Source organism: Rhyacophila brunnea, unplaced genomic scaffold (assembly GCF_057557595.1).
Source record: "Rhyacophila brunnea isolate RB1 unplaced genomic scaffold, BYU_Rbru_1.0 scaffold_8, whole genome shotgun sequence".
Classification (NCBI taxonomy): Eukaryota; Metazoa; Arthropoda; class Insecta; order Trichoptera; family Rhyacophilidae; genus Rhyacophila; species Rhyacophila brunnea.
The window spans coordinates 18,420,318-18,708,675 of record NW_028233350.1 but is presented as its reverse complement, the minus strand read 5'-3'; the positions used below and the strand labels follow the sequence as shown (position 1 = coordinate 18,708,675).

At 30.9% G+C, this 288,358-nt stretch overlaps 1 protein-coding gene across 1 annotated transcript; it reads left to right on the top strand.

Annotated features, from left to right (window-relative positions):
- Window positions 1-81,128: 81,128 nt before the first annotated feature.
- On the top strand, window positions 81,129-284,424 carry LOC147064003 (neurotrimin-like). Its single transcript, XM_085958842.1, has 7 exons — window positions 81,129-81,374; window positions 171,329-171,564; window positions 217,501-217,629; window positions 220,511-220,604; window positions 265,653-265,780; window positions 275,533-275,701; window positions 283,592-284,424. The coding sequence occupies exons 1-7, from the start codon at window positions 81,302-81,304 to the stop codon at window positions 283,693-283,695; spliced, it is 933 nt and encodes a 310-aa protein (XP_085814968.1). The 5' UTR covers window positions 81,129-81,301; the 3' UTR covers window positions 283,696-284,424.
- Window positions 284,425-288,358: the final 3,934 nt, after the last annotated feature.

The window sequence follows — 288,358 nt, the reverse complement described above, 5'->3', positions numbered from 1 at the left end:
CTATTACGGTGCGACAAGTCGTAACGATTTGTATGTGAGTATTCCACCAGTGACCATAGTTAGTTGTGAGGTGTTTATCAAAGCACAAAGTATCTAGGTATGGGGAATGTTATCTGGAAAGAATGGGGGTTAGCGGTGGAACTAAGCTAAAGTATCAGAAAGGGTTAAAGCAATATTCAGACTTGCTGTGTAAATTCTGAACTTTACAGCTAGTTAAATTATATCGTAATACAGTGTTTACAAATGTCTGACAAAACATTATGGCAAATGAAACTCGCAGTGTATGACCACCGGTGGCTATAGTAAATATTGTGTTTGCGCTTAGTGTCGCCCCATAGATAACAATTTTTCGCCAAAATATCCCTAACACCCCTCTAGAGTAGCAACTTTAAAAGGTCTCAAATGATAATTTCGAACATTGGATTACATTAACTAAAAGAATAATTTTATTGGTTAGTAAAAACGTTAAAAACGTTAGTAAACGCTAAAAACGTTAGTTAACACTAGTAAAAAATATTGTAAATTTATCACTGAATAACTGACGATGACATTTAGTATAACAGAGGTGGCCAACTTTCTCATTATTTTGATTGAGTTTTTGCACACAAATATAATCGCGAGCTAACTACCGAATTCGTACAAGGAAAAAATACATTCATATGATTTTAACTAGTGTTTATTATATATAACAAGCTAAAGTACCCGGCTTCGCACATGGTCGCTTCGTGGATACATTTATCTTAGATATTTAAAAAATAACAATAAATAATTATCTTTTTAATATTAAAATATCTCTGTAATACAATATGGCAATATGAAAATAATTCTAATAGGAGTAAAGGTCAAACAAAAGAACACTAAATTAAATCGAATCCAAAATATGCAAACGTTATTAATAGTATTAATATGTAGTAAAAAAATCCAAAATTGGATGAAACAAACAAACAAAAAACTGTATATTTTATATAATACTAATTTAGAAACCTTTGCAGGTGTGCGCACAACAACTCACCAAAGTTTCATTCAATCGGATGAATGGACAGGAACGCAAGCGACTAAGATGGTTGTACCAATTCAGAACCTTTGCGGGCGTGCGCACAACAACTGATCAAAATTTCATCGCAATCGAATAAATGGTATAAGGTATATAGGGACGCATACAAATAGAAGAAGATGGTTGTACTAATTCAGAAACCTTTGCGGGTGTTACCACAACAAATGAAGAACGTTTCATCGCAATCGGATGAATGTTATAGGAACCATACGAAAAAAAGAAGATGTAAAGAAAAAGAAGAAGAAGATGATAATTTTTCTAATTCAAAAACCTTTGCGGGTGTGCATACAACCACTTACCAAAATTTCATCGCAATCGGATGAATGGTATAGGAACGCATACGGGACAGACAGACAGATATTCATTTTTATAAATATATAAGATATAGCCTATACTGTTCGCGCAAGTGCAAGCAATAAGTTGACAAAGTTTTATCGCAATTGGATGAACGGTATGGCAGCGCATAAAATACGAACAAACAAACAAATATTGATTTTTATATATTAGAAGATATATGCGAGGATTTAAATGGGCATATATAGCATTGCATTATATGACAAAATTTCAAGCATTTACACGAACAACCATCGCGTCTACAAGAATGAATGAAGAATGAATTAAATTATTGGAAAAAATCACGCAATTTGTTTCAGATTTAAATACGCGAAAACGGAAATATGTTGATATTAATTAGTAGGTACCTAATTAAAAATTTAAATCTTTTGATAACTATATTTATTTAGAAAGTGGTATTTTTTTGGATCAACATTAAATACTTGCCATAGAATATACCTAACTCCAATTTTCGCACAAAATGTCTCTTACGCTCTTTTGACTTAGCAAATTCGCATGCTTTACTCATAGCATATTGTCATGTTTAATAAGACTCCCCGCATGCCCGCCAGCCCCGTCCAATCTCGCGGTTGACATGTTTATGACGTCATTCGTCGCGCGGCCCTCGACGTCATGTTTACAATGGTCTCGACATGATTGCCTGTAAATTTGAAAAGGGTGTTGCGCCGCCACGCCATTGAAAAAAATAAATAGCCGACTTACAAAATTCACGGGGCGCGGGTTGAAATATCTAGCGAAACATGGCCCCGGGTCTCTATGCTGTCAATGGACCTTTTTCATGGATGTACCTATAGCATGTGAAATTTCAAAAATGTTCAGCAATGAACCCCCACTGCATAACTGTAGTATCCCGAAAACACAAGAGTACTAAAATAACATCGCGCCTAAAATAAGTATTTTGTAATAAGGACTTCGAGATAAAAATAAAATAAGGTAATAAATAATATTTTATTTTAATATTATTAATGAAATTTAAATGATTTCCTCATTAAAATCAGGTAAACTTTTTATTTAAAAGATGACTTAAAAGTTAAAAACTCAGTCATATTAGAATATAGATAAAAATATAAACAAAATGCTTGTTTCCTGCTTACATAAGGGGAATACCTACCCTAAATGTTTTACAAAAAATGCATTGATCATCATCTTCCATAAAAATTGTACCTTAATGATTAGAAAAATTATAGACCGACGAGTACCTATAATATTATTGTCTGTTGACAATAGTTATGTACCTACCTACAAAGTTTTCAAAAACTGCCTGAAAACCACATATCGACTGTAGAAAGAGAAAATGACGTAACCTTAATTTTGTTCAAAATGGGTTTTATTCGATAATAACGTTTTAAACGACTAAATACAAATTGTGTTCAATGTATGTAAAACTGCAAATGCCGATTTATAATCTAAGAGCCGAGCCACACCGGGCGACTCTGGTCTCGAGACCAGTCGCCGAGACCAGACCAATGTATGCAGTTATTTGGACCATGACACACCCGGTCGCCCAGTAGTCGCGCAAGCAAGCATACATCGGTCTGGTCTCGGCGACTAATCTCGAGACCAGAGTCGCCCGGTGTGGCTCGGCTCTAAATTTAGCTATCATATCCTTCATGGTTATGTATATTTTGTATTAGAACTTTGACCTGGAAACATAATAAAAACGTTATTTGCTCCTGTAAAATTTGGATTGTATCGATTACGTCCTTTTTCCTTTCTAAAGTCAATATGGTGAACAAAAATCAACCGATTACACTAATTGGATTAAGAAGAGACTACAATACAATAGGTCATAATATTGCAGACCTCCAGAATACAAGGCAGAATCTTGTAAAAGGAAGTCGTAAAAAAGGTTTACAGATAAATAATATCTTGAAGACTACTGATAAATTGCAATGTTGACCCATAAGCGATTATTACCAGTAGAAAATCAACAACTGCATTTATATATTTATAGAAAGACGTGATGAATGACGAGATTAATATTAACATAAACCAAACCAAACGATTTAAAAGTAGGTATATTCAAAAGTTAGCACCTATTATTTTAACTAAAACGCATTTGTCCTTTCCATGCCAACTGATACATGTGAAAAATACATAAAATATTGAAAATAATACGGAAAGACCTACACAAAATATATAAAAATACGTATTAATATAGTTAATATGATTAGAAGATTAACAGCAATAGGTACCTAGTGTATGTCGCTCAGAAAATGAATAACCGTTAGTGTGAGGCCTCAGTGCCAGCGTTCGGCGCAGCGTTGAGCGTTGTGCGCAACTCAAACGTATAACCGTATAAATGTATAACCAAAAAAAGACATTGTCTACGAACAGTTTCACACACGGTTATACGTTTGAGTTGCGCAAAACGCTCAACGCTGCGCCGAACGCTGCCACTCAGGACGTACACTTAGACATAATATGCATTGTTTATCTTCATGGTATCTAAAGTGCACATTACGACCAGAGAACCGTCATAAAGCCGGTTTCATTGACGAATTAGGAATCGAAAATTTTGGAAAAACTTAGGGAATGCCTTAATACAATAGTAGATTGACACAGGCTTATGATAACAAATACCTACCTATTGAAGGTATTTACAAATTTAAAACAAGTATTTTTTAAGCATCAATACACTGATTAAAACTACTGATCATACTTTTTGTAAAAATTTACACTTCTATCACAGCGATATAAATTTGCATGAAAATTTTCGGCCAAGCGGTTGCAGTGGAGAGTGAAACTGTGTGAAAGCTTTCACATTATACGACGACGAACAATAGTCGCGTGATAATATTCGTTCCGTTTACAACGAGCTTAAAGCATGCACTCAGTTATCGACTTATGATTATTTTTATATACTAAGATAATAAATAGATATAGTCAAACAACTAGAAATCATAAAATATGGTAAAAAAATATTACAAAATATTATTCTATTATATGGGTATTAGGAGAAAGGTGATATAATCACTCTCTCGTGATTATGACTAATGACAATTCTTTGTGAAAATAAGGCTATACCTCAGTTGAGACATGGTCTAAAAAAATCGTAGAGCTAGGCGATGCGCGGATTGTGCAAATGACGCGTGTCGAATGAAATATAATTTGTCATATAAATCCAACATGCGTCCATTTAATGTTTTGTTTATTGTTCTATTAGTAACAATAATAATAATTATATTCATTGACATGTTTTCTTTTTCAAGTAAATGAGTAACATTTTTTAGTCATCTTTACACGATTTAAGAGTTAATACCCCCATCGCCGTCACGAAACAAATTGACATGTTCACAGCTCAAGTCCAAAATTTCATCGCACCTATAATTTTCAATCAAGTTTTATTTTGATCGCGATTTGGAGTATGAAATAATATGATAATGCTGATTTTAATTAATACGATTGAAATAGTGTAAAAACGATAAATTGTGATACTCTGTTAAAGTTAAGTTAAGTTATAATTATTATTATATTTATTATGTGAATTAATAGTACTATAATATTTAATAACGTGTATTAAATTTAATGTAATACTGTAAAAGAGTGTAGTATTTTTGAAATGCAGTTATTCGTTTGAGCGATGGTTTAATAAATTCTACCACCGCGCAGTTATACGTGTCGAATCATATTGCAGACATGTCTATCAACTATAAAAGCCGAGAAAAGTTTGTTTATCGACTGGCGACAGTGTGAAATATCTGCAAAAAAGTTTATAAAAGTGGTAACGGTGGGGTCAACGTCGCCATAACTCTGCACAACTGCGTTGGAAATTCTCCAACAAAAAAGTAAAAGTTTAAATAAAACTAAAAGGGAAAATAATAACATATATAAGAACTAGAGTACACGGTTCACCAATTCAGTGGGGTACCCGCAGGGGTCTACTTCAGTCTTGTAAAGCTAGATATGGGTGAAACGAACGCGGTTTAAAATTCTTTTCTGCTTTAAATTCTTGAAATACTTTCATCTGAACAACAACAAATTGCTGCTACTGAACGGCTTAAATGGTACACCAAAATACGTTAGTTGCATTTTGTATTATGTATATAATTATTTTAGTATGCATTTTAATTTATATAATAATGTAATTTAAATTAAAATTTTCGTTTATTTCTTGTTAATTCTAATAACAATATAGACCTAACTCGTCTCGCTTTATTAATTATCTTCCATCTGGGCCATTCCTCAAAAATATTTTGACGTCTACTTGCTGTGACACTTTGACTAGTACCATAGTACTTTACGGGAAATGGTAGGATACTGGACATAGTCACGATTTGAGGGATAGGAAATCGACAAAAGGTACCTACTTGATTTTTATTCTTAATTCTTACTTGACATTTATTTTGGTACTTAGTAATTAATTACACATTTGACAAAACACATTTATATGATAATTATACAATACATACAATTACGGAATTGATATTTTTAACTTATTGGCCGAGATCACGATATGCTCTCTTGGCTCGAAAAAAACAAGCCTAGGGAAGTTACATTTTGAATAGAATTCCTGTTTGTGTTTGCAAAAGACATGGTCAACTAACATTTTTTCTATACATGCCTAAAATTTAACTGCTTATGTTAGGTACCACTGTCATAGGAAAAAGCGCATATTGGTAAAAACGTGCAAATTTCAAAATAAAATAAAATCAAACTGATTATACTTTAGTCAATCTTTTGCATTTATAATAATACATCGATTCACCGATGCCGAGGCCTTTTTAAACATTATCTTCATTCTAACGCGCTTTTTATTTATTATTTTGGTTTGCTATTTTTTCTAAAAAAATTATTAATTTTACTGAATAAATATTCTTGGGTATGTTTTTTTACATATATTTAAATAAATAATATCTTTATTGCTTATGAAAATGCCTATTTTTATTTGTATTTATATAATATTATATTTTTATATAAAATAATATTGTATAATATACCAAAAATAACCAGATTAAAATACCACCGCATTGATGTCAAAACAGGTGCAGATTTGCCTTGTGAGAAACACAACAGGAGAAACACCACAAGACTCTCACATACAAATGTGTATGCAGTAAATTTGTATTGCAAATACGTTATATTCCAGTAGTATAAGTTACAGAAATTACATATTACTATATATAAGATCATATTATTATTATATTACAATAATTAAAGCAAGATTTTATTTCCATATGTATTAGATAATTATTAAAGAATAATATAATACGTTATTTAAATTCCTTGAGCCAGTCTCATACCTTCGATCCACCCCTGGTGCCTAGGTCTTTGGTTTCATGGTGTGTATGATGGATGAAAGATCGATTTGTTAGTGACGGTTGTTTTTGGCATTTACGTCAGTAATATCAAATATCCAAAGCGGTGTCTGAATAAACTGCGCTGTTTTATTAATGAGAGTAACTTTTTCAAAGTCACGAAGGTGAGATCTTTTGCGGATAATAAATAACAAACCGCTGTTGTTGGAATTTAATGTGAAATCGGTACAATGTGATTATTTTTATTGTAAAATACTTTTACGAACAATATAATTTATATCCTTCTATGTCAGTAATAATGTAATTTTTTCCGACATGAAATTATTACTTATATTTTAATTTTTTTAGTAGTTTTTTGTACAGTCGGGATTTTTATAATATAGAGAGGAAAGAATAAATGACAATGTCACATATCACAAAAAAAATTGAGTACGTGTATTATTAATTGCATGGTACGTTGAAATTTGATTTTTTATGTACAACGTAATAATATATCCCATTAGTGGTTTATAAATTCGACATGTACATTTTTCATTTCAATAGATTATATTATCGCTAAGGGAAGTAAAAAATAAATGGAAAAAAATTATCATATTCCAGTGAATTATGTGTTTATGCACTATTATAAAGTTAAAGACCATCATGGTTTTTTTCCGTTAGATGATTTAAATAATATTTGATTAAGCAAACACTTTTAATTACCGAACAACGGTTTTTTGAATTATTAAAAATCAAATATATAATATGACAGTCTTAATTGTTCAGTAAATTGAATTGTTTTAAATTACATTTTTGTATTTTGGTTATTGGATATGATTGGTATCATAACGTTAAACATATTCAAATGTTATAATAATCGTATAAACAATAAAAAAAATATATATTGGTGTAAATATGCACTTTGTCAGTTATATTTGTTGTTTTATATGTAGGTATCATTGCATAATTACATATATCGCTTAGTCTCGTAGTAATTATTTCGTATTACGTGTAATAGAAAAAGGATATATTTTTATGACGGTTTCGTGACAGCGTTGAATAATAATAATTATCGAACGTAATAATATTTAATGGGAAACATTATATTGCACTACGCAAAATCAATTTTTATTAGATTAACTCACAATAATAAAATAATAAAATGATTTATAACGTTTTTATTAAGTACCTGTCAGGACACTATCATTAGGTTAGTTTTATATCGTGATAACATGCAATATTCGTTTTATCAGAACGACCTGCATAAAAATAACACTATTTTCTTTTGTACTACGTATTACATAAATTGAAAAAAGTTGACTTTCTTGTTTAGTAGTGAGGTCGAAAGTTATTGGCTTCTTATTACCTAGTAACTATGCATAAACTTCACTGGGCCCCCTTTTTATTTCTACTAATAATGCAATTGAAGTAACTAATTGTGATTTTAAAATATTTTTCATTCAAACTGCGTTTTATAGACTAAATTGTTAGTACCAATAATTTAGCGTCTATATTTCAAATGGTACGAATGTAATTACGCGATGCTTCCTAGTCTGCAGAACATCTCTCCTTTCTTTTAAACTATGTTGTTCTAAAATTTACTGTATTTTTAATTGTTTTGATTTAGTGGACTGTAATAATTTGGAATGATTGTGGATGTGGATGCTAGGGGAGAATGATTTAAACAGTAGTCGAGTCTGGTTTGAGCAGGTACCAGGTTTATGCACTCATGTCCTAGTAGGTGGGTGATTCTGAGTCTCATTCACACGGTTACACTTATGAATATGAATGATGACGACAAGTTTGTATGAGACATCCTGTGCCGATAACACGGCTTGGTAGGTGGTCTAATTGACTGAGTTTGTAATGGAGGTTCAAATTAAATTATTGATTGGTCGACGGTCACACTGTATCGAGTTAACCCGGTCGTCGTCTACGAATGATTATCAATTACGGTCGACTGATGAACCGTGACTGAGTTGCGCCTGGACTTGTGACAACAATTGGATTATAGGTAGGACTGAAATATTAACCCATAGCTTATGGGCCGCACGAAATTGTGTTTTTGCTAATTACTTTTCAAATGCAAATTAAAACATTAATTACAAAATTAATTAAGAGGGCGATCATAATTGGCCCAACCAATTATATTGCCTGTTTTCTCTTCATATATTATATATTTTTAATTTCGTTAGTATATTCTATTATATTTTATTTTCTTATAAGTACCTACATATTATGTGTTTCACTTTTAATATATTTTTAATAGCTCTCTTCACTGTATTTACTGTATTATTAAATTATATATTCTGTATCTGCCTTTTATTGAGATCATCGTGTATATCAGGGTTGGCGAACCTTTTTACGCGTGCCAAAATTTCCTAAATATTTTTTTTTGGCTTGTTGTTTTTATTTAATAAAACGCAATTTTTTATAGTACTTATTCCACTTTAATAAAGTGGAATAAGTACTATAAAAAATGCATTTTATTAAATAAAAACAACAATACAATGCAGTTCCACCATGAATTGACAGTTAACAAAATAAAAGAAATTATTTTTTGGCTGTCTGACGTGACGGGCAAAGTTCAAAAATTATGATTGAGTTGTTGAGTATTACTGTATTTTTTTCTGTATGTACAAATTTCTCCGATCCGATGAGGCATTCTCTTATTACACTGGCCTCAAGCTTTGTAAAATGATTGTAAATCAATCGATCGATCGGAACTTTCCCGCTGCCTGATGATGTCACTGCGATAATATTAGGTGTGACGCATAAAATATAGGGATCGGTCTATGCAATTTAAATTAAACGTAATGTTTATTCTTATCTGCCCGTTATATTTCATAGAGAACGATCTGTCATTTATGTATGAATTTCGTCGTTTCCGTTTGCGCATCGATTGGTAAAAATATTATTAAAAACTAAAGGAACTACGCATGGCTATGTCAGTATTATTTTGTATTATTACATAAGTAATATTTATTTATTTGTAAAATATTTTTAAAATTATTATTTTATTGTCAGTATTTTTTTCTCATGAACATAAAACATACGCGTGCCATGCAAAATCATGTCGCATGCCAATAGTGACACGCGTGCCATAGGTTTGATATTACTGGTGTATATACAGTACTTTCTCAGTAATCCGCCATCCCAAAAACCAGACAAGTTTCCAATTAGTGAAAGCGGCGGATTATAGTGCATACATACAAAATAATGTAGTAAAAATTAAAACAGGTAGATATTTCGTACAAATACTTTTTTTGAGAAATTTGTGCTAGCAAATTACGGTTTTATTTATAATTAAAATCAAGTATTTACTAAATTACACATATTTATAAACTAAGTTTATTAACTAAATGTAGTAAATCACTTGACAACCAGTTGTTCAGTGAGGCAGATATTCTTGAAAGGCTTAGGATTCCTGGCTTTCCTTATGACCAAAAGCTTCATTTTGTGTGTATCGGTTGCATTGGAGCACAGCATAATTACTGTGATGTGGTCCTTGGGCACTTTCCTCTCTGGTACATTACTTTCTATAATTATGATGAACGTAGGTTTTACGAAGAAGTTTCCAAAATAATCCCGTTTCATCTGCGTTGTATACTTGTACGCGGTGGACTACTGAATTCGACAATCGAATATCGGCCAATTATAGATTTTGATTTTTCGTTTCAACTAGTAAAAATAATGGCAGTTTATAGTAGCTATCGAATAATCGAGCGGCGGATTATTGATAGTGTACTGTAGTATGTATTTTTGGTTCAATAAAGACAAAAAAGTATGACTGATAGAGTTTCGTGTGCATTATTTATTACAAATATATACATCTATCCTTTGCTACCTATCGATATTAAGTATTTCATGATAGAAAACATTTTAAAATATTAGAAATAGGTACAATGAGCAAATTAGACGTAGAATTGGAATTTTAGACGTTTAAAAAAACATCCCTTGTGTTAATGCATGAATAATGTAGGTGCGTACCAGTATTATTATTTTATCGAAATCTGTTAATATTATACATTAAAGATATTAAATTTTGTTTAGATATTTCAATATCTCTACAATGTAGAGTGATTTTCAATTTTTCCGTAATATTTTACAACTTATATCAATATTGAAACTTAGCTGAATGCCTAAGAACGAGTATAACAAGACAAATATCTGATGTTTGAGTAAGTTACGTAAATCTTTGTCTGCGAAATTATTCTAACAATTACGCAGTTGTTACATAATAATATGGCAAATATACCTCGGCTCTATGCAAAGGCTGCCTCAGTTTTAGGAGAGATAGTTATAAACTCCGTTCGTCTGACATGGGCTGCAAAGGTCGTGCGAAATATAAGCTTTATTATCTATAGTATATAATTTGTTTGACCCCCCAGATCACACAAAGACAAACTTATTCTGACGGAAAATATACACTATTATTTTACATGTCATATTTACTTAATTAAGCCGGTACTACAGACCATTCAGATGCATAACCGATTGCACGCACTTCCTCCAGGTATCTTTATTCAGTATTTTCTTTGTTCAGTCTGTCACTATGCATCCATTTGACATTACCCGCCCATTTTTCCTGGGGTGATCCAGGGGCCGAGTGCCTACAAATACAGACAGTTATAAATTATAGGGCCTACCGGGATTAACTTTTCATGCATTTTTTTTTATATTGTATTGTATATATTGACCACATACCCAAGAAGTTACTTAATCTTATTACTCCCAGTCAATTTCTACTAGATGGATACTTGTAGGTTATCCCTTAAAAAATATGAAATGGGTACAGAATGACAAATATTTGTGTTTGTCCCAACTTTTCCGAGTTAACTCGTCCATGGCCTGACGCGACATACATGCTTTGAAGAATTAACTCGGGTCTGGCAGTGATCATGGTGTTGTTTTGTTCTGAAAAATTTGTTAGTTAACCACTTGTTAGGTTCATGCTCTGAATCTAAGCACACATATTAAAGAGATGTGATAGAAATTTGCAATGGTCACCTTTATTCCTTACCTCAGGAATGTTTTGCGAGTATCTTCTGTTTGATATGACCACATACTATATTTAAGGGGATCAAAGATATGTATCTTGGATAAAGAACGTTCGCGACGGAATTGACATAAGATGAATTGAGAAACGGTTTCAAATAGCGCAGAATGGAAAGGCTTTTGCTAATCTAATCACCAACTCAATGGAACCTGATACGGCGTACAAATAACACAAATACTGTTATTTAGGTTGGGTTATGTTACGGTGACCGAGTGGCTTACACGTTGGATTATAATGTCGTAGGTCCCAGGCTCGAATTCTGGGTCTAACAAATACACATATGGTTTTTAAATATGTGTTTGGGGTCAGAGAAACGACCTACTAGGTTGAGCAAGTGACTAAGACGCATTTCACGTAAAATAAAAATCTTTTAATAGAAACCTCCTCATATGGTAAAAATAATAAGTAAGTCACATTTTTATAATATAAGTTTGATGAGAAACTTATTATAGAAGCGTTAGCAGAGTGTGAGTTCAATGCTCGAAAGACATTAATACAGATTTCCTATAACGATATTTATTTTTGAAGATTGCCGATGTGTAGTTATTTAATTTTTTATAATAATATTTTTTATCGCAAATCCTGTTAAATCCTGAAAAAAAGGCCTGTTTGTGAATGCTCTTTATTTTTAAACATACGTAAATAGTTTTATAATAATATCTATTGAGGTACTTCTTACAAGAAAATAAATGTAGGTACATAATATGCTTAATTCATATATAATATATATTATATAAAGGGAAAAATATTATTAAAATAATAAAAAAATACATAATTATGGATCTATTGATGATATTTTGATTGACTCAGGTCAGTTGTAAATCGTGTTATGTATAAATTTCTTGCACGATACGCTTTGACTAATTGTGGTAATACTAAAATTGTTAGTACCTAAACCATTCAGGAATGATTCAAACATCTTTCACAAGGTCTTTCCATATAATAAAAATGGTTTATCAGTATGGTCATTATATCGAAGCTAGATCCAAGATAAATATAAAGATTTTTACATATTTTCATATCATTTTATTCTACAAAAATATGTTTTTTTTTCAACGAATAATTCACAAAATTTCGCTGGGCGACTTATTATTTTCAAAAAGTTTTTTTAACGTAGTTTTATATATTTCTTGGAGATATTTTAATATTATTATATACGTTAAATAAAAACTACATTAATCATTAAATATCTTTAAAATATTATGTTATTAGTACTAAGAACAGAGTTTTTTTTAAAACATATATTTTGTAAAAGTATTTTTTTTAAATTAAGTTATATCATTCAATTTAAAATAATTACTTTTATATTCGCACTCTTTTAGGATACCCTTAGTTATAGTAGTATTATAGTCTCCATATACTGTATAATAAACAAACACTAATGCAAAAACTTTATGCATCAATAAACAATGGATATTTTATGGATATATGGATACACTATAAATGCATTTTATATTTCAATGGAATAAAGTTTAATAGGATTTAGAAAATATGTATGTATGTTATTGTTGCCTTGAAAATAATAGATATAGTTAGAGATAGTAAAAATATTTAAAATAAAACTCAGCTAATGTACTCCTATATGTTTTTAAAGAAAACTTAAAGTATATTACTGGACATGTTCTTTTTTTAAAACAAAACCAAATTGAGTTATTAGGAACAGCGTACTAATTCAAATTGAAAGTAACTTTACCCCACTTCGACCCAGGCGGTGTCTACGCTATAGCATTTTGCGTAGCAGCGTAGAACGTAACGACCAATTACCAAGTCCTCACCGATTTGGATACGTACTTGACATTTGTAGCAAAATTATAGCCGAAAGCTGCGATTGGTATATTTGATATATTGTATTGGTGTGAAAAAGTTATCTTTGCATAAATATACGATACTTATTAAATAATATCTTCAGTATGAGTATAAAATAAATCACATAACACAATAGACATTAAAACATAGTTAACTACCACGGAACTCAGAAATTGTTAACTACCTAGTTAAATAAACCACACGTCATATTATTTCATAAAAACAATGAATCAATTTTAACTATTTAAGTTAGTTACTTATATGTATGTATATATTGACATTTTAAGACTTACGCTAAGAGTTGAGTTTTCTTTACAGGAAATAAGTGATAAATCATAACACGACTTTTTTCACACCGTTATTACACCGCAAAATGTATTATTTTTTAGAAAAACTTTACAATTGCAACAAAACACAATTATTAAAATACGAAAGATTTAATATTGTTATTTAAACTTAATTACAGAATGCGAGGGACAAGGAGTATGGAAAAAAATATTCAGATAACGTATCTTTATAATATTTTAAAATAATTGTATTTTATGGCCATAGAGAGTAGAAAAAAAAACAACTGATAAAATATTTAAGCTATATTTGAGTGAAAAAAGTGGAACAAGAGGTGTTGTAAAATATTTTTTTATATAAATTGCAGTAGATTATATGAAGTGAATTAATTCTATAAATTCAATCTAGATCATTAAAAACTAATAAATTAAGGTATCTACACAAAAGAAACCTTTAAATTTAATCAAACAGCATCTCTCGTTCTTTTGCTTTATCTTTATTTCTTTTTATGCAATGGCGCTAAATATTCAAAATGGCATCTGAAGCTTTGGAATATATTCCACTCCCAAAAATAAGCATAATCCAATAAAACTTAGAGATAAACTAACATTTTTAAATTTTGTCTCTTAGTAACTGACGTAACCTAAATATTTAAAAATCAAAATAAGAAATCATTCTACAGATAACTATAACAAATTTCTTGTTTTGTTACTAAATATTACAAACTTTCCTCATAGCTATGTCGAACGTAAAAATGCATGTGAAGCACGTATTTTTCAGGCAAATGTTTGATATGCATTCGGTTTTTGAAGTAAATACCTGATCTGGGTCATATAGAAATGCACCTCTGGGATCGCATACATGTCATTTGAATGAAATACTTTTTTATGCGATTAATAAAATAATTTAGCTAGTTAACTTTTCATTATATGCTATTGAAAGCAATGGCTCAGATTACAGCAATCTAAAACTAATTATTTTTATAATTCTAGCAGTTAAAATAGTTTTATAATATTTAAGTACCTTGGTAATTTATATTATGTTTGGTATGAATAAAAAAATGTATATACCTTCGAGAGGGATGGAAAGTCTTGATCGCTCAAAGGATGGTAAAATTCAAAGATAGGTACGATCCTCAGCCATGAGGGTTCATGATTTTTTAAATTCAATATTTTTCACATTTAAATATTTTATCGGAAAACTGAATGGAATAATAAATGGGTAATTCAATGGGATATAAACATAATATGCCCCTCGCTTATCCGGAGTACCTTTTTGTGACATCCTTTTTTTTCATAAATAATTTAGAATGAAAGGAAAAAAATGAACTTAAATTAAATCCGACTGGTTAATCTTTGGTAGGTACTCAATTAAAACAGGCTGCAATATTGAATAATAATTGATTATAATATTATGTACGGTTTTATTAAACAGGAATATTTCTATGATTTGTCTTAAATATGAATATATTTAATATAGACCGTAACATTCTTAAATCTGACGTATATTGAACTTGCAAATACAAACATTAAAACTTATTTCGTAATATATAAATATTTAGAAAAATTAAGTACATAACACTCGTAAATAAATTAATAAATAAAAAATAAGACATTTTTTTTAATAGAGCGTTTTCATTGAAACAATTTGCATATTAAATTATACCAACTAACTGGTAATTTCTAAAGGGCCAATTGGATGTCAACAACATTACTTTTACGTAATATTTATTTACGTAAATATTATTTGATTCACGTTATATCACTTCGATTTTTAGGTCAATCGTTACAAGCCTGAAATTTTCCTTGAATATTTTATAAGAAAACTCATAACGCACGAACGAATAATATGTATAGCTACATAGCAACTCGGAGGCGTATTGACACTCTTACCATTTTTTTTTGTGTTATGACGGCACAAAGTTGTACAAAGATTAGCCTGAGTGCCTTTCGACTCAAAGCGAACCCATTTCCTGTTTATTTCCTAAGTCATTTTCGTAAATGGAATGTAAGAATGAAAATGAATGAAAACCCAGTATCCTTTTGTTGGGGACAGGCTTTTCGATTTGTGGAATCACCGGTGAGACACGATTTGGAAAGTGATGTCTTAATTTATTTCCTTTTGTGTAACTAATCGCGATAATTGTGTCATGTTTGACTCTGATTAACTTGGTAATGATTATAAATGATACGAGAATACAAAATTGTTTCAACTACAACTCAAACTGTTAGGCGAATGATACTGAGATCGACTAAGTTAACTTTTTTGTGGTTTTTCAAAATTGTGTACCTACTTTTAATATATTGAATCGTAAATCATATACACTATAATTGTGAACAATATATAAAATTTCATTAAAAGATATTACCAATACAATTATTGCAAGATGGCGACAACTAAACCTGTAGATTTACTCCTGAGCAGGTTTTAAGTTACGTGAATAATATATTACAAAGTTTGTATCCATTTCTTGACAAAATATACATACACTATTTGAATTTCACTCAATTTTTGTCTTTTTCTAATGGGCATGTAATCACAAGTCTAGCATTTTTTTTTAATTGATCAATAAATGATGTAGGTATTATATAAATTTATAAAATGGATGTTAGCCACTTGCTCAACCTATTAGGTCCATACGCTGACACAAACACAAATTGAAAAGAATGTGTGTTCAGACTAGACCCAGGATTCGAACCTGGAACTCACGACGCTTATGCAGCGCGACCATCGTAAGCTAACATCCATTTCTCATAAAAACAAGATCGGACATGGTAAAAAATGTATATAATATCAAACTAATATTGATAGTATTTTACCATATGTTTTGTAAAGATAACTCTTAAAGTGATTTTTAAACAAATATATTATTATAAACTTTGATTTTTAGAGTATTTTGATTAAAAACTATCTATTAAGAGGATTCATAATATTCTCCATTTTGGATAAAAAATAGTTTGATACATTTTAAAATTATAGGTACCTACCATTCTTGACAATAAAACTATTTTAATTGTTATGCTAATTTGCATGATATTTGTATTATATATAATACAATTATTAAAAAAATTGTGTGTTTTAGAAAGCCCAGTACATTTTTTTGATTTATTATCTTAAAATAGACAACGAAATTTATTAAAAGATGTTTTCTTTTTAGGTTAGCTTAAACCTTTTTAAGTAATCTGTGTTAAGCAAAACATCGGCGGTATACTGAAAATTTCCTTTGTACCTGATATGATTTTTTTTTAATAAAGAAAAATGCTCAAGTTTAAATATAATTTTACCTGTTTTATTAAATCCCATCTACCACTCAGGGAAACATCCGTATTCCCCCAACGGTGAAAATCTACGAATCTAATATTGTATTGTATGAAATCATTACTTACATAGTCCACGTGAGCGAATAGACACCGCACGATGGATTCAATAGTATTTGTCTATCGTCACTTTTTTACATTGCTCCAGGTCATGTCAGTATTCCGTAGCATTTCCGTATACACTATTTGGCGTATGGCTTATATGGAATCATATTATGGTGTATTAAATAATGATATTGCATATGTACCAAGTCGTAGTTTCTGTTATCCATAGAAAAATAATAATTTGGATGTTCGTATTTTCTATTGCAAACATTGAGTTTTTTAACCAATTTTGTAATCTAAATAACTCTTAAAATTCAAGCTATTTTTGTTATTGATAGATATTTTTTTACGTTTTAAATCGTAATTATGTACAAAATATAAGAGAAACGTGAATATTTCTTCCTATATTTAGAGTAAAAATTTGATATAAAACTAAACAAAAATTAAAAGTAATATTTTTATTGAAATATACATACATTTAAAAAATATATATATTGTATGTTGTTTTGAATAGTGATAAGGATCATTTTGAGACGTCAATTACAGAATGTTTAAAACAGTTGTGTAAAATTTGCAATCACATATTTAACTTTGAAGTAGATACACATAACTTAGTCACTTGTACTTCTTCAATACATAGCATCTCAATTACTTATGTTCCTAAAACTGATTTTGCTATACATCATTACCTGGCTAAACCTTTGAATTTGACAATCTACCTCATAATTAAAATAAAATATTATGATTTTCAGTTACAATTTTATCATTGAAAACTAATGCCATGCATTAAATTTTTTAATTGTATTCAAATAAAATTTCACCAAAAATTAATTAAAATCATTTGTCATTTTAATGAATGAAAAATGTTTAAATTTAATAGAGTAATTAAATTTGAAGCAAAACTATTACAATTCTGGTATCTTTTGTCAAAAATATTTAAATTTTCATAAATTCACAGAAAACTCTTTTTTATGAAGCCGTATTATTCAAAAACGATTCCAAGCGTTCGCATGAGAGCAATTGATATTCCAGCAGCGTGCGTGTAGGCATGCCTTTTTATTAACCTAATAGACCCAGTGTGACCAACTGCATGTGACAGTTTTAATTTGTAAATTACATTAACATTATTTTAACATGTTGCGAGCATTTTAAAGCAAATTAGCTTCACACAGTGTTAGTTGTTACCTTGTTACCTTCGTACGGGCCTTTGTGCTCCTTCCTTGTTGTATTTAACAAAACAAAGTTTTACGCAAAAGTGATTCCGTAAATAAATTAAATTATTTCAAAGAGAATCCATTACTACACATAACATTATTATACAATGCAAAGAAGTTTACGTACTACAAATTACGACAAAGAATTTTATTATTATTAACACATGACAACATACTGAATTCATGTAAGAGAAATACTTTAATTTGACTAAAATATCAAAATAAGATAAATTTTTAAAGTAAAATTTAATAATAATAATAATAATAAAGATATATTGATACTTCGTATGTATATTCAGGAGCATAGTGATGTTAATAATATAATGATTGAAATTGAAATAAATTTTATCTGTCTTCTTTAGTCTTATTTAAATTTATTCATGAAATTTTAAAAAGCCTACTATAGAATTTTATAAAAAAAGAACAAAAAAAAATTAACTAAATTTTAACTATGTACCTATATAATATTTGTGTCTTGTTATAAAATTTGTATGTAAATATGCTGTCCCCATAAGCAAAAATGTCAGTTATTTGCCAAAGTCACATTTTGAGATAATGAGACGTTGTTTCAACCTTTCTTAAGAAATTTTTTTAAATGTAGATTCGATTTATAGTAGGTATAAGCAAAAACCAGTACTCACATTATTTTCAATCGATGCTATGTTTTCCTTGTGGATCTCTTTATACTGTCTTCTTGTTTAGAATAACTACCATTTTTGTGAAAAAAAAATGAAAAACAATATGTCAATTTTGATACTGAAATAAATTTTATATGTACTGCTTTTGACTTTATAATATAATGTCAAATGGTTCAAAATTTCACGTAGAGCCAATATCCGTACACTAACTTAATTTGTGACTTTTGTCGAAAAGCTGTCTTTTTTCTTATATGCGGTATATGCTTATCACGATATTTGATGAAATTAAAACTAATAGATTTTGTTTTGTAATGTAATGAAAATTATGTAAAGTATTATTTTATAATACAAATAAGTAGACATATTTTTTATGATATAATAAATATATAGTCACTGTTTTGAGTGTTTATAAAACCATCAAATCATTTTTTTTATAAATAACATATATATATATATTATATAGTTAAATATTATAATATAAAAAACAGTATATTATGAAGTTATCCATAATAATAGTTTGGAACAAAATTGTTTACTATAATAGTTATTTTACTATAATTGAGTAATTTTGTAGACAGCTGTTTTCGGCTATGAACCCACCATTAGAATAACCTAAACTTAATTAATCTTAAAATGATCCGAAATTCATGTCAGAAATTGAGATTGTACTGTTTTAAACCACACCACTTATAAACAGGTAAAAAAAGCTTTGTAGTAATGTTGTGTCATCATCATCAGCTAAAGTCGATACATTGTTCGATGAAGGTCTACTCTAGCCCTACACTCTTGTCGGTCTTTAGTTCTTCATTGCTATGTACAACTATCGTACTTTATGAATTCGATCATTCAGCGGGGTTTTGAGAGTCCATCTGGACGTTTAGTGGTCTCATACTACTGTACGACAGCAGTTATCCAGTGATTATTTACTCACCGATCGACACAACCAACCCATTGCCATTAAATCAACTTAGCGCCCTCTATCACATAGCGGACTCTTGTTTGCTTCCTTATCCATTGGTAATAATCTTTCCTCGTGATGCCTAACATAGACCTTTCCATAGCACGTTACGCTAGTCGTAATTTTTGAATATATCTTATCTTAAGGGGGGACATGCTCGTCGAAGGTCAAAATTGAGTTTTTATTGTATTTTCAAACCATGATCCTGGACACTCCTTAAACGTTGTAGATAATCTATTTAAATAATTTTGAAGCCTTATTATCCTTTATAGTTATTTTAAACATTTGATGACTGCATAAAGTATTTTTGTTACATAAAATAGTATTCTTTTAAACCTCTCGCTCTAATGTTTTAGAATAAAGTCATATTTCGGTACATAACTGTGCAGTGGTGTTAAAATTTTTACATTTATTAATTTTTAAACGCATTTATAAAACTATTAGCATAAATTATTACGAGATAATTTTTGTAAAATATTCACGATAAAAAATTATATTGATAATCTCTGTGATCCCAAATTAGACAAGAATTAGGCATTTTATTATTCAAAAAATCGGCAAGATTAACACATTTGAAGATGATTCTGAAGATACTTATTATAAGCTATGTCTTTGACCATTCAAGTGTGATAAACATCTTATGAATAATGATTGCTTTATAATAACTATTGACCTAAGAATAAGATAGTGTTTTTTTGAAATACGCCATTTCTTTTGTCATTCCTTAGTGGTTAAGCTACAACATACGGCCGTAGCCATAAATTGACAAACTATAATTAAAGTAGGGAGTAAAATTATGTTAACGGGCGTGTTTGAACATGTACCTAACCGAATTTTTTTTTATTTTTTTTTAAACGGTACATGTTCAAACACGCGCGTTAATATTAGCAATATTTTACAAAAAATATCTCGTAATAAGTTATGCTAATAGTTTTATAAATGCGTTTAAAAATTAATAAATGTAAAAAATTTTAACACCACCTCACAGTTATGTACCGAAATATGACTATATTCTAAAACATTAGAGCAAGAGGTTTAAAAGAATACTATTTTATGTAACAAAAATACTTTATGCAGTCATCAAATGTATAAAATAACTATAAAGGATAATAAGGCTTCAAAATTATATAAATAGATTATCTACAACGTTTAAGGAGTGTCCAAGATCATGTTTTGAAAATACAATAAAAACTCAATTTTGACCTTCGACGAGCATGTCCCCCCTTAAGAGTTCATGTTTCATACTTAAGCATTGGTAGCACACATTGTTTGGCTACTTAAGACACAATGGGAGGTCACTTTTGTAGATACTATTCAGGCACCCAAATACACTCTATGCCAGTTTGGTCAGCGAGCAATCCTGGCAATTTTTGATACGGGTTGTCCAAGATAGATGCAGTTGCTGACATGCTCAATTTGAGTGTCATTGATGATGGACCGTTTTTGGTTTAGCAAAACAGTTTATCATTACTTTTGTGTTCGAAATATTTATGTGAGTGGAAGCAAATACAACGTTTTGAAATCAAATTCATGAAAAATGTTGTGAATAATTGACTGATTATAATATTTTTATTATCCATTTTTATAATTATGATATAATATATTGACAGTTAAAATTAGTAAATTATAATTATGTATATTATGTGAAAGAAACGGTATATATTTTTTAAATTAATTGATCAAAAAAACTGTCTAAAAAATGAATGGGAAAACACGTTAGATAATGTGATTTTTGCAAAAATCTAATAAAAATAAATTAGGAAGAACCGAAGCGAGTATCTTAATGTCGTATAATATGCTAAATGTCTCATGATATTAAGAAATAAAATAATAGGTTACGTATATATTCTCTATAGTCGCCGAGATATGCTTGCAAAAATATCAGTGGGACATTTTGAAATATTAAATAAAATGCGTCCTACAAATAAAAACCTCAACGAAACATAAGCCCCCATTTATATTCAAATAGCGTTCATATTTTCGAGACCTGTTGGGCTGAATTTTTTTCTGCATATATAATTTTAATTTAAGGTTTGTTTATTATTGTGAACAGTTTGAGCGGCTTTGTTCTTGGAATTTTATTGCAAAATTACATAGTATAGACAGAAAAATAAATTGGAAAAATAAAATTATACCGCTTGAAAGTAATATAATATATTTAACCTTTGTATATTTTTACACGAAAAATGAAAAAGTTATAAATAAAAAGTAAACTACAATTACTGGATTTTAAGAATTAATCATAAAACGAAGGATTTTAATATAAATGCATTCAATCATTTGTGTTTCATATAATTTATCTGATAATCATTGACAATATTTAAAAAAAAAAACTATTAACACTAGTAATACAGAAAACAACAATTTATTCAAATTTATCATTTGAAAAATATTATTCAATCCAAAATATTCTTATAATATAAGTAATAATACTTATAATAATACTGCCATGCTCAATTTTTGCAGGCATTCTATTAACTCGTAAAATATGGTGATGTCAATTTTATTACAGTGGTTGTCTAGTTTTCCAAACAACGTTTTAAAAATATATAAGTATAATAATATATATATTGTTAATGATTCTAACGAACTGAAACTATTAAGAATATATTCTTTGTAATCTTCGGTTTTAAAATAAATATGGGTGTCATCTATCTATTTTTCGAGATATTGAAAATTAAAGATTTCATTAATGCGCATCGTAGTTTTCCGCGATTGGCAAAAGGAGGGTACCTACTGCTTAATAGGGGATGAAGACGGTCTTATATTGTTATCGAAAATAACAAATTATCAATCTGAAATATAAACTAAATAATTTAACGTAGTTATTTTATTATCGTAATTATGTTGATAATACCGTAAAAAATATTATTTCAATCTTTTTCACCGGAGATTGTGTCTATTTTACATTACAACGTTTTTATTAGCTCGTATTCTTGATGTCTGGTGCTTGTTAGTCCAGTACAAATCTTGCAATCGATAACTAACTTCCCGACCAGCTAGACATTTGAAACTTTTAGAATATATTATCAGAACACGATGCCAATGCATTGTTTTAATACTTTTAGCCATCTTTAAGCAGAATTGAATTCATTTTCAGTTAATTCTGTTTTGTATGGAAAATTATTTCAGAAAAATCCGTAAAAAGTAAAAGACTATTATTGCTTGCTAAGGGGGTGGTTCTAGCAATTAAAATATTAATATATACGTGCGTTACTATGGAAATAAAAATGAAATGTCAAAATAACATTTCAGTAGTCTATATTTTGTTTGTTTGTTTTTTATTTACTTCATATCAAGTACAAGTTTGAGCATAATAATTAAACAGAAAATCTAAAAACGTTGTATATAAAAAGTTCTCTTTATCTTGTAATTATTTAGAAATTAAATTTCATTATATAACCTTTTTTATTGATTTTATCTATTGAGTTAAATATATATTGTTTGCGTTACCTAGATAATTTGAATCAAACATTAAAATAATTTACCTTAAAGCTTCTTAAATACTTTTGCTGTGTGTGAGTTGAGCTCACAGCAAGGTACGGGTATTTGAATGGAAAATATTTTTGACCGCAAAAGGGATTTTTAATATGGCATAGAAGCATTAACCTAATTTAGAATTTCTGGTATGGCGATGACCTTTTACCTACTTATCTCGCTTTACAAATATAAAACGTTTAAAATTAAAATAAAAATGTAACCATAATATGTTAGCCATTCAAATTAATTTTGAAATTATAATTTTTGTGTAACCTAGTGAAGAATTTAGCATTATAGTAGAGTTGGCACTTCATAACTTTTCACTCCGGCTCTAGGATGACAATGGTGTAATTATTCTAAAAATATTTTTTACATAATTATTAATTAATTAATTTATTTATTACTACATATTAATACAAGTGAATATCATTTATAATCTAATTTTATGTGAGGTAATCAGGCAAAGAGGCGTATCATTAAGTATAGTAAAAAGTGCAAAGTTATAAAACGTATACTCCATCTTTATTAATTTAGGTAAAGGTTGAAGTAATTGTATAAAAAGATTTTAATATTTACTTATGCATTTTTTATTGCCTTGTTTTCCAACCATTACAATATTATTAAATTGTAGTCAATTTGTATTATGTATGTATTATGAGAAATTAACGGCCCACATGCTCAGCCTAGGTCAAAATGGAGCTTTTATGGTATATTCAGAGCATAACCCTGGACATTCCTTAAACGTTTTAGATAATCTATTTATATAATTTTAAAGCCTTATTATTAGAAAATTCTTAGTATAGAATTACAAAAATAATTTTCATTCAATGAATCAATTCACGATCACAACGATTCGTATGTTTCAGTTGTTGTTTTATTCAAGCGGTAAAAATGGCAACTGCTCTTACCTTATGTAGTGACTCTTATTTTGTATGAAACCTATTAATTTATTTTGCACAATGTCCTTAAAGTTCATTTTATGCAACATGTTATACATTGCGAGATAAGAATTGAAGAAAAAGCCTCTTACGCCTGATTCTGATAGTAGCTATTTTAATGAAAAACTTAGAAAACTTAGACGGGAATAAAAAAATAGTTTATTAATATTTTTTATTTGTATTCTCAGGGCGCCTTAAAACAAAAAACATTGAAAACCAAAGTGTTAGATACCTACTTAATTTGATCAAAGGATTGGTATAGAAGCAATAATAATCTTTTAATATAGACAAACTATACATATGAAATGACGTGTTGTATTATTTATGTATGTATAAGAACTTTTATATTCAGAAATAGATTTAATGATAAAATCAGATAAAAATATCGTCAATGGCTGATAATTGCAACAATGGAACAAAATTCCCGGCTACTTATTTTTTGTTACGGATCACTTACCCAATCGATCTTCAAAATGCCAAAGAAGTATAATAGTTCGTACGAGTTTTTGTACACAAATAATAGATAAAGTTCGTGTGGTGTAATCTTTTATGATTAATAACTCATGACTAGAAAAAGCTTAGGCCTCCGTAACACGTGTCCGTGTCTTTTGGTTCTATGCTGTTGACCTTTTGTACACGTTCGGGGTAAGTTTTTTTGTAAAATATTTCGCTATGGATTCCCCGTGGACTCTTGGGAGACAATCTGATATACACCTTTACAAATAATAGCATGTGGCATACTTTTTGTTTAAAATACACATTACCTTTTAGGCATATCAGCTTATTATACAAACGTAGATATATAGATAAATGTATGTGAATATTTCTATTTAGGTCTTCATTTTACATGTTATATAATATTATGTGACGATAATTCAGTGGCAAAGGGTAGTGATAGGCTGTTAAGATACGATATAAATAGCGCACACACAAATTTGTCAGTCGTACCTACGTATTTATTTTCATTAAACTAAGACATGAATTTGTAGATAGTGTTGGTTAGTTTTTAAAAATCAATTAAATCCTGCCTCTACCAAATCAAAATAGTTTAGGCGTGCTATGGGCGATCCGATAAAAATAGTACACACCTTTTCAGTCATACTTATTTGTTTTCGTTGAATTAAGTATACATATTACAGATGGCGTTAGCTAGTTTTTTTTGTTATTTATTTAGCCCTACCTAACAGTTAAAAAACATTCTTCTATCTATTAATATCAAAAACTTCGTGTGATTTAATGGAATATTTTTTTAGATATTTCATAGATTTTATACTATAATCTGATAATGGCTTGGTCCACGCAGGTTTTAATTATTTTTAAAAACTAATCAATACTATCTGCATGTTGTAGTCTTAGTTAAATGAAAACAAATATGTATGACTGACAAAGTTTAATGTGTAATATTTATGTTGGATCTTAACAGCCTACCAGCACCCTTCGTCAGTGTGTGACTTAGTTTATATAAATCATTATCATCCTTAACACTCCAACCTATTGTGTATCTTTATTGCTTCCGGGAATCATATACTCTCCCCTCTTTCTGCCGCAAATCCTCTCTACTACTGTAACAATATATTTTTATAATTTTCCAACATAAATATAAACGCCTCTAAACCGACTCACGCCGTACCATAGGTACCCAGTCGGGTGTATAAAAAAGCCCTACTTTTGATTTAAAACACCAGTTTTTTTATACTCAGGAATGTGTCAGAAGCAGTCAGCCAAGACAATTGTCATCACGCACTCAAACTGATTTTCATGTTACGAGTATCCATGTGATATAGAATCGCAGAGTTTAAAAAAACATCCTAAAACACTGATAAACTATTTTATTTTTTTCAACGACTAATTTACATGATTTGAAAATGCAAAATTCTGTATTGAACACACGTGATTTGAAAACACCCCCGAATCATGTCCATTTGAAAATAGGATTTCAGCCAATGTGACTAATTTAGCTGCATATTACCTTATTACGATGAAAAAATTAGTTATCACGCAACTGATGCTTTCGAAAATTTACTAATATTTGCGACTGGCTTTTGTCATTTGCATCAAGGAACATATAATAAATACTTACCTTGATTACTAGCCAGTATCACGTATCTCTCAAAATTTAGGTCTTAACATACTCGCACTGTCTAATACATAATTTGATATATTTTTATATCACAAGATTTGAGAATGTAAAAGTACATAAATTACATAGTATAGTGCATACATACATTATTTGCAAGAATCTCAGATATATACAGTTAGGATTCATGTCCGGCGTCATATTTTTTTCTTATGAGTATAAATATTTCTAAGGTGTTTTTTTAAATAATGCAGGTAAGTAAAATATTAAACAAAAAGATACTTGCATTATGTATTGATATACTATGTACAAATATAATATAGATGTGATGATAGTAGTACGTATTCGTATATTTTGGTTTCACGCTTCCTTAATAAAACTAATTATATGTGGGATTGATGAATCTATTATCACCGTAAAAGTTTTGTAAAATCATTGAATTAAACAAGGCATATTGACAATTATTTACTAGAAGGTTTTGCATTCATCAAAAGATATTCTTCTTTACTTCACCAAGAAATTTTGTTTTTAATTTACAATAATAATATCATAAAACATCTTCCTCTACTGACGTAAAATTAAATAAAATTGGTCTTGTAACCATCTGATATTCTCTGTCAAACATTGTTTTCGTTAAAATCATGACATGAATACATCATTAAAATAAAATAATGTTAATCTTTTACGATTAATGAATAACTTACGATCAAAATTATTAGCAAAAAATCTCAGTGCACCAATAAACTTACTTTGAAATCCGCCAAATTAAAAATAATAATTCAGAGTAATTTTATTAATGAGTGTTTTTTTTATACCTATATAATATTTTCGATGTAACAAAAACCAACATAATAATATTACATAATAATCATTATAAATAAAGGAGTCAATGTTTAACACAAATCTTTTTACCATGTGGGCTACGATTATAATATTATGGTAACATTATTATGACTATACGTAACTGTAGCTACTAAATGTATTTAAAACGTATACTTATTATTATTAAAAAACACTTGATTTCATAAATGATTTAAGCAGACTGACATAAAAAAGTTGTGGAATATAGTAAGTATAATATATTATTATCTAAAAAAACATGCATATTAAAAAAATGATGACATTAAAATAAATAAATAACAATTTTATTTGTGAAAAAATGTAACTCTGATATCAAGCATCTTTGACACAATATGTAAATACGAAAATCAATTTACTAAATAGCAGTTATAGAAAAAAAGGTTCACTTAAAATATTTTTGTAGATGCAATCATTTGATTAAATTTAATATTGTATCACGTTAGCTTTTTTTTTAGAAGTTTGCCTATTTTGTATATATTTGGTGGTTTTATACGATGGTTTTGATTAATGGTATCATATTATTTTTATTATTATCGCCTCGTATCGGCAGGGTGTTTCTTTTTGTGAAAATTTAACCGGAAATATCGCAACGCGGTTGAAAAAGAGGTGTGCCTATGGCGAATTAACCTAATATTCCGGCAAAAGCTTTAGTGGCGTAGGATAATAAAGGGATACAAATAATATAGTCATTATCAACGAAACCCTAAAATATTATTGTAACATCTCTAATTGAGGCACCTATTTTCAAAAAGCGATACTTCCACGATTCAAAATTAATTGTCATTAATATTACAATATTTTGTATATCATGCGTTAATGCCTTATTTTCCTTTTACCATCGTAAATTATTTTAAAATTAGAACAATAAGCACATTTTTATTGAAATAAATAATATTTGGAATAAATTCGAATAATAAATTGGATATTTTGAAATTTGTCAATACAATATTAATTTATCTGTTATTCATTGTTTTGTATACTTTTGGAAGTTAGAGATTATTACAATTTTGTGGTGTTTCTGCCAAAAGTTGGTAAGTCTTGAAGTCATGTTATGTAGTAATTGCAATTTGAAGCGTGATATTATGTCCTCTAAAATCAGACATAATGCTTATTTATTTGTGCTTCGTCTGCATGTTCTATATATCGAGTGACCTTGAATTTATTTTCTTGCATACATATTTATATTATATAGGTAGATAATTCATTGTTAACTCTAAATACCTAAATTATCAAGTTACCAACATTCGGCAGCAATCCTACAAAATATTATTTTGTGTGAAATGACATATTATAAATATGTAAACATTTTTATTAGATGTTCACTTTGTGGACTTTTGGTTTCTGGAAATAGACGGTTAACCTACTTTTAATAAAAATAAAACTATAAGCGATAAATGAGGGGTATATTTTAACTAGTGATTCCACTACTTGACGAAAATTAGTTATGAATGCCACAATTTAAAAGATACATTTTTGAACAAGTATTTTATATAAATAATTCAGTAGAAGAATCAACTTCAAAATTGGTGTTAATTACAAAAATAACTTATTCCAGTACAAAAAACATAATGTAACATCAATACCGTAAACAGTTTTTTGTCTTTTGCCAAAAATTTGTTGAAATGTAATAAGTTCACTTTGAAAATACACGCCTCAAATAATAAATTGAGATTCATCTGTCGGTGAGTTATTGTAATAAATAACATTGTCAGTTATAAAACTTGGTAAACAATTTCGTGTCGCATAAATTTTTCAATATCTACAATGTCAATTACAGAATTTACTCAAAATTTTGTGAAAAGTAGGTATTTGGTGAATATGATAATGTATTCATCCTATATAAAAAGTTAATTATTATGGTTTTGAATAACATCGGCAATTGATAATTTACCAAAGCTTAAAACTGCACATGTATTTTATACTGAGGTACATTAAGGTAACCGAAATACAAAAATCTGTAATACTGTATTCATGTAATACTTGAAATTTCTTCAATGCAATCAAATAGGAAAGTTGTTATTTTATTTCCAACGATACTGATTTATTTTTCATCAAGTATCAAAACAACTAGTCAGGTTTGTTAAGTAATCATTCTCTATGCTTTCAAACAAACATGGTATCAAGTGAGTGCTCCATAAGCTACAGAAACGTTAAACTACGCCACTGCGCCGGTGAAAAGTAAACGTAGCAGGGGGGTTCCCACACACTTATTAGTAATCTCGGTAAGTATGTCGAGTGCAGGCACCCGAACGTGCCTTTTCCTAAACGGGAAAATCCCCAGCAGACAGCTTATGCTACCTCCCTGTACAGGATGTTTACTCAACCCGTTTTGAAAACTTCCAGATTGGTAATTTCGATTATTAACAATTTTAAACTTAAAACTACGTTTAATGATACTGTACAATGTTTAATTTGGTATATTTTAATTAACTATAAAGTAAATAGGCATGTAGAATTCCGTATTATAAGTCTATATTTAAGTAAGTAAACCTGTTCATTCCGTACCATCTATCGGAGGTCGGCTACTATTAGACTGAGGCTTGCTTTAGCATTTACCCGGAACTGGTGGTTTTTACAGGCATCTTTTCTTGAATAATGAACTTCAGAATGTTGTACTTATTTATTCTCTCATAATGCGGTGGAGATACTATAGTTTTCTGGTTTTGATACTACGCATAATTTCTCGGTTCCTTTCCATTGGTTCAAGGTATCAACTATTTTTTTTTTTTATAGATAATTATTTTCACGGCTTGTAAATTATTTACGAGATATAAACTACCTACCCTATGTTGAGGTGTAATCCAACAACAGGTGTACTTGACAAATAATTTTCCCGTTAGTTGTTGATTAATGGTTATTAAAGTACAGTAAAGAATATCACGATTTAAGCACGAATCGTTCCTAGGGATTCCAATCCCGGGATCCCGAACTATTTTCGATACCTATGAATCCCGGGATTGGTAAACATAATTCCGAAACTTTCAGAATTTAGTTTTTTTATCAATTTATATGGAAAATAAAATAAAAACGAAAATATAACAAAAAAAAAATACTTTTAATAACATACGAATGCATTAGAAATAAACTGAGTTTGAATGAAGTTTGATTTATTACCCATGTGTTGCCAATTCATTTTATTTTTTCACATAAATTTACTAAAATGAGAAAGATTGGAAAAAACAATGCTTCGCACTTTTAACAAAGTGATTCCACCATATTTTTGAATGCATTTGACATTTTTTTTTTTAATTTTAACTTGTATTTGTTCTTTTCATAATTAAAAAGAACTGTTTTACTTTCACATTATTATTTATACATATGACAATATTATTTACTCCATTTAACCTATGTATTTCCAAGATTGAACGTACACAATATTAACAATAAATGTCTTAAATAGTATAAATTATTATACTAAATTTATTTTTGACCGATTTTATCAACGTTATTTTGTATATATAGAAATTTTATATGAATTATTGAAAAAATGCCAATCCCGGGACCAGTCCCGGTATCCCGAGATCGTCAAATCGTAATTCTAAAATCCCGGGATCAAGATTTTGGCTCGGGATTGGATTCACTAATCGTTCCCAAATATACTAGTTGTGGGGAAAGTTTCAAATTATTTACTTATGCACTTATAAAACTAGGTATATGTATGAACATTAATTAATTATGTAGGTACACCAAATTTGAAATTCGTTCTTAAAAAAGCAAACAAAATAATTAATGTCCACCATTGCAGTATTTTTATATAGTGTTTGTTTTTAGTTAGTTAACTAAGTTTTTAACTGTTAAAATGTTATTTTATCTATCTCCGTTACCTGAATATTCTTAACATATTACACCTACGAGTTTTTATGCGGTTTATTTACATTGCATAAAATAATTGATAATTATGTTTTTTCAGTTAACTCTCATACAATAATACCTACTGTTTTATTGGAATTTCAATTAAACTGCATAACATATGGCGCATTGGCCAACAGCTGTAATTTCACATGAGCCTTAGGTAGCTACTTTTTTTCTATTTTTACTATTTCATTGGATTATTGGATTAGTTATCATCAATAATCAAGAATTCAATTAAATTGCTTCATAAAATCAGATGTATGGTGGTAAAATATTTGAATATACGGTTTTATATTAGACTAAAACGCCGGATCACCTTCGCCATCATGTGCTATTTTGGTCTCCAAAAGCTTCCAAAGAGCATCGCACTTTCAAGAAAAACCAAAACAGTCTTACAATCAGTATCAACTTATAGATCAGAATGCTGGGCACTCAGCAAACAGGATGAGAAAAATCTGGATATCTTTGAGAAGAGAGTTTTAAAAATAGTCTTTGAAGGTATTCAAGAAAGTGGCATTTGGAGGTCAAGGTATAATGAGGATCTGTACACAGTTTATAGGTGCGAAAAGATCACGTAGCATATGAAAATACAGAGAGTGATCTGGATCGGCCACGTGCATATAATTCCGTAAGATATACCAGCGAGACGGGTTATGTACGCAACCCCCGATGGCAATAGAAGACCTGGTCGGCCAACATTGAGATGGCTGGACTGCGTCACGGGTGATTTAAAAATGCTCGGTCAAAGCAAATGGAGAGTATTGACACTGGATTGTCCAGAATGAAGGAAGTTTTCATGAGAGGTAAAGGCCCATCAAGGGTTGTAGCGCCGCACATGACTATTAAACAAATTATTTAAGGTAAATATCACAACCAAAATTTTGTTAATATTATAAATTACCATAGCATTTATTTTACTTAACAAATCAATAAAAATACGTTTATCAATATAAAAATAAATGCACCTAGAAATTTTTCATATGTTAAATAAACATAACTCTAACAGGATTTAAAGAAATAAAGGATTTAAAGAAAGAAAAAAAGAAAAGAGGATTTAAAAAACAAAAGAATACTAAATTAAAACGAAATCCAAAATATGGAAACATTATCTATGGTATAAATTTGGAAGCAATATACACACATACCTACTTTGATATATATTTATATATTGATTATAAAGCTATAATATCATGTTTCCAGTAGTATTCATTTACAATAAAGCGTATAATGTTTTAAAAGATTGATTATCTTAAAAATTATAATATCGATAACCAAGCAGGTATAATAAAAATAATTCAAATTTATTATTGAATTTTATTTTTATTAAATTATTGCTAACAATCTGATATTTAAAGTCATTACAAAACAACTTTCTGTGATCGTATTAAAGTAATAAGCGATCATCCTGTATGACTATAAAATGCGAAAGGAGGATATAGGAAAAGCTTAGAGATCACCTGGAAATGAGGAAAGATATCTACAAACAACTGTGATCACTGGTACTAACCTAATCTTTACAAGCGGAAAATGTTTTTATTAATTTTATTAAAATTAGTTTTTTGGTGCTAGGCAAATGTACCGAGATTAATCCTAATTACATAATGATATATACAAAAAATTATCTATTTGATATAAACGGATGTTTTATTTAATTTTAGCCATAATAATTAGATAGCTAATAGTTAAACTTTTATATAAAAATACTCAATTTTCCCTTATAAATGGAGCTATGGTTTTTTATATGTAGACGTCGTAATACATAATAGAGTTGTGGAAGAATGCTTGTTAGTGCGGTTTGACTACCACGCTTAACACATAATATTTTCCAACGTGTATTTGATCCAGAGCCAAATAATAAAAGGTTGGGAGAATAGTCTTTGAAATGTCTGTTAATTTACAAGAAAAAGAAAACAGTTATTTTTATTACAACGTTTTTCTTAGCTCGTATTCTTATTCGTCCGGTAGTCCTTTGTCCAATACAAATCTTGCAATCGATTTTTAACTAACTTCCCGACTAGCTAGACATTTGAAACTCTTAGAATATATCAGAACACGATGCCAATGCATTTTTTAATACTTTTAGCCATATTTAAGTAGAATTGAATTCATTTTCAGTTAATTCTGTTTTGAATGAAAAGTTATTTCGACACCATTATAGTCCTAGCAACTAAATTATTAATATATACGTGCGTTACTATGGAAATCAATATGACGTCATGTCAAGTATAATTTTTTTTGATCGTTTAAGCTAGTCAAGTTTATATGGTTCAACAGAATTTAAAATCGTTGTATATAAAAAATTCTTTTTATCTTGTAATTATTATATACTTAGATTTTTTCCTATGATAACAATGTTGTATAATATTAAATTTAGATACCCTGTCTACTCACCAGGCTACGTGCGTATTCTTAGGTCATAACTTGTATCCCGTGTCTCATCAGACTCATCTTAATCGTATTGGGTAGTCTTCCAGAATGCCAGAATCCTTTGCTTGAAAAGAGGCAAGTCTGGTTGATACTATCGATCTTAAGACAACTGTAATACGTAGCGGAACCAGATCCAACGTTGAATTTTCATGTTTGATTTGATTTAATGCAGGTAAAAATACGTGTTATATTTTAAAATGATATTATGTACATAATTTAAAAACACCTGTAAGAAATTAGAAAAAAAATAACCCTTAGTTAATGTAGCCACAATTAGATAAGACACACATAGCTTAGTCACCAGTGCATATAGAGGCAAATTTCAGGCAGCGTAGGTTTGAATCCCGCTTGGTGTTGTATTTTTTTCTAATGGATATACATTTTTCATGGATATTTTTAAATTATGTATGTTTAATAAAGAATGTTACATTCTTAAACCTTGTGAATTATTCGTTCAATAAAAAAATAATTTATGGCATGATATCGCAAGATGGAAACTTTTGAACATTAACTTATGTTTATTAAAATCCCCGTAAAATTTAGCCTAACAATATCGATTTAAAATAATGGAACATTGAAAAGTTCAATATTATATTTGTGTATATTATTTTACTTTATATGATAATGTTAAATTTAATGTCAATGTGTATCATTAGTAAAGTCTTACTACCCCATATTCGTCCAATTTTCTTTAGGAAAATCTATTAAAAGACGCTCGGAGAAAATAATATTAGTTTTTTTTTCATAGCCTTACTATTATATTGATATGGTTACATTTAATGAGAAGGCCTTAAAGTAAGCTTTTATCAAGAAATATTTATTGTAAATATTATATTTTATAAAATAATGGTGGTTTAAGATTATGGAAATCATAAGTTTGTATTATTATGAGTGAAGACATAATACGATTATTATGAAATGTATTTGGCAATACAATATACCTATAATCAATCATACCTAGAATATTATACAAATTCTCGTATTTTTTTTAAGATAAAATATTGAAAGATTAAAATAAGTCTCGTGTATTACTATATTATTATTAAAGAAACATTTTTTTTATAGTGATAGAATCTAATTAATATCGTAAGGTTTCTTAACTGCCAACAGTTGGTAAGTCTCGAAATCATGTTATGGAGCAATAATTATTGCAATTTGAAGTTTGACATGCCCTCTAAAAATAAGCAAAATGCATATTTCTTTGTGCTTTATGTACAATAAGTCCTATTTATCGGATGATCTTGATTTTTTCTAACATACCCATGTATTTATATATATACAAAAATTCCATTGTTAACTTTAAATAGCTAAATTCAAACACTTCTGACAAACTGGAACTGGATTTTTAGTGAGTTTTAAGCTACAAAAGACTCCATCTTTGTATACAGTATCTCTGATTTTAAACTTATCGTGACCAATATGATGATGAAAACCGTATCCGGAAATTTGTACGTAAATAGTTCACCGCAGGACACTTATTCGTGCGCCGCAGCACATGAAACATGAGTTCATGTAACATTTAATCAAATGACGAGTTCTTCGTTGAACATTTCACCGTGGAGTATATTATTTGTACGTATTCTACAGCATGTGGCGAATTTTATGAGATTTCTTTACTAGGTTAGGTTAGGTTAGGGTTATTCTAATTGGAACAGTACTATTTGCAAACTATTACCGCATTTTGTAAGATACGTACAAATGTATTCCACGGTGAAATGTTCAACGAAGAACTCGTCATTTAATAAAATGTTATACGAACTCATGTTTCACGTACTGCGGCGCACGAATAAGTGTCCCGCGATGAACTGCATACGTACAACTTACATGTAACTGATGAAAACCAAAATGATGGTGAAAAAAATACACTAAGTTCTATATAAAATATTTAGTAAGTGACAATTAATCTATGATAAAAATAATACTAATTATAAGAATAATCGATAATATAGCTATCTATGTTTTGCAGTAACTCAATAAAATGTAAATGTTTCATTAATTATTTTTCATATTTTTGTTGTCTGAACTGATATAAATAATTTTGATTTAAAAGTATAATGAATCTCTAAGCTTAAATCCAATTAGTACTAATTTATTGCATCCGATGACAAAATTTCCAATATTATCAACAATTTATATCAACAGAGGCCTATGATGTAAGAGCTTTCAATCTGATTGTATCGTTCTCATTATGAATGAATAGATTAAGTGTATTTTTTCAGTCTCGTTAGGGAATTTATTTTCGTATGAAGGTGCTATAGACGAGGGGTAGTTAGAACCAACGAAAGATGGGGAAGGAGGGGGGTCGAAACAGTGCGGTAGGTGCCCGGGCCGCTAGTACACCCCGAGCAGCTGCGGGGAACGCACGCTAAGCTCAATACTGAATCCCCTCCACCCGCCGCCCCCGGGAAGGCGAGAAAAGCGCTGCTTTGCGACGAAAAACTAACCTAAAAACCTACCTCTTCTATAAGAAGGACGTCAAGAAAACATTAGATAAAATACTAATATTAAAATACATTTATAAAAAGGCAGTATTAAAAGTGTAAATAATGTTTAAAAAATATACATTCATCAAAACATTATGCAAAATAGAATAAAAAACATTTTTAGTTGTACATGTGTAAAACGTTGTTATGATAACGTGAAATAAATTTTGATTTCAATTTAATACGTTTGAGTACACCATTTAATTTGACTGATGAGTGGTAAACTTAGCGCTAAGTAAAATAAAGTGTGGACTTAAAATTGTTAGTTTAATCAAATAGAGTGGAAGTTGAGTCGTGGTATATATCGCGTAAAATGATTTTGTGATTGATAAAGTAAGCATATGACACAGTGTTCCCATTACTTAATGGGCAGAGTGTTGTAACTCAATATTAATAACCATCGGTGTGAAATTCATTAGTTGTAAGTAATCGTGTGCGTTCGGGCTGCGGCGTAGAGGTGTCGTCAATAGTCGAATGTGTGCTACGGTGACACCTAGCGATGCGACGAGCTTTTTGCTTAATTGGAATATGGCAAGTGGGGCATACCTGAAGTTATGTGTGCACCAGGGGAGCTTTCAATCTTAAATGCAGGTGATTTTTTCATGGTAAGTTGGCGGATTTATGTACAATAAAATTATCTGTGATACTTTAATACTTAATGTCACTATAAGTTTTGTGATTTAAGTAGTGTTATATATTGCATATATTAATATTGCAAAATTATTGTTATACTGTGAGTAGTATACAATGAAACTATAACTAAATATATAATTATATAATACCTACCAGTAATATCTATGATGAAATATGTATGCCAATACATAAAAAACTTAGCTTAAATATTTTTTAAACAATGTTTTTACCTTTGTTCTTACGATTAGTATTTGTTTAATGATAAAAATACATTAAAAATGTTTTATCTTTAAAGATGATTTATATTTAATTACAATTTAGTGAACATGTATAAGAAAATATAATGATACTCGTATATAAATATAATAAAAATTATTTTTTGCGGTTCTATAAATGAATTTTTAAATATTAATTATTTAAAAAAAATCCTTTTACGTCCCACAATAATATTTTTTTTTAAATTTTTTACATCAGTAATTATTTTATATTTATTATTAATTATTATGATATTACCTAAACAATTTAATGGTAATTTAAATGGAAGGAAAATAAAGAAAGACATTCTAGAATATGCCTTGTGCTTTATATTCGTATAATATGAGCGAGATAGAATGAGTGACTTTTGGTGTGATATTAATTTTATACTTACTGTAATGAAGTATAATTACATGTACAATATTTTATAAAACCATTAATATATACCAATGGAGCCTCTTCATAAATCGTCCCTTGCCGAAACCGTGCATCATGGATTCAAACTGACTGCTGGTGAAAATTATTATTGTTATTTAAATGTATGTTTGATTCAATAATAGACCCAATAGGTTGGGTGTATTGAATGGCTAACAACAATATTTTTCTCAAAAAAGTACTGTGTTAAATGACTTCCATTGTATTGAGGTCAACATATTTCATTTAGGAGCGTAAATGACAATTCCTCAATTAATACATAAAATCCATATGCATCGTTTAAAATATAAGACATTAACCAACATTATAACATTTATTTGTGCTCATTATATCCACTAAAATAAAAATATGTTAGGATTCCTAATTATTTTTTCTACTCTAAATGTGGTTGGCTTTTATATTAATTTTATATAATATTAGGGCTAAGCCCCTGATGAAAATTCTTATCAGGATATCTTGCCAATGTACTAAAGTACGGTATATTTATCATTATACATAATTTCACAAAATAATAAGTTTTTTTTTCCTTTAATGTACATAATTAATTCTTCTAGGTTTTTAGATAACTAATTATTATGTACAATACTATGTTTTTACAGAATTTTTCTATAAACCCACATCTTGAAAGTCTTGTATTATTAATTGCTTGACTGAGAGTGTATGGCTTTGTGCCAATGAGCAAAATAAATTAGGTATAGAATTTAGTCAACCGTGTCTTAAAATTCTAAATCAAATGAAACTGCGAAAAGGGATTTTATTCAATTTATTAAACTACGAGTATTTCTTGCTTATTTTCCATAACGTTACGTTACACTTCATTTCCGTGATATTAAAGGATTAAAGTAACCATTTGACATAATGTGACAAGTCAGGAGCATTAAAAAAGTGATCTATCCGATGATACAATTATAAATGGTGTCGATTTCAATTATTCGAAAACATGCGCAGAGCATTTTGTGCTTTCGCTACGTTACACAATGCCCATTGGGAGGGCCATTTTTATTTGAGGATTTTGTGTGACATTTCCCATGAGAAACATACGCCACTGTCAGGCGTATCATTAACTAAATTCTGTTTAAACTGGCTCACAGTTTATTTATTTTTTTATTATAAATATAAATAAACCAATTTTATTACGCCATGTTCACGTCAAGAGCACTTTCATGTGTGTAATGTTAACAGATGGCATTGATATCATCATTGTCAGCATTTGCCATTCTCTTCCGTATTAATTATTTTTTAATAAAAGTTTATCATCACAACGTCATGATTTTATTTTATCATCACATTTTAATATTTAGGTTAACATAATATTTCCGTACCATTTATGTTTTATTTTATAATACAAACGGTAAAGAAAAAAGTTATTGCATTTTAAAAATGTAAATATGTATTAACAAGGTTACCAATATAATTGTGTATTATTAATTACACCAAATTCTATTTAAATTCATGTATAAAAATACCTTGAATAACTTCATTATATAGAAAAATAAATATAATTATATTTTTAGAATAATGTGTAAATAATATTGAATGTATTTTATTATACTAAAGTGTATATAGGTCTAAATCTAAGTCTTAAATAAAAAAAATGCCCAGCCATTACGCATAATGCTTTATTCACTTTTTTGATAACATTTTTGTATCTACATAACTATTTTTTTCCAAAGATTCACTATATCTGAATTGTAGAATCAACAATGGATGCTTTACTATGTACCTAGTTTCTTTATACCACTATTTACGTCTACGCTCTTATATTAATTATTCTGAGTGTCTCTGAGTTTTTGCTAAGCATCATTGTGAATATGTTTCTATTCATTGCTTATTGTGAGCTACCTTCAATTTTTTTTGTCGTTTTAGAAGCCTAGAAACTATTCAAAAATATTTTTTATCGATTTATCATCATCATCATCAGCTGGGGTCAATTCACTGCTGGATGAAGGCCTCCCAAGCTTCTTCCAACTCTCTTGGTCCTGTGTCGTTTGCTGCCACGTATTTCCGCCAAACTTTATCAGTTCGTCAATCCAGCGACTTTTAGGGCAACCCTGTAGCCGTTTTGTGCCCCTTGGGTACCATTGGATGACGACATTTTCCCAGCAGTCGTCCTTTCGGTGAGCAATGTTCCCCGCCCATCTCCATTTCAGCTGTTTGGCAACGTCTATCTTATCGATTAATTTATATTTACCAACTATTTTAGGAAGTATGCTTGTGAGTTTTTTATATAATCCATAAGAACCTTATTTTGGATTAAATACGTCTAATAAGCGAGAATATCGTCTATATAATATATACTTGAACTACAGATATATGTATATTAATTAGAGTGTAAGTCAAGCTTACATAATATTTTATAGTAAGGTTAGTAAAATCAATCAATTTATTTAACTGGCATTTAAATGGTAGATAGTATTCTATGAAAAAACTATAATACCCTTTCGCTCTATTAAAACCGTCTAAAATTAGAATGTTTTCCGAATCTCCAAATATAGTAGATTGTTAGAAATATAGCTTCATAGCTTAAAATAGCTGTCAAGATAAATTACTCAGATATCATAGAATTAATTAAAAAGTACTTTCTTATCGATTTAAAAATTAATATTGTGTGATTTTTGTCAGACTCACGGAATTCAAAAACGCTCTTATCAGCTATCAAAACGGAAATTTTGGCAATACTGAGCCATACTGCACATATATGCGGTGATAAACTAGATTGGAAAAATGATTTGATAAAATTCTCCAGTTGATTGGATATACTAATTATAATATAACATGTACATTTCGAAACATTTAAACTATTTTCCGCACCGACTGAATAAGGTTAAGTGATTCACTATTTAAATCGTAAATTCTTGTGATTTTCCTTGCGGTAATGGAATTATATATTTAAGGTATATACTTAAGCAGACGTGTTTTGGTTTCTTGTTCATTAAAGCCGGTAAGAACCGGCATAATCCTAAAGCAACTGAAACCTTAAAAGTATTATGGTCAGTAACACGCCTGGGAATGAGAGGTTCGAACTATCGGAAAATGCCTTAAAATTTATTTTCATTTATAATATATAATATGAGACAAAACTTATATACAATATCAAAGTACACATTTATTAATCACCAGGATTTTATATTCGTATCTAAAAACTCTTCTTATGTTCTTATAACTTCTGATTTTACTTGCGACACGTTCTTATCATAAAATAATTACAAGATAAAAAGAACTTTTTTAAATACAACGTTTTTAAATTTTCTGTTGAATCATATAAACTTGACTTCACTAGCTTAAACGATCAAAAATTTTTGTACTTGATAGAAATACTGAATAATGAAATGCCATTTTATATTGATGTCCATAGTAACGCCTGTATATATTATTTAATAATTTAGTTGCTAGGACCCCCTAGTAACCAATAATGGTATCGAAATAACTTTTCATACAAAACAGAATTAACTGAAAATGAATTCAATTCTACTTAAAGATGGCTAAAAGTATTAAAAAATGCATTGGCATCGTGTTCTAAAATATTTAAAAAGTTTTAAATGTCTAGCTAGTCGGGAAGTTAGATAAAAATCGATTGCAAGATTTTTATTGGACAAAGAACCACCGGATAAATAAGAATACGAGCCAAGAAAAACGTTGTAATTAAGAAGAATAATACGTATGTTATCTTATTTATAGAAATACGTTATTTTGAAAAACTACAAACAATTAAAAATACATTTATTGGGTTATTTGAAGTATTGAATGTGTGTTAAAAATCCACTCAGTTCAACTTTCAATATTACATTATTGAGGTTTTTCAAAATTTTGAATCTTTCTTGTATATTTTGAGTAATGAATAAACTAATCTTATCTGGTTAGTTGCACACTAAAGTGTGAGTATTAATGCTAGGATGGAAGCATACATGTAAATAATTGTATGTAAAAAATTCCACCGTAGCACAGTTCGTCTTGAGTTTTTTTTATCGGAAAGAGATGACCGTATACTAATTTATTCCAATTTTATTAGATTCAATATAGCTGATTTTGGCAAAATTCATGAATTCAAGAATGAAAACCTAACCCAACAAAGAATCCAGTATATCAGGTATTTTCAAAATTTGTTTGCTGCTGGCTTCCTGTAAACCGACAAGAACCGTGTTTTATTTAGGCATAAATTTTATGTCAGTACTATACGACCCAAAGAGGTTGGGTGGTCTTTATTATACGGCCATATATTTTCGATATAACATTTCACGTTGAAGTGTGATACGGCGAACTGCATAGGTACAAGTTTCCGGACACGGGGATGGAATGTATTTGGACGTTTAAATAATATGTACGGGTGCCTTTAGTTCAAAGGGGACTGAGAAAGAATAAACAAACATTTTTGATAGGTATAATACAAAGTGTAAAGACACTTTTAGTAGAGATGGGCAGGCATCATGGACCCCCTACTTATCGGTAAGGTTAAAGGCAATGTGACGATATACAAGCATTTTCCAAATGGTGTTCGAGATAAAATTATTGGTATTACGTGTACTTTAATAGTAACTTTTTTTTACCATTAGACCATATTTTTAATGTGCGTTTATCTCACTTATTTGGTCGACCCGCCACGCTGGGCTCCCTGGCCAGAACCCTGTCAGCCCTCATTTGTGAATATCATGGGGCTGGCTACGTCGCGTGAACTGTCATTTAAATAAATCAATCTAAAGGACACCACCTGTAAATAATCAATAATGGTTATTTATAATAACAAATCGTAGGCAGGTACATACTACATATTAATATTGTTATCAATTAAACTACTTTTTCATTCATAAAATATTACATAATCACCTACTTAGGTACATTAAAAGAATTAATTCTGCTATAAAAACAACTATTTAGTACCTAACTATCATTTGAAACATTTTGATTTTATCGAATTGTGTAATTTCTTATTTAGAAACGATTCAAGAGGGGAATAGTTTCGACTTAATATTTCTGGCTACGCCACTGTTGTAGTAGCTTAGAAAATTTATAATGAAACTGAGGAAATAAGTAAAAATTCTTTTATTTTCTACTTTTTTTCGGTCATACAATAAATAAACAAACTTTTTTGGTGAATACTGCGCCCAGTAATAAAGTAACATAAATTATTACAGTTTACAAGTGACCAGATTTATTAACCGCTGATTGTTCGAGCACGCATTTTCACGTGAAAAGGAAATACATTTACAACATTTTTGTAAAGGAAATATAATAAGTTACACTGTAGCTATTACTCAAGTCTTGAGTTATTTATAAGAAAATGGGTACATACCTTTTGTATCACCTGAAAAGATGAACATAATAATAATTATAAACAATGCTAAATTAGCAAATAATGGTATGAAAATATTTGATATTACATTAATTATTGCACAGCAATTATTTACTATAATAATAATTATTTCACTGTATCTGCATAATGATAATAACAGTGTAGGTTGAAGTATTTTGTTTTACTTCATGCAATAAAAATATTTTATTAAAATACCAAAGCAGTGGTTTCTAACCTTTTTCGTCAAGTAACATGCAAACTTCCCCGTTATATCATTAATCTGAAATAAATTTTAATACGAGTAACATGCTATAACATATTACAGAATAATAATCATAATACTTAATAAAAAAATTATTCATGTCGCTTTTCTTTACACCTGCCTTGTTAAAGGCCTGAAAAAATATTCTTTGTTAATTTTTTTTACAATATTTAGATATAGATAGCTATTTAGAACTAAAAATCCATCCTCACAATGCGAAAAAATATAAGGAATAACATGTAGATAAATAATTCATCTTCTTCCTCACGGAAACTCGAATAGCATATTTTATCCTTTAATGCAGTGCTCCGAAACCTTTTCCCACCCACGGCATACCAAAGGTCATCCCAGAATTCCACGGCGCAACACACGTAAAACAATTTATACGCCAAAATATGGAGCCCACATCCTGAATCTAGGCCAAGATCTTTGGCGAGCCCCCTACCTATCGCTAAGGTTAAAGTGTGATACTCTAAAATAGCGTTTTTTAAATATTGTTCGAGGTAAAATTAATGGTATTGATTTTATGTTAAGCGATTTTTTATATGTTTATATCATATTAATACTGGTTTATTATACTATTAAATTAGAACTGCGATAGCCATGTCGGAAATCCGAGAATATTTTTTATTAACCGAAATCCAGAAAATAGCCAACGGAACATTGGCGAAGTTCAGTCTTAGCGTTCCTTCCTACAAATTCCTCTCAAATTTATAGGAAAAGCGCTTTTATAGAATTTTCGGTATTGGTTGCAAAAGGGTTTTGTATCCAGTCGCATTGATTGTATGAAAGTATTGATGAAATTTCTTTTGCAGCAAAGTTGAAAGTTTTCGAGACGTATCCAAAATTAATTGCTTGTTTTCAATGGTGGTCTGGTAGTTCATTTGGAACATTTGTAGAGATCCTTGTCTTAACTCCTGCCAAAGTTCGAGTTTATATTTGAATTCTTCTAATTTATTAGAGCACGTCAATATATTTTCATTCTGACCTTGCATTGTTTTATTAAGTTCATACATGTGCTCAAATATATTACCAGACATGTACGCAAATTTGGCTATTGCACCGCGGCACACCTAGCATCGTCTTGCGGCACATCGGTTGCGGAGCACTACTTTAATGTATAGTCACCCTTTATTTTGAGAAAACATAAATAGTTTGATAATCCAGTGGGTTTAAGAGAAGGTAAATAGAGAATAGATTAAAAATAAATTAATCTACAAGGAAGTATACAAAAAATAATTCATTATACATAAATATAGGTATAAAGATATCGTCACGTCAGATTTGTCAAAAGATATTTTTAGATTTTCCCCATCAGAGACCTTAAATTTCTAGTTAAGATTAAAAAGTATAGCAGTTTACAAGTTAGTATAATATATTCAGCATAAAAGATTAACTACCTACTCGTATATTATTTTTTTTTAACTATACTACACACACATAACAATATAAAGAATGGAAAACACGTTGATACGTTTATCACTATTTATTGAACAAATTTGCAATTAAAATTTATGAATATGTTCATATTTTTTTTTTTGCAAACTTTTCATCAGAATTCCAACGCAGTTGGTCACTCACTACCCATACCTAGACAGTGACTGCACTTGTTGTCCAATGCGTAAGGTATTTTTTTAAATGTATTAATTTTACATAAAGGTGGATAAATTTAAATATATACGTTTAGCTTGCCCACTTCATGCCCATTTTTTAAAAGATGGCAATTGTTAGATCAAAGCCAGGTAAAAATAGAATGAAAAATAAATATTTATCATACTAATATTAAGTTGACAGAGAAAATACAATTTGTTCTGATACGTTTTAAAGTTTGTGGCAATCAGTAAATTGAAATACAATTAAAAAATGACACTTTATCATATTAAATTAAAAAAAAAACTAAACGTAGATTATATATAGATGATATTAGAAGTAGGGAATCTAATCCCGAGCCAAAATTCTGATCCCGGGATTTCGGGATTACAATTTGACAATCCCGGGATTGGCATTTTTTTCCATTGTTAATATATTTTTTTTATATTTACAAATAACATTGATAAAATCGGTCCAAAATAAATGTAGTATAATTTATTCTATTTAAGAAATTTATATTGTATAGGTACGTTCAATTTTGGAAATACACAAGTTTAATGGAGTAAATAATATTGTAATATAAATAATAATGTGCATTTAATATGAGATTGCTGTTTCTGATAGTAAAGACATATTGAATGGATTAGCGAGATTTAAAATAGTAAAACAAATAATCATGGCGTACTTATGGCCTTTCCGCTTCATAAATCTAATTAGTCAGCCAAATATGAAACTGCCGTAAAACGTATGATATCATGGTGGAATTACTTTGTTAAAGTGCGAAGCATTGTTTTTTTCCAATCTTTCTCATTTTTAATAATCTATGTGAAAAAATAAAATAAATCGGCTACCTACACATAGGTATAAATCAAACTTCATTCAAATTCAGTTTATTTCTAATGAAGTTGGTTTTTATTAAAAGTATTTTTTCTGTTATATTTTCGCTTTTATTTTATTTTCCATAAAAATTGATAAAAAAATCAATCCCGAAATCCCGGGATTATGTTTATCAATCCCGGGATTGATAGGTATCAAAAAAGCTCGGGATCCCGGGATTGGAATCTCTAATTAGAAGTGATATTCATTTTTTTTTTCTTAAATATTGTAATAAATATCAAAATAATGCGTTTGTAATTTTAAATGGCCAAATATAAAAAAAAAAAACATAATGTATTGGAAAATACCCCTTACACGTATATTATAATAGATAGTATGCAAGATCGGTCTCATTCTAACGGTCACTTTTAATTGGTTTTATTCTTTAGAATGAAACCGGTTTTGTGTTTATATAAAAATAATTACAAGATAAGGATTTTTAAAATTTTGAAAAATTAATACTTTCGACCGAAGGTACTTGATGGAATTTGAATTTAAATTCTATTGGATTCAAGCTGTGTACTATTCTATTTAAGTCGTTTCTCGCGACCCAGGTTTTGCCTTTCGGCATCTTTAGGCATCGTGTACACTCACCAAAGGCAAACACACACTGACAACGAAAACTCTTAACTCTACCTTATATAGTAAATCAATACAATAGAGTAGGTAAAAACTCCATTACCTACCTATGTAGTCAGAGGTTACAAAAAAGAGAAAAATACAACAAACAAATTATGAATAGTTGAATTGTCAGTAAAAACCTAATTAGTAAAAGCCCTATCTTATTAATAACAATACACTGGATAGCATATTATTATAATAAATCGTCAAACCTAATAATAGGTCAATTCTACGAAAAATAATTAATGAAGTTAACTAATGAGATATTAGTCTTTAATAATACTATTACATGGTACCTACTTTTATAACATTTTTTTTTAAATATACATATAAACTCCCTTAATATAATATATATAACTCACCTAATATAATATATATGTATTTAATACACACCTATACATACCTAAATCCTCATCCATACAATTCATACAAACATATATAATCTCATACAAACATATATAAAGTTTGTGTCAATGACATTTTTTTTTTTTTTTTCTAGATGCCTTTATGGATACATCGCATTTACTATCGAGGTTTCTTAAGGACTTTGGCACGCAAACTACTCTACTTGATGCTAGTCAAATGAAAATTGTGCCGGCTGAGAGAATATGCCTTATTGAAAACTGTTCTTCTACCCGCATCGGGTATTGCTGATTTGAATTCGGCCAGGGCCTATGATACCGCCTTGCAAAAACCCTGGAAAATTCTTAGTAGCGCAAGGCGGAGGTGATTCTGATGAATATTTTGTCGTATTCATTGGGAACTGAGGACTGCGATTTGTAGTCGAGTTTTTTCCCGTGGTAAAAGAAATGTCGCATTGGACTAATGTTCTAAGTATATACTTATCCTATCTTATATGATTGCAGTCACTGGATCTGAAAGGCATGAATCATCTTTACATGTCACCATTTATTATTTTTATTCTTTTTATTACATCAATACAGAAATTAAAAAGGGCATCTCTTCCGGCCTCGTTTGCCATGGTCCCCGGAAGGTCTCGAATGTCCGCATCTGCCATCTGTAATAAAAAGTTCAGGTTGTGCCGCTCCTTGCTAAAGATTTGACAATCTAGGAGTAAATGTAAGACGTCCTGGTTGCTTCCGTCGTCGCATGGACACTTTCCATCAGATGTTATTTTAAACCGGTGCAGGTATGCTCGCATTACTCCGTGACCTGTAAGAATCTGAGTCATCTCAAAACACAGTCCCTTATGCACCCTGACGTCTCGTGCTGCTAAAATTGAAGGTAAAAACTTTCGGGTCAACTCCCCTGTCGATGAGTTTATGTATCGTGAGTTCCATTCGTTTTTCACCATGTCTGAAATTGTAATTTTCGCGTAGCTCAGAGGAAATTTGTCATAAGCTACCGCGGTCTTGGGTTCAGAGGCACCATGCCGAGCCAATTTGTCAGCTCTTTCATTTCCTTCTATCCCGGTGTGTCCCCTTATCCACTTGAAGTGCACCTCGGGGTGGCGCCGTCTCAGTAGAGCGGACTCGCTGTGAATAGAAAAGACAATCGGATTAGTAGACAACGGATTTCCAATTGCTTGGATTGAGCTTTTGGAGTCCGAATAAATACAAATACTATGGTTTTCGGTGAGCTTTCGCTGAATTGGATCTGAGCCTGCCCACTCCAGAGCGCATCGGATGGCATAGAGTTCGGCCTGCATTACCGTACAATAGCTGGCAAGGCGGTACTTACGAGCCGCTATCTCACCGCCATTAATGTATGCCACAAACCCTGCACCAGTACCGCCATCAATTTTGCTCCCATCCGTGAAAATCGGCATGTTATTGCATTCGTTGCTTTCCAACGTTGCAGGATAAGAAACCACTTCAGAAAATAGTCTAGCCGGGTGTGGCAGCCTTCTATGGTCCACCGGTTTTTCGTAAAACCTGTCGTCAGGCAGAAAACCTGCGAGGTCCTCCTCGCCCTTCTTAGCTCTGTAAATGAGAGCGATTTGTTTTAAACGTAAATCTAGAGGCATAAGTTCTGCTAGAGCTTGCGTTGAATTGAGCGAAGCCGTTCGGTAAGCTCTGCATATTCGTATCGCTAGTGCTCGCTGAACCGTATTGAGTTTTTTTGCTATGTTTTTCCGTTTGGCAGCTTCATGCCATATGCTGGCCGCATACGTGATCATAGGCTCAATAGCACAAGTGTAGAGAATTCGAAGAGCTTCAGAAGATACACCCCATGTGGGTTTGGCCATTCTTGCTAGTTTGAGCGAAGTCACCGCGGCTCTTTTGCAGATGCTGTTCGCATGCTTTGACCAATTTAGTTTGTCATCGATTACAACCCCTAAAAGTTTAAGATCCCTAGAAAAAGATAGAGGTTGCCCATTCATCACCAGCGAAGGCGGAGAGACGCGCCTCCTAGTAAAGAATAAGGCCTTCGTTTTCTCCGCGGAGAAAGACAGTTTGACCTTCCTTCCCCAGGCCTCGACGCTCTCCAGCACGCTGTTAGTCATGGATTCTAGAGAACCAAGTTCTTTGGATTCCATAATCAGCAATACATCATCAGCAAAGGCCTGTGCGTGTACACCTTCAGGAAACGGCATAGAGAGAAGATCGTCGAGAACTATGTTCCACAGTACAGGGCCGCAAGACGAACCTTGTATGCATCCCTTTGATGTCTCTTTGGTAGCAGATGCTCCAGCATATTCGACGAAGACTTCTCGGTCGGATAGATAGTTTTTGATGAGCCTGAAAATGTTAGCGGGACAATTTTTAGATTTCAACTGTTGAAGAAGATATGGCCACCATGCGTTGTCAAACGCGCCTTTGATATCAAGAGATACCGCCACTACGAGCTGACCATCGCAGTTAGCCCCCCTGATTCTATCAATTGCTGCATGAAGCGCGTCTTCAGTACTCTTTTGAGGGGTGAAACCGTACTGGTATTTGCTGAGCAGATGTTTAGTCTGAAGTTTCCAGGAAACTCGATTAATAAATAATTTTTCGAGTACTTTACCGAACACGGGCAGCAATCCGATGGGCCGATATGACGAGACGTTAGCGTAGTCGTCCTTTCCCGGTTTGGGAATGACCACCACTCTAGCTACTTTCCAGATTTTTGGAAAATGACCAATTCGCAAACAAGCATTATAAAGAGCGACAACTATGCTAGGAACAGTTAAGAATGAATTGAGACAGATATCCGCCGTGAAACTGTCGTGTCCCGGAGCTTTAGCTAGATTGAACAGCCTCATTGTTCTTTCGACCTCCTCGAGAGTGAAGTTCTCGTCGTCATCTTCCTCTGAAGGAATCGAGGCCGCATTTCGGATCAATGTCTGTTGCTCCGTTTCGTTTGCAATACTGTCGTCTGGAAAAAAATACGCAAGAAGAGCCTCTGCAGATTCGAGAGCCGAAGAGGTCATGCGACCGTTGATTGTCAGAGTTTCAGGCGGTTTGAACGCCTTACTTTTGAGCAATCTCTGAAGACTAGACCATACATTCTCTTTTCCCTGAGCCGAGCAATGGCTCTTCCAGCTTTCTAATTTCGCTTCCGCAATTGCAGTTTCATACTTATTCTTTGCGGCTTCAAAAATCTGTCGAGTGAACGGCCGTCGAACCACGCCTGAATTTCGAAATTTTGTCCTTGCTACTCTAAAAGCCCTCTTCAGTGTATCCAGTTTCGGACTCCACCATGGATTACTTTTTCTTTGAAATCCTTCGCCCGAAGAGCGCACCATCGTGCTCTCGCATGCTGACTCGTTCGCCAATGACCATTCTTTGACAATGTTTTCGAGCTCATGTGCGTCTGTGACGCTATCCAAACTATCTACAGTGATACCGCGATCCTGAATCTGGGAAATAAGTGCAAGCCCAAAATCTATCCAGTTAGCCTTGGACGTCTTAAACAAACCTGGTCGCTGTTGATTGACATTTGAAGTTTTGTTTGCAGCGTAGCTATCTGCGGCCTGTAATGAAAAAACAATCGCATTGTGGTCGGATCCCAACGCTGCATCACGACATACTCTCCAATTTTCAACTCTGGTGAGCAGAGCGTTGGAACACGCCGTAATATCAATATAGCTTTCCAGCTTACGAGTTCCTCTGATCGTTTCAAACGTTGGGACAGAACCCTCGTTTAATACGTTTAAGTCGTGCTGTGCTAAAAAATCTGACACGGCTGTGCCTCTGCTATCAGTACGTCGACTGCCCCACCAGATGCTCTTTGCGTTTACGTCGCCTCCGAGTAACAGCCTGTGACCCTTTGAAGTGTTCATTAGCCTGCTCATGCCGGTCAGCGATTCATCGATGTGCACCGATGGCGCGCAGTACAGTGATCCGACCAGTAGCGCTTCTCCTAAGTAGTCGAGTTCTACAACAGCGCAACTATATGAGCTAAACTCGGAAAGTAAAATGCAGTGGGTTAGAGATGACGTTCGACGCACAAGAATAGCTGCCTTCACTGGATACAGACTGCTCGGCTTCTGAAAAATGATACCTGAAAAAAGCGACGAACGGATTTGACCCGTGTTGCCAGTGTACGGTTCCTGGATTAAAGCCAGGTCCACGTTATTAGATTCCATATACCTGATGAAAGAGACTGTGGCGACCTCGCACCGTGCAAGATTCGCTTGTGCAACTTTTAGGTGTATAGCCATTATTGGTTTCCGAAGTCAGTTGCGGAAGTAGACTTGGCTTCTTGTTGGCGGTGCAATATGCATGCGCGCGATAGAGGGCTGTGACCCGTCGGAGCCGTCAGATGGAGCCGCCTATTTTTCCGGACGCAGTTGACGCATGTCAACTTTCCCTTTTTGGGACACTCCGCAATTTTGTGGTCCCCCCCACATCCCCGACACGCAAAGGCTTCCTTGCAAGTATGAGCAGTATGCCCATACCCCAGGCATTTCGTGCAATGCACAACACTAGAGCATGGCTGCACTCGAACCCGCTGGAAACCAACGTTCAGGCCACCAACTTCCACCATCTGATGATACAAGGAGGACTCCACCTCCAGAATGTAATTGGATTTGCCCTGGATGCGACCTTTTGTTTTGAACACAACCCTGAAGGAATCGTTCGGTGACGTTCTGATGAAGGCATTTTGATAACGTAGTGCAGTTATCAATTGTTCCCCATCAAAATTTTCCTCAATACCCTTTAGGACAACCCTCGGCCTTTTTAGTGAGCTGACCGATGCGGTAAGAACCTCCGAGCCGCTGACAGCGTCCACCAGTCTCCGGGAGTCGTCCTCGCTCATGACTTTGACGATGCACTTGTTGTGAGTCACCCTCGCCAATGACACGACAGCGATCCCTAGACCGGAGACGTCCACCGTTTCTCTGATACATTTTTCAACCTCCTCGCTTGTCTTATTATTGTCTTTGCTTGTCAAAATCACAGCATGACGTGAACGAACTTTCCCCGATGCAGCTGCAGTCGAAGCCGGGAACTCCAAAACAGGTGTAATCTCAGGCTTCCTAGAAGATCGTGTAGCCCCGGAAACTTCCGCAAAGGAACGCTTTGCCGGTACGGGTCTATTGGGAATGACAGTTTCGGGTCTTGCGGAACTGGCTGAATGCGGTTGTGCTGGCCGCAGCAAAATGTTGCCAGCACTACGCGAATTTTTAGGGGTAAGGATTTGCGGTGACAGTTCACTCTCCGTGTGCGCAGGTGCTTCACTAAAGATTCTTGTGACAGGTCGGCGATAAGCTGAGAGCTGCGTTGTGTGACGCTTTTCTTGATTGAGCAGATCTCTGGTCGCCTCAGCACGCGCCTTAGATTTGATGAGGGCGCTCTCAAGCTCGCGTTTTTCCAGCTCTGCAGCCTGACACGCGAGCCTGATTACGCCCAGACTATTCGATATCGACTCCTTCGCTGACCGACTGACATTTTTGAGGGCTTCCAGTTCTGCGGAAGCCTTCGTAACCTCTGTGATGATGGTCACCAAAAACGTAACTGCTGTCACGGTCACTGTTGTCAGAGACGAAGGCGTCTTTTGACAAGTGGAATTAATCGTTGAGCCCTCGGCAGATTTGGCAGGCGATTTTTCACCCATTTTTTTTTTTTTTTTAGAACAAAGATGTTACCTACTTTAACAAATTTATTTCAAATAAGCAATTGGATCAAATCAGTTTGGCAACGCTGCGATTTAGGGTAGGTAGACAGACGTTACTAAACGTTATTAGAGCACACGTTGGTAGGTACTATTAATTACTACAAGTTACTAGTATTGCTAACTCATTCCCTCAGAACATCACAGTAGCAATAATCGTCGCATACAATAATTACCACCAAACAGATATGTTTTGAAATGAAAAATATAAAACCAATTTGTTTCAGGATATTGTTATTAGGTAGGTAAAAAAAAAGGTTGATTTAAGGGCTGCAGTTCTGAGAATTTGTAACTTTGTGTTTGGAGCGAAGACTTTTGTGAATAGATAAATTTTTTGAAGGCTGCGAGGTTGTTAAGTTGACGATTATTTTTGTAGGTAGGTATGTATGGAATAATTATTTATCGGGCGGTCGGATCGTGCTTTCTAGAATTAAATGAATAAGTATATGGTTATATATTATATAGATAAAGTAAAGGCTGATGCTATGTTTGAAGGGGCTTTAAGTTACATATATAGTGTTGGATATTTTGTGAGCTACCTACTGATAACCTGTGGTACAGGACTAGGTATGTACTGAATTAATTTATTTTAAAATTTAATTTGAATTGAATTTTTATTTGAGAGGGCTAGGCAAGTGCTGTTTAATATAATATAGTTTCTGATAACGAGTTATGGTTTTAGAAAATTATGCTGATGGAGCTCAATAATTTATAGTACCTATACTGATTGCAATGGAATTATTTAAGTGCGAATTGGTAATAGAATAGAGTAGAATTTACCGTTTGCGTACGAATAATATTCTTACTGTTATAGCTATGTGCGGGCAGTAGGTATGGTATTCTATCGAGGTAACGTATTGCATGCTATCGGTAGTGAGTTGGACTTGCTTCGATTTTAATTAATTTTTGAAGTTAGGTCAATTAAGTGGTTTTACAGATATAATTAGTATACTAATTGTAATGAAATGATTTTAGTGAGATAAATTGAGACTGTAATTTATGAACTTTAGGTATTAAATAGTGATTGATTTAAGGTAATGGTTCTATGGTAAAATTTTATTGTTTGTTAGATTACTTAGCTTTCGATCCCGAGCATCCTGGGAGGCGATCTCTGGAGACTCCGCGAGAACTGGGGCAATTTACACGGGCAAGCCGGAAATTATAGAATGCTCTGTCATATATTGTTTACACGATGAGCGCGTCTCCTTATTTCAGACTTATTCCGGAGCCGCTCCTGGGCTCGCAGCAATCTAGGAAGAACGTTCGTCAGGATGCACGGTATTCGCGGCAATATAAATGAAGCGAAAGCCGAACACAAAAGTCGAATATTTTAAAACAAACTTTTCAACTCAGAGCGAGGCGGCTGGGTTCAAATGGTTATCGGCTAGAGAGCAAATTCAGGTAGAGAAAATAAAATTCGGGTCGGAGCGATTTGCGGATACGTGTGTTCGGTCCGAGCGCTAGGAAGCAAGTCCTTGTGTCAATGACATTGACCATATAGTCTGATATGTAAAACATCATATAGGATATAACAAAGGGCTACTAGGAAAGTTAAGTTGATCATTCAATATAGGTAAGCGTTGTAACTGTGCTCTATTTATTTCTAATATTTCTTGGTAGAATAATTTATAATCACCCGTATAATTTTGAAGTAGTTTTGCACCCTTTTCAATGTCAAACGTGTGTTTTTCATTTAATAAGTGGTTCACAAACGTTGAAGTATCTTTCTCCAATATTTGGGCTGCTAAATATTTTGAAATTCTAATATTTAGGTTCCTCGTAGTTTTACCAACGTAAAATTTAGGGCAGTTGTTATATTTTAATTTGTAAATACCGGATTTATTTTTAATTTCTATGGAGTCTTTATTTTTTATCAATAATCTACCAACTGTGTTATTACAATAAAATGCCGGTTTGACATTCTTTTTGGACAGATGTTTTTTAACTTTTTCACTGGTTTTACCTATATAATAGTGATATATAACCAATAATAGTGGATTGGATTACGGATATCTTCCGAAATAACTTTTTATACAAAACGTAATTAACTGAAAATGTATTCAATTCTACTTAAAGATGGCTAAAAGTATTAAAAGAATGCATTGTGTTCTAATATATTCTAAAAGTTTCAAATGTCTAGCTAGTCGGGAAAATAGTTAAAAATCGGTTGCACGATTTGTACTGAATAAACAACCACCGGACAAACATGAACACGAGCTAAGAAACACGTGGTAATTATGGAATAAGTATGAGAAATAAAAAAAATATATACCTACCCATATTATTAAACTCTAATAATTATAGTATATAAATTTTAGGCAAGAATATTATTGTTTCGATAAACTTTGAAAGCATTAATATTCATTACATAGGTTCGATTACAATATTTCGTGTTTTCATTGAAATTACTAATAAGGAAGGCAGCTTCGCCACACTACTTAACATATTTATGCAAATGAGATAATCTTGCACGCTGTTTGAACAATGTTGCACCACCGCGCGCTTGTTTTTTGTATAAAAGTTTATTATGAAGCTGCGAGGAAAAGTTTCAGAATGCACTCTCAGCAGGGCGAACTTTGATCATTACGACATGCAAAACGAGGCGTAAACCTTAATAAGTTAGTGCCAATATTGGCTTTTATAGGTTCATCAAAATTATTATCGATAAGTATTGTTTTTTAACACTTACAACATAAGTTATAATTGAGTCATCGAGTCGCAAAACCTGCTTTAGTTATTTTTAATACCTACTCCTTTTATATAAATTACGTATTTCTTTCCAAAATGGGGTGCAATACATCATTGTTTCATATCAGAGAATATAAATTTATTTATATTTACGTATTAGGTATAAAATAAAACCCGTTTTGCATATTTTTTATTTTAAAATCATCACAGAGTAATTTTAACGAAATAGAAAGCGAAAAAAAAAGAAAAAAAATATTATAAATTTGAGGAACATAAGAAACACACCTCCCACCCATATAAATAAATATAAAAATTCCATCAATAAAAAAATATGCCTGTCAAATATCTGCATCGTTTAGTAATTTCTGCATTTTTTCATAATTTGTAATACAATTGTATTGGTAATTTAATCGGTAAAGCTCAACGGCCAGAATACAATGGGTATGGTTTCATAACAAATTCAGTATAATTTCTATGTTTCTGACATTGCATGTTATACATTGATTAAAAAATAATTTTATAAAAAGATTATATTAAAAATGATTTTTATTATTTAAATAATATTATAAACCCTTATATGATATAAACTTGGCCCATTATTAAGTAAATAATATTATGTTATTCGTAATACCTTTCATATATTATAACTTACAATTAATATAGGTACACATTTCAGATGGAATTGAAAATAAACAAAAAAATATACACAGTTTTCTAGGTAGTGTGTCATAATGGTAGAAATTATGAGTAATTTTGAATATTAATTGTTGTACCTACCCCAAAAAGTGTAAATTAATAATAATTTTTAATGGCATTGTTTCTAAATAATTAAAATTTATTTTCTCGTTTTTCGTTTCTGAATCCGGTTTAAAATGCAATTTACTATTTTAATATTATTTAATATAGAACCTGAATTACCACAATAAGTTGGCTTAATTATTAATACTCTGGTTCATACATAAACATAGCACTCATGAATTAGAAATTATCTTTATGGGCTTAAATTACTGCTCCAGGAACACAAATAATAATTACAACCGTAATGCCTCGATGTAGTATGGCCCTATAAAAAGGTGTTATAATACATTATAGCGTGCCACCTATTATCAGCGTATACTTGTTAAATATATTATGTTTCTGTGTGAAATATTACGCGACAACAGATATAAAACACATCTGTTTGTTGATAACATTACATGAGAGGTACACAAATGGTTAAGTTTAGTACACACATTAGCTAAACATTGTCAAGGCATGCTCGGCTTTATGGCTAAAAGCTCTCATTGGGCAAAATATCACAAGTCAAGTGACAGCTTTTCTTGAAATTCAAAGTAATGTCGCGGTATTATTCGCTGAATCCTTTATATTACAATGAAACTTTTTTAAACTTTTACTCTCGATAAAAGTATTCATTAGGTAATATGTTTTCTATATAAATTGCATAATAGGTATATACATGTACACTTATATTTAATAGAAAATCTACTGTATAATATAATAATCGGTAAACTAAAATCTGCAACGTTTTTTGTCAGGTTTTTGTGTAAGTTGGGGTTTTATGTAAAGTTTTTACGCTCAACTTTCACTTACTTTCCACAAATAATGCTTATGGAGTGACATTAAAACTTTTTTGTTAATGATCATATCGATCTAAAATCTTTACTTATATATTTATATTGGACGGTGTTAAAATAATAAAATAACATGGACGTTGTTGACGTAATTTATATGATAATGTAACTTAAGCTCAGCGCCTATTATCGTAGTCGCATGGTTCCTTCCAGTAGAATCTGTATTCTTTTTCTTATATTTCTAAAGTGCAGCACTTGTTGTTTTCAAATATATTGTATTTAGAGTAACTACATAATACTTACTTAATTATTATGTCACTTTATAGTATCGAAGCATAGGGAAAGCATACTATCACATTATTTCAAACAGTCCAACACCATGTCGCGCGCCTCTCACCATGTGAGAAGTGTAGCACGTAGATATTTTATGGTAGTTTTTCAGAAACGCCTAATCATGGTCGTATGTGTCACTAAGAAATGACATGTCAGCCCACAAACTCGGTAATACCTCTTAAATTCAGTAAACATATCGATACTTAAAAATAAGAGTGGCATGTTAATATAATACTCTGGACAAAACTACCCCGTTATTAAATTCTCGTCAATAACTGCCCGGAAAATAACTCCTTGTTTAAAAAATCTAAATGTAAGAACAACCTGAACATTTTACCTTCATCTAAAATTTAAAAATAACACTTTAAATGTTTAATAAATGACATAACAAAGAATACATTTAAGAAAAGGTTTATTATTGAAATAGTATATTTTTAAACTACAAATAGAATGATACTAACAAAACATAGACTTTTTACATTATGAAGATCTAACGGTAAGTATAGTCTGATTCTTATTATATTGATGATATTATTTGACTTGTTTCTAATAAGAAATATGTTGTATTAAAAGCATTTCATAGTATGAATAGAAATACGAATAAAAGAAAATAAAACCGGCATTCATGAATATTTCGTATGCTCATCAAACGTCTAAGCGATTTGTAAAAAGCATAGCTTAAAAATACATCAGCAATGACCCGATTCTGCTAAAATGCCTGCCAAAATAGTCAGCCAAGAGAAAAATAGTGAGCCGAGTGCATTCTTCCATTCCTCTCGTAACGAACGACGTCTTCAATTTGCCAAGCAGCAGGACGCGAATGGAAATGGAACCCCTTCAGACGGCTTCGACTGCAGTCACGTCTACCTACTCCCAACTGTTCACGACATTCCCCACACACCCTGGTGGAGCTAATGTTTCATTATTTAAAATCTCATTTTCTAATATGCTGAAAACTTTTGTAATAACTTTTGATGTTATTAAAATCACTATTAATTATGGACAGTACAAGCAGTAAAGTAGCTAATAATTTTAGTCTCTTACATAAAATCTAATTTATAATATTATTATCGGTTTTGTTTTATGATAATTTAAATCGTTATAATTCCAAAAAATATAGAGAAATTTGGAACTGCAGAGTGCAAATAGAATATTTTTTTTTTCAAGAAGTTAATTATAAGAAAAATCGAATATGTAGCAAAATAAAATGAAATATTATACAATACAATTAAAAAAAAAACTGTGTTTAAATTTGGTTGAAAAATGTAAAATTTGAGTAAAAGCTGAGTTGCAAACAACATCTGTTTTCTATTTTACTAAAAAAACGCGATAGATTCAATAATAAATGAAGTTTTATTCACCATAATTATGTCATTGTATAGAAAAATATTTGGAGAACCAGAATCATGTATAATATAACAACTAAAATATTTTTTTCTACAAGTACCAAGCTTATGTTCAAAAATATTGCTTTGTAATGGTCAATTCTGAAAGAAAAAAATGCAAAATATGTATTACAATCAATCATGTCGTCGAAGAAAATTCGTATTTTTTCTTATGTGATGCATTAATATTATCGAACGAGGGTACTTGTTGGAATTTGAATTTAAATTATAATGCATTTAATTTTTGTACTATTCTATTTGAGTCGTTTTTTAACTTTTTTCGTTGTCAGGGTGTATTTACCATTGGTGAGTGCGCATAGTGCCTGAAGATGCCCAAAGGCGAAACCCGGGTCGCAAAACTTACATCCATTAGATTTTAGAATATGAAATAGTGGTAATATCTTCTGGGTTACAGTAAGTAACAAGATACCTATATGAAAAATCTTTAGCCACAAACCAAATTTCATAATATAAAAGATATTTTTGATTGAAAGTAATTTCCTAATTTTCCAAAAATGTAGTTGTTGAAAATTCTCATTCGTTTGCCAAAATATTATAAAAATGTTCAACTAAATAATAGAAAAAGGCTCCACCCATTGCATTCCAATATATTGCATTATTTGATTTCATTATATACTTATATGTAGGTATCGTGCCTGCATAAATAAAACGGAGCAGAGCTGAATTTAATTCAAGTAGTGTGCTTAGATTTATCGAACTTTTTGTAGAATTAAAATCTACCAAAACTTCAAGCATAATACCTACTTCTACTACAGTGTGCTTTTATATTTTCAAATATAAATCAAGTTATATGGTATTTTAGATAAATGGTTTTATTCGAGACTGAGTATTGCACAAGACTTACGAATGCAATAATATTCATTGAACGTGAAAAATTGTTTGGAACAATCTCAGAGATATACTTATTTGTTATTATTATTTATAATTCCGATATTTGATGTATGGTAGCTTACTTGATAAGGTTTTTTACCCGGCTTGTAATGAATATGAGTTCTTAATTCTATTCAGAATAATTTATTTTCTAATTACTTAGTATCTTTCTGAGGTTATTCCAAATAAAAAAAAATCTTAATAAATATTTTTTCTAATAATAAATTTAAATAACCCTTTGTTCTAATATTATGTTGCTAAAATTATTAATATAGTGGTTTAATCAGTTATAATTTTGTCCATCAAAATATAAATATAAAAGTAGAAGAATAATACGTAGTCTATCCAATAGATATATAATAGTCTTATCATTATATCTTGGCTACGGACGTTATAGCTGTGATCTGGAGAACTGCGGACACCTTCTCCGCACTTTCAGGTATAAATCTACGACCCTGACCACTGCTATAAATAGTCCGTCATACTACAAACAGCGCAATAAATTCGCAGTCAAGATATTGTGATAGTTCTTCTTCTTATTGTGCCATCTCCTAGCGGAGGTCGGCCACCATCAAGGCAATTTTATCGTTGTCGTCTGCTACCCGGAACAGTTCAGTGGAGCTGCACTCATACCAATCACGGAGGTTCTTAAGCCACGAAATGCGGCGCCGTTCTCTGGTACGTTTCCCATTGATCTTTCTTTGAATGACAAGTTGGGGAATACCGTATTTTTGTCCTCTCATAATGTGGTCGAGGTACAGTAGTTTCCTGGTTTTGATATTACGTAGAACTTCTCGGTTCTTTCCCATTCGATTAAAAACTTCAACATTTGTCACCTGGTCAGTGCAAGGAATTTTGAGGATGCGTCTATACAGCCACATCTCGAAAGCTTCAAGTCTCCGTGTCATCTCTTATATAATTATAATATGTTGTGATTCTAAAAGTAACGATTAAAAAGTTATTTTCTGTACCTAAAAGTAAAAGAAACGACCAACAATGGAAATCTTACAAATGCGATATTCTGATAATATGAAAATAAAATATTACTGAAATTATTCTTCGTGATATAATCCGATATGAGTCTTGGACTCCCCCAGGAAATATTTTTCCTCCTCTTTATCAGCTGCAACTTAAAAAAATAATTTATCATTTTGGAATTAGATTAGAGTCTTTTTCTTCACCGATCAACTATTTTATGTTGTCCCCTGTTCTTTCTTTTTGATATTCTGAAGATGTTTATAATTATGTATACCTTTCATATTTAATCTATAAGACATGGTCTGCTCAATTGAACAACTGCACTGTATTCATGTAAAACGATTAAAGGATAACTTGTACAGTCCTTAAAGTTCATAGTTGTATCATCTTATGAATATTCGATCTGATATACCTATTAATTTCAAGTATGTTCAAATTGTTCCATCACTTATTTTTATTATCACCAAATCACGTTTTTTGATTTTTTATGAGATTAGCTTTAATCTAAAAATTTTCTGTAAACCGTAACATAATTATTTTGTTTTATATTGTAATACTTCTATTTACTTTTCGACCAATATCAAAAAGTGACTGATAAAATAGTGTACCATAATAATATGACTACAAATAGACTAATCATATGATAGCTGTTACGCAAAACAAGAACGTGACAAAATGGTGCAAGGTTTACGAAGCGTAATTTTCTAATACTGCAATGTATATTTCCTACAACAGCTGACACGTACACAACATGTGAAGTGAACGCTGCATAATATGACACTACCCAAATGTAATGGTTAACATTTTTTACGTACATATAATTTCAATGTGGAGCACTCACGTAATAATTGTGTTCTTTAACAATTTTTCTAATATGTCCTGCACAATCCATTTTCAATAATTTAATATTTTGATAAATAAAAGCTCGCATCAAAACAAACATTAGGTACTTTTTAATTCAAAGGAATAAATCACAAGATTGAAACACCTAAGAAATATACATAATATAGTTTTTTAAAACCTATATAGTTACAAATTGTAGCTATATTTGAAATAAATAAAAATGGTTTCAAATTGTGTCTACACATTGTTTTTAAATGAAAATTGATATTAATTTTAAACAAATATGAACGATATTAAAGCCATGTATTTTTCATAAATATTTTCACTACATCAGAAGAAACTTCATGAAATAAATTTGAATGATAAATAAAAAATATAATAATGTAATAAGATGGGATTTAAATAAGCAATATTTTGTACTTAAATAATTTTAGATAGGTACGTATTGATTTATTAAAATACCTTAAAATGTATAGTAGGTATTAATAAAGTGTCACAAATTGCAAGCTTTATATTTTTCTGCTAGCGTAGCGTTTTTCTTCCTACAAAATCTTATCTGTGGTATTTTCGGAATTCATGCTTGAAGTAAGCTTTTATTTAAAAAAAATTGAACGCCAAATCAACTAATTCTCCAATTCCTATTGACACGGGTAATATTAAAAAAAATACTAATTTTATTTAACGAATCAATGAGTGTCAAAAGTTTGTCGATCCCCGGTTTAAGTAATTTTATTTAAAGCATTACTACAATTTAAATTAGAGTTCATTAATTTAATATCTCTTAATAAATAGTATACAGTAATACCCCGACTTACGTTACCCCGACTTACGCAAACTCTGAGTTACGCGGTTCCGACACTTCAGACCAGAAAAACACATGAAAATTGCAAGCTTGACAGAAGGTCCCAGCTCAATTAAAAAGAGCTTAAAATTTTTAGAAAACATAGACTCCAACGAAGAACGCGTTATAGCTACAAAGAAAATAATAAAAATATATTTGCCTGTTACGAAGAAATTATACGTGAAAAAAGGAGGCATTGTGTTGTCATACGAATTTGTCAGATTCTATAAAGTCATCGACATCGAATTAATTCACGTAACTCATTTATTTTTTAATAATTGTACATATAAATATGTATAAAAACTGCAATTTTCTTAAATATTTTTCATCAAAACTAGTGTTTTTGTTAGTTCTTGGTCCCAATTAAACAAAATTTATTTGTATTTATCTGTAAAATTGTATCCCGACTTACGTGACTTGACTTGAGCGATTTTCGCCTGATCCACCTATCGTGTAACTTCAAGGTATTACAGTATCTCAATGGCGAAGGGTGGAGGTAGGCTGTTAATATCTGCCATTAATAGAGCACACTAAACTCTGTCATGCATATTTGTTTTCATTGAAATAAGACTATAATTTACAAATGGCGTTGGTAAGCTTTTACAAATCAATTAAACACTGCGATAACCAAGCCATAATCGATAATTGTCAAAAAATATACGTCAATCAATAAAATATCTAAAATTATGCAATAAAGTCATACATTGCTTTGGATATTTTAAAGATAAAATAATTTTATGTATTATGGTTTGGCTTGGGCAGGGCTTAATGAATTAAAAAAATGAACCAACAATATAATATGTAATAAATGTAGGTATTCTTAATCCAATGAAAACAAATAATTATGAATGAAAAAGTGTGCAAAATTTTGTAACGCCCAAAGTATACCAAAAATAAAATGTTTTGGTTTGGCAGGTTTTATTTTATTTTAAAAAACTAACCAACACCATCTATAAATTGTAGTCTTAGTTAAAAAAAAAAAACAAAATTTATTATACACAATTTATGACGGATCTTCACAGCTTACTCCACCTTTTGCTACCGCTGAGTATCTGTTTAAAAACGTTGTGATATTTACTAGAGAGCCGGTAAAGAGCCTTTAAATACTTGAGAAAATACGTACTTATTATTAAATTTCTGTTCACTAAATTGAGATCTCACTAATGTTAGGAGAATGTATTTAATTGGGTACTATAGAGCCGTGACATTCGAAGCAATTTCCCACCAACAAAGCTCAGTAATTGTCGTATTTTATGAAGGAGCGCTCATTGTCACACATTAAAATTTAACATTACGTAAGTCGAGTATGATATTTATTACGCCCTCATTATATTCGAGTACTCCGAATGCTTTCTATTACATAGCCAACTGCTCTGTAATGAGTTTTATGGAACTTGACTGTGTCATATTACGATTATAATATTACAAAATATTATTTAAACAATGATAATATCGTCTATGTTATAAGGGCATTTGTTATGTATATTGTTATTATCATTATCTCGTATGATCACATTACCGTAAGAAATGATAATAATTATGAAAACAAAATGAGCTGATGTAACTAATTAATTTGAATAAATAAATCCACCTTCAAGTTCACAATCGGTGTACTCAAATATCGTTGACAAAAATGTACATAAAGTATAATATTATTAAAATTAACGAAAATATTTAGGTATCCACTTGCTGACATTAAATAAAGTCATAATTTTGAATGCTGTTTTTATGAGAACAGTGGTTTAAGGAGGATGTTACATATTATTTTTATGCAAAATATATTTGTATCTATATATTACGGTCTGGTGAAACTTTGAATTCGCTCATAAATTGAGTGTCTACTAACAAAAACCGGTAAGTCCACAATACAATATTACTAAGTGGGAAATTGCGTCTATTGTAGATATATTGTTTTATTTATTTAATGCATTATTTATTTATATTAAAACAGTTCCCAATAACTTCTGACTTATCTAGTTTTATCATTTTGTAGACAAGGAAAAAATGTAGAATCATATTGGATAGCAATCTCAAAAACAGTGAAAATTAAGTTATCCAATTGAACTGACGATATATAAATCTAACCGTGTAATGTAACAAAATTAAAATTGCGTAGAATGAGTGTCTACAATATAATTAAAAAAAACACTATTTTTCGCCCGAGATGGGTCATGATTGTCGTTAAAGATACCATCTACATTTATTATGCGTCGGCTAAACGGCAGCAACTTGCCTATGCGATATAGTTTGTGAAAAAAATACTAAAAACACTCTGTGATGTCCACACTACACAAGTAAGTTTGCGTAAATTTCATTACGACAGAAGTTATCATCTTAAAAATACTGTTATATCTGAATCGCAGAAATGTTGGCAAGTGACGATTTGTTTTTGTCACACCTTTTTTATTATTTATTGGTTAAAAGAGATATATAAACGCTACACATCCAAGTGGTCTAAACAATGACTATTGAGAAGAAGCATACACTCCCATATAAATTGAGTCACAGTTTAAGAGAAGATCCAACTGACTGGTGGAATTATTTAAAAATGTATTAAATGCATTTAATGAGTTTCTACATTTAATTTGGTAGACTAGTAGCTGATATGGCAGCGTTTTATATAACGTAATGAATTCGATCAAAAAATCCTTAGGGTAATTCCACACGTCAGACATTTTTTTAAGACGTATTATTTGCATCCGTAACCTTCGATGGAATGAGAACAAGCGCGGCTTGTATTCAGTCTCCCGTCCACATGTACTTGTTTTACCGTACAAACTTAGTTTGCACAAACCGAAATTTTAAGCAAGCTGAATATTATGCAAGCCGCGTTACAGTTTTCCCGTCTATACACATGGGCTTCCCCATACAATCTGGTGCGCACGTAAGCTCACGGTAAGCATGAGCGTATAGTTAGCGCATGAAAATATCATATTATCGAGCCTATTACCATTTTGTAATTTATGTTGCATTGCATCTATTTGTGAATTTATCATTTATTTTATGGTCTATTAGTGTACTTTTTACGTGATGTTTATTTTTAAAAATCTTTCTTATATTACGGACACAAACTATGCAAGCTTATGATAGAACGGATTTTTATAGTATATTTAAAATTTTTATATATTTTAAAGTAATGACGTATTTCTTCTGATTGTTATGCGAACGGATTTTCTCTTGCGTTCAACTTCGATGATACCAGTTTGTTAGAGTATGATATCAGATTCTATCATGTTCTTATGTTGGGTTGATTTGAATCATCTTCGTGACGTCAAAATATAAAATAAGTTAAGCAATCTCCTCTTTTGAAGCCATTTTAGATGTTAGAATATAGAGACCAACGCCACGCCACGTAATGTAAAGATGAAAAAGTACATATTATTATCACCTACTAAGTCACTTTTTAAATGAAAAGCAAGAGATCTTTATACCTTGCAGGTAAAATAATATCCTTTTATTTGATTGACGAACTAACTAATTTAGAGTGACGAACAATAAAATACAACAATCATGGACTTTCTATTTTCTGACAGATTCATAGAATGCTTGAGCATTTACGATATCTAACGGTGAACTTACTTTCTGACAAAATTACACACTTAGTCGTAATCAAGCGAGCCGTTGAATTAGGTACATCTTATATCATGGCCCCTAGAAGGAAGGGGCTGACAGGGCTCTATCCTGGGGGCCCGGGCTCTGGGAGGGCCCCGCGTGGCGCGTCTACCTTATAAGTGAGATAAACACACATCACAAATTCTCTCTAATGGTAAAAAGTCACCTGCGGTGCTATTTTACTTAAAGAATATTGGCAATTTAAAATAGATATGTGATTGTGTAATGCAAATTTTGATTTTATATGTTGATATTCGAAAACTTCATTACTCAAATGAATTTATTGAATAATACAAAAAAAATCATTAAAATACACTGAATACCCTTAATTTTACCTGGAGCGCCATTTGGGAGACTTTCCTGTAGAGCGTCTGTTTTAAACCCTAGCGATAGGTAGGGGTTCCTGACAAAGATCCTGGTCTAGGGGCCCGCTTCAGGATATGGGGGCCATGTCTTATATAGTACAAATTATATAAAATATTGCGTGTTAATATTCTAAAAACATCAATGGTGTGCATCTCTAATTTAGAGTGCAATTAGTGATGGAAGCAAGCAGATAAGTTACAATGTTAAGTTCATTAAGAATAATCTTAACACAATGCTTACGGGCCCTTTTAATTAATTTTGTAATTAACGTGTTAATTTGCATTTGAAAAGTAATTAGCAAAAACACAATTTTGTGCGGCCCGTAAGCTATGAGTTAAGATAATATTATCTAAAATAAATAGTAAAAACGAATATGTGGTATATAAGTAAATTAATTGAACAACATCTTTGTTATTAACGTTAATATTACATTCAATGATAGATAATTATAATAATATTACAAACAGTCAAGCTTAATAATATAAAATTTATTAACATGAATATTAAAATTCCTAACACCATGTTGTTGAAACACATAACAAAACCATAATGTTTCATTTATTGAATTGCATTTAATATATCATGAATCATGAAATGTATGAACTTCCTTGCATTAATATGAAATCCATTGAATCAATGTGTAAGATTCAGCTTACCACAGTATAACGATGCAAAGTTTCCCAAAAACATATACATCGAATGAAGTGAATCGTATTTAATCCTAACTCAGTTATGGCTGAACGGAAAATTAATAATATTATTGAGAATGTGGTTTCAACTACACATTTAAGTTGTTCGAAACTGTTCAGAGTTATCGGTAATGATACTGTTTTAGTTACTTAAAGCTTCTGGTGTAAAGTTGCACGCTATGCTTTAAGCTTGATTGATTGTATTAAGTCAATATTCGATCATAAAATTAAACAATACGTATTTATCAACTTAATAATATTATAAGATTTCTTATAAACTATAGATAGATCTTCTTAAAAATCTTTGTAACATAATATTATATTAAAGGTACAAAGATGACAAACAGTTATTATTTAGTTGGTTTGATACGTGTAAATTTTGGAGTCGAATGAGTTAGCTCATTCACTGCTGACTAGATAATGACTTTTTAATTACCACCTTTAAAATGCACGTTAATTACATCGATCAGCCACCTGGTCATTACGCGCCAGGTGCGTATTCTGCGTCCAAAGTATTAAAGGCCAAATAAATACCCGGAAAATGAAAGATGTAAGTTTGATTCGCATTTGTGTAGGTTAATACCCATACAGTATTAAATAAAAAAATATAACATCATTATTTACACGGAAGTCAATAATAAAATATTGGCATGCATCAGACGATTAAACTTAAAACGTCATTTATCTTAATTCATTTCAAGATTGACAAAGTTTGGAGTACATTAGATAAAATAATATTATTAAAAGAAATCCGCATTGATAATATACGAAACAACTGCTTAAAGGCGAGAGCACTTACCCGGAAAGTAAATGATGTAAGTTTTTAAAAATGTATTTTATAGATAATAGAGAATCTAACATTCCTAAAATGTGTGTATACTGGTGACTTTTTCTGTAGTGATGCTGTCGCATAAATACATATAGATTATATTTTCCATTTGCTACAGAGGTAATATCTACTTAGGGTAATGGCAAACAGTTGTAGTCTGGTGCGTGTTTATTATGGAGGGGTAACTCTGCGATATTCTCAACATATTTACGTGTTATTCATAATATATAACGTGAACAATACCAACCACCTGTGGATAATATATTTATGGGGACATTAGAAGAAAAATAGTAAGTTTATTAAAATTAAAATACGGTTGCGCAATAAATATTTACATTAAAATAGTAATTTACAGAATATTTCTGGAGTTATAGAAAGACTACATCTGCGGTTATAGGTATAGCACAAAATTTGGAAACTTCATAAAATAAAATCGTCAATGCGTCTGTTTCAAATGTCAAACTGACTCATGATGAACTAGTTTACCCATTAAGCCGTCCACGAAACTCTAAACAATCCTCATTTCAAATGCTTCCAGTTTCAATCTTTATGTTATACAAATTGGGAAGGTAAGAAAATGTACTAGAGACTTCCACATAAAAGAATAATTATGCTATTACTAATTTATTGTACAATAACGTTCCTATATGAACAATTAAATATATATATATTATTGAATCTGAAAATGTCATCAAATGTTTGTCAATTAATTCAAATAAATCTTTATTTTATATTTTACCTACCTAAAAAAATAGTTACACCAATCTTCGTCCATAATATATGATGTATTTCAAACATCCATACCTTAAAGCTACCACTAGGTGCGAAAGTTTTAAAAGCTTTTTGATGTAAGTGAATTTTAGGCCGAATCTGAAAACAATAAATTGTGACTGTTTTACGTGTATTTTAAAAATTTACACGTGTAATTTTATAATAATATGTTACTTAGTAAAAACATTTCTTTTATCAATTATTTAAATAAAAAGTTACTAATACGTACCTATATTTTTGTTTTAATCATCCATTGATGATTTACGTTGTCTTTAAGACATCGGAAAAAAAACTAGCAAGTCGCCATCGTAAGCAAAAAATATTTTCTAAGATAAACGCTAAATATCGTTGGTAGTTATAGTGTTCGCCACTAATAAATACTTACAGTATAACACAATATTTTATACACTATCTCACAATATTATTAATATGTTGATAAGAATTGGCGGCAATAGCAGTCTGGATGGTTATTTTATTGATTCCAGTGATAAATTTAGCGTGAACTAAATTATTTCGTTGATATAGCGGAGCTCTATTTATTCCATGACAACACATTTAATGCTAATGCTTCACGTATAAGTACTCAAATTTAACCAGCCTTTGGGTATAATAATTATTATTAACAAAATTTTACATATAAAAAACTACCGAATAAAATAATAAATTTTGTTGTCATGCCATTATAAATGTATTTGGATAGACATTTTAAAATATACGTATGTTGACTATTTTATATTAAATAAATAACACACAAGAATAAATTTGTAAATGTAATATTTGTTATTAAATATACATAATTTTAAATAGATAACTCAGAAAAAATCTGTACCATATCTATGCCTAAACAAACGAAAAACTTTTCGTCCGACGTCGTATCAATTTTTTTGTACTAAATAAAATACAAAATAATGTGATTTTTAATTAAGGGAATCATAATATATGCCAAATAAATATGTATCTGAAAACATTAAAAGGATTTTTTTTAAGTCAAAGATAAACTTAAAATTGTAAAATTATGTGAATTAGTCACATATTTGGTACATAGGTTACGTTGTTATTATATTATTTTTATGGTTAAATTTAATTTTAAAATTTAGTTTATTAGGTTTTCAAATTTTAAGCGTTTAGATTTTTTACTAATTCATAGTTTAATATATGATATTTAAAAAAACATCGATTTTTATAAAAAATATAAATGTGTATAACTTGAAATCCTTTTTATGTATATCAAATCGAGCTTAAATATTGGGACCATAACTAAATAAGATTGCACCTACTTTCACTCCTAGATCAAGTCAATGTCTATCGAAACTTTAGACTTAACGCACTCACCGTGTAATGATTTTAAAATTATACCCCTTTTTTAACTAATTCTGTCAATATCTGTTAATTTCGTCTAGATTAGGTATCATGTAGGTATGTAAACTAGCAAAACATAATTTTGACTGGAGTCCGATATATGCGGGTGACCGTCTCATTTAGGACCTATATTTTGCCATTATATTTTATAATAAAGGTATTTCCGATTGGGGTATTTCCGAATAATGTTAATTTTAATAATATTTTTAATTTGTTGAAAAGTTTATATTATAATAATATAGTTTGAACTATTGAGTAGATATAATATATCCAAATAATATTATTAACACTACGGATCGTTAAACAACTTTAAAATTTGATCGTTATAAACATTATAATATTAAATACCCATATGAGATACCATATTTTTAACACAATGCTTACGGGCCCTTTTAATTAATTTTGTAATTAACGTGTTAATTTTCATTTGAAAAGTCAATTTTGTGCGGCCCGTAAGGTATGGGTTAATAATGTTAATTGTATAAATAAACATTTTCTGATCCTGATTTATAAATATGCTGAATATAATTTATTGATAGATGGCAAAAGATGCACTGTTTATAATTGCAAAATATTTATATATAATATAATAATTACATATGATAATGGTACATTCAAAGTTAATAATTACACATGAATTGCTAGTATTTAGGCAACTTACTGTGCCGTAAGCTTACACAAAGTTGGTGTATCAACGGCAGTAAACTTCATAGCTAACACATTTACAGTTTACAACTTTTGTTTCTCAGGATCCCGCTGGATTTCTAACTGTTATTACTTGGTAAAAGTTTATAACAATATTTTGTGTTTAATTTTTATTTATATAGGTACCAATATTAATTATCATACATAATTTGAAAATTTCTTAAAAATATACATATTAATATTACAAAAAATAATATAAATTATATTGATAACCCGCTTCCATTGGATAACAAAATACAAAAATAACGATCTAAAAAATCAGCTATAGGATAATATATGCATGCCTTTAAACAAAAATGTACAAATGGTCCGAGATTTTCAGTTGGTATTGAAAATTAATTGAACTCATTGAAAAAGCAATGATTTTTCCAATGAAACCTTTTTATACATTTAATACAATTATTTAAAAATAATCAATCTTAGACAATAATCAAAATTTAAGAAGGCCTTTTTACCATCAAATTTATTATATTTATAATATAAACTGAAAACAAATCAATCAAATTAGACAGTATTTAGAAAAAATGTTTTTTTTTCACCATTTTTATGAAAGACAATTGATTTTTCTCTCCCAATTTTGAGTTTGGGCTCCTGGGTAAATGTTGAAGCAGCTAATAATCTTTAAAATAATTCTCAGAATATGCCTATCCATCATGTCCACATTCACGATTTTATACAATTATGCACAATTCGTCGAATTTTCCAAAATATGCTGCCGACTATTAACAATAATTATTATTGTTCTTCATATTATGGATCATGTATGGATCACTAAGGCACAATAAACTAATTTAATATTAAATATATAATATTATAATCATCACCTTTGTTTTCTGTATTTTTTTTAGATTTTTATCACGTGATTGAGTAAGGTGAATAGTGTGGAAAAGCTCAACGTAACCAGTATTATTGAAGCTAGGAACATTTTCAGTTAGGCTTTCATTAAATTTTCAACGTTCAAACTTTCAAATTCAGAGTGTAATGGCACTTTCTACACAGGATTCTACGTAAGATTAAGTATATAATAAATATTGCCATGTGGTAGAATTGGTAGAAAGGACTAGCTAGAATACTCATAAGATCTTAATTAAAATATTATTTTTAATTATATACATTTTAAATAAATACCATACTATGACTGGGAGAGGTTCAATATTCAGAAGAAGCAACTACCATAAACCTTACAATTTTAGGGGCTTCAACCTTCAACCAAATGACCCCTAATAGCCTAGTTTGTCAAACGGCAGTTTTTGCATAGACACAAAATCCTGGATTGTAGATACGAATATGTGACAGATCAAATAATGCATATTATCTGTTCAACATTATGTATTATTTGATATACTGTAAAGACGCTATATTTTAGGCGAATGACTAACAACCGTTCCTCGTAAAAAAAATATTTTAATAACCTCCACTCTGTGAAGGCAAATATTATCTTCGCTTAGGATCGATCCTTTACTACAACTTTTAACTCCGGTAGAAAAAATACAATACTTTATTGTTCATAATGTATATTATAACAAATCTCATTTGTTTTCCAATTATTGTTGATTAACTCATTGCGTAAATTTTGCATGTGGGTATACTAAAAAGAAAAAAGAACCTACTATACACTATGGGTATTAAAAATTATAATCAATAACGAGTAAAAATTACACTAAACAGACTGGAAATGCTAAGGAAATTTTTCTAGATAGCACGTACTTTAGAATATTCTATAAAAAAAAATCGGATGTTAAATCACAAAACGCAATTTATATAATGTTCTGAAATGGTTTGAATTTGAACCCCGAATGAAGCAAGTTTCCTCAAGAGCCCTGGTTAAATATTATATATATATTATTTATGTCACAGTAATACTGTTAATAAAATACGTATTGCCATAATATTAGAGTAAGTATACCATAGTTGGCATACATATTAATCTTCACTAATAATTGTATAGCTAAAGCACTATTTAATGGTAACAGAAACACTTAACCAAATGACAGATTGCTAGATATTAAATGTACTCGGGTTTAAAATACTAAAACTGTCCTACATACTTGGCGCTAAAAACACTACCGCTAGATCAAACAAACAAGCCAGATTTTCATTCACATTTCCCGCAGTGAGTTTTCATCAAGGCTCGCGAATTTTCTTTTTAACCCGGCTGCTTTATGAGCGTCGCAGAATGTTGAATGCGGGCGGCCGGCTGGGGATTCATGTTTCCATAATGAGAATAATGTAAACTCGGTTGTAGTGCGTGGGTACAAACCGCCCCCACTTTACAAAAGACTGATTCGTAGTAGACGAGGCAGTCTTGCAGAATTGAAAATTTGTTTCCTGGCTTTACACTATGGGCTCAATTATTTTATAAATCCGAATTAGCATTTTATTCATCATTTGAAAGAAACTTTTTTCTTACACAATTATCATATAATTTAAGAATTCTTTTCTTTTTTATTATTTTATTACAAAAGGATGAATACTTACCAATAACCAATTACCAATTAGTATCAAGAGATTTATAAATTCAGAAATCAAAATGTTATCAAGATAGAAAAAAGGCAAACGAATGAAATTATCAACATTTATTTGGTCGATAGATGATATAATTATTATTGGGTACATAATTATATTAATATTTTCTACCTTATTATTTGTATTTAAAATCAACGTAGGTATTAATTACCTTAAAAACTAACCGACGTCACGGATCACTCCAAGATTTTTTTTTGTTGCAATTTATTTGAACTTGCTAATAATTTAATTAATTATATTTTTTATTGACCATACATGATTTGAAAACTTTTCTAAGAAATATATAACAATAATAGAATTATTCGTTGAATAAAAAAATAGTTAATTAAATTTTAGCAAGTTTTGGTATTTACTTTATTCATTAATATAAAAGGTCGTCATTATCCATCAGTAACTTTGGATCATCGGCACAAGATCATCAGAATTAATAGTGAATAAAATAAACTGTAGGGGCAAGTTGTGTTCCTCTGGACGATTGTTCCTCTGGACAGTGGTGTTTTCTCGTAAACGGGTAATCATATTTTTCTTCTTTCAACACATTCAAATGCACATTTTTACACCAGGCAAAACTGTCCTGACGTTTAGTCTCATGTCTCAAAGTGAAAGACAATCATGGTGTTTTTCTTTTTTTCAATGAAAAAGTAAGTATTTTTGTTTATTATCAAGTGACTTTTTTATTGTAAAGAAGCCTTGTGTATGGCACTATTTAATGTCACATAATAGTGTATTGTTTTAGAATGCTTTAGAGCTCATTACCTCTTTGATAACTTAACTCCAAAAAGTATAACATTAAAAACCGTTAAAAATAGCCATGTCATGTTCCTCTGGACAAATATTTGATTGTTCCTCTGGACGTGTCCAGAGGAACAATGCATCATATTTTTATGAACAAAGTAACTTAATCTCTACCCGGTTCATATTAAAGTGTCACGCAGCAAACTTGGAAAGACAAGGGATCACCTCGTGGATCATAACTTACTGACAATATGTCGTAAGCAATTTTAAGTAACATGTAACGCTCCTCTCAACGATGCTATTTTTAAAGGGGATGATTTTTTATCAGCATACGTTAAAGATCCTCCGCAAAATCTTGAACCAATTATAATAAACCAACAGGAGGATGGCTCGATTTCAGTCATAGAAACAAAGAATTCTGAGTCAATCGAAGTTGCTCAGATGCCAACTGAGCAGGTGCACGAGACATTTTATTCTTACCTCGAGTTGCAGGAAAATGGTGCATACAAGCAAATTACCTGAAATAGTTAGTCCTTACCTAAAAGCACCCCCAAAGAAAATCGTAAGTGGAAGTAAACCAGGAAAATCCCGGATTAATATCGGTGTGTTAGTCAATACTAACACACCAGATAAAAATGCATTAATATCAGTGACATTGAAAAGAAACATAATAAAGGGATCTAAAAACAAAATTATACGGGATATATTAAGCCAAAACTTAAACTGAAAAAAGGGATACAATTATTGATTCTGTCGATCTCGGTATCAGCCAAATGCCACAAAACATGCATCGAGAGATCTTAAGTAATGAGTTAATGGTTACTTGTAGCATTTGTAAAAGGTTGGGTACTGAACCTAGCGTACCTAGTAAAATGTGATTGACACATGCCAGTAATACGTTCACAGGTCATGTATTGCTAAGAATCACAGAGAAAACATACCAGGGAGTGACGTGAAGGTTTTTTTGTGTGTGAAAAGTGTAATATTTGAAATAATGAATCGGACAAATCTTTTAGTAGTGAGTATCAATAATTGCAGATGTACTTACAAAGACATCAAATTTGACTATGTTTGTCTCATTAAATAGTACCTACCTATGTATAACAAAAATGTATTATTTTTATTGTCAATTTAAATAAAAATATTTTGAGTAATACCTAAATATCGTTTTATATACGAGGGTGGGTCAATAAGTCCTTAGAAAAGCCGACAGTTGGCGCAACTAGTACTGTAAGCGGTTTGTCTTCATGCAGTGGCACTACCGATTCAGTATGCTGCGAAGTTTCAATCAGATTGGTCGGGTTGTTGTGTGTTTCTCGTACATTAAAAAAAAAAAATTGCTTGTGGAAAATGGAAAAATGGAAAATGGAGAAAATTGAGCTTAGAGCTGTTATTAAACATTTTAATATAAAAGGGTTAACAGCAAAGGAAATAAAAAATGAGTTGGATTTAGTTCACGGCATATCTGCTCCTTCACTTGCAACTATTTATAACTGGTTAAATGAATTTAAACGTGGTCGTACATCAACAAAGGATGAACCACGCTCAGGACGTCCTGTAGAGGTGACTACACCAGAAATGATCAATAAAATCCACGATATGGTGTTAAGTGACCGAAGATTAAAGTTGAGTGAGATAATTGAGGTTACAGGGATCTCAAAAGGTAGCGTCATTTCTATTTTACATGACAAATTAGGCATGAAAAATATTTCTGCAAAATGGGTGCCGCGTTTGCTCACAGTCGACAATAAACGCAATAGGGTGGTGGCCTCTAAAGCCCTGTTGTCGCTCATGCAACGCAATCCGGATGAATTTTTTCGTCGCTTTGTGACTGTAGAAGAAACATGGATACACCACTATACTCCCGAGACGAAAGAAGAGTCAAAGCAGTGGATTGCAAAGGCAAACCATGTCCAAAGAAGGCGAAAACCGTAAAATCAGCTGGTAAGGTTATGGCTACTGTATTTTGGGATGCACGTGGAATTATTTTCGTTGACTATTTGGAAAAAGGAAAAACAATAACAGGGGAATAATATGCATCTTTATTGGACCAGCTAAAAAACAAAATTGAAGAAAAACGGCCTCATTTAAACAGGAAAAAATCCTCTTTCATCAGGACAATGCCCGTGTTCACACATGTTTACGATCAATGGCTAAAATTGAAGAATTGAAGTTCGAATTGGTCGACCACCCACCGTATTCGCCAGATTTAGCCCCCAGTGACTTTTTCCTTTTCCCAAACTTAAAAAAATGGCTAAGTGGACAACGTTTTTTTTTCAAATGAAGAAGTCATCGATCGGACAAATGCTTATTTTGAGGACCTTCCGAAAATTTATTTTTCTGACGGTTTAAAAAAAATGAGAAACGTCTAACCAAGTGTATTGAGCTCCAAGGAGATTATGTTGAGAAATAAAAAAAAAATACAAAAATAAAAACTGTTTTAATGCTTTTTTCTAAGGAATTATTGACCCACTCTCGTATTATAGGTTATTCCAAGGTTAAAAATGATTGATTTTGTGCTGTCCAGAGGAACAACACTGTCCAGAAGAACATGACCCTATGTCCAGAGGAACATACATGGGTATGTTCCTCTGGACAATTTAGAGGTTTTTATAAATGTGTCTATATCTCGCTTATTGAAAAACATTCACTGAAACACAAAATAAAAAGTGATGCATCATTTATCTGAGCTCGAAATAATTTAATCTTTTTTTTCTATTTTTTTTATAGTTTTTGAGAAAAAAATCAGGAAAGCTTAAAACTGGAGATTGTCTGGTGTTATTATCAGTTCACTGTTCCGAATCAGGGAATCAGGGCAGGAATTAGGGCTTCAATATGTTAAATATGTCTAATTAGGCTTTTGTGACCTACAAGAAAATATTAATTGGACTAACACATCATTTTACGCAGAAAATCACCGTACTATGGCTTCTTGTTGGGGAATTTTTTGTAACCTATTATGACTATGAATTTCTATACTTTAGTAAAATATGTGTATAAATAATTATACCTAGCATATAATTACAAAACACCTTCTATGTATCGCTAAAAAACAGTTAAAGGTCTACGTGCTGCATCGGTTACATGTAAATTGTACGTATTACATTTTACCGTAGCACGAGATGTAGACATCTTACGTAAATGAACAACAGTAATAATAAAAAATATGCATATAACACTTATATATTTTCAAAACCTACAAAGAATTTGACGATACATTATTTATTTAGTTAATAAAATAATATTATATATTTCATTTTGAGCATGAATACGTCTTATTTATTTTAATAATAATAAGCTGCCAGTATATTTACGAGTATTATCCTTATAAATTTACTAGTGGTATGTAAGTATGTTCTAATTCTAGATTAATTTTCGAAATCAACAGTATTTCTAATGACTCATACAATGATTATTCTAATAACATTTAAGGAATTAGCAGTTGAATAATTTAGTTTTCACTAAGTGTGTATATTTATATCTACCAGATGATTTCATATCTCATAACATAGATAATGCCTGTAGTTATGTACTTAGCTCTGTATTCCTTTAAATAAGTTACGAGTTTTTTCTTTTATTGAGGATCTATATTTCACACGAATATACAGGTTGAGATCGAGAAATCTCAAGAAAATAATTTTCAAAAATGTTGAGTACCTATTCTTATTTCTAAGATATCTAAAGATTATCACTAGGCTAAGCTGCTAACTCTAAAGGGAATTTAAAAGAAACTTAATAAAACACGTCGGTCACAAAAAAGGTCCACGACTTTCATTCAGAACGAAATTACTTTAAAAAAAATTGATGAAATGAAATGAAATTGAAAAAAAATGAAGAAAACAAATCGGCCAGAAGAGGTCATTTCGGGAATTCTAGAAATATGAAAAATCAATGTTTAATTCTCGAGATAACAAATATTATTAATTTTGAGAATTTCCTTATTTTGAGAAATTACAAGCTCTAGTAGCTGCCAAAATGTTATTAAGTCAACATTAATTAACGTATTTTGAATAATTATTTACACGTTTATGTGTTTTCATGCAAATAATAAATTATGCCTAAAAATAGTTGTATCTAGTCATATAAATTAATAAAAATTTGTAATTAATATTTTTTAAATAAGTGGTCAGAAAAATAATACTTAAAATAATATAAGCTATCATTATAACCATTATAAGATACCATACAGCTGCCATTCCAGTATTTTTTAAAGATTGTATCACCTTGACGGACGACCTACAAATAATGAAAATACCACGAATGGACAAAAAATTAAATAATTGAATTAGGAATCAAACAAAGGTAAAATGAAAATAATAGAGTTTTGTGCAAACCTCAAATAGGAATGGGCTAGACACAGAGTTGAATGAAGGAATAATTACTGAAAAATCTACTCTTAAATAGGTTTGTTGTAAAAATGTTTAAGCTCAACGGCAGTCTGACTCAGTAGTTATTTAATTTAAGAGCGGGTTTCATTCAGTAGTAGTTAGATTAAGAATGACGATGAAGAGTAACATTGTAAAGAATTTCTTTACTAACTATGCCGACTTATAGTGTAAAATTTTCCCAAGAAAAACAAAATAAAAATAACTTGCATCTGCATTTCGTATGGAATACAAACTTACAGTAAACTTGTGCAAAAAGTCTTATAAAGTAAATTCAGCAAGTCGACTTTCCGGTTAAATAATGTACTTATTTGCCAACTAACTAAGTTTTAAGCTAACGAGAGACGTTGCATGTAACCTAATAAAAAAGAACTTACTAATGGTATAGTGTTTTCTAACAAAGCTTTTGCATTGTCAATTTTATCTATCTATCTATCTATCGACTCAGGATATTTGTCATAAATTTTGTTTAAATTATGAGTATTACAATATTATGTTAAATAATTATTATTCTTCAAAAACACAAGTACTTACTTATTGGCTTCGAGCATATAAAATATATATCTACTTGATAATATGCAAATAATATAATTTACTTTATCCAAAGTTTCATTAATGAGAAGTTTAGGACCTAACGTTTTGAATCAATAACAAATCTTCTTATTTTTCCATCCCCTATTGGAGATAGACCATCGTTAGGATGATATACATTTTATGGTACTACGTATTACGTTGATCTTTTTTTCTGATAACAAACTAAAAAATGCTTTATGTTTATAGTATTCATGCAATGCAAATTTTTCCATTTGTTTCAATTGTTCATCTTAAGACATTATAATATGTTAGTTAATTCAAATAATTTCGAAGAATTATACAAACAACCCTCAAAAACCTCAACCTTACACGATATTTCATTTTCTATTGTTTATAATAATTACTTATATGAGGGAAAAAATGGTTAAGTTATAGTAATATAACTCCAACATATATTCTCATGTCTTGTTTACTATTAGATTACTGTATAATTAATTGTGGTTTTTGTTATTTGAAAATTATAACTTTCATTTTTTTCAATGGCAATCTCATTTAATTGCGTGCATGTTGATATTATATTAAAGTACATTGTTGGGTCTCTATTTTACTTATATCGAATCTGGATATTTAATTATTTTTGTTTCAAATTGAGCTGTTGAATTAAAGATGGAAAAAAGCAATTAAGAGGATTTTTCTTATACGTCAAAAACAAATGGTAATGCAACAGACAGTATGAGTAGTCTTAAGAACTATATGGAGCATGGGCGGTTCCGAAAATATTGCACAGGAAATGACAGCCTTGAAAATGAAGGAAATTGAGGGCGTTCTTTACCTAATAACAGGTATTCGTTGAATCAAAATCACATTAAATAATCAAACAATTCTACACCATTCAAAACTATTAGAACAATAAAAAACTATAAAAACCATACATTTTAAGCCATAAACCATCATTTTCAGGTTCATTTAATGTTAATATTGTGTCGAGCTGTGATGATTAGTTAAAGAAACCATAATATATTCTAGAATATAGAAGACAGAACTTTAGTTTAAATCATTGTATTATACATTTATTTTAACTATACCACTACTTAGTATCTACATTGTATCATTATTATTTTTTCATTTATATAATTGAAATTCAGTTTTAAAATAAGTGCAACAGTTGCGATCTGTATGCATTTTATTCTTTAGTCATAAACCAATGCGGTGGTAATTATTACAATGACTTATTATGTATTTTAAACGTATATTTTCAGAAGAAAATACATCCTTAATAAGTAAATTGGTTTCATTGGATTAGAAATCATTGATAGAAATTGTGTGAAGGTATCGAAATATTGAATCAACGCAAACACTATAGCTGCAATTTCAGAATATTTACAAACATTAAAACATGACGGGCTCATCTTCCTATTTTTTTTTTCATTGGTTTTATAATTAGACATGGATATTAGTCGCGTTTAAGTGATTTTCTAGCATTTTTGGAAAAATTGGATATTTACCATTTGCAAAACCTATCAAGTCCATTGTCTGGGATTACATTTTTATCATGTATATTCCGGGATTATTTTATAATTGTATTGAAAGTTACTGTTAGCTACTTCTATGATTTTTGAGTTATTTTTATTAACCGCTACTTTGAGCTTTAACCCTATCTGCAAAACGAGCTAAGATAACAGTTTTTTTAAACAAAAAACGCTCGCGATATAAAAAATTGTGACAGAAAGAAAATATATAATCTGGTAACATCTGCTTTTCTCTAATTCATTCGCTTTTACAAAATAAAATTTATTTAAAAATTTACCTTAAATAACATTATAACAAAATCATAATTAATCTTAAAATTTCACCAAGTCAATTATTGTACCAGGTTTTTTACACATTTTTTTTTCGCTTGTAAAAACTATTATCGTTTCGTTTTTTTGTAAATATTGAAAAAAATACGTTTGTCGAATACCTTACATAGTTTATGTTTCAAAACCAGATACATATATTTAAGTATAATTTAAGAGTTTTATGTGTTCCAAAGTATCTAATACATGTATTTTATTTTAAACTGTTTCAGAAGCCTAACCCGATTGGCTGACCACGCACCCCGCATTCGCTTTGCCGCATAATTCCCATTTGGACACGCAAACTGCCAAAGACCCGCAAGAACTAAAATCGACGGCCAAGAAAAATAATTACTTCAACTTTCCATGTCACGCGAAAAACGCCTTTCATTAGTCCCGGAAAATCCCCCGTATATACCACCACTACCAGGGCGTTTAATGTTTTTCAGTCTCGGGAAATTTTTTGAACGGTTTCAAAAGAGCCTTAATGTTGTTTACGTCGGTGTATTTTTTCACGCGCCAGTTTTTTGTATCAGCGAAAGATTGCGAGAAATAAACCATAAACCTGAAAAAATAGGTGCTTAACGGAAAGTTACAAAGATAGCGCGCATTGCTATATAAAGTTAAATTCATTACAAATGTACAGCGCCAAGTTTCTACATTATTTTTTATCATATAATATCAACAAAGTAAAAACGGATAAAGTTTATTATTAAATATTATACTTTTAAGTACATTGTACACTTATATAAAATCATAACATTTATTATTCAACACAGATTCAACATAAAAACCGTGTTGTAAAAACGAAAATCATAGAACAACAAAGAACATGCTAAAAAATAAAATATCGACTTGAGAAACTAAAAAAAAATTATTTATTAGCATTTTATCGACGTTATTAAGTACCTACCTACAATATATATAAACTAAAATTTCATTTTCAATTAATATTATCTAATCAATAATTACATTAATTGTGTAATGTAGAAAAATAGGCAACGTAAAAATGTTTCAAGTAGACCATCTAAATGTCGATGTTACGTAACTAAAAGAAACAAATTTGAAAGAAAATCTTTAATAAAACCAAAGTGCTATTTTACAATACGCAAAGCTAACAAAGAAAATAGGGTGTATGGGCCAACTTAAAAGTGTGTGTTTTGTTCGTGCGGCGGTAAAAGAATAAATCCATGGGAGATGTTGCCTGTTGACGGGCAGCACTTTGACTGATTTGACTGACATGCCGTGGATAATGTGACGATAGTGAAGTGATTGTTTTTTACGTTTTTCGATTCGATCTTGGACCAAGTTCCCAGGCATGGGGGCGCTGGGGATTCCCGCCAAATTTGCGGGCCTCCTGCTCCTTGCTTCTCTCTTTCATCCGAGCTATGGTAAGAGAAATACAGTTTATTTAATTCCCCTATTTATTTTAGCAATGACAGAATCTATACTACCTCTTACGATTATCTTACTTTGTTATTTAATAACTAATAAAATGCATACACCATATTCGCTATTGATTCATAAAATAAATATAACAAATAATATTATATTGGTGTCAGATTCTTTTCACAGTGCATGCGACTCATGCACCATCAAGGTAATTTCGTCGTGGCCACAATGCTAGAAGAATCTGTCATTTCTCTACTTATCTATTTATAGTTGCAAAATATATTTATACATATAATAAGTAGTTATACATTGACTATAAAAACGAAAATTTCTACTGTAACCACCATTATAATGTATGGGTGAGGTTTATAAATCGATTCGTTATTATGAATGATATAATGTGAAATAATCAAGCTTTAAGCTAATTATATAAAGTTTAAATAAAAGTACCTACGTAAAAGTACTGAGAAGCAGGCAATCCTGCGATGCACCCTTTAGATATTGGTCAGGTACCTGAGTGAACCTTTTTGAGTACATAAGATAGTCTCTTGTCCATTTGACTATTATAATAATTAGCTTTGACTAAATAATAACCGATTTTTTTTATTGTATTGGAAGGCAAGAGGGATTTATCATCCCTTACTCGCCAATCAAAATGTGTAATCATCGATGTCGTAAATAAAAGTGTATTGTTTAATTATTAAAGTAAACACATTTTATGTTCGCTTCTAACAGTGTTAAAAATTTTATTACTCACCCTTCTTGTAATGAGATCTTAAGTACAGAGTTTTCTTCTGTTGTCCTTATATTACGGTATTAATGAAAGAATTGAACAATATAATATGCATTATCTACAACTACAATTTGTGAATTTGGTATCAATGTTTATTTATTATTGTTGTTTTTATTTAATAAAAAGCAATTTTTTTTGTAGTACTTATTCCACTTTTAATCAATAGATTAGGACCGGTTTCATCCGCCTCAGAGAGACATTTTTAATTGAATACATTTTTTTTAAATATTATTTATCAAAAAAATCTAAAGCGACAAAAATAATATAATAATAGGTACATAAATTACAACAACATTACAATGTATAATTGGATAATTAAATACAAATATAATTCAATACTGATTAATTATTGTGGGCATACTAATATAACATGTATTTATATCATTTATTTTAGTTTTACTCTGTACATACTATATTTAAATATGTTTATGGTTAATTTATAACACTTGAAGGCTTTGATTAACAGTAAAATATACAATTATTTTAACTGTGCTATAAATATCTAGTAAGTGAAAATTACATAGTATAATAAAATTTGAAGACTTTATTTAGTCAAAAAAATTGTCTTTAAAAACAAAATTATTTAGTTTATTGTACTGTCATCTCCGAAGGTAACGGAGGTAGTATTTTGGTATGCATGGTACCCCTTGATGGTGTGGAATAGGCTGATTTATCGTACTATGTTACTATTATTAGAGGACATATCGATTGACAACGATTTAAACGATTCTATTCAACTTTGTTGTGGAAGTTGTCAAATTTCTATGAGTCTGCCCGATAATGATTCCGGATTCTTTAGGGTTCCATGGAATTTGATCCTTAGGGGATGATACTATCTGGGCAGTGTCTGTACAATATACCATATTCGTTTATTTATTTCCATATTTTTGCTTGTACTTACATCTAAATCTGGAGATCAAAAAAAATATACTTGCTATGGTTTTACACTTTGACTATAATAAAAGTGGTAATTATTTTTACAAATTAAAATTAAAATCTTAAGCCATATTAATTATAAAAACCTCCTACTTATCCAAAGGTAGTGTTAAAATATCAATAAATTAAATTATTACGCCTCAAGCAGTCCTGTTAATAATGAAATTATTTTTCTACTATGTAGTTTATTCTGAGTACCCACTATTCAGTTTCTTACTAAATAAATACGTAAATTAAAACTAATGATAAGTTTTACTACTTGGTCAGTCAACACGCAATCCGTTCAAATTGATTATTCACCCCATGTTAGAATGTAATGAAAAAAATAAACATTTTTAAAGATAAATAATTGCATTTTTATTATTTTGAATAAGCCTCCACTTGTTATTGTTATATTTTTACATACTTAAACACCTTATCTAATCGAGATTGTTTCACGTGTCCAACTTTAGTGAAGTGAACATTGCACCACGTAGCCGGAGCTTTATTTACCACACGTGTATTCCCGAAATGCTTGATTGTTTTCGTCACGATTTACACCAAAGCCGTATATTTAAAAAATAGTTTATATACGTCACAAAAAAACTATAAGCGCTTTAAATCATGCAATGGCCTCAAATGTAATGGGACGCTTTGCTCATTATACAAACGAAATTTATGATGATTTTTTGGCCTTGTTGGCTTATTCAATATAATTTAAATGCGAAAAATTGGGTTTTTATTTCGATGTTGTTTTAAAACTCTGTAATATTTTTTGTTTGCTATACCATTTTACACATTGTTATAAAATACGATTGGTTACAGTTATCAATACGTAAAACTTTTATATATTAATACAGTGAAAAATTAAGAAATTAGACATACGAAACAACGATTTAATAATTATAATGATCTTTTTTTTTTAAATATACGACACTAATTAATAGGACATAATATATTATAAATATGTAAGTAATAAAAATGCTTCCTTCTGTAAACTGTAATCTATAAATAATTAGAAAATTGTAAATTAATATTTATTGCATTTATCTTAAGGGCGGACGTGCTCAGCGTACCTAACCGATTTTTTTAAACCATCATTTTACTCCCGACTTCGATTATAGTTTGTCAATTTATGGCTACGGTCGTATGTTGTAGCTTAACCACTGGGGAATGCCAAAAGAAATGGCGTATTTCAAAAAAACACTACCTTATTCTTAGGTAAATAATTATCACAGAGCAATCAGTATTCGTAAGATGTTTATCACGCTTGAATAGTCAAAGACATAGCTTATAATTAATATCTTTAGAATTATCTTCAAATGTGTAAATCTTGCCCATTTTTTGAATAATAAAATGCCTAATTCTTGTCAAATTTGGGATCACAGAGATTATCAATATAATTTTTTATCGTAAATATTTCACTATAATAATGTCGATATAAATTATACTGATAGTTTTATAAATGCGTTTAAAAATTAATAATTGTAAAAAATCTTAACACCATTGCGCATTTATGTACTGAAATATGACTATTTCCAAAAATATTAGAGCGAGAGGTTTAAAAGAATACTATTTTATGTAATACAAATACTTTATGCAGTCATAAAATTTTTAAAATAAATATAAAGGATAATAAGGCTTTAAAATTATATAAATAGATTATCTACAACGTTTAATGTATGTCCAGGATCATGCTTTGAAAATAGAATAAAAGCTCCATTTTGACCTACGCTGAGCATGCCCCCCCCTTAAATATTGGCTTTACTTTTAAAATGCGTTTTATAAAGCGCATTAATTCATCTTTGATAATATAAGCATCATCCGGGGTCGATCCACTGCTGGATGAAGGTCTCCCCTAGCTCCCTCTACTCACCCCAGTTCCTAATTCTTTGCTGCTTAACTTTATGAGTTGATCAAGTTGCTGATATTATATATATATATATAATGTTTAATATTTCTAAATCAAATTACTAACTAAATTTCATAAAAATGTGTCTTAACTCCGGTATTATAAAATAAATAATTGTACTTTGGTACCTCTAAGACTATTAAGGTACCTATTAAAAATTTATGCTTTTTGAACTTGAACCTGACAAATTCCGGTCAATGCGCATTATCAATTATGTGATTTCCACAATATTAATCATACCATTTTATTTTTTACAATAAATTTATGTATCAGAAATCCTAAATTACGCCAACATAAGCGACCATTTTTGTGATATTTTAATTAACGTCTAGTACATTAATTCTTATAACGTGCAATATTATGTTAAAAAAATATTACATTATTCATTATTGATATTATTCGTTAAGAAATTTTCGTATTCTAAATATACATTAAATTGTTAATGTCAGAAAAATCACTGAGACAATGAATGATAAAATTATTTTATTTATAGCTTGATAACAAAATTCTTAATTTAATATTTCTAAAATTAAGAGAGTTACCTTGCCAAACATTTCCATCTATGAACACCAACGAGAAATACCGAGCCCATAAAACGTAGGCTCTGCGAATAAACCTCTTTGAACTTATAAATGAAATTAACATAGTGTGAAGCGGTGAGAATATTTACTCTGGAGCTTCACATTATTCAATTCTGTGTGGGACAAAACAAACGTGGAAAAGTTTTTATTACTCTGTCGGGGATTGTTTAGTACTTTTCATATAAAATGCTCTGTTAAATATATGCATGAGTCATATTACGCAGTTTTATTGCAAACGCCAAAGCCGTTTAATCAGAAGTAAATGAATTATCATAGAATTCGTTTAATTTTTGCTTCTTTTTCAGACAGCAACTTGTTATTCAAATATATTGTATGCGAAGAAAATTAATGTATTTTTAACGCGTATTAATATTAATATAAACTGTTTTAATTCGACTCTCTTAGCCAGAATATTTAACTATCATTATGTAGATTTTTTATAATATTTTCCATATTATTAAATACATTCAGTTGTTTTAATTTTTGATTATCTTATATCTTTATGGATATTATTTTAATATTTTTTTCATTTTTATGAACACTATTGCTAAAAAAAGAATACGGGGTTCCACAAACTAAAGTTATAGTAAAATATAATCAAATGAATGGTTGTATGATATGCGCTTACACCCAATGTTCAAACCAAATTTGAAAAAATTAAATTGGTCACACATCCACATAATAAAATTTTATTCAATGCCTATAGTTTGTGGCTTATATTAAACAAATGTTTATATTATTACTTTAATCGAGTTATCAAACGAAATATCATGATAAATAAGGAATACCTGGTTCTATTTTCAATTAAAAAACAACTGATTTTGGTATTGCTAACTTTTCACAGGCACGTTTTTTATGAATTTAATGATAAACATTTCAACATATTATGGTTTTATTTTATATGCATAATCAATTCGAATTCATTCAAATAGCAACTTTATTGTGAATATAGGTACTATGAAAGGTGAACTTGGAGAGCGGCTAATAAAAATTGTAATTTGGATAATCCAATTTGTTATATTTCAAAATGAAAAAATACTTGGATTGATGTAAAAATTCTTCAATTATTTATTATTGCAAAATGTTAGGTATGTAAAAGCATTATTGTATTTTAAAACGATTCGATTTGTGATTTCATTTATGATTAAACTTCATTTATAGAATCTACTATCAAAATTAGATATTCTCGTTCGGTAATAAATCGAATAATAGAACGAAAACCTAGCAACTTAGTGCCCCAAGGGGACAATTCTGACGGGATAATAGCTGCCTACCGCATCGACAGATCGACAGCCCGCTAGGCCCTTCAAAAGCGCGTGTCATTCAAGTTACTGCAATCAGGTCCCCGAGGCATTTCAAATTTCCATCTCTAACTCGTGATGTTTTCCTCTCAGAGCCTGCTCAAGTGAAATGACTTTGCCAAAACTTAGTCGTCTAAGATAAGACTCGGCTGCAGCTGTTACATTCACCCAATACAGTAACTCTTCACCCCTTGGAGTATCCCTCTAGTTACGGTCGGGGTGAGGTTTCGATTTCCCACAAATGTTTCTGTAAGTTGTATTATTGTGTTTATTTACAATCACTTCTCGGTATAACGTTGTTTTATTGAGATGTTCAACAATATTTGTAGTTGGTATTGACTATTTTGTATTTATTTTTTGTAACACTATGTACAATAAGTGTAAGTGCAAAACATTTATTTAAAATAAAATACATTGTATAAAGATTTAGCTTTTATTTTAAATTGAATTAGACAATTTTACAATTAGTACATTAAAAGTTATATTGCCGTAAGTCTCGGGTTCAAAACCCGAGTCTGGCAAATACAATATATTATGACATTAATTTTCAACATATGTTTGCACCTAATAAGTTGACCAATTGGCTAACATCCCTTTCTCGCAAAAAAACAAAAATCTGTCAATACAACATTCACTCTGTAGAGACCCGAGTGATATTATTAGGATCGGACATGGTTTATTATGGTTATGGTATTAGATATTAATTATAAATCAATAATCTTTATACGAAAGATTAAAGAATTATAGTATTTAATTTATGAAAATATATAATTTAAAAAAGATCGTAAACGTACTAGTACATAATATTAGAAAAAATTCTAGAAAATAATTAGTCCGTGTGAGATATATTCCATATTTTTCAGAAATAAATTGGAAAGAAGCGCAAATACTTTTGGTTTCTCATATCGATTTGAATTTATTAAATTAATGTATTCACACACTATCATCCAAAAGTTAAAGAGTTTTAAAAAAAGTAGGTATTATGAAATAAATGGCTTTCGTAGCTCATTTTATTCAAAAAATTGACTTGCTCTACAGTTTAACATGAACGTATAGAATAATTGTTTTCATAAATAAAATAAATCGATTATCTCTTACACCATACCTACTTCTCTCTGGTCCATCATGGACTAAGAAATGTCTCTCTCATGAAATTATCTATGTTAATCATGGCCCCCACATCCCGAAACTGGCCCCCAGGCTAGGATCTTTAGCAGGCACCCTTACCTATCGCTAAGGATAAAGGCAGTGTGACGCTCTGCAATAGCGTTTTCCAAATGGTGTATGCCGTAAAATTAATGTGTATATTTAGTGTTTTTTTGTATATTTTAATACATTCATTTGAATTATAGAATTGTTTACATTATTTTAAATAATAACATTGAAGGAAAATGCAGGCGACTTTTTTTTACTATTAAAGAAAATTTGTGATGTGTGTTTATCTCACTTATCTGGTCGACTCTCCTCGCCGGGCCCCTCCTGAGCCCGGGCCCCTCCTGAGCCCGGGCCCCCAGGCTAAAGCCCTGTCAGCTCCCCGTTGTGTGGGCCATTATGTTAATAATAAGGAGCATACAGTTTTATCTATCAAAACTTTTCACCCATTTCAACATAGAAACTATTTGTACTTGTTCTTATTAAAAAAAAAAAATTATTTCACCACCCTGTCATGCCCTAGTATCAGGGCATAGGACAAGCATGAGGTCGTACAATTTTACTCTGTCCATTGCCCACGTTTCGTGCCTCATGGTATGTGAGACCAGTAGCGCGTAGATAGTTTTGTAGAACTGCTGCAGGGTTTTCATAAAATTGACGGTAATTTCATATTTTATATTTTAAAAGGTTCGAGATCATTTATGGAGTCAGTGTCACATACTGATTTGATCATATGGTTAAGGAATTATTTTTGTTACTTCACTGGAAGGAAAAATGACAATATCTGATACAAGGATGCTCAACTAGGACAACAATTACAAAATAAATATTTATATACCTATATTTGTCAATAAAAAATCGAAATAAAAATAAATAGTGTGCATTTTATGTATTTTTAGTGGCCAAATATTCAGTTCTTTATTACAACATTTTATTTTAAATGAAATGTTTCGTGTGTTATTTTTGATTGAATTTATGAGAGACGCAGTTGATATAATATGTACTCAAAAAAATGGAGGTGGTTATTCGAAAAAGCTTAGACAACACTACTTTAGAGCCAGTTTACAGACTTACTATAATATTGAATCTAATTGGTTATGACGATATAAGAAGTATAATATTATAATTGTTATACTGTTAAAATATATATATATGAAAACCTTGAGATAGTCATATAATATTCAAAATTTTCTTATACGTAATATCCGGTGATAGCAAAACATGTTCGTTTCAAAAAACCGTACCAACATAATAATATTGTGATATTATATAATATCTAGATGGGATATAATACCTACACATATTATTTTACATTGGTATGATTGTACCTAAATATCTGTTCAATAGTTTAAACTTTACGGAATGATGTTACGAAATACATATTATGGATACAAGAAACTATATTCCCGGGACCCATTTGTACAGGGATACTTTTTGTTTATTTTATTGTCATCAAATAATTTGGTAAAATAGGGTAATTTCTATACGCGCAACGGTCGGATTGTTTGAACTGTGATGTTTGCCTTTACGTTCAGTAAACACTATCAATTCAAGTGGTGAGCTTCAAAGGAAAGGCTTTAGGTGTCTTATTTCTTTTCCCTGAAGTAAAAAAAAATACAAAAACACGTATGCCAGAAATCGATATGCAACCCTTCCCTTTAGGAAAAGTATAGTATTATGTAAAAGAGGAGTTTTTCTTTAAAATAAGCCATGTTATATGAATTTAAAACTTTTTTCGATACAGTACCATCCAATATAAAATGAGAGCAAAATTCGTCACGAAATAGTATTATTCATAATCTGGTAGAATAAGTCTAGCATGGTCTAATATAACACTCCCATGTCTCCTGGCATGAGTATAATACTTTGGCAGGACTCATTGCAAAGGGATGAGACCATCGTAGGAGGTGACCAGGAGTTGTGATCGAAGTCGGATTGGTGGTTGCTCCGATGAATGGAAACGCGATTTTTATTGCAGCGTAAATAATCGGTACAAGAGTTATGATGCTGGTCCGAGGTCCAAGAATCGGTGTATGAGATAAACTATGACTCGCTATTTATTTATATAAATTTTCGGTAAATTTCGAAGGTCATTGTTAGTATAGTTTGCAATTGGGAAATCTGATGGCCTCTGCATTACTGCAACTTCATGCGTTTCGATGACCAAGCCCGATGCAGTTGAACATGGCCGAACAGTCAGTAGAGACTGTAGATGGGACGATTTTGTGATAGATAGATGATTTGCTAATTCTTAGATTGTCGAATTATTGCTGACAATATCCGAGGTCATTAACCGCTACAGTAGATACTTTACAAATTAATATAGTTGTAAAATATATAAATGTATGTATATTGTATGTTGCCAACGTCTAACGTTGGCCAACAAGGCATTGGTTGCGGCACAACTATACAGTATATCCATCATTTTTTTTACTTATAAAGTATTGCATAGTCACAGTGATTGTTTACTTATATACTAATTATACCGAAATCAGCTCCAAAGTGAGTAAAAGGATATCATAGCGAGTATAATATCAAACCAATTATTCAGTTTTTTTGTTTTCGAATCGATGGAAATTATAAAATAAAAATTAACATTTTTGTATCGAAATTATGTATTACCATTAATCATCTCATCTCATGCACTCATAACGAAGAGGTTTTACTTATACCATGCGTGAGAACTATACAATTTTTAATTAAACATAATATACTCATTTAATCTAAAACAGCTTCAATAAATTATTAACAGTTTAAATAATTTGGACCAGCTTTAGCAACTTTGTAATTTTGATTTAAAGAGAAGTGAGCTACACACTATGCTTATTTTAATATGTATTTTTTACTGTCATTTATTTTTGTTAAGTTTTATTAGGGATAATAATCGTTTTACGAAATTATTATTTTTCCATCTTTTTTTTTCTAAATGTTTGACAAAAATATTTATTCCATAAGTTCTATAGAACTTTTTAGATTTATCATGTTGAATTTAAATAATCTGGCTCAAAGTTAGATGATTCAATATTATGTCTAACATTAAACACATTTTTATGAGTACCAATATCTTGTTTTATAAAATAGTCTCAACTCTGTGTTATGTATATCAATATGATTTACTAATAATACAAAACAATCGTTTAAGTCTCTATTTCCAATAAAATTTTGGTATATTTTGATTTTAATAGCTACGGAATAGGATCACTTAGTTTTGGCACCATACAGTAGAGATGGCTTTGCCAATATCTGGATATAAAAAAAAGTGGTTTTAAAACTGGATGACTTCTCCGCAGCAAACGTAGCACATCTACCACTCATCGCATTTTACGGGAACGGGTTGTATCTTGACACTTTATTTTATTCGATTGACGCGCAAGAATTTTATCCATATATATTTATGTCACTGTTTTCGTGTGTCGTATGTCTCGCGTGTTTGTTTGAATGATTGGCGAGGAGGAATAATATTACAGCGAATTTCTTATTGTAAAGTTATTTGCGTATTTTTTCAAAAATTTGTAAAAAAAAACACACTTACAAATAGTAATATTAGCTGCAATGCTGGTTACGGTCACATTTATTTTATTAACTTTTAAATTTTAAACTTGATTTCTACCATGTTTCTGTACCGTTAAAGTTATATAATATGCACAATGCGTTTATTGGGACCTATTATGAAAAATAATAACACATAGGTGTACTTTATATAAACATATCAAGTCTTAAAATAACATCAACTTTACTGACGACATCACAATATAAAAAATAGAGTGGTCGCTGAGTTTTAAAACCATGCTTCACAAAAGGACCTTCAGACCACTGGAATAATTATTGGGTATTACACCCACGATGGCCGAGTGGCTTAAATGCCGGCCTATAGAGTCGAGGGTCCCAGGTTCGAATCCTGGGTCTGGCTAGTACACATATTGTTTTTCAATTTGTGTATGAGTCAGAGTATGGACCTAATAGGTTGAGCAAGTGGCTGACATCCATTTCTCGTAAAAACAAAAATCTGTCAATACAAACCTCCACTCTGTGGAGGCCCATATGATCCTATTAGGATCGGACATGGTCTAAAAAAAAAAAAAAAAAATAACAATAAATTATTTATCTTTCTTCTTTTACATTTCCAATCCTAATAAGATCATATTATGGACCTCCACAGATTTGAGGTTTATATTAATAGATTTTTGTTTTTACGAGAAATGGATGATAGCCCCTTGCTCAACCTATTAAGCCCATATTCCATTGGCAGATTGCGTCTGGCCCGATCGTCTGCCACGACTGTCAAACTCTATTCTCTATGGTTTTCAAGGATCGTGAGCGATCGGGTCGAAAGTGGAAAATTTTCTATTATCCGTCGTGCGATCCTTTCATTATCAAGCGAAGATTGCCGAAAGCGTACGAAAATAGCCGAATATGTGCCTGAGTCATGCAAACGGTCGTTCATTTCATTCTACTGATGGCGAAAACTCAAAAAATATATATGGAGTATCACCGAGGACACAGTCCTCGTCGAATAAATACACGCCAAAGATATAGTGTGGAACGTAAAAAAACTCGCCATATTCAATGGCGATCACGCTGTTCTTCAGTTAGCCAACTTTTGACCCAGTGTTTTCGTTTACGGCGAGTCCTGACCGCCTGAGCCAGTTGAAATATAGCCATACTCGCTACAATAAATTAGTCTTTGGATTATTCGATTTCGATATTCGAATTACTCAATTGGTTTGGAGATTCAAGCTCGCCCAGTTATTCATGATGTAAATTAACAATAAGTATACAAACTTTCTATAAATGTCAAACGGCCGCATAAATTTTAACAGATCTGATGCTCGCTAGGTTTGACAGCTGACAGCTCAGTTTTGTTGACGTAAAATTGCGCGGGAATACGTTCAGTGTAGCCACAAATCTAAGAAATATCTAGTTTTCACTCAACCTATATTTTTAATAATAGCAACACTAGTATTATTTTAACCAATCAAATCAAGGACCAACGAGATTGAATCGTTGCGTGTAATTGCAAATAGCTAGAGACGACGGTTGGCGTTGATCGTTGGATCGGGTTGGGTCTGTGCGTCTGCCAATGGAATATGGCCTTTAGGTCCATACTCTGACTCAAACACAAATTGAAAAATAATGACCAATGCCAGACCCACGATTCAAACCTGGGACCCACAATATTATAGACCGATGTTTAAGCCGCTCAGCCACCGTGGGACTGTACTGAGTGTGCTTTATACTAGCACAAAATATTTCTAATAATAAATATAAACATGTATTATTCTTTGCAGGACATTTTTGCGTAAACTAATTATATATATAAATAAATGTATATAAGTACTTATATATTTAACAAGCTATAATATTATGTAATTTTATTTTCTCTCCGATTGCCATTAATAAAGATTTTCACATATTAAATTACGTCTCGAGTATGGCATACTTCAAGATATCGAAACTAGTTGGATACTTCTTAGACGTGCAGACAGAGTGCTGTTGGAAGATATTATAAATTCTATCGATGGCCAAGCGCATGAATGATTATATCCAGAAGTAGATGCACGTCCAGTAAATAATATACATATTCGCCTCTAAACTGCATACTTTGGCAACATAAGTAAGTCTGATAAGGTTTCATCATCAATATTTACTATTTTGTTTTATCTATAAAATGATCAAAACTTAATTAAAATCATACGAGTAATTCTATAAATTCTTACAGAATACATATTGTCTTAATTTCACCCCTCCTTTAATATCTTTTTCTCACAATAATTGTGTATGTCTCTCTTTCTCTCTTAAATCTACGTCTTTTGTTCGTAATGGAATATTATAATTTACAAGTTAATACAATATGTTTAGTAATTTATTAATTATGAATAATGCAATCGATTTTGAAAATATTAAGATGTAAATTTAATGTAATATTGATGATTCTATAAATAGCCGAAATATTATGCATAATATACATAATTTATACGAAATATTATGCATAATATGCACTTTATTAACTGAAATATTTGCAGTTTAATGGGCTGAGTAACTAACTTAATGTGACATCACGGGAACGGAAGTGTAAACTAAAAACCATAACTTGCTTTAGGTCCGATCTGAGGTGGTGATCTGTTTCTCAAACTTTGTCATCTTTCTTTTTTAAATTGTTAAGTTGCCAAAGTAGATGGATTTATTTTTTAATTCAATATAAATGGTAAAAATGACTGAAATAGGTAATCAATAAATTCTTCGCCGCTTATTCAAAAATAAATTCTTTCAAATACGTCATATGTATCGCTACATTTCAAAATCTGCCAAGTCCACCTTTAGGTATTTTTTACTTTTTTGTGAATTGCTGCTTTCTAACATTTCTGCATTATCAAAATGTGGAATTTATTAATTTTAAATATTCTATACTCGAAATAATACAAACTTTCACCCTTGTCACTGTCCATTTGAGAAAACAAAAAGCTATTTTCTCCTATTTATCTATTATGGACTTGGCTGATTTTGAAATCTAGCGACACATATATCATGACTTGAGCACTGTCTACGATAGTCTTAAAATTTCATTATTGTCTCTGCTCTTGTCAAAAAGTAAAGGTTGTTCATCGTGACATCGTGACCAGACATGTAAATCAGTACCCTACCTCAACAGTCATGTGATTGTACAACATAGTAAATATTAACTTTCGAAACAATAATCATTTAACATAGACAGTGCTTGGGCAACATCTAAAAGCCATGTTAAACTTTTTGCGTAGTAATTAATTTAAAACTTTTAGATAACTACGTTTTCATATCGAAGAACATGTGTAAATAAATTGAAAACATCTGTCAAAGTTATTAATCACGTTTTAATAATAATTACAAGTTAAAGCAATCTTAAAACAAGTTTAAATTCACTAAATTGTTTTCTTAGTACTTACCTAATCCGAAGACATATTAATTTTCAATTAATTATAAAACTTGTTCAAAATTTTTGTTTTCTCATTTTTTTTTGCTTAAAATCTGTGGTATGAGACATCAGTCATTTTCGTTTTTTTTTTTTAAATTAAATATTCATTTATGCCAGATAAAAAATAAATTACGAATATACCTACGCAAATAAGGTAATTTCTTAAGTTAAATTAATTTTATAATTTAAAATACATACTTAGTTTAAAAATATATATTATGAGAAATATATAACGACCAGAAAAAAATATGACACCCAGCGAGATTCAAACCCGCGCCCCCTGGTATTCGCGTCCATGTATTCTGACTGCTAAGCTACGTGTGCCCTAGCTAATTGTGATGAAATTAACAGTTCCTACAATTATCACCGAAGCGCTTTTCAAATTGCGTTACTGTTTTGGCAATCAGTTTTTGTACGTATGTTAAATTAAAGAGTTGATAATTTATCTTAATTACTAATCAATGTCAGGATCTCTACAAACGTTTGTCTAAGTTTTGATGCATTTCAGTATATTATGGGAGTAAAATGCATATTTTAGTTTAGGTGGATACTCAAAGTCAAAACGGTCTATTTCTTGTATTTTCAATTTCTAAGGGTTTGTTTTTCTTTCATATCCGTTGTCGTAAGTCGGTAATGATTTTGGCTATATTTTTCTCGTCCATCACTAGCCTTTGACTATTTGAGCGAGGATATTCTACTTTTACCAGCGTTCCACATACAAGATAGCTTCCCTTGAATCATATTCAGAATTGGATACCTTTCGGGATATTACGAGATGTTACCAAAATTATAAGTGTATATGCTTTCATTTTAAAAGCTTATTCGACATAATTGTTATTATTTTCAACTTCTTTGAGAATAGAATTTTTTATGATAATTGGGATTTTACTTAACTTTGATTATATATTTTCATTATAATGACAATTGACAATTGTATAAAAGTCTAGTTTTAAATTTGACATTATTCAAGCCTTTTCGAATCTTAAATCACTATACTCATTCGTATTTTAGTAAATAGATAACTGGTTTGGTATACATTTTTTTTTTTGCGTCAGTTGTAGGTATGTGTATTGTATAATATTATGTGAATATGAAATTTGTATGACGATAAATAAAATTAAAACCAAGATTACTAAAAATAGAAAATTTAAATCATTTAGTATTAAAATTTAATTAAATACTTCATAATATTATTGTGTAACATTATTTAGATTAAAATATTGTCAACATACTCATTCATTTAAATGTAATCATTGAATGTCACCTATGAGGTCTTTTTATGTTTCAACAGTGAAATGTTTTATTAAAACATCCAGGAAAATATTAAAACTTTCCAGGAATGGTTTATTTAATAAGGTTCTTTCGAGTTATGCTTAGTATAAACTTTACGGAGACATTGTTTTTATCAGTCATGAATTATGATGAAACTTTTCTTACAGGTAACTTTCCAGTTGTTGACTTGAGTTTATATTCAAGAAAAGATAAATTCCGTCTACAAAACAACGATACTGGTGATAATAATTTCGACGGAATTGTTTAGAATTTTTACTAATGATCATAATATTATCATAAAAGGTTTAATTGTATTTTATTTTTGAATGTAAATAGAATAATTACAAGACAAAAAGAACTTTTTATATACCACGTTTTTAAATTGTCCGGTACAGATTTTTTCTTGTGCGTCCAGTACAATTTTTTTCTTGTTTTTCCAAGACTTGTATTGGACGATTGAAGATTTTTAACTAACTTCCCGACTAGCTAGACATTTTTTTAGAAAATATCAGAACACGACGACAATGCATTTTTTTAATACTTTTGGCCGTCTTTAAGCAGAATTGAATTCATTTTCAGTTAATTCTGTTTTATATGTTTCGGAAAAAAATCGTAAAAAGTAAAACACTATTATTGATTGCTAAGGGGGTCCTAGCAACTAAATTATTAATATGCACGTGCGTTACTATGGAAATTAATATGAAATATCAAAATGATAATTTAGTATTCTCTATTTATTCAGTATTTCTATCAAGCACAAAAAAAGTGTTTATTAATACATAGAATTGTCAAGTTTATAAGATTCAACGGAAAATTTAAAAACGTGGTATAAAGAAAGTTCTTTTTATCTTGTGATTATTTTTAATTAGCTCTACAATCCATTTATGATCTTTGCTACTTTGTAAATAGGTTTATTAAATGATTGTCCTATAAAAGATATTACGGTTATCGAAATTCGCTCAACCAATAAGTAACAATATCAGAATTGAAAATCACACTGTAAAAAACTCAAATAATATGTAAATTTTCTGGATGCAAATATTTAAACCGTAGTCCATGACTTTAAGCGTAGATATTATGTATTTCACTCTTATGTCTAGTGTTGCCAACTTGCGACCCGAGAATTACAAAGTTCTAAGTGTCAATTTTTGGCCAAACTAAAGTAATAATGAGGCAGTCTTCCAAGTCACATTATCTACATACTATATCAATATGAGGTCAATATTTCTTATATTTTTTCATTAAACCCCAATACTACCGACACTTGTGCACTTTACAATATATCTGTGGTACTACAGAGTTCTATCATAATCTAAAAAGATCCGTCGTTCTACAAAGTTCTATGTGCTTTGACATTTCGTGGTTGTGAATACATTTAAAGTTGTTAAAATGGTTTAAATTGCAATATGAAGAGTAAAATCTTGTTGTTATGTATTTTAAATTTATTATTAAGACTTCATGCAGTGTATGTATCAATAAACCACCAGTATTTACATAAACTACTATAGCTTCGACATACATAACCTCAAAAAAATGTTTCGTGATATTTGATATCAACAGTAAATTGTGAACTCATAATAGATGAATTATAATATTATGAAACGTAAGTAAGATTTAATTATATTATCGTTATTCTTTAAAATTTCGTTACAAACGACGTCACAGTTACATATTCACAAACCGTTTATTTCAATACCTACACAATTGATTATTTTAATAATGTGAATGTCGAACGAACATTGTACACTTTATTCTTTAACCTTTTGTTAATAATAATGTTGAAATATTGAGAGTATTTTAAGGCTATTTCATTCATTGATTTAATGTTTTGGGTTTAAAAGTCTTCCTGAAAGTGATATAAATGTTCGAGATGATTCAAATCTCAGTAGATGAGGTGAAGAAATGGCTAAAATTCCTATTACTGAGAATTCCCATACTATAGAGATTTAGTATATTAATTATCGAATATCATTATGATGTTATGATGGATCTGAAAGATATGCCTCTTGCTGGCTTGAAGTTTATTCTAAAACTGAGGCGAATAATTTAATAGAAGAATTTTTACACAACATTCCCTCAGCCATTAGTAACAACAATCTTGTATACACAATTACAACAAATGTATCTGATGTAGATGAAGACAACAAGCCAGTTGAAATTGAAAAATAAACATTGAGCTTGTGCATCGACAATAGTTTTGTAATTTTATTAAATCATATTTTCAACATAATTTTTATTTTAAAATGGTATTATACAAAAATTACAAAAAAATATTTAAGTTATTCCAAATTTCCCATTTTCTCAACAATTTCCATACATTTTCTCCGGATTTTTTTTTTACATTAGATAACTTTCAAAAATTATATTTATTTTAACATGAAAAGTGAAACTATGTGTCCTGAATCACCAGAATTTCCATACAAATTTCAGTTAGAACCTTGTAGTAAAGGCGATTTGTTTGAGTATTAGGTGGACAAAGTTCTAATTGAATTTATGATATATAAAATTAACCATCAAAAACTAGTTTTAACGTAATTTTATTGATAGTTACAACATGGTAGTACCATCATTGATATATTCAATCAAAAAAATATTGAAAACATTCACAATTAACAAAATACAAGCGTTCAAAACAGCCCATAACTATTTTGCTGCAGTTGTTCACTTAGAACCCTGTAGTTCTCGGGTCGCGAATTATCAAAAATGTGTCAATTAGGTAAGAAAATAATACAGATTTTAAAAAAATGGTACATTTTCTCAAATTTAAAAAAATGTTCGGACACTTGGTACTATTTCAAAAAATAAGTTATAATTACCAATATTGATTTCAAGGGCATAAAGACCGAAGAAGAAATTATTATTTCACAACGTTTATAGTGATAGATATAACTAAAAGAATATACATACCAAATTTGGTCATCACTTTAATATAATTGTATAAAAAGAATTTTCATGTATTTTAATGGAAAAACTGTATATCGAATGAACTCATTATACTTATATTTCTACCCTTGATGGATGTTAGTGTCCGTGGAATGTTTGCTTCTAATGTCGCTGGTTGCTGATTCAAATTTTAACTACGCTTTCAGTTAAGTAGGATATGATATTTTCTTTTTATTTTAATATTATAAATTATTGTATATGAAATAAATCGTTTAGTTTTTTTTAATGTAGCTATTATTTTTATTTATATGATAATACTTGTAATTGAATATATATATTTAAAAAAATATTATCTACGAATAATTAGCATACCGTTGAATAGGACATTCCTTTCAATGATTTTTTAACTCACAAATAAATCTACCCTCCGTTTAATAAACGTAGCCAACAGTATTAATTGTATTCACTGAAGAATATTAGTTTAACGATCACCTCTATATTGGTGAGTCGAGAATTCATATTTGTATAGTGTTTTATTTAGATTATGCATTTAATAGACTTCGTTATGAAACTTTTTTTGAAGGCGATATATTCTACGTCGGATTGAATACGGGAGAAAATATGTATAGAAATTGTTACACTATAAATCATTTTTTCTGAATATAATTCTAGAATACCCTGAAAAATTATACTTCATCAAAAAAAACATGACACAAAAGAGTATTTCACGTCCTCATAGTGACGGTGTCCGGCTCGGGATTCATACAAGTCTTTGTATCCACGGTTTAAATAATGTTCGGCGTATGCGGGAGTCTTTCTTTGTGATGAAAGGTCCCTTTTAGACCGTCGGCGAAATATATCAGAAGCGCGATAAATTGAAGGCACGCGGGCGAACCACAAAAGGCCTAATGCAGATTTATTCGCCACTAAGTTTGGTTTTCCGCCAAAAGGGATGGCGACAACTGCCTGAGGACCACCTGTGAATCGAGTTAGCGTTAGGAGAATTTGTTTTTATTCATTTATTATAAGTTTTGACGACGTTTCGTGCGAAAGTGTGCGATATATTATATTATCTGAGACATTCTGTATGCCTCCCTATGTGTTAACCAACTTCAAATGCTACGATTATATAATATAATGTGAATAATAAAATTTACGACAAAAGCATTTTAATTTAATAATTCTTAATTTTGAATTCATGAAATGGAGTTTAAATACTAATCATTTCACATTATGAATGATCATGTTTACTGAATCATAAAAACTGTAAAATGGTTGCATGATAAGAAAATGTAGCGCTTAAAGCATAATAATTATGAATTCACGTCAATATTTGTATGAATGATACTATTAGTTTCAAATTCGGTAACCTTCGTATTCCGATTTTTTTGAAATAATCGTAAAAAAAAACCGACAAACACGTTATGTAAGCCTATAAAAAGAGTATTTTATTTTCAAACATAGAAGTAGATAAAAAGCAAATGGCGATTAAAAATGTTTTTACGTAATTAAAAATAATAATAAATCATATTTAAAGTTACTCATAAAAAATAAAACATGACGGCTGATAAATATGAATAACTTTAAATTCTAATGAATTTAAGTTTTCTACTATTACATTTGAGTCATTTTATGTGACCCGGATTTCGCCTTTCAGCATCTTCAGGCACTATATGCACTCACTCACCAATCAATGGTAAATACATATTGGCAACGAATACAGTTAATTCTAACTTATATAATAAATTAATACAATAAAGTAGGTAAAAACTCCAATACCTACCCTTAAGTCAATGATCACAATAAATAATAAAAAAATATGATTAATAAGTGTTTGTAAAAAAAAACCCTACTTTGTCACTAATAATACTCGTACAATCAATAGGCTTATAAGTCGTCAAAGCCCTAATAATAGATAATTAGATACTAATCAATAATAATACATTCAACAGGTGTAAAATATTCAATATTTGGATGATAACTAATGAGGTTATCTAATGAGGTAAAATATCAATAATAATATAATTAGTAATAATCCATAATTGGTAAATTTCAGGCATTAAAATAGTTATATCAATTAAACAAATATTTTTATATGGTACTTCTAGTATTAATAATATTATAAAGAACTTTGCAATCGACCACCGGTTTTATACAACGTTTTTATTAGCTCGTATTCTTGTTTGTCCGGTGGTTGTTTTTCCAGTACAAATCTTGCAATCGATTTTTAACTAACATCTCGGCTAGCTAGACATTTGAAACTTATAGAATATATCAGAACACTTGGCCAATGCGTTCTTTTAATACTTTTAGCTATCTTTAAGCAGAATTAAATTCATTTTCAGTTAATTCTATTTTGTATGGAAAGTTATTTCAGAAAAATCCGTAAAAAGTAAAAGACTATTATTGGTTGCTAAAGAGGTGGTTCTAGGAACTAAATTATTAATATATACCTGCGTTACTATGGAAATCAAAATGAAATGTCAAAATGATATTTCAGCGATTTCTTTTATTTTGTTAACTGTCAAATCATGGTGGAACTACATTGTATTGTTAATTTTATTTAATAAAACGTAATTAAATTAATTAGGTTGAAAATGTTCCTCTGAGGTGGACGAAAACGGTCCTAATCTATTGATTAAAAGTGGAATAAGTACTACAAAAAATTGCGTTTTATTAAATAAAAACAACAAGACATTTCAGTATCCTATATTTTTTTGTTTGTTTTTTATTTACTTCATATCAAGTACAAGTTTGAGCATATTGAGCATAATAATTCAACAGAAAATTTAAAAACGTTGTATATAAAAAGTTCTTTTTATCTTGTAATTATTATATTTAAGTACCTACTAACAGAATCAAAATCAAAAAAATAATAATTATATAAAAGGTAAAAATAGTCGTAACATACAATGAAACTAATAGCCTTAATTAATAATGCTCTCCCTGCAAGAGGTTTTTTTCCGAAAAAAACGCGAAAGTTCGGTATCATAGCAAAAGCAATTATCAGTACCGGTATTGTATCGAAACAAATGTCTGGATACTTTTTGACTTCCCTAGCTGTGTGTAAAATAAAATACTACCTACTCAAGTAAAATTATAATATTATGCCTACAATATTTAAGTCTCCAATACTAGTAGGTAATAGTAGTTTGCCTTATCAAACGTATAAAAATAAATTGGAAAAGCCATGTTATTTTTTAGACACTGCAAGCTTAGCATTACTCATGAATTAGCTTATCATGATCGCATAGCATGGACATTGTATGTTATTAATAAAAAAGGTATTTAAAAATAATGTTTCGATCATGCGAGTATGCAATATTACAAACAAACGCTAGGAATGTTACCGACATTTTAGAGCACGGAAGTTTAATCATATTCACAATGCTGGACATACCACGCACGCACCCAGAGTTACTTAGTTTTGATACTAAGTTACTCTAAAATTTGGAAGCATTAAAGTTTTTTTACGGTAATGAAGCGTTTAGGGCTTTTTCTGATTGAAATGTTGATAAGAAATTTTTGTAACCAGTTTATATGAGTATTAAAAAAAAAACAAATCAATGCATATTGAATACATCACTCAAATTAATATATTGGGTATGCTAAGCCAACATGGCATAAATGATATTTTTATTTTGATTGATTAAAACATGTCCTAAAAGTACCACAATAAGAGTTGGGGTGTACATTAATATATTATTTATATATAAACAGCATGCATCTAATTTTTTATGGTAAAAAAGTATGTTTGAAACGATAAAAACCTTATTTATGAACTTTTGGCTAAGCAATGTAAATGTTATGACATATCTTTTATTATATAATTTTACAAAAATGTCCCATCGGTTGCTACATAGTACAATAAAAAATTAGTATACAATGTCGTAATTACTAAATAAATAACATTGCGAAAAGATTATATAATAGCGCATCAAGAAAATAGCTCTAGTGTATAATTTAAATTTATTTATCGTTCAACTTTCGGGATAAGATTTATCTTCAAGTTATATATTTTAGCATTTAAGTTAAGCATTTTATTGAGATAAAAATTACAGCCATTTACGTTAATTATAAAGTTGTATTCAATAAATCTTAAACATTACTGCAGTTAACTCTGACAATGAGAAAATTCTATAAATTAACAACCACATAACATTATATCAAGATACGAGACAAGTATTTCTGTGTGGTTGTTTGTTTATTAAATTTGATGTACATTTTGAGATATTGTGTCGTACGTGTTAGTATTCTCAATTATTTGAGCAAGTAACTGAAAATTGACAAATAGTGCGATATGTACGTGTTTGTAGAAAAAAATGAGGATAGGTAACTGCTTAATCCATAAAAACAACCTACAAATACGTTTAAGCTTTATAAAGCTTTGAAACATCGTTTGGCACGGCTTTTAGTTGAAAAGACCGTAAACTCTTACTCCGATATATTAAGTATTTTAGATAGAATATTTTTTCTATGGTTACCATAATATTATTTGATAATTAGAATTTCAAATGGTACAATGATTTAAAGAAAATTATAATCACATATTTTATATAATATTACATTAATATAGTGGCTGATGACTAAATATTACCGACTTTGCAAGTAAATTCAGGTTTAAAGCCGTCAGAAACAGGAACTGGATTTCATATTCAAAACACTATGATAGGTATATTATATCACTGGTAGAATTACTGTTTTTATTTTATTACAGAAAAAAGTTTTAAAAACATAAGAAAATGGATCGGTAACTAAAAACAATAAATTAATTCAATTGAGTGGGTATATTATTATATTTAATTTGACGTAATTGTCAGAACGTTTGAATCATAACATAAATATTATTTCAACTCATACTTTACGAAATTTACTTGCTTCGACAGTATTCAGTAATACGTCATTGCATTCTTAAAATCAGCTTACGTAATTTTCGCTAAACTAAACAGTAACATGCAACAAAATATTATTACGAATGGCTAAAGCCTGCGTCCTAAAACATGAACAAATAATAAAAATTGCTAATATCCAAAGTATTAAAAATACCATTTTTATTCAATAAGCATAAAGTACAATATTGAAAAATTTTGCATTAATTAATTTAATATAAGTGGTTACATCATTTTTTGATAATAATGCATCCATAGTGTGATTGATGTAGAACAGTGTCTGGAATTAAGATGGTTGTAGTTTCAAGTCCCATTTGGTAAGATTTTTTTTTATATTTTACAATTTTTTCTGAAATCTTCCAAGATGGTCAAAAATTAAACTGCTTTTATTAATATTATTCGAACATGTATTTTATTATGTTGTATTTCTTATTAAGTGAAGTTATACTACCATGTTTGAAAAACATTCTATTGCATTTATATCACGGTGAAAAATAAAAGAAAATATGTAAGATGTATTAATTTACGTTATGCTTTAATATAATATATTCATAGTTTCTTTTTATAACTAATATATTAGTATAATATGTATGTAGGTACCTACCCAATTTTCTTATTCGAAATTATTTGTGGCACTAATCAAAATAATGGTGCATATAAATATATGCCGTTCATTCCTTAAATTAGCTTATTAACATTTATTTTCTCTGTATCATGAACGTTTGCCAAAGCTTTTATTTTTTTATTTGAAGAAAATGCTAAACAAAAAAATACTTTGAACAATTCTCCAAGTAAAATAGTTTCTTAAGAAAATTTCCTGTCATGTTAAGAAAATTGGTTTTAGGGAAAAAGAAAGCAAATTCGTATCTCTCTGCCAATATTGTCGAATATAATTCCTTTGTGTCTTCATGTTAGGTAACGTTTTTAGGACGTAACTATTGTTTCTTTCGTCTTGGAGTTTCTTTTATTATCAAAATGTGTATTTCGATATTGAGTTCATGTTGCTTAAAGAGAAAATAATTGTGTCCCAATGGTAACTCGGAGATTCTTAATAACATCTTATATCTTCCAACATATCACGATATAAAAACGCATTGGTACTTTAGTACGCAATAATATCTTGTCAGTTATTAAGTTGTATGTGTAATACCTACATATTATACAAAAAAATATCCAGAAAATATCAGTGTACAATACTTTTTTTCTTACAAATTAATACACAAATGAAAAAAACCTGCTTAAAAATTCATAAATATTATTATAAAAGGAAAATCATAAATCATTGTTACCTATTGAAATACATTCCTTGTAAAACCTCAAAAATATACCTACTTACTCAAAGACTTTAGGCCGTGAAAGATTTTTCAATATTCAAAAATCTACTTAGTTCAACTCGCGCTACAGGCCATTTAGGCCCATGGCCGATTGCATAATCATCCCTTGAGAATCTCTCTTGCTCTCCAGTTGGTCACACTCAGCCTCTCTGCATCCATCTTAATGTTATCCACTCATCTCTTTCGGAGGCGGCCCAGGAGTTCCTTTATCTTCGTATCATTTCGTCTCTCACAACGTGACCGACCCATCTGAGTCTTCGAACCTTCAAGACATTGACTATATCGGGTTTAAGCTGTTTGCTAAAACACTGCTTTAGATAACTCAAATTAAATTAACTGGTAAATTTCAGCACAACATCATGCATAAAATCTAAAAGTTAGCCAAAATAATATGGTGATAGTTTTTATGTGTCATTACTCATTACTTCAACAATAAGCCAATAACATTTTTAAGTATCTGCTCCAAATAAATTAACGGTTATAATTTTCTATATTGCATATTTCTTAAAGTTAAATTGATAGTTAGATTAAATGGTTATGGTGATTATTTAAAATAGAAAACATGTATGATATCATAATGTTAATATCGGCACCTACCTAAATAGCTTCTTATTCTATAATAAATACAATATTAACCAATCACCGATTTCTTCCTGATGGTCCAACACTAAATATTTTGAGAATTTAGATTTTTAAGTTGGTACTTTTTGCAGTATTTCTGTTTATTAATAATAATGAAGTTCAGCTTCTTCCACCAGTAAAATTGAATAACATACTTGATATCAATATTTGATATATAGCCATATTTGATAAAAATTACATAATTTATGTAATACGGACAGTGTTCTGAGTGTGTAATTATTTCATTCAATTTTTCATGAATATCTGGGAATAAAATGTATGAATATAATATTGACAATCTATAATACTATTATTTATGATTTCAATAATTATATTATTACGAAATAATATACATAATGACTTTTCGCTTTTTCACTTAACATTGGCATTTAATGCCGATTCACTGAAACGTGATTGTGTAAATTAGTTACGTCCATGCATCGAAAACCTAAATAAAATTTGTTAAATTGATAACGCATATTACTTTGTTTTGAAATTATTTATTTTTTAAAATGCCAAATATTCAGCCTACAAACGATTTGTTTTCAAAAAATACAAAAAAAATATATTCAATGCATTTATGTTTTTCACATTTGTAATTTATAAACAATGAAGTGAACCTCCTGAATGACCTGAACTCATTTATAAACATATTTTTTTTAAATAAATTAACTGACTTTGTGTAAAAAATAAATTAAATAACTCTATTATTGAAAAATCAATAATTGTGAGCAGTAAAATGGTTACTTAAATGAACATATTTTCATTTTTTTGTATTCATTTTGAATAAATATGTATTTAACGTTTCGTAGAGAATACATTTCATAACTTCGAACTCCGGCTCTCGGATGAAAATGATTAAAAATATTATATTAACTATTTATTTACTACTACAGATCATATTAATACAAGTGGTATCATTTGTTCTAATTGTATGCAAGGTAATTAGACAAAAAGGCGTATCATTGTAGTAAAAAGTGCAATGAAAGTACAAAGTTATAAAACGTATAGGTAGGTACTCTAATATAAAATATGACGAAATATGCATATTATCAAAATATTAATATATACCCGTAATATAAAGAATTATCCAAAATATGCTATCAAAATTCGAAAGTCGAACGTCGATGACTCCAGTAGAAAAGTAATAATTACAAGATAAAACGACTTTTTGTATACAACGTTTTAAATTTTCTGTTAAATCATATAAACTTGACTTGACTAGCTTAAACGATCAAAACATTTGTACTTGATAGAAATAATACTGAAATATGTCATATTGGTTTCAATAGTAACGCACTTCAATAGTAGTTGCTAGGACCCCAGACCACTAGCAACCAATAATGGTGTCGAAATAACTTTTCATACAAAACAGATTCAAGTGAAAATGAATTCAATTCTACTTAAAGATAGCTAAAAGTATTACAAAAATGAATTGGTGTCATATTCTGATATATTCTAAAAGTTTCAAATGTCTAGCTAGTCGGAAAGTTAGTTAAAAATCGATTGCAAGATTTGTACCGGACAAATAAGAATACGAGCTAAGAAAAACGTTGTAAAAAGTAGTAGGTAGTTTCATCACAGTTTTATTTGAATAAAGCTTTATAGGTACATCATATTCCACTATAATTTCAGATTACCTAGATGAGTCTATGTTTCCAAAATAAACCTTGAATACTTAAATTAATAGGAATGGATTGAGTATAATAATTAAATATGTAGATAATGTATTTTTTGTACCGTTTATAGTTATATACATCAATAAATTTGAAATTTCACACACGTCACATACTCTAACCCTATCAAAGCAGAAATTTTAATATGCAATTTAGCTATATAGGTAGCTGCGGAAAGTTACTACCTCGCCATTGTTATTAGGCAACCAAAAGAAATACTGAATAACTATTATTTTTAAGATTAATAATCATGTAAAACACCGATAGTCCGTACGTAGGTTATCTAAAAAATCCAAAAGACTTTAAAGTACAATGCGAGCCACCATTTTGTTTTAGAGACTACCAATAGAAGAAAAATATAATGTATAATCGTTCGATTCGAAAATCGAAATGCCTTTATGTTCCTAATACGAAAAGTGTGCAAGATCTGAAGTCCAAATACTTTGCGTAGGTATAAGATATTATCATATAAAAAATACTATTTTCCATAATATATGATAAAAAATGTTGATTCTATTAAAAAGCTCGTATCCATAGTAAATATTTTTCACTCGAGACATTCAGAAAATAAAAGCTTTTTTTGGCACTGCCTGTTTATTTTGTCACATGATAAAAGTAGATATTCCATCACTTTCCAAATATTATTCTTACGCTGATACTTTTCAATTCAACGTTTTAAATTTCATAATACATAAAATATCTAATAGACGCTTTTCGCATTGGAAAATGAAAGAAAACACTCTGCCTAAGTGTCTAATGAAAGCCTTTCAACTCTGATCTCAAAATACAATTTGTATAAATAACATTTCAAATTTTATATAATGTATAAGTAAGTTAAGTATTTTTTAGAATCCTTTTATTCTTGATTAAATGACAACACTTCGCGATTATAAGCTTAAGTTTATTTTTTAGACGATTTTCACAACAAAACACTGTCTAATATAATAATATTATAGTCTTTTTTGCTTAGGATCAGTGTTGCCAATCATACTATAATAATATTATGATATTGTACTAAAATTTAAATTCTGAAGTTAAATAATTTTGCCTTGATGTAGAAAATAATAACCGCGGAGCTCGATTCAAGCTTTTAAATCGATCGGAGCTTTTAAAAAATATATATTATTATTCTTACAGCGTCGATGATATTGAGCTACTTTACAAGCTACAAATCAGCAAATTTAAAAGCAAGCGAGTCAGCTAGTGCGATTCTGATGATGACACATAAAACTTTCCACTGGCTCAGAAGCCAACAAGCTAGCGAGTTAAAACCGTAATTTTTGGTACTATTTATTTTGACAGAATGTATTGAGTAGTTCGTTTTTTTACCAGCAGGTTTACTTTTTTGCGCAGACGCAGATCGACCCACACGCCAGTGAGTAGCGAATAAAGTAGCACGGCTTTGAACTTTCTGCTTTTTAGCTAGTTCGATGATGACAATGAGCGAGTTTACAAGCAGATTGTAAATTTGCCGGCGCTTGTAGCTTGTAAAGTAGCACAATGTCATCGATGCTTACCTAATTTTTAAATTGGGTAGCGTACTAAAATTTAAATTTTATAATAGGTATAGTAAACTTATTTGGCACCTATATACCTACCTACTTAGTTATTTTCCTATACTATATCCCAGTGTGATTGGTTCAGAATCCATCTCTCAGCAATTTTAGCCTGAACAGCTTTAATTGAGTTTAATTATTTGGGTTAATACTTATGTTGGTATCTGTAGATCTAGTAGATCTAGTATCTTAAAATATATACGTTATCCAGAATCAAAGACATAAGCTGTTTTAGCTCTTTCTCTTGATTTTTTTGTTCATGTCATAATGTTCCCATAGTTTGCCGCACCGTTTGAATACCACTGAAATATAGCCCAATGTCATCAATGACAGTTATATGGTATTTATGTGTTATCAATTTTTATTATATTCCTTCGTTAATGCGTCAATTACATTGAGCTACTTAACGAGCTGTTTGTTGGCGAATTTAAAAGCGGGCAATTCAGCAACTGCGATTGTGATGATGACACACAAAACTTTCCATTCGCTGAGAAGCCAACAAGCTAGCGACTATTTTGACAGAACGCAGTTCGTTTTTACCGGGAGGTCGCTACTACGCTCTACTGCGCGGACGCAGTAGGCCCATACGCCGGCGTGTAGCGTGTAAAGTTGACCGTATTTCAACTTTTTCTCGGTAGATTGTTTACAATCTGCTTGTTAGCTTGTTCGATGATGACACTGGGCGACTTACAGGCAGATTGTAAATTCGCCAACAAGCAGCCCGTAAAGTAGCTCAATGTCATTGACGCATTAGTAACAAATTTTTGCATTTGCGTCTCGTCGGTCTAGCATATTTTATTTGCTGATTGAAACTAAACTGATATTTTGTTGGTTTTATAATTTTATATTTTGGATAAAAGTAGGAAAAACTTAGTAGAATACAACAATTTAAAGTTGTCTGATCTTTTAATGCCCAAAATATCACATGAGTTCTATTCTAATTCATATATTGAGGCGTTTTGAGATAATCGCAAAAAAGTCAAGTATATTTAGGACAGCAAAAAGAATATATTATCTTTTAATACGTAGAAATACAATAGTAACATATTAGGTACGTAGAAATTAATAAAAACTTGAAAAAAACAAATATATAATATGCCCTTCACGCAATGACATTATCAATGGACGACGCACTCAATACAGTAGCTAGCAAGCAAATTCGCGCATTCGCATGTATAGGTAGACGTCACGCAATTTCCATTATGCGATATCACGCATCGGGAATTTATAGCAATATGACCTTTATTGTAATGGCGTTAGAGCAGTGTTTCTAATGTCAATGTTCATTTGAGCGAACCCGTTCGAACCGAACCATTCGGCAGACCCAACAAAAAGCATCAGGAATTTAAAGCAATATCACCTTTATTGTAATGGCGTTAGAACAGATTATGCCATTCGGCAGACCCGACAATAAAGTGAGTGTCATTTTATTTTCCAGATGATTCGTCCATATTAATGTCATTGCCTTCACGTCATTAAAATTAATAATAAAGAATTATATTAACACTGTTAGTTGTTAAATATGAAAAATTACAATATACCTATAATGAATTTAAAATCAATAAAAATATTTAATAAAATATTTAAAATAGAGGTTACCGACTATGAAAGTATAGCCACGATAATTAACCTGTATGGTAGCAAAAATCATAGGTTAATATTATATTGTTTGATGATACCCTGATTAAACGACTAGTTATATCTCAAAAAATATTTGATAGATTTATTCTATTAAGAAACGAATCAGTATATTATTATAATGTACATTACTTATTAATATATAAATTATTTGTTCGAAATTGACCTAAGCGGTTATCCTCTGATGCAAACTACTTTGAAAAAATATCTTCCTTATTTTGATTCAGATTTCCGAATTCGATACACTTTGACCTCAAATTGTCCACACACGTAATTTCGTTCAGTCCTTTTCGTTTTCTTTTATTCGTCTCAGGTCATTTTTCCATCTGTCAGCGATTCCAGGAATAAATGGCTAGACCGGGACCGAATTGGGGCATTCGGTATCGAATAAAAAGTATTGACGTAGCAGGTATTGGTTATATGTCTTCACAGCCCTAAAGGCATCCAACATAACATCCGTATATAGATTTATCATAGGGATTTTACATGTACTTATTTTTTTGTAAATAACACTACAATAATTTTAAGCATCTTCAATTATTGGAGTAGGTATTACAATTAATGCAATACACTGACCTTCGCAAACCCGACTTACGCGAACTTGGAGTTACGCGGTTTCAAATAAAACTTCAGACCCAGTTACACTAGAAAAGCACATGACAATTATTGCAAACTTGATAGAAGAACTCCAACAAAGTACGCGTTATAGCTACAAAGCAAGAAATAAAGCAATTATTAGCTTGCTACGAAGAAGTTCTGCATGAAAAAAGAAGACATTGTGTCGTCAGACGAATTTGTTAGATTTTATGAAACCATTTACATCGAAATAACTTTTTTACGTAACTCATTTTTTTTTAATATGTTGTACATATTAATAATATCTACAAATAACTGTAATTTTATTAAATATTTTTCTTCTAAACTAGTGTTTTTGTCAGTCCTTGGTCCCAATTAAACAATATTTATTGTATTTATATGCAAAGCTGTAGTAAGATGGCAATACCCGATATGTCAGTTTTTTTGGCAAATTGAGTTATGTATACCACCAGACTCGTATAGGTGAGATCTACAAGCTGTCAAAATATGGTATGTCTAGGTCTTATATTATGTTATTATGTGTGTCATTATGTGATTTGTCCATTATTTGAATTTCTTAAGATGGAAAACTATGATATGTTATGACGTGACTTATTTTGGCTTCCAACATTTTTACACTTTTATCCCAGATAAAAAGGAAATTTATGACATGTATGAAAATATATCATATTTGGTCACCATTTTTGTAATTCTTAATTTGGCAGAATACGATATGTCTCTAAGCCTGTACTCACTACCCTGTAAAGCTACCCACAACGGAAGAGGCTCCAGAGTTTAACGAGTTAGAAGATTTAGATCCAACCAGTGGTGATGTTTAATGTAAAATAATTGTAAACGTTGTGTCTTTCGCGTTATACAATGTGATTTTTTTATTACAATAAAAATATGATTGTCAGAACATACAGTCTTCTTTCTTTTGTAAAAAAAAACATGAAAAACAACTTAAAAATACAATAAACAACTTTGTAATTTGATCAATTGCCATGACATATCATGTTTTGCTACCCGCATTAGATGGTAAAATATGATATGTTATGAAAACCTGGAGATATTTGGAAAATTTCGACATTTTTTCTATAAATACCTTAATTTAAAAAAATATCTCTCTGTAAACCACTATTTTATACACATTTAACAATAAAGTAAGGCTTTCAAAATTAAAACTCTGATTTTTCCTAGCCCGTCAAAGTTTTAAATTGCTCTCCTGAACAATTTAAAAAAGGCACATAATGGCGATTGCCATCTTACTACAGATTGTACCCCGACATACGCGCATCCGACGTCGGACTCACCTTTGCGTATCTTTGGAGTATAACTGTACTTATATAATCAATAGCGAGACATGGTAAACAATATAGTGTAAAACAATTAAAACAAATCTTAAACTCATTATTATTATTATTTTAATTAATGAATAATAAGTTGTATATGTACCTATTAATAACATTAATTCAACAATAATAATAACACAATGTGTTCTAACAAATTCTATGTCATAGAATTTTACTGTTTTTCTCATAGTTATGTCAGTGATTTCTCTTCTTCCTGTGTGTACCGGGTCGGGCGGTGAGGAATCACTATATGTTAAAATATGTATATTTTTGGTAGTTGATAGTTATTCAACGAGTAGTTTTGGCCACTGGTATTGATTCTCTGGTAGCAAATGTTCAGATAGCGTCAAATAAATATCGACATTTCTGTAACTCAGTAATGGGAAAATGTCAGGGCATCCCTAAGCAGGATTTAGGTGACGAAGCGGAGACGGCTCGGCATGTCTCACGGCGGAACATTGCAGCTTAAAAAAAGCGAAATTACCAAACCGTGAAGGATTTTCTTGAGAAGGGTCGCTGGTTGGGAAGAAATCTTTTGTATGGTGTACAATATTTGCGCTTTGATTGCGACATTTGACGAAGATGTTTCTTTTCAGTTATTGTAAAAAGTAAATAAAATATTGCCTTCTTTTTTCAAATGGCATTCTGAAATGAATTGGGAGTATTTATTTTATCGAATGAACCAAATCCTTTATTGAGGTTTACAATCATTCCATCAACATCAAGGAAAACGGCGATAATATTGCTTTCTTTGAATAAATTATGAGTCATCAAATACTTTTTTTATAGATAATTTGAAACAATGTAAAATTATTTTTATTAAAAATACATCAATTTCAAAAGCCTCAAAAATATGCACGTAGGAATAAAATTTTTGAAACACTTTGTACCCAATGTGTACTATTAGTACACTATAGTATCCACAACATAACCTGTCATCTCTCCATATATTATTCGACAAAATACGTATGGAAGTAACAATAGGATTTTATATTATTTGAAAGCTCCTATCGTATTTTATTATTTATATTTACCTACCCTCATTGTGAATGAAAGATATGAAACTTGTTTCGGCAACTGACATGCTATCAAAATTTGATTATAGTTGACAAAATATCTGCCTCTAAACTAGTGATTTTGCTTATGCGAAAATCGCATAAACGAAACCACCACGTAATTCATTACTTGTGGATCAATTTACGCAAGTGGATGAAATTTACTTGTCGGTTTATTTGAATGAACTACTATTCATTAAGTTATTTTTTATATATTATGTATACATTTTGTATCTACATAATATTACAAACATTGTGAATTAAACGTTAACATAGGCAAACATAAGAAACTCGATATGTCTCTTAGAAATGAAGGGGTGACATGCTCACCGTAGGTCGAAATGGAGCTTTTATTGCATTTTAAAAGCATGATACTGGACATTCCTTAAACGTTGTAGATAATCTATTTATATAATTTTGAATCCTTTGTATATTTTTTAAACATTTGATGACGGCATAAAGTATTTTTATTACATAAAATAGTATTTTTTTAAACCTCTTGCTCTAATGTTTTAGAATATAGTCATATTTCAGTACATACATGTGATTAACACATTTGAAGATAATTCTAAAGATACTAATTATAAGCTATGTATTTGATCATTCAAGTGTGATTAACATCCTACAAATAATGATTGCTTTATAACAATTATTGACCTAAGAATAAGGTAGTGTTTTTTTCCCTACTTCAGTTTTAGTTTGTCAATTTATGGCTACGGCCGTATGTTGTAGCTTAACTACTGGGGAATGCCAAAAGAAATTGCGTATTTCAAAAAAACACTACCTTATTCTTAGGTCAATAATTATTATAAAGCAATTATTATTCGTAGGATGTTAATTACACTTGAATATTTAAAGACATAGCTTATAATTAGTATCTTTAGAATTATCTTCAAATGTGTTAATCTTACTCATTTTTTGAATAATAAAATGCCTAATTCTTGTCAAATTTGGGATCTCAGAGATTATCAATATAATTTTTTATCGTAAGTATTTCACTATAATAATGTCAATGTTAAAATTAATAAATGTAAAAAATCTTAACACCACTGCACATGCATGTACTGAAATATGACTTAATTTAAAACATTAGAGCGAGACGTTTAAAAGAATACTATTTTATGTAATAAAAATACTTTATGCAGTCATCAAATGTTTAAAATAAATATAAAGGATAATAAGGCTTCAAAATTATATCAATAGATTATCTACAACGTTTAAGGTATATCCAGGATCATGAAGTACAAAAATTCAATAATAAAATTTGGAATGTCCACGATCATGCTTTGAAAATACAACAAAAGCTCCATTTTGACCAACGTTGAGCATGTACGCCCTTTTGGGTTATAGCATCGATCATGATGATCATTTTGTCGTCAGCATAACATTTTATAATGGAACTAACTATATTATTTTTTATCAAATAATAAAAACACAGTTTCATGAATATAATCTTTTTTTTTGGCATAAACATGAATGAGAAGAGAAGAAGAAAAGCTCTTATATAGGAAAAATATGTCGATAAATATTAAATCAACGACATTATTTGATAAAATCTCGGGCGTATAGTTATTATTTTTCTCTAATAAGTATGTTTCTAAAATGTTTCAAACTATGAATATCCATATCGATTTCTTTTAATCCAACATTATAATATACAATATATACCTACCATCATCCATTCAATTTACATGAAGTATTTTTTTTATTATACACAATACAAGAATGATACTAATCTACTAGATAAATAGGTCACCATTACATATTATCTAAAGTTCAAATATTTTTATATAAAAAAAATCCAAATGGGATGGTTTCTATGTGAATGATGGTAAATTTAAATCCGTTTATGGGTTGCGTTACGTCTGCGAATGGGTTAATTCTGTTTGCCGACAGAAAAATGGAAGAGTAATAAATACCTTTGTTACTGTAATGTTATAAAATTAAAGTTGATATATAGTAGATAGGTATCCAATTGTGTTTTATAAATGAAAACTGTTTATTGGGCAAGAGTTTTTCCAGTTTGCCCAAAAAATTTACATAAAATATCAAAGTAGAATCACAAAAATAAATCTGTCTGGCTAGCATGCCAAGCGGTAATCTTGATATAAATAATATGAATGCAAATTTCAAAAAGATGAATCACCATACAACTCGAGGCAGTTGAATATTTTCACATGTGAAATAATAGCACCAGTCGTAAATTTTCCTAATTAAACAACGTTATGCCGGAATGGACTAACCCACAACATGTCATAAAGGGTCTAGGACGATTTGGCACCGCGAACTGGCCTCCGGCGTTTGGCATCCGCTAATTGGCCGCCGGTACAATCGGACGCCGGCCCAATTGGACGCCAACTCAATTCAACGCCGACCCAATTGACCTCCGGGAGGATTGGACGCCGCACAGTTGAATTAAATGCGCAAAGGAATAGACGTACGTTACGATTTGTTGGAGTAAATAAGCAAGTCAGTTTAATATGCTTCTATCTTCTCAGTAGTTGTCCCTTATACATTTCACGCTTGACACATTTTTAATATAGATTGAGAATAATTATTATGCCTTATGATGTTTATTAAAAGAAAATAATTCTTCTCTCGTTAAAACTTAAAGATGTGCATAATCAATTAATTTATTGTCTATACATGGGTACTTATTTATATTTATAACAAATATTAAAAATATTGTTAGATGTTAGAATGAAATTTACATTATATTTCAGCGTTTTATCGACTTAATATTATAATAAAGCTTAAACATGTATTAACTAACTTAGAAGCATATTAAACTGACTTGCTTATTTACTCCAACAAATCGTAACGTACGGCTATTCCTTTGCGCATTTAATTCAACTGTGCGGCGTCCAATCCTCCCGGAGGCCAATTGGGTCGGCGTCGAATTGGGTCGGCGTCAAATTGGGCCGGCGTCCGATTGTACCGGCGGCCAATTACCGGAGGCCAATCGGCGGAGGCCAGTTCGCGGTGCCAAATCGTCCCATTCCCTGTCATAAATAAGTTAAATATTATTTGAAAAGATTTTCGTGATGCAAAGATACTTATAAAGTATTAATTATTTCATTATTGAAACATATAACTCAATGTGGAGTGTCTGTGACTCACGATAGTACCTGGTAAAAACCAAATACCGCTTATTCGATGTTTGAATTCTGACGGTGCTCCTTAACGATAGCAAATATTGGCACCTTATGAAGACTCAGAGCAACCAAATACTGAGCTTTGAAAATATATGGTTGCGATGGATACTGGATCTGCGGTGGGTGTTATCTAACGAGTAACGTTAAGACAAGAGAACGCACCGAGTAGCCTCTCAGCACGCTAAGAGTGAAGAGGCGACGTTGGACCTGGTTCAGCTACATGCTGCGGATGCCAGAAGAGAGCCTGAACCTAGCTTGTCTGTTCTTCAAGCAAACCGGATTCCGGCGTCCTGGAAGATCGCTAAATACTATCAATCGAGTGTATACGGCGGAGCTACGGGATGCTCGTATGGTTTAAGATGATGCTAGAAGACTGTCGAGAAAATTAATGCATGTTTTTGGAAACCGTATTAAAATAAATTATTACATTTTTTATGACTTGAGTGATATGAGGTTTTATGTCTTCAGGCATTGCCTCACAGAGTATTGGGTAGAAACAGAATTTTATAAGTTTATAATAACTTGACTATGATATCATTTAAAAGTGAATTTCATCCTGTGAATCGTCGAAGTTGCATATGTTTCAACCCAGAACAGATAATAAATAGAATACGAATTGGCTATATTCAATACGCCGCACCTTAAAGCAGGGTTTTTGAATGTGTGAGTGTCCTACGAAAATGAAGCAAGCATTATGCACGTGCAATAGTGTGTGTAATACACCAACATTAAATGAGCGTAAATGCATAAACCGAGAGTAGTTTTCAATATTAGACGTACAACGTATTCTTGACACGTGTGTAAGTTTAACCCGGATTCTTCCTTACTTGAGACGGTTACCTGCTATCGCCTTACCCGTTGGGTATTTCAGTTCCCATTATTTCTGAGTTCCCTGGTTTCAACTTAGAATACTTGTTAATGATTTTTAGTCTCATATGCAAGGCAGGCATCTAGTTATATTACAATAATCGTGAACTCTATAAGCTCTTTCATGATTCGGATGTAAATGAATAACTTGAAAATATATAAATTTTCACATGTTTGATTTTTGTTGTTGTTTTATAACAAAAAGGTCAGAAAAAATCTTACGACCACCTAGTTATATTACATACATACTAATTACTTGTACAGATTATAATTATTAATATTTTTTTGTACTCGTACCTACCTAATAAATATTGCATTTTTTTTTTAAATAATCTGCTTTTGTGGGATGGTTCATTTTGGCATAATGTCGTGCAATTATATTGTTTGTTTATGAGGGATGATTAAATTTAACACAGTTGTGGAATATTTTGGAGCATGTTTCAAATATTTTAATTTCAACAGAGACTAGCTTTTACTTTCATGCGTATATAATATATTATAATGTACAACAGTGGCGCAGAAATATTTCAGCATATAAATTTTGAAGTTGCTGGAACTATTTCACAACATTCAGGAAAACAGTCCTTGAAATTTCATGTCTATCATGTTATGTGTTGTCTTATAATTAATGAATAAACTCTAATATGGAATAGTATAATAAATAAGAAAAATAATGTCAATATAAAATAAAATTTGTCAAAATCTTCTAATGTAAATTAAAAGGATTGCTATCTTTTTCATGAAATCGTGTATTTTCAAGCATGATTCTTGCGAATTAATATAGATTAGTTAGGTACTTAAGTAAGTACTTACTTTTTTCAATGTTTTACAAAAATGAAAGAAACCTATGCGTGTACCTCAAAGTAGTATATTTCTATTTAATATTTAAGGCTAATAATAATGAGTAAATGTTTCTACGACGGTCTTGGGAAGGAAATATCAGTTATCCTTTACCAACAGATATTGTTAGTACTCGTACATCAATACATTAATATTGACTTTCTCAATCATTAATATATGTATGGTCAAAAGCCACATTTTTTTGGATTTAGTCAAACATTATCTCGTATGGTAGGATTAAATCTTACATAAACAATATTTTAAAACTTTGAATTAATAGGTAGGTAATGGAGTTTTTACCTACTTTATTGTATTGATTTATAATATAAGCTAGAGTTAAAAGTGTTCGTTGTCAGTGTGTGTTTGCCTTTGGTGAGTGTACACGGCACCTCAAGATGCCGAAAGGCAAAACCCGGGTCGAAAAAAACGACTTAAACGGAATAGTACAAAACTTAAGCCCATTAGAATTTAAATTCAAATTCCATCAAGTACCTTCGGTCGATAGTATTAATCCAAAAATATGTATATCAATAACTAAAAAAATTAAAAAAAATATACTAGTACTTTCCACTTCACTAAAAAATAATAGTAAATAAAATGAATAAAATCGTGTTTGTCAGTATGAGTGGTTTTGGTATTATTTTTATGTAACTTACAGTAGGTTACATTAATATGTTCTTAAAGACTAACGACGTTAAACCACGTTTAGTTACGTAGGACATGTTACTCGTAGAAGATAAATGACTGCCTCAAAAAAACTATTGAACTCCAAGGTCAGGTCGATTGGTTTCAACCCTTAGACTTTCGTTAGATAGATCTCAAAGTAAATATATATATACAGATTACTTATTCAATACCAGTGGCGAATCTGTATCATAATATACATAGTAGCTACGTTTGTTACGCGCAGAAAATCTGCGGAAAAGTGAAACAATAATGATCGAACATGAATGAACAGGGACGACAAAAAACGTCCCGGAATTTTAAAAACCACCCACGATAGGTTGAAAAAGTAGGTTTATGAAGAACAGATCTCAATGTTCTAAAATGCGATTAGCCTGGATTTTGGGAAAAACATGCTTTCCCCTTGGATCTCATGGCATGCCATTTTTTAGATTTTTTGGCGCCTAGAATTTAGGTAAGAATATTTTTATTGAAGTTCATCATTAGCCTATATCAATACACTGCAAAAATAATTCTTCATTTCGAACCTGTATGCTACCTTTCCAGGTAGCTTAGCATAGCTTGATTATCTCGTTTAGGTATATATTTTGAACGATTTCCATCTCTTGAATACCACTGGATGATTAGATATATCCAGAGTTCTTTTAACGATGGCTTTTACCAAAGTCTAATATTGCTTAATATTTTTTTTTTATTATATTTTTATCCTTACGCAATATACCATTTTCCATTCTTTGCCGGGATATTCTAAGTTTGTGTATATATCTTTAACTAAAAGTCAAGCATATCATGTGACTACGATAATTAAACAATGGTTGATTACTTTGCGTATTACGTATTTTAAAATCAATTGCTGGCAAGAAAAAGCACCAAACCAGTTTTGTTTTAGCAAATATATACATACATTATTAATTGTTTCAAATATATGTGGATCATAACATGTCTTGAGTTGGTTATTTTCGATAAAGTTTCGGTCAGCAAAGCAGTATCAAATGATTGCCGACATTGTTACATTAATATACTTCTTCACCTACTTTGTTACATACCTAACCTTGCGTTGTACTTATATGATATTGTTACCATTTTAATATTATGTTTGCCATGATTTAATTAATAACACATATTATATCGTAATATATCCGCACCTAATTGAAAAATAAAAAGGTAAAAAGTGTAATCAGATTACAAAACTCTTTTTAAATTTATCGGATGGCTAAAAATATTTAAGATCGCTAATGTTAAAAAAGGTTACATATTATTGTATCCAAAAAAAGATTGTCAACTAAATATAGGTCGTAAAATAAATTATATTATTTCTATAGCTATCAAAAAAACATCAATGAAAAGCGACACCACCATTGCCTGTATCCATAATGATGATGATTGAATGCTTTGTGCGTTATGAGCGGATTTTTTCAAAAATTTTCCGGTGAATACACCCGTGCGGCCACACCGGATGTGGAGCCGGCCGCCTTTCAATACGAGTCAAACGGATTCGGGGCTTTCCCTGAGTTCGGGTCGGCGCAGGTTGGCCGCCTTTTATCCGAAAATGCTTTTGAACTTTCCATTCACTTTGACAAGGCTTGGACCGGTTCCAAGGCTCCAGTGCCGGCCCGCAGCTTCGTGATAAACCAAACTAAAAGATCGATTCCAACAATGAAAATATAACCAATACAAACAGACGTATGTATTACAATGTGCAAGCTCTTTTGTCATATTATTACATCAGAACACCTTGTTATTTGGAAACAATGAACCAACATGAAATGATTTTTTTATGCACATGGAAACATAATTATAGTATGGAGTCATCAATATAGATATTATATAAAACCTATATTGTGCTCAAACTTTTATATGGCCTGGTATTTGATAAATTCTGTATGTTGACCAATTTAGTGATACGAATTTTATTTAAATTGTTTTTCACAAATTCAGAATAGTGCTGGCAGTGTAAATATTACAGCACTAAAAGATCGAATCATACAATGGAAATACATCCAATACAAATATGCGCACATATTATTGGAATGCATTCGCTCGAAAATTGCACCAACAGCCGTAAGATTATGTATATTCACTGGAATTCCTCGTCGTTTTATGCATATATGACAAATTTAATATTTTGAATTTTATTGCATAAAATTCCAGAAATAGTTTCACAAGTAAATACGAAAAATTCTGCGAGTTACTTATTTGTTTACAAATATTTTGCAATATTTTTTTTACTCTTTTTTTATCTGTGCGAGGCAAACAATATCGAAAATTTGAGAGTATTTGATCATTATTTTATAGAACGTAAGTATATAATAGATAAAAAGTATTGTGTTAATTATTGTTTGAATGAGTTTGAATGAGTTTTTGAGAGAATAAGTGAAAACAGTCAATTTTGAAATACGTATGTCAGTCGATTGCTAAAATTTATACCTACTGGTGACACTTTTTAGCAGTGGACTCAATGACATTAATATGGACGAAGCATCTAGAAAATAAAATGACACTCACTTTGTGTCGGGTCTGCCGGATGGCGAAATTCATATTTTAATATCGGTATCCTACGCTCAAATGAACATTCTGATTGCAAGCGGTCTGGCGACACCGCTGGGTCTGCCCATACAAAATTTCTGACTGTCAGGTTTTGACTCCACCGTTATTATTGTGTTACAAAATGCCAATGTGCCTAGTAAAAAATTGTAAAAAAAATCTACTAAACACTCCAAGAAAGATGGGATATCACTTTTCATGTGTTAGTATTATTTATAAAATGCCATTTTAAGATATTGATGAATGTTTATTCAATACAATAGAATGACAGAAACCATTGGACAGTCGCCTGTGATGCGCTGCGCTCACTTGCGTCTAATCTCCGAGAAGTCGTAAGTAACCGAGAATCTGTTTCTAACGCAATGAGTCATGACACTAATACGCCATTACAATAAAGGTTATATTACTATAAATTCTCGAAGCTTGTATCGCATAATGGAAATAGATACGTCATATGGTCACGTGACATCTACCTATACATCTGTGAATGACTTTCATGCACAATTTCTCGTGCGCGCCGGTATGAAGTGAGTTGTCTATTTAATATGTGATTGAGTGGACTGTAATTTAAACGTGATGCTGGTTTGTAAATTATGGATCTAGGGGGGGTTTACACAAGATACCAGACACTGACCTTTGTGTTTAGAGGATTGGCGCGCGTTGGCGCCGGTTTGGTGTCCACGGACTCACCCACTGGTAAACGGACGGTACACTTTTGATAGATGATATATGAGGTTGATGACTGATGATGAAAAGTTTAGGATGGATGAGAGACGCGACGTTCGCTCAAACCGTATCACATTTAGTGCAACAAAGGTTAAACATATGCGTTTTGTGTCACTCGGTAGTTAACAATGGCTAAGCTATCATAAACTCTCAACGCGATTGCTTTCTTGGTGTCACTCGAGCTAACTTTTGAAGCAACCTGTTTAATTGAATTAATCAATAAACTGTAGTTTAGAGGTAACAGGCCTACACGCACCGGTGTCTTGAGAAAACTAATCTTCACGGTCGATCATGACGCGTGACTGGTGGTCTTGTAACAATCGTTGGGATTTTGAGGTTGGTGGAAAGAAAGGATGAATGCGAATATAATTGGTCCAATCACCTACATAATGTTTGATTGGAATTTAATAAAAAATGTACAAACCTCTACTCTGTGGAGGCCCATATGATCCTATTAGGATCGGACATGGTCGGGAAAAAAATATAATATTATGTACCAACTTTAATGTACTGTTTCTTATTTTTCGTATCAAGTTTTCAATAGCTACAGTATCTTGTTCCAGAAATTGAACATGGTTTATATGATTTTCTTTGGGTTATAGAATTTGAGATCTTGCGTAAAAACAGGCTAAAGTAACAATAGTTATCCTACCTTAGGTGTCCTACCAGCATCCCTGTATTTGTTTGTTTTTCACCTCTACACTTTATATTGATTTGTTTTACGACAGTACACTAAGTACGATACGTTTTTTATTTTTATAAGATAATTTATTAATATGTGGAATGATAAATAACTAATAAAAACCTTTATTGTAAAATTATAATAGAAGCAAATTACTTCCATACTCCTTTACTCTTCTTTATAACCACATGTACTGGAAACGTAATGATGTATACTATTGTTAATATATTTTTATAATAAATTGTATTATATTTATTATATAAATGATTAAAGTACTCAAATGAATACTGTATCATGTTTAATCTAACAGTAATATAATGTTTTACTTAACTACATTATAACAATAAGAATGCCATATGCATGACGTAATTTATATAAATATTATATATTTCTCTAGTTAAAATATCTTTTTTTTTAAATTTTTGTGTACAATAAATACATCACGAGTTGTAGATAAATAATATTTAAATTCTACAATTAATCATTACCGTCAGTCAATTGTATATTTTTTCTAAATCATATTTAGTTAGACATTTAATAAAATTCGATAAAGTTTAAAAACATAATATGGTAACATTAGCTCATATTTTCTCGCATTCAGTACTATTATTACATATATACATGTACATAATATTATATAATATAGATTAGAATTTCTTCGGCATATTCTGTGTATATATTTTCATTACATACACCGACATCTTTTGTAGTTATGCCATTAATCAAATTAAAAAAAAATACTATTGTGTATTCATTTCAAAATAAGTAGGCATGATATTTGAATATTGGAAATATGTAAAGAATGTATATTCTCCGTAAATGTATTTTCAAAAACTATGTGAGAATATAAGTGAGACACAATACCTACTTCAATTATAAAAAAGCTATTATTGGGAAAACGTGTTATACTATAACAGTTTTCAGATTTACTTCATCGTTATAGGCCGCTGTTAACTCACCTCTCAATGATGCCATCTCTTTGACCAAACTGAAATAAAAATTATAAAATCCAATGATAAATAAGCTACATATTATCATTTCACATTGCAGATTCATTCGAAGCAAATACCATACCGTTGTCACTAATGGGATTAAATTTTTTCACTGTATTCTTGGAAATGCTTTTGCAAGCGAAACACCAAAATTGTCAATCTTCAGATTAGGTTCTCCTGCATCATAATGATAAAAAATTGATAAAGCTAAAAACCACTATTTGTAATCAGTGGACACGGCTGTATATCGTTTCATAAAAATACGCCGACCAATGAGAGGATCCGGATGCTTTTCTGATTGTTAGAAATTGAGTATCTATCTACACATCAAATCTATACTCAATTTAGGTAAAAGCCTTTCCTATAGACCAGTGGTTCTTAAACTTTTTAAAATTTTCTGCGTGACCGTCCCTTTAAAAATTGTTCGATGGCTCGCGGACCCCTTTAATAAAAAAAGAAAATCTATATTATTTTATTAAAGAAATTAGGGGCGCGAAATACTTTGCACAAGGGTGCCACATACCTACGATGCGGCACTGCTTATTACGGCTGTTGTGAATAAAATATTTGTTTACAAACAGTTATGTATTAAGAAAATATTACATTTTATGTAGTTATTAAATTTAAATAACAATTTAAATGGGGTGGATGTATCTGCTTCGCCTGAATCAGTTCTTCTATGTTTGGCTTTGTTTTGGCTAGTGCAACTCTCATGTCAGTTGTCACGTATAATCTATTTCGAGATTTTGTATTGATAGTAAGTGTAGAAAAAACCGTCTTACACTCATAGGTGGTTGCGAATGGAATAAGCACTCTAAGAGCCATATATGCAACATCAGGATAGGACTGTGCAATTTCAATACAAAAATCACCACAACACGTTTCACGGAAAACATGTTTTGCACTCCCATCATTTATGAAATCAATAAACTGCTCCTGAATTAAATTGTTCTCCGAAAACAGATCACTAATGGAGAGTATAAATGGGTTATTGATAACACGATGGTATTTTTCAAGTTATAAAATATAAATATTATAAAAAAATATGCGATCGTTTTTCGCGGTCCTACCGAAACCGCTTCACGATCCCTTGTTTGAGAACCGCTGCTATAGACCGCTATAGACCGCCGTTGTATGCGCTGATATTGTTAAGTTGTGATTTTTTTGCGCTGATATTATTACATCACATGCTCTTTGCGTGTTGACTTGTCATAGAAGATACTCTCTTGCGCTATTAAGAGGAATTAATAACTTTCTTTTCTGTTTCTTCTCTACATTAGAAATTTCAGTTTAGAGAATTTTAATGTTAATACATCTCCAAGCGATATAAAACACACACTGAGTTACGGGCATGAAGAATGTGGTAGGGGTGAAAGTGAATGCGGGGATGGGGAGTTTTAGTTCCAGAAATGACTGTGGTGACGTAGAAGACTCAATATAAAAGTCGCACTATATAATGGTAAATCAATGATTGTCATTTACATATGTGATAAATTGTGTGAAAAAAAAACTATATAGTGCATAATATAAAATTGACTACCTAGAAGTATAAAAAAAAAATAACGTGTGTAAAAAAAAATCAGGTTACGATTATTTATAGACGTTCTAGAATTAATTGTTTTACCAAAAAGTTCCATGGTCTAGGAAGCAGTCGCTAAAATTCACGGTGTTTTTTACCTCTCAACTATTATTTTGAAAGTGGCACATAATTATCAGCTACTTATATAAATAAAAACAACGAAATATATATAGTTTTTAATGACTATGCACTCAGCTAAAAAGAATATGAAAAATTTGGGAGAACGGGGAGAATCTCGATGTGTTTTGAAGACATAAAATTTTTGTCGCAAGTGAATTCCCATCGTGTCAATGGCATTTTTCTCGGAATCTTACACTCGCGATCGCATAAAACAATGAAATATGTGTCATACAAGATAATAATATATGTCATAAAATCACGTAATACCTACCTACGCTACTTTACATAAAAGAGAAGTAAACATCGAAATGTACACTCTGTGTCAAGAAGTTTTCGAACAATTTATTAGTGCTGTGCATATGGATCTTAATTTATAACCGAAATAAATACAGTTCAACATAAATACGAGTACATTAAATATTTAGTATATAGGTATGTATAATAAAACTGATTTGAAATTATTATTAAAATAATCACTTAAACCAGAGTCGACAACATTTTCTACGTGGAACGCGCAATCTAAAATATTAATAGTCGCAAAGGCCACCTACCTACATTTTTTAATAATTAAATGTTTAAAAAACTTAAAAACTTGAAAAAAAATATGAAGTATTACCGAAGCACAATTTATAAATATATAGAGCTACTAAAAAACTTCTACTACAAGTGAATTTTTAGAGTTCATGGAAAAATATTAGAAAGAAGTATATAATAATATCGTAATGTATATTTACATGAAATTCAGCATTTTTCATGTCCAATGTATTATTTTTTTGACCACACCTTTGATATTTTCGTCGAAGAAGGATTGGAAATGCTATACTATATCGACCGAATCACATTATTTGTACCTGCAACCACCGCGTGGCCAATTCCTACATATTGTTTTATTAGTCAATTAAAATATCGTTAGTGATATTCTACATATTTCTGGAGAGATTTGATAAAATATTTGCTATGGTTTAATTATATATTTTTTACTAATTATTCTGGAAAACAGGTATTGGTAATTGTAACTTCTCACGATATAACTCTAATTAATACTTTAATACACTATTCCGACCCATGATATTCTAGATAAACCTCGTATATAACTAATTTTTACCATAATATTTATAATACATATTTTATGGGTTGGTGAACACCGATATAAAAATATACTCCAAGCGAAGTTAACATAACGTAAATAAAAATAAACATGTGATAGCTCCAATAAAATCGTTTGTTCCAATTTTTGTTTAACAATGGGGAATTAAACTGAACGTCACTTGTTTCCATCACTAGACAATAGTGATGGAAAGATAGAAGATTTCCAGAGTAGAGTGGAGCGAGCAGACGCTTTGACTTTGGCGTCGCCGTCCTAAATCTTTACGGCGTCGTTATTTTATTTTATGTTTTTACTGGAGATAAAGCCCGGTGCAGGGGGATGGACAGTTATTTTTGTCAAATTTTTATTTTCTCTGTTTGAATGAGCAATTTTGCCGTTTATCGATTATTACATAAGCGATTTATTGCTCTCTCTTTCTCTATGATCGCATTGTCTTTATGTATAGTTAAAGATCAAGTCGAATCAGTTTTTCTTGATAACAAGTATCTATACTGTCGCGTTATTTTTTATTTCCACCAGATACTCCTTTTGTATTTTGTAAGAAGGCTTTTAAGTGCTATCTGTGCAATGATAATAAATATGTAAGAAGCTACACTGGTAAACTTTTATCAGACCAGTGCAGTACTAATATACAATTTTTGTTTTATATAAGTAAATACATTAAAAAATAATAGAACATACATAATTTTGAAAAAACTTCTGATAAATCAAATTATAACCAATAAAAAAAATCTTTTTTGAGAAAAGTAAGACACGGATCGAACTTGCAACTCTCGCGTATCGCGCCCACGTACATAGTTATAAATATTCACTGAAGTATTTTCCAAATTGAGCTACTATTGGCGATCGGCTTTTGTATTTTTAATTAAAGTATTATTACTTTAATTACTAACCGACGTCACGTATCACTCCAAGATTTTTTGTTGTAACTTACTTGAACTTGCTAATAATTTTTAATTAACTATTTTTTTATTCAACGAATAATTCACAAGATTTAAAAATGTAACATTGTAATTATTGAACATACATAACTTTAAAAACACTTCAAAGAAAATATACATATTTTATTGAATAAAAGAATAGTTATTTAAGAAATAATAGATAAAATCAATGATCCATATATTTTAAATATTTTCAGTCAGTTATACCAACTTGGTTCTTTCAAAAACAACGTATACCTATGCTTTTCAAAACATATAGTAATATTGTGTTCTTATAACTTACTCATATACCTACGTATTTTTGTTACATAATATGCTAAATTCTTATTTGATTCCAACTGGTTTATGATCAAGAACTCTAAACTCAATTTATTTATGTTTAAAATATTATACCTAATACAAACAATATAGAGCTCCCAAATTATTAAAAATTACAAAAAAGTGTAAGTAAGTACCGCTGAGTAAACTAATAAATAAATAAAATAGACGACGAAGGTAAACGATCTTCAGACTTTGGAAATCAACGTTCGCTTAAATTAATTCTTACGTAAGTTGAATATATCATTAGGTGCTTGAAGAAATAAGGTTATACACAATTATTATTGGTTTAAAAATTGGTAGGTCAGTGATGCGTTGCTTATTTACTTAATACCTAAACATTTTATATATTATGCCGAAAAGCTAACGATCTAAAGTCGAATTTGTGCAATGAATTATTTTTTCAGTGGGTTATGCATTTTTAGTTCGAAACAAAGCGACAATATTTTCATTTGTTTTGTAAATCCGTAATAGGGTTTATATAAAAAATTATAACACTGCGCAGTGCGCATTTTTTGCTTGACTGCATTACTGTAAAATTTACCACGGTTAAAGCTAAAACTTAAAGAACCTTTTTGGGTAAATAGTTCCAACCACCTCATTGAGTATTCTAAACATTTAATTGAACACGAAGTAGAATAACAAAAATTAACACAGCGGGTTTGATTGCGAACGCACGTCTAGTAAGAAGACATAACGGGGCAATTAGCGAAATCAGGGCCGGACTTTGCCTCACCTGATTCGTAAATGCGTCGCCAGTTGCTCGAATACTACTCGCGTCCAGCCTACCACAAGCCTAAAGCTCAATTCACAACTAGTCAATGAAAATTTGGAAACATTACATAAAATAGTTTATAACTTTGAAGAAATAGAGAAACCAATATTATACCCTAGGGGCGGCAGGTTATATGAAAATATGGTGAAGCCGGCAAGTATGGTGAAAAAGTATGGTGAGGCAGGCTGGTAATCATTTTGTGGCCTTTGTGGCATTTATTTATTTATTTATTTATTTAAGAATACAAAACATTGTGGACATAACAAATCTAAATTCAAGACGTACACAACATGAGATTTACATTATAAGTCAAACATTACCCTCACAAGAGAGAAGAGAATATAGAAAAAGAAATATATATATAATAACAATAATAATAACAAAAAAAAAAATATATAATCAAAACATACTTAAGTATAATTTAATACAGAAAAATATAATTTTTGAGAACGGAAAATATACAATTTTATACAGAAAAATACAGTTTCAAAAATAAAATGCAAAGTACATCATTGAAAATGTCTATGTCTTTAGGGAGCGCATTTACTAGTCTTGCACCCCTCGCTAATGGTGCCTGATAGGCTTGACGCGAGGAAACGGTTCCAATCCAGAATAAATCATGACTGCGACCACGTAGGTAATTGACAGGCGCATGGAAATTCAAATTCATTAGGACACCGGGATTGGAAACCATACCTCGCGATAACAGGCAAAAGTGTTTCAACAGCAGAAGAGACCGACGAGATTCAAGAGAGTGAAAAGTAAGCATGCCTTGTAGAAAGGCAGTCGGAAAATAATCATCTGACGAATTATCGAAAGGAAAATAGTTAAATGTTTTAAAATAAAGACATCGAAGAAATTTCTTCTGGACGCGTTCTAAAATAAGCTTATAGGAAACCTCATAAGGACACCAGATAATCGACCCATATTCAAGAATGCTACGCACTAATGAGACGTAGAGTGTACGTAATACATTAGGACTCTTGAATGGTTTGGATTGTCGCATGATGAATCCTAGAAGCTTACTCGCACGTAGAGCCGTGGAAGTTATATGCGAGTGAAAGGATAATGAAGAATCAAAAATTATCCCAAGATCTTTCGCCTCAGATTGACGTTTTAAAGAATTTTTTGACATAATATAATTGTATTTAATCGGAGTTCTTGACCTAGAAAAAGTAATACAAAAGCATTTGTCAGTATTAAATTCTAATTTATTCTTTTTTGACCAACTTTCAATTGAACAGAGATTTCTCTGTAACGTCGCTATTTCTCGTAAGTTGTCGGCTTTTGTTGGCCTGCTTCATTCAGTTGTATGAGAAAGCCGAGTCATTGCCCCTCTTTTTATTTAATACTTCTATGATTATATCCTTATGTAGAAAAATGAGTATCCTGATAATAAATATGTGGTTTGAACTGATGAGACTCCCAAGGTCAGTGAGATTGGTTGAGAAAGTAGACGTCGATAATTGTATATATACATATGTTATATACATTATCTAGTTAACTTTTTGATTAGATATCTATAATATATATATATATATATATAGATATTGTATTAACGGATTTTTTTATTATGAACGGAGAAATCAATGTTAGCCACTTGATTAACCTATTAGGTCCATACTCTGGTTTAAATATACATTAAAAGCAACATGTGAAATTTTCCCGACCCAAGACCCGTTAATTTCTTGGCCATTGTACGTGTATATAATGAAAAACACATTATAAGAAGACTACTAAGGCTGGAATAATAATAGTAAAACAAATCACTGACAATCGTAACCGAAACTCTTGGTAGACTGTACCCGGTTTAATACATTACCAAAGCCGTCCAGTTGATGTACGTGATACCAAACAAGTAGATAATGAGAAGAATTAATAGAGACAGTTAGGGTAAGCATTAATCCAGTAGTGGATTAACCACAGGTAATGATAGTGATAGGCATTATACACCTATATTTTTATTTGTATAATAGATATATTATTTGTTAGAGTATCGTGTAGATGTAGCTTAGCATTCGTTCTAATGGAACAGTTTCCGTGCCTTGAATGGTTAATAACGGATTCCAGTGGGCCGTATGCCGTTTGGAGCATAACTACTTCCACCCTGGACGAGATCCTCGCAGGAAATTAATTGAAACATATTATTATTCCATTAAATCGGGGGGAGGGCAATAAAACTTAACGGTATTGGTCTGGGACGTGAGACTATGTTTTGAATTTAAAGTGATCGGTTTATGCCTTCACGTAGTTGTCAGGTATTTAGGCAATTTTTGCATGCCATAAAACGATCAAAAATTTCAATATTTTACCCCGATTCGCATTCAGTACACGCAAAATGTCTGACATATTAAATTAATTGAAAGCTTTTGTATGTTTTATGATCAACTGGTTGCCATTTTATGAAGACATTATTATAGTTTTGTATCTTTTATTATCGTATTTTGAAATATAATTCCTAAATTTTATTATTCTTCTCCTTTTTTCCTATCTACCCTTTTATTATTGGTTCTACAATCCAATCTCCGCCTTATAGAGAGATTCACTGATATACCAAAATAATATTAGATTTCACAAGCTAAGTTTATTACTATTTCGGTTGTAACACAATTTATTATCAGTTGTTTACTTAAACAATTCCATCGATTAAAAACTATTTTTTTTATAAAATTTTATAATAATAACACTGTCTATATGACGTGCACCTTTTTTACAATATAATTTTATTACCTTTGGTACGTCCTTTCTAGATTTTGATTGAGATTTAATGAAACTTTAAATTTTTGTAATCGTAAAATAAAAAAAATAGTATATATTATTAGTAAACGATATTAAGTTATACAAAAGTTTTTTATCACAGTGATAGCGCATCGTGGATCTTATAACCTTTGGTTTTACTAGATATATGTAGAAATACTTTTTATTTTGATAACAATATAAAAATAACAGTAAAGTTGCAACCAAGTTTTTTCAAATAAAAACATACCGACATATTGCGAATAAATTACATTATAATTAGTATTATGAAGCGCCTAGTTTCAAAAGCCCCTAAAACGGTTTTTGAAATTTTTTGAGTTAGATATATATTTAAATGGATATTTTTGTTACCTATATGATGGCCAAAGATTAAACTTTAAAAAACGTCAAAAACCGTCGATACGTGTTATAAAATTAGGGTAAATTTCAAAACGTGCTAAAATGGTTGGGTGTGCTTTTCAAATACCCCTAAAATGGAAAGCCAAAATACTCCTTAGAATGTAACGAATTAAAAAATAAATACACAAAGATCTATTTTTTAAAAAAACAACCTAAAATAGTTTTTCTCATTTTTCTCAGAACTACCTAAAATCGTTTAAGGGGCTTTTGAAACTAGGCGCTTCAATTATCACCTATCAGTTTAGACAATTATTTTTAATGTGCAGGATAAACGCCGAAAGAAATGTATGTTATAAATTGATAGTGAATCATTTCCGCCATGGACCAAGGTATTGAAACAGAGTACCATTATTAAGACAAAGACAATATTATGTTCAGTGATGTGCTTTGTGTTTTGTTTTTGGAATTTTATTTTACTGTATTGTTTACTTTTACTAAATTGTTTATTTTTTATTTTTCTCTCTTGTGGTGTTAATATTAATATTATAATGTAAATTTTATGTTGGAAACGTTCTTAGTTTTGATTTGTTATGTCCAAAATGTTTTATTTTCTTAAATAAATAAATAAATGATGGTCATCTTTGGTCTAAGTAAAATAAAGTGCACCGACTGTCCTTAAATATTGAATAAGTACGCGTTACATTAACCTCTTAGTAGTAGTCTCAATAGTCTCTTTACCATACTCAGTAGGATAAGCCACTTCCCATTAATTTTGTATTCTTTGGTTTCTTATAATGAACGCAAAGAATATAATAAAAAAAAACTTTGCTCTGAAGTTGTATGCCAAATACTTTTGGCGAAACAAATAGAACAATTTTATTTGTACATATCTCCAAAAATAGTATAAGTTATCTACAGAGTGAGGGCGATATAATATGGTAACATTTAGCATATCATTCTATTTTTTTATACTGTAATAACCGAACGATTTTATGTTCAAAATATTTACTTTTAATTAATTTATAGTAATTATTATAGAAAGTATGTTATTGTTATTTTTGTATTAAGTACCCACGTACCTTATCTGTTACAACATTTTATTAATTTATTATAAGCCTTTCGTGGATAGAATTTTAGTATAGTGCCTTGGATTATATTTTATTTACGCTTGAATTATCCATTCGCAAAGCCCCATTATTTCTAATCGGCTAGATTTTCGCCCTCAATAAAATTCAAAGGATTCGTGCAAACGATTTGTTCAAATATAACATTGGATGACACGATATTATTATCGTTCACCAATATTCATAGTATTACTGCTTTTATTGAAATTTATTGTTTAAATAAAATTATACAGTTGTTGTGGTTTCAATATATTTCAAATTATTTACAACGAAATTTAGTTATATTCAAAATGCGGCAAAAAAAATCGTGAAGGGTATCAAGGTCTTCTAATACTTTGAAGAAAGATTCTGACCCAAGAATAAAAAATAAAGATTCGACTTTATACGTAGTGTAAATGATAACTCTGCCATTATTGGTGGTATTGACTTGTGTGTCCCTGATAACGACTATCTTAGAAATCGGGAGCATCAATAATTGTTTGTTCTTCCAAGGTGTAGAACTGATCTACCATTGGTGATGCCAGTTCGTCACTATTGGATTAGTTTATCGAATATCCGTTTTTGTCGAAATCGACCTTATCATGCAGATTATTTTTTTGTATCTAAATGGACCAGAACCATCATTTTATTTAAATTACTTTGTAATGGTAATGAATACATCATTCATGTGCTGTAAAAATAACAATTTAAATATCTCCATGTATTTAAATATAGGATTATGAAATTTATTTTTCGTCTCCTGAACATTAAAATTTGGTCTATTCGACAAACCACTCCTACAGCGACGATATGTTAAAAAAAATCAATTAAGTATGGCGTAGACCCACTACGGTCTACGAGGAAGCGAAGAATAAAGATGAAGTATGACGTAGACGTCACCATTACGAAGTCTACGAGGAATTTTCTGGAAGCCAACATAACCCATAGTATCAACCTTTCTTAAATAAGATAAGCTGGTCGTGTTCAAAGAATGGGCAAGAACCGACCAGTTCAAAACATTTTTGGTGAAAAAATCTGTCTAATTAGAAAAATATGGAGACCCAAGATGCAGTAATCGGATGTTTTTTATATCAATTACGAATATACAACTTTAAAGAGGCTATTATGACGATTATAATGGCAGAGCGGTAACATGTTGGTATATAATGTCGTAGGTTCTGGTTCGAATCCCGGGTCTGGCAGATTTACATGCTATTTTTCATGTGTTTGTTGGACCTAATAGGCTGAGTGACTAACTTATATTTATTTGTAAAACCAAAACAATCTTTTAATACAACCCCTACTCTGTGAAGGTTTATATAATCATATTTGGATCAAAAATGGTGATGTCATCTGTACGTCATTATAGACAAGGCTTACTTCATCACTCAATGCATAAATTGATAAAAAAAATAAAACAACCTGACAATCTCAAGCGTTATTTGTTTCAACAAATCCAACAATCATTTAAAAAATATGTAATAAGCATATTGTAATGTAATCATATTAAACTTCCTCACAAAAAAATCTGTCTTACAAAAACGTATAGAACAAAAATAAATATCTAAAGAGAGCGAGAAAAGTTTTTTAAATAGTCCTGTAATATTATAAACATGGCATTTTTAATTAAATTCTGAGATTACAAAATAAAATAAATATGTTTTATTTTATTAGGTAGGTATACGTCTAAATAATTATTGTCTAGCTGTATAAATGCTGCGTATTATCTAAACTAATTAAAAGATGATATTATTACTTATTATTTATTACACATAATTAAATACTTAGTTATAATCATTATTATTATATAATGTAGGGATTATAATATTTTATTAAATGAATATTAAGTAAATTTAATAATATTAAGGCAATCAAATGGGTGATATTTTTGATAAACGTAAATATTTATATACATACATTTTCCTGACAGTGTATGTGGTAAATAAATGTTTTTATCTTGACTAAAGTATCAACTGCAAAGGCTGCAATATCAATCAGGAAAATAGCAATGCCAAATAAGGTCTGTATATGCAGCAGCGATTCGTGCACGACCGCCTTCCATGAGTCTATAAATGTGTCAGAATGTCATTGGTGCTTAAAGAATGAGTTTAAAAAATGAAAAAATAATATTGAATTGCTCTGCCGTCATTTACCTTAGTGATATGAAGTGTCCTCTGTACCAACTGACAGACCAAAGACATTAATAAGACCACTAAAATTCTTTTTGTCAAAATATAGACATAGGCTAGATGGGTTTTAAATATGGTGGTGAGGGCAGAATTATTCTCGTGGACAGCCTAACAGACAAAAAACACCATAATGTATGAACTGCAAAAAATAAACTTTCCAATTTATTGATAATAATAGTTAAAACCCAAAGTAAAGATGACAGTATAGAAAAGGTCATGTTATTGTCAGAAAGAACAGAAAAAAGCTTCCTCCAGATTAATCACAGAAAATCAAAGTATATTCTACTTAAACAAGTTTTGTTTGTCGTTGAATATCAATTAATTTGAGTGGAGATAAGACTGATGGATACTAAAATTATCTGCGTTTCTTTCAGTATTTTTTGTTTATAAGGCACCTAGGCTAGGGCCCTTATCTCTTATTAAATTGCGACAATGACTCTTATAATGTATTAATTTCATATGTATAGATAGCGAGGACGATCCATAACTCATTACCACTCATCTCGAGTCCAGTCACTCGACACAGTCTACCGTAATTTTCTCTCAGTATTATCGTTAACAGTATATCGATAGTCGATGCAATCAGATTACGGCTCGGTCTGAGCACGAGCTCACCATGATTACTCAGCACCGTTAATGTTTACTTCGACCATTGTAATTTTCTATACTCTGTATCAAGATAATAAATATCTACTTATCTATCTGGCACCTTTATCACCTCATCACCTGCTCCCTCATCGATCCCCAAAGAAATAAAGTCTCGAAACATAATATTATTATGTAAGTATGTAAGTAACTACGGCGGTTACAAAATAAAAGTAATATAGTACAACCAATATAAAGTGATTTATTACGATTGCAGCTGCCATATAAACTTTAGAAAACGAAAAATAAAACTTAACATTTAAACGTTGTATCACTAAAAAGAGTACTATTTTTTCGAGTAAAAAATAAAAGCACTCACAAGTTAAGCTATTTTGTGCGTGAGTGCGTGCTACGAGGCGATAAGCGCGAGAAATTCAACATGGATTCCCAACATTTTCGTTCAAAAACTCACGACTACAATGGAATCGCATAATATTATTCAGAAATTACAACTAATTGCGGCCACATTCTTATTTATGTTTCAAGGTCGTTTGTATGTATGTTAATAATATTACTCATGTACTTAATGCTATTTTATTTTTATAATATATATTATATCAGCTAATTTACTAAGATTTAGTTTATTATGTATATTTTTTTCAGCACACTCTCATGAAATATGATTACAAAAAATACAATTGAATTTAATTATATTGTCTGTGGGTACTTGACGGAATTTGAATTTCGTTCAATATAATTATATACCAGAATATAATGTTTAGGTATTACTTTTGACTGTATAAATTACGAATAATTATTTATCAAAATGTCACTCGAATATAAGTTTCCAGTCTGTTACCATCGCAGTCTCTATATCGCTTCGCCCAACATCTGATCGTACCGAGATGCGGACCTCGGATCCGTACCTATCATTAGTTTAGTATTGTAACATAACTGCTGTAACTTACTATTGTACCAACCGTTACACCTAATAAAATTCGTTCCTGCATACATCTTCGACTTCTTCATCATCATCATTCTCAACACCATAACCTACAACACATCGACGACTCCCAAAGTGATAACACACACATCGAACACAACAAATTTAAGTTGGTACAAGTCGGTTATGGGAAAGCCGATTTTTGCAAAATTCATTAATTTCATGGAAACCTAACCTAACCTAACCTGACTTAACCTAACCTAAACTAGCCCAACCTAACAAAATAATCCAGTATATCAGCTATTTTCGAAATGTGTTTTTTATTTTGCATTCTTTCTTTCGACCATGTCCGATCCTAATAGGATCATATGGGCCTTCACAGAGTAGAGGTTTGTATTAACAGATTTTGTTTTTTACGAGATATGGATGTCAGCCACTTACTCAACTTACTAGGTCCATACCCTGATAGACACAAATTGAAAAAAAAATATGTGTACCTACTTGCCAGACCCAGTATTCGAACCTGGCCCACGGCGTTATAGTCCAACGCTCAAGCCGCTCGGCCACCGTGGGTATCAGGGTGGGGCTTAGCATTTCTACCTTATAATAATAATATATTATTATCTATTCTTCTTCTCACGCCATCTTAGTAAATGTAAGTTAGCACAAAGGCGATATCATTTTATTGTTAAGTCTAAAATGTCCTCCCTTTCAGCGTATACAATATTCTTACTTTGAATTATGGACAGGAAAACGCATTATTTTGTTTTATTTTAATAATGTCATCCATTTAGGATATTTTTAATAATACTGAGCCCTCTTTAACGCTCTTCCATTTGTGTTAGATCATCAACATTAGTCACACTGTCTAGTCAATAGGTTTAGGTAGATTTTCGAACATATACTTACTGTTACGTTCATAGTAATACATTACCTGAACATTATATTGTACTTAGATGACTCTACCAAAATAGTACGTATAATAGTAGATTTTTAATTATGAAATTCTTAAGAATTGGTACAATCAATTTTTAAACAAAGACTAACAGATGGTTTCTAGATCACATAAGGTTGACGATAATTTAATTAATTTTTTTTAGAGTTGATGGCAAATTATACGCCCGTAACTAAACTAAAATGTAGATTTATTTACAAAATATAACTCCGTCATTGTTTTTCTTCGGAGGCCTCAGACCTTCAGCCCAATCTGTATTCATGTATCGTACAAATCGTATTTTTTAACCATATCTGATCTTAATACTATCATAGAGCATAGGAGAGGTTTGTATTTACAGATTTTTTTATGAGAAATGAATGTTAGTCATTTGCTAAACCTATTAGATCAATACTCTGACTCAAACATAAAATGAAAAATTGAAAAACAATGCCTATGTGTATTTTCCAGACCCAGGATTCCAACTTGATGGGCTACTATGGGTGTAAATCTTAAACCGTACTATTTACACTGATGTAAAAATCTCAGAGCTTTTTTTCTCAATAGGTATTAAAGTCTAAATTGATGCAGATTCAAAATAATATTATTAGTGTCAATAAAACTCTAATTTTATATTGGGAAATCAATAATAAATATACTGACGCGTAATATAGTCTTAAGGTAGAATTATCTACAATCAACGAACCCCGTGATTCAATACAGACATATAAAGGTTTTGCCTACATATTATATATGCGTATTTAAAGCTCTGATTTTCTCACCTTGAAATAAAAGCACGTTTGTTGAAACTTCGTTTCGCAGATTTTATCCAGTTGCTACCTATATTTGCCCTTTCCATTTATATTTCCCTAATAACGTTAACCCTAAACAGTTTTACCTTTTATTGAATACAATGACCAATCTAATCTTTCTTACGTGAGTTGTGTTATCAAATGAAAAAAAATAATGTATACAATATCATTTATCTCAATTAGTGAGACATATTACACAAAAGGGTTTAATCGGATTTCAGATTTATTTGTAATATTTTTCATTACGAGCAACATATATCTTAACAATAAAAAAAATGTTTTATAATTATAATATAATAAGCGTTCACGGCTAATAAATATTTAAGATTTAACTCATTAACACAATGCAAAAAAATGTCAACCTAATAAATTACAGCTCCTAAACTACTCAACTCAACAACCGAAATAGCTATCGAATTAAAATGTAATAATTATTGATATTATCATTTGTTAAGAGGAAGCCTACCAAGTAAATTCTGACTAAATTAACCAATATTTGGAAAGTTCTTCGAAGCACGTAAAAATGTTTTTTGCTGGTATATGTAATTAAAATTTATGTAAAATAACAGAAAAAGATTTCCATAACGCTGGTACCTAATCCCATCATCATTTTGTTATCACTGCCAAGGAAAATGTCTTACGTATATAATATTACAATTATCCAAATGGCCAACATGTCTTAAGAAACCTTCCAGAAAATCTTTTTATGCTTTAAACGATGTTTACTATTATTTTAAGGAGCCACCGGAATACATAATATAGTTTTTTTTTTCAGTGGATACTGTGAATGACAGCAACGCTATTTTTATTTGTTTTGTTTATACAACACTACAAAAAAAGTTTAAATTTTTAATTGAAACTGCGCATAGGATCTGTGCGCATTTCAAGCTTTTTTGTTGGAAAATTTAAATTTATAGAATTTATATAATTTATTTTTGTTCTTTGTTGTTTTGTTTTGTACTATTCCATTTCAGTTGTTTGTCGCGATAATGAATACAGATATTTAATTCGTAAGTGCGCATAGTGCCTGAAGATTCCGAAAGACGAAACCCGGGTAGCTAAAACTAAATCATATGGAATAGTACAAATAAATATATAGTATAAATAAATAATTAGAATGTATCAACATAATATAACATTTTAGATTTTTAAAATAAAGAATTTAAATCATACTATATTATAGTACTCTCGGTACGATTGTTTTAATTTTTATGATAAATTATTTAAATTGGTTGTTAAGCTAAGTTGGTGGTTTTTTATTTTGCTTACTCCGTTTTTCACAACGGAAATGCGTTGAAACAGGAAGCAGTCGATCTGTGTCCCGGATGTTATGATGCTATCAACTCGTGTCAGCCTACTACTTAATTAGTGTAATAACATCATCATATCGCCTTTTCTTCATCTTTCTATTTGACGGTGATCTTGAGGATATTTATAGACTCCATTGCAATTAGAGTTGGGTATTTCCCGAGAAAATCTCAATCTCGAGATTCGGGATTTCCCGAAATGATGAAATTTTAATTCTCGAGATTCGGGATTTCCAGAAAAGAATTCTCGAGAATTCTTGAGATATCGGGATATTTTAAAAACACCTGTAAAAAATCCTAAAATCAGTGTAAAAATAGAGAAATTCCAAAAAAAATATGTTTTTTTTTATTTAAGACCAACAAATAAAAGTAGGAAAACAAAAATAATTAAAAAAAAATACTTTTTAGAGTTTAGAATTTCAAAAAACAATAGTTGCGTCTGAAAATCGCGTACGTTTTTGAGACACATAATTCCCAGATGTTGAAAAATTGCGCTCATTTTGAGTTGAAGTTGGTTTAATACTTTGGACGCTGAAGACGCACATGCGCGTAATGACCAGGCGGCCGATCGATGTAATTTACGTGCATTTTAAAGGTGCTAATTAAAATCTCATTATATAGTCAGCAGCGAATGAGTTAATTGTGTTAAATGCCCTGAGCAGTCTTTGAACGTTTTATGTTTTCTGGATACTTTTTTTCATATAGAAAAATCATTTTTTCAAATAATATTTGATAATAAAGAAATCCCGAATCTCGAGAAAAGATTCTCGGGATCCGGGATTTCCAGAAATGTCAAAAATCTCAATTCTCGAGATTTGGGATTGAAAATCTCGAAAATTTCTCGAGAATTCTCGTCGGGAAATTTTCGAAACCCAACTCCTATTGCAATTCGTTCACTACACGTTTTATCAACTACTCCACCATAGGATTAACCTAATTACCAACTTTTAATATAAATCACCACCTTTTTAAAATAACAGTTTTAATTACAAATAGAAAACATTTCATAATGCTTTTTCACGATGTTTTAATACGTTAGTATATTTACCCATTATGTTGATGAAAGGAAAAACTCGGGTTTATTCCTAAAAATGACTCCATATTCCATATTATATTAGCTTTTTTACACTGATAGTGTCTCAAGTTATTATGGAATCATCTAGTCTAGTGGATATTTGTGATAATGATGTGACTACTGAAATAGCTTATATAATATGCATATATTTATTAATATGTTATATTTATTTAAATACATCAACAGGCCATGAGGCCGAATGACAGTAGCATAGTCAGTATAGAAGTAAAACAGTCACAAACATACAGACTTTGAGAAAATCTATTATATAATAAATATATTATGACCTAGATCGGGATCAAACCCGGAGCCACCAGATGAAATACCAATGGTTTAAGCACTGTTTTACTACAACTTAGCGCTGAAAACGTAATGAATTGGATGACCAAGGCTCATCCTGAGCTATACTGCCAGAAAAAATGTAAAAAGAAATTCTACTTAGTATATAATATACTATAATATCTCAATTTAATTACTTTATTGTAACAAATACCAAAATTCCCAACTCCGTTTATTTTATTTGATTTAATTGTGAGACGGTGTTATTTAATCCCTAAGCTTCAGGTAATATTTATCTATATTCTCTTGAAGAAATTCATAATGAATTAATTTCTTTATAGAATTTTCTGTGATAATAGGGTTACACCCTCTCCCGTTCTTAGGGCTGGCGGGCAGTGGAGCGATAAAGGAAAATTAGTTTCATAATGGCAGCTAATCCCCTTCCGCTATCGATCGATCCTTTAAACCTCTTTTAGATTTCCTGCCAGAATTTTCACTTTAAGTTATCGCAAAGTGTAAACACGCTTTGTTGGAAAATTTGCAAAAAAAAAATGTAAGACCATCGCTAAAAGTTATATTCGCACGAATAATGTATATAACATCGCTGTTGGATTATAGTTTAATCGATGTTTAATTATTTGGAAGTTTGAATATAATTAAAATTCTGAAAAATTGATTTATTGGAAAACTTAAGAGAGAGAAAAATGCTGGGTGCTTTATATTTATAACAAGGCGTCAATTAAATAACCAAAAGCTTTTAAATAAGATACTGTTCTGAATTATATTTACTACGCAAAAAATATTTAATATAGAATACACTATTGAAATTTAGAAAATTAGTTGTTACACAAAAAGAAAATTTTGCATAATAATGTAGATATTTAAATATTTTATTTATATAGCACCAGTTTTTTGACCTGTTAATTTTTAACTTTTTGCGATATTGCCGAATCTATATAGTAATATCAAAACAGCAAATACATGATTTTGTGTGAAGAAAACATAATTATTTTATCTCGTTCAATTAATAATTTTTTTGAAAATTTTTAAGAAACTTGTTACGAAAATGCTTTAAAACTAATAAGATACTTAATTAATTAACTTAACTAACTTAACTAAATTACAAAGTTGAATAAAATTTAATTTTTTAAAGTTAAAAAAATTGGGTTGTAAAATATACCTGCTTGAAATTTCATAAATGTCATTAACATGGAGAGTACGTTATTAAAGATTACTATTTCAAAATTTCCTATATATGTTAATTTTTAATCAAGTCAGTGTAAGAAGAAAATTGCACTTATAACATCTATCCAGGCTCTGCGAAGACGCGATTAAAACTTTTGAAGAAGAAAAGCGTTATAAATTATTTTGTTTAGCAATATGCTAAACGCCTGCGCGATATTAAATTCCAACAGAGACCTAAGCGAGAGCTTTCTGAATTCCCAGTTCGGTCTACGGAATAAGCTCCATTAACCTCTGAACTTTGTACGTTTGAAATTTTCAATTCCCCACTACTTGTTATATCTACATACCTACTTGGTACTGCAGCGTGAACTAATATGACATTGCCACGCACTTAGTTGCATAATATCTGTGAAAGGAAATGTGTTTGCATAACTTATAATTACGCGTACAATATATTATAAGTTTTGCTAGTATTTGAAGTACAATAATAATGAAAACATTGATCATAATATACATCAATAAGCATAAACTACATAATAGAATAAATTAACATTATGTTATTGTTGTATCTACATTGTTAAGTCTTGATTTATTGATTGGTTAATATGATTTACAATTTATAAATTGTTCTCTAATTAATAATTTCGGTGTTATATTATTAATATTAGTGATTCATCGTACATCGCAATTATTATCGGTTTCGGACGATTCGGCGTCGGTACAATTGGGCGCTATGCAATCTAATGAAATTCGAAAATAAATAGACTTTGGTAAAAAATTGGTAAAAATTTAAATTTGCACACGTAAACAATAATTTAATTGTGCATAATATGTTTAAGTTACAATAAGAACAAAGCATGAAGTGTCAGGCGTAATAATTCTCAATCCGCAACAAAAAAACATGTTCAAAATCGATTAAAACTACTAAGTAGAAGATAGAAACTTATTAAACTTTTTCATCGAAGCGACAGTGCAGCGCCAGTTTGTCCTGGTATCCAGTTGTCCCAGTGCCAAAATGATGACCATACGAAATTATGGTCCATTAAAAAAAATAATCATGACGGACACTTTTCGAGCAGATTTTATGACTTTGGATATATTATCTATATATTAAATTAAGAAACATGTTTCATAATGCAAATCTATAATTATAATTCATATAAATACAATCTTGCTGGATAAAATTTTCACTCCAATATTGTATTTCATATTATTGAATTATATAATATGTTATATAATATGCATATCATTATAAATAAAATAGGTTCGGTAAATATGAATTATATAATATCATTGTTTATGCTTATCAGTGTTTCTTAACCATTTTTGGCCAGTGGCCTATTTTGATAACTATTATGGGTGGAATAAAAAATAACATCTAAAATTGCACTGCTTATTTTTACATTGCAAAAAGGTTTTGAATAAAAAATAAACATAACATTTTTTATGAACTACTAATGTCTTTCTATATATATATTTTTTTTAAACTAAATTGACGTTTCCTTTATTTAGTGTAATCCTTGTTACTGATGTAAGCTAGTAAGTAATTTAGAATCTGGAAGTAATTTTGTTAGCCACAAACAAAGATCGCTTTTATTCACGACATTGATACAAGCTTTTGTGAGCAGATAAACTCGACTAAATCCAGATTCAACAACATAAGATATGGAAAATGTAATAAAATGGCAGAAAGTCATACATTTAACAAGGAATGGTCATCAGCAATGCACCGCATATCTTCAGTATAAAACACTCCTTAAAATACCGATCCATGATGTATGGTAAATGCGAGATTTGAACTCGCACCAACAGATTCAGATACAGAATCACTCCACTATACGATTAATTATGTAGGTAACTATAATTTATGTAAAGTATAATCCAAGAGAAAAAACATATTAATATACAGTTGGTAATAATAAATAATGATTTCAGTAAACCAGAGACCTAACAAAAATAATAAAAATATGTTGATATTCCTGGAAAAAATAGTATGCCGTTATTTAAAATTTATGAATATTCTTTCAATTCGAAAATATTCAGCCACAGTGATAATCAAACTTTTGAAATAGCACTGTTTAATTGTAACGAATTGCCGGGAAGTCCAAAAGCGCAACGCTACAGTTTCAAATTAATAAAATACCCTGAGGGAAATGAGTTTGCCTTTTCCGCAGCTATTTCGACGGCCTACGTAATAATATTTTCTGTTGAATATGCAATCAGATTGTTTTAGACGTCGAAATTTTTTGCGAATCACTGGTAGAATTATTTTATTCTAATCTGATAATTGCAAGACAAAAATATATGTTAATTTAAAATATAATAATATTATATTTGAGTTGAGTAGTATGTGTCGACTTTAATGCAAAAATGTTTTATTTGTAGAATACCTTCTATTATACTTTCTCATATACAATAATATATAATGATTAGAGAAAGAGAAATACATAAAATCATCGGTTCGGTTTTTTCTTAGTCAATATCTTATGCCTGAGGATCATGAAACACATTGAAATTCTGTTATATTTTCCTTTGCTTCTCTCAGGGCAGAGTGAAAGTGCTTTCAGTCAGCTCCTTTACTTAGTCTATCCAGTGCCTCGACATCCTATGCCTTTCCTTTTCTGGAGGCTGGCCAAAACCACCAAACCACTAGTCAGTCCAGGTTATCCAGTAATATGCCCAAAAAACTGCAGAATACGTCTCAAATGATGTATATAATATCGTCGGTCCCAATTAAAAAGTCGGATCTGCAAAATGCTACTTTTCAGTACAAGCAATCAAAGATGTTTTTATCCATAAAATCGTTCATTAATGAAATATTGTTACCAAGTTTGGCAAAAACACTTATATTTAGGTGGTTCAAATATACGAGTATATACTACAATTTTTGAGAATTACTTATAAAAACTCGAGAAAAGTCACATGCGACATTTTTAACTGGAATAAATTAAGTAATTTTGTCGGAAGTGTCAGTTATGACAATTTCAATGGGACTATGTTAAATTTTATATGTCGAATGTGTCAGTTCCAACTATTTTAACTGGAATTTGATGAAAATTTTATGTCGGATCTGTCGAATAAAGCAATTCCAAGTACTTAATTTAAAAAATGTATGTATAAAATCGAAATCACATATAGATATAAAAGTAGCTACTTACAAAAAGAAAACATAATCATAAAATTTACATTGTAAACATAAAAAATATACCTTATAATCATAAAAACTGGACATCGTTGTAGCTTAATAAAATTCCTATATTTTTAAGTATTTTTTTTAACTTAAAAATCCCCAAAAACTATAGTTAGTAATGGTTAACTTTGTTTTTTGTCACTATTACTATCAATGATATCCTCCGCTTGTATTTTTTAGAATCTTTCAATATGGGCGAGCTCCATGTAAAAGTTGTGATATTTTTCTGGAATAAGATTTATTACTCTTACACATATCTTGCAAATCTTTATACTTATAGTAACTGACAGGAAATGAGCCATCATAAACTTCTTTCAAATCAAATTCTCTTGAAAATCTGAAAGTGTTTCGTGTTGCACATCTTAGCACAACTATAGCTTTTACAGGTTCACTTAAATCATATTTATACTCAATCGTGTCGCATTGTTGTGCATTTACCTTTAGTTCTGTTACACGAGTCAATTACATAAATTCACGAAGTATTTTTTGTCCAATTTTTGTTTGCGAGTAATGATTTAAAATCCCATAGGTAGATCATTGTAAAGACTTTCTTTACTATGTATGCTTCACCTTCAGCTTTTGCCCAACGGATTAAGCAATACCTACCACTTCTCAGGAACATACAAACATTTTGCGATCACTAGCTCTTTCAATGGTTGAGTGGACGCTGTCATTCTCATTCTGAGTGTGGTCCTTTTCCATAAATCTATGAGTAATGATGACACTGAACTCCTTGGCTGCAAGCATATAATTAGTAAATACGATACGGTTTCTATTCTGACCACCACAATTATTATCGGACCAAAATCTAAATTCTTTTACACCAATAAATAATGCGGTTCTTTTATAAAATTGTACTGACAACTTACTAGAAACCTCATTTGCTCCCCGTTTTGCAATTCCTTCGTGCCACATACAAAAAGTTCCGATTTTCATTGCCATATTATACACAGTAACATTTAAAGTTGGTAATTTTTGTTTGTAATAAAAAATACGTCATACTTCCCCATGAAGAGTCGTTAGTACTTTTTGAAAGTCAAATATAACGATTACAATACTTTTACTCTGTAAAGGCCTCGTTTATATCTTCATTTTTAAGTGTGCGATGTGCCTTCCTAAGGGCTAAATATTTTCCCTGTCTTTTTTTGTCTTTGTCTGTTGGACCGGTCTTGACCGAAAATGCATGACAAAAGCAATCTTTTTTTGGCCGGTGAAATGCTATATTGAACTTTTCATTTACAATATCTTTGTATTACCCTTTGGTTAGTGGCTTGTTAGAATATTTATTCAGATCAAACTACTCGCGATATAAATTGAATATTCAAGAGTCACTTAGTTTACAGTTTTTTAGAATCTTTTCGAATATAGTGCGATTCTACCAGAGGAAAACAGTTTACGTGTTCACATATGCTTTTCACCATCTCGTTATCTATGACGGTTTTTTATGGTCGTATTTACCACGTTGATCAGGCTCAATATTATTATCTCCATCATATTTCTTCCAAGTAGTGCTTATAATAGTACGTTTTCCAGATGAAATAGTATTCAGAAACATAGTCTTACAAAATATTTCTTTTTCTTATCCTCAATAGGCAGATAATAAACAAATGTATTTCGACGATTATGCTTGCTGGTTTCAGTTGTTTGACGACGTTTCAGAATTTTCTCGGTATATTTTACATCTAGAGACCAAAATTTGTGAAAAATGTGTAAGCGTTGCTCTTCAGAAAAAAAAATCAAAGCACTTCAGTCGGCATTTTGGCATGGGTTCTTCAAACATTTTTCACTAGCTGAAAAATAAAAATAGTCATTCTTAATGATATACTAAACAGAATGATGAAGAATAATATGTAAATTAGCCATTTTATAGATATTGCCCGTAACCCTCAAAAGTTAGCTTAAACATTTTAATAAAAAAATAATTTAATCAAGGAACATTGTCGGTACTAAAATAATTTTAAAACACCAGTCCCATTAAAACTGTCGGTTCTACCACTTAACACAAAACAGAATTGTTGATGTACAGTGAAAATAGTCGGTTGTACCACTTATGACATTAGGCATAAAGTTTTGTCCAATTAAAAACGTCGGCTGTCCCACATCCGACAGAGATCTTATTAAAATGTAGGTTAAAATAGTCATATCTTCCACAACCGATATTATTACTTGGAAACACCTAGTTGTGAACTATTTTTAGTAAATTTAAAAATATGGCAATTATAAAATATTCACTTATTTAATTTTATAATAATGCCAGTTAAAAATAATATTTTAGTAATATTTTACTTAACCTACCTTTCCTGTCAGAATGACCGTTGAGATTTGAATTTAGTGTGCATTTCTTTCTTTTTCTCCGGGAATTTGTCACTATACTTTGAGCCTAAAGCATTTTTTAATATCATTTGTGACCTATTGCTTGCCATGATGAATAAAAATACGGATTATAGAAACTTTTCTAAACTTTTATAAAAATATCCGTCTGTCCGGTGAACATAGCAGCAACTGTCAGATCCGACGCATCTTTTTCACCCGCGCCCAGCCAAAAATGTCGGTTGGTAAGAACCGACATTTTTATTCGAACACTGTCGGTAGATCCGTCATTTTTAACTTGAGTATCTCGGAATTTTTCAAAAAAACAAAAAAACTGTGATTATGGTATAAATGTTTAAAGTGTTTAAATAACTTTTACGTAATAATCCGAAAATGGCAAAAATTCAGATCCGACTTTTTTAATTGGGACCGACGATATAGTCTAAGTCTCAAACTCATTGTCGAGAGCCGTTTCTGTATAAATAGTCTCTGGATGATTGACTGGTTCGTCATGTGCTCTATCTAAGAAATACGAAGCATTTGACGCCAACAAGGCATTTATAATACAACTATATAAAGTGGAATTTTGAAAATAGTTACAAATTGTGATACCTACCATTTGCAAGTAAAGTATTATTCATTACAGTATCTGCAAAAGCATAGTTTCCCAATTTGTGTACCATAAGCGAATGGGAGTGGGGTAAGCGTTAGTCATATTTACAAAGTATTTGTCAATAAATACGTATAGCTCTCTCAAAAATTGCAATAAGACGTGATTTTTATGGTTTAATTTCATAGTTATTATTAATGGTTGTCCAATCAAACAATACTTATAATTTCTTTTATTTTGTTAACTGTCAATTTATGGTGGAACTGCATTGTATTGTTGTTTAATTTAATAAAATGCATTTTTTGTAGTACTTATTCCACTTTTAATCAATAAATTAGGACCGGTTTCATCCGCCTCAGAGGGACATTTTCAAGTTTTCAATTGCACAACAATACAATAATTATACTCAATAAAAACTAGATTTTTTTAAATAAAGTGATAAAGATAAGTATACATACCGTAATGTCACGAATAGTAATAAACTATATTTTTTATTCAACGAATAATTCAGAAAATTTGAGAACCTTGAGATATTATATACAACCAAGTACCAAAAAATAAAAAATACGACGCCCAGCGTGATACGAACCCACATCCACTGGATTCACGCCAATATGATTTACCAATTGAACCATATGCGTTTAATTATTTTTACATTCATTATAATTTTGAAGCGTTTCATAATTTGCGTTAATTTTGGCAGACGGCCTTTGTATTTTAAACCAACGTACATATTATCAGTTACCTTAATTACTAACCAGTGTCAGGATTAAATTCTTAAATTCTCCAAATATTAGTTATCATATACTTTATTATTATTTTGTCCCGGCAGACATCGTATATTTTTCAAAAGATTTTTAATCTGAGGTGCTTTCAAATTATGTTTGTTCAACATTATTATTGTTATAAAACATGCTTGTCGACGTGCAAGTTTACATAGTTCTATATTTTTTTTATGTAATATAATATTCGCAAGAAATCTTTATTATAAATAGTTGTATGAGCCACTTTTTTAAATGAAACACTCAAAAAAAGTTAATTACAGATGTTTAATAAAAAATATAGGTAGTAAGAACTCTTTCGTAGGGCACGAATATATCGTGATTTGAATTGTATGCCATTGCGCAAAAAAAGGACTTTAATAAAGAACCGTATCTAGATGCCCTGAGTTTTTGCCATAGGTACCTCATATTTCAAGAACAATTACCCTTTACCTTACTTCCGTATAATTTACTATCCCTAGGCTCCAACAAACTGTATAACACAGTGCCTGGCTAAGTAGTGCGTACGAGATTGGGTAGTCTTTTGAAAGGAATTTAGTGAAAATACAAAATGATTACTGGGATTGATCGTCGTTCATATATTACAGTCTTTACCTCTACTAGAAAAGGTTGCGTATATACTATATACCCGTAAATTAATATCGGCAAAACTATATATAAGATTGCTACCTGGAGCATCACTGATATTAAGTGAAAAAAGTCGATTTTGATATATGTACCATAATCGATTGCTGAAAATTATACCTGCATATTGGATCACTGAGATTTATTTTTAGTGTAATACCTCATTTAAAAGAAGAATATCGACATTGTATTTATTAAAAAAAAGTCAAATCAACAGTGGGATAACTGAAATAACTCACTGTTAACAATGTTATATAAAAAAAAATTACCATTATCATCTAAACATTCTAAACTATAAACCGTAGAAAAAACGATGTACACAATATATTATAGATAACGATTCGATTTGTATACAAAATATTAAAGTTCAATTATCTCGAAACTAGTATTTTTGCTTTAAGGTAGTGAACTGTGCTCTAGTTTAGAATACATAAATTAGGTACCTTTTTTGCTGAAAGCAGAAATACTGGCAGAAGGTAAATTGTCAAAACATTCGTTCAATCAAATTGGTCCATGTATCTACTCGATCCAAAACTAAAAAAGAGGGTGTGGATTTAATCCAACTATAGCAGGAATGTCCAACTTTGAGTACGCTGTGACTCACTATTCGGAATCAAAACTACACTTTACTATTGCCATTTTTTAACTTAAACAAGGGTTACACCTATGCAGTGCACTGAGGCACTATAAATTAAAGACATATTTTACCATCACAAAGAGAACCTTGGGTCTTGATTTTTTGAAGTTATACTTTTGGCGGGTTTGGGAAAACAGATCTGAGTGTATTTTTTGGGTATCTACTTATCGCACTCATCGTCAAATTGTTCTCCTAAAGAGAAACTTTACTTCAATTTAAAGTGCATGTAATTTATATAATCTATTTCTCTTACTCATACAGTAAACCGCTAGTAATACAATACAAATCAAGCGATACGACGAAGTCACACGGGTTTCATCATGGTTCATTTTTTTAAATGGCCTTTTCGTAAATTGGCTCGGGAAATAAAAGTAGGAATATACAATGATTTTTTTTAAATAAATCATGCACGTTTTTTACATTTTCACGGTCTAAAAAAAACCATGCAAAACACAAAAACCACACCAAAAAATACATGCCTGAGTTATAGCATTTGGATTTAAAATGGTGTTTTCTGTCATTTAACTCTATGGAATCTACATTATTATGTATTCCATATATGGTTTTCATTATTATGACATGCTCATAATCCTTATTTTGTGTTTTTCTTTTTTTTCGCTCCTCAGTTAGAGTATAATATGGATTTTTCCAGGTCAAGTTAGCTTCCCATTACTAGAACTCTTCTACTATTTTTTTTATATTTTCTTCACTTAGTACTACCGTATACACTATAAGAATAGTATTTAACAGCGTTCCAGGGCACGAAGAACATGTAATGTTAGAAATTTAAATTCTCTGGACGCATATATTGAAGATATATGTTTGCCATGGATAGTGGGTGTGCAATGATATAACTTTGGGAGTACATAATGAGGAGATTAAATTGCGAATAATGCCAATTAATCAGTACTTCCTTAACTGCAAAGTATCAAAATGAACACGTAATTAAATATGGGAAACTAATTAATACAATCCATTAAGGTAATATTTTTATAACTTTTCCAACTGGTAAATATAAGATTATAGTTGAGATTAAGAAATTGTGAGCCAGAGAAACTTTAAAATTAGAAAATAAATACTTACTAGTGTAGTTGGGTAGAAAACTAGCTGTAAGTATCGTAACTAAGTCTTAAAGTGTTTTGTATGCATATATTTGATATTAAAAATCAGTATCAATATACCAATCATCAAGTTAGCCATCGTATTATAGTTATCATTGTGACTATAGGTAGTGTCGAAAACTCAGCGGCGTCCGAATTCTTCATTTTCGAAAATTTTCAAATAAATGCGAAAATAATGTTTCTTATAACCCAACCCACATTCGAGAAAATTTGATATAATTTTATTTTATCCAAACACGACAGAAATAATTCACGTAGTCAACTCTACGAATGGTACAATATAAAAAGTTTATAAAATATTATTTTTTTCATTCATATTATGTAACACACGTTTTCCTAAACACTTTAAAATTCCGCCGAGTAATAATAATAATAATATACCCTTTTCTCGCGTAGGTTTGACCTTTTATCATAAGGAAAGCCATATTCCCGGTTGTCGTGTGATTTTTACATGGCTGCCGCGACTTTTTTTTCAGTTTCAAAAGAATAATTTATCGGCGTCTACCGCTGGCGGAATTATAAATGATTGTTTTACGACTCTTACGACATGTTTATGGTGGAAAATTATTGAACTTTAACATTTTCAGGATCGTTCGATGGAATATTTATTATTTCGATAAAGTGAGAGTAGCGTTTGAAATTTCATTACCTTCGCCACGTCATTTTATTCGTATTATTGCTTACGCGATAAAAGTTACTAGTTATGATAGCTTCCGAGTCATAAGTATTTACCTAGTTTTGTTTTACTTCAAATGCCAAGCTTGATATAATCTAATTTAGAACTGTCACGTGTGTGTTATATTGAGAATTAGAGTTAGAGTGTTAGAATAGGATTAGAGAAAATGACAATAAAACCACGTAAAATATTTGCGTGATGCTGGCGGACAATATCAAAGGCTATCAATATTTACTACAATACTTAAAGCGTCATGTAGTCATATTAATAAATTAAATTTACTAAACATATTGTATTACCCACTTATAATTATAAAATATTATTTAAGTTATTTATGTTGAAAGCTGTTTCGAGATATGACTCCACTACATGGGTACATAGGTAGTAACAGTTATCACTATAGATAGCACAAGACCATGTCCGATCCTTCTAGTATCATAATATGGGCCTACACAGAGTGGAGGTGTGTATTAACAGATTTTTTTTAAAATTTAATATTTACGTGAAATGCATGTCAGCCACTTGCTCAACCTATTACACAAATTGAAAAACAATATGTGTACTTGCTAGACCCAGGATTCGAACCTGGGACCCTCGACACTATAGACCAACGCTTAAGCCGCGCGGCCATCGTGGGGAGTTATATTGTAACACAAAGTGTGTTATACCTACATATTTTTTAAATTTATATGGGTTAGATATTGAATAATCTATAAGTTGAATTGTAATTATGGACTTCAACTAATGATTGATTGATTATATACTAGTAGAGGGAGATATTGTAAATCCTTTATATATAATAAAACATGTACCCAAGTAAAGATATAGTAATGGAAAATTCAGTATCACTATCTAATTTTCCTCTGTCATGTCAAGCTACCAATACATGTACACAAAGATACGTCATTACTACTGTATCTGTGCAAGTATATTTCCCAGGAGAAGTATTGGGTTTAATCTTACGAAGAAACTCTTAAGCTACAAGAGAGATGAGGGCACACATACATGTATACACCATCACAGACTAAATTAGGTTACCTATATGCGCTATTTGTATTACGTTTGTACTTGAGTTTCCTAAGTAGTTCTGGTCTACTTGCTTTATCTTGAGCTAAATGGGATTACAAGGAGATAACCTATTCCATCACGAAGAATATTTGGACTTGGATTCACGTCAGACACATAGTGGCATGTTTCATCGTGCCTATGGATGTAAATCTACAGATTTTAATTTAATTTTACAAAAATCTAAAAAGTTAATATTTAGTAATTTCGAAATTACCCTACTACTAAACACGATTTATTTATAGTCTTTTTTACAGTATGTATGTTTGGTCACAATATAAAATAATTATGATTGATTATAAACACTGTTGGTTTATCATTCCTCCAAGCGACTCATTTTATACAAGTAATTAAAAGCGTGAATTTGTATAAAGAAACGTTATATGTATTGATTTTAATTATATATGAGTAATATATTATCGTAAATTAAAGAAAATACAATAATAATTAATTAAAGAAAGTACGACGCACAGCTTCAGAATTGATAGTTTAATAATTGATTTATCTTTTGTTTTATTTTTTTTTGTATTTGAATCTAAAGCATAGTAACACAAAGTTAAGTGAATGATTCACAACGATATTCCGTAAAAATATATCAAGAAACCTTTTCGTAGGGCGGTTATAAGACACAATATAATAGAATTGTAGAATCAAGAAAAAAATGCAAATATTTTTTTCCTGACATTTACGCGGTAATTTTTTTCAATATAATGGAAATAACAAATGCTTTGTTTATAAATCATTATGGGCAACTAATAGCTACCCTGATTTATTTGTTATCTGTGATATTGTTTTGATGTATCTGATATTTGTGGTCCAACACTTTTTATAATAATATGTCATTATATAAGTATTGGGTAGGTTTAAAATAAATAACCATCATATATGTTAAGAATTCTCTTTCACATGCATTCAAGATTTATGCACATATTATACTAATTGTATTCTAATAGACATCTATATTGTAAATTTTGACTTCTAATGAAATTTGTTTACACCTGCAATTTAAACAAACTATTAAAAACGTCTAAAAGATCGCGACTCTGATGAATGAATCACTAAAAGTACACCCGTGACCAAATTGAGTAAATCGACTCCAAAATTAAATACTTTTAATATTCTGTAAATTGAGTCGTAATTTTACATATCCGTTATTACTATTCCTTACAAATATTGGTATCTATATTATATTTAGTGATAAAATATTCTTAGTGTTTGAATGAAGGTATCACCTCCGAAGTGAGAAAAGTTTTTTGGACTCCCTCCTGTGTGGCTATGTATTATTAACATGACTTCGTCGTGCTGTAGCTTCTTCAGGGATATATTGCCAATGATTGATATTTTTGGAAAGAACGGTGTATTAATTTTGATTTTTGAGATTAATTAGCATAAAACCGTCAATCAGTAAGTCAAGCGAACTAATTAAAATTTTATATGGTTACTTTTAAAAATAATAACGACATTTTCTACACATTTTCCATGAAATATTCATACTAGTCAGTTACACATATGAATCTTGAAGTGTAAATATGTATGTAGGTGATGTGAAACTCGTTGTTTAAATATATATTATTTTTACTTATTTAATCAGCACCACGTTATAAATTTTACATTGGGAGTATTATTAACTAAATGAAATGATAATATATCAGAAACTGGATAAAATAATATAGTTTAATCTCAATAATAATAACTTATATCTTATATAATATTCAGCAATAATATAACCTTAATCTGATATATCCATCATGTACTTTAATACCCTATATTTTATACAATAGTATTATAATATAAGTAACATATTTCAAATGAAAGCAAACAAGTTGAGTGCAAAATCAATCAGAGCACTCCATTTTTACTTTCAATCTAAAGCTTGATCAAACGGATGTTGTAACAGAAGTGTGCTATAAACTGAACAAACTGAACTTTCCACTCCCATTCATTTACAAAGAAGTGTAATAAGTAAGTACTCACTGTGGTCAGTTATAGCATGAAGCTCACAAACTAATATTTGTCAGAGATATAGAATGTTCGTAGTGTATTTGCGATTTTACGGAAAAGAGCTTTAAAGCAATATCGTAGATTATCTAATTTAGAAGGGCTTTTTTTTATATTCTATTGTACATAAAAAAGTCTGATTAAGTGAAAAAGTACAAAATAAAGATATAATCTTACTTTAAAACTACAGTATGCAAGTACTCCTAAGACAATTTTAGTTTGATAAACTGCAAATAATGATCATTATTTTGTAGTTTTAGTGTAATTTGATTGATCGTACTCCTGTAATGACTATAATAAGCAGATTTGCGTTAAATATAACTATATTCACAAACTATATTATAAAATAAATGGATACAACTTCAAAATAGTTCTGATTAAAATACCTTTTTATTTTTACGCTAATATAAAGCAAAGTATTTAATTATTAATCGTAAGCCAAAATGTGTAAAAACAGCATTATGTCGACCTAATTAATATACACCTATTTATATTTTTTTATTTGATTACTTTTATCAACAATAAAGTAATTAAAACCGATTACATGCGAGAGCTGCTGCATGAGATGCTAAGTTGTTGCGACCTTCTTGGAATCGACATTTCTGGCTCTTCAGCCACACTTTCGCGTACAACATCAATCATAACGATGTCACGTGAACGGGGTGAACAAACATGTACAGGCGTTGGGTAATCCCTTTGACTATAATCCAAACCACCACAAGTCTCTTAAGATTGTCACATTGAGCTTAATTTTCGTAGTACCACAGTCGAATTTTTGCAATTTTCTTGTATAATTGTATGGTAGATAAATGATCCATTGTGTTAAATAGTAGACTTTCAACTGACGATATATGAAAAAATACGCATAAAAATTGACAGGAAACCAAATAATGACAGGACTTTGAAATTGGTACCTCGAGTTGGATAACCTTGTTTATAATGATAAAGCAATTGGCTAATCTAACCTCTAAATCTACAAAACAATATATTTTTTTTAGAATAAAAAACTATGTAAATATATATATTATTATATATATATATAAACAGGCCTTGGGGTTTAATGACAATAGTGTAGTGAAACAGTAATACATTTATTAATAGAAGATAAACAATTATAAACATTCAGGCTTTAAGAAAATCAAGTATATTGTGACCTCACCAACAATCGAACTAAGGACCCCCAGATGAGGACCGACCTCACACAATACGGGTTTCGCTCTCTTAATATATTATTGATTATTTGAGCGAAACACGTGTTGGAATAAAAAAATATAGTTTAAATCATGTGTGAATAGGTACCAAGTGATACATTTTATATATTGGATACCACTATTATGTTTCTCATTTTTAATCAAAATACCTATGGATTATTTATTTTAACAATATTTATATTTTATTTCACCCTACGAGTTTACCCTCACATAATTATTTTCAAATTTTTTTTTATCAAAAAGTCTTTAGAGTTGCATAAATTTGTGAAATTAATGTGTAATGTCCAAAGTTTTTGTTTATAGACACTAAAAAAGCAAAGCGTTGAATGTAAGTTGAAAACTTTAGATTTACGTTCTCTCATAAGGTAAATTACAAAATATTTGAAGTAAGAATATTACTTACTAACACAGGGTATATTGTAGTTAAATAATATCAGCTAATACTTACTAATTCATTATTTTCGAACGTAAAAATATAGTTAACATAATATTATATTGATTAATGGCTTACATTTTATTTCCATTCAACCTGTCTAAATAAAAAATTAAATGAAAATCTTCGGTTAATATTCAAAATAATGTACATAATTTTGAAACCCTTAGAAACACACATATTAGAAAAATGGGATGTCGTAAGATGTATGCAAATTTTTAAGTTATAATTAAGCTATTATAGAAGGTACAATTTTGTATTTCCAATAAACATATATTGCCATTTTGAAATCTTGTGTATGATATTCAATATTAAAATAAAACAGCGAAATGATTCAAGATTTTTTGAACGGAGAGCTACGTTTATCACTGAAGGAAGTGTCTTTTGAATTTCTGTTGTTTATTGAGTGAATGGATGGTTTATAAATACATTTTTTCGGATACTCTTAGGCAGATGGCATATTTCTCATCGAGTTTCAAAAATGTGCTGCGCCCATATAACCCGTTTCATTTGGCAATAAACAAGCTAGGTGACGTAATTCAACACATTGACTGCTGACTAGACAATTACTTTTTAATTACCACATTTAAATAGCATGCTAATCATATCGAATGACCACCTTAATCGTTACGCCCTGGGCGCGTCTTTAGTGTCCAATGTATTAATGGGCATAAAAAAAAAGTGCTAGTGCGAGAAAAAAGACAAACAATTCAATCGTGATACACGGTTCATTTGAGATTTTATATGTTGCGATAACTGGCGAGATATATTTTCAACATTTTTCAACCTAGATGACGTAATTTATTTTGAAATTGCTTTGAAACGCATTGTCGAGAGTTTGGAGAATGCTTGCGCTTGTCGCACGACAGCTGATGATTTGTCGCGAGTGCATGTGGATGGCTCAATGAGGTTGCATGTACCTGAAATGCGCACGAAGCAAATCACACCATCTGGATGAGGCCTTACGGAGATTTTTAAGCCATGCTATACGACCATCAGCCACGTTTATCTCTGATATTTTATTAAATAGATAACGTGCTGGAGAATGCTGTACTTTTTTCGGTTCTAGTCGGTTATGTGGAAAACAGTGGCAAACACATTTTGAAAATACCCTATATACTGGATTATTTGTTAGTTTGGGTTAGTTTAGGTTAAGTAAACCTAACAAATAATCCAGTATATCGGTTATTTTAAAAACGTGTTTGCCGGTGTATTCCACATAACCGACTTGTACCCTTTTTTCTTCCCTTAATATGGCAGAGATATTCTGTAGTTTTAGTTTGTATACTAGGTACGTAGAAAATCTCGGTCTTTTACCATTATTGCATAATAATAATAACAGTTTTCGTAGTACAATCATGTGTAGGTACGGAGAGTTGTCAACTTGAATTTGAACATAGAATTCGATTTTATTATTGACAGTTTCTTACAATACAATACGAAACACAAACACAATCACGTACTTTAGTTTGTTTTATAGCAATACAGATCTTGGAAATTGTTAAAGTCTCCAGAGAATTTTTCTTCTAAGTAGCAAATAACTAGGTGGGCGTCGAAACTTCTCACTAAAAAATCTTTTCCTGGCCATAGACGGCGTCGTAAAACAACATTATTACGTTAGATGCTTTCAAGAGGTTTCAACATCTCCATAAAAATTTGAATCCAGCCACATTGCTTCAGGCACTTTTTATTGTTTACCTTAAGGAACGAAAAAAGGCTTACTCACAAGCATGTGCGTCCAGTAAAATAATCATTCAAAGTATTAATAATAAATTAATAATACCTACATACTATTGTAAACTGTGACAGTTACTTGAAGACAACATTTAAAAAAAAATTGGTACTGTTCGGTTATCAGGAATACAGCGGAAAACACATTTTGAAAATAGCCGATAAACTGGATTATTTGTTAGGTTAAACTAACCAAACCAAACCTAACCTTTTTTTTCCGGCGAGGGGAAATTTTCATAAGACACCACCAACAGTCAGCGGTGACTGGCTGGTGATAGTGTGGGATTTTTACCCACTAAAACCCCCCTCCTCTTCTCAGCTGCCACCCCGGAATCCGCTGGTAAGCATTACTTCAGGGTGGCAGCTATGTCTTTGTCCTATTTCAGGCCACGTTTAATCCTCGCCGGGATCTTTCGTTCTCTTCTTTTTCGCTCAGCACGCACGATGCAAATTTGGACCATGCTGACCATGCATCGCTACTCCCCAGCATAGAGGAGACCATGTTCGTCGGCGAGAGCTCCTGTTCACCTGTCTTGCATTTCAAGATGGCTCTCAACTCTTGCCATGCTGGGCAGTCAAAAAGCGTGTGATTCGCATCATCCTCGATACATCAGCCGCACTGGTGGCACTCACGGGTAGCTTCCTTACCTATTCTGTGTAGGTAAGTTCCGAAGCATCCGTGTCCCGTGAGCATTTGTGTCAGGTGGTAGCTCAACTCGCCGTGTTTTCTTTGGCACCATGCTTTGAGGTCACCTAACCTAACCTAACCTAACCTAACTCAACCCAACCTAACCTAAACTAACCCAAACTAACAAATAATCCAGTATATCGGGTATTTTCAAAATGTGTTTTCCGCTGTATTCCTGATAACCGAACAATACCAAAAATTTTAATACTAATATTTTAATTATAAAAGATACAATAAAATGAATGGAATTTGCTTCAATGATTTTGATCACAGAAGACTCCTCCATCTGGCAAAAAAATATTTTATTAAAAATCTTTAATAATTTATTATTTCTTTACCTAGACGGAGCATTTTGTGATTTTACTTAAGCGATCTTATTATTCTTTAAAATTTACTTGTTATGTCATTATGTAGCTATTTAATTTTATAAATTCTTAGTTTCTGAATAATGGATGCCATTCACATTTATTTATCTTTAATTCTCTGATATTGATTTCTCATGAGCAGGCCATTTTTTACTAGTGAAATTTATCATATAAATTCATTCCATACCAAGGTGAGCAAATAAACTTCCGACGCTTCAATTACATTGAGCTACTTTACGAGCTGTTTGTTGGCAAATTTACAATCTGCCTGTAAAGTCGCCCAGTGTCATCATTGAACAATCTAACAAGCAGATTGTAAACAATCTACCAAGAAAAGTTGAAAGCCGGTCAACTTTACACGCTACACGCCGGCATGTGGGCCTACTGCGTCTGTGCAGTAGAGCGCAGTAGCAACCTCCCGGTAAAAAAACGAACTACGTTCTGTCAAAATAGTCACTGGCTTGTGGCTCTCTCGGCTTCTCAGCGAATGGAAAGTTTTGTGTGTCATCATCACAATCGCAATAGCTGAATCGCCCGCTTTTAAATTCGCCAACAAACAGCTCGTAAAGTAGCTCAATGTAATTGACGCTTTAGTCTGGCCCAGTAGCAATCTCGCCATTGCAGCTTAATACAACCGTAGAAGGAAAGGTTACAGTATGTACCCTAATTGATCTAGTAATATTTATATTATCCAAATACCCTTTGAAATATATTATAATATATATGCATTCAAACTAATAAATACCAATAAGGGAGAAGGTTGTCTTGTTTTTACCTTAGGAAAATAAGTAGGTAATAATAATATATATTATATTATCTTGTCTATAATATGTCTTAATAACAATACAACAATTAGTATTAGTAATTGTGTGAGTCTATATCGTTTTTTTTATAAATCGATGTGATAATAAAAGGGTATTGTTAATTAAAAACCTTCTATAAAATTATTATTACCTATGTTAATTTCTACATCAGCAGTTTTTTTTGTATGTAATAATATATTATATTAAGTCAATTGTAAAATAAACATTTTACCTAAATATACCTTATATTATAAAAAAAAAAAAATTGTATAAAAATATTATCATTTATGACTTGTATATTGTTTTTATTCCTATTAGTTGGGTAATAATTTATGTTGGAATATATTATCAAATAAATTAATATTAATTAAATTTTGCAAAAATACTTTCCAATCAATTAATGGTTTAGGCTAATATTATTAGATTGTGCTTTAAAATAAATGTCTAATATAATCAATAGTATAAACAGTCTATTAGTTATTTTTCTTTTTATATTTTTTTATTATTGTTTCTTCTAAGAACGCCTCTGGTTTAGCGGATTTTGTTGATATGTTTGCTTATATATTTTATAAAATATATATAAAACCAGAGTTAAGGCTTTTGGGCCTAACGGCTTCCTTAAAACCATTAAGAGGCCGTTTCTTTAACGTGTTATCTTTTATTGACGCTTTTTCCCACCTGAGGTTTTGTCTTTTAAGATTTGTACCTGGATATAGATGTAGCCGTTTTTCTTTTCAATGTATGTTGATAGGACAAAAATACATAATATTATACCGTTGAAAATATTATGAGAAATTTATCCAAAAATGTTAAGTAGATAATACTTATTTGATTTTATTTACTTTGACATCAATGCATCAATAATTTTATATATATTTTGACCCATAAATAATTTATGTTGTGAACACGATCAGAGCTTACGAAAAATTGTCACAAAATAGATTTGAAAATAACTGTCTAGGAGATTAAACTAATCACAAACTGAAAAATTAATATTAAGCTTACTCAAAAATGATCATTATTGACAGTTGATAGTTAAATTGACAACAGCATTTATTTCAGAAAGCAAATTTAATAATACCGAAGAATTTTTTTTTCAGAACTAAACTGGCATCGAGTACATTTGAGCACCTGAATCATTTTTTCAAAAAGTTACCTCCCATTATTCCTAAATCGTGAAGTGTGTACCCAATTTGTGAAAGAAGTTTTATAAAATATGGTCCTTTAATATAAAATAAAGATTTAAAAATACTGCAAGGTATTAAAGCAATATTCACATTGGACAATATACATAGAAGCTTTCGCTACTATGTTTTGTCCACAAAACAGTCAAATGGATTATTTATCAAACTACACTATGTGATTTGATAGGTATTGCTAATCTATTGAATTAAAATAGGCTATACATGTTGCTCGGTTTACAATATCGCTCTAAAATCTGGGTCGAGACGTGATTTATAGTACAACCCTGATAGATAAAAAGACAGTTTTTTGTTTTAATAAAATTATTAGAACTAAAGTTTTAAACTACATTTTCTCTAATATTAGGTATATAAAATTATTGTATTGTATTGACATAATCTCTAAATAGACACTGTCTTTTTCCTGTGAAAAACTAAAAACAGAGAGGAGAGTATCCAAAAATTATTCTATTTTTCAAAAAGTTTTCGCCCGCTTTCAGTGAAAAGCTTTAGCTCACGTGCGCTTATATCTACACTTCGTATCAATGCTGAGCATTGGTTAAATATAAATAATACCATTGTAATATTTTGTATGTAGTAACTAGTGGGTAGCTGTTTTCATTGATTTGTTTATTTTTGTATACTTAATATATTATTTAAAAGATTTTTTTGTCTGTTTGCTTATTACGTTAAGTGTGAGTACTTAAGTGTATCATTAATAATAATGATTTACCATTTCAATACTGACTGAGCGGTAGAAATAATCCAGTTGGTGATATTATATTGTAGAGTTATTTCAGAATACCAATTACAACCAAATGATCAAGTTTGTTATACGATGTTGCAACCTGTTTCAGGGAAATTAGTTTTCATTAACTGGTTGTATTAATATTGTCATTAACAGCTTAAGGGTTTACTCTCCCCTGCAAACTGGATCAGCAGATACCGATACAAAGTAAAGGCATACAGGATGGTTATGAAAATAATATTGTTATTGCAACATATTTATTTTTATAGATATAATTAATAATGTGTCACGATAAAGGCTTTCTACATAATATGGATATATTGATGTATTTATCTTGGGAAATGGCGGACTGTTTCTATTTTTTGAGCCATATCTTATAAACGGCTAAAAATATCAAAAAAAATGCCAAATAGAAGTTGAGAAATATTAAAAAATGTCATATACATATTATATGCAACGGTTTCGTTCGAACGGAACGATTCGAACAAATAGAGAACGTTCGAACGGTATTGGACGTGACTACTGTGTAATTAAACTTTTAATTTATTCGGTGTTTTCCAAGATGATGGTAGCATTAAATATTGAAAACAAGTGTAATAAAAATATATAAACTCATATTTACGGGTAAAATATTTCATAGCTACAGGATTTTTGGAGGCGCCGCGTCGTGTAATATTCATATTATTATCCACAAATTGTAGAGTGAAGGTTAAGGCTCTTGTAGTCTAGTACGTAAAGCGCTAACCTTTCATTCGGGGACTTTGGGTTAAATTTTCAGCAAGGTTACAATATTAAAATCACATAATTATCATAGCTTGGGTGTTTGTGATTGTTTCTCTTATTTACTTAAAAAAAATGCTGTTTCACTACACTACTGCTATTGGGGTTCACCGCCGGTTGTAGTGTTAAATAGAATATATATATTTCTCACTAATGTATAACTAAATTTTAGAAGAAAACATTAATTTTAATAAAAACAAAAGAATACCAAGAATTACAACTAAAAGTACACCTTTACTGAACAATTTTAATTGAAACCGTAATAGAATTTATCATCATCCAAGATGGCAAACATAGCATTGCGTATACAGTGTGGATTTTTTTAAATTATGACTAAATTGTAGCACAGTGCATTCATACTATGTATATTTTATATAATAAAAAGCCTTCCTTTGTGTGATTTTATTTAAAGTATCATTCAATCTATATCTTTTTTGTGAGTGCGGAGAAATCTAAACCACTTATCATAATATGTTGAAACCCACGTCTTTTAAGCATTTTATACGAGATTTCTAGTCAATCCAGAAGCTAATAAAACATGATCACGTATTAAGGCTTTACCAGTGTCTTTATAGTGATAACTTTACTATCTCTCGACTGTTCTGTAGATGTTTGTATATCGTAGTCTACTGCCTGCCACCATACGAGTTAATTAACATTTAATTGAATAATTTTTTAGACATTCATTTGCATTAGTTCGCATGGTCGAATTTATATCTAACTGTACACTTCAATTATTAATTTTCTAAGTAACGGACCCAAAATGTATAGAGAAAATTATGAAAATATACACGTGTAATGGCTTGGTTAGAAAGCTAATGTTTACAATTTTTACATTGCCTATAATATTATTCTTTTATTACGACAGAAGAATAGTAATCCACCTTTTCAATAGATTGTAAATAATATTACCACTGCGGTAGCGGTTGGTCTAAAAATTTCGTTTACCCTGTACTGTACGAAATAATATTCATTGCTACTGTTTTGTTATAGCCGAATATGGAACTCACACACATAGTAGTTGATAAGTTCAAGCTTCGTCAAACCAGGCCTAGTAATTTAATTGTCTGTCAAAATAACGTATATTCGCGATCAATGTTACATCAAATCATGTACATTGATAGGATTCCGGCAACATTATAAATAAATTATTAATGGTCTTGCGCACTAGAGTGCTTTTCAGGTTATTAGTCTCTGGGTTATATCGTTACCTAACATGACTTCAATTTAGATATATTTGTTTATCACTGTACGAATTATATGAAATACATTAAGCATGTACAGAATTATTGGTTTTAAAGCAAAGTTTTTGTTCAGTCTGCGAGAAAATGAGTTATTTATATTGACAGTTGTTTTGACAGCAAACGAAACATGAGAATGAGTTCCGGTAAATGTATCTGATAACTTACAGGTTCGTTGTTAAAAATTGTATCATTTTAGTTTTAAATATAGCGCCTGTACACATGCATGGAATTACTGTCGGCAATTGTGCTTATTTTAAACTGTCATGACAATAACTGTTTATACGTAAAAATGCTGACTGTCTCTCCAATCTCATTTTTCAATAGTAAGCGAGACGCGATGTTGTCATTTTAATCTGACAGGTCGTTTTGAAAATCGGACCTCAAATTAAGTAGTTCGTTTTTTTGCCGGTAGGTTTGCTACGATCGCTCTACTGCGCAGGCGCAGATCGAAAATAATCTTACTGTCGCATTGGAAATTTGGAATCTTGTTTGATTTATGCACGCAATCTTGCCAACTGCAGGATAATATATGTTTCCTTATACATTTTCTTACTGTGCACAGTACATCCATGCACGTGTAATTGGGATATTATAACCCGTTTATACGTGCATAGATTTACTGTGCACAGAAAGAAAATGTATGGGGAAACATGTATTATACTGCAGTTGGCAAGATTGCGTGCATAAATCAAACAAGATTGGAAGCTTCCAAATTGTGATGATTTTTTCCGCGCAAGTAAGATCTGCGCCTGCGCAGTAGAACGATATTGGCGAACCTGCCGGTAAAAAACGAACTACTCATTTTGAGCTCCGATTTTTAATACAACCTGTCAGATAGTAGTATAAAATGACAACCTCGCATCTCGCTTACTCTTGAAGAATGAGATTGGAGAGACAGTCAGCACTTTTACGTGTAAATAGTTATCGTCATGACAGTTTAAAATAAGTACAATTACCGACAGTAATTCCATGCATGTGCACAGGCGCTATACAATTGTTCCAAAGATGGTTTTATAGCTCGGAATGATACGATGATCGATCTACTATAGTGACATCAGTTGGGAAAAATAAGAAATGAAAGCTCGAGCGGTAATGCAGTTTACTGTATTTTCATTCGTTTTAAAAACAGATGAGTCATCTGTCACTTTTTATTATTTTTATTTGTTCTGAAACAAATGAGTCACGTTTACACTTGTTTCTTTTGATTTCGTCATTAAACGTGGATAATTAAACATGTTTTTTTTATTATTTGCGAATATTCTTCCGCACAATAAAAGTTTTAATTAGTAGTAACTAAATAACACTACTTATACATGGCAGTCCAGGTGATCGGTATCCAACAAACAATGACAAATTATCTGTTTTTTCACCACAATATAAACAAGTTTCTGACCGGCAACGGTAAGCTCGCAGCCAAGCTTCACGGTTTTCTAGAGTGCAAATGCAAATACGGGCACGGCCATCAAGACGCTGAATTCGCCCTATGGTACAGCCTACTGAAAGGATCTGACTGAGCGGAGCTGATTTGAAAAGTTTGTGTCTTAATTATGACGGGATAATTTCCGACCCTACTTAGATTCATCACTCCTGACTCCTCTGATTCAGCAGAGTTTCATTACACCGCTACAGACGATACTTCATGTCACTAAATATATATGACAGCTGAGTGAGTCAAGATTTTTCATTTATTTTCTAAACTCTTTCTTAAAATACCAAGGTTGCTACATCAGTCCCGTGCAGCTTCATTTTGGGACAAAAAAGTACGGCACTATTTTTTTTCATTCTGACATGTTTATAGCATCATGTAAGGCGGCCATGCACACATTGTGGCTGATTGATTATACATGGCGGGTGGAAATGTGGTAACTCAAATCATTGTCAACATTAATAATATAAATATCGTATAATTAACAAACACTTTTGTTCCAAACCGTTAAAATGGAATGTTAACATATACATAAACGCCGGTTCAATATTTAAAACATATACAAATGAATATTATTACTATAAATTTGTTTTATTAAATACTCCAGATTCATCATGGTTATATTTTGTACGTTTGATTAATTTTATCAACATTATCATCGGGCTCTTGGTTCCGTGTATCCATATCGATCATTCGTTCTTTGCTAAAACGTAATTTCAGAAAAAAAATATAAATTGGTTGATTTAGTGTTGTGGCAAGGTAGTGTTTTCATCATATTGTGTCCATTGCGTACAACACCTTTGATAAACGTGCTCGGCATATTGCCATTTTCATCTTCTAGACGACATTATTGTGACATCGCATACCATTGCTTGCCTATTTTTTTGTATTTTCTCCTCTCCTCATTATATCCAATATGCACATACATATTAATGTATTGCATCATATAAGCTTATATGCATACTTTTCAAAATAAAAATACAATCTTTTTATAACGAACATGAGTAGGTTTATGCATTTTAAACTATATTGCGCGTTGCGTGTTGAAAAATGTTTATGTTTGTTAAATTATATTATTATTATCTTGTTAGCCAATCATAAAGCTTTCATAATCTACTTCGTTATACATGGAAAGTGTCTGTTTTGCGAATAAATTGATATTTGTTGCACTTTACGAAGCTTTACCTTATAAGAAACGCTGTATAAAAGAGGGCTTTGGTCTAAATGAGTCGTAAATTCTAAATAAAATAGCGAAGCTTACAACAATACTTATATCTCATTCCACACACTTAAGCTTTTACAAGAATACTCTGATATTGTTTTATTCAATAAATTACATAATTATTTAAAAATAGTATTTTTTATTTATTTATAGCAATATTCTTTAAGTAGGTACGTATATACGAAATGGCTTGGAAACGTAATGGATAAAACTTATCTAAATTATATACTGAATATATATATACTGACCACACTCCGTTCGAGATGGTTTACTACTATCATGTAAGTTAAACATTACAATAACAATGCAAAGTAAAAAAAAATCAAAACTGCATTTTTTTGTTGAAATCAAAAAAAAAATATCCACATGCAAATTGGTATTTACTGATCATTATTCTTTCAAGAGTTTGTATACATTTGTATTATAATATAATAGGTACTATTAATTTATTCATTATAAAACGTTATTAATGAGTTGAAATGCTGGACAAAAAATGAGCATCAGCATGTTCCATAACTATTCTCATGATACCGAAATATTTTTAATGACGTGATAAAGAAATAATCATTTATATTAAAAACACTTTACAGTACCAACAATGGTTTATTACCTAATAATTTGGACGCTGAAGACGCACCTGGGGCCCTATGTTAGAACTTGCGAATGCAAGCTTCCCGGTCGACATGACGTCATATGACATCATTGTGACGTACTACCTGAGTGATAATAGCACTCGAGAAAATCACGCTACTCAGACAGCGGCGCTATTCATTGTCACCATACACATATAGGTGTTTCATCGTAATAATTATCTACGGTGAGCACTGCGCGCGGGCGGCATGCTTCGAGCGTGTATTGGCTGACGTCATGTCGTCTGGTGCCACACGAGTCGATAGTTAGGAAATCGGGGCCCTGGTGCGTAATGACCAGGCAGCCGATTGATGTAATTAACGTGCATTTTAAAGGTGATAATTAAAAAAATCATTATCTAGTCAGCAGCAAATGAGTTAAGCACATTAACTTAGATATTTTATTATATTTTAAAATGATTTTTATAAGAAAGAGTTTAATTTATTATAAATTATTTATTGTGAAATTGCAGCTTATTCAATTAGCGGGATTTTAAGAAAATGTGTTCGTTTACATTGGAGCAGCGTCGTTAAAAAATTGGGTTCCAGGGCTACACTTCAGTAATACGCGACTAGTTTACGCGGAGGGTCCGGCTTGTCCCTTAACGAATTCAAACAGTTAAACCTAAAAATAGCAAAAAAGGTCCCATAAAGGGCATTTTAATTAGCGTTCGCCTTGTTTTAGAAGCACTCCATGTCTTGAAAACGGTTCCGAATTTGAATTTAAAATAGAAAAAGGTATCCCTCCAAATACTCGCGTCACATTAAACAAGTAGCTATCATCCTTGAAAATAATTTTATTATTCGAATGGCTCTAGCAAAGAAATAACCATAAAGTTAAAGCAATCTGCCGTTGTACTAATTTGAAAATGGCTTTCTTTTATATTAAGTGAACACAGTATGAAAGATTTAATTGCGCTGTTACAAATCATTCCCATTTGGAAACATCAGCGTGCATAAACCACCGGTGTTCTTATGAATTAATTTTATCCTCAATAAAATTTAAATTACGGCTTCCCGTGAGTAAAATATTAGTTTGAACTAATTAAGTATAAAAAAGTTTTTATTCGACAGGAATAAAAATTAAGTATTCATTGAGTAATATTTAAGAATATTCTCATTCATTTTTCTTGAATATTTGCAAATTGGTTTTAGTGGATGATGAATTAAATTCTACAATAAATTTTCCCAAATCCACCGTAGTTGCTACTTATTTCAATAAATCGGCTGATTTGAGTCAAGCAATTTTCCGATTTATATGAAATAAGAACTAACGTATAAGAAAAAAGCAGATAGCATCGTTAATGGTAAAATATTTAAACTAGAGTGATAGCTGTTATTTATTCCAAACGGAAATTGAATAAATTCAGCTTCGGATGAGCCGTATTTATTTTGAACAAAGACTAATTATTTTGAGTATGTGCCGATTATCTAAGCAAACACGAAAGACTGTCATTATTAAACATGTCTTATTATATTATTCATAAGATCGACACTACAACATCGTGTGTATCCGTAAACTGACTAGGATTGCTGTACATGCAATGACATTAATGGACAACGCACTCAATACAGTGGCTAGCTAGTAAATTCGCGCATCGCGACATTCGCACATGGATAGGTAGACGTCACGCAATTTCCATTATGTGATATCACGTTCCGGGAATTTATAGCAATATCACCTTTATTGTAATGGCGTTAGAAGTGTTTCTAGTGTCAATGTTCATTTGAGCGAACCCGTTCGAACCGAACCATTCGGCAGACCCAACAAAAAGCATCGGAAATTTATAGCACTATCACCTTTATTGTAATGGCGTTAGAATAGATTATGCCATTCGGCAGACCCGACAAAAAAGTGAGTGTCATTTTTTTTTCCAGATGCTTCGTCCATATTAATGTCATTCTATACATGTAAGTGACCTTTGTGCGTGTGTATTTTATTTTGTTTAAGTTTTCACTGATAGTGTCTGTAATATAAGTTTATATCATATGACAATTAATATTTATTCAATTTGTACAGTATTGTTTTCATACCTTTAACATTATTATAAGAAATTGGAAAAAAAAATACGAAAACCTGATTGCAAAATAATAAAACAATTTTTATCTTGGAAAACGGCGTTGCTATATTGACTGGTTATCCATACATACGGATTGTACTTTGTTAGTTAGTTTTCCATATCGATGATATTCTATGCACCAAATCCTAAGTTCATATAATATTATACTATAGAGTCTAGACTCTAGTCACTAGTGCATATTTACAATACATGGCGCCTCGAATAATCACCTTTGCTTTCCATTCTTCTTGCATCATACCAGAAGCTTATAGTTCCTCTATCTACATTATATTTAGCAGCCATCCAAAATGCCAGGGTTTGATTAGTTTGAAGAAAAGACACTCAACACGTCGTGACCAATATAATATCTACAATGGCCCCATATTTTCAATACATAATAATTTTGCTTTTAAAATTTGTTAGTATGTATAAAATAGCTGTATCCAATATTGTATTATTATGTATCAGTAAAGTTGACAATCTAAGTCGACTATTAAACTGTGGAGTAAATATTACATTTTCTGGATTATTTTTGTTTCAAAAATGTCTATCTATCAATAATTGATCGTTAACACTATTTAAGGAAAAATATATTTATTTAGTTAAGTATAGCAAAATATCTACATTAACTCTAGGAATCAAATTGAGAAATGCTTATTACTTTGTTTTAATATAAAAACAGTAGCTATCTATTGAATGCATTTAAAAATATGCACAGTAAATTTTAGTGTGACGAAATATTCACAATATACATGATAGATAGATATAAACGTCTAATATAATAGACTAGTAGTCAGATTAGTCATTTAAGTATTTATTAATAGTAAGTATTTATATAAGTATTAATTATTTTTATTAAGTTTTCCATATTATTGATTTCAATAAAAATTCTTCATATTATTCTCAATTATATAAAAAAATGGGAACATGTCCGATTTAAATACTAAATGGGAACATGCCCGTTTATTATTTAAGTTTTTGTAATATTTTGAAATCTATACAAACATAAATAAATCTTCAAAAATAGTAGTATCAATGACATTCTATTTTATGGTTATATAAACTCTGGGTTTCCTTATTGTTAATATCATTGTGTAATTCTGTCTTCCTTTGTCTTATTTACAGTACTGTCAGCCCAACGGACAAATGGGAAAAATGAAGAACCTGGCTTACCTGAGGGTAAACCTCCTTTGGGTGGTGCAGATAATTCCCTCCATAGAACAGGGACAGCTATAGCCAACTCAGGTGGAGGACCTCGCGGAGGACCTTACTTTGACCTTGCAGCGTCGAAAAATGTCACCGCACTGCTTGGAAAGACGGCGTATCTCAACTGTCGAATTAAAAACCTTGGGAACAAAACGGTAAGAAATCATAATTTATATATTACTGACTCTAAAAGATATTTATGTTATATTATTATACCTATTTAAAGATGATGATCGAAAAAACAATCGAAAAAATAATGAAAATTCTTAATTTTGAAAATAAATGTTTTAAATAATTATTCACAAAGTTCTCGACAACACAAAATACTTTCACCACATGTATCTTGAAAATACTTGAACAAGACTGTTACTAACCAATGTTAATAAGTATATTATTATGATTTATATATCCTATACTAATAAATAAATTATGCAAAATTCAAATCTCAAAAAAAAATTCCGATAAACTCACCAATAAAATTTATGTTGTAGAAATATGTTTATTTTATTTATCTTAAAAAGATATCACTTTTTGGATGTAGAGGAAATTTTACTATTTCATCCAGAAGACCTATAAATTTAATACAAAAATAGTATTGTCAAGATTTCTTTATTTTCAAAAATGTCGATGAACCAGAAAACCTAGTAAGTATTTGTAATTCTCAAGAATCACATATTATTATGTACATACCTACGAGTATACCGGAATTCTCAAATTCTTGAATAAAAAAATCGAAAATAAATCATGACCTCAAGTTAGATAAATTTAATATATTATACAGAATATGAAAACCCTTCTTTTATAGCAATATGATAGTTTCTATATAATTTTTAAAAAAATCAAATACATACCAATTTGTGGTCTACGAGTCATTGTTGAGGAACGCAATGAAATAATAATGCTTCACATTTAAGTCAAAAAGATGTTCACTTAAACTAACCACCATTAGTTAGATAAAAATAACTTAAAATCGTTAATAAAAATAAGTAGGTAGGTAGGTTTAAGTAATGGAAGCAAAGAATAACATCCCGATTTCTGATATTATGAAAAATGGTACTTTCCAAAGAGAGATTTTCTTTATTAGTCGTCACTCTATCTATGGTATATAATGTAAAAGTATTATAATATTATAGTTAGTTATTTAGGAAATTACAAAATATAATTTATAATAAAATTAGATATTTAACTATTTGGTTTTGTATGAAGAATAATGATCCAGTTTTCCAGAAAAGTGGCTTTCATTAGAAATCGCTCAGGTTAATTCAAAAATAAATTATTAATTTACATAACGTTCTTGTATAGATATAAAGGAGATATTATAAGTTTATACTTTCAGGTAGCTTATTCAAATACAAATTACACAATAAATAAATAAAATATGGCATACAAATATTGAACTAGTTATTAAATATTAGAAGCCATTATTTTATATTAAAAAAATATTTGATATTGTTTATACTAAAAACAGATATGTAAAATGATACATTATAATAATCGTCTTGCTGTATTTTTAGTCGATATTCATTTTGGTTGTAATTGCAGTACCTAACAAGATTATATTGATAAAGTGTTTATCCATGTTCATGTATATTTTACTTAAAGTGAGAGATGAAGTCTTTCTTCTTAATAATTACTAGTTATTATTTCAATATAATCATTCATAGGTACCAAAATAGTCACATAATAGGATTTATAACACTCCTGAGAGTGATATTACAGTCTAAATATCTAGTTATCCGAAACTAATATATTTTTACTTATAGACTTACATTATTTTTATTTTATTTACTTACAATACAGAGTATTATACTATGTAATTCTACTATGATTAATATGTATCTCAGTTGATAAAAATAATATAAATGCCCCTATTTTTTGAAAAAATATTTTATTGGAAGCATTTGGGACGATCATTGCCTATTATTTATTCGTATGTTTAGCGGTGTGTTGACCAACCAAAGATCATATTCCGTGAAGTCGTATTATCCCATATAATCTCTCACATCATATTCAGAAAGCAATTATTGCCTGAGATTGAATAACAAAAGTTTTCCTGACGTACTTATTCTGCTAAACTACTATAAAGTTTCAATATCGAGCAACGCAAACAATTTGATATGACTCCGTATAATTCAATACAAACTATTTGAACAGATATGGTGGGTACTAATATGAACTTTTTGAATAGATATTACTGGGGGAAATGTGAAATACATTATATTGTTATTCTTATTTTTATAATTAGTTGCTACATTAAAATATAAAAAAGCCTTCACAAGTTCATGCCATTAAATTAGTAATATTAATAAAAATACATCATCTCATATATATTATTATCCTAAGAGATTTTGGAAAACCCACTAATTTTTTTATTTAAACACCATTTTATTGATTATTAAACTATTTTTCAGCTTCAATTTGAATCCGGCACAATCTGATAAAACTCGACACAATCACAGATAATATTATTTTTAAATCGCGTTTTATATCTGTCACCATACATTTTCGCTACTTTACTGTCTATCTACCGCAAATTAATTTTAATATCGCTTAATACTTTCTATATAATCGATGTTTCACAAATCTACATTACTATTCCACAAAACTATTCAAATCTGTAAGAGGCACATTAGCGTACTATAAGTTTTAACAAGAAATAAATGCATATTTCCTCACTAATTACTACGAAAATATAATCTAAAACCACATCACTGGTTTTTATCTGTCAAACTAATAGACTAATGATTGTCATTTGTTTTCTTTAGCAAATCGCCTAAAACAAGTTCATTTGATGTGTCAGAATTAAAATTTTGAATTTACATAAATAATTGAAAAATGTGACATTTTTATTAGCACCCATAAACAATCAATAATCACAATCAAAACATTTATTGTAAGATGATTATGTTATTGTAAATTATTATGAATATTGTAAAAAATGACATTACGTACCATTTATTCTTTATCACATGTAGTATCGCTTATTGGCAAATTATATTATAATAGTCAATTATTACTATTTTACGCCATAATTAGGTAGGTACTATAATTAAGTAGTTACAACTTTTCCATTTTTGTACGTGATAAAAATAATATCATTTTTATTTCCTCACCTAGATAATGTTGGAATTTATTCAGTAGGTCGTATTATTAAGAACCTACTAATTTTAAAATAAAATACCATTTTTTTTCATTCTAAGCAAAGCATGTTGACACACCTCTTCAGAGTGGTAATATTTATGAGTATCTTGAAAGACTTATTACGAGAGGTAGTTTTTACATGTTTTTCAATCTAATGGGATCTTTCCCCATTGAATAAATAAAACGTATTGTAAGGCAATAATCTAAATATATGAAAAAATTAGACTATCCTGCTGTGGCGATGGGTGGAGGTGGGGTGGATCCACTAAGCTTTGTCAATTATACGTATTTATTAACATTGAAATAAGAATACAATTTACAGATGTTGTCAGTTAGTTTTTAAAATTCAATTAAACCCTGGGAAGACCAAGCCATAATACGCATCTGTCTTAAAAATATTTAAAATATTGCCATTAAATCATACATCATTATGATTATTAATCACCACATTTAAATAACATGCTAAGTATATCTAATGACCATTTAATGCGGACACAACAGTTGTGCCGTCAGCGCTGTAAGGATTTTAACTCATTTTTCCGACCATATCCGATACTAATAGGATCATATGGGCCTCCACAGAGTAGAGGTTTGTATAAACAGATTTTCGTTTTTTACGAGAAATGGATGTCAGCCACTTGCTTAACCTATTAGGTCCATACCCTGACTCATACACAAATTGAAAAACAATATGTGTATTTGCCAGACCCAGGATTCGAATCTGGGACCCACGGCGTTATAGTCTAACGCTTAAGCCGCGCGGCCACAGTGAGCGTAACTCATTTACGGGGTGTTTTACGTGAGCGGAGCGGCGCGCGCAACTCAAACGTATAACCGTGTGAAAATGTTCGTAAACAGTCTTTTTTTCGTTATACGTTTATACGTTTGAGTTTCGAGCGCCGCTCCGCTCCGCGCCGACTTCGTCCACGTAAGACGTTGCATTAGTGCCAACACCGCGACTGGCGCGTTTGGTTCTTGGCCATTAGATATAATTAACGTGCTATTTAAATGTGGTAATTAAAAGGTATTTAAAAGTTCAGCAGTGATTGTGTTAAATAGATGGATGAATATTTTTAACTACTATTGTTTGGTTTAGGCAGGGTTTAATGAATTATAAAAAAACTAACCAACAACGAAAACAAATAAGTATGAATGAAAAAGTGCAATATATAAACTTATTATATTCTATTAAAATTTCATTGGTAGGAATCGGCGATTGCCAGCTGTTCTGCTAGGCCTATCAGTCTGAGGTGGTGTCAGACGATATTGTGAAGACCAGACTCAGTATGACCCCAAATTTATATTGGCGGTGACGACTTGCAATTCGTAAAACTGACAAATTAGCGAAATGTCAAACTACGTTAAAGTGCTCACCACCACCCGTCATATATGCACAACCGTGGATATGCACGGCCGCTTTCTATGACGCTTTAAACGTGTCTGAAAGAAGTGATTTTAAGTGCTCATTCCGTCCCGAGACGGAGCCGCACGGGACTGATGCTGCAACCATGCACCGTAGTGCTTAAAGAAGAAAGATAAGAAAGAAAATGTTTGTTTTTGGACTGGCTCTGCTGTCCGCTGACGTTAAGCGCTTTGTGTACCCGCATACTGAGTGTCACGAATTGAAATGGATGAGTCTACAGAAGAGTCGGGACTATCCCGCTCCCCATACGACGCTGCAAATTTCTCAAATGCCGCAAAGTTGGCCTCAGTTGCTACCAGATCTCCATGACCAATTGGGCCCGTGTGAGGACGGACCCTGGCAAACAGCTCCGCTCGTTCGAATTCCATAAGCGGGCAATCCCAGAGGATGTGTTCAACATCTTGGTGGTCATGCCCGCAGGTACAACCCGGCCCATCTACTATCAAGCCAAACTCGTGGAGTCTGGCGGCGAAGTTGCCATGGCCGGTGAGGAACTGGCTAATCCAGTGCGAAGGTTGGAGTCTTCTAGTTTGGTGCCTGCAGAATACGTCTGGAAAAAAACGGTAAGTGTGCCGCCCCTTGGGGGAGGCGGTCCACTTCGCCTGCCATGCCGCAAATGCGGTCTTGTACACAATGTCACTTACAGTCTTTCTGTAAGGAACGTCCTCGGATCTCTGCGGTGGTGTCAGATGGACACCGGCGAGTATTGTGCTGATCCCCCTCAAGAGGAGGGTGATCGATCCTCTGACTTGGACGTGCAGATCGAGGGGTAGCACCCCCGCGAGTACGGCAAGCGCGTCAGTAGAAGTTGTGCGGTAGGCTTTGGTAAGCGAGATCAGCGCAAGTCGCTGCCCGCTTAATAGTGCGCGTCTCACGAGAGTTAAGGAGTTTACTCGGGAATGCCAAATGCTGGAGGCGTAACCGGCAATTCCCATGAAAATTGCGCCGTATGCAACCTTAAGGGCTCTAGGCTTAAGTCCCCAATTGCTGCCCGCCATTCGGGCCATTCTCTGATAGGCCGAATTGGCCTTAGAGACGGCCGTCTTGGCGTGGTGAACGAAAGACAGCTTGTCATCAAGAATTACTCCCAGATACGTAACCCTTTCGGAGAAACGCACTGAGGTCTGGCCAAAACGAACCGTGGGCGGCCGTCGAGTTATGTTGACCCGAGAACTACCCCTGAGGAGGACAGCTTCCGTCTTGCTCGGGGCAAAGGTCAGCTTGTTCAGCAACCCCCAATTAAGGATTCTGCCCAAGGCGTCCGTGGCTGCACGCTCAAGTGCCGGTCGGCTCGTCGCCCCAACAAGCAGGAGCAAGTCATCGGCGTACGCAACGAGCGTGCAGCCTGGAGGCAGTGGCAGGGACAGAACGTCGTCAAACAGAATGTTCCACAGAAGGGGTCCCAGGACGGAGCCCTGGGGACACCCCATGGTGGTCCTCCTGTGAATCAGGCTGGGGCCGGAGTCGTAGGTTATCTCCCTATTGCTGAAGTAGCTTTGAACTAAGGCAAAGAGGTCTCCGGGGATCTGTTTCAGCCTAAGCTTTGCCAGAACCAAGGGCCACCACGCAGTATCAAACGCGCCCGCAATGTCGAGAAAAATCCCGGCAACGAGGTCCTTGCCAGAGCTCTCCACAGAATTGATCACAAAGCGAATCGCATCCTCGGTGGACTTTCCGGGTCTAAACCCAAATTGTCTTTGCGAGATTGGACAGTTTTCCGACAGGTGGGACTCAATCCTGCTGTTTATCAATCTTTCCAATATCTTCCCGAAGACGGGAAGGAGCGTAATCGGTCTATACGCTTTCGGGTCACAAGGAGGGCGACTGCCGGCTTTGGGGATCACCGTGAGATGACCCTTTTTCCATCAGTCGGGGAATATGCCACTACTCATGCATTCTTTGTAGAGTTGCGTGATCTCGTGTGAGGCAAGAGACCACGCCTTTCTCGCTAGCGCGTTATCTATGCAGTCAAGCCCCGGGGCTTTGCCAATCGGGAAGCTGGCAAACAGGATCCCTAGTTCGGACATGGTAGTGGCTGCGGATCGCGGAGTGTTTAAGGGGAGCAGCGCATAGACGCGAAGCTGCTGAAAGCGGTCGTTGTCAGTGTCGAGCGACTCGTTGTCCTGCGGGATAAGAGCATCCAACAGGACTGTGGCGGACTCTTCAGAGCTATTGGTGAACGATCCGTCGGGGCGCCGTACCGCCGACATGACTTTTCCGGGCCGTAAGCCCAGCTTCATCACGCGGAAGGGGGGGCCCCACGGATCATTGCCACCCATTTCAGTGACGAACTCTCTCCAGTGCACCTTCTTAGCCTTACTGATTGCCTTTTTGAACTTGAGTCTAGTGGTCCTGTAGGTGACCGCAAGCGGATGGTCCGCGTGCAGCGGCCCCTCCAGCGATCTTCGCGCTGCTTGTAAGGCCCTTCTGGCCCTCCTCATCGTGTCTCTCAGTCTTGTCAGTCTCGGCTTCCACCAGGGTGCGAGGTTCGGCGGTCTCGGGGTCGTCCTTCCGATAGTGCCCTCCGCTTTTTCAATCATGAGATTCGTGAGGTCCTCAGCCGCAGCGTGCATGTCCTTTGGCGGAGGGCGCGAGGCCATCCTGTCCAGACCCTCAGCAAACTCGCGGTCAAAACGTACCCAGTCGGTTCCCTTGGTCCTGAAACGCCTCGGCAGTGACTCGCTCACAAGTGGAGCGAGAGACGCGTGGCCCCTCTCGGTCCTGTAGGCGAACGTGATCAGACGGTGGTCGCTTGCTGACGCTTCCAAATGGACAGTCCAGTTCACGACGCGTCCGGCAGAACCAGTGGATATCAAAGTGACATCAATGTGAGATGCCCCATTGTTGGTAGAGAATGTGGCTGGACTATTAGAGTTATTCAGCACCGTCAGGTCGTGAGTTGCCACGAGTTCCTCGAAGGGCGCCGGATTGTCCCGGCCAGACCGCGGCCCCCGGGGGGCCCACAGCCATGATTGAACGTTGACGTCCGCTCCCACTATAATCTGTTTGCCGCGGCATGCAAACAGAATTTTACCGAGCTGCTCGACGCATTTCAGGATGTTTACGCTGAATTTAAAGTAAGAAGAGACCACCACAATGGAGTTCCCCGATCGGTCGGAGACCTCCGCTACGGCAAAGAGTTCGCTCGACAAGTGGGCAAGGTGTAGCACCACTAGGGTAGGATTCGCAACGAAGATGCAGGCCATGGACCCCAGGCCGTGGTGCATTACCCGAACCCCACTGAAACCCAGGTTGGGGCCGTAGGAGTAAGGCTCCTGCACCAGGACCAAATCGATGTCCATTTCCCGAACCGTCTTGATCAGCTCCGCCGTTATAGCCTTCCCTTTGCCCGCATTTAACTGACCGAACCGAATCATTGAATCGAATAATCCGTTCGGTTCCGCTCCTGTGCCATTGCGTACTTGCGCGCTGGGCAATCAGGGTCGATCGCTGCATGTTGGTGCGGCTTCTTGTGCCTGGCGCAGGCCGGGCACTTTCCGGGGGCCTTAATATTAGGGCATTCAGCCCTATCGTGTCCTTCCTCGGTGCAATGGCCGCATGTGGCGCTTCTCGCCGAACAATTCTTTGCCATGTGGCCGTATAAGTGACACCTTGTGCACTTGACGACGCCACAAAAGTCTTTGGTTGGGAAGGATTCCCATCCCATATATATGCGCCCGTCATTGATGAGCGCTTCCCTCACCTTTGCCGGGACCGATATCACCATGTGACATTTCCCGATTCTGGGGCCTGCCCTGTGGCTCAGTTTAACATGGCGGTATGCCTCCGAGGGGAGACCCGTGACCTCTTGAGTGTTTGCCTTAATGGCTTCCTTAAGGTCGTCCTCCGTCGTCTTGACCGGCACGTTGAATACAATTATCCGCGGGAGCCTTTTTCCTGCGATTTCAGCCCGGAGACCGGCCTCCTTTAGAGCGGGAGCGGCGGCCAGTCGTTTGGCCTCTTCCTCGGTTCTGGGGTGAATGATTACCCCACCTCCACGTACCATTCTCAAGCCCGTTATTTGGACTTTTAGTTCCGCCGGCACGATGGCTTTCTTGACGACTTCTTTAGTGGCCGGAGACTCCATTCCTTCTTGTGTAGGAAAAAAGAACACGCCGGGCCTTGCGGCGGTTGTTGGTGGCACAATTGGCCATTCCGGAGAAGTCTGTCTGACCGGCTTGGCGCCTTTTCGAGTGACGTCGCTCCAAGAATACTTGGTTCCTTCACTGACTGCGTCACCAGTGGCAGCGGCAACCGCGTTTATGTAGGAGGCACGATCTTCCAGTATGGCTTTGCTGGATTCAAGCTTGATTGCGAGAGACCAAGTCTCCGCGACGACTGCCTCCAGTTCCATTGTTATCACCTTAATTGTCGATGCGGGGATATTTCCGTCGCCGGAGAGTAATTCTTTCACTCTTTGGATTGCTTGAGCAACCTTAGTAGCCCCGTTTTGGGAGTCCGTCACATCCAAGCCGGCTATCCTATCCCCGGGGGAGGCAACGCTCTTTGAATTCTTGGCGTTTGGCCTCGGGGTTTCCTCGGAGTCCTGTGGTATTTCCTCAGCCAGGGAACGTCTTTCCTTCCTGACCTTTTTGACCTTCTTGTTGGCCTTGGTGGCTGCCGCCTCTTCCCTTTCTTTTCTTTCTGTGGCCGCTTGGCGTTCGGATGCTTTGGCTTTCACGGCAGCTTCCGCTAGGATTTTTTCCGCTTTCAGATCCGCAGCCTTTCGAGCAAGGATTTTCGCCTTTGTGGCAGCCTCCGCCCTAGTTCTCACCGTTTCCTTTTCGGATTTGGTGGTGTCAAGCACTGCATCTGTGTCAGAGTCCTCGGAGGAGGGGTCGGATTGCGTATTGTACCAGTCCTCGGGAACTATTGGCTTACCCCCTCCCGGGGGCGGATCGACTGCAGGTTTTCCCATGCCGTTGATTTTCTTGTGGAGTTGCTGTGGAGAAGCTTATTATATGATATATATATATATACGATTAGTGGCATAAGTAAAAGAAAAAGTAAAAAAAAAAAAAATATATTTTTTTTTCAAATTATTGAAAAAAATATTTAAAAAGAAAAAAAAATGTTATTTAAAAAAAATATTAAAAAACTATTTAAAAAATCTGTTTTTAGAATTATAAAAAAAAAATTAAAAAATATTTCTAAAAAATATATATAAAATATATATTCTTTATTAAAGAAAACTATAAATGATAATATTCAATTCAATAAAATAATCTAAATTAAATTTAAACTTAAAATATATATGCAAGTAATATTATTAATAAAAAAGTCCCTCGAAGTTTTCGATTTCCTCCAGTAGTTTCGAGAAACTTCTAGAAGGATTTGCAGTTAAGTGTAATTGCTATGCGGACTTCGAAATTTGATTCTTCCAGATCATTCGAGAAAGTTCTGGAAATCGTTCAAATCAAAACATGAATAATTTGCACGTGTTCGGGGAATGGTACAATACAAATTATGGTTTTTTGGAGCTAGAATCGGTTGGTCTGAACCGAATTTCTTCGGACAAACACTAAAACGTTGAGGGCGCATACGCCGGTATCCCACAAACAATTTATCACTGTCTGAGGTGAATGAAAATCCATCCCGAAGGAAAAACTATGGCGCTGTCTATGCATACTTCACAATTATATTAATATCCAACACCGCCAAGCCGTCTGCAAGACCTAGCGAGACAGACTGGCGACCGCCAGCTGGCTCTACTAGTATTATATTATTATGGAATTACTTCAATGTAAAAAAAATCTTGGACCGAAAAGAATATTCAAAATTTTCAAAAAGAAATTTTCTTATAATTATGTACTTACTATTTAGTCGTGAATTAAAAAGAATAAAAAATATTATTTCTTGGAAATTGATTTAATATTAATTTTTAACCATTCTACGTATTAACTATTTAATCCTAAAATGATATTTAAATACACGTTCATAATATATGCAGTTGTTTAATTCTGATATGTAATACTGTTTCCTCAGTTTCCTTGGCATTCCCTTACCTCACCTCCGCTATCGATGATAATTACAACCCTGACAATTTAAATCGAATTTTAGATGGTGGTGGTGGTTTTCATTATATTATGAGTTTGGTTTTGTCGAGGTGAGATTAATTAGAATCTCGGATGCAAGTTGCTTGATGAAGTAACGGAGTAAACGCGCAAGTAATAAATAGATGGTCAGAGTATTACCGAAGTTCATTTGCCATAATACATAGATAGACAAAACTTAGTTTTTTTTTGTTAAATAATTAATTACATTTTAACGATTTTTATTTCAAATGAAAAAAAGTATACTTATGTACTGCTTTTTATTATTTAAAAAATGTTAATTTATTGATTATAAAAAATCACAAGTCGCAAAAAATTACTCAATTGGTACAATTAGCCTAAAACTTAAATCAATTATTAATACTATCGACCGAAGGTACTTGATGGAATTTGAATTTAAATTCTAATGTATTTAAGTTTTGTGTTATTCTATTTCAGTCGTTTTTTTGCGACTCACGTTTCGTCTTTCAGCATCTTCAGGCACTATGTGCACTCACCAAAAGGTAAACACACACTGACAACGAATACAATTAATTCTAACTGATGTATTAAATGAATGCAATAAAGTAGGTAAAGTGTTTGTAAAAAAACTCCTATCGCTAATAATAGAATCGATTGGCGTATACATCGTCAAACCCTAATAATAGATAATGAAATAATAATCAATAAATTAACTACATTCAAGGGATCTAAATCATCGATACTAGGAATATAATGAAGTTAATAGAAACTAACGACTCAAATGGAATTTACTACACAACATAAATCCATTAGAATCAAATTCCTTTACATATTATTAGTCGATAATATTATTTTTTGTTATGTTAAATATGAGAGATTCACATAAATATGTATAACCAAAGCCTTTGAACGGAGAAGAGCGAATGAAAATAAATACGAGAGACTTTTTTAACAGTGGATCGATTGACATTAATAAAATATGACAAAAGACATTTTTTTTTAAATATTTTGAAATCATAACAATAGAACTTCAACGAAACATGATAGATACATAGATTTGAGACTCCATTTTTCTTAACAAATATAATTCGGTTAAAAGTTAGTTATATTATGTTTGTGTACAGCAACTAAATATAGTAGTTCAACTAAATATATTTTTTAAACCTATGTTACGTTTGCATCGAAATATCAATGAAATAAAATTATGAATCGTGACATTTTAAAATATTCTAGATCACAATATTTAAGAACTAATTTATATACACAACAATTTCGTTTTTGATTTACTTAGAAATTAAACCAATCATACAATACGTTATTGATCCTACTGATATTGAAAATATCATTCCGCGAGAAATCTATCAAATTTGTCAGACACGCTACGTTAGAAAATAAACGAGAGTTCAGCTACGTATCTATTTTTCACGCATATCGTTTTGATTTTATTATAATCGTAAAAATGTGATAAAATTTCTTAAAAATTAAATATTTTTCTTTGAAAAGAAAGCCCTTTAATGGTTATCTTCCCAGAAAAATACTGATGAACACTGCAATTATTTTGAATTCAGTAAACTTAAAATCACGATTTTTAAAACCATATTATCGTGAATTTTACATACGTCATACGTTTGCATCGCTAGTGAATTACGAAACGTTTTGCGACTAATGAATTGCTTTATTTGAAATATAGATTACAAAAATAATACATAATATACTAACGTATTACTTAGTAGTAAAGTACATTGGTGAATTATAATAATTTAGATATAAAACTTTTAATTTTTATATATTAACGTAAGTACATATTTTTTATAAATTCTGAATAAAAAATTTGTCTTTCTAAAGTTTTGGACTGTTAAAAAATAGCTATTTCCATTTTATATGAATTAATTACATATTTTAATTATACTGGTTAGATCCTGTAAGTGGGTGAACTTTGTATAGCTATTATTCATGCAAATAGAGCTATTTGCCAAGTCCTCTAACATTTACTCACAGGTCAGAGAGATTTACTTTAGTGCAGTGTTTCCGAGTAAGACCATTGTCCACTCCTCACTTCAACGGTTGAGTTACCGATTAATTATTATTACGCGACGAACTTAACTTGTCTTGTAAATACAGTAACTACTTCAAATATTCAGTCTAAATGTTAGAATCTTAACATTAGAGTCAACATATTAAAGAATAATAAATAAATATCAAAGTTTACGTTTTAGACCTAAAAAAAATGGCAGGAAGAAAAATTCACAGCCCCAGAATAAAGTCATTCAACAGAATAGTTTGAAATATTTTTTTTCTCCCATATAATCTTTTTGAAGTTCACCATACTTATAATATTAAATGATGCTCCTAAGCAGATATCCTAGTTTAGGGCCTCGTGATCGCTCGATTAAGATCAAATTGGGCAGTTAATTTGAAGGGGTATTTGTTTGTATTCGTTCGGCGATTTTGAAAATGGGCCATGCCTGCTTAGACGAATAGGTATTTGAACGCTGATAGAATTTTAAGAATGAAGATGGTATCTGCTTTCATACGTCACCAATGACAAATACATTTTGATACGGTAACACAAACATAGTAAACATATGTAATAATAAACCCTTCCAAACCAACTACCGCGCACTACACCCGTTCTTAATCGAGCGTATCACGAGGCCCTGCCTTTGGATGTCGGACTCTAATTTGTCATCTAAGCAGCCAATACCAGCTGCACATATAATACATATTGTACACGTGAGGTCAACTTATTACAGCATAAGATTTCTTGAACAAGCTGGGTTTGATGTATTTGAACACAATACTTAGCGCGCGGAGAAACTTTTATTCTTCAAGACAAGTTATTCAATTATAATATGTTGTTTGAACATGAGTTTCTGTTATAGATTTGTAATGAAAATGGAGTGGGTACTTGCTCGCCCGGTCATTGTCAACTGCCGTTTTTTGAAAATCTAATGCTCAGGTGGCCTATATTGGTATATTTTTAAATTATCTGCCGAAGAGGCGGGAATTTTGAATAAATAAAATTTGATTTGGTCTGTTTAGGTCAACCAATTATTTAGTTAGGCCGTAATATCATAATGGTAATTATTATATATATGAATTTACATAATAATTAATTATTGGATACACTGTAATCATCATTTTTAGATAAATCCTTCTCCAGCGTAAGTTGTCGTTATTGGATTTTCCCCGCTCTGCTCCAATCCAAGTAGTAGAAAAAAATTTAATTTGATTTGGGCTGTAAATTTTTAATCTACTTTCGTGTCGTTTCTTGTGTCTATTTCTTATTACTTTAATAATTTAATATTTTTTTTACGTATTTTTAAAATACATTTTTAGTATCTTTCTTATAGCAAACATATTTACTTACTTAAGGAAATTAGGTTATAATATTATGTAATCTGATTCAAAAATCATTTAATTAATCATAGATAAAATCCTTTATTCGTTTTCGGTAAATGAGATACTCGCTACATTTTTTTTTCTTTCATTTAATTTTCTTTAAGCAACGTCCATAATTAAAATTTAAATATCATAAAACATTAACTTGCATATACTAATTGCTTTAAAACATGAAATCTCGGCCTTTATCCTCCGACGCAGACGCTTTTGGTGTAATTTAAAATTTTACGAATCAAAAAAGCATTACTTATTTATAAGTCGGCGTTTCGTCGGAATACAGACTCAAATTAAAATTCGTTTAAGGCCAATGATCGTGATGTAATCTGGTAATGGCGGATTTCTTCGGAGCGAGAAAAGAAACGAAACACGACATGACTCGGACACGAGTCGTGCAAACCTCACCCAATGATTAAATTTTGCAATGCAACAGCTGCCAGAAGAAAAAAAACAGGCCGCTTTTGTGATTTATGAATTTTCATAATGAATTTTAGGCACTGCGGCTCTCGTTTGGTATATATTCTACTTTTGGCCAGCTTTTCGAGCTTTTCCCAAATGTATGGCGTCAGGCAGAAAGCTTTGAAATGCAGGTTCATAATCTTTTAAAGTATCTTTTAGCCCACTCCCAATGGAAAAGCATTCAAGCACTGGCTGTTCTAACAGTGACGTACACGAGTTGATCATATTATATCGGAATTAAGTCGTATTAAGTTTAATACTAACTAATTAGCAATGAAACTTATTATAATGGTGTTAATCGTCAATTTTTGCGGAAAGACATTTGATTGATTCCAATATAATAATGATAAGTACCGGATTCATCCACTTAAATATGAGACTCTCGATTCTTTATTGGTTCATTGCAGAACGTTATGTTAAGGTAGACGAAATAGAACATGATTAAAAAACGACGTAGATTGTATACTATGATATGTTTTAATAAAAATAAATAAACTATTATCGAGAATTATTGATATAAGCCATGTTCATAAACACATTATAATAATCACGTTTTCAGTATTTTGTTTAGTTTTCTTGTAATCGATAAATTTTGTTTATTGTATATTTAAAAAAAATATTCAAGATCTCTTGAATACGTTTGAATGATAAATCAGATTTTTTAATATCGGTCTATTTTGACTACATAATAATATGACGTACCTATATATGGGTATATCTGATAGGGAAATAATTTCTGAAAGACAAAATCTTTAAAAGATTCTGAAAAAGGTTGGACCGTGTGACTCACATCTTTCTCGCCATTCAGCTATCGATCCTTCAATGATTTATGCGACGTATTATTGTTCGCTAAACTGACAGACATCAAATTCCACCAATCAAAAATAACCAGGGTTATGATCATTTATTAAGGTAAATGATTTTTTATTTCATTTATAATATTTTTAATATTGAGCTAATGGAGAAAATATCATATTATTTAATTATTTTTATTGAATTCTACGGGATTGAAAAATGTAAGTTAATAAATAAAAATAAAATAAAAAGTAAGTAAATTATATATTACGTAAAAACTACAGATAGTGACACATAACGTGGAATACCCTAAAAAATATCTCTCAGAGAAGATCCTATCTGTTTAATTCAAATCAAAGAATTACCAAATTGTATTTATGGATGTATTCAGAATTATTACAAATGGTTACGTCATATTTAAATTTTATTTAATTTTGTAAAAAAGAAGGAAAAAATGTACGGCAATGTATGTTTCATTTTCCATCTTGGCAATAAAGCCCACTGCCTCCTTCATACTAAGGCTTGGTAGATGAATAATAATTGCGAGACATTTTCGCAAACTGTCAACGCATTCAGCAGTTTTCTTAGCGCCGCGCCGTATGACTAATGGTGCCTGAGAGCATAACGATTTTTTAAATACAGTAAATAAGTAATCGTTTTCTAAGTGGCTATATCTCTTGCGGTTATGCGCTATATCTCTTTTTTGTATCTAAAAAAATGCTTGAAAGAAATGAAAACAGCCGGTTTGAAAACGAATAATATTATCAGATTTAAAATGTGTTACTGGGGGCAGATTAAATCAGTCGGGGGCCCTCTCGCAGTACCAATTGGATCACCAGATAGAACAAAATATATATTATTATAAAATAAATAATGACGTCTACATAGTATTACAACACAATTTTTTTTTTTTTTGTGATTTTACCGAGGCTTTGACTGCGACTCGCTGTCATATCGCCTCTTCTCTTCTAGAAGGGGATCCGTCGATCAGGTCCTCACTCCTATTCTGTTAAATAACTTTACAATTTTGCCTAGCTCTTCCGTCTTACCCACTGCCAGGACACCCTTCAATTCGTCGACATTCTCATAGATATCTGCAATTCGCAGCTGTACTCTGTGAACTTCATATTTGGGGCATTGCAGTGCTATATGTACAATGTCCTCTAAAACATGACATTCATCGCAGAGCTGCGATTCGCTTCTTCCCATGAGGACATCAAATCTTTTGCCCATGGTGTGCCCTGTTCTTAGCCTCAGTATTAACTTAAGCTCATTCCTCGTCAAAAAAGACTCTACAAACCAGGGCACCTCTCGTGGTGTTGGTAGAATCGACTTTTTTTCCTCCATTTCCCCTTTTCTAATGATGCCCTATGGTGAAAATCTATCCACATACTATGGCACATTTTCTTTATAGCCTCATTCCAGTCCAGGTTTTCTGGTATCCACTGATAACAACACAATTATTTTTGAATATTAAAAAAATTTATATGTCAAGAATTATTGTAGTATAATAGAATTCTGTATTTCGAAAACGTTACAGGTCACAATTGTTTACTCAAAATAGTGAAAAGAATCTTAGTTCGAATGGATGTATGTTTTGTACTGTTCCATTTGAGTCGTTTTTTGTGACCCAGATTTCGACTTTATTGTATTGATTTATTATGTAACTTGGATTCAATAGTGTGTGTGTTTGCCTTTTGGTGAGTATACACAGCGCCTGAAGATGCCGTAAGGAGAAACCCGGGCTGCAAAAAACGACTCAAATGGAGTAGTACAAAACTTAAATCCATTAGAATTTAAATTCAAATTCCACAAGTACCTTCGGTCGATAGTATTAATATGAAAACAATCTCTTATAAAAAAAAAATGATGAAAAGTAAGTGTTAACTGTTGTCTTAAAAACTACAAAAAAGTACAATAAAGTAAAAAAGTTGCCCTACATTTGTGTATTTAGGTATTATGGAAATTTTTGCAACTTATGTCACTCTTTTTTAAAATGTGACATGTAACCTTTTCGAAATACAGCATTCATAATAAAAATTAGAGCTCATAAATTTGTCTTTATTACTGGAATATAATATTTGAAATCTTATTTCTAGATACGTCAAATTATGAAAGCTCTCTCGCGACTTCCAAAAATATTGTTTTTGAGAAAATTAAATATTTATGGAAGGATTTTTTTGTATCATTTGATATTTTTTCTAAATTTGCTTCTGCCCCAACAATATTTTTTTCAAACAAACAATTCATACGTAAGCTTCGTGTCATTACGTCATTATTTTGCACGCCATTGAGTTTTCAATCTAGTCTAAAATTGTAACCAATACGATGTGTGATATTTCATGTATCCAGTTTTTCGGTGGTAATATCTATAGAAGCTCTCTGCCATTGATTCTACCCAAAACGTAAATATACTATTTATACTTCTCGCAACTACATATGTATGAATAACACGGACCGTGGAAAACAGAAAGTTTTAAAAACTTGGATCAACACCGTGTTAAATGGACAAATATAACTGGGTGTAACGTGAAATAAATATATAATCAGATAATGGAACATTAAAAAAACCTTAAATTGACGATCGTCGGATAAGCCTGGTCATTTATTGGTCCAAGAGATGTAAAACATCCAAATTTTATCCATTAGGTTGCTGGATATAGAATATAGTTAAGTTATCCGTTAGTACCTACATGGACAACGGATTTCACAGGCCCAAGACGAACAGAATGAGCTCGGATAAGCCCTCAACTAATAATGGATTGATTTGCGTTGCTGATGGTGATTTATCTAGTCATTTCACTTTTATTTTATTTTTAATTACAAATTATTACTACTCCAACTGTAGAATAGGACAACCACAAGTTATAGTTATTTCCTCCAGCTCATTATTTCATACCCAGCATCCTGCTACGTAGCTTTTGTAGTATTAATACAAGTCGATCTGGAATTATTGCGACTGTTGTGCAAAAACACATAGCTTACCGCATTGTTGGATGGTATCTAGAACAGACTTTCTAGTTAGGTACGTGAAATGCCTCTCTGTGACCACATTCGTTACCAATGACTGATTTAACTTTAAATAATTGCCGAATCTTAGAATTATACTTTTATGACCGCACTAAAAGCACTCGAGTTCCATCACAGAAAGAAATAATATTACAATATTATAATAAATTTTCATTGTAAGAAATTATATGCGAGTATAAAAAAACTACTCGATATATAAGGAATGTTCTGTAAATTTCGACACTTAGTCAAATTCGTATCGATTTTTACTTTCATTAGTGTTTCACATAGCATCGCGTGCTCGTTTTGATTTGTTTATTTCCGAAATAATGGACTCTATTTGGCAAGCAAGGCGTACCTCGGATATTTCCATAGGGTTAACTCAGGGTGTAGACAAAACAAATCTAAGAATCAGGTTAATGCTTTTTATAATGCCTATAATAAACGTGATCGGTCTTTATTATAAAAAAAGAATCACAGAATAATGATATTGCGAGGAACAAGCTTGTTAGCGGGCCATTATCCTAGCAAAAACTCCTCGTATATTTTTGTTTGACAAACTACCTGTTTGTTGGTAGCAATAAAAAAACAAAACAGTCGTATTATCTAAAATATAACAAAATTGGGTGATGATATAAATATATAGATCAATAATTCTGACGACAATGCAATAAATCATCTTTTTTTAGCAGCTACATTTTTATCCCAAGAGATTAGGAAAATATATGACGACCTGAAATATAACGTAATTTAAGTGATGAGCTCAACTGTATTTTTCTTTTCCGTTAGCTAGTTTATAGATGACTGATGAATACTATCACGTTGCCTAAACCAAAACTAGCTATATAGATGATCAAAAAGAAAAAGCCATGCTATGTATGATATTGATTTTCTCTTTCAGAGATTTAGCTTAGAACTAGCTTTTTTACAATGTTTCATGATGTGGACGTCCTGAATTTTGATTTGTTATGTCCACAATATGTTGTTTTTAAATAGATAAATAAAATGCAATGCTTGCGGGAGGAGAAAGGTTTTCAATTCCTTTGATTCGATTACTTTAACATTGACTTAATACATGGACAGATCTCGTTGCTAAAAATCTGCATCCATTTAACTTTATTTAAAATGTAACTTCTTTTGAAAAAAAATAATAGTCAGTTTAAAGCAAAAAACGAGGGAGAGTCAGTTAAGTACATTTGCATTGATTTTAATTAGGTTTAAATAGATTTATCTTGTTATAAAAATGTTTGTCAATTTACCTAAATTACTGAATTTTGTTTGACATCTGCATTATATCATTTTCTACAGATATAAAAGATAACACTTGGTGTCCATATTATTCAAATACCTACTTACAATAAATTCATAGTTAAATAACCTTTCGTTTATCAACTGATATCCATAGATACTTCACTGTTTTTTAAAATCTACGTGGCATCGTGATAGCACAGCTTGAGATTAGGGGTCAACTTAAGCATTGCATTACCGTTGATCACTTATTTCCAATCTTTTCTATACTTTACTTCTTTATGTTTCTACTCACTGTCAATACTTTATATTGCATCCATTACTATGCCTTTCTTTTCTCTAAACTCATGTTTTTCATCCCTACATTATTTTTTCACTCTCAACTGCTATATTAATTTTTCTCTGTTACAATACGTACCTACCCATATTTTAATCCGGTTCTACAGTTATAGCGTGTTAAATAGAAATACATTTTATTATACAAAAAAATATCAAAAAAATTTTCACTTTAATCACCTTCCTCTGTTTCTTCATTCACTTTTGAGACAAAAAACCAGTTTATCTTTACTGTTGTCTTCGACACTAGCTTTCAAAATATTAACAATTATGTATAACGGTTTCACAATCAGCAAAATCTTGATTTAAGACAGGTATTCTCTATTTTATTAGGTAAATGGCCCGTGGTAGGATGACAAAGTGTTGAAAATCTGAAGTAATTTGGAGAAGACGAAGAAGAATTTCCTCGAGATGGTTAGACTAAATCTAGAATGCCTTGGGTTTTCTATTAATGCATGACCTGCGTATTACTGAATGTCGAGAGGAATTATTGAACTAAGCGATGGAGTAGACTGCTGATTCATCTGGATCGAAATCTTCAGTCACGAGGTTCTGATAAAGAAGGAGTATAATAATTTACCAGCTAAATTCTGAAGTTTATAAATTGAACCAAAGTTTTAACCTGTTCAAAAACGTATATAATAGCATCTATAAAATATTAAGTACCTAAATTATTTTAGGTAAGAAAATAATGATGAATGCTTTGAGAAAATCAACTTAGGCTAAATTGATTTCTTACCAGTAACCTTATATCGTTTATTATCTGATTATAATTAAAAATGCCTAATAGGCGCACCACACCTACTATATAAAATTATATCCGCAGAAGGAAGCTTTCTGTATTATTACTTTTATATTAAAAGCTCACCTTATTAAAAGCTCTTCATTTTTCACGTTCAGGCCTACGTAGCCTTTGTAATTATTATTATAGGTACAGGTGCACGATTTTCATGGAAAGTAACTAATATTATTATGAATTATTCTTCATTATTTCTAAGGCCAAGAAGCCTATTATAACACAAAGATTTTTGATGTATTTTGCTTATAGATTGCTTCATCTAGGCATAGGTATAAAAGTATGTTTTTTAAATAATATTCCTATTTTTTATTGTATCAATTTATATTCCACATATATATTTTTAATTCATTGCATTTTTATTATTATTATATTCTATCAATCAAATCGTAAGGGGTATTTTCAAATATAATTTAATATATTAATATCGATGTACACTTACATATACTCTTACATGTTGTATTGTATATGATATCGGATATTTCAATTTTAAAATTCATTATTATTCTACTTACTTTCGATGAGATTTTTTAGACTTTAGATTAGATTTAGATAAAATTAGATTAGACTTTACTCGATGGCTGAAGATAAATAATATAGAAAAGAAAAATATAGTGATGGTGTTAGGAAGACACATTTTAAAATCTCATTTTTTCAAGAAATTCAATGCCATTCTTTTTAGATAATATACTAATTTTTTGTTCGACTTCTGACTACAAGTAAGTTTTGTGCTATACCACGTTAATTGTTTCCATGGTATCAATGAAGCATCAGACAGCTAGTATGTATTTGTTTACTTAATTTTATCTGACAGATTTAAGAATGTAATATTATAAAATATTATAATCTAACCTGTACCTGACATAAAATTATTTTAAAATCAACTAAAACTTATAACTGCTTTTAAAAATAGATGAGATGGAAGCGTTGTAATTGAATTAAAGCATTAAAATTATTAATAAAAACTCAAGTAAAATATTTTGTTAAAAAATAATCATTTCATTTTTTCCAACACAAAAAAACAAAATTGAAAAAAGCCTCGGTTAGAGAAATGCGCGTTGCAACAGACGCCCCATTTAGCGGCGTCCTTAACGACGTGCCGGCATCGTGTGACGTCATTACCTGGAAACGGATACGCTTCGGAACTCAATTATGAAGGGTGCCAGCGATGCGGGGTTATCTTGGGAGGCTGTATTAGAGACTGTTTTTCCAATGGATTCCGTCTTTCAATTATATCATCACTCTTTTTTATGTAGTAAAACCTTCCACCTTGAAGCCATATTTTAATTAAGTCATTGAAAACCTAATCAATTATCATTTATCAGCAATAAAAATTAGTTGCTAAAATGTTATAGTTTCAGATAATTTAAATGTGTTATTTTTATCGAAGCCATGCACCAAAGAGATTTAGTAAATTCTTAATCATTATACAATGTTGGTTAATTACCTTTAAAGATCTTTAAGAACACTGTCCTAGGTAGAGGTGAAGTCTATATAGGTTAGTTATATATGTTTAAGAGCATAGCATAATATTTATATCATTCCAGCACCTATTTATGTTTTATAGCAATTATGTAATCATATTGTATTTATGGTATATATCTGATAAACTCGCAAATACTTCTCAGCTTTTCCTGGCTCTGTGTAGAATATTCAAATTCTCAACTTAATTAACTCATGATATTTGCATTAATTACAATTTCTGTTATCAAGTACTGTAAATATGTGTAGTATTTAAAAGCGACCCATCGACGGAATAAGTCCTGTAAAACGAGTCTACAACTAAAGGGTTGGGGCAATCTTCTTACTAAGTGAAATACTTATTACGACAATTTGAGGAATATTAACCGTAACCGGTTAGCTCGGATATTATTGCAAATTGAATGATTTCAAACGGTTTAATATAACCGATCTAAGGTAAGTATATATATGTAATAGGCTTTTTATTGATAACAAATTCAAATGTCTTTTATTTATAAAATTCAAATTTTAAATAAAGCTACAGTAAGTTTTAATACTTCAACAAAATGTACCGAGTAATTGACAATTTGATAGCTGGGGATACTTAGTCTTGAATTTAAAACTTTTTTATTATATTATCTTATTTTCAAAAGTATTACAACATATTTTTGTATAGTGAATTCTTTTCCAATAGCTTTTCACTATGATATACTTCCTATTTGGTATTCCATTGATTCAATGGCTGTTAGATCTTCTTTTCGGAAGTTCTATTTGCATTCAATACCATTGAATGACTTTATATATAAAAATTGATGTTTTTACGGGTATGTCATATGTTTCGCCAATTTACATTTAAGATTTTTAACAAAATTTATATGTCTTGTTTAAATAAGTAATGATTCCACCTAAAAATAAATATGATAAAAATGGTTTTACCTAGATGGTGTCTGATAGTCATATAATAAAAAAATACCAAATTTTATAAAAAAAAAATACTCTTTATCCAACATACGCAACAATATCTTTCTACTATTTGTGTGTAGATATTCCTTGAAACAAGACAACGAAACAACGCTTTTCTCATGAAAATTTTCATATATGACAGCGTCCCAATATAAAAACATAAGATAAAATTTTTCTCTTTACCTCGATTCCATATTAATACACATAACTTCCTTCATATTATTATTTTAATCAGTATGTATATTAAGAGAGGGAAAGTAGTATGAGAAAAATATTTATAAGAAAGGTTAGACTATTACTTTATTAATGGGAATTGAATTCATTCAATGAATTTAATTTTTGTATTCAAATCAGTTTTATTCATTGATAAATGCTCAACATAGATGGCATAATTATATTATTTTTTATTCTAGACGTATATGTGCAAACACAACATCTAAGAATGTACTTAATTTGAAAACATCTCATGCATAATATGTACACTAAGAAAAAAATACTTATCGAATTGCGAATTGTAACAACTACTAGTTAAAATCGTCGTAATTTAATAAGGTACTCGAAGTTTAATCTATAAAGCATACTAGCGCAAATCCAGAAAATACAGGTTCAAGTCCCGTCGGGTGTCGTATTTTTTTCTACAAAATAATGTATTGAAATTATATATATTCAATATTTATAATAAAATCTTTCATTATCAAACCTTGTGTCTTATTCGTTGTATAAAAGAAATAGTTTATTAAATCTAAGAATGTAGCATTCTTTTTATTGATATTATATACTTCCAAAACTTGTAAAAGCATTAAAAGACATTGGTTCAAATGGGATTATTACATACTTACAACGTTCACTTTCCGAGTGAGTTATCTTCACTAATTAAGCTACATGTTTTTCTTTCAAATATTGACTACACCATCAGAGATGTTTTAAATTCCGCCAAAAATAATCTAGTAATGATATAACTGGTTTTATTTCTAACTTGATAATAATATTAGTTCTTGCTCTTGCTAATAATAGATATTTTTTTATTTTTATATTAGACTATACATAATGGAAGATTTATAAATGTAATATGTTTACAAACTTTAAAATTTCATATACAACAAAAAAAATGGACGTAGATACACATTACTGTTACGCACCAATGCAGATAATAATTATTGTAAACAAAACTTTCAACAAATGTCTCAGTACATAAAACAGCTCACCAATTTTGACTATTATTTTCCTATGAGTCAACTAACTATGAATCTAGTAGTGATCGAATAAAACTGTTCTGTTTTTTTGACACTTTCAAAATAAATTAAAAACAATAATATCTCCTCACTATTCATATAAACTATATAACTGTATTATTAATTTTTTTATCTTGTTGCCTTACTTATTTTTTTCGTACCAGTGAAGTTAAACATCGAATATTTTTTTTTTGTTAATTATCAGACATCACTCATTTCTTGGAAAAAAGATATTTATTAAAAATTCATAACGCGGTCCTGGATAAGATTTGAAGCGAGTTTTATTAAAATTGTTTAACCGCGGTAAAGCTTCGCTTCCATACAAGCCTACTTACTTACTTGCTATTCAAGGCGGTTGCCGGATATCATGTAAAAGTTTCCCACCACTATCGTTTTTGTTTTACTTTATAAAATATCTAATATAATAAATATACGTCTAGTTTAACAGATCAAAGGATTATTATTAAATTGAGAAGAGGAATAGTTAAAATTATAATAATATACACAAGGTATTAATGACTGTGGAATATTATTATAATATAAAATGTATTATCTTTTCTTTTCCGCACCCATTATTATATATTTGGTACTAAGGTAGTACGAATGCGTCTTTTTTGTGTTATATTATTAAGTTTTTCAGTGACGACGTAAATAAAACTATTTCATTTAAAACGATTTTTTTCTTCATTTTAACACTAAAACATGCTATGAGGTCTGATGACAGTAGTGTAGTAATTAATATAGTGAATTTAATAAAGGAAGTAAAACATTCACAAATACCTAGGATTTGAGAAAATCACATAAATGTGTTGTGATCTCATCGTGAATCGAACCCGAAGCCCCCGGATGAAATACCAGCGCCTAACGCACTGGTGAGCAATAAAGATTTGTAACTACACTGTAACTTTTAAATGTTAATTAAAGTATATTTATCCAACAATTATAAATAAATTAAAATGTTTTTATTATTTGTGAAAAATTATATTACATGTCTTTTTTGCTCAACGTACACGTTCCTGTTATCTGTTTTTCAGATTTTCCATTATTTAGCAAAGATTTCATCTAGAATTGCAGTAATCTTGATCCGTTTAATATTTTGTTCCAAGTTATCAATATTTTACGATTCTGTGGCAATTCATTTTGAAATTCGATAAGGTTTAATTGAGCCATTCCATAAAATTAGACGCCACGGAAACAGTTGACGCAAAAAAGCCCTTTACACTTACTGTAGTTGCCATATATTTTTAGAACCACGTAATGTTCATGTCAATGCAATCAACGTAACTGTAGTTTCATGAATTTACTTAGCATTTCCGTAGCATTTGGAAAATTATTCACATCATCGACTAGGTGAGGCTGACTAGACGCTACAACAACTAAGTGACAGGACATCTAGGATAGTAATAAACATTAGGCATACTTAGTTAAGATTATTATTACATATTTCGTTTTTATTTAAAAAATAATAACCTACATTATTTTTGTTTGCAACACCAGTATTTTGCGGATCATAATAAATTATTTTAATAAATCAATAATTTCTTTACTTGGCCACCTCGGTGAATAGATAAATCATAAGAAGTGGTTTGTCTAGGTCCAGTATATCTTTTCAAGTCAATAGCATATTATATATAACTAGCTGAGCCAGCTGCTTTCGCCAGTCTGTCTCGCTAGGTCTTGCAGACAGCTTTTCGTCATAATGACATGATGTTGGATTTTAATATAATTGTAAAGTATGTATAGGCAGCGCCATAGTTTTCCCTTTGGGATGGATTTTCATTTACGTCAGACATTTTGACATTTCGCTGATTTGTCAGTTTTACGATTTGCATGTCGTCACTGCCAATACAAATTTGGAGTCATATGCGTAGTCTATTCCGTAGTTAGGCCTTCACAATATCACCTGACAGCACTTCAGGCTGCTAGGCCTAGCAGAACAGCTGGCAATTGCCGATTGCTACCAATGACATTTTAATTTTAATACAATATATGTGTAGGTATGTGCATTTAAATATGATAAATAATGATTATACATCTCATTCGTTCAAATATACAGCAATATTATGTGTCATTAAAAGCGATCCCATATATCCAAATATTAATCTATTTCGGGTACCATTTACATATTAAAAAAAGATTAGTAGCATTAAAAACAAATTTAAACATTGTTTTGTTTCATTGTCTATAAAAAATAAATGCTTGCAGCCATAGAATAATATTTAAAAATCAAATTTTTAATTCAAAATTAACCTTAACCAATATAGTTTCCCTGTGCGGGACATTTATATCGAGACAAATGTTGATAAATAAGAAAGCAATACATATTATATCTGAGAGGAATAGACCAATTTTGATAATAATAGGAATTTATAAAACCTAAAAATGGGGAATCAGCTTAAAGAGACCTTCATCATGCAGTGGATTGATACAGGTTGATGACGATAATGACGATAATGACGATATAAATAGGTAGGTATATAAAATCACAAATTTTAAAAAAAATGTAGCAGTTTATATGACTGAGAAGTGTAGAATTAGGTTGGAATAACCTTCATCCAGCAGTGGATTGAACTTGGTTGATGATGATAATGACGATATCATGAATGGGTAAATATAATATCAACAATTTTGATAAATATAGCAATTCATATGATCGACAGAAATACAAACAACTTAGAAAGGCCTTCATCCACCAGTGGATTGATTCAGGCTCATGATGGTAATGGCAATATAAATAGATATAATATCACCGATTGTGATAAATACAGCAATTCAAATGACTTTAAGGAGTAGAATCAGGCATGGGAGGCCTTCATCCAGCAGTGGATTAGTTCAGGTCGATGATGATAAGGATGATAGAAATAGATATAATACACAAATTCGTTAAACCGATAGTAGTAGAATCACGTTTCGGAACCCTTCATCCAGCAGTGAATTGATGATGATGATTATGAAATTCAATACTGTCAAGAATACAATCAACGTAGAGAGGCCTTCATCCAGCAGTGGATTTAATTAGACTCGTGATAATAATGTCATTATAAATATAGATAGGTAGATAGTATAATATCACTGATTTTGATGAATATAATAATTCATGTGTAAGTAATGAGTAGAATACGGCTGAGGAGGCCTTCATCCAGCAGTGGATAGGTCAAGATTGATAATGATAAGGATGATAAAAATAGGTAGATATTATACAATATCGCACATTTTGTTAACTATAACAATTCGTATTAATTTCTTTCATTGTTTGCAATGGCAACTTAATATGACTGTATCTATGGAAATTAGTAGCCCAGGTAATTATTCAATAAAACAGAGTTCGTGAACAGCCACAAAGAAGTATTTAAAAAAATCAAATTTGTTATTAATTAATGAAAAACTCATCTAACAATAAAAAATTCTTGATTGAAATTGATTATTTAACATGCTAATAGAAATGTCACATTTTTTTGATTAATTCTGCAAATTCTAAATTTCAATTCTGACACGTCAAATGAAAGCGTTCGCAAAAGAAAACAAATGACAATCGTCAGTCTATTAGTTTGACAGATAAAAAGCAGTGACATGGCTTTAGATTATATTTTCGTAATAATTAGTGAGGAAATATATATTTATTTTGTGCTAAAACTCAAGAATATGCCAATGTGCTAGTTACAGATTTGAATAATTTTGTGGAATATTAATTTAGATTTGTGAAATTTCGATTAAACAGACAGTATTAAGCAACATTATAATCAATTTGCGGTAGATAGACAGTAAAGTAGCGAAAATGCATGGTGACGGATATAAAACGCTATTTAAAAACGATATTATCTGTGATTGTGTAGCGTTTTATCAGATTTTGCCCGATTCAAAAGGAAACAGATTTGGGACTGCAAAAATTTAAGTGAATTCCTTTAATAATCAACAAAACGGTGTTTAAATAAAAAAGTCGGTGCGTTTTCCATAATCTCTTAGGATAATAATATAAAGGAGACTAGCTGAGCCAGCTGGCTCTCGCCAGTCTGTCTCGCTAGGTCTTGCAGACAGCTTGGCGTCCTAATGAAATGATATTGGATTTTAATAAAATTGTGAAGTATGCAGAGACGGCGCCGTTTGACATGTCGCTGATTTGTCACTTTTACAATTTGCAAGTCGTTACTGTCGATATAAATTTGGCGTCATATGTATAGTCTTTTATGGATTTTGGCCTTCAGGATGTCATCTGATACCATCCCAGGCTGCTAGACCTAGCATAATACCTGACAATTTGATTGCAATTGAATATAATGTAATAGAAGAAGGTTAGCCATTTAAAAAATTAATTTAAACTATTAAGTTATTTTGTTACATTGTCTTAAAAAATGCTTGCAGCCATAGAATAATATTTAACAAAATTAAAATTTTAGCGATAATATGTTTCACGCTGCGGGGCGTTCATATCGAAACAAATGTTGATAAAAGAAGAAACATATTATAGATCTGAGAGGAAGTAATTATTAGGTTGGAAAAGAATTCGTCCAGCAGTGTATTGATCTAAACTGATTATGATAATGGCATTATAAATAGGTAGATTATGTATATTATATAGCGATTATTCATTGGACCAAAAAGAGTAGAATCGGCTTAGAGAAGCCTTCATCCAGCAGTGGATTGACCTGGTCTAATGATGATAACGATGAAATGAATATATTATATTGAAATATTTGATAAATGCAGCAATGTATATATGAAACAGGAATGGAATTAGTTTTGAGAGGCCTTCATCGAGCAGTGGATTGATCCTGGTTCATGATAATAATGACGATATAAATGGGTAGGTAAATTATAATATCACCAATTTTAATAGATATAGCAGTTTATATGACCAATAGGATTATTAATACAACCTTCATCCAGTAGTGCAATGCGAATAAGCATAGTGATACATATTAATTCTTCTATATAACCACGCGAATGGAAATAATGGATAATTCGACGTAGACGACTCATAGTGTGATTAAGGTATGAAATTATCATAATTCACTATGTTATTTGCTTATACGCACGCATGCATTTTACTTATATTATGTAATAAAATATTTACAATATAAAATGAAATAATATTATATACGTTGTGTATTAATTACCTATATTAAATGTCATTTTTAATAATTTACCTCCCTAAAAATAATTATGTTTACGTTGTCTTTGAATATAAAAGTTCGAATAAAAATATTTTAGTCTATGTTTGTTATTGTGAATTATTGTGAAGCTGATAAAATAAATGACAGTCGGATAAATGTCGAAAAATGCAATTAATAAGATTCTGCGGTACAGTTCTGTTATGAGGTATTCAGCGGAAAACACATTTTGAAAATAGCCGATATGTTAGGTTTGGTTAGGTTAACCTAACAAATAATCCAGTATATTAGCTATTTTCAAAATGTGTTTTTCGCTGTATTCCTCATAACCGAACTGTACCAGTATGGACCTAATAGGTTAACCGAGTGGCTAACATTCATTTATCGTAAACATAAAAAAATCTGTAGTAAAAGTGCCGCAGAGGTGGACATGAGATTTTACAACTTTCTTTTTAGACCAAACCAAACCTAACCTGGAGAGTGAAAATAGTAAGTTTTATCACCACATTACATAATTGGGGAAAAAGAATAATTGACCTCAATACTTATAATAAATAAATTTACTTCAGTGGGTCCAATTTCAAACAGTTTGAAAAATGCAACACTGATCGGTACTATCAAACATAATTGAAAAACGTGAGCAGAATAGTGCATAATATTATTATTTTAAATAACTTAATAATTTGAAAGTCAAGACAACGTACCTATCACAAAATATGTTATATATTAAATGCATTACAATTTAAATTAAAATACCATCGTTATACATTAATATATACATATATCTACGTACTCACCGTAATTACTATATTACCAGATAAATAGAATTAGGTTGGAGAGAACTTCATCTAACAGTAGATTGATCCAGGATGATGGTGATAATAATAATGAATTGAATAGGTACCTAGGTAAATATTTTCTCAAATTTGATAACATAATTTGTGAACGAAAGGAATGGAATTACTTTGCTTGAACAGTTTGGTGAAGGTTTGGATTGATTCAGGTTTTTGAAACCCACAATGACTGAGTGGCTTACATGTCGGCTTATAATGTCGTGGACCTGACAAATACATAATATATTTTTTTTTCACGGTCTAAAAATATAATATCAGATATGAATGTGACCGTAAATAATATACGTCAAGTGTTGCACTAAAATAATGTCATAATGACTAGGAAATCCAATCCCGAGCCAAAATTCTGATCCCGGGATTTCGGGATTACAATTTGACAATCCCGGGATCCCGGGACTGGTCCCGGGATTGGAATTTTTTTCCATTGTTAATATGATTTTTTATATTTACAAATAACATTGATAAAATCGGTCAAAAATAAATCGAGTATAATTTATACTATTATTTAAGACATTTATTGTTAATATTTTATACGTTCAATCTTGGAAATACACAAGTTTAATGGAGTAAATAATATTGTAATATAAATAATAATGTGAATTTAATATGCGATTGCTGTTTCTGATAGTAAAGACATAATAAATGGATTAGCGAGATTTAAAATAGTAAAGCAAATAATCATGGCGTACTTATGGCCTTTCCGCTTCATAAATCTAATTAGTCAGCCAAATATGAAACTGCCGTAAAACGAACGAGTATGATATCATGGTAGAATAACTTTGTTAAAAGTGCGAAGCATTATGTTTTTCCAATCTTTCTCATTTTTAATAATTTATGTGAAAAAATAAAATGAATCGGCAACCTACACATGGGTATAAATTAAACTTTATTCAAACTCAGTTTATTTCTAATGTAGTTATTTTTTATTAAAAGTATTTTTTCTGTTATATTTTCGCTTTTATTTTATTTTCCATAAAAATTGATAAAAAAAATCAATCCCGAAATCCCGGGATTATGTTTATCAATCCCGGGATTCATAGGTATCGAAAATAGCTCGGGATCCTGGGATTGGAATCCCTAATAATGACCAAAAAACCAGAATGATGTTTTAAGCCAGGAGCATATGCACTTACCTGTCGTATAACTTCATCAACAGTAGATACACAATAGGTATTTGCTTCACAACTTAAATTATAAGGGTGACGGTGACACATCATAAACATACAGCTGTCAGATTGATGTGACATGGTATACTTCGCCGGTAATATGAATCTAATATTATAATCTTATATTATCTAATAACAACTTCAAACGATTGAATGTATTATTAGGATAAGTATAGTGTTTTAATATAATATAGGTACACATGTATTAGGTGGTTTTATTCAACCTCTACTGAAAGCGTAATATTATGTTAATTAAGATCGCACCAAATCGCTTGATTGAGAATAAAATCCGGAATAAAAATTCACTAAAACATAAACAATTCGCCAAATCACTTGATTTAGAGTAGTATCCGTTTCAAAAAGTCACCAAAACCTAAATAAACATCTCTTGTTTCTAATACAAAGGCATTATTTATCATATTGTCATGACGATTGACGGAGTAGCCGCCATTTTGAAATATAATATTTTCAGTGTTGCAAACACATCGAAAAAATAAATTCCCCAATTAATATGCGTTGTAAAAAAAGTCACGTCCCGATCGAAAAGCTATTGTAAAACAATCAAAATAACCCTAAAAAACCCTAAAACGCAACAAAATTTATCAAATTCCATACTTTTTTACTTGAATAAAGAACGTTTCTCTATTGCATTTTTCATTTAAACCTATTGGGCATAACGAATCAGGCACACAATCGTTCGCAAAAACGGGCACAGTTGTATGATAATAATATATAGAAGATTCTTGTAGCATATTATTTATTGATAAAAAAAAAATCTTTGGAAAAAACTAATAACTTTTGTATGTTTGGTTTTAATATGTTTATTAAGTCGCTGATGGAAATATTTGAAATTAAAGCTTTGTTTATTAAATTTTTAGTCTATTTAACACAACTACCTTATATCTGTTTTCTGTTATTTTAATAATCTCCTTTCAATATAAATAATTTGATAAAAATAACTATGTATGCTCATATAAAACTACTACATCGGTACATATCTCAGTTCAAGCATTTGAATTGATGTAAGATATTTAATTTTAGTAGGTAGTCTATGCCCCAGAGTATAAAGTTGTGTTATTTGGAAATAGTTAAGGCTATGCAATTGCTCCGAGAGTCACCTCTCTTTTCATGGGATTTCCTTAAGTTTTCCAATCCTCTTGTCTTGTCTGATTTAGTTTGTTCTGGTATAAGCTTACTGTTCTGACAACACAGATTTCTGGATTAAGGTATAAGCATTGCTCTGAAACCTCTCTCAGTACACACACACACAGTGATTTCACTCTGAATGTAACGTTTGAAATAGAATGTTATCGTATTATCTGAAGACACAATATTATAATAAACTAGCTATATTATAATTTAAAATATTAAAAAAAAAAACTATTTTCCATAATAATTAAATAGGTATATATTATTATTATTAACATAATTTTTATGATAAAGATTAACTATTTCATTATTTTGATTTGACTAGTTCATACTATTTAAATAATATTAATACTTTACGTTAATTTGGTTATTTATGTATTTACTTTATAAGATAAATAAAATATGGTAACAGATAATTATTCATTTAAGAGGACATACATAATTGTATTGCAATTATTGCCTGCGATGATCAAGTGGTTGTGTATCCGCTTGGTAAGCCGATGGTTTCGGATTCGAATCCCGAATCTGATAAAATTCACATATTATGTTCTTTTTTCAGTGTCCATTAAGTCATGTTTTAATATTATGTTGAAAAAATAAATAAATCACTCAAAAATTTCTACGCTTTCTATCGTAAATTATTTAAATTTTGACTCTCTACAATTTTCTTGCTCACCGAAACTAAAATCAATTTTATTCTTCACTTTTATCTGCCATTTCATGAAAAGAAAGAAGAAAGAAAAGGAAATTCCTTGCTATATCACGTGAGAAACTGGATTACAGAAATTAATTTTCCCTTTTACGCCTCAGCATTAAAAATTTGTCGCATTTAGTGTAACCGTTATGCCTCCAAAATGCGGACAGGGGTGCACAGATTGTACGCTTAATTTGAATAGTACTTATAATTGCACAGCTTTCTAGGGTCAATCACAAGTATTTATGTAATGCCTTTCTTGTTATGTCCCTCCTTTTATTTCTTTAATTATGACTAATCCTGTATTTAAATAATTTTAAAGGTTCCCCTTTTAAAATTAATTTGAGCATAAACATACACTTTTAGCGAACGCTTAGTGGGGTCTGACTCAATTAGAGAAATTGCTTTTACTGGCTGCTATTACCATCTATATTGTCCTATGTCCAGATTACAATCATATTTTCGTAACATGAATTTTTAATAAAATTTAAATCTATAATTATAATATGTTGATATTATTGTATCATTCAAATTTAATTACTATGTTGTGTAAATATTGTATGATATTGGTTACTTCTGAAAATATTTTTTAATTAAATTCACTTAAAACACAAGTAAAATAATATTATGTATGGTGAACTAGTTAGTTTTTACAATATGTTATGTTTTAAAAATCAATATACTTAAAATATATTATTATTTAATATATTAATTATTATATAGTGGTCACATTTTATTTCTGACAAAAAATGTACTAAATTATCGACGAATAATCGAACACACAATTTTTATGAAAATTGATCACACTATCTCGCAGCTAATTTTTAAAGCAATTCGGGAGAGCATAGTTTTTATAAATTAAAACAGAATAGTTTGGAATTGATAAAACATGTTAATTTTTGTTTTTTCATACAACAATAATTAATTACCTAATCAATCATTTAAAAAATACACAATTTAAATTCATAACTGAATAAAGTGCAGGCAATAACGAGGTTCATTAATTTTGAATGTTATTTTCATTAGTATTAACCTACTTGTGATGATGACGTATTCGATTATAATCATTTATTACTTTAGTCCCGTAAGTACATAATTATAATTACTATGTAACTGCACGATATTCAGTTACCCACAAAAACAGTTTAACATACGCTAACAGGCACACTTCCCTATTAGTATATATAATAATATATATACCTATATATATATATATATATATATATATATATATACATATATTTATATATATTATGGTATTAATCATCAATTCATTGTGACAATACATTTTATAAATAATCAAATAAAACACACTATGTAGGACTGCATTTGATTCAGTCAGGAATATAAATTGATAGAGTTTTTTTTTTAAATATTGGTTTGGTAAAAAAATATTGAGAAGGACTGGCTTTCTAATATATTATATATTATAATATCTCCAAAGTATTCTGCAGTATTTTAGTCATAAAATAAAAGTTGACTACACGTTCGTACAACCAAATTAAAGACGCTACGGCTAGCCCTCAATAGCTACAGTTATGTAAACCACGGATTTCAGGGATCACTGAAAACACATAACTAGGACACTTAAAGAACATAATATGAACCAAGGTAAATAAACTAAGCGTAAACTTAACAAATTAGGTTAATAAACTGAGAATAACAGTTTATATATATATATATATATGGTATTTCATCTTAATTATCCGTTTTTCTATAATTTTATTTAAAGTTACGTCTAATATTTTTTTTTAAACTGAACTGAACTGTCCTGTCCTGTACTGTCATGAGAGAAGTAGACCACCAAAGGGTATGAAAAGTCTCAGTGGCTGAGAATATTACGGTATTTTAAGGTGGTCATCATCCTTAGCAATGGAGGAATGACCAAGTTTAATACGGTTAACTACTGTTAAACAATTGTGAAGGACAAATTAGTGTTTTTTTTTAATTTCATGAGATTTTGTTTCAACCACTTTTACAAGCATTTTAAGCTAGGAATTGTACCTACCCAAAGCTAATTCCCTATCCCCCTGTTACCACGAGCTAGGTAGGTGGCTAGATACTTTACTTAATAGACCAGTGGCGCCGCGTAAAATTTACATTCGAAATATGGTCCCAAGGTGCTGGCGCGAATTTGTCTTGGCGGCTGAGGCGGTACATCAGCTGGCCGCATGCGCCTATTACTTAATCATAAAACCACCGGGTTTGAGAAATGGGCCCCCCAAAACGCACCGCCACTGCTCTGCGCTACGTCATAATATACCTCAGACAATTTTCTCCCAGATGTTGTAATTAATCCTACAGGATATTCCAACGTGCACACCAAGCTTACCCGTGCAAAATTGCGAAAATATTTTAAAAAGTGTTTTAACGTTCACTTATCATTTGCAACGTGCAATAGATTTGTATAATACTTTGGCATAAAAAGGGATTGTATTGTATACCTAATATTATACTCAATGAGTAATGCTACATTTTTACATACTGCGTCTTTGTAATAAATCTCAATATAATATTTTTTTTGTATATAGGTTTATTTTAAAGTACCTATTACAAGACAATCATAGTGTACTTATATTAACTAAAAGCTTATTATGTCCATTGTACAATAAAACCTCATCCAATATTTTTGCAGGAATAGAGCCATGTGATGATGATTTTTCGAAATTAGTTTCAGATGTTAACATCATCACAAACGTATTACACAGTTACATTAATGATGGGAAACACAACAACTGACATGGGGGCGAATTACATCACCCCTAAAAATGTTGACAAAAATAATTCACATGTACCTATAAAGTATGTTTATAAAAACATGCAGCAATACATTTACACTGGAACGTCTTGATTGATAAGAAGTCTTTAAAAAGGTTACCATTTTTGCAGTATGGTTATTTTAGTTTCTTATTAACTGATATGTGAATTTTTGAATAAGACATTACTAATATAGTTGATACTAAACTCCAAACTATAAACTTATTTCAATGCAACAAGAATGTAAAATTTGACGCCTCTACGACAAATTTTGAGTCAAATCTATTAATGTATTAACATAATATACAATTATTTATCATTGGGAATAAAGTACACATACGTTTATATTAATATATATATTAATTATTTATTACATGCATTTTAGTATCATTGCAGTATATTTTCTAGCTGTTGTGATATTAACTTTAAATATAACAGTACACCAACAACAATAATTGCTCATGTTTAATTAAACTTTAAACGAACTGTTTTTCTTCTTATAAAAGGCAAGCTTTTGCGATGCGGCAGGTGCAAATTTAGAGCGCACAGTAAAAGCTCTCCGCAAAAAAAGCTCATTTAATAATTAACGGAAAAGCAAGGCTTGGTTGGTTTAACGTCAAATAAGGTAGACACGTATCAGTAACTAAAAGCTTCGGATATACTAATGTCTTTTTATAAGCTGATATAAACTCAGTGATAGATTATTGAACTGGATACGGATAGAAACGATCTTTATTCATTATTGTAATTGCATATTAAACATAAAGGAATTGTATGCTACGTTCATCATAAAATTATATTATTTATTTATTAATTAAATTGTCAACATGGAAAATGGGTTACAATCATTAATCGTAAAAATACAATTTTGATGAAGTATATACGATAAAAGTATTATTTTGATTCAATTATTAAAACTCATACTATCAAAAATATTTAGCAATCCTAGATGTTTTTTTAATTTAATATATTCTCACATTACCAGTATACTCATCTGTATTGTGTGAAATAAAAAGTTGAAAATATAAGTAAATATGGAACTTTCCAAAACATAAATAGTATTTTCACTTAGTGTTAATTCACAACAACAATAATCAATTCATAAGATTCATCAAGATTTTATGCATGGTTATTAGACTTTATTTTAACGCATTGTGTAGATCCAATTGAATAAGCCCACATTGATAAAAACAACATTTGAATTAAGTATCAAACTCACAATTGACGGATTTAGCCTAATGCCTGAACCATAGTTATTACTTTGATATAGATACTTATAATAATAGACAGTAAATTATATAAGTATAGAAAATTACAAAAATATACTGACTAGCTCTAGGATGAAAGATACATAAATGTTACTATGGGATTAGTCACAAAAATATTTTCTAACATAAACACATCCAGTCAAATCCAGGAGATGAACATACTTTTTTTTAAATTCACATACAGGTTATGGTATAGTGAGATGTTACCTGAAGAGGTTAACCTGAGAGAAAGCGATAGGATTTCATCACGTCTTATCAATATAAGTGGAATAGTGGGCCGTCAACGGTCATAGGAAAATCAAATATTGTCACAGATATCACATAGCCATATATTAAAACAAACTGAAAAAATATTTGTACTTTATTACAAATTCAATTTTCATAGAAAGTTTATCAACAATAATTTGATAAAATTATAAAACTACGGATATCTCATTTCAAGTGTAACCATTATACCGTGTCACCATTGCAGGTGTGACACACTTTGGTATTCATGTTTTGTTATCAAAACAAATTGAAGTTCAGTACTGTCCGACAAGATCTTCTTGGTTACGTGTTAAAACTGTGAACTAACAAGCTCCTCCCATTTTTGATTAAAGCGCCTTCCAGTTAGCGACGAGTTATCCACGTGTTAAAACTGTGAACTAAGCAAACTCTTCCTATTTATCGACGACAGCGACTTCCGGCTTGTGCCTCAATCTTCTTGTTGGACAGCAGAATTCATATTATTATATTGCATGTATTAACTAAAAGAAAATACAATCTTAAAAAATTTGTTTTCGAGCCGAGAATATCTTAGAAATTAATTTAATTATTATTCATATTATATTCGATACCTAAACAATTATGCATTTGAAAAATATATTAGTAGGTATAAATAATACATGTTTTATTATTTATCATTTTCCCGTTGATAATGTATCTTTTAAGCAGATGAAATTGGTCCCAACTAATATTAAAATAAGTGTAACTAGTACTAGATAATATTGTGTTTTATTTTAATTACCAAAAAATTACAGTTAAGTAAATACTACACTACATTTTCATCATAAAACATATCATCTCTTGATAATGGCCTCTGCAACGAGCCCGAAACGTCGAGTAGAGAAGGAAGAAGGACACACGGTGGAAACCCAAAAATCTACTATGATAAAAAACAACCGTGAAAGCCTCAAACATTATATAAGTAAATACTATTAAAGAAATATTATACCTATGTAATCAAGAAAATTTGAATAGTATGAATCTTCTACTTTCGGCCAATATACAGTACGTGTACCCTTAACATAAACGATCAATAATTAATACACATAACAAAATAACATTACATCTAAAATAGCATAACAGAAGAGTGATCAATAAATAAAATAAGTAAGTAGGTATAGGGAAATCTAGAGAACATCAAAATAATACTGTATTTAGTTAGGTATGTATAACAATTTACTTTTGAGCGTAATCATTTATGCGTACTTGCCAGACACGCGCAAACTTTGAAGCTTATTATCTCTCTAAATATTACTTTGTGCCTTTTTGCATAACTAATTCAGAATTCATTGTGTATTTAACCTATTTAAACCCTTCCACGTGCGTGTAATTATATAATTTAGAATTCAAAACTGGAGCGAAATTATTGATATATTCACAAAGTTTTCCTGAAAGGCAAAAATAATGCCAGGTTTTGGACCACTCTCACTAAATGGCCTTATAATAGGTCACGGTTTTTCCTCAGTGTGACGTTTGATAGTCTGTAGCCTACTACACCGCGGGCTGGATCGTTATTTCCCGGAAAACTTACGCGGCGAGGGCTAAAGTAATTTATAGCACTTTGTAGTTGGGTACAGCGAAAAGGCGGCATTACACGGAAAGATACGTCTGAGGTTAAGAAAGCCGAGTCAGATGTTCATAAAGTTGCGCGCGCTACGACAACGTCTTTTCCTATTGTGGCAGTAGGAAAATACGATACGAATATATTTACTTCGCAATGGTCTTCTGAATCATTGATTTAATTAAATATTACATAATAATGCTTAAGTATTCTTGCAGCATTTTATTTAACGGGCATTTGGAATGTAGATAGGGAAAATGCGTGGGCTTACAGTAGGTACATCAAGAGCAATGGAGTTAAGTGCGATATTCAGTAATGCCATATATATTGGACTTTTCGAACTTTGCAGTCGGAAGCTTGCTTCCGTCACAGACGTCCGATATAAAATGGATGGAAAAATCAGTTCGTAGCGTATGGGTTACCATCGGGTGACTGTGGTTTGTAGTTGTTATACTAAAGTCACTCCATTCAATAAATCATATTATCTTTTATCGCCCATTAACTAATAGACTTTCTTATTTTAATATATATATGATAGGTAGATACTATTAGCATATATATTTAACCACTATAATTGAGAAAATAAAATATAAACTTGTGTATAAAAAACAATCAATTTCGTCATCAGAATGTTTTTAATACAATTAAATTGATAACCATATAAAACAATATTATTTAAGATGTTCCAAGCTTTCTACAAGTAAACGTTTTAAGCGTCAATTACATTGAGCTTCTTTACGAGCTGTTTGTTGGGGAATTTAAAAGCGGGCGATTCCGCTACTGCGATTTGAAGATTACACACAAAACTTTCCATTCGCTGAGAAGCCACAAGCCAGCGACTATTTTGACAGAACGTAGTTAGTTTTTTTTACCGGGAGGTTGCTACTGCGCTCTACTGCGCAGACGCAGTAGGCCCACACGCCGGCATGTAGCGTGTAAAGTTGACCGGCTTTCAACTTTTCTCGGTAGAGTGTTTACAACCTGCTTATTAGCTTGTTCGATGATTACACTGGGCGGCTTTACAGGCAGATTGTAAATTCGCTAACAAACAGCTCGTAAAGAAGCTCAATGTAATTGACGCTTTAGCATGTTTGCGTGTATCTGCATAAAAAACCTCTTGATCTCTAGATCTTTATTATTTTATGTTTTATAACTAGCTGAGTTATCCGGCTTTGGATTTAAATTCATCTTCCACAATCATTAAATATTAATTTGGAAGAATATTTTTAATATAATGGTTAGATGTGTACAGTTCTGTAACTTTTCACTAAGGATTTTGTTATATTTTGTCCTAAGTATGTTGTAGATTTTTATCGCAAAAACACTTGGTAGTTGAGGTAGAGAGCTTGTCACAGATGCAACTAACAATAATTAATGCTTTAACAGTTTTGAGATCCGGTACAAAAATGGCATGCAAACAGCATGAAGGATCTGAACCTAGTTTCATTCTTCGTTATTTGGGTAAAATGCATAGAATTACACGCTTAACACCCTAAGGCTCTTGTATGCATTTTATATCCGTAAATCTGGGTGGTTTTGCAAATGGATCTTATTATCACAAAATAAAGGTTAAGTACTTATAATTAGTACTCTACTAATTAGTACCTAGACGTACCTATAAGCTTGCTAATGATATTGTAATACTTAGGTATTAGTATTTGGTGTCGATGTTCAGTATAACACTGCCATGCCTAATTAATACTACCCTTGATAAAAATAAATTCGTTATTATCTCTTCAATAATATTTTCAGTCGCCCGGCATAATATACATTCTTAATGATAGTTAAATAGTTTATTATAAAAGGTTTATATACACATTATAAAGAAAATCTGGATTAAGATGGACGTTTTGATTTTTTTTTTTGTAATATGCACGTACTTCTTCTAAGAAAATGATTTTCACTTATCAACGTAGGTATACACATTAGTTTTGAGAAAAGCACATTTCATTGGTTGTACATAAATAGAAAAAAACCGTATCATACAATATGATAGATCATGCATTTATGGGTGAAGTTTTGACAAACCTAACGTCTGCCGATAATAAATGTTTTTAAACATTCATAGTTAAAACTTACCACTGAATCTATAATAATGGTCACAATTAATAATACACTAATCAAATATCTCTTTGCCTATAATATTAATCAACTTTTTCAAACTAATACTGCTTCTTCACCGCCATGCAATAAAATGTCAAAATGAAAAGACAACATTAGAAATAGAAGAACACTGATTTCAAATTGAATCTAAATAAAAATGCAAACTGTATCTGTCACAAAAATTTAAATTCGGATTTGGCAGGAAAGATATGGAAACAGAACATACAAACTTTTTTTATAATATGTATATGTCAGTTGGAGGGGAGGCACGTAGGAAAAGGAAATCAAACATTGACTTAGGTATATTATATTTGTATAGATATTATATAGAGTCAGTTCTTTGTGATTTTTATTGTTTATTATCGACAGTTTGTAATTTTAAAACGAGATAGTATTTTCAACACTAGCTTTGACATTCGATGTAATCAAATGAGATAAGTCTACTTCAAATAAAACTATGGATTCAAGTTTTGAAATAAACTGTTAATGATTTTTTTTTTTATTGAAACAATATAAATATAGTATAATTATACATATTAATGGACTTTTTGATGATATATTCCGTAATTTTCGACTTGTAATACGGCCCTAAGGCTTCATAGGTCGACGCCTACAGACGCCTACCAACGCCGGCTGCTTACCCTAAATATTTTACTGCAGCCCATGCTCTAAGTAAACACTAACGCTAAATGGTCAAACACTATAACACACTAAGTGAAACCATGCCGTGGTATGGGGAAACTGGCCCAAACTGACATGGCATGCTTTCCCTTAACGTGATGTTTGTGATAGAATTATTATGAATTTTGCGATGTGTATACCTATGTATATATATATATATATATATATACAGCTATAAATATAGTTCATAATTTAATCATTTTATACGTACCTTAAAGATATTAAAAAAACTTTCTTCTGTAAAGACTGAGCCTAAATATTTAAATATGAAAATAAAAAAAATGTTACGACGGCTGTTGACTAAATTGGTTGCAAGTAAGTTCATATTGAAGATACGTAGATAGTATGACGTACTAATATGTATTTGCGAACACTGAAATAAAAATGATTTGTATTAGTGTTACATACAAATTTGATTTTTTTTGTATACTTGTGAACCTTTATTTTTTTATAAGAGGATATATCAAATATATCATTATACCAAAATTAGCATCATAATTATTTTATTTATCTCATGGATACAAATATCATTTCAATTTAAATGAGAATATAAATAATTTGAAAGCAACTTAACACGTTCTAGAAAAAGTCCTGAAAAATATAACACCCGACGGGACTTGAACCCGTATCCATCGCATTCGTGTAAATGTGTTTTACCAATTAAGTCACGGGCATCATACTACCTAATTACGACGGATAAAACTAGCAGTTTTTACATAATGATTTTACAATGTTTTTCTTACGTCATATTCTTATTTGTCTGGTGGTTCTTTTCCCGGTAAAAAACTCGCAATCGATTTTTAACTAACTTCCCGACTAGCTAAACATTTGAAACGTTTAGAATATATCAGAACACGATGCCAATGCATTTTTTAAATACTTTTAGCGATCTTTAAGTAGAATAGAATTCATTTTCAGTTAATTCTTTTTTGTATGAAAAGTTATTTCGGAAGAAATCCGTAATCCAATCCACTATTATTGGTCTGTCTGGGGTCCTAGCAACTAAATTATTAATATATACGTGCGTTACTATAAAAATCAATATGAATGTCAAAATGAAATTTCAGTATTATTTATATCAAGTACAATTTTTTCAAATTAGTCAAGTCAAGTTTATATTATGATTCAACAAAAATTTTAAAAACGTATATAAAAAGTTTTTTTTTTATCTTGTAATTATTGTTATTAAATTGCGTTTATATGTTGTGTTTTAAACCAATATATGAATTAACTAACCGGCGTCCGGATCACTCCAAATTAAAATTGTAACGTACATGCACTTTTTATTCAATGAATAATTTACAAGATTTGAAAATATAAAATTCTTTACATGAGAATATTGGCAACTCTATTTAAAATAAACACGTCTTACTTTTCAAGTAACAAATTCATAACAAAACATCTTATTAAATTTATAATTAATTAGTTATTATTTTCGTTAACAACAATTTTCACATTTTATTTAAGCTCAGACGAATACGGGGTAACCACGAGAGTAAATAGGTAGAATGTTTTTGTTGCAGAGTATTCGTATTATGGGTAACACTGTTGAAATATTACAGACATGATTTATTCCAACAGATACAGTAGATACTTACAGTAAAAATAATTACAATGTTAACACAATACCACAAAAGTCTATAACATCGCAAGATATGTCATGTATGACGTATTCGTTTGCCAAGCAACGTAATATGTGGATCGAATCGGGTCGAATTATATTTTAATATCGCAATTATTAAAAGTTTCCGTAAAAAGGAAAAAATAAATAGAACATAAATATTTGTCTGGGGCAATGAATGAATCGTTGTTGTTTCACAACTCAAATTCAGATGTCACTACTGCAAGTGTGATTTTATTAGATTTCTACGAAGGTCAATGACTAAAATTAATTGGATCACCAAACACGACGAATTTACGCCATCCCCCGATTGAAAATAGTATGCAAGTAAATCCATCAGGGCATCTATTCTATACACACGGCTGCTATCGGCCGCTATCGAAGGTAGTTTTTTTATATTTTTATATCGAAGTATTAGCACTTGTTGTAATAATTACAATATGTTAGTTGTAATCATTGTTATGTACAATAAGTGCTATGTTTAACGGCACCTCTCTTGGCTGTGCTAAAGTTTAGAGCGAGATAGATAGTTTTGACTGTTTAGACGGCTAATTTATTGTAACAATTATAATACTTCAATACAAACATAATATGAAAACTACCCTCGTTAGCCGCCCATAGCGGCTGATAGTAGTCTTGTGTATAGAATAGTTGCGCTGGAACGTTCTTTCGTTTGTCACTTTTTGTGCAGGCTTTGACGCTTTGTGAAAATTATAAAAGTTACACCACAATAATATTATACGTATAGGAAAATGTATATTTATAGTATTATTTTCTATGATTTTATATAAGAGTGCATACTGCATTTCAATGCAATTTATGTTACGTTAAATCAAATTGAAATGCATGTCGCTTTTTTCATAATGCCGGCGTTAATTTTTAGAGCGATCAGCCGAAAAATAAATCTCTTGCCTTCAGATCAGTCACGTAACAAGTAGTTTTCGAAAGTTCGAACGTTCGAAGTTGCCCGTTCGACTTGCCTTTCGTTCCGTTATCGTTTCCGCCCCAAACCATCGCTGCCAAATCAGGCGCTATTTTGTGGGTGAGGTTAATACGTAAGGCGTTAATAATAGCCACTTTCCTTGAACTTTACTCGAAAATCTTTAACTCTTTTCCGTATGTTTACACGGTGACTGAATATGCCATGTACTAATGGTCAATAATAAGTATTTTTTCAACGAATCTATGTCAGAAATTTACTGTGTTTAAAATAGTAAGTGAAACTGTTAGGGTTAAATTTTTCAACAATATCTAATAATATCTGTTTTAAATACTATTTAATATGATGGAAAAGAATACAAATAGAAAAAAAACATGTTAGCAATTAGTTACATTATACCTATATATGTCTTTGTTTTTCGTATCATGTGTGAACGTCTTGAATCTGTTAATGTTCACTATAATGTTATTATTTATGGCACAGTGCTACAATGTCGTAGGTGACGTGTTCGAATCCTGGAGCTGGAATTTTCAATGTGCGTTTAGACTCAGAGTATGGACCTAATAGGTTGACCAAGTTTCTAATATCCATGTATTGTAGAAATAAAAATTTGTTAATACAACCTGATGATCGGATCGGACATGGGCTAAAAATGTTAATAAATACATATTGGATGTTATATTTTTATGTTATCATCATTGAACTATTTTCTAGTTTCAAGTTAATTTTAATATATTATAAAAGAATTAATAATCGGGTAATGCATATTATGTAAAAAGGTACGTATATTACATAGAGCCATGTATTTAATGGATTTTTTCTCACAAAAGAAAATATATTGTATCCAAAGAGTCCAACCTCTCTGGAAATATCTCAGATTTATTTATCTACTGAATTACTTTTATTATATTGAAAATAGTTCATTTCTTTTTTCAACAATAAATCAATTTTATATTAATTATTATAATCGATCATATTTTTAATCTGGCCATAAAGAAAATTAAAGATATAAATGGAGAAACCTAATTAGCCCCACATCAATGCAACTAACCTACCCAACCTCCTTGTACGAAAAAGCAAGGGCATGGTTATTAAAAAAAATCGATCATATTTAGGACAGCAGGTAGCCAAAATAAGCATGCTGTTATAATTTGGCATAGTAGGTACCACTTGATATCGACATTGGTCATTATATAAGTGACATTTTACAAACTTCGGTTTTAATGTGTTTTATTTTTAATAATTTATATTGTGTTTGAGCTGTGAAGTGATAATATCACTGTAAGAGGAGGGAGAAAGTTCATCCACAGTAAACCTACGTGGTTAATTGATATATGCATGTTATATACCTATATACAAATATAGGGACAGCATGTCCAATTTAGCTAACTGACTTTTTCAATTTGGATTGAATAGTATGAATAGGATATAATGTAAAAAAAAAAAACACTTTAATAACTAAAATTTGAATATATGTAATATAGCGGTGGTTTATTACCTAGTACCAATGCTAATACGTTCAAGTTTGGTGTTTGTTTGATTTTATAAAGTAAATACAACGAGATGAAGGTGGGTTCTTATAATCCCGGTTTCATGAAACTGAAATATTTCGTTCAATTACTCAAATTTAACAAGCGTTTCTGTTTCAGATGCTCTTGCAAGTATCGTGGGTGCGACACCGTGATATTCATCTGCTCACAGTTGGGCGATATACGTACACTTCGGATCAGCGGTTTAGATCGATACATCACCCGCACACAGAAGACTGGACACTTCAGGCAAGTAAAAAGCTCGGTTATTAATGAAAGCTAAACTTCGGAAAAAGCTTAAGGTATTTGCAATAAATAAATAATAAATTGACATTTTTTATAGAAAATAATAAAACTGGTTATCAAAATATGTACAAAAATCGTCTTATGGGGTATGAGATATAATGAATTTGAAGTTTATAAACCTTGAGAAATTAGGTTTTTCATTAAATTATTGAATAATAATAATGATAATGTAATGAAATTAAAGTGATATGAACTATAGTTTAAAAACATAATTTTTTCAACAAAAATCTTTTTTGTTAATATTTAAAAAAAAAAACATAAAATTCATTGTTATAAAGCAAAAAAAAAATAAGTAAAAAACTTTTAATAACATGTTTTTTTTTCTTCAGTAAATGATAATTTTTTAATAAAATATTGTGATTTTCATAAATTAATAAATGATAAGTACATTGTATATATTTGTATTCATAGGCACTTAAAACTTTTTTTGAAACTGAATACTCATTGTCATTTTATATTGAACAGCACAAATGAAAAAAAATGTCATAAACCTAACATGACAAAGTGCCAAGGAATTGTTTTTAATTGTGTCATTATACATTTTATAATTTCTGTTTAAATCAAATTCTGGATTTATCCATTTCACAGCTGACGTTTTGTAATAAAATTTTCAACAAAATAATGAACTCGTCAGCGTACCGGGATTTGGCGAACCAATATGTCTCTGTTGTCATTCATTTTCATACATGGTATAAATACTAATATGAAATTATGTCCACTAAGTCTTCATAATAGACGTTCAATAAAACCAATATAAATTTTATTATTAAGATATTTTATTTAATTATCATATTTGAAAAGTCGGAAGAAGTTGGAAGTTGTATTTTTTTAATAAAGAAGAATTAAACCGAGTTTCGTATATAGCGGGTTTGCGAAGTCTTCCCTTTTAATGCCTCCTTGACCGTCGATTAAGATTACATTACTAAAGTTTCTTCCGAAATTATAATTACTCGAGTTTCGAAAGATCGTCATTAATATTTTGAGCCTTCTGGTGTACCAACCAAAAACTTTATAATTATCTCAATATATTTAGGCTCAACTTATCGTCAAATAGATAACATAAAGCTTAACATTTTTTCGATATTAAAGACATAGAAACTTAATAAATGTATTGGAAATATCTATGTCTTACGTTGAATAAAAAGTGAGGGTGCAGAATGCCTTTTCGAAATTCATATACTTTTATATTAATAGCTTAGTTATATATATATATATAGGAAAACAACTCAAAATACATTGTTCGAAAATAATGGCGTTTAAAAATATTGCACCAATTTTCATTTCAATGTTAAAGCTTTGATTTTTGAAGTACATAAATATACCTATTTATTTTTTATTTAGTTCAAATAAAAAATGAAATATTACAATTGAACAAAGAATCAACCTAGACATTCTTTTTTACAATTGAATTAATAATTAATCACAAAAGGGTTATTTTAGATTTTTTTGATGAATTATAAATAAAAGGTCTTTCTACATTGAAAAGCATTATTAACTACTGAAAACTTACACGTATTGGACATTGACAATATGATACTCTTGCATGCTTTCTCTTTAAGATATCATAAGAAAATACAGCCAGCTACAAGAACTTTTAAAATAATTCTGGCGCTGACGATAGTATAAACAATATTTTTTACAAAAATTATTCTGCCCTCAAAGAAGTCGTTATTGTTAGTGAAAAAAGAACAATTTAAAAAATTTATCTCTATATAAAACAGTAGAAAACCCAATATATTGTATCCGGTTGATCAGTTCCTGCAAATAGCTTGATAAGAAAACCACATTTTTTAAATATTAGAGAGATGTTTGTACCTTGGGTCGGTTCTTACTTATGCGTGATAATAACACCAGTCAGGAAATAAAAAATAGTGTAATATTAGCAGTTAAATTAATGCTATTATGGTCTCTTAACATACTTTAGGGGAAGGATATTTTTTTGTTATATTATAATACACTCATTCTGGCATATATAAATTTATAAAGATATATTCGATAGTGTAATTCTTAGAAGAATTTTATAGCCCAAATTAGCAAATGCAACTGGCAAACAATATATAACTTTGAATTCAGTCGCCTGTTTTCGAAATCAAGAATAACCTAATTTGTTAATCTAGCATGTGTGCGATGGACAGCTTATTTATATCGTAATGAAGAACGAAATACAGCCCCTAAAATTTCTAATGGCAACGAATTTAGAGGAAAGAAAAAAATTAAATTAACATGGCTTAATTTAATTTTTTTAAGAGTTTTGAATACTAAAGAACTATAAGTTCAAAATATGCAGGTTCGGAGAAATATCGTAAACAAAGTCGATATCATACCTACATTAAATTATTGTAGAGTCAACGATGATGAAATGACTAATACTCCTTTATAATAATATTTACTAGTAAAATAATTTTGCTACTTCTACGAAATATGTATTTTTTTCTCGTGAGGTAATAAGGCTGTGGCTTTCTGTTTTTTTAGTTTTCCATATTGCGTGTTTGGAGTTATTAGTGTTTATATGCTCGAAAATATAATTGGTTCCAAAGAAGAAGAAAAAAACGCTCTCATTTCTCCACATAATCATTACATACTATAAAATCGAATGGCAGAATAAAAGTTTACCGTGAATATTAGTTATTCCGTATATTACCGAGAGAAAATCTGGAAAATTATTATAAAAATAAAATGGAAAATGAATCACTTTCTTGGTCGGAGAAAAATACAAAATTTATACTGAGCGTTCATTTAACATTTTGAGGCTTTAATTTTGGAAACAATATGTTAAAGTATATTATGTAATTGTTTTATAATATTTTATTTTCTTTCTCAACAGATAAAATATCCTCAACACAGAGATTCTGGAATATATGAATGTCAAATATCGACAACGCCACATATGAGTCATTTTGTTCATCTCAGCGTCGTTGGTGAGTTTATTTTTTAAATTAAATTTATACCTAACAAAATAATTATTATACTGTAGAGACAAATGAATATTTCTGACTAGGAACCATATTTATAAGCAAACTAATGATTAAATCAAACTGATTTTTTCTGCAGGTTTTTTTTATGTGATTAGGGTGTATATACTTAATACAACATAATTCATGTATTCACTTTAATTATTTATGAATAAATTGATAAAAGTATGCCATTAAATGTGAAAATATGATCGGTTTAAAAGGACATTATGTATTTACATACAAGTAATCATTCATGCTTACAAAATAAATAAGATTGATAAGTATCCTTTATCATAAAGCTATTCAATATAATATTATTACATTGTAATATCGTGATAAAATTGCTTATTGATAATATAATAATAATCTTCCACTCATAAAATATGTAAGGAATATATTTTTTTATTAATAAATATAATATATTTGTAGCATATTTTCATATCGACTATATCGATAGACTATTGGGAAATATAAGCTGATCATATAGAAGACGTTGACTTAACGCTCTATGTATGCCTTATATATTCTGATAATGATTAATTTGGAATCAATTAAAACCCACTTTTACAGAATACTATACAATTTTAGCAATTAGAAAATGAGTCAATTGTTTGATAAAAAGAACTTATCTGTCTTATATGATAAATTCACATGAAGTTTATTCCATTTAAATATTTAAAACGTGGCACAACTGTTTCATGCTTCTTATCTTTATAAGTATGTGTTCTTAATTAAGCATTTACAGAGCGCAAATGTGAATAATGTCAAAAGTTATCCTATTCGAGGTACTTCCGGCATGGCCTTACGACCTTCTTCCTAACGACTTTCTATAATTTACTAGTTTACGTCGAAAACATTATGCGTTGCCGACTTTTATCGTTTTTGCGAATACGACGTATAATTTTTTCAGAGTCAACAATCTGTTGAGTTTTCTCATCAATTATTAAGAATTATTATTATGAACTCACAAGAGTATCATTAATAACAAAGTTGAGCTAACACATAAAGCCTTTTATGTAGTAGGGATCGCAATTCTGAACAGAGTTTTCAATACCGGGATTTCGGGATTAGTATTTCCATTTTGAATCCCAAGTTCTTAGAAATGGTTAAAACAAGAAGTATTAAATTTTATCAACATTTTCTGATGATTAAACGGATAAGCAGAAAAGAGTAAAACCGTTTGTGGTGATCTAGTCGATTTGGTGTGTCCATAGGCAATAAATAATAATATGTGCGTAGGTGTAAATACTTATGTGACCATAGATAGGTAGTATAAATAAATATAAAAGAAAGAGACATGTAAGAGAAAAGGAGACAAGTGGGGAATGGGACAATTGGGCGGCAGGAAAATTGGACGCCGCACTATTGAATGAAATAAATAGACGAATAATATTTTAATTTGTTTCTATCTACTACTTAGCAGTTTTAATTCATTTTGCTCTTAACATAATATTATCGCGGATTGAGAATTATTATGCCTAAGGTATTGTATAAAAATAAAATACATCTCTTTTCATGCACATATGCACAATTAAATCATCATTTACGTATGCATATTTAAATTCTCACCAAGTAGGTACCTATTCAATAATACTATAATAATTTAAATATAAATAATATATATTAAAAGTACTTATAATTCAAGCACGTCTATTTATTGTCAAATTTCATTCGATTGCATAGCGTTCAGTTGTCCTGGCGCAGAATCGTCCGATATATTAAGTATACCAATTTAATAAAAAAAAAACTAGAATTTTTTAGGTTTAAAGTTCATAAAAATTAGTTATTAGAGAGGGAAATCATATAAAAGTTAATATCGAAAACTTTGCAGTATTTAGAATGCCGGCATTTTGAGATTAACCGGTCGGCCGAGATGCGAGGATACTGAAATTCTCGATTCTTGTTTTGAAAACCCTATTATATTATAGTATCTTCGCTTTCTTACTGAAATTAAGTATGCCCATGAATATTATTTAATATATTCCTTTTGAATTAAACATATCTTACCAAACTTGTTTACAAATATTTAATCAGGTATGATAGCGAAAGCATTAACGCGTCTATTAAACAAAAATAATAAATTATTTAACTCTGAAATTATCTTTTTGGGCCGATATATACTTATTTCAATTTAAACACCATTACTAAAACTATTATTTACAGTGTATCATTACTCGACAATATATTATTATCATAAAACACAATTATTACATACCCGCTTTCAGAAAAGTACTGACTCAACGTCTGGAATATTCACATGCTATTTTTATGATCCATTTTAATTTAGTTCTACAGGTTTTATGGGTATAATAGATTATACAAGAAGCTAACAATCATATTTTTTTTATTCAAACGAATAATTCACAAGATTTAAGAATGTAACATTCTTTTTATTGAACATACATAATTTGAAAACACTGTTTTAAATTTCGTTACTAAAATTCGTCGCAATTAGATAAGATTGCTATAGCATAGTAGTCAATGCACATGGGCGCGAATCCTGTGAGATGCAGGTTTGAATCCTGCTGGGTATTGTATTTTTATCAAAAAGATTTTGTCTATTGGTTATATATTTCTCAGAAGTGTTTTCAATTAATTATGTTGTACAAAAAAACCTGTTTAGGAAACTTACCTAGGAGATGGCCAATGAATAAAAAAATTCATACAGAAAAGAATTTATAAAATCTTTGCTTATTTTTCCAATAAATTTACATGTTAAAGTATAATATATGAGATGTTTTAAAATTATGTATATTATAATATTGTATGGATTTACTTGCAACAGTAGCGTGTATTTTAAACTATCACGATAATAACTATTTCCACGTAAAATTGCTGGGTGTCACGCCAATCACATTCTTCAAGAGTAACCATGATGCGATGTTCTTATTTTATAGTACTATTTGACAGGTAGTGAAAATCGGTTAGCCTCAAAATGAGTCTCTGCGTAGTTTAATTTGTTCTTTTACCGGAAAATTCACCACAATTGTTCTACTGCGCAGGCACAGATATCGCACAATCCCAACTATTGCGTGAAAATTCAGAAGCTTCCGAATTTTTTTGATTCGTGTATGCAATCTTGCAACTTGCATGATAATACATGTTTACACGTGCATTTTCTTGTTATAGCTGCGATAATACGTACTGTTATCAGTAAATCCATGCACGTGGAAACGGGGTATTATACCTTTTAATATTCATAAGTAATAATCCAGTTCAATACAATGCTTAGTTAGCTTGTGTCATCCATCTATATATATAAAACAAAGTCGGGTTAGTTACACCATTTATAACTCAAGAATGGCTGGACCGATTTTAATGATCTTTAGTTTGTTGGATTTTACCTCCGCCCCGAATAGAAGAATAACTATTAAAACATTGGATAAATCACGGATAAAATAAATTATGAAGAAAATTCATTTTCTTATACATTTTGTATCGAACGGCTTTTGACTGATATCGATGAATTATTTAAACGATGGACCTCACGCATACGAAAACAAAAGAAAATTACAAAAAATTTAAATCCGTATACAACGCAATCTCTGATACATGACAGAAACAATAAACAAGAAACAAACAAACAAAAGAAAGTATGAACATGGCGTTTTTGACAGTTGATTCAGTTCAGCTTCGGATAATACCGAAAGACTTTGATGTAGACAAATAGCGATTTTGATCGTGATTTTTAAACGATAAGTTGCCTTCTAAAATGTTCACTTTGTGAGGTTATCAAATTTGTGAATGTGCGCATATCGATAATTGCTTCATTATGTAATTTTGGATTGTGTGATTAATTTTCCAGTGTTATTTACAATGCCGCGAGACAGAAGATCTAATCTATCTATCTATATAAAACAGTCGGGTTAATTACACCATTTATTTTATAACTCAAAAACGGCTGGGCCGATTTTTATGATCTTTAATTTGTTGGATTTGTCTCTGCCCTGAATATCAGAATAACTATTAAAACATCGGAAAAAATCACGGAAAAAGAAATTATGAAGAACATTCATTTTCACATCTCGTATGGAACGGCTTTTTTGATGATGTCTATTGATGATATAGAACTGATTGACTGATTTCGATGAATTTTTTTTTGTTCGTCTCGGCCTCGAGAAGCTTCTTCGCGCATTGGAAAAGTAAGAAAATCACAAAAAAATCCGCTATACACCGCCATCTCTGATACATGAGTATTGCAATTCAGTAAAGTACATCAAATACATCTGCAAATATGTCACCAAATTGTGGTTTTTGGCGTTCAAACTCCCAATACCAACGATGAAATCACGCACTATCAAGTTTGTCAATATGTGAGCTGCAATGAAGTAATTTGGCGTATTTTCTCATTCCCTATTCATGAACGTCATCCCACTGCTGTACACTTGGCGGTGCATCTAGAGAATGGTCAACGAGTTTATTTTAATGCATCGAATGTTGTTCAACGTGCTGTAACACCTCCAGCGACAACATTGACCAATTTCTTTTCAATTTGTCAAAGCGATCCGTTTGCACGAACGTTGTTCTACTCTGAGATGCCACGTTATAACATTTGGAACGCTTCATCGAAGAAATTTCAACGTCGGAAGCAAGGCGATACGGTTTCTGATCATCCGGATGTGCATTTTAATGATGCTCTTGGTCGCATTTATACAGTTCATCCGAAGAATGACGAATGCTTCTACTTACGGTTGTTGATGGTAAATGTTCGTGGGCCGACATAATTTGAATCACTTCAAACTGTCAACGGTGTAGTGTGTCCAACATTTCATGCTACATGTCAACAGCTCAATTTGCTTGAAAACAATATTCATTGGGACATGAAAATCGCTGTAGCAATTATTTCTGCATCTCCAAGTCAGATACGCACATTATTTGCTATCACTATTTCGACATGCTTCCCATCAAATCCACCTGAACTGTGGAACAAGTACAAGGATGACATGTCAGAAGACATTTTACATCAAATTCGTGTCAGTTCAGAGAATCCCGATCTTGAAGTGAATGAGGAAATACATAACCAGGCTTTGCTTTTGATCGAAGACATGTGTTATCTCATGTGCGGCAGTTTGTTAGTCAAGCTAGGAATGCCAACGCCACATCGTGGAATGAATGACGCTTTTAATCGAGAATTGTTACGTGAACGTGAATATGATCGAGATGCATTGAACCTATCGGTTCAATCGAATGTACCAATGTTGAACCCCCAACAGAAGGAAGTGTACGATACGTTAATGAAGGCAATTGATGATGGAAATGGTGGTTTATTTTTCCTCGATGCGCCTGGTGGAACTGGGAAGACATTTCTCATGTCATTGATTTTGGCCACTGTTCGTGCGAGATCCTAAATTTCTGTAGCAGTTGCTTCTTCTGGGATAGCGGCCACGTTGTTAGAAGGATGCCGAACGGCTAATCCAGCGTTGAAATTGCCGTTAAACCTTCAAACAACTGAAACATCGACAAGCAGTATTGCGAAACACTCAGCAATGGCCAAAGTTTTGGTAGCAAGTAAAATCATCACCTGGGATGAATGCACAATGGCGCACAAATGCGCATTGGCAGCACTCAATCGAACTATGAAAGATCTGCGCAATTACTCAAGATGTTTTATTTGGTGGCGCAATGATTCTACTATATGGCAATTTCCGCCAAACACTACCAGTCATTTCAAGATTGACCGCTGCCGATGAAATGAACGCATGCCTTAAATCATAGACTCTGTGGCGCTATGTGAAGAAACTTCAGCTGACGACAAACATGCGAGTTGCATTGCTAAACGATCCAGCTGCTGAAGATTTCTCTAAGAAATTGCTGACTATCGGTAACTGCCGTGTTTCTGTCGACGAATCGAACGGATTGATTTCGTTTCCGCTGAATTTTTAAAATTTAGTTTCAGCGAAGAACGACCTCATCAACAAAGTGTTCCCGAACGTCATTGCTAACCACAAAAATCACAATTGGTTGAGTGAACGAGAAAGAAAAAAGATGTGGATCACTTAAACTTCACAATTCAAAATCAAATCGTTGGTCCAATGCATTCCTTCAAATCTATCGACTGTGTAATAAACGAAGACGAAGCAACCAACTATCCAACTGAATTTTTAAACTTATTGGATCTGCCTGGCTTGCCACCGCACAATTTACAACTGAAGATTAACTTGGTAGTTATCATGCTTCGAAATCTGAACCAACCAAAACTATGTAATCTATTTAATTTTGATTTGATTTTTGCACATTTATTGAACTTAATTCATTTTGAGTATTTTAATTCAGCTAATAAGTTAACACAAGATAAGTGATTCTGAGGCGGTACGAAGTTTGCCGGGTCAGCTAGTATAATATATCATTTATAGATTACAAACAATAGCAAGTAATACTAATCAATTTCAAATAAATATTTGGTTTATATAAATGGAGTCAAAATATTATTTAATAGCTTATATTCAAATAACTCACGTTTCACATTTAAAAAAATATATTATTTTGTTAGTCTGTGTTTGTAATATTTATTGTCTAGTATACATACGCAATAAAAAGCCGAACATGCCTTCAGACGGAATTTAATATGCGTGTCATCCTTTTAATAAAATAAATTCCAGTTAGTACAGCAATAAGCATGTTACTAAAAAGTCTTTTGTATTCGTATGTCAGAAAAAAACTACAACATTTAAGAAGACATATAAATCGTTGGATTGAAAATTCCAGTGAAATCTTTAGGTACATTACATTATATATAATAATATGTCTGTGTGTGTAGATGTCAAAATGTTACGAACGTAAGGGATTGGTTGATTTTTTGTATCATACATTATTTATGTTGAAAAGTACATAATTCCATTTTCCAGATTATATTATGTAAACCAAAAGTATTCTTATTCTTTTCGTATTTATTATATATTACTAGCTGACCCGGCAAACGTTGTTCTGCCATATAAATTATTTCTAGTGAATATTTTGGTTGTTAAATAAAAAATAACGAATGTATCGTAAGTGTATGGGGATGGGATCTATGACATAAAGAGGAATGGAGCGCTGTAGACGATGACCTCCGATAAAAACAAAAAAACACCAACCATTCATTTTCTCAATTCAAAATGAGTAATGATGTTTATAATGAATGAATTACCTGTGATAGGATCTCGTTGTTTAATGTTTATGCAATAATCGTCTTGTCTCTTCCAGAAAATTAGCGGATATTGGAGAGCGTCGTATGAACGGTGTGTGTCAGCGTTGAACTCCAGATTATTGTTTCTTCTTCGAATCACGATTTCTCGCGTCGATGTGCGGTCGCCAACCATGATTCCAGTAATGTCGTCAACAACAGGCGCATTGAATCGACGCACGTGCTCTCCAGCTGGTGTTTTATCAGGATTGATGACAATAGCGTGATTGTCACTTTGCAATTCGTGCATGTGTGCTTTGAAGAATTTCAATAATTCATTGTGCTCATTTAATAGGGCGTCCAGTTTGCCGACGATGCGCTTGGCATTAGGTGAATTGAGGTTATTGTAGCCGTAACGTGCATCCACACGATTGATGTCCTCACCGCCCATGAAGTAGATTTGTAAAAAATTATGTGGTTCGTTTGGCATTGTCAGCAATGAGCCTACTTTGTGGTATACTTGGCCTTTGATTTTGAACGTAGAATGGAATTATTGACCATTTGCCGCAGTATTGTGAACTATTTCTGTTGCTCCGAACGAAGTCATTTGGAAGTATGAATTGAATGAGCGAATGGACTTCAGGAACTTCAGGAAATGGTTCTGGTGGTATCTCAATTTCTGGTAGTTGCACTTTTCCTGATGCGCAACATATCCCGGCTGACTGATGTTAGCATTTGAGTGCATGACAATGAGGACATTCTTTGACCATAGCACCAATCAGCACTTTCGGATGAGCGGAATATTCAATATCTGGCTCGTACTCGAATGCGAGACGAAGGAATGAAGCGGATGTAAATGCTCGATGTACTTGTTGGCGTTGTCGGTCATTTGCTCTGCGTGTATTAACTACGAACCCGCGCGCTTGGTTCCGTTCCAATTGTCGTAGTTGATTTCATTCAGCTCGTGCCTCTTGTGATTGAGATGCACGCAATTACGACATGCTCACACGCACGTTTTTGTTATCTTGTTGGATTTGTTCGTCTGTTCTTTCTGCTCTACTATTTCGCATGTTTGTTGCTTTATTCGTTCGACGGCCCAAAAGGACCCCCTTGCGTCTTGCTGGCATACACGCACACAAAAATAGATAAATTAAAATAAATCGTACAAAATTTTGCACGCACTGTATTGTGATATGCCGAATGAAATGTCAAAATGACGTGACGCTTCTCTTGAATTTTTCTCAGACGTAGCGCCATCTGTCATTCAACAACATAAATAATATCGTTCTGTTTGAAATACGAACGACGGTTAAATTTGTTCAACAAAAATAATAAAATCGCGATTAAAAAATGAGAGGGTGGGGGTAGGAGGGTGAAAATTTAGGGTTATAAGTATTTTTGATGCAAAATAATAAAAACAATTCAAAAAAAAATTTTCAAAAAAATAAAAGAAAAATTTTCTGGATAGAGATACCCTAATCACCTAGCGGTATGAAATATACTTGTTGACCTATTCTCATACCTAACAAATATACAATAAAAATAATCATAAAAATCGGTCAAGCCATTTCGGAGGAGTGCGACCACAAACATCGTGACACGAGATTTTTATATATATAATATATATAATATAGAGATATTGTTTCGTTTTCATCATCTGTAAGGGATCTTGGCATTACGTTTGAGAGTAAACCGACACTTATTAGTCGTAGCCGTAGTGTAACAAGGCGCTTAAAATGTTGGGCTTCGTCATGCGTACTTCCCGGGTCTTTTCGGATGTTACGGTATTAAAACTTTTATTTAACTCTTTAGTTCGAAGCAGACTTGAGAGTGGGTCTATTGTTTGGGCACCGCATCAGTTGAAGTATGGCCTTATGGTGGAGAGGGTTCAGAAGAAATCCTTGAGACTCTTTTATTTGAGGTTGTACGGATACTATCCGTGGCTTTATCCAACTGACTTTCTCTTTGGCATGCTTACATACTGCAGTTTGCAATTTAGAAGAAATTTTTATTTAGCTACGTATTTTTTTCAACTTATACGAGGTATAAATGAGAACTCTGCCATTCTGGGCAGTGTCGAACTGTGTGTCCCTGATAACTATCTTATAAATAGAGAACATCAGTTTATTCTCCCAAGGTGCAGAACCAACCTGCCACTGGTAATGCCAATTGGGAGGGCGATAACCATGTTCAACGAAATTGCTTCGGGTGTTGATATATTCCACCTACGTGAGGATGAGTATAGGTGGACGTTATTTTATAAATTTTTAAAATAGGATCTGCTTAACTCATCCGGTGTATTTTCATGTACCTATATAATTAATATTTTTGTATGTACATATTTATACTGTTTAATAACATACTATCTATCTCTTTTTTTATGTCATGTTGTGAACGTCTTAAACTTATAATTTGTAATGTCCACAATATGTATAAATAAATAAATTGAATTTAAAATGAGATGTTTACCATTTCAGCGCATTTTTCGTGTATCAAGATGCGTACGATCTTAGGCTATCCGTCATTTCCACACAATATGCACTATTGTTACTTAATAATATTACAAAGGAACAAAATATATGTTGTAAACCGAATGCCGATGATAGATATAGTACCCACGCTTATGTGCACACGATCAGCGATCGAGCACACTGTTCTATTGAATGTGCATTCAGCTTGTTATACATCGGAAGTGCAATCATCGATGATGATGTTAACACTCCCGTTGTTGCATTATCATCTTGGGTTACCCAGCCCATTAAACTGCAAATATTTAATTTATTATGCACTTCGTCATCTTCATATTTTGGCTATTCTCATATTCATCAATATTAAATCTAGTTAAAATGTTATTATTTTCAAAATCGATTGCATTATCCAGTATATATATTATATAATTGATAGATATCCGTCAGATTTAATTTACTTGTCATAAATTATCAGTGGTGAAGGGTGACTTTTGGAAAGAGGTAGGCTGTGGAGATCTGATAAAAAGAACACACTTGTCTGGTATACTTACGAAAAATACGAAGATAATACGATATTACTACTAATGAATAGGTACACACTAATGACAATGACACACTAATTTAATGAAACTTCAAAAACTCACTGACGACATAAAATTAAGCAATCAGTGTTAAGTACGTATTTTTTCAAAACAATTATATACATCAAATTAATATCGTTAGATAAAAGTTCGTTTTATTTTTAAAAACAGTCTATATTTATTAATATTCGATTAAACACCATAGAAATTGTTTTTTAAAATAATTATCATACTATTAATTATTTAGGTTTAGGCTCTGCGATCGTAGCTAACCTTAGTTTACACAATTCTATAGACTGGGTGGGTCTACGTGACGTAAAGTCCATATAAAAAAAATCGAGAATTATTTGAAACATAATCCGATCTTTTTTTACGTCAAGAAGATGGCGCGCTGTGGTATATTTTATAAAACCTTTGCAGATTGTTTTGCTATTATCTGTGTAATATATTTCTACACATACGGCATCTCTCGTTGGCAAAATTAATTATTTTATAGAATATATAATCAAATGATTATATAAATAAGTCAATATGCAATTCAAAAATATTTTTCTTAAGAAGGTAGACTTCAAATAATCGTCTAGTATGGAATCTTTGCCACTGTGATGTATATAATATGCACATTGCATACAAAGCGTTACGTTCTATAACGAACAAAAGAGATAGGTGGATCTAAAAGTATTTTTGCAACAAAGACAAACATACTCAATTGTGAGAAAAAAATATGTAAGGCATGAGATCAAGATAGTTTTATGACTTGTTAGCTGTAGGAATGGATATATAATTGAATGATTATAATTGACTTTTGATGCCATTTTGATCATTTTATTGACAAAAAATGTCAAATAGTGATGATTAAAACTTATTTGGCTTTTTTATGTCGCTAAATTATGCCCTTTCCTTTTATTTACTGTGATATTATCAATCTTATATGGTAACCCGAGGTGACATCACTGAAGATGACGAAATTTATTAGCATCGTAAAGGGAAAGTTAAGATTCTACCTACCATGGCGGTATGTCTCTTGACCAGCGTATTCGTGGCACCGCAAACTTAAACGTTTAATTCAGTCAGCATTTATTTGATATGATAATTCTATTTTACAAAATGATAATGTAAATTATATTAAATTGCAAAGGTTAAGGGGGGACATGCTCGTCGTAGGTCAAAACTGAGTTTTTATTGTATTTTCAAACCATGATCCTGGACACTCCATAAACGTTTTAGATAATATATTTATATAATTTTGAAGCCTTATTATCAACTCACAACAACTCAATTTTGACCTACGACGAGCATGTGGGCCGTTAAGTCAATTACTATTTCTGTGGTCACATCATTATCAAGGCCTTATAAATAAACAACTTGTTTACACTAAAGTATAAAACATAATAATGAGACGGGATGATCTCTTTCCCTCAGATTGGACCTAATCAAGAAAAATCCGTATGGAAAAAGTATTAATATAAAAAATGCAGCATCAAAGATTCAATAGTGATATTGTATGATAATAATATTTCAATTGTATGTAATATTTAAACCAAAAATTTAAATTTACATTTTAATTCTTCACTGCCAAATAGCAAATGTCTCATCACTTATAAATATAATGCAGCACAACGCAGGGCAACTAGTATTATATACATAATAATAGCTTTGATCAATATGGAAGAGTTTTCTTTTGCGTTTATTTTTTTTTCACAAAAATGGTAAGAAAATATTTCCTAATGGAATGCTGAAGGCATTTAATTCAAAGCAAACGAGGCACTAATTATTTGGTATCAGCATTAGTCTATTTTATTTATCGTTTAAGCTTACTTTATTTATAAGGGTTGTTTATAAGACTATTTAAAAAAGGCGCTGAGAAATATCGATAAAAAATTGGCCAACAAGCCACTTAAAAGACTTAAAACTTAAGTATATACTCGCAAGCTTTTTTTACAATATTCGTAGGCATACACCAAAACGCGCTAAAGAAATCTATATTTATGTATATAAATGAAGTTTAAATATATGAAATTGAAGCTAAAAGAAAACTTAGACTGTTGATTAGGTTATTATTTATCATTGTATTTGTTACGTAACAAATTTCAGTTGTAACTTGCATCTGTCGAATTATTGAAAGTGTCCTTATAATATGTAAAAGATACTATGCGAAACCTCAAATTTTACAGGATAGGAAACATACTTTTTATTAAAAATAAAATTTTTGTATTTCATGGTTATATTTTTAATCATAGACATTTTATTAACTTAAAAACTAGTTGTGTAACAGTAAAATTCTTTTTATTATTTTATAGATTGGCGCAATTAATGAATTTTAAATATAAATAAATACAACTACGTACCTATATTACTTAGATAGACATTTGAATTCAAATGATTTTGTATTTTTTAGGTAATTGAGTACTACATTTATATTGTGCATTAATCAGACAATAATAATATTATGGGATTGTTACTATAAAAAACAATATTTTCAAATCATAATAATAACGGTGAATTTTTTTACAAGGCGTAAATATAATAAATAAAATGAACAATTTAATCTCACATGCATAGTTTTATTAATCTTACTCATTGCTATGACATGTATTCAGTGTTCAATTGTTTTTATTTATTAATTCAAAAAAATTCTGAGAATCCATTTTTGTATACAATTTAGTTTAAACGACAAATATTTAATTATTTTATCGTGAAATAGACAGCATTTACTAACTACCCAGAAATATACAGAATTGGGAATATCTCAGAAATATATTACGCTCACAATAACCAAGCGGTTTATGCGTCGTCTTATAATGACGTTCGAATCCTGAGATTGGCAGACACGCATATTGTTTTTTAATTTCTGTTTGGAGTCAAAATATGGACCTAATTCTAATAGATTGATCAGGTGGCTAACATCCATTTTTTTTAAAGACAAAAAGTAACTGTTAATATAAATCTCCACTTTATAGAGGCCCATATGATACTATTAGGAACGGACAAGAATAAAATAAACTTAAAAAAATGTCAAACTTACATCTATCGGATTCCAGGCAAAGTGTTTTACCAAGTTAGCAAAACATACCTTACCTAATTCCAATTAACTAACAACTATGTATATCAGATATTATCTCAAAATTCTTTAACATTGGCGACGATTTTTGTTATTAACATGAAACATGTTTTACTCATGATTTCCGATGCAAAAGCGTTACGAAAAATAGACGCAGAATAACTATAGACGCGCAGCTCGCCCGCGGTCCACGCCCCGCCCCGATTACTTACGCGCGTCAATTATTTTCATTTTACGTTCAGTATCCTACATTCTGTACGACGTATTGTTCGTCTGTTATTATAACTTCTTTAGTTTTATTATTGTAATTACATAATTTTCAGAAAAGTAAAATTGTTTGAATTCTATGGATACGGTTACTTTGACTAATAAATTTTCTTTCGAATTTGGACAATCAGCATTCAGAGAATCAGTAGAAAAAGCATGTACAATGTTTAATAATTTTAGCCGTCAGGGTTTAAGTAACCATCATCTGAGGGGCCAGGCGGTAGAGCCCCCCGCCGGGACGCGCAAAGCGCTGAGTTTTAACAAGGTATTATTATATAATTAATACTCAAGGCATGTTTCTGATGTTTTCCAAATTATGTATATTTAATAGCTAATGCAACATACTTAAATCTTGTGACTTATATTCATTGAATAAAAAAATATTTAAATCGAAGTATTAACAATACTTGACAATTTCTATATGTATAATATTTGACATTAAAATAGACAATTACTCACACTTATAACGAAATTAAGATGTAATTATGTTAAATATAAAACACTTTTATACGTTTTATGTTTTTTCTAACTAACAGCAATATAATATAAACTGAAAATGAGTGTATACCAATGACTTGTATATCCCTGGCGCATAGTTTTCTCATGAAATGTCTACAAACTTGAGATAAGAGCCTTAACAACCCTTAATTGGGTTGAGCTGGATAATGGATTTTCTCACATCCAGATAACGCCATTATCTTGGATATTTCTTTAGCGTTGCACGTTATATAAGTAATCTAAGAAAATACTTGTTGTTAAGGTAAAAACAAACACTTCAATTATAATCAAAAGCCTATAAATTGAAAAATCTAAATATCCATCATTAAAAATAATTACACTTTTATTATACAATACGTAATGTCTCCATACCCTTACGCATCTTTACCGTGGCGTAATGAATGAGAAACGACCTTTAATATTATTATGCTGGGTGCATAAAAGTTTTTTTTGTATTAATACGCGCCACCTTTTTAATTTTTCTCAAATGATAATAAATATTAGTAGAAATGCAACGTCATATTAATAATGAAAATAAAAATAAAGAATACTTTATACCTAATTAGTTTATATAAATCAATAAAAATTAAGAACGAGTTCGTCTACTAAATCCAATCTTTATATTATGTATCAGTTTATGTGCATTCAGTAATATATTCACCTTCTATTAGTTGAGTATGGAAACCACTCAAAAAATATTATTTTAAGATAATCGGTTATATGGGAAACCAACCAAAACATCCTTGGACTTTGACTGATTTGTGAACGATCTGGCTAACAGAATTATTAATAATTTCTAAGAAGGAACCGACTGCTCCTTTTTCATTCAAATTAAAAATACCTTATTCTAATGCCATTTCTAATTTATTCTGAACATCTTTTAATGTACTATATTTAAATGAAGACTACCATTTTACAGTGGTTTTATAAATTAAAATAACCTTGAAATCATTTCATACCATTGGTATAAAAAACCTTCACAAAAAAAACAATTACACCTACCGTAGAACCGCATTAAGCACGTATTCAGGGCGGAAATTGTATGTAAATTTGAAAGCACTCGTACAAATACTACAATACGTGTTGGTAAGAATGCGTGTTCTGAAATGTTCTACATCCGTGAAATATTTGGTCTGGACCACAAGAGTTCCAGCCAATTTCGGGTGTGAGATTGACCAGGGCCCGTTTTTTCAAAACCATAATATAGCTTAGACCATAATATGATTTATAGCTATGTATAACATCAAAATATACACAATAAATATTATAGAAACCACCGATGCAACATGCCTCATTTCAATAATACCATGATACTTCCTACATACGTCATCATATAGAACTCTTAAGAGCTATTAAGTAATTATTTAGATAAATAAAATAATTACTCAAAGACCTATAAAATTCATAAAGTTCACCTTCATTGCTGTGCTTACAAAGCTTTGTTTGTTTATTTTGTAAAAAAATCAATATTGCCACATCGAAGGTTTTAAAGGTTTAGTATTTATATATAAAAAAATCGTACCTGTTACTGTCGAAATATCACTAGCCACGCGTTTTCTGCATACCTACATGTTTTGTTTACCTACATGCTCTGCATACGTATTTTGTGAGCTGCAGTCTAACGGATGAACGTGTCCATAATCAGTGAACCCCACATTCGAGACAATCCTCGACTTTCCTGCACATGACACAAAGTTTTCAAGTGTTGTATTGCGCCATATTAGGAAGCTTATGTACCTTGGTCACATTATGCGAGAATAAAAATGCAGCATTCCTAAGCCGATTATGCAAGAAAAGTTCAAAGCTGTGAGTAATAGAGTAAGACGCCGGATTTTTTGACTAAAGAAACTCCATGATAAAACGAATGCAGCTCGACCGACTATGAATACGCCATCGCCAAATAACAGAATAAAAAATTATCTCAAATAGCGGATTGCAATAATAGATGTCATTCAAAAACGTAGGTTTATACCTAACTATATCGATCTACAAGATTACCTATCACGAGTTTTGAGAACGCGGTCCCAAGTTTAGTCTATACACAAACGGCCGCTGTTATAATTCACTTGAGATTTGAGTTTTTTTTAACATAGCTTAAAAATCTCTTTTATTTTCAGGAGATAATACGACAGGCAAGTTTCTAAACACTTCCGCATTATGCTAAACGAAATAATGAAAGGCTTCGAGTTTATTTTTTAATTTTATTTTTAGCCGTTGGTAATGATTTTCATTGTCCTATTCTGACCTTCTCTCTCTTTTCGAATATTTAATAAATATTTTGATGGTTCACCGAAATAATGAAAATAATAATATATCTTCTCGTATATATTATGCTTAAAAAGCCTGTTATAATTTTGATTTTGAGTTATTATTAGTAAATCCATTTTTTAAATTACAAGTGATCGACATATTCTGTATTGTTTGGTGATTCTGCAATGTTTTAAATATTATCAATATGCAGTATGTGTGGAGGGGAGAGATGGTATAAAAGGAGCCATGAAATGTGGGAAAGTAAAACTTGGTAATATTTTAAGACGATATAGGAAATTGTCATGTGGAAATCGTAAGGAGTGGAGATCAAAAAGCATTTAAAACAGCGCATTTTTTTACATAGCGAAGATATGGATATTGTTTTAAAAATACAAGTAACATATTTATGTTATTTTATTAATTTATATTATATAAAAATAAGTGTGTTTGATTAGTGATTTTTTTAATATACCTACCGCTTAGTTCATACTGCAGTTACCTCCGTTAAATTTTTTTTTTATAATAAATTCTAAAAGTTTAATATTGCACTTTAAAAATAACTGGGTAGTACCAATCTTCTCTAAGCGATAAATTATTAATGCTACCCTCTTTTTAAGCATCGTACAAGCTTATGAATTTTACTTTAATATTGAAGGCCCGTCAGGTGTTTCCTATCAAAACTTGATTAGTCAGTGCATGCCAATTTATAATTATTAACATCACTGTTGTCGGCAAAAAAATACTTCTGCCGCTTAAAATTATTTCATCTAAATTATGTAAGATCGAAATTGATTATTGAATATTATGAAGGTGATATTTTCCCCCGAATAAAAAGTACGTTTAAGTAAAAATATATATAGCTATTTATACTCTATAAATTATGATCAAAATGAGAATTTTTTTTTTTTATACAATATACAGATTTACTTTGTATCGTTTATTAATTGTGGAGATACATTTTGTATCATAAAATATTAGGAAGATTTTTGATTACTTTTGGCGAAAATACATGACAACAAAAACTTAATGATAGCGTAAGAAAAAATTAACTAGAAAAAACCTTCATTAATAGGATCAACACAGGACGTATATGATTTTTTTGGGGAATAAATCAATTATTTTGGTCAACATTCATCTTTCGGTCCGAAAACACTGTCGTTTGTTCCAACACAAAATGGAGTTTCCGCGTTTTATTTTCTCAGTCACATCCAGAGTCTGTTTGCCGATATACTTACGAAGTTAAAAGCACTTACTCCATCTTAGCGCTACATCTGCCCGTTAGTACGAATAACGGCGGAACTTTCGACGCGACAATTTCAAGAGCTACAAATAGTACGTTGCCATATTATCAACATACAGAACAAATATAATTTATTATTTCTACAAGCTATTTTGACAATTTTTGATAATGAAGATATTTGTGCAGTTTTTTTTTGTGCACACTTAAAAGTAATTAACATATTAATTAAATATAAATAACTTGAAAACACCTCAGATATACCTATACCCACTAGAAAAAATCATATTGTCTTTTCAAGTCATGTATGTTCAATATAATATGGAATGTTACTTTGTCGAAATCTTGTGAATTATTCATTGAATAAAAGAAATGGTTTATTAAAAATTATTAGCGTCATTAAAAGTCCAAGTAAGTTACAACAAAAATATCGTGATGGAATCCGTGACGTCGGTTAGTAATTAAAGTAATATCTACCAACTTGATTTAAAATACAAAAGCCGATCGCCAATAGAAACTCAATATATAAAGCGCTTCATAGAGTATTAATAAATGTTCATAGACGCGATACCCGAGAGATACAGGTTCGATTTCTGCTGGGTGTTTTTCTTTTTTTAAAAAGAGATCTTTTTTATTGGTCAAAATATATGTGTTCAAAATTATGTATGTTCATTAAATTAAATGATTTTGTCTTACACTTTTGAAAATATCTCGCTTATATAGGTATTAATATAATAACCTCCTACATTATTTTGTGATTTTTCGTCCATGCAAGTTTATACCCATATCTTGATTGTTTTTCATTTATAATGTGAAAAAACTTATCCTTGTTGCATAAAGATTTTAAAACATCCTTAATTCCTATTCAAAAACTTAAATAAAACACGTTCTCACACATATTGTCTTATTTTAAATTTCTCATAATGATAAGGTGACATAAGTTTAAAATCTGAATCTTAACAAATAGGTTCATCGATTATGATTCAATTTATAGATTTATGTAAGTACAGTAATAAAAATCTAAGCTTTTTTTGAGCATTCTTCGACGTTAATGTGATATTAAAAAAAATGTATACAAATAATAAAATTGTAGGTATACACTACTCATATTTTAGAAATTAATCTTTGTTTAATATACATGTCTTACAATTGCACAAGCCCTACTAGGCAGTAGTGTTGTCGCAGCCCACATCGATATAGATTTTGGCGACCTAATTTCAATGCCTACCATAGAGAGCGCATTGCCATACCCTGCAAATGCGCCATCAGTAAATTAATGTACGGTTTTGCAAGAACATTTCCACACCGCCTAAATTATATAATACTGCCAAACCCTACTCAAACGTATCAGAGCAAAACGAAATAATATTTTTAGTGGTTAGAGCAGTCATATTGTGGACCCAATTTTAGGTATTGTACCTGTACATCTATGTGACAAGGGTCACGAACTTCGCATCATAGAGGAAGTTAATAATATAAAAAATGCATTGCGAAAAAATTCAGAGATGACCCTTTTAATGTTTTATGTGAGTCTTTTTAAAAGTATATTTTTAACTATTTTAATACCCAAAGATATCTTAAGTACAATGATCGAAATCTTTCTGGTGAAATAGATAATTATTAAATAAAAAGCAACTACGCCGCTGGTGAACAACGAAAGAGGAAATATAGATTAACCCTCTTTCTCTCATGTCATATGCGCTACAAATGCTGTTCGTTGAGAAAAATAATTATCTTAGTTTTGTTCTTAAGAACGATTTATATTCATTTAAATAAACATATAAATAATACAATAATTATCGTAGAATAAATAAAAATAACTTTTCTTTAAAATCAATAATATTTATATTTTTTAAATTAAATTGACTGCATTTAAACAACAGGTGAACATACAACTAAATGCATGCAATACATATATTATTCCTGGAAGAGAAACAACATATCCTTTCATTTCCGCATGAAAGGTAATAATATGTAAAAGTTTTCCCATTGTGTTGATTTTCATATACTCGTCTCGAGCTGGATTTTAGATGTGTATTGTAACAAAGCGCGTTCTTGGCTGATGGGCCATGCGATATTAACGTTGGCATGTATGTAGAATTTTCTCCGAGACTTGATAGGTGACGTGTCTTAGAAAATAATGATATCCGTAAACATTTTAAAATTTTATTTGTTCTCCATATTCACAGACAGTACTCAGTTTTTAATTTATCTACGAAGAAATAATGGATCTATCATTTAAATATCTAATGAGCTTTATCAATAATTACATTGTATATACTTGGTGTTGTAATATAGAATTTTTTTTTGTATATTCTTGACTTTTGAGAATTATTCGTTAAATAAAAAGGAGAGAGATTCGAACGTCAGTTAGTAGAGTTACCACTTCATAACTCACTCCTGGCTCTAGAATGAAAATGATTTAATATATTCTAAAAATATTATCTTCATATATTATGTATTTATTTTCTTATTACAACATTATATTATAATACAAGTCAATATCATTTGATCTAATTTTATGCGCGATGATCAGGCAGAGGCGATCATTGTAATTAAAAGTGAAAAAAATGTAAAGTTAGAAAATGTATAGGTACTCTAATTAAGACACATAATTATTGATACATTGATCTTAAGTTTGCTAGTTAAATTTATCGTAATTAAATAGTATGCCCGTAGCTTAATTACTGATAAAGCATATTGGCACGAATCCAGTAGATATGGATACAATTCATTCCATTGTGAGTCGTATTTTGTTGAAAAAAATATTCTTGTAGGTGTTTTCAAATGATGAATGTTCATATTTATGTGTTCCTTACAGGGCTCAAAACACATGATTTTTGACCCGTCTCGTTAAAAAAATAATTTGGCCATCTAAGCTAGATATGCTTTATAACAAAAAATCTAACACACTATTTTTTATAAAATAAATATAAAATTTGATAATTATGTTAATATTTTCAGAAAATTGTTGAGCGCTCCGGTTCTTAAATTTTCAATTTCTAGCGCTGGTTCCTAAAAGTGTTTTGGTGTTTTATTAAAATATATAATTTGGTGAAAAAAATGCGTGGCTATGTGATTTGATAAAATTTAAATAAATGAGATAATGATATATTCAATCAGGTTTTACCATTATATATCACACTCTGAAAAAAAATCACAGAAAACAGCGAGTCATTGGTCATCTATTAGTTATCTGACTATCTAAAACTAGGTTCAATTTGGGAAATGAAACTTTACAATAACACTACGACTGACCTAGCAAAGTATACCTTAAATGAAGCACGTGACTAAGCCAAGGTTTTTATTTCAATTTCAAACATAATAGTCAGAACAGCCATGGCCTGGTACAGTTTTCTATAAACAAATTATTGTTAAGTTTAAGCCTTTGCACATAATATAATACATTTTTTACATTTACGCGAATAAGATATTTATGAAAAACTTCTGAAACAAATAAAAATATATTCTTAATGTTATCATATTTGCAGTCTTTCTTGCGTCGATAAAATGTAATTTTCTACACTATCCAAACACCTCAGTTTACATCTAATTTTCTCTTGCTTTATACTCAAGAGAAGCCTATTTACTATTTAGATGTATGTTATGATTAAAATGATTCTGTAATGTTTAAAAAGAGACGGGATTGTTGGTAGAGATGAAAAGTAAAGCATGATAATTAAATTGATCAGGGCGTGCGATCGCGCTGTTACGCGGATATGACTACCGGTGAAACTTGAATGTAAAATATGTTGAATAAACAAGTCTTATAGGTGTATAATATATTAATAATTGGGGCGCCAAGTGTATTTAAATATGTAAATGATAAAATACTGTAGATTTAAAAAAACACTATAATTAGATGTAGCAATTGTTTATTAGAAGCTATAACACATATTGATTTAATTAAAACAAATAAAAAGATAAAGACATGGTATTTACTGACAATGCAGTCTCGTAATAATTGTTTGACAAGACAAAGAAATTATAAAAATATTATAATATATAATACGAGTAGTATGTGGATACTCATCTGTTCGTCCGTAGATAATTACCGATTCTATAATTATAAAAAGTTACTTGTATTACTGAATTTAAGGTTGGCAATCGTCCTAGCGGTGACCCCCAAGATTAACAATTTATTAAAGAGTTTTCTTTATTTATCATTTGCCGCCAAGGTTAAAGTGACCGGGTCTAGATAAAAAATGAAGCCCTTCTCTTCTGCCGCATCGTTATAGTTGTGCAAAAGAGAAGAACAATATTGCGTCCTTTTTAACATGCTTATCCTTATAATTATTATGAGATGAGGTATTTTTGCAACGTGACAATTCTTCAAATACGGCCTGCTAACAAAATCACTTTATTTTACGTATAAGGCGATATAATATAGTTCTACCTCCGTCAGCTTATGGCATTTCAACAGAATATTACTCTGAAGTCTCTTCATATTTTTTTTAAATATGCAGATTCCTCTAAACATTTAAAAATAAATATCTTGCTCTTATGTCTGTATCTCGATATTGCTGTGATAGGAGTTTTATTGAGCTATAATTATTTTTTCTTATTTGAGAAAGAGTCTTAATTATAAACAGTAATTTGATTAAGATTGTTTGTAATTGTGACTTCACATCTAACTTTTCGGCTAATGTATTTTTGAAAAGTGATGCGTAATAATTCCAAATAAAATATGAAACTATATATTGATAGATAGGTATTTATCTAATTTGGATGATGTGTAGGTATTACTATTGAATGTTACATATTATTAAATAAGTGGAGTATAATATTTTTCGTTTAATTGATAGCTTAATGATACTTACTTAAGCTGGCGCTACAGACCATACTTGAGGTTGATCTGTCATTAAAGACCGTGGTTAATTTTGAGAATGGGATTAACACCAGGTTTTTATACGCCATAATTTTCCATTGCTGGTCCTTGATCTATGACGTTCTGAACAGAAATATTTTTTTCTCAAAATTCAATAATGTAAAGCATGTTATAGGTTTTTGCCTCTTTATACATTTTCTCATAACAGTAAGCCTCTGCAGCCTGTCCAATATTCTTCTTTAACCTCCGCAAGCTCTCGTTAATACTTCAGGATCTTGAGTACCCCACCAGTGGCTAAATATATTAATTATAATGTTCTACCCTGTAGAGCGCTCAGAGTATTCAATAATAATAAAACTTAACACGAATTCAAAGTCTCTAATGGTTTTAATTAAGATTTTAAATGGATTCAATTAAATGACATAAAATTATGTGTGACAGTTTTTACATAAAAGTAGTTTTTACCAAAAGATAATAATAATAAATAATATATCGGCCATATTTTATTGTTAAAAAAATCATTCGATCTGAATGAGAGTAGTAGGAAAAAAAAGATAATTTTCATTGCTATATAATTATAAAATTACATAAAGATTTGTTATAGTATATCTATTATTATATAACAACAATATTAAATTATACCACTATATCAAATTGCAATTTAATATATTATATTCAGTTAAGAAGTCAAATATGTGCCTTCTGTAGAATCATATACTGTTTCATTAAATAATTATCAAATAATATGTTATTATTATTTCCACCAAATGAATTAACAATATTATTAATTAACTGTAGATATAATAAAACATTCATATTGCTTCATTATCTGTAAAATTGTGTTCATTTTGATGTAGCGTGCGCAGTAGATGAACCATAAAATGAAATCAAATATTTTCCGCCAATTTTCTCGCATCGTTCGTAAAATTGCTTTATTGCTCATTTTTCATTTGTTTATGATGGGTTCTGTGATACAAAGTCTTTCCGTGCTGTTGGTTACAACATTGTGACTATTTCAGGGAAAATTACTCAGTTTTGCGAATCATAAAAGTTTTCCCCCGTCCCCGCTTCATTCGCAAATTGTTCGCGATACTCTGCAGTCTTATTTCACTCTAATGGGAAATGGAAACAGAAAATTTCCCTCTTCCTAGAAAATAATACAATACGCATACTAAAATGATAATCAAGAACTTTCTTATACCCTCAGTAATATTTTATATTGTTACAACACGTATTTACGTACGCCAAAACTAGATTTACAAAAATATCAAAAAGAATAGTCGTGAGAACCGCGGCTTAGATTTTCATTGGACCATTGGACAGTACTCATATTAATTCAGTTATCATGTAACTTATCTTGCAAAACTTTACTGAAGTCACTTCAAATAAATTTAAGGACGATATAGCCTATTCAGCAACCAGCTAAATATATACATTCTAAATATTTCCATGTTTAAAAAGCTTTATTTTTTAGCAAACCAAGGATCACAGAGTCTCAATGATTGACGACCATGACTCTATACTTTAGACTGCTTATAAACTTATAAATATATGTATTAATAAATTTACAATGAATGTTTTTTCGTCTTATTTAAATTGCAGTTTTTCCTTTTTAACAAACTGCATTACTTGATTATCACACTTTAAAGAAAACACATGGCACATATATATTCACATACTTAAATACAATAAAATGAATACGTGTATTAATTAAGGCGCTAAGTACCAAAAACATAAAAACTGACTTTTTTATAGAAAAATGTTATATATACCAACGCCAATAACTTCAACTATAGTCTAAGTGCCTCAAGCAAGTCAAAAAAATACAGCAAAATAATTAAACCTGTCGACGTTGTAAGTCCGTTGGCGTGTTTTATTTATAATGGTGTAAGTAGCACTGCAGTGGTCAACGGCATTCAATATAAAATAGATGACGATGGTGTGTTAGCACTTGCGAGTTCTTAATACCTAAAATTATAGAAACTGTCGTGATTGCTTCACACTGTAAAACTACATTTTTCAAAAGGTCTGCTTCATGAAATTTTACTGCAATGACTCAGTATTTTGTAACTACAGGCAATACTACTTTTTGGTACTTAGAGCCTTATTTAATACACGTATTCAAATGTAATAACTTTCCATTTCAATTAATATCTATTCTCAATATCTCTTTGTTGTCAAATTGTTGTCGTCATACTTCCTGATATTAAGAGTTTATCTAATATTTGTTTTATTGTTTAGCACTAATTTAAAATCTTTTCTTTACATATATTAAACCCATGCTTCTATCTGATATAATATTTTATCCCACATTTTATTTCCCTTACAAATACATAACACAATGAAAACTAAATCAAGCCTCCTATGCTAAATAAAATTTGATCGAAATTAATAGTGGAATCTTTTTCACGACATGGTCTGCCCAATGGTGTCACCCCACATTCGCATAATATGGAACGACAGGGGTAGGTACTACTATATAAAATATAAAGTTCGTGGTTATACATTCCTCGCAACATACCATCTTCGTCGCATATGGTTACGAAGACCCTTATCAATATCTTCGATTAAAATGTAACCGACTTCCTCTCATATATTTTTGATAAGGCCCAACACTTCGATTTATATGTCAATATAGGTTTGATGAGGGGTTTGTAGAGAAAAATTTTGTATTTACATAAATTATTGTGTGTTTATAAAAATAATACTACGTTTTAAAATAAAAGAAATAATAATATAATAATGGATATAAAAACAAATATACATATAAAGAAGTTTATTTACAGAATTGTCGTATAAAGGCGCTTCTAGGAATCTTTCAAATGACCTATATGTAAGGCGTAGGCCAGCGATGGCAAATACGTGGCACGCGTGCCCAACTAAGCACGCTAAATGTTTTCGACAGAACGCCAAAAATAAATTCCTTTTATTTTTTAACACGTTTTTATTAGCTCGTATTCTTGTTTGTCCAGTACAAATTTTATCTTGTTTGTCCAAATTGTGTTGTCCGTATTGGACGATTGAAGATTCTTAACTGACTTCCCAACTAGCTAGACATTTGAAACTTTTAGAATATATTAGAACATAATGACAATGCATTTGTTTAATACTTTAAGCAGAATTGAATTCATTTTCAGTTAATTCTGTTTTGTATGGAAAGTTATTTCGGAAAAAATTCATATAAAAAGTAAAATACTATTATTGGTTGCAAAGGGGGTCCTAGCAACTAAATTAATAATATATACGTGGAAATAAATATGAAATTTCAAAATGACATTTCAGTATTCTTTATTTATTCAGTATTTCTATCAAGTACAAAAAAAGTTTTTATTAATACATAGAAATGTCAAGTTCATATGATTCAATAGAAAATTTCAAAACGTGGTATATAAATAGTTCTTTTTATCTTGTAATTATTAATATTCAATATAATAATATTAAAAACGTGGAAAAACATGTCTGATACTTTTATATCTGTTGAAAAACTAGTAATCTCATTGTTGACCATTTTTTCTTCCACGTAATCATGTAGAGGTATTTTTTCTACATTGAATCAGGTAAATTCAAAGACTAGAAATAGGTTGTCAAAGAAAGACTCAGCAGCATGTATCATTTTTTTTATCAACGACATATTATTATCAGTCTGATATAAAGAGACTCGCAAATAACATGAAACAAAAAATCTCAAACAAAAATTTGTGTGCTATTAAATGTTTTTATATTTCCTTATTTTATTTCATTTTATGTGTATGATTTTTTTACACATTCAATAAATATGTTTTAGATTATATCATTTGTTAGCACCTACACCTAAAAAGGAATGGCACGCTCCGAATTAAAAAAAATCGGCTTATTTTGGGACGCCGATAAAATCTTATTTGCCATCCCTGGCATGGTCTGATAGGTTATTTTGGATTATTTTTATATTTTGCTGCGACGGTTTTATATATATATATATATATATATATATATATAAAAATATATATATACATAATGTTCGAAACAAGTTAAAAATTTTTAGTCCCAGTAGTGTGAAATTCCTGAAAAAAAAAGAAAGTTAAGCCAAAATTCGTCACAAAGTATCATTCCTTCAAATACTGGCAAGCCAGTATAAATTAGTATGATTGGTATGTGATGCGAAATGGGTTCATATGTCATTCCCATGCCTCCTGGTATGAGTACGTATACCCTGTAACCGACCATAGTATATCAATAACGCCCACGATGGCTGAGCGCTTACACGTCGGTTTATAATATCATGATTTCCAGATTCGAGTTCCAAGTATGGCAAATTGACATTTGGTTTATCAATATGTTTTGAGATCTGAAGTATGAATCTAATAGCTTGGCAAAGTAAGTATATCTTACGTACGTCAACATACATACCTTAGGAAAGTGCAACCGTTGCAAATTTAAAATTTAGAAGTAAAATATAAAATGGAATTCTACCAAATAAATGCCAACACATATTTTAATGAATGCTACATAAGCAATATTATTTAATGAATGCTTGATATTATTTTAACGTGTGGATTATCAAAATTATCAGTGAGAACAAGTAGTTGCTGATGCCGTCTTGGAATCAAGGTTAAATTAAATATCTTGATTCAAAAGTATAAAAGAGGTCATATTATTAACAAAATATTATATAACACCTTAGACACATAGTTTTAGTAAATTACGATTTAATTAACCCACAGCATAGTTTGTCACTTCGTAAAATCAAACATCATCATTACTTTCCGTCTATCAATATTGTGCGTCATAAGGTTTTATGGACGCAAAAAAATTGATAACTATCTTATGATTTTACGTGCGTTTAATGTTATGCCGCATAATCCGTAGACGGAGAGTCAATGATATTCGATTTCGTGAGTGACAAGCTATACTGTGGGTAATATTATAGAATGGTGCATATTGCTCATTCGGTAAAGTAAATTAGCCGGAATTCGATGAATGTTTCAAAAAATTATATTTTGAATAGGTATGTTTCTGATCTATTTTTGTAATATAATAAAATAATATTTGACATCTCATAAAAATTGGTGAACCAGCAACATATTCTAGGAAGTTCTTTTTTTGAAACCACTTTTTGAATCTATTGAATAAAAGTTTTGTACTGGGAGATTCATACCTACGCACAAACATTTTTTTTATCAAAAATTTTATTGCTTTCGTTCAGCCATAATAAAAAAATAATAACCTCTAACCAATCTACGGTTTAGGCGTTTTGGTTTAAAATTGGTATTGTGGATATAGTTAAAAATTATGAGCCTCCACATAAATGGCCTTTTCTTGCTATTGTGATTAACATTAGTATTTTTTACTATGTAATAGCTATTCTTTCAGGTCAAAGCAGTTTAATAGTCTACTTTCGTGTACATAACGCAAAGGGTAAATCTGTTTTTGATAAGCCGGAAGAAACTACACTGAGTATTTTTTTTAGTCACGACATGGTCTTTGAGATTTCATTTTCTTTAATTTTAAACTCGTTATTTTCATTTACATATTAATATGTGTTGTTTTTAAGCGTGTTTATGAAAATTAAATGTATAATTTAATTTTAATATGAACCAAATTTGAATGTTACATGTTTTTAAAGAATGAATAAATAATACACCCAGTGTTTATGAAATGTATTTTAATTTTTCTTGCTCACTAGGTTTATGTACATATTTTGGTTTTATTTAACACTACAATAAGCTACTTAGCCCAATGCCAATAGTTTAGTAGTAGTGTAACAATAGTAGATACTGTTAAATAATTATAAAATTACGTAAACTATGAATAAAATCAAATATTTATCACGTTATGACCACGCCTATTACTAATTTGACTAATTAGGTCACCATAATCTTGTATAATTTAATAATCTTGTCTGTTGATTGGTGAATAATGTTTACCCTTACTATATTATAGTAACGATAATATTATGTTGGTCGGTTTCTATATATAAAACAAGATAAATAATTACTTCATCAATTAGCTATAATTCTCTTGAAAATGGCCTCTGTAATAATTATTTAGCATATAGGAAGAAAATATAGGATAGATATAATAAATATTATAGATTATGCATACCATTACCAAAGAAAACAGAAAATAACCTTTACTGAGTAATAATTACATACATAATAATAATTATTAAAACATTAAATAATAATACTACATTGATTATATAACTTGAGGCACGGCAGTTATATATTAATATAGTAGCATCACTGTCTATATCAAAAGCCTTTTTATTCATGTAGGTGACGTTTTTCTGCAAACAAAAAGCTTGAAAAAGTTGTTCAGTGCAGAAGAAGCTTTTGACGGAGATAACAGCAGAAATTCTTATCAACTATGTTGACGTTACGTGGAATATATCGGTGTTGGAGCTTTTGACTAGATGCTAGTCGAGAGTGTACTTTGCAGCTGCTATTCCTTGCGGCGTATATTTTCTGCCCCACGAAGCTTCCTGGGTATAATTGGTTTAACCTATTTGTAGAGAAGTATTTTATTTCTTCTCTGCCACTAGCATATCAAAGTAAAATCTATTGCTTATATTGAATTTAAAAAATACAGTTTTGTACAGGTTACGTAATGATTTTGAGGTGTAACATACTTAACTTACATTGTACATTTATACATTTTTAAATTGAATAACCTTTTATGCAATTGAGACAAATATTATATAATATTATATAGTTGAAAGATAAAATAGAAGATGAAAAAAAATATTTTAAATTTGATGTAATTTATTTCATCATCACTAGCCTGGACCAATCCATTACAAACAGAAGAAACCTGTAGGGTCTCGCCTGATTTCAGTTGGTCGCAAACCTTGGGGTGCAACACACAAACATTACATACTCACGTACACAAGTCAAAATTATATCTTTGTTTAACCGACCAAATAAATAGAATATGAAAAAGAGACCTTTTAATCCTATTAAACCTCTTAAAGCATTTCTCTCAGTCATACGCATTGCAGTGCCATTTACCTCCATAAAAATCAGCTATATCGTCAATCCAGCGTCTTTTAAGTCTAATTTTTGTAAATTTTCTACCTCTAGGTTACACATTTGATGACTTTTTTATTAATTGATTATTTCTTTTTCGATTTATTATCCGTTTCTATTTTTTTTAGAAAACTTTATTTGATGACATCATATTCATACTTAATTACTTTATCTGTTCTGTTGTCATTATGCATTACAACTTGTATGCTCTTTTCCACATCATGTTTTAGGTTGTGTAAGTTTTGGAATCACTTTTTAATATTTTTACGCTGATTTTTCCAATAAACCTTGAGTTACCAAACCTGTTTATTACTATAATGTTATTATATCAAGCCATATATTATATTAAAAATAATAAATATAATATAAATACGGATATGTACAACATATTTGTAAATTTTTCAAATATTTACATCTCTGTCAAACAGGAGATATAAACAATGTTTTTTTTATTATTTAGATTTGGAATATTACTTTTCATTGTTCAGGTAAGCGTTATATTTTACCTGTAAGACTTAATGGAATTTTATATGGGTTAAAAAAAACGTTTAGTTGGTCAATAATACGTGTAGGAAACCTTATTTAAAAGCTAGCATAAATTTAAAAAAAACTCATTTTTTATTATAATAAAAAATACACGTTATGATGAAACCGTTTTTAATTTTACATTATTAAAAAAAAACTAAAACTTGGACTGGAAATAGTTAAATAGTAAACAACCTTAAATATTTAATGTATTACATAATATACAGTAAGTACTTGCCTAGTAAAAAAATATTAATTATTGATTAAATATAATAATAATATACAGATGGTAAGATTATAATTTATTATAAATTACTAAGTATCCGTTGCAAGTATATAAGTATAATTGCTGAATCTGCTGAAAATAAGTATGTATTGTGTTATTAAATCGACAGTATTCAGATCACAAACACATTATGCACTTATAAAGGTGATACAATCTTACTTCTAGTAAATAATCTTATGATAAAAGACAGATCACTACAACACACTACCAACTTAAATTGAACTAATTTACAGGTGTTATTTGTTTTTTTTCTAATACATTAAAAACATATACTTCGTTGAAATATGATGTCAATATGCCAATTAAAAAAGGAAATTGTGGTTTATAATGATATAGCCTCAAACATCTGCATAAGTTTTCTATTATTCTATATATATATGTTATAATATACGCACGGTATTTTTTAAGTATTTTTTATTTTGAAATTAATTAATAATTAAAAAATATTCCGTTACGAAAGTATTTCAAGTATTGTGAAACAAAAACAATGAAATTGAAAAACAAGGTTTTCTTTTATGTTTTCTTTAATAACACGACCTTAAGTTTGCTTGCAGCTTAGAATGTTTTACATCTGCCAGGTAAATTTAATAAACCCCGAAAGCCTTCAATTTTCTGATCGATTTATGCCTCGAGCTTTCGGAGCTTTTGTGCACAATGGCATGGCTATGGAGAATCATACGGGTAGAAGATAGGGCAAGGAAGATTCTCAAAATATGTGCGTAGAAACGTATATGAAATTGTGTAAATGACAATAATGTTCACGAAATAGTTATGTATTTGATGCCAATTTGATCAAATCCTTGGCTGTTCAATTAATTTAAGCAAAATTTTGGAACAACCTACATAATAAGTATCAGTGTACCTAAATCATTATTATTGATTATCAAGTGTTTAAAAATGGGGTAGATAAATCAAGCACCTAAGATTTCAAAGATTTTTGAATAATAATATAAGTTATCATTTTTACTTATCGATTTATTATTTTTTCTTTCTTCATTTTTTTATTAGACCAATATCAATAAAATCAATAATTATCTTTTTTCTTTTTTTCTCACAATTATTATAATATTGTAAACCATACGTTTCCTTTATTTTTCTTTCTCTACCAAGCTACCAAGATATATGCCTTTTCCTCTTTATAAAGTACATCCTGTTTCCCGGGGTTTTTATTATCTTTATAAAGTAAATATTTTTTTAGAAAACAAAAAAGTTCTTTTTATATTCATATAACATCGTTGAAGTTATTTAGTAATTAAGACCTTTTACGTACTTCCACAAAACTGAATGCCTTCTTATATAAGATTTTTGGATTGTCAACAAACAGTCAAACAACCGTAAAAGTATCAAATACTTTGTTCGTCAATTCAGCGGGTTCTAATGTGAGCATAATATGATCATCTAGCGCTAATTGGGTACCCTTTTTCGGTAGTGCATTTATCCAGCGGCTATCCAATCGTCGAGTGGCATGTCCAATTTGTTGCCATTTCATCATCTTAGCCAACATAATTATTTCATCGCGTACTCTTAACTGCGCGCCCCAATATTTTGGTGTTTAAACCACAAACGATACTCTTAATATTTAAATATTATGTTTTACTATTATCATCCTTTTTTTTCAAATATATTCATACTCAATATTTGCTTATATATTATTATTTGTCTAGTATTTCAAAATATAAGTAAATAAAAACATATTTTATACTTTTCTTATAGATACTTACTGTTTTAATAATCATAGCTAGTTGTGCCATCCAACATCTTTTTGACTTATATGAAAATTTATTCCTTATACAAATTATTTACGGGATACGTAAATTATTTTAGTGTATCTACGCTACATGTTTTGCTAATACAGTGAGTTTTAATGTGTGGTAAATATCAGTGATTTTACGTATTGTCTAAATTATATTGATCTACCAATAATTACCCTAAGAATCTCTTGAAATAATATGAAAATGTCAAAATTAAACTCATGTTGACAAAAACTATGTCATTATTTGAGTGCATATGATAACATTAGATTAATGACCAATAATAAATTGATTATTGGTGTAATGCATACAATGAATTTTATTTACTACACAATTATAACATAATAATCATTTTGTGTAGTGATTTTTCAATCACGCTTGGTTGTTCCACAATTCAATGAATTAGTTTAATTTTTATTACGCAACCAATTCGGAATATAATTTATTGGCGATAATGGAGACTGTACAGTGTACGTAGAGAACCGCTTAGCTAAAGGGTCGGCGTGGGTTTGGGTCGGAACTAAAACACACCCGGGGGGACCGAAACATAACTGAAAGTAATGTTATCTCAGAGAAAAGATTTTTGGAAAAGCGAGCGATACTCGAGCTAACTAAAATATTAGAACCATCGCCCACATAAATTTTTATAGCAAGGTAAATTTAGGTAGAATTAATAATAATACAGCGCTTATGAAATTTAACTAAACATATGCTTTACGAGTATAATCATTTATTTATTAATGTTTATTAAAACAGATTTTTGGTTAAATTAATTTCTTATGTGAAGTCGACAATATTACTAAGTAATTTTATTTACAGTTAATTGTAATTATTAAAAGGTTATTATTTTCGATTAAATAATAACACAGAGTTAAATTTAATTACACAAATATTATTTTTTTATAATTATTTCATTAATTCATTTTTGAACATACATAATTTGCAAACACCTCAGATGATTATATACTAACACAAAAATAAATAGGATGTCGGTTAAAGTGAAATGAGAACCCAATTTTCAAACTAGCTTTTCTCTTAGATTGGCTATGTAGAGATATATTATTATAATAATAAACTCTAAATAGATAGTGTATATTTAGAGATTATTTCAAAACAATCCAATTATTTTACATAATATAAGAGAAACAGTAATTTAAAACTTTGGTTCTCATTTCACTAAAACGAAAAACTTCTTGTCTTGTTACATAGCAGGGCAGAATAGAGAATGTCACATTCTCAAACCTTATTAACCATTTTTATATAAAAAATAATTTATTAACTCAATGCGGATTTTTTAGAATTATGTAAGTACTTTATCTTATATCGGTGTTCTCTATTGAAGTAAATACGTCTCCCTGTCCTGTGTCAGTCGTATCATATAACTTACGTGTTTTTATATTAATGGCACTACGCTTAATCATACTAGAATATAAGTAGGCTTATTATAGTCCATTTAGGGACATGTATCACAAAATAATTAAAATATTAAAATTGAAATATCTATCAAATATATACGTACCTAATGTGAACATAATCATGTAAATTTAATATACTTCTTTTTTTTCTTTCGACCATGTCCGATTCTTATAGGATCATATGGGCCTCCACAGAGTAGAGGTTTGTATTGACAGATTTTGTTTTTTACGATAAATGTATGTCAGCCCCTTGCTCAACCTATTATTTATCTATTATACACGCACAAATTGAAAAACAATATGTGTACTTGCCAGACCCAGGATTTGAACTCGGGACCCACGGTATTCTAGTCCGACACTTAAGCCTCGCGGCCATTTCATGTCATTTACTAGTTTTAGACAAATTAAAAATTACGATAAAAATTAGTACCGATAATCTATGCAAATACCAATCAAAAAATACTATTAAAAAGATTATATGCATTAATTATTATATATCTTGTATAATATATCTACGACGTTTTTATATATTTAAAATGAAGAGTTATTTATTTAATTAAATAAAATAATGCTAGATGCGTATATTTAATTAAATAAACCACTAAAACATCAACCATTAAACTATATAAAATGTATTTTAAATTACTATTGGGTACTCTATAATTATAATACTATTTGTATTGTGTAGAGAAAGATCTTTTTTTCGTCACCCTATTCGAGTTTCAAATAGAAAATAATCGAAAAGTTCTTTTCAGATAAATTATTGAAAGTATGTTCTTTATAATATTAGGTATTCAAGGATAGATCAGTATCAGTTCAGAAAGTTCTGAGTATATGCTTGCAGCATCTCTTCTAAAATCATTTTCCAATCTGCTGCTTATAATATTGTATGAAAAAGACCAACACAGTAAGCTACTTTTTGTTCGAGATGTGTTACATTATATGTTCAAGATATTAAAATAAAATTTATTCGATCTAAAATATTATAGAATATTGTGCCTTTATATCTATCATTCACTTCTTATAAATTAATTTATATTCTAACATTTATAGTGAGAGGGTGAAAAGTAAAGTTATCTCTGAATGTTAGTTATTATTCAAAGACGCGTCTGCTGACAGAGGTAATGCACAACTGTGCCTATTGAATAATACAAACGCCGATAGCTTTTAACAGGTTTTATCTATTTCGTACCAACTGCTAAGTTAAATGGTACACTCTGTCGAGAAATTGATTTTACTAAATACTTTTTTATACGCATCCAATGCATACTAGAGTATTACGCAAGCTCTGTGGCTATACATATTTAATATATACATATTAGTAAGGCTAATAAAGACCACACTGACGGATATTCAAGCAATTGTCACTGTGTAAAATGAGCAAACTGAAAGTTTTAAAATCGAATCAGGTGTGAGACAAGGGGATGCGCTATCCACTATGGTATTTAACCTTGTGGTGGAATCCATAGCTCGTGAAACCAACATAAAAGGATGGGTAGAAAACAGTACAACGCAGATGTGCGCTTATGCTGACGACATAGTAATTACAAGCAGGTCCAAACAGAGGATGATCGACCATGGTGGCACTATGAAAATAAAAGCAGAAAACGCTGGGCTGCAAATAAACCAGACAAAAACTAAGTATATGGTCAGCACACGCGATCAGGTACCGCTGCAGAATAAAGACATAGGACAGTATGCATATGAAGGGTTGGACAAGTTTACGTATCTCAGATCCAGCCTAAATAACCAAAATAAGACAGCAAAGGAGAAAAAAATCCGCCTTATCTCCGGGAATAAATGCTGGCACGCCTGCAAGCGACTGGTGGGGTCGAAAATTTTAGGCTGAAGAAGTAAACTACTAATTTATAAAACAATTATGAGGCCAGTGGTCACTTATGGCTGTGAGACTTGGTGTTTAACGCTTTCGCTGCTGAAGAGATAATGAGATTTTAATTGCCCCCTTTAAAATGCACGTTAATTACATCGATCGGCCGCCTGGTCATTACGCGCCGTGTGCATCTTCCGCGTCCGTATTAACTCAAAACGAGGAAAACTATTTAGCTGTCTTCGAGCGCAAAATACTCCGCAAAATCTTTGGACCCACGTTGGAAAATGGGAACTACAGAATAAAAATGAACCACGAGTTGGAAGAGCTGATTGAACAGAAAACAATCATATTAAGATACTGTAAGTCCCAAAGACTACGATGGGCGGGACATGTGGAGAGAATGCCTGAAGTTAAAGCGCCAAGGATCATGACGAAGTGGCTACCCCAACGGAAGAGACCTAGAGGCCAAGAAGGAGATGGGCTGACGCCGTAGAAGTGGACTGGCTTCATATAGGAAGACCCGGTAACTGGAGAAGTGTGGCGAGAGACCGGAGTGAGTGGAAAGTGGTTGTGGAGGAGGCCAAATCCCACCCCAGGATGTAGCGCCGTGGAAGAAGAAGACATATATATATATATATATAAAATGTAATATTAGAATTAACCTTCCCTTTAAAATACTAATAATTTCCGTCCATTACGGTGATGTCACATTCGATTACCATACGAGATTGTAAATATTATAGTAAGTAAAGAGGAAATGCATATTTTGCAACATATTATATAAGTTTAATAGTTTCATCAACATTATTTGCTCTATGTTTTATCTATAAAATAACTATAAAAAGGCATGAAACCTTAGAGCATACTTTAGTGAAACGGCAAATAATTTTCAAATATTGGTGCGACGAAAATTCTGACTCCCTGGCAATCGGAGAGTGAAAGTCGAGCTGTGAACACGTCAATTTGTTTTGTGATGGCGACGGGGAATAAATTCTAAAATCGTGTAAAGATGACTAAAAAACGTTACCCATTTACTTGAAAAAGAAAACATGACAATGAATATAGTATTGTTATTACTAATAGAACAATAAACATAACATTAAATGGATGTATGTTGACTTTTTATGACAAATTATGTTTTGTTCTGCACGCGTCATTTGCACAATCTTTGCGTCGCGTAGTCACGATCGTTTTAGACCGTGCCCCAACTGAAGTATATAGCCTTTACAAGAATACCGGTCAAAATACTAATTTATTGCACCGCTTACTTTCATATCTTATTCTCACAATTAAGTATTAATTTAGTATTATAAGTTTAATCAGGCTATGATTTCTTTAGACTTCCCAATAATAGATGAAATGTGTTCATACGACGTAGTGACAACAATGCACTTCTTAAAAGTGCATCACTTTGTAATGGAGTATAAAAAGCAGCCATTGGCACCAGAATGCTTCTTTAATCTTTCTCTCATTCAGTGCTTTTTTTCATTCTATACAAAGACAGTAGTAAAGTTCTTATAAGTTTAGTAAAAGCTCCGGAAACCTTTGGCGGGTAAATGCGGCCACGATAAGACAATATCGTATTATAAACGGGTTGGTCACTCGATATCTAACATATTATTATATTAAGACATAGATTAACTATTTTCCATATTTATTCGATATATAGCTCACATTCACATATTTTATTTATTTTCGATTAGACAAACATTAGAAAATTATTACTATATTTTATAAAAATCTCTTCTAAAGTTAAAATAGAAATACAAACTTTGATACAGTACTTGATTTTGTGGGTTACATATTTTTTAACAACCTATTATTTAATATTGCTTATGGCAAAAGAAAAATATGATACACGAACTTAAAAAAAAATGGCAGCCTGTATCTCTGTTTGAATAATATGTGCTGCTTAAAGCCGGGTACTCATTAGCAAGCCATAACTGTGACCGTTGCAGATACAGTAACTTGTATAGACGCCAAATATTTAGTTTGCGAGTCTGCCGTGAGTACGAGGCGCGCTCATATCAATCCATCGTTTGTCGGTATTTGCCGCGAAAGGAAAATTTGCAGTCACCCATGGACGTAAAATGTAACACCCGTTTCTTGTCGCAATCATTGAAAATACTTTGATATGGTTTGTTGTACTTACATCTTTACACCTTCGAAAATTTGCACCTTTACACCTTTCACCACTGATTTTATTTGATGTATTTTTTTCCAAAAACAAACAAAGGTATATTACAATGTTCTTTCATTCAATCCATTATCGCCTGACAGACTTCCAGGATAAAAGTGCTGATGACATGTTTAGATATACGAAAAGATAATACAAACTTTTGAAAAAATCCCCGGTAGCCAAATATCTTAAGGATATAGCTAATCTGTCTTGCATTGATACTGCTTCTTCTCTCAAATTAATTACATTCTCAAAATCTGCAGGACACATTTGTGTAAAATTCTTGTAATGGCCACTGATATGTTAATATTTTAAAACAGTAAGTAAAGAAACGATACCCCACGATGGCCGCGCAGCTTAAGTGTTGGACTATTACGCTGTGGGTCTCAGGTTCAAATCATGGGTCTGGCAAGTACACATATTGTTATTCAATTTGTGTGTGAGTCAGGGTATGGACCTAATAGGTTGAGCACGTGGCTGACATCCATTCTCGTAAAAAACAAAATCTGTTAATACAAACCTCTACCATGTGGAGGCCCATATAATCATATTAGGATCGGACATGGTCGAAAAAAAAATGCGTCTTATTTTATACGTGTCATGACTCCACCATTGTCGTCAACGTCTTTATCAAGTAAAAAGTCTATAAAAATAAAAACTGCAATATCTATCAATTTGTACATGTTTCAGCTCAAACACTACACATAAATACTGCAGCTTACCATCGGTTACACGCAGACCATTGACGTCGCGTCCACATCTAGACTTGGTTACAGTATCTAGAATGGTTACAGTTACGACTCGCTAATGAGTACCCAACCTAACATTATTTACTCTCGAGCCAAATTACTAAGTAAAAAAACAGACACTGTAGATAACACAACATATGTTTCCATTTTCCATTACTATTATACATTTTGAATACACTTTAAATTAAGAAAAAGACATACTTGATCAGAGTAACAATTCGTACGCATATTAAACCATTAAAGTTAATCTTATTTATCAAATATTATAAAATAGGTATTCTCATCAGTAATTATTATGAATTCCATTTCATTAAACCTATTGTTTTTTTTATAATAATATACTTAATATTCCCAAATAATTTTCTTACGTTTTCAGTCACTATCGGGATAAACTTTACTGCCCAAACTAGTTCAGTGGATTTGCACATGAAATATCTTTCTCTGCCACGTATTTATACTGCTAATATTGCCTGATATTATGACCTCTGGAATGCCATACGTTTGTCGTCTTATACTATAAATGAGACATCATAGTTAACTAGTTTTAACACTTCTTCTTTAACTATCCCCCTAGTTGGAATATATGAACACCACAAGGTACGAGGGTGGGTCAATAATTCCTTAGAAAAAAGCATTAAAACAGTTTTTATTTTTGTATTTTTTTTTTATTTCTCAACATAATCTCCTTGGAGCTCAATACACTTGGTTAGACGTTTCTCAATTTTTTTTAAACCGTCAGAAAAATAAGTTTTCGTTAGGTCCTCAAAATAAGCATTTGTCCGATCGATGACTTCTTCATTTGAAAAAAAACGTTGTCCACTTAGCCATTTTTTTAAGTTTGGGAAAAGGAAAAAGTCACTGGGGGCTAAATCTGGCGAATACGGTGGGTGGTCGACCAATTCGAACTTCAATTCTTCAATTTTAGCCATTGATCGTAAACATGTGTGAACACGGGCATTGTCCTGATGAAAGAGGATTTTTTTCCTGTTTAAATGAGGCCGTTTTTCTTCAATTTCGTTTTTTAGCTGGTCCAATAAAGATGCATAATAATCCCCTGTTATTGTTATTCCTTTTTCCAAATAGTCAACGAAAATAATTCTACGTGCATCCCAAAATACAGTAGCCATAACCTTACCAGCTGATTTTACGGTTTTCGCCTTCTTTGGACATGGTTCGCCTTTCGCAATCCACTGCTTTGACTGTTCTTTCGTCTCGGGATTATGGTGGTATATCCATGTTTCATCTACAGTCACAAAGCGACGAAAAAATTCATCCGGATTGCGTTGCATGAGCGACAACAGGGCTTTAGAGGCCACCACCCTATTGCGTTTATTGTCGACTGTGAGCAAACGCAGCACCCATCTTGCAGAAACTTTTTTCATGCCCAATTTGTCATGTAAAATAGAAATGACGCTACCTTTTGAGATCCCTGTAACCTCAATTATCTCACTCAACTTTAATCTTTGGTCGCTTAACACCATATCGTGGATTTTATTGATCATTTCTGGTGTAGTCACCTCTACAGGACGTCCTGAGCGTGGTTCATCCTTTGTTGATGTACGACCACGTTTAAATTCATTTAACCAGTTATAAATAGTTGCAAGTGAAGGAGCAGATATGCCGTGAACTAAATCCAACTCATTTTTTATTTCCTTTGCTGTTAACCCTTTTATATTAAAATGTTTAATAACAGCTCTAAGCTCAATTTTCTCCATTTTTGTAAACAAGCAAAATTTTTTTTTAAATGTACGAAAATAAAAAACAACAACCCGACCAATCTGATTGAAACTTCGCAGCATACTGAATCGGTAGTGCCGCTGCATGAAAACAAACCGCTTACAGTACTAGTCGCGCCACCTGTCGGCTTTTCTAAGGACTTATTGACCCACCCTCGTACCTCTAGGAATCTCTGATACTCTTCTTGCGTCATACTAGCTAGATCATGCCTGCGTCCCGTAGTTTCTTCGTATATGTATTTAGTGACCTTTCATGGTGCCGAAATCTAGTTAGCTTGAAGAATAGGTAAGTCAGGTTGTACCTTATTCTTATCAGAGATCTGCAGCACGTAACCAAGCCAGGTCTAATGTCACCTCTTCATTCTCAGCGTGATGAGAAGCTGCTTGGTTCGCTCTCTTTTCTCCTCGTTATTCTTAAACTACACCCAGAATGTATTCCAAACACCACTGAAATAATAATTCTAAATTTCATTATTATTTGTGGTCTATAATAATATTTTTCGCCATTTTCAGAATAATAACAAAACGAATAATGTATGCTGAAATAGTATTATGCAATATCATTTGCTCAATAATTTCAAGAGAGAATTTCTCATTCAAAAGGAAGATTACCCCACCAGCGAGAAAAGCATCTGAGATAAAAGTGCTATAAAACATAAAATTCGACATTTCAGCTGTTTGCTAACCCTATAAAAATGTAAGATTTACTGCAAATATTTTATGTACTTAGGTCCTTGCTCTCTTTTACTCCCTTACACCTTTGCGCAATGACTCTCAAACGTTCATATTATTATATATCCGTTATCATAAAAATAGCATTGTGACCTAACCCACGTAACTTAACCTAACCTAACCTACAAAAACGTAAGTTTATTGCAAATATTTTATGTACTTCTGCCCTTTTATGCTTTACTATATTATACTTTAGCGCAATGACTCTCAAACCGTATATTCATATTAAAATCAGTGACTTTGAAAATAGCATGCTAACCACAGAACAGATAATAAATACAATTCTGATAGGTTAATCTATACCTACCAATACAGTGAATTTTGGTGCAGGGTTTTGAATTTGTGAGTGTCCCATGAAAATTAACCACGCATTATAGACGAGCAATAGTCTGTGTAATACACCAATATTAAATGAACGTAATTGTATAAACCTAGAACAGTTGCTAGTATTCGACGTATGACGTATTCTTGACACTTGTTTAAATTTATCTCGTATTCTTACTTGCTCGAGATTGGTTACCTGCTTCTCCTTACCCGTTAGGTATTTCAGTTCCCATTATTTCTGAGTTCCCTGATGCTAACCTAACCTAACCTGGCTGCACTTAGGTAATGATTTTTAAACAAAGTTATTTTTGTTAACTCTACTTTAATCGAAATATTTACGATTTGACATCTGTAATGTTTTAACAGCTTCGGTCTACGTCTTCATAACCTAACTAACTAACATAACTTCATAATTATGTCCGCGTCATTGGCAATTTACTCAAGTACTTATTTCATTATTTCACCATGTAATGTCTCTATCAATTCAATCATGACTCAGTAGGTCGCAGCACATGTGCATACATATTTTACTTCCGTTTATTTGTTTTGATTTAATAAATATGTTGTTTTGAATTATGTGCGTGAGTGTGGAATGCTTGCGTGTAGCGCGTTCGGAAGCTTTCGGCCGAATGAGTCATAATTAAGTTGTGCGGGTCGCTACAACCCTAATACGCTCGAGCATCGGAGCATAGGCAAGCACAAGGCTGATCCATTTATCTTGGTCTATTATTAATTAGGTGCACTTGCAACACATTTATATCGATTTTGTAGTACCAACGCATGATGAAGAAAGCCCGACCACACCAACGAAAAATCATTGCGACTGTGCAATTACTATCTAGCATCTGAAACACGTGTGTATGAGTCACTAAAGATATACTAATGTCAACTCACGAACTCGTATTTGTAACGTAGTCTTACAAGTTTATCCATACGATTCGGTGAAGACATCGTTTCTCGAAGCTCAAAAGTCGAGATCTTTGGGCCCTGTTAAGATACCACGTCTCATGACATACATAAGCTTCGGCATAAAGCAGGCGGCATTCGGTCTTCAGACCATTAACCTCCATGAGTTATAGACCAAGCTACGAACTGGTAATATAACACTAATTATTCCATACGTTCTTGAATTTTTTTCTTACTTCGGCATTGTTTTACCTATTAGATTTTTTTTCATTACATTTAAAATATAACACTTATTAGGAACTGATATAACAAACATCAGTTTTATCGTGATAATATTAGTATTATGATAACAGTATAGTAAATTTTAGTGTTTATGCAAATAAATAAGTTGCCATTTACAAAAAAAGAAGGTAGATGGGATTTTTTGTAGTGATTTTACCGAGGCTTTGACTGAGACTCGCTGCCATATCGCCTCTTCTCTTCTAGAATGGGATCCGCCGATCAGGTCCTCACTCATATTCTGTTAAAGAAACTTTACAAGTTTGCCAAACTCTTCCGCCAGGGCACATGTCAATTCGTCGACATTCTCATAGATACTCGCAATTTGCAATTGTACTCTGTGACGTTCATATTTAGGGCATTGTACTTCTATAATGTACAATGTCCTCTAAAACATCACATTCATCGCAGAGCTACAAATTGCTTCTTCCCATGATGACATCAATTTTTTTACCCATTGTGTACCCTGTTCTTAGCCTCAGTATTAGCTTAAGCTTGTTCTTCTTCAAAAGAGACTCTACAAACCAGGGCACCAACCGTGGTGATGGTAGAATAGACTTTCTCCATTTCCCCTTTTCTAATGATGCCCTATGGTGAAAATCTATCCACACGCTTTGGCACATTTTCTTTATAGCTTCATTCCAGTCCAAGTTTTCGGATATCGTAGATGGGAATTTAAAAATACACTCAAACTTTCAAAGAAAATATTATTTTATTTGTATGCCAAATCAACAAATTAACATATTTTAACGCAGTTCAGTGAAAAACATATAGAAAAGACATATATATTTTTTTTAGAATTATTAATAACCATGTCCTTGCTTTTTCGTACAACGTGGTTGTTAGTAATTTTGAACAATCAAAAACACCCAGGCTTTGAGAAAAACACATAAATATTGTGTTTTCCTGACCGGGAATCGAACCCAGGAAGTCTCGGGTGGAAGGCAAGCGCCATACGCACTGCACCACGAAAGCCGCTGAGAAAAGACATATTAAACAAAGTATAAAATCAAAGTAAAGAATCATTTATAGAAAGTCTCATGTACAACCGTGCATAGTTTCCTTTAATAGTCACTTGTACCATTTTGTAGAACATTGGCCTTGGCACATGCTATCAATTTATTAAATTTAATAAAACCGTTTTTGTAATTTTTGGCACTTACAGCCTTTTAAGTTTCCGGTATTAAATTATGGAAACGGAATACAATTTTTTTTTTAAATAAATAAAGAAAAACAAATTATGTGGTGGTACGTGTAAAGTTTTCGGCAGTCCTAACATACATGGAAGCGTAATTTATAATTAAATTAAAACCTTAACAGACTACATACGTACTGTAATTCAGTTTCAACATAATAAACCAGGGTGTTTCGAATTTGACTCACGTGGAGTGACGTTGATTTAGTCAAGTCAACAACAATTTTTGACTGACGTTTATGTTATGCCTACAGGTTGTTTTTCAAGTGAGACAGCATATGATTGACTTTGAATTCAAGGATTTTGTGAATAATAAATAACATTTTACATACGTATTAAAATGTTATTTTGTGAGTACCGTTTTAATTCATGAAAAAATAGTATAATACGCGACAGCACATAGTGAATCTATTTTCGTAACGTTATTTTGATATTTGTTTGGCAGGTTTTTGTCCATTTTCAAAACAGTTATTTACCGATTAATAATATACTTAAAAGGATACAAATATTTATTTACATTATATTTATTACTACATGATAACGTCTTCAAATTATTTTTATATATGCGATTTTTGTGATTATTCATTTAAAAAATATCATAATATCATGCATTTTTGGTTAGAGGATAAAATATGAAACAAGCAGGGTAGGTTGATTTGACTCCCAAATGAATAACTCAGAATTTGGTGCGTGAATGAAATGAACCCTGGTTTTATTATCTCATACCAAATAAATATTAATTTAATTATTACAGATAAGTTTACAGATTATAATTTAGATGGTTGAAATCACGAGTATGCGTGCTGATGAATTGCGAAGTTCGACCGGGCGGAGCGAACGATAACCTTATGGTTAAATCTTTGGTAACTGACTCACTCTGTTGATTTCTTCTACTGAGTGTTTTATATTGATTCGATACTACGATAATCCTGCTTATGATGTTTATTGTGCAATGCATGATTCGTTTTGTAAATTATAAATAATTGATTTTAATTTGAACAATTGTGCAGTTTTGCGCAAGATTGATTTTCATACAAACAACTATGTGCATATCATGATAAACTTACAAAGCGTTTTATATCATTTTGCTAAATTAGCTTTCTGTTGAAATTTGATTGACTCACATCAATCGCTTGTTTTGTAATTTTAACAATATAAGTAGTTATAAATTAATGGTTTCCTGCCAAGTTATGCTGGATGGTATGGTCATTGACCCTACACATTGTTTTAAAAAAATCGAAAACAATGCATTTTATATACGCGCTTCTTTTTGGCCGTACTCTCATGGCTGAGAATCATAACTATCTTTGAATTTTGCCACCCTTTGAACGACCAAGACTTTCCATCCCTTTCGATCTTCCGCTTCTCTTAGGGAAGAATAAATGGTGCCTCCCTTCACTTGCTGGCTCCAGCGCGCCGACGCTCTTTCTCTCTTTATCCTTCACCACCAGTCTCTCCAGGTTGTTCGGTCGGCGTCAAACATATGTTCAAAAAACTGCAAAATGCGTCTCAGACAAATATTCATGCCACGTATCTACGAGCATTCTTTGGAAATAGATTTTTGCTAAGAGAACTGTGATGCTTGATTTGAATAAACCCAATGAAATTTTAAATAACTTTCAGATTATTCAATCGGTAGTCTTAACAATCTGTTTTCAGCTTCATTTTCATATTATGTAATATTCATCTTCGGAAAAAAAATTGTTCTATTATAATTAACGATACATATTATCTTATCAGATGTTTATCAGAACACATGAATTAAATTGCTAAATTTACTAAAACCGTTATTTTCTCATTATTTTCAGAACCAACAACAGACATAATAGGAGGTCCTGACCTGTACATAGATAGAGGGAGTACGATAAACCTTACCTGTGTGGTACTCTTCTCACCAGAACCTCCTGCTTACATTTTCTGGAACCATAATGATGCGGTTAGTACACTTTATATTGTATGTAATACACATAAATAAATACAACTATGAAAACTATCATCTTATTCTTTAGTGTATTATGAACTCCTGTAGTACTAAACAAAGTTTGTATAAAGTCTCTTCTACCTTCTGCTTTGGATGATATTGGTTCCGATTCCATGGTTACTCTCGTTATTAATGAGTTTCAAAGCATATGAATTTTAACATACTCTAAAGCACCAAAATGAGCTGTAAGTGTGTGAAAGTTACGACGGAGCTTAAATTTAACCAATCTAACGTTTGAGAATGTCTTGAATTTAGCTATAATGCGCTGTTTACATAATATGTTATGTAAAAATGTTCTTAGTCTAAAAAATACGTCATTTTCATCTTTAGGTTCAAAAATACGACCGTTAATACCGTGGTATATAATTTATGTTTTCCATTCTGATATTTACGTTTTAGATTTCTTTATTATTAATTTTTTATTAACATGCTTTATTTGACGTAATACGTATTTCAAGACATTTTCAATATATATACTATAAAAATACACACCTGGGTCAAATACGTACATAAAACGACGGAGTGCCTGCCACAAATGTGGCCTATGTACGCATCCCCTGACGACAAAGTCCTGTTCGCCAACGATAACTGAAAAGCAATGGCGCTTGACTATCTGAAATGGATAAAGTTTATAAAAGCTGCCAATATGTGACAAAGACATCTAGCGTCATTAAAATTCAAATACAAATTATTTATTTTATAAATAATGAACATGATAAATCATAAATTCAAAGCGTTCACGACATTTTACAAAGTGGTAATAGAATTGAAATAAAAATACAGGGTACTATGAGTAAATAATAAAAATAGTACCTACATAGAAGCACACCGAATGAGACACTATCATAAAAAGTTATAAAACTACGACCACCAAACTCATCCTCACGTAAGTGGAATATATTATCAATATTCAAAGTATTTTATTAAACATAGTTATTGCCCTACCACTTAGCATTACTAACCGCAAGGAATGCTCCCGACTTCTAAGGTAATTATCAGAGATCAGAGACACACAAGTCAATACTACCAATAATGGCAGAGTTTCCATTCAAAGATTTAGCTAAATAAAAATCTCTTTTAAAATTTTAAATACTGTATGTAAGCATACCTAATAGAAATTCATGCGGATAGAACCACGGATAATATCCATAAAGTCGAAAGTAAAGGAGTCTCAAAAATATTCTGAACACTTTCTACCATAAGGCCGTACTTCAACTGCTATGCAATAATACCCACTTTCAAGTCTACTTCTAATTAATGAGTTATAAAGAATTTTTGATACCGTAACATCCTAAAAGACCCAGGAAATATGCAAAAAGAAATCCAACATTTGCAACGCCTTTTTACAAGCTAAAATTTAAATTTAATGTGTTTTGTAATAATACAGTATAGCCAAACATAGCTGTAAATTTGTCATGGTACAAGTCTGGCGTATATATTATATTTGGAGCATTTATGACGATTCTATTATAATATAATGCGATAAATAATTAATTTTCCCGTAAAATCATGAACATCTATTTGATTTAGCACTCTTAATATAAAATTACAACTCCATGTCTCCAGAATGGAAGAAATTTCACCACCAAAAAGCTTCTCTTTTATAAATCGGGGTAAAAAACTAGTACCGGAATACAATTGGACTGTATAGTAAGAGATATAACGTTATTGATGCATAAAGACATGAAGGGTTACAGAGGGGTAAAGAAATTTTCTTGATTTTGCCAAGCTGACATTGGATGATGATGGTATAATACAACAATACATGAAGGCCATAAGTTTAACGATAGTTTAATCGAGTAATGAATATGTATTCGTTTTTAATCATATTAATGATAATGACACACCACGGCACGCAAGAGAATAATATTTTGTGAATTCTAATTACTTTAGAATAAACGTGTTAATTCATAAACAATATTATCAGTTTTTTTTTCGCTAGAGTTCGTGATTAGTAATATGATTAAAACAGTTAATCACGTTAATCCTGACACAATGGCAACAAGCTTTAAAAATGATAAATAGGTGGCAGAAATAAATACGGAGCATTTCATGTAACATGCCATTTTCAGCAGTATGTTTATACGATTAAATTTTATATTAATTAGTCTCTCTACAAACCGATTTAAAATTAATATATTTTTCATACAATATGACCTGTATTATAGGTAAATGTATCGCTAAGTAATATGTACTCATAATATAATAATCTCTACAAGCATTTTACATTCAATGTTAAAATCAATAAAAAACAAAACTATATTACTATTTATATGTAGTATAAACCATTCATAAATCCAAATGTCATACGTTCATTCCACATCTAGTGAGTGTGTAGTATTCTTGAATATGGGTCGATTATCTGGTGTCCTTATGAAGTTTCTAAGGAAATTGAATTTACATCTGCCTGTAAATTACTTACGTGGTCGCAGCCATGATCAATTCTGGGTCAGAACCGTTTCCTCGTGTCAATCCAATCAGGTACCATAAGCAAAGAGTGCATGACTAATCAATGCGCTCCCCAAAGACATATTCTTTTTCAGTGACATGCTATGTATTTTTTTTTCTAAATTTTATTCTGTATAAAATTGTGAGTATTTGTTTTTGTTTAAATTCTTCTTTCTTGTGAAGTTGTAATATTTGTTATAATGTAAATCTCATGTTGTGAACGTCTTAAATTTAAATTTGTTATGTTCACAATGTTTTGTTTTCTTAAATAAATAAATATTTATTAACTTTATAAGTACCTAATAATTATTTCTAATTATACGATAGTTGAAGTATTAATCGATGTTGACAGTTGTTTTAAGCAACTAAGTTATCTTCAGAAATAATAAAATTATAAATTACAACAATTCCATTATTAACGGAATTAAAAAAAACTTATATGGTAGTTATTGCGGTTACCAGGTATTATCTGCATTGTTAGTACGGTGCGTAATTTAGTATTTATTTATATATCAAAGCATTTTACCGACATCTTGCGGTTTAAACTAAAATTTATCAAAGGTTAACTGAGAAAAGAAAATCTGTCAAAATTAGTGACCCACGAAAGCTCAATAATTGAACACTAAATATTGTTATAATATATATTATAAAAATAATTCCTTTCATCGACTACACTCAATAATATCGATCAATAATAAATGTAGTACCAATAATAAATAAATACATCTTAGTGTCAATTTAGAGCTTTTAAAATAAAAGTATCGCCTAATATAACTATACATGATGTTATCTTTATTTCATAGACCAAGGATAGTATCTTCAAAAGCGACCTATAAATTTAGCGTAGTATTTTGAATGTGTGCTACTAGTCCTCACGTATGCGTGTGAAACATACATTCCTAATTTAAGAGAGATCCAAAAATTACGAGTAGCGTAACGTGGCGGCAACGCAAAGTGCATGTTGGGTACAGACAAGAGTACGCGATGTGATAGAGGTCGCTAAGCAGATGAAATAGCAATGAGCTAGATATGTCGCTCAGTTAGTGGACAACCGCTGGACAAATGCCGTCATATGGTTGTACCCAAGGGCACTAAACGACCATAGCGACGCCCTAAAACCCACTGGATAGACGAACTCATAAAGTTCAGTAGATATACGTAGCAGCGAAGAACTAGGGACCGATAATAGTATGAAGAGCTATGGGAAGCTTTCATCTAGCTGCGGATCAACCCCTAGCTGATAATGATGATAATATATACCTATATAACCACATATACAATATATACAGCAGTGGCGAGCGGTAGAAGTATTTTTTTTTCCCGACCATGTCCGATCCTAATAAGATCATATGGGCCTCCACAGAGTAGAGGTTTGTATTAACAGATTTTGTTTTTTACGAGAAATGGATGTCAGCCACTTGCTCAACCTATTAGGTCCATACCCTGATTCACACACAAATTGAAAAACAATATGTGTCCTTGCCAGACCCAGGATTCGAACCTGGGACCCACGGCGTGATAGTCCAACGCTTAAGCCGCGCGGCCACCGTGGACGTGGAGGTATACATATAGCGATATAAATAGTGTCTACCCTAAGCGTTGTCAGTCAAACTTGTATGTATGGTTTATGTAATATGGTTTAATGGCATAATTTTAGAATATTTTTTTACTATTATCTACTATGGCTTGGATAGGTAGGGTTTAATTGAATTTTAAAAACTAACAAACAATATTTACACCATTGTAATTGTAGTTCAATAAAAATAAATACGTTTGACTGACAAAGTTTAGTGTACACTATTTAAGTCTACCTGCACTCTTTGCACGTACACACAATACACACACACTCAATCATACAAATATATACATACATATTATATAATGTAGGTATATAATATTATAATATACTTTTATAAAGTTATGAAATAATGTTCTTATCATGTTTTATAAATTAAATAAATTATCCGGTATAATATACTTATATTATGAAGAGACTATTTAAGAACTGAAAATCCTAAGCCGATGGTCACTTCTTATGATTAAAAGCTTTGTGCATTAACAGAATGGAAGAAGAATTATCATTTGACGGTAGGATGACTCCTAATGGTGATTCATGAGAGAAAAAACGAGCGCTCCTTCCAAGTCGCTTACCACTCCTAATTACTTTCATACAATCTCACTAAGAGAGATGAAAATATTTTAAGTCTACACTGTCAGAATAACTGTAGACGATTTTTTTATCGTTACGACTAAATTATTTACTACAATTTTATATTACTTTTTTTTTTCGACCGTGTCCGATCATAATAGGATCATAAATGGGCCTCCACAGAGTAGAGGTTTGTATTAACGCTTTCGCTGCTGAATAGATAATGAGATTTTAATTGCCCCATTTAAAATGCACGTTAATTACATCGATCGGCCGCCTGGTCATTACGCACCGTGTGCGTCTTCCGCGTCCAAAGTATTAACAGAATTTGTTTTTTACGAGAAATGGATGTCAGCCACTTTCTCAACCTATTAGGTCCATACCCTGACTCACACACAAATTGAAAAACAATATGTCGTCGGTGTTTTGTAAAAAGGGCGAATTAACCAAAATGCTACTTTACAGGAGGAGGATTTTTAACTTTTTATATTTATTTGTTTTTTACCTGTAGATGATTATAAATATCTAACAAGTTTATAATAAAGCTTAAAAAGAATACTGTCATTATAATAGGTATTATCATATAATATTTTAAAAGGCCTAATATGTCACATTTGCTTTTTATTTCGTAATTTTAATTAATTTAATTTTAGTCGATTATCGTTTTTAAGTACTTTCCTGTGGAGATAAAAATTCGCCGTTTTTACACAACAAAGCTAGTGAGTTACATATTGTATTTTCATTAAAATCTTGATTTCGCCAAAATGGTTAATTCGCCCTTTTTACAAAACACTGACGATGTGTACTTGCCAGACCCGATAATTAATAATATAGCGTGACTTCAATCTCCGTATGTATGATACAACAAGGATAAAATAATGTATATGCAAGGATAAAAAGTATGTTTTAGTTATAAAATAGAAACGCTTAGTATTCATTCAGAGTTCACAGAGATTAATCAACAATAACAGACAATACTTCAAACGGTACACGAAAACAGATTAACAACATAAGATGACTCGCTCGACCAAATAATCAGGTGAACTTGCGAAAGGATTAGTTCAGTTCAGGTAGGTATCATATTTGACAACTAGAAACCACACTTATCACTAGAAACGAATCTCGATAAAAATATAGGACATGTATGATTAAAAGTGTCAGAGCTAATCAGACTAAGCTGACTAGCTGTAATACTGTGAGAAATCTGTGAGAGATATCAATTACGGAGTCAACATAGAGTTACATCCTAATTCGTCTACATAGTGCTTGCGGCGTCCAGTTAATGGGCAGCGCCATCTATGGGTCTTCTAAGCCAGTCCGCTATATATGTAGAGTTAAATCCTAATCTGTCTACATGGCGCTTGCGGCGTCCAGTTAATGGGCCGCGCCATCTATGGGGCTCTTTTAAAAGTCACGCCGCTATAATAATTAAATTGGTCTCATTCCTTGTAAAAAAATAGTGAGTAAACAATAAAACACTGTATCGAGGTTCAGACGGTTTGTTTAGCAGTGAAAATCGAATCTAACCTAAAGTTCTCATTTTGTAATTTTTAAACAGATAAATTAAATATATTTAGTGATATAGCGAGTGCTTAAAGTCAGACAACGTTATCTACAAAAAAGTGTTTTTTTTTTTTTTTTTGAGATAACGTTATTTTACATTTATGGCTACATGATAGTCAAACAACGTTATGTCAATCTTTTCTAATTTCTTATTAAATCGTCAGTAGAGATTAACGCTAACTACACAAGTTACCCTTGTTTTCATATTTTTTTAAAACTATCCCTATAAATTTTAACATCATCATAAGCAAGATAAATGTACAATATACAATAAATTATAAAATATTAACATTAGGTTTTAAATAAACATTTCCCTTGTTGAGTTACAAGAATCTAAAATAACGATTTTTGGCTCTCCTGTAAAGTTGCACTTTTGTAGATAGTGTTTTTTGACACTAAGCCCTCGATAGGTACTCGTACAATAAATATCAAATATGGTACCTATTGTTTTCAAAGCCTATCTAGGTTCATTGACATGAACGTAGAATAAAATTAGAAGAATTGATAATGGAAAAATGTTGTGGGCAAAACAAAGTTTAGTTTGTTTAAATACTTAAGTATCAGAAGATAAAAGAGTGGACTTACCTCTCATAATATTTAAACAAAAGATCTGAATTTAAATAATTGTACTTTTGAATCTAAATGGGAGTTTATTTGTCTGTCCCGCATCTTCTAGCTAACTTAGTTCTGGCGTCATAATATTTTGTAAATAAACAGGAAAACTGTCGAATAACAGGTATCCTTGGAATGACGCACGAATGATGTTCATAATAGTATTATGTTCCACGTAGAAAAAAATGGAATAATGCAAATTTATTATCTGGATTTTCCGTCAATATTTTTGTAGATAAATGAAATTGATAAAAGTCTGATGAATTCAATGTTCAATGGCACTAAAACCATACAAAAACTATGGACTGAGAAGAATGTAGGTACATAACTATGGGAGGCGTCTACGAACAGAGCACAGACCCTAGTTGATAATGTTGAATGTTGAAAAAATCATAATTTCTAAGCCGCATCATGATTTTAACTTTCCATTATAATATGTCAATAACTCAACAGGTTTTTGGTAATGTTTTTAATGTAAGTACTCAAACCACATCGCAATGTACTTATATTATGATTTTAATATGTAATATAATATACAAACTGAAATCACACAGGCCGTAGTGATACATATTACTTGAAGAATCGTAAATAATAAATCACAGATGTATTTGATTTAATAGTAATGTTATTGGCCGCTACACTTAGTAACTTAGCCACTGTCTCGTTGTGGACTCTGCAAAATAGGGCATTAGCAAAAAGCGGACTCATGACAGATTATGCTCGTTTGGTGCACACAGCGCTTTGCACAATGCCAACGATATTAACGAATCAAAGGAACTTTCAACACTCACTTTGGCGGCGATTATCATTCCAAATTACGTCAACTCGAAGTGACGCATCACGGGATTATGAAACTTACTTGTCCAAAGTTATCACACCCCCCAATGCAAATTTATACTTCGGAGTTTGGCGGTGGCTTTGCTGATTATTCATTATGGTAATTTGTAAAGTTTGGATAATCGATGTGTGCATTAAAATAATTGACGGGCTGAGAACAATACAGAGTTTTCAGACTAGTGACGTTATCCCTGTGGATTTTTTTAAAACTTTAATTAAATTGTATTAGGTACTGCATAATAATATATTCTTTAATATTGTTCCACATACTCTTAGGAAATCTTATTTAGCCACAGTAGCATTCAAAATTCTGATTAAGATCAAAATTCATTACGAAATATAAATATGTGAAGTGATGTTCGACTCTGAAGTTAACGAATCTAAAAAGAGGATTTTAAAATATTAACATAGTATAACAATATATTTATATTTAGCACAGCTTTTATTTAAACGTAGGATATGTTAGAAGAATATGTCAAAACATAGCCATGACCGGACATTTAGTATGTGTAAATTTAGGGAATCCACGATGGCCGTGCGGCTAAATCATCGGCTGATAATTTTGTAGGACCCAGGTTTAAATCCTTGATCTGGAAAATATACATATTGCACTGCAATGTGTGTTTGGAGTCGGAGAATCGACCTAACAGGTTGAGCAAACGGATAACATCAATTTCTCGTAAATAAAAAGTTGATACATATCTCCACTCTACGGAGACTCATAATAAAATATGATCTTATTAGAATCGGACATGGTCAAAAAATATCTATACAATACAAACTTTGATCCAGCTGGGAAAGTAATCTGGAACCAAAATTATAATGATTATTAAAAAGTTTAAATATTGTCATGCGTGGAGGCTATATAGGTACATTTTTTATCATATTCTACCAATATTTGGTTCCAAAATAAAAGATCTACATATTTTTTAAATGTTAAACGCCTACTGATGGATAGGATACTAAACGTAGAAGACAAGTCACCGAGATAGATGAAAAGAAAAAACAATTATTATTTAGGTAAAACAAAGTTTAGTCAGACAATATATCGCACCATGAGTACTTTAGTGTATTGAGTCAAAAATTATCATTTTTTAGTTAATAATGCAGTTTTATTCAGAATTTTTCGCTTTATTTATTTATAGAATATAGTCACTCAAACATAATTTTAAATGCGTTATAATTGAGTTACTTCAGTAAAGTATTTTCAAAATATTTCAAAAAGTTGACTGCTTCACTATATTATTAAGAAATACTATAGTAATGCATCAATGTGATGTATATTTTTAGTGCATTAGTGTATTATTTTGATTTGATATACCAAAGTATTAAGCTCATATGAAGTTCTTAAACTTACCGCAATATTACAGTACGAAATTTATTTGTAACTTCAAACGCTGATATCTCAAAACTATACTTTTAGAGTTAATACACTAAAGTACTTATGGTGCGACATGTAAAGTATGAAATATTGATACAGTTTATATAGTATAAGATAATTATTTGTAGAAAGAAAAAGTATTGGAAAAAGACGTACGTAGGTATGTAATATTTGGATAATATCTGTGGATAGTAAAATTGCGACTAAGGAACACTTTTAAAGGAAGCCGTAGATAGATTGAAGTTGTCAACCTTTCTGTTCAACCATCTACGAAGTGTATGATAGTATTTAGAAGAATATTATTTATAATGTTAAATTTATCATCGAATTATAATAAATGGGTGTGTTTGAAGATTTTTCCAATTACGTTAATATGTGTTATCTTTATTTTGTGGTTCTCACCACGGTATTTACACTATAGAAAAGATTACCAAATATACCAAAATTTATAACTATCTGTAAATGCAGTAGACTAGAGTGTGTGGTATTTCGTGGTTTGGCTAGGTCTATAACTAACTAGTAAAGTTGAGAGATGATATTTATGCGAATAAAGAAGACCCTTTTGTCCACTGTAGGTACTATATTTTGTTTCTTAAACCTAACAAAATTCCTTTGTGGAACCTAGCATTAACATATTATATTAAATTTATTATTATTTTTTTTTTTACTTTTTTGGTGAAAAGCATAATTTATTTTATGTGTTTTTTTTTCTTATAGATAATCAGTTACGACTCGCCTCGAGGAGGGGTGAGCGTAATCACAGAAAAGGGAGAGACGACTACTTCCTTCCTGCTCATCCAGCAGGCTAGACCTTCGGATTCGGGTCTTTATCAGTGCAATCCCAGCAATGCACAGTCTAGGACCATCTCAGTCCATGTTCTAAACGGTAAAACATTTTAACATACCTACAACCTACATTAAGTACTAAATACTACTTTAAGTGTAATAGCAATATCAAAAAAATATTATCATTGACTTATATTTAGTAGTAAGTATGTGCATTTTTTTTAAATATCTACTCAATACAAAATAATAATATTAATACTATCGATAGAGGGTACTTGATAGAATTTGAATTTTAAATTCACTAGAAGCAAAATAATGGAATGTATTCATTTTTATTACAATATATAAAGGTCGATAAACCGTATAATATTCGAAATCTTGAGTATTTTTGGGAGTCTTAACAATCCTTGTAAAATTCATGATAATGCCATATTAAATTGATAGATATATAATAATATGATTTCTGTTTTTAAAATACAAATTTATTTTTAAAGTATCTACCTATATTTTTAATTTAATTTACCTTTATATAATAACTTCTTTCCACTGGAGTTTTTAGTTAACGTTTAGCATCCAAAACCCAACACTTTTCATTTTCGACAATTTTAAGCACATGCGTCCTTAATATATTTGATATCAATAAACTTAAATATATTAATGGATAATTACATATTTTTTCTATACGAATCCAAGATTTTTTGTTTCTATAAATAAATATACTAACTAATGTGTCTGAGGCTATCTATACAGAGAATATTATTCATGATAATATTATAATATTTAAGTCCACAATAAATAATGTTGTATTTAGATTTTAAAGCAAGATTCGTTATTTTATTAATTTTATTGTTTTTGTTTAAAAAAGTGTAAGTATAACATATATTATATTATATTTTTAATAATAATAAATTAATGTATTCAATTAATTAGTTAATGGAGGGAAACAAAAACTGAGCGCAATGGTTAAGAAGATAGTTAAGGCCATAAATGTTATTTCAAGATATTAATCACAAAAAACGGTTTCTATGCATACTTATTAGACAAGAATAATTACTATCATTGAACAATCAATACAATTGGCAATATTACGTCTCAAAACGGTAAAATTTTAAATAATATTATATCAATAGGTACTGGTTATTCGAACACAATTTTGATAGCAAAATGATGTATAATAATATATATAAAAATTGCTCAAAGATGTGTCAAAATATTAAAAAAAACTTACAAATTTAATGTTCGTGATTTTTAATAGTGACTTTGCAACTGATAATCTCATTTTTCAAAAAACATAGTTATAGAAAATTTGCCATGAATAATATATTTTATGGTTGTTTTTATTCAATTTGTCATACCTCTGTTATTATTATATAAGGCAGGAATATTTTCTTCAATATTTTTTCAAAGTAAAACTCTATGCATAATTTTAGGGTAGATAATAGAAAAAATATCATATGTGTGATACGAATGAATAATGGATGCAGGAGAAAACTTTGGGGTATTTTAATACTCACTGCAAATAATATATTACGGTTATATCAGTCATAATCAAAAACCTATTCTATCGAATCCAAAATTTACTTTTGTGGTGATAATATTTCATTCAATGACACTGACATAATCCAAATAGTTTACGAGCGGTAGGCGTGTATTTAACAGTTTAAAAGCATTAATTTCTTAGATTTATTTTTTTCAATCTCTAATAACAATCTTGGAGAAATTTTATAACATAACTCAATATATTATTTTGCGACGCCAAAACTATATTTGTCAGTAAGTCAAAATTGTAAATACCTACATTATTTTGAATAATATAGTAAGTTTATCGAAAAAAAAAATACCGATTGAGACTTTCTCATGTGTACCATTATCTATCTTCATCTAGGCGGTGAGCTTTCGTATTTATCAAAAAATAGTGATAAGGCAAGGGAATGAGATAAATGGGCACCAGGACAATAAAATTGGACGCCGAACTGTCAAATGAAATAAATAGACGTTTGTTACGATTTTATACAGAAAGTAGACAACAATTTTAAATCAGTTTCTATCTACTAGCTAAGTAGTTTTAATTCATTTTGCTCTTAATATATTTCTTAATTGCGGATTGAGAATGATCATGCCTGCAAAATAAAGGAAATCTCTTCTCGTTAGTAGTTAAACATAATATGAACAATTAAATCATTATTTACGTGTTCATATTTAAATTTTCACCATGTGTATTAAATTACTAATAATATAATAGTTTTAATATAAATAATATATAATATTAACTACATATATATTTATTTTAAACGTACCTATAATTCACGATCGTCTATTTATATTCGAATTTCATTCGATTACGTAGCGCCCAGTTGTCCCAGCGCCGAATCTTCCTAGACTCTAAGGCAAAACAGTTAGTATTTAACCGAGTTGTATATCGTGGTACCGCTTCCCTACGAGGCATAACAGCTTAAAATACAAGCTTGCCTCTTACAAATTCATAATGATAGTAAACACACTAAATAATTCAACAATAATTCTTCTATACCTACGTTAAATATTATGTTTTTACATTTTCTATAAGAGAGAAAGCTGAAAATAGAATAATACTATTATGTAGGTATACGTATGGTTGGACAAACCTTCTTATCTTGTTTTCCCTTATGTAATATAGTAAAGTCATTTCTGAGAAATATAATAATATATTATAACCAATAGACAAAAATCTTTTTTGATAAATATACGACAACCAGCAGGAATCGAACATGCGTCTCTCGGGTTTCACGCCCACGCGCATTGACCATAATGCTATAGTTATCTTATCTAATTTCGATGAATTTTAACTAATGGTTCTTACTTACAATACTCTCTGAAGCGCTTTCAAATTATGTATGTTAAATAAAAATAACGTTGCATTCTTAAATCTTGTCAATTATTCGTTGAATAAAAAAAATGGATATTTAAATTGATTTATCATTCAAACAGTGACTTTTGATTATATATAATTATGTACAGCACTTCGGATGTAACAAGTTTTTATTGTTACGTTGTAATAAGTTAAGGTTTTGATAAAATGTTATAAAATAAAATTCGTTTATAAAAGCGAACAAATATCTATTAAATTGATATATTTTATTTGAAATGTTTAAAACTTTATTAACTCGACAATTTTTATTTACATGATAAGGGTTCTATGTTAATTTAATAATTTTAGTTTAGCCCTGAAGCCACGTATACATAAACCGATTCTCATATAATGTACTAAAAGTACAATGATGCTTACGTATTGCACAAATTAGAAAAAAATAATTTGAATTTTCAATCATCGTTTTATGTTTCAAAATGTGACTTATCTATAAGAGTAGATTGACACCAACGTTGTTATATAAAATTATATACATTTTAATGAAACGTTAACAGCACATCGTGGGCGACAGTTTAAAATCAATCAAACTATTTATTTTATAGTTCAATTTGTGTATACAATTAAATATTTTCAAGTAAATATACACAATTATATTCTCCATTATTTAAAAAAAAATCTTTCAATGTATGTTCATGAAGAATAAAATATTGATTTTAATATTTTTTTTAAAATACAATTGTTTTTATTTGATATAATATACTGAAAAGGAACAAAAACTTTATCTCAGAATTTAAATACAATATTATTATTTCAAAGTATCTATTTTATCAGCTGTAACCGTGGTGGCAGTGGTACTGCCACTATCAATGTAATTTCATTATTAAAATAAATACTTTCTGTTTTTTTTAAGATCTTTCAATTTCAATTTAGAATATAAGCAGTAGGTACCTTGTAACTAGGTAATTATAATCCATTTCAGATTGAAGATTATAGTAACGAAATAACCGATGCATATGGAAATGTAAAAAATGTACATAGGTACTAATTTTATAATGAATAGTATTTCTTACCTCTTAGCTATCGCTTTTTCATGTTTTGAAAACAGTTACACATGTAAGGATACACTGTAAACTATGTGCACGCCTAATTTATTTATAAACCAATAACAGCAATACTAATTTTCTTTCCCCACCACCCACGGTGGCCACGCGGCTTAAGTATTGGACTATCACGCCGTGGGTCTCAGGCTCAAATCCTGGGTCTGGCAAGTACACATATTGCTTTTCAATTTGTGTGTGAGTCAGGGTATGGACCTAATAAGTTGAGCAAGTGGCTGAAATCCATCTCTCGTAAAAAACAAAATCTGTCAATACTAACCTCTACTCTGTGGAGGCCCATATGATCCTATTAGGTTCGGATATTTTTCTCTCTTTATTTTATAAATTTGTCATTGATAATTCAGTAGAAATAACTTTCTAAATAATTCAAAATTGACGAATCCAGTGTGATAAAGAACGTTATATTTCAAAATATCCTATGTGATTTCAATACACAACTAAATAGCTGTACCTACCTCCCTCATATTGTACAGTTTGACTTAGGTAAGTATGATTTTTTTCAAAATGATTTAAATTATCATATTTTTAGTCTATTCATAATACAAACTTCAAGTTTCGTAAATCATAAAACCGTAAGCCATAAAAAATATGCATTTTTACGAATGTTATATTTCTGGACATGAGATATAATTATCATTATGATATTAATATGACAAGCTCGGTTGACATAAGAAAAAAGTAGTTCATTCTGTCATTATAATCTGTTTTCCGCTTAATTGTGACTATGTGCGCTAGGCTTTATAATATACAAGTGAGTACAATAAAAATTTTGAATTACAAAATTCCTAATTCAAAATAATTTAGCTAAGTAACATCGCGTTTTCCTGCGCTACTTTAACTCGTCAGTTTCCGTTGAGCCGCGCTCTACATCATAAGCATCTGAAGCGCGGACGATCAATAATGCGCGCAAAATAAAAACACACTCAATTATTTGAAATGGCCGCCCGCTTGAGCTAAATTGCCGTGTTAAACACGACAAGTCTAGCCCTAAGTGTAATTACAGCCGCTTTAATTCAAATACCACCGAGTTAGAAGCTGAGCTTGACAAATGAGACGCATATTTCCCGCGCGATAATCCGCGGATGAACATTTTAATCCTTCGCGGGGACAGGACCAGTGTCAGGTATTTCAGTGCTTGCGTCATTTTTTTATCATTATAATTTATTCATATTTATAAAAAAATATATACAAAATACAAATGTTCGAAAATAAATAAATTGAATCTTTACGTAGGTACTATTATATTTATGGTTGGAGATCGAAACATTTTTTTAACATACCGCTATATGGAAAGATGTAAATAAAAGATGAAAGTAGGTCCACAATAAATAATATTTTCTATAAAGAAACTTAGGTCGCGCCCTATGCTCAAAAAATCGAACTAAAATAACTAACGTATTTTTTTCCAGACACGTGTTTCAAACCCATATATTCACCATATACCACATAAGTTAACCGGCAATATTAATTTTGCTATTCCTTAATGTGTCAATGTCCCGAATCTGGAAAATTCATATATTGTATTTCAATATTGGTGTCAGAGTACAGATTGCATAGGTTAAGCAAGTGGCTAACATCCATTTATCGTTATTACAACGTCCACTCCGTGAAGACCTATAAGATCCTATCGGCATCGATTAATTATATCTATTTCTTATAATAAGGTGCAAAAATATTTCACAAATGACGTTTGCTCTAGCAAACAGTTCCATCCAAACAAATCCACCCCGCATCACACTCGGTCTTAATTTATCAAGAGTCCTTATTCTTTTTTATGCAATGCATCACCAACTTTCCATCGATATTATAATAATTAAAAGTTAATTGAACATAATATATTATATATCTTACGACGCCACTGGCGAAAGGGTACTTTTATATCACTGACAATTTTACATGAGGGACATTTTTGATCGGGCACTTGAATGTTTTCGACAGATTTTTCGCGTCTCACTTTGCGAATTTCGAGCTTTTTCAAGCGTCACTATCTGCTTTTGGACATGCCATGTCACTCATTTTTTATTATTCTGTCATATTTTTTTTATTATTCCAAGTGTCACAGCTCAAAATAATTGGTTTTTATATCAAATAAGCATGACATGTCATGCGTTAAAAAATCCTTTATTTCAACAATCATACTATTTTTGGGTGTAGGCAATAAATACTCAAATAATTGAATAATGTTATATGATACGAATTCCATTAAGCTTATATTTAATGTTTTAGTACATACATATTATATATAATTTTGAAAAACACTTCCTGAGAGAGTATATTATAACCAATAGAAAAAATCTTTTTTTTTTAAAGTAAGTCACCCCGACGGGGAATCGAACCCCGTATCTCCCGGTTTTACGCCCCATTCGTCACATTTAACCAATATGCTACGGCGTGACATACTAATTGCGGTAAATTTTAACTATTGGTTAATTTTAATACCTACTCATCAGCGTTCTTCCAAATCAAGCAACTTTGGCAATCGATTTTTGTTTCTTAAATCAAAGTAGGTAACTATTAAGTAATATTACTTCGATTACTAACCGACGTCGTGGAATTTCTCCAATATTTTTTAGATGTAACTACTTGCACTTGAAAATTATTTATATATAATTCATAATACTTCTGTGCAGTCGCTTCTTCGGATGGTTGGTTGACTGTCATCAAAGCGAGCTCCACAAAAATGAAAAACGAGCTTAGACACAAGACCACAACATTTTAGAATCTTCAGTTATAATATTGGCCTTCCATCTGAACCTTTCTTTGTGGAGATTTCCTCAATATGGCAAGTTGTATAAAGTGATATTAATTTGTTGCCACTTAGGAATTAAATATTCCAGCATATATATATATATATATATATATATATATATAAATATTCTAGCTGCTTTTATTGTCTATTATACCGAGTTGTTGCTTATATTATCTTACCACAATATTTTAAGTATACCTGTGTGTACCTATATATTACCTATATACTGCGAAAACTTAAATACTGTTGCAAGATGTCTCTTTCATAATCTATCTTATATCCTGTATTCAATATCGTAATATAAACATGCCTACGGATATCCTGATTCAGACCTCAGTTCCATAAGCGCTCTTATATTTTAATACATTTATATCTTGACTAGCATAGTCTCTATTCAATCCATCATAATTATAATTTTACTAAGGTTTTGACGGCAATTCGTTGGAATATTGCCACTTCTCTAAAATTACCTTCAAACTATATACTATTTTACTATTTTATTATCCATTTATTTTTTATTCGCGAAAAATAAATTACAAATTATTACTTACTATCATTAAGAATCCAAAATCAAAATCACGCCATACTTTTATTTAAAATAAAGTATTCAAGGTCGTAATTTCAATAGATCTTTGATTTTGTATTAGAAAGTAGTTATTACTACAATACCAACTAATTATTTTAAAAACAAATACATAAATATAACCCCAATTATGTATTATCCTAGGGGTAATTCATTATAGACATTTGTGTTGTTTAAATGTACAGCAAAACTTTATTCTACAACTGAGTCGCCGAGTCACATAATCTGCTCTGGCGATTTTTTCTACCTAATAAAAATCATGAAAAACTGTTTTCTTTATAGAAAGTATAGACTTACAACGTCAATATATAGAATTTTATTTTCTCATCATATTCACTGACATAAAACGATGATGACAAATACCACATTATTAATGACATTTGATTTACTAAGGGGGGATTTGAAAATGTCCAGAGCGAGCTTTGAGAATCGATGAATAAACTATTCAAGACTTTATATCTAAAATTTGTGAAAAATAAATTGTGCCTGAGACGTTATGGCATTATTATGGTGATAGTAATATTTGTTTGCAATGGGTGATAATGATAAAAATTCGGAATGTAATAGTATTTAAATTACTGATAGATTTTTAATGTGCAAGTGAATAATATAATATGTATATAGTCAAATTATTAATACATTGTGTTTTCCTTTTTCCATATACTTAGATAAAAGAATGTCCGTGCTATCAGGCGAGTACCCGGCCGCCATGCAGAGGGCAGGCCAAGCCTTGCTCGTCTCATCCAGTGCCCATAGAACGCTGTTATTGATATCTACATTATTTTTGTTATCCTGATACTCGCACGAGTTTTTTTCTACTATCCTCTTTACGTTAAATGCTTAGAAATAAGTTGTGTTTTATATATTAAAAAATATTAAAAATAATTCCCGCATATTAATTGTGCCAGTCATCATATAAAATATCAGTGTACATAAACAATACTTATTACAAAAACATACATTATTGAAGTGAAAGAAATAAATACTAAAAGTGAATCAGTGTTTTAATGAAAGTTATAACAGTGAAAACCATTTTGAGTGAATCCTCAAAAGTGACACGTAATTTCTCATGAAAGTAATGTGAAAGTTAACCATTACATGCCGTGTAAAAGCTAGTTAAGTTGTCATGCCATAACAATGTATAGTTTTTAAATGTCGTACAGTTTGTTGTTTATATTATGAAATGAAAGTTTAACTCAACGCCGGCTACAGAAAAGGGGTTACAAAGTATTTTATTGGCAACAGTAAGTTGCTGTACAATTGCCATGGGCAGAACAATGAAGTGAAATGCCTCGTATTTTAACAGTTGACTATTTTTATGATTTTGTTTGTAGTAAACATGGTAAGTGCATTTACGTTTACGAAATCGTTTGCTATCGATAAATAATGCTGTTTTAATAACATTAAATAACAATAATGTCATATTTTAAAAGTAGGTACCTATGTTTCTTTATATTATTGTATTTGCACATTATATTGTTTTTACATATCTCTTGAGATATTGATTGATATAATTCATAGTGTATCATATAAATTACGTTTTTATTTTTGGTCTCTTATGTTGTTCAATCATAAATGAATAAAATAATATAATCATCTATAGATAAATGTTATTTTATATATTTTAAATATGTTGCAAACAAATTAATTACATATAATATGTATTTCAAAAAATATTTAGTAAAAAAGAATATTTTAAAAATTAATTATCTTCATAAACACAACACAAAATGAAATGTTATTATAAAAATATTATTCAAAGCATTTCCATTTTAAAATACATATTGATCTAGACAAACACCTACATTATTTATATTAAAAAATAATAATGACAATACTTACATTGAGAAAAATTATATGGATGAAAAGTTTTGTACGACCGAAGAAATTTAAAAAAAAAATCACATTTAATATAATGTCTAGTTATGTTAAATACCTATAATTATGTAAATGTATTCGTTTTTAGACTCAGAATTATAGCAACATTGGAATATGAAATAGAATATTAATAATATATTAAAGTGATTTTTACAAAACATCTACAAATGAATAAATTTAAAAAATCATCATAGTTTTGCCAACATTATTTAAATATTTTAAAGTACTCGCAAATTATTTTTATAATACATCTTTTCATTTTAATATTTTGTGAATATTATATATTATACGTTGAATAATCAAAGAAGAAATATTTTATTGTACAAAATTAGTCATTAATAGGAATTTATTTATGTCATACATACACCCAAAAACGTAAATATGTAAATAAAATATTTTATTGACATTTCTATAATATAAATGTATATTGATGATCACTATGAATGTCATAATTTTATTATAGAAAATACACAGTATATTATAGTATATTTATATTACGTTATCAAAGGTATTTGTAATATAAGGAGTCTGAAATGTCACTATCACTAAGAAATAATTTTTAAAATATAATATTAATATATTACAATAACTACCATTAAAATAATAAATATTCATTAATAATAATATGTATGTTTTTAATGACTTGCATATTTTTTATACACTTGTTAATATTATAGTTATGAATTTTAATGGTTCGTTTGTAAATAGTTGCTCTATTTGTCTTTTTACTTTATAAAAGTCTTATCGTTCATACTTTACTATGAAAATAATATATTGTTTTATTATCGGACTTGTCCAAATTGTTTCAAATAAGGAACAATACTTAATAATCATTTTATTTTAAATCACACAATTCAATTAAATAATATTTTTATTATGTTTATGTAGTTTTAAATAATATATTTATTATTTCTTTTATTCACTGAAAACAAAAAATATATATTTAATCAAATATTAAAAAAAGACTATTTTCCTATAAGTTCAATACAACGTTAATATATTTTGCCTAGGAAAAAATATAATTATTAGAAAGATTTATTTAGAGAATATTTATATTTTGATTTTAATGTATTGATTTCTTTGACATATTTGCTTATTTTTTTTTTGTTTCAAATTTTTAAATGAAATTAGTTTGTTAACTATTATTGTAAATCAATAATATACTTTAAATAAATTTGTGTACAATTCCTTTAAAAATATATGGATTTATTATAAATGCTTTTTCATTTAAAATAAAAACCTTTAAACCAAGTAAATATCATAATTTTGGCTCAAAAACTTTGTCACAGTTTGAAACTTTCTTTAGCGAGTGTCAAATCGTTACATCATTAATCAACTTGCTTCGCGCCTTCTATAAAAGTTTCAATAAACTTGGGCTATGAAAATAACTCCCTTCTTTAAAAATAATTAATTTAAAAGTAATTTTACTACCACTGTTTACGTACAGAGCAACGACAAGGCCATTCAAAAAAAAAACGATGGTGTCAACCTCCAATAGAAAACACATTCTAGTAAATATTTGTGCGTGTACTTACTACCAGAACCGAATGGTTTAGCATATCAATAATTAAATAACACTCTAAAATGTAATGAATGGTATTATTTCAAACAGTATAATAGTTATTTAAATGACTAAAATACTCTTTTAATACTTAGGTATACATATGGATGGGAGACATGGCATCTTACACAACTTCAAAGGTCTCGGCTTTTGAGCTTTAAGAATCAATATCTCAGTCAAATTTTAGGGGTGTACTGGTATGGCTGCGTTACAAACACTCGAGTTCGTAAGCGGACATGGCAGCCCTCGGTGATTGAGGTAATCACGAAAAACGCTTCGTGGCTGGGACATGACATGTTCCGGATACCGCCAGTGAGCGCGATACTTCATACACTTGTCGTACAGCCTCAAGGGTTCCATCATCGTGACCGGCCTTACCTTATACATATTCTCAGAGGCGTGATAGTTGGTGATGGAATGAGGGAAGTGGCGCGAACTTGCGGTTGACATATATCCCAATATTAGGGCGTGACAGTATTTGCAAACAATATACCTACATATAAGAAAATTTTTCAGTTTACCTTATTTTTATTTATCGCATAACCATGGTGAATAACTTTTCCATATTTAAATTATAGTTAATAAGATTCTTAGAACGATTTTTGAAGGTATAGTTATAAATACTACAAGGTTGTCTTGAATAATACTAAACTGACACAAGCTTCCAAAGAGCTAAGAATGAAAATGTAGCATTTTTTTTTAAATCATCATCAACCTCTAGTACGTATTTTCGGAACCCAACATAATCCAAAAGCATCAAAATGTCTCAAATAATAATATAGACTACCATAATCAATGAACGGAGTTGAATCGAATAGTCAGTATAGTTTAGTAATTTGGTCGGAATTTATATAAATTACAATGGTAAGACGACATGGCTCAGAATGCACCAGCAATTATAATCATAGATTGAATGATGATTGCAATGAATAGGCCGGACTGGGAACGATAACCCGAAGAGATCTATACCCACTCCCAACTATTACACCACGAGTGACGTATGATATAATCTGTCTATGGATTTACTAAAGAGGATTCTTTAGCTACAATTTACCATCCTTCCAATTGGTACTTATGTTTTTCATTTAACTGTCCCTTGAAGTACCTATAACTTGTGCCATTTCATACTTTATACTCCCAAATATTCGGCTGATTTTTTCTAACATTTATATAATATATTATAATAAACAAATAATTAGAAACTTTATATTGAGAGATACGAGGGTGGGTCAATAATTCCTTAGAAAAAAGCATTAAAACAGTTTTTATTTTTGTATTTTTTTTTTATTTCTCAACATAATCTCCTTGGAGCTCAATACACTTGGTTAGACGTTTCTCATTTTTTTTTAAACCGTCAGAAAAATAAGTTTTCGGAAGGTCCTCAAAATAAGCATTTGTCCGATCGATGACTTCTTCATTTGAAAAAAAACGTTGTCCACTTAGCCATTTTTTTAAGTTTGGGAAAAGGAAAAAGTCACTGGGGGCTAAATCTGGCGAATACGGTGGGTGGTCGACCAATTCGAACTTCAATTCTTCAATTTTAGCCATTGATCGTAAACATGTGTGAACACGGGCATTGTCCTGATGAAAGAGGATTTTTTTCCTGTTTAAATGAGGCCGTGTTTCTTCAATTTCGTTTTTTAGCTGGTCTAATAAAAATGCATAATAATCCCCTGTTATTGTTTTTCCTTTTTCCAAATAGTCAACGAAAATAATTCCACGTGCATCCCAAAATACAGTAGCCATAACCTTACCAGCTGATTTTACGGTTTTCGCCTTCTTTGGACATGGTTCGCCTTTCGCAATCCACTGCTTTGACTGTTCTTTCGTCTCGGGAGTATAGTGGTGTATCCATGTTTCATCTACAGTCACAAAGCGACGAAAAAATTCATCCGGATTGCGTTGCATGAGCGACAACAGGGCTTTAGAGGCCACCACCCTATTGCGTTTATTGTCGACTGTGAGCAAACGCGGCACCCATCTTGCAGAAACTTTTTTCATGCCCAATTTGTCATGTAAA

Excerpts from the sequence above, each read along its gene's own strand:
- LOC147064003 (XM_085958842.1), top strand. The coding sequence starts at position 81,302 with ATGGGGGCGCTGGGGATTCCCGCCAAATTTGCGGGCCTCCTGCTCCTT. Across the intron at positions 171,565-217,500 it reads AAAACCTTGGGAACAAAACG|ATGCTCTTGCAAGTATCGTG; the intron begins GTAAGAAATCAT and ends TTTCTGTTTCAG. Across the intron at positions 265,781-275,532 it reads TCTGGAACCATAATGATGCG|ATAATCAGTTACGACTCGCC; the intron begins GTTAGTACACTT and ends TTTTTCTTATAG.